Source organism: Oryx dammah, unplaced genomic scaffold (assembly GCF_014754425.2).
Source record: "Oryx dammah isolate SB20612 unplaced genomic scaffold, SCBI_Odam_1.1 HiC_scaffold_10, whole genome shotgun sequence".
Taxonomy (NCBI): Eukaryota; Metazoa; Chordata; class Mammalia; order Artiodactyla; family Bovidae; genus Oryx; species Oryx dammah.
Genome location: NW_024070194.1, coordinates 10774983 through 11063340, shown reverse-complemented (window position 1 = coordinate 11063340; position 288358 = coordinate 10774983). Strand labels below are relative to the sequence as shown.

Below are 288358 nucleotides of genomic sequence, written 5' to 3'. Positions count from 1 at the left end.
TCGGACATGACTGAAGCAACTTCACTTTCACTTTTGCAGGGTCCCAAGGAAGAGCAACAGTGAGAAGACTGGGGGAGGGGGTAAGGTGTCTACTGAGAACTGGAGGCAGAAAGTAGGGGCCACTCAGCAGGAGCTGTGGTCATGTAGGGGCTGAGCTACTGCCAGCAGGGAGACCCAAAGAAGGGAGACCGCAGGGAAGAAATACTGCCATTTCTGGCTCCTCCCTGCCTCTGGGACCTGGAGGCCAGCCAGCAGTGGTGTCAGGGTGGTACAGTCAGTCCACAGGGGCCAGTTTTTTGAGCACAGAGCAGGGTAGGAAGACGGGTGGGTTGGAGTGGGGGTTGAAGAAACACTAGCACACCCTTCGGATTGACTGGATGGGGAGACTGAGGCCCAGGCAGAGGAAGGACTTGCCCAAGATCACTTAGCAGCTGAAGGACAGAGGACTCTCCTGGGGACCTCGTTCTCCTATTAGAGCTCATTGTCCCAAACTGCTCTGCTGTATTTCCTTAACACACAACTGAATTTTCTCATTTCCGAACCTTATTATAAAAAGGAATCAGAAAGTGCAAAAACGTAGAAGAAAATATCAATAACATGTTGGTGTCTAGTCTTCTAGATTTCCTCGGTATGCTTGAACACACACATTTAATAAAAAAAAGAGTGGGCTTAATAAGGCGGGACAAGGAGGGGCCGGCACTCAGTGAGACAGCAGCTGGTGTCCTTGAAGGTGGGGAAGAGGAAAACGGGGGAAAAAAAAACCAAAGACAAAAATCCAGTGGAGGAGAAGAATGGTGGTTCTGGGGTGGCCTCGGTTTCCCCAGCTGCTCCTGGGCAGGGGTGTTGTGAGGATTAGAGATGAAACAAGCAAGCAGCAGAGCCCTCGTGGGTCCCCCCGGGGAGTTCCTTTCACTCTCTGGGCCTCAACTTGCTGAACCATGCAGGGTCGTCCCAGCTCCCACGTTCCTCTGGCTTGGGCTCCGCGCTGGGGATTGCCTGGCTCTGACCTTTGCATCCTTAGAGTTGCTCTGGGAGGAGCCGGGTAAAGCCTCATGAGCCCGGAAACTCGGTACAGGCCCTATCAGAGGTATGTGAGTGATGTGTGATGGTGTTTCTGTGGGTAGTGCTTCCCTTAATAGTTACACACAGGCTTTAATGAACGTCAGCAGGGCTGATCATAAACATATTAAAAAAATATTTATTTTTGGCTGCACGGAGTCTTAGCTGTTGTGCACAGGTTTTCTCTAGTTGCGGAGGGTGGGGCCTGCTCTCTGGTTGCAGGGAGCGGGCTTCTCATTGCAAGGCTTCTCTTGTTGCGGAGCACAGTCTCTCAAGGCGCTTGGGCTTCAGCAGTTGTGGAGTACAGGCTTAGTTGCCCCACGGCACGGGGGATCTTCCTGGACCGAGGACTGAACTGGTGTCCCCTGCATTGCAAGCTGGATTCTGAACCACTGGACCACCAGGGAAACCCCCGTAAACATGTTTGACTGCTGGCGTGACAATCAGGATGGACTACGTCAGTGACTCGAATGCGTCTCTGGTTGTCCATAACCGAAGCAGAGCTGCCGGCCTGGTGATTGGGGTGCTGACTCTCCCCCAAGAGTGGTTCACGTTGTTTTCAGCACGCGGGCTCCAAGACCCTCAAACAACAGTCCTGGACCCCAGACCCACTCCAAGCTTTAGCTCTGATTGCAGCCCTGTCTGCCCCCTAGGAGGTGGGCAGGAAGGGGGTTGGGGTGGTGTGGAGAGCCTGGGAGACCCTTGTCAGCCTGTTTCCGGGGCATTTATCCAGGTGGGGCTTCTGGTCCCAGCCAGCTGTTTTATCAGGAGGCTAGGGCCTCTTCAGAGGATTCTAGAGCCAGGTAGAACCCCCACCCCCACCCCCCGCCCCACGAACACACACACACAACCATCCCCTGCTGCTCACTGTCATTTCCCTTATCTTCAGGTGTGGGTTTGTAAATTACTTGTGTTTCACTACTTTTTTTCAATTTTCATCAATTTTTAATGTGGGATAAAAATACAGGAAAAAAAAATTCATCCAGCTCATAGGTTCAGGTTAATATGATTGTAACTGCTTCCCAGGACCCCCTCCATCCTTTCCCAATTACAGCCTCCTTCCTTCACCCAGAGATGACCCATGTCCTGACCTTTAGCATAATAGTTTCTGTGCTGTTCTTTATAGTTTCACCACTTGGGCAAGTCATTATTTATATTTGTTTGTAGAATGATAATCTTTATTTTGAAAAAGCCTTGGGAAGCCTTGTTTTCTTTTTTCCCCCACCCCATGTTTTCCCCTCCTCCTATTTATGGTAAATGAATTTTTTTTTCTCCCTTCTACATTAGGGATTCAAATTTCTCTTTTAAAATGAGTATTTTATATACAAATATTTAGAGGGAAAAAAATAATAGTTCAAGTGTCATATGAAATGGGAAAAATGGTGATGTTACCCAAAGGACCAAAGTTTGGGAAACACTGTGCTCCATTTACAAAGGGAGAGAAGTCCTGGAGAGGTCATTGTAGAGTCAGGGATGGAAGGACCACGGTCCTTCTGGAAGCCCTGCAGCTGCAGCGCCACCGTGACCACCGGAGGGCAGCACGGCCCCAGTTTCTGCTGCCCTCGCAGCTTCGCTCCCGGGTAGCTGAAGGGGTGGAGGGCTGGTCGGTTCACCCCATCCCCAGCCCTCCTTGGGATTCACCGGAGTCTAGAGACCCTGAAACGGAGGTCTGGAACACAGGCCCTTCAAAATTACCTGGGCATCTAGAAATTATTATGTTGTTAACAATGTAGATTTGGGGGCCCTTCTGGAATCCATTGAATCCGTACCTCTGGAGGTCCAGACATGTGGGAAATGGGATGGATGTGTGCGTGCGTGTGTGTGTGTGTATGTGTGTGTGTGTGTGTGTGTGTGTGTATACCTACAGTCTGCTGCTGCTGGTAGGGGTGGATGATTACCACGTGGAGCAGAGCAAGTTTGACAAGTTGGAGGCTTCGGGCTTGCGTTTTGGCCCCATTTCTTATCCCAATGGATGGAAAATTTTGTTTCTTAGTATTTTGTATTCATCCATCATCCATCTGTCCATTTATCCATCATCTGTCCAATGCAGTACCTAAAATCTCACGAGTCCTTTTTAGGCATGGGGACACCACCTTCCTGGAGTTCATGCTTTTGTGGGAGGGGCAGATAATAGCAAATAATCCCACAAACATGAAATTACAAGTAAATAGCTGCTTTGAAAGGAGAGGAAGGCAGGTGTGATTCAAGTAAAGAACTACGGGGCCATGTGGGAACGTGGGAGGAGCTCTTCCTTTAGGAAATTAGGCTTGAATTGAGATCTGAAGGGAGAGTAGGAGTTACCTAGGCAGAGAGTCAGGAGGAAGAATGTTTCAGGTGAAGGGCTCTCTGTGTGCAAAGGCCCTGGGGTGAGAATGAGCTCACTGCTTTTGAGGAACTGCAAGGGGGCAGCAGAGAGAAAGGAGGAGAGGGGCTGGACAGTAGGTAGGGACACTCAGGCTCTAAAATGGGGCAGTAAGGCTCCTCTTGGGTTCCCAGGTGGTGCTAGTGGTAAAGAACCCACCTGCAAGTGCGAGTAGTCATAAAGGACGTGGGTTCGATCCCTGAGTCAGGAAGAGCCCCTGCAGGAGGAAATGGCAACCCACTGCGGTATTCTTGCCTGAAGAATCCCGTGGACAGAGGAGCCCGGCCGGCTGTAGTCCATAGGGTCGACTGAAGCGACTGAGCAGGCATACATACCTGCAAGGTTTGTCTTGCAAAGGTGATTAAGTGTAATAATGAGTCCAAAACATCTTGTTTAGTACACAGCTGGTGTCATAGACGTGGAAGAGTGTGAGGGGAGGGCACCTAGAGGGCACGGCCGGGTTAAAGACGGAGCCGTGGGAAAGCCCCGGGCAGGTGTGGGCACCGGAGGCGTCTCAGTTGATGGTCCACGGCAGGGCCCAGCTGAGAAGCATGTTTTCACCACGGTGAAAATTACCGTTGGCATCATTCTCTTGCTGAAAACAAAGTGAAATTGGAGAACAGGCTGTTGTCTTGAACTAGGCCAGGATGACTAATTATTAGATTCGTTTTCTGAAGGTTACCATATACAGACATGCGATTGGAAGGAGAGAGGAGAGTTTGGAAACCTGACTCATTCTGCAACTCCGATTACATGGAACGCGTGCGAGGTTTCTGAGCAGAATGACTGTGAACCTTCAGTTTCACTCAGCTGTCACCACAGGCGTGACACAAAACAAAATGTTTGCATCAGCTCCAGAGAGCATCTCGGGGTAGGCTGCGGCAGCACCTGGGGGAACCTCGGCCAGGTTGTACAGGGTGTGAATGTGGGGGCGGTATTGAGTTTAGGGAGGGAGCACCGGACCCCCAGTCCCAGCCATGGCTTTGACCCTTAGTGACCATGCGGCCTTGGCTAACTCTCTCTTTTCTTTTTTAAATATATTTTTTAATTGGAAGATAATTGCTTTACAATGTTGCATTGGTTTCTGCCATACAACTCGAATCCACCGTAAGGATACACACGTCCACTTGCTCTTGAACCTCCCTCCCTGTTTCATCCTCATCTCACCCCTCCAGGTGGTCACAGAGCACCCAGCGGAGCTCCCAGGGTCAGACGGCAACTTCCCACTTGCTGGCTGTTGTACACATACTATGTCAATGCATTTACTCACTTCATCCCACCCTGTCCGCAAGTCCATTCTTTACATCTGCGTCTCCATTCCTTCCCTGCAAACACGTTCATCAGTACCATCGCTCTAGATTCCATATATGCGTTAATATACGATATTTGTTTTTCCCTTTCTGGCTTGCTTCACTCTGTATGACAGGCTCTAGGTTCATCCACCTCAGTTCAGCTGATTCACACTTGTTCCTTTTTATAGCTGTTACCCGCTCCTTTCTTTGAAGCTTCTTAATTCTCCTTCTGGGAAAAGGAGGGCCAGACCAGCTGCATGAGCCCACTGTGGCCCAGTCTTTTGAGATGCACAAGTCCACTGGAGTCCAAATAGTCCCAGATCCAAAGGGCCCCCTCAAGGCCCTTGAACCCCTTCAACACTCACTTCCCAACTCTGGGACTTGCAGTGGAATATCCATGAAGCTGGGATCAGGGTTGAACATGGCTGAGGGCTTTCTAAGTGCCAAGTGCAGTACTGGACACTTGGACATACCTGGTCTATTGTCCTTTTCACTTGGCTTTTCACGTGCAAGGTAGGTACCTTTATTCCTAACTTTGAGGCTCAGAGGGGCTAAGCAATTTTCCCAAGCCCCCCCACTGAATATGGGGCAGAGGTGGCTTGTTCCTCAAGCCAATTTGATTCCAACTCCTTCCTGATTTTGGAAACTGACTCTACCATCTCATTTAATCCTTACAACAACAAAGCCATGAACAGATATCCAGGTTGAAAGGCTTCTTAGCAAAACAGTGGAGGAGACCTTGCCTGTGAGCAGGAGGCCCGGTGGTTTCCACACCTTTCCTCTGCTTCCCGGCCTAGGACGTGAAGGCAGAGAGGTTTCATTGCCCACGTGGCATGAGACTGTCCATCTGCCCCTTCCTGTGGTCAAAACCAGTGGTGCCAGAGCATCACTGAATAGAACTGAAGCCACGTTTAGCTCCCTGGGTTGGTTGTCTAAAGAATCTTCCAGTGGTGGTATTAAAAACACAATTTTTGCCTTAAACGTTGGCTTCATGGCTAAGCCAGACCAAGTCAGATATGTCTTTCTGGGTACTTCCTGAGTGTACTTACTGCCATGTGTGGGTATCTGACACCAAGCAACTAATTGGCTATGTCTGGACCTGAATCTCACGACCCAACGATGGAATTGCCCAAGAATCAATCACCCTATAGACCCTAAGCTTGTCATTCTTATCAAGATGAGAATGCTGCTAAAACTGAACGCAAGCCACTATTCATTATCAGCAATATATTTAAGAATATAATGCATAAAGTAGTTTTTAAAGATTTTTCTTGATGTGGGCCATTTTTAAAGTCTTTACTGAATTTGTTACAATATTGCTTCTGTTTTGGTTTTTTGGCCTTTAGGCATCTGAGAATCTTAGCTCCCTGACCAGGAACTGAACCTGGCAAAGTCTTAACCACTGGACTTTCCCACAACTGGCGAAGTCCCTAAAGTAATATTTTAAATCAATGTAAAAGGCTCAACACAAGTAAGTTTCTTGCTCCAAGTAGATACCTGATACCATCTAGGGGTGGAGGTGACCCCCCCACCCCCAGCATCTGAATATGGTTTTTTATACTGTTTCCCAAATCTGACCACTTCTGACCATTTCCACATTACCACCTTTGGTTATCACAGGAGTCTCCTCACTGGTCCCCTTCTCCCCCCACCCCCCATCCCCCCAACCTTCTTTCCCTGCAAGTTATTCTCTGCACAGCAGCTGAAGGATCCTGTTAGAAGCTGGAGTCAAATCACACCAGTCTCTGCTCACCGCCCTGGAGCGGTTTCCCTTCCACTCAGGGTCGGAGCCAAGGTCCCTGCGGTCGCCTGGTGGCCTCGGATCTTGCCCTGCTCCCTCTCTGAGCTCGTCTCCTGATGTTCCTCCCTTTGCTCACCTTGTTCCAGCCTCTCTGGCCTCTGCGTCCTTCTTCCAAGGGTCTTCCCACCTCAGGGACTTTACACTTGCTGTTCTCTCGCCTGAAACGCCCAAGCACATCCCGCCAGGTATGTGGCTCTCTCCCTCTCCTCATTCAGGTTTCTGCTCAGCTGACACCTTCTCAGAGGCTGTCTTGACCACTCTACCTAAAATACCAGCTGCTGCACTCTCTCTGCCTGCTCACTTTTTCTTCATGGTCTGTCTCCACCTGACGTAGGATGTATTCCTTTATTGTCTTCCTCAACTAGACAATAAGCTTCCTGAGAGCAGGGACTTTGCTCTGCTCACTCTTACACCCTCAAGGCCAAGACCAGTGCTTGGCCATAGCCAGACATCAGTAAAATTGCTTGAATTAAATGAAGGATCAAACAAACAAACTGAGCTCCCATTTGATGAGCATTTTTATCTGTGAAGGAAGCACTTTCTGAGTTTCATGAGTCACATTTTCTGATTTCCATATTGAATGTATTACATTGAAGTCATTCACGTGGTCGGTTTGAGCTACGCTATAGTTTGATATTTCTTTTCAGTATATATAACTCTACATCATCACTTTCTTGGATGCCTTCCCTTTTTCATTTCCTCTTCACTTCTATTACCAACATAAGCAGTTGGATTTATTTTGGAAGCATTTCTCAAAAAAGCAAAGATCCCTTACTTCTTGGGAGTAGTTGGGGGATACAAAAGGGCCAAAAGGGAGCAACAAATCCCGTTGAAATGCACTGGGGGTGGACTTGGCTCATCCACTTGCCAAGGGACTCTTTGGCTCATCCACTTGCCAAGGGACTCTTTCAACACTTCCTACACCCAGCTCTGCAGTGCACGTAATTTGAGTTCAATCCTCAATGAAATAACAGGTAATCTCATGTTATCATGTTTTAAGATGTCTTAAAATAATTCACAGTGACTTCACAAATACCAAAGAGTCTATTGGGTTTCTCTCTTCAATCTCTGCTCAACCTTGGTGTCTTCCAGTCTTCTGTGACTCCATCACATTCTGAAGTTCTCTTTGTTTACTCTTGGTTCTAGACTCCCAACCACCCAGCTTCCATCAAAATCTCTCAATGGGAGCAGAGAGAGATGTCCCTAGCTGTTAGGCAGTAAGATGGCTGTGTTTGGTCTCCCAGTGTTCTAATGAGCTAAGCTTTTAGCCATGTCCTCCTCCCTTGATTTCTCTCTTACATTGTAGAAAGGTAGACAGTGGTCAGGATTGAAAATTCTGAGATGCTTTTTTTTACCTTTTGAGCTCATGGAGGATTTTGCCCTTGGCCTCTTAATATGTCATCTACTATATTCCAGCTGCATATATTGAGCGCTTGTGTGAACCATGGCCCTCCATGGGATAAAGGAATGAGCAAGAGAGAACTCTTGGTTCTCAAGGATGTGTGGGCCAGGAAGGGGGTTGGAAGTGGCATGGCAATGCCTGTGGAGTAAGGAGAGTGACCTGCATGCCCTGGACGGGAGGGTGTGGAACGGTGGACTATGGTTGGGTGGGGCCAGGGAAGGACTCATTGCTTTCATAAAAATAGTGCATAGGTGTTACACTACAAAAATACAGAAGGATACAATAAATAAAAAGACTGCCTCCAGCCCCCTCAAACCATCAAACTATGTTTCTATATGGAGTTTCTAGGTGGAGAGGTAGGCAGCAATATTTTTGTGAAATGGGATACTTTTGAAAGTAAGTCATTCAGTGTAACTTTACTTGACTGTGGTAGAAGAAAAGGAAACCAATAAAACCAGAGGAATTTCTGAACCTCAAACAGATACTTTGTCAGTCATTACCAAAGAAATTGTTTCCTAAAATATGCTTCCAAGTTCAACAAGAGATTAGGGTAGACATTGTGGTTGGAGTCATCTTTTTAAAAAAAAATCTCTGTGTCTTTTGTTGTTTTGTTTTTTGTTTGTTTTTGTTTGTTGTGGCTGGCTTGTCGGACCTACGAACCCTGACCAAGGATCAAACCCAGGGCTCTAGCAGTGCCAAGTCCTAACCAGTGGACTTCCAGGAATTCCCCAAATCTATGTGTTTTATCATAAGCACAATTAACAGCAGTACTCCCAGATAAAATATTTACTTAAATTAATTCAACAATGGAATTTTTGAGACAGCAACATAAAATTGCCCGTTAAATCAAAAGACACGGCATACCCTGTGAAAAGTCTGTGACTACTCTCTGCGTTCCTGTCCTAATGGATTTTTCACAGAGCAGTGTAGTCAGTTTTATGCGTTTTAACAAATGCGTGGTCGTGTAGTCATACCATAATTAATCAAGGTGTGGAATGGTTTTGTCACCCCTGTAGTCCACCCCTTCTTCCACACATGGACCTTGGCATCCACTGATCTCTTTTCTGCGCCTGTTGTTTTGCCTCTTCCAGAAAATCATGTAACACGTACAGAACATACTCTTCAGTTTGACTTTTTTCACTTAGCATATTGCGTTCGAGATTAACGGGGTCATGGGTTTTAGTTCACTCTCTTTTATCGCTGAGTCCATTGTATTGGTGTTTGTGTGTGTGTTCAGTTGCTAAGTCGTGTCTGATTCTTCACCACCCCATGGACGGCAGCGCACCAGGCTCCTCTGTTCTGCACTCTCTCCCGGAGTTTGCTCCAATTCATGTCCATTGAGTCAGTGATGTCATCCAATCATCTCATCCTTGAGATCTGAGTGTTTTTAAATGACGTATTTGCATGTTAGGTAGGATGGAATGTCCTATTCTATAGCACAGTACACTGGCCTTCTTCCATTTCTTTCCTGCTTCACTCATCTTCATGATTATTATTGGAATTTAATTGCTTTACAATGTTGTGTTGGTCTGTTCTATACAACGAAGTGAATCAGCTGTATGTGTATATATATCCCCTCCTTCTTTCATCTCCCTCCTCCATATCCTGCCCCTCTACGTCATCACAGAGCCCCAAGTTGAGCTCCTTGTGCTATACCACAGGTTCCCACTGGCTCTCTATTTTACACATGGTAGTGTCTATATGTCAGTTTCAATCTCCAAATTTGTCCCACCCTCCCCTTCCCCTTTTGTGTCCGCAGATCCGTTCTGTATGCCTGCATCTCTATTCCCGCCCTGGAAATAGGTTCATCTGTATCATTTTTCTAGATTCCATATGTACATGTTAATATATGATATTTTTACATTGATACATTTTAGAACATTGATATTTAAATGAAATGACAATTAGTGTAGACTCTAATTTTGGATAGACTCATTTCTCATGCTTAGTCTTTTTGCTAGGATGTCTCCCTCTCTGAGTTTTCTATTTTTTTATTTATCTCTTCTTTGCTAGATTTTATTATTAAGTAGTTTCTCCGAGAGAAAGTCATAACTAAAGTAGACTCTTAGTTAGCTGATGCCCGTTGCCTTTGTACTTGAACAACATCTATACAGGACAGGAAGACCTTGGCTCACATGTATTTTAAACTGAAACACCATTTTCCTAACTCTTCTGGCTTTGACTGTTGCTGAGTGGAAGTCACAGTCCAGCCTGAGGCCTTTTCTCATTTGTAGATCATTTGCTGTTTCTGCCTGAATGCTTAAAGATTTAATGACTCGAAAGTTTATTTTTCTAAAAAAAAAATACTTAGTTTCCTTTAAAAAAAAAAAGTGTAAATGCATAGTTTGAAAAGTCAAATTGTTTTCCCCAGTTTCATAAGGAAAATCAACTCTCTCCTACTTTTCTTCATTCTTGCCAACCTCCTTCAAGTCTGTTATTTCTTCCTAGTCTTACTTCCATATTTCTAAATAACATCTTACATTGCTCTTATTATTGTTTTTAAATTTACTGTTGAGTTACCCCTGAAATTATATTTCCCCTGTTCTCATCCTTCTTCAGTTGTGTTGGGCTTTTGGAAGCTGTGTTCTGTTTACTTTGTTCTTTATCTGGCAGGTTTCAAGTTTTCCTCCAACTATCTGGTGATCCCTGGCTATCGGCTTGAATTTAAGAGGAGGGCACTACAAGGCTTATTGGAGTCTCTGAGTGAGTTTGGGGTTGGGGTGGTGTTAGTTGGCTGGGGGCTTCACTTTGGGGTAAAGAGATGGGATTAAGATGTGCCCTAGGGAGACCTGAATGTCAGCATCTCCAAGTTTTTTCTCTTGGGCTAATTTTCTCTGAGAGGAGGCCTTTGCTCTCCCGCCTCACGGCACCGGGCGGTCTGCCAGTGTCCTGGGGCCAAGCAAGGATAGGACTTCCATCTTCCCCTGTTTACTGTACAGTCTTGTACTAAATTCTAGTGTTTTCATTACAGCACCCCATACCAACTAGTTAGCTGTGACTGATGTTCATACGTGAGCCTCTGACTTCAGCCTTTCCAGGGAGAAAACGTCCCACTTTCTTCTGCTGCTGGGTGGGAGACACCACCACCTGGATTTGCAGGGTCAGGAAAGTGGGTCTGGAGCTCTAACTGCTCAACGTACAGCCTCCTGGCCACTGCTGTTTCCGTATCTCCTGCACCCCAGCCTCACTGGTACTCTGGTCAATGCAGAGTTCTGTGGCTTCAGTCAGTTTACTGTTTGCAGGGTCTCCACCCTGCAGGCACACACACACACACACAAATCTCAATTTTCTCTTTTTTCTGGGTCAATTACTACTTGTCCATTCACTTTTTAACTCTTCAAAATTTTTATGTCTCTGTCATTTCTTCCATTATATTTGTTATTGAGAGTTTATGCTTTTAAAATATTTGTATCCTTATTTTGCAGTTTTATAGGAGCATTTTGGTAAATTTTTCTTTTGCTTCAGGTTATATTTTCTTCTAGACTGGTACTTTACCTTTAGATGACTTTTTTCTTGGGCTGTTGGCTGAAGTATGTTTGCCTTAAGTCCAGGCATTTCTCATTTCTATCCATATTTATTATTATTATTATTCTGCTGTTATATGGAGTGGCTTTGGGACTCAGTGTTCAGTATATCTAAGACAGGTTAGTTTTCCTTGCCAAGTCATAGTTTCAAGTCTTGGTATTTTGTGTTCTGAACACTTAAAAAAAAGTCTGATGTGGTGGGATGAGGAGCAGGGAAAAAATGGGAAAGCTCATGCAGATCAGTGTACAGCCTTTGGAAGAAATAGCTGGGGTGGTTCTCTCACTTCTGGGATTTTTGCTAAGTTTACAACCCCTTGGGGAAAAGGATAGCTTTTCTTTACAATCTGGGATAGTTAATACTCATTGCCCCCAGTTTTGTGGGGGGTATAGAGACTACAAGTTGCATCTATTAGAAAATAAAATTTAACTGAGTGAATTGAAGATCTAATTGGCTTTATTAAACAATTTATGCGTCAGGCAGCATCTCCTCTGGCAACAAGGAGATACCCTGAGGGGGTTACACAACATGGAAGCCTTTTATAGCAAGGAGGGCAGGGCAAGGAAAGGAAGTCATCAGCAAGGAAAAAAAATTCAAGTTCATTGGAAGACAGTAGGAAAAAAATTTAAGTTCATTGGAGGAAAGTAAAAGTTTAGGTGACGACAGTCTCTTATTGGCTGGACTTGTTGCTGGGCAGGAAGGAAGTCTTCCTTCCTCGTTGGGGTAGTAAAATAGTGGCACTTTCTGTCAGTGCAAGGTAGGTAGGTATCTTCCTGTTGGGGTCAGTAACTGAGGTCTTCCTGTTGGGGGTGACTGTTGTCTTCCTGTTTGAGGTGATTGATGATGAGTCTGAATAGGAACTAAAGAGCCTCTTGATGGTGAAAGAGGAGAGTGAAAAAGCTGGTCCAAGGAGATCAAACCAGCCAATCCTAAAGGAAATCAACTCTGAATATTCACTGGAAGGACTGATGCTAAAGCTGAAGCTCCAGTACTTTGGTCACCTGGTGTGAAGAACTGACGCCTTGGAAAAGACCCTGATGCAGGGAAAGATTGAGGGCAGGAGAAGGGGGTGACAGAAGATGAGAGTTGGATGGCATCACTGACTCAATGGACAGGCGTTTGAGCAAACTCAAGGAGATAGTGAGGGACAGGGAAGCCTGGCATGCTGCAGTCCATGGGGTCACAGAGTTGGACACAACTTGGCATCTGAACAACCATGAATAGGAAAGCACGATCTACAGGCCTTCCTAACTACAAGTTTAGTTGCGATTTCCCTTTATCAATTTTCATACACCCAGGATCTGAAACAAATGAAGGTGGCTGGTGAACCCAGTGGGGCCGCTGATGGCTGAGTCAGGCTGGTCATTTGGAGTGGTTGGGATGAGGTCCCCCGAATCTGGAGCATCCCTGGTCTCCTTAATGGCCATTATGAGAGTAAGCAGGTGGGGCCGCGGGGATGGCCCAGTCCGCAAATGGTGGTAGGGGACAAGTGCCCCCGTGGCTGCTTTTGGAAGGTCAGGATCAGAATCCTGAAGTTAAGAATCTAGAAGGCTCTGACCCAGTGGCTAGAGAGTCCAACTCCATAATAAGCTCGAATCACCTGCGACCATTTTTTGATGTTTCTAGCATTGGAGAAGGAAATGGCAACCCACTCCAGTGTTCTTGCCTGGAGAATCCCAGGGATGGGGGAGCCTGGTGGGCTGCCGTCTATGGGGTCACACAGAGTTGGACATGACTGAAGTGACTTAGCAGCAGCAGCAGCAGGGAGAAATAAGAATATATCAGTTGACTAAGATGATGTTCGTTTATTACATCCATGATGTCTTTCAAGGCTTTGAAAAACACTCTTCTTTTGTCTAATTAGTCATTGTGACCAGGTCTCCATGGAAACCATTATGTTTGTACCCACAATAGACACGCGTGCATCCATTAAAGGGACATAGTTGCCAAATGTGAGCCATGGGCCCAGGGTGGAGTGGCTTTTTACAGCACAGCCATCAGAGCTTCTATGAGAAGTGTCAAAACATGAGCAAATAGCTGTCCCTGTCCATAAAGAGAGATGCTCTCTCTGGTGTCAGGCCCTGAATTTAGGGGAGTGTGAAACTCAGGAAAAGCGAGTGTTCATGTTCATGGTGTGAGCCCATAGGACAGATTTTTTTTTTTTTAACAGTGTTAAAAGATTTTTTAACCCATTAATTACTGAAAAAACTAATAAAGTGTTAAAAACTTGTTCAGAAGAGATTCCAGAGAGCAGATGTGAATATAGGAAGTTAGGAAAGTGGAAATGAATTGGTTCATAGATGCAAAATTGGCTTCTTTCAAGAGGGGTAAGGTGAGTGGAGAGAAGGTTTAGGTTTTCATTAAAAAAAATATTGAGGGAAAAATCCCTGGCAGTCCAGTGGTTAGGGCTCTGTGCTTTCGCTGCCATTGGCCCCACATTCATTTCCTGGTCAGAGAACTAAGATCCCACAAGCCACTTGATGTGGCCAAATATATATTTATGTGTGTGTGTGTTTGAATGTGTGCTAAGTTGCTTCAGCTGTCTGACTCTTTGCAATTCCAAGGACTGTAGCCCGCCAGGCTCCTCTGTCCATGGGATTCTCCAGGCAAGAATACTGGAGTGGGTTGCTATGCCCTCTTCCAGAGTAATCTTCCTGACACAGGGATTGAACCTGGGTCTCCCACACTGCAGGCGGATTCTTTACCATCTGAGCTACCAGGGAAACCCATATATATACAGAGAGAGAGTGAGAGCCAATACCCAGTTGAGATAAGTGAGCGCTCTGATGGAGGGAAGGATAGGCTGGGATGGAGGACTAGGATGGGACCATGCTACCCAGACCTGGACTGTCCAAGAGGGCTTTCACAGCACAGAAGCAGGAGGCTGTTGGGGAAGGAGGCTGAGTGGGTCCCATCCTGCTTACATGATGCACCCAGGGCAGGTCCAGAATCAGGTAAGTGCACCGCAGACCTTGAGACCTGAGTGGATGGGACGGGCGTGCCCAGGAGAGGGGAGCTGGAACAGACCGATGAAAGCCCAGGATTACAGGAGACCAGCTCTGCTGTGGGGTCAGGAACCAGTCCCTCCCAGTATCACTTCAGCACTCATTTCTGCCTCAGAGCCAAGAGCTGCAGAGGCATTTGTGTTGGATGAGAATTCAGGACTACAAAGACCTGAGCTAACCTGTCAGGCACAGACCATCAGCACAAGCTACAGAAATACTATAGGAGTGAGGTCCTCAGACCCCAACCAGAAAACTTTTAATTAAAGCATTCAGAATGAGAGAAAATGTACTGGAGAGGCCCTTGGCTTATCTAGATACCTCATGTCTGTAGACCTAGGAAACAAACAGAAGTGAAGCTATCACAGATCTCACTGTCTATAGACCCATGTGAGGCAAGCCTTTATTCTCAGCCATTATCTCTTGTTTTGCACACAGTTCTAATAACCCCAGTATTTTTGGCTTCCTGGTCATAATGGATTAGAAGTAACACGAGCGTTTGGTGTGGTGACTGGCAGGCACATTGATATCGGCAGGAGGGAGCAGCTGAGAGCCTGACAGTGAGGTCAGGAAGCTGAGAAATAAAAAATATTTTATAAAATATAAAAGCAGTTACAAGAGGCTGAGGCCTAAGGATGCTGGGGCCACTTCAAGTTGGAGTAAAAAGCCCCCTCCTTACCCCCAGCCGGGTCCAGCTATTGACTTGCTAGCGATAGCCTTGAGTCAGCCAGGAAAAAGGTTCCTGACAACAGCAGGAATTTGGAGATCATACATTTCTGAGCTCAGTTCCCTACTTATTGTTTGTGGGATTGAGGCAAACCACTTAAGATAATGGTTTCATCTTAAGAATGTTGGGAGGATTAAATGAACTTACCCAGCACATAGTAAATGCTCATTAAAGATTAGCTGCTGTTAGCAGAGAGGTGGGTGATGGTCAGCTACCTGCCACGATGTGGGCAAATCTGAAAAGCATTATAAGGACTTCCTTGGAGGTCCACGCTTCCATGGCAGGGGGCACGGGTTCAAGCTGTGGTAGGGGAACTAAGATGCCGCATGCTGTATGGTGCAACCAAAGCCTAAAACGAAACAGACTTGCACAAAAACACCCCAGAGCACATGGGAATTCCCGGCTCAGTGGTCAGGACTCAGCACTCTCACTGTCCAGGTTCAGTCTCTGGCCAGGGAACTAAGATCCACTAGTCAAGTGGCCAAAACCAAAAAAGACAAGGGGAAGAAGTCACGCATGAAAGGGGAGCCACTGTGTGGCTTCATGTACAGAAATCACAAGAACAGGCACAACTAATCTATGACGTTGGAGGTCAGGATAGCAGCTGCGGGATTTAGTGACTCTAAGCAGGCCTTGCCCCTCCTGATGTAAAATAGAGCAGGTACAGAAATCCACCGGGAACAAATGTGTGGCATCATAATGGATTCTTGTAAAGCCACCAGGAAAGCTGGTCCTGCTTACAGCCCCCTTCTTCCCTCCGAATGTTTCGTTTCTTGATCTGGGTGTTGGGTGTGTGTGTGTGTTTAGTTGTGTCTGAATCTTTATGACCCTATGGACTATAGCCCTCCAGGCTCCTCTGTCCATGGTATTTTCCAGGCAAGAATACTGGAGTGGATTGCCATTTCGTACTCTAGGGGTTCTTCCTGACCTGGGGATCGGAACTGCATCTCTTGCCTCTCCTGCATTGACAGGTGGATTCTTCACCACTGTGCCACCTGGGAAGCCCAGGTACTGGTTACCCAGGAGTATTCAGTTTATAGAAACTCAAGGAGCTGTGTACTTAAGATCGATATTCTTCTCTACCCATGTTATTGTTATTATTTTGGCCACACTGCATGGCTTGTGGGATCTATGCATATTATGTTTCGATAAAGAATTTAAATGTCAGTTATTATAATTATTATTATGGTATTAACTACTATAAACCTCAAATTCTTTGTCTGTATCATGGGGAGGATGATTCCTTTCTCTGTAGAATTGTTACAAGGCATGGTGTTTCCAGCACATTCATCCATTAGTCCATTCAACAAATATTTTCTGAGCCCTTATAGGCCCAGGCACTTTTCAAGGTTCTGGTGATGAAGCGGTGAAACTGACAGACAAAACTCATGACACTTATGTGGTAGTGAAGGGAGAGATATGTGCTAGGCCTTCACTTACAGGAGCCTGTTAGATTCTGACAGCACCCTCTAGTTCAGAAAACAAAATTCTGGAGCATGTCTCCACCTCAACCGGTTAAGATATTTGTTTGGTTTAGTTTTGATTTGGCTCCTTAAGTCATTAGCTTCACTTGTTACGAAACCTTGGTTAGAATAAAGTCAGACTGAGAAAGGCTTGTGTGTGCTACACTGAGAATTTCTGCCTGTTCCAGAATTTCTGGGTGCAGTCTAATTGTGACTTAGAGCAAACCACCCTTCGTGGGCTGGGGGATGGATCTCCCAGCAAAAAAAATGTCTTCTCCCTCCTGCTTTGAGGAACTTACATTTCTAGGCCCTGAGCCCTGCAGGCAGGAAAGTGTTAAGAAAGAAATGTGCATTTCCACTGAACAAGAAAATCAACTTAGAAAAGAAATGTGTATTGGAAAATATCTATTTGCCTGCAAAATAATGTAAAAATAATGAGCTCCTATTCCCCTTTGATGTGCAGCGCACGCTTTTAAGGGAAGATTCTGCATTTCTGAGATACTGGGCCTGGCGTGTAATGAAGTGGTTGTTATGGCAACAACTTTCAAAAGCAAGTATTTTCTGAGAGATGTGCTCCACACAGCCAGCGTGAGAGAGGAAAACATGAAAACAGAGTCAGGGAGATGAGATGAGCCCAACCGAAGGCATCAGATGCCGGAGCTTCTACTCTGTGTCCGAGGGGGAGGGAAAGGGGGCCCCTCACCTCCACCCCTGCCTGGCTTGGCGAAAACCTGTTGGGGAATCCGGGCCCCTGCCCTGGAAGGAATCCAGGTTGGGGGCTGACCAGGGGAGGTCAGGGCTGAGACAGTGTCTCTCACCTGGAGATGTAGCTGAGCCTGGGGGCTCCATCACCAGTCCCTCACCCTCTTCCTCCAGGCTGGCCTCCCAGCCTCAGTCTCTGCCCTTCCATCTTTCCATCTGCTCCCTCCTGCTCTCTTGGCCCAAGAGCACCAACGCCCCCACCTCCATTCATTCCAGAGTCTCGTCTTCCCACTAGCACTCAGGCCTGCCAAGCTGGTGTCCAGTGTGAGCAAATATGGCGCCAAGAGCTGGTGTTCATCACCCCCTGTCATCTTTACAACAGCCCCAGGCGCCCAGGACACTGCCTGGCACAGAGTAGCTGCTCCTCTCTATTTGTTGAGTGAACGTATGGTCCTTCTGTGGCAGTTACTATAATATCAACCCTGTTTTTTTCTTTTTTTTTTTAATGAAACAAATTTTTTGGCCATGCCACACTGCAGTGTGAGACTTTAGTTCCCTGATCAGGGATTGAACGTGCGCCTCCTGCACTGGAAGCTCAGAGTCTGAACCACGGTACCACCAGACAAGTCCCTAACATCCCATTTTTCACGCAAGGCAAGGGAGGCTCAGATATGTTGTGACTGCCCTTGCCTCAAAGACAGTGAGCGCTGGAACTGGGCTGCCCACTTGCCTGCCTGGCCCTGCCTCTTTGTACCCCCACTGCCCAGACTCATGTGCTTGTTCATACTGTGTCTCTGCCTCAAACACTCTCTCCTGTGTCCTGTGAGGCCTGGCTTAAAGGCACCTTGGCTATAATGTCTTGAACACCTGTGGTGGATTCATGTCAATCTATGCCAAAACCAATACAGAATTGTAAAGTAAAAATTAAAAATAAATAAATTAATTAAAAAAAAAAATAAAAAAAAATAAACTAGAGTCCTGTCAGGACTGTCAGGGGGCTGTCAGGGTCCAGGCACCGGGCCCTCACTGTCAGCTGGCGTGTCTGGGCAGGGGTCGCAGGAACAGAGCTGCTTCTGGGGGACTGTGTCTCGTTCACTTTCTCCCCCCGCAGCAGTGCCTGGCACACTCAGTAGCCCTTTGTTGAAGGAAAGAAACTTTGGAGCCCAGACAGTTCTGGACAAGTCCATTGGGCTGATCACTAGGTTTCTGAGATTCCAGCCAAAGCTTCCTTACTGTTGGGAAACTGGGTCATATGCTGTTCAGGTTCACATCTGACAGTGAGGAGAGGAGCGTATGGGTGTGTAAGTGCACATGCGTGTGCACACATCAGCCTTTCCAAAGGGAGTTTACTCTAGAGAAGAGTCTGGGGCCAGGTACTACCCAGCACATGCTTCTGAGTCTGGGGTAAGGGAATGGGTGTGCACTCGGGGCTTCATATCTGCTCTCTAGACGGCTGTGTGTCTAAATCAGGGCGTGTGTTTCAGGAGGAGCAAGAGTGTGTGCATGGCCTTGACTGGGGGACTTACTCTGTAAGAGAGCATGTGCTCACACGCTTGCCAAGTGTGTGTTTCATGTGCGTAAGTGAGGGTGTCTGTCAATGCATGTACATGCTTGGCCTTGATGTAGTGTGTGTGGGGGGAGTGTGGCAAGGAGAGACTGTACAGATGCGTGTAAGGAGTGTGCCTGGGAGTGTGTGGATGGATGTGTGGGGAGACGGGCGTTTGCATTCAGGGTCTGCTGTGTCTGCCAGGTAGAGGCAGAGGCAGCCTGCTGACCACGTGTGGGATTTTCAGTTCAGTGCCGGGCGAGGGCTCCTGCCAGCGGCTGGCTGACCTGCAGTCACTGAGGGAAGACTATGCCATTGGACTCTCCTCTGGATCATAAAAGATAATGGTTAGAGCTGGAAGCAGCTTCTACCCCTGATGTCCATGCCTGATGAGAAACAGAGGGAGGTGTGACCTCCCAAGATCGCACAGTGAACTCAGGATAAAGCTGGAACTCAGACTTGTACCTGGGTCTGAGATGCCTTCCTTAACTCCAATCCACTGCCAGGCCCCTAAGGAGGAGGGAGGGGGTTAACCACAGAGTAATTAATATCAGGCACCAGAGTATTATAAAATTTCATTCCCACTTTAATTAGGGAAAGTTTTTTTTTGAATAGAAGTCTTTGTTGTGTCAATTAGTTGATTGACTATCATTGGTTTCTGGGTTAGGGAAACTTGATCCAAAGTGAATGAATTTGTTTATCAGGGAAAAGGAGCCAGGGGATGGAAAAAGAAATTCAATTAAGTGTCAGCCTGCTGAGTGACAGGTTGCATTTGATAGGACTTTTAGCTTAATTGCTTGTATTTCATTAAGAGATTTATTTATCAAGAGAATTCATTTTAAAATCTCAGGCGCTGAGTGGCTTCTGGCTATCTTTTCTGCCTTGATTGAGGATGCTGAAATGTGGACCTGAAGAATTACCTGGCACCTCAGAGATATTCTTGTTTCTACTAAGATCCTGCCTTCTCCTGACTCTAGGACTGGCAGTCCCTCTCATCCTTCCTGTCCCAAAGTTATATCCAAAGTTTGGCAAGTGTCTGCATGTCTCTGGGGAGAAAAGTCCAAATTTCTCTTTAGATTCCCAAAGAGATCTGAGTCCCAAAGAAAGTAATACTCAGCATGCTGACCACCTTTTTTTGTTGCTGTTGTTGCTGTTTCTACCCCTAGAAACAGGTTGGATTTCATGCAGATTTGTAAAATTGTACATGAAGGCAGTGCTAAATATTGCTAATAACTAAATATTCCTCTGCATTAACAAAAGTGACTTTCAAAGTAAGTATCCTTGAAAATAAAGTCATCCCTACAGGATTTAATTAGCTAATTTACTTTTAAAATGCATTTATTTTTAAAGTTTTTGGCTGTACTGAGTCTTTGTTGCTTCGTGTGGGCTTTCTCTAGTTGTGGCTAGCGGGGCTGCCCTTCGTTATGGCACATAGACTTCTCACTCTAGTGACTTCTCTGCGGAGCACCGGCTCTAGCACACGGGCTTCGGTAGCTGTCCACGGTAGTTGTGGCGCGTGGGTTTAGCTGCTCTGAGGCATCCCTCCAAGACCAGGGATGGAACCCGCGTTCCCTGCATTGGCAGGTGGATTCCTATTCCTATCCATTCTGCCACCAGAGAAGTCCTAAGATTTAATTCAATTGGAGAAATGGTTGCTACTTAAAAAAGAAAAAGTCACATAACCTCAAAAATGGATGCATTCTAAATCATATGGGTCTTGATGTCCTAGAAGTGAATAAACTGTGTGTAATGTGACTTATTCGAGCTATTCTTCTTTGAAGGCTTCTTGATCCTTCTCATGAGAATTGCCCAAAATAGTTGTAGGGAATGCCCACTTTGTTTTATAAATGAGAAAACTGAAGCTCAGAGAGGGCAAGAGGTTTTTCCAAGGATACATAGCCAACCAGGAGCAGAACTAGATCAACACCTGTTCCCCCAGCTTCTTTTCCAACAATCTGGTTCTCTGTGGGGCCTCTGGAATTGCTGAGCTTAGGGTCTATAGGGGGCAGTTCAGCTTCTTTTCCTTTTGATAGATAAGGGCAGGAGAGCAGAATGGTTACGACTGACATCATCGCCTGTGCCTAAATCTTAGATCTGCTATTTATTATGTGAGCTTAAGCAAGTGCCTCCCTGGTAATTTCCCTGTCTGCAATGTGGGAGACCTGGGTCTCTGGGTAGGGAAGATTCCCTGGAGAAGGAAATGACAACCCACTCCAGTATTCTTGCCTGGAGAATCCCATGGACAGAGGAGACTGGTGGGCTACAGTCCATGGGGTCGCAAAGAGTCGGACATGACTGCGTGACTCACTTTCACTTTCAAGCAAGTGCCTCAACCTCTCCGGTAGTTGAGGGATAGTCAGGTTATCTGTTTTACTGGATTGTTGGGAGGACTCCATGCAATGTGCTTAGACTGTACCCGGTACATAGCAAATGCATAATAAATATCAGTTGTAATTATTATTGTGCTTTTCAAGTAAGGTTTTACTGGGAAATAGGTTTCCAGTTCTTAAAACTAGTTGAGGACCATTGTTTCGCACTGCGTTAACTCCACTCCCACCCTCATCCCGGAAGAGGAAATAACTTGCTCCAGAAGATGAGTGTCCGTGAGGAATGGTGGCGAAAGCGGATTTCCTGCCTCCTCAGGCATTGCTCTTCCTTGTGTTCCCTGGTACCAGAATATTTTTATTTTCTTCTCTCTGGTAAATATTTATTCGTGGTTCTCCCTCTCCCTTCCTTCCTACCTTCTTTCTTTCTTTTAAACAGAGTCTTTATGTTTTTGCTGCATCGGATCGTAGGAGCGAGATCTGTTGTGACTCGCGGGCTCCTCTAGTTCTGGCGCTCAGGCTTAGTTGTCCCAAACGTGTGGGATCTTTGTTCCCTGACCTACATCCCCTGCATTGCAAGGCGGCTGCATAACAACTGTACCACCAGGGAGTCCCCGTCCTGTCTTCTTCATTACTCCCTCCCTTCTTTCTCTTCCTTCATCCATCCACTCCAGTACAAGAACTGTCTTCTACAGACTTGCAGATGCCAGTTTTGCACCTCTCTTTCCAACTCTGGATTCAGGGTTGTCATGTTGGTGGCCAGGGTATCAATATTCACACTATGGAAATTGGGGAACTTGTCATAAGGGCTTTTTGGAATTTTTTTTTTTTTTTGAATAGCTATTTCTCAACATACCATCACTTCCATCCACCCCTCCTTCAATCATCCATCTCTTTGTACATGCAAACCTCCACCCACCAAACCATCACCCATTTAACTGTCCACCCATCCAATATTTATTAAACACTTTAGGTGGGTTGGGCCCTATATGAGATCTACAGGGAGGGCAGAATTGGCCAGAGCCTGCTCCCTGCTCTTTAGGAATTGACAGTTTAGTGGAACAGACACCTTACATCTGTCTCACATTCAAGGACGGTCTGGACATCATTTCATTTGATGCTTATGGTCAGCATTGTTACTTCAGTGAAACAATTGAGGAGATTAAGGCTCAGAGAGGTTAAGTGAATTGCCTGAGGTCACACAGCTCGCTGTACATTCATTTGTTTACCCGTCTGACAAGGCATGATCTTCAGCTTACTGAGCTGCTCAGATCTAGCCAGAATGTCAAGGTGAAAACAGATTTTCAAATCTGTCCTTCAGAAATAAGCCTTTTTTTAAAAAAAATAAGTAAAAAGGAAAAAAAAAAGGAAAGAATAGGGAAAGTTATTTTTCCATCTTGCTTAGAAGGGGACAGTTTTGAATTTATTTTTTCAGATTGAACAATCGTTCCTCAAATGGATAGTGATAGGTGATCTAAAAAATAATCTTTAAAAACGTCGCCGAGTTGGGCATTTCCTCCGGGTGACATAACTCACTGTGACAGAATGCATTTAAATTCTCAGAAAAGAAATTGAAAGGAGTGGAGGGTGTTGGTGCGAACTGCCAGTTTCTTAACCCTCTGCGTTCACCACCCTCGCCCCCTCTTCCGTCGCCTAGAGGCCTGTGGGCACTGCCATTCTCCCCTGCTACCTTCAGCTGCATGTCTAGGATGCGTTAAACACGGAAAGTGCTTCTTCTGCGGATCGCAGGTTCCAGGATCTAGCCAGGGGTGTACCTCCTGGGGCCGGGAAAGAGGGTGTGGATTTCCTGACGGGCCAAAGAAAGGGGTGCTTGGACCTTTTTGGAAGATGATGCTTTCACACTTTCTGAATTCTTATCTGTTCTTTTTGCATCTCTCTCTCTCTCTCTCTCTTAACCCCTTTGCTTTTCTAATTCCCCCAAATGGCCACCACAGTAACAAGGATTGGGTTTTGCCTTGGGGAAGGCAATGTGAGGCCAGAGGTGGCTCAGGGACAAGGATCAACTTAATGCACAGTGTCCACGGAATCCACGTCACAAGTCCTCGTCGTTTGGTGGGTGGCCTTCCTCCAAGAGGCAGAGCTCCAGGGCCGTGCTAGGGTTCCTGGCAAGAGTTTTGAAGGACAGCATGGCATTCAACACTTTATAGTTTCTTTTGTGCAATATTTTCATTGCACTTCCCAAGGCTTTTTTTTTTTTTTTTTTGCTATCTGCAAGCTGATTTCTGTTTTTCTGCATCCTGTCTGCTAATATAGCTCTGGAAAAAGAAGAAAGCAGGTGCCACCTTGAGAAAGAAGAGGCGGATCTGATGTAAGGGAGGGTCTTAGATCAGCTTCCTAGAATCAGAGCCTGAGATGGGGTTTCTTATGAGAGTGATTTATTTCAGAGTGCTCTTACAGAGGCACAAGGGAACATGAGAGAGAGGCCAGCTTCAGCCTGATCCCACAAGGAGCTCTGAACATGAATTGTGTCACCAGAGTTGGTCCCCACTGGAGACTCGGGGGCTGGCATTTGTACCTCCATGCCATCAGTCAAGGGCCACTCAAATGTCACTGGTTGGCTGGGGAGAGTAACCTCCTAGGGGAGGCAGATCCTGCCGAAGGCAAGTGTCCAGGGAAGGGGATAGTAGTATCCTTAGCAGTCAGTTCTCCCAGGATCTGGGGCTTGGGACCACTCATCTGGTAAAAGGGTTCAGCTTGGGAACCAACAGCATCAGTGCAGGAAGAGTCCCAGTGAGACAGGAACAGGAAGCAGAGGGGCAGTTCCACTTCCTGCCCTGATGGATTGTGGGGGGAGATGGGAAACAAGAGGACAAGTAACCAATGAGGTGCTGTGTGTCAGGACCCATCGTCTTTGGCTTAGAGATAGACAGGATGGACCCTGAGCCTTCCTTTAGGAGGCATCTGCTTGGCTTTCCGTTTGGGCTGCCAGGAGGAGGGAGCTATGTAGGAGGCCCCCAAAGAGTGAGACTGGCAGTGAGGTGAGGTCAGGCAGAGAGAAGGCTCCAGCCATGCGGGTTCAAGCCAAGAACCTGTCACCAGGGCAGCTGTGGTGAGAGGTAAGAGGATCTTACAGTAAAGGCTTGAGGGCAGTATGGCGATGCTTCTGTGCTGGTTAGAGTTGAAGCGATGGGTAGAGATATTCAGAGAAAACCCCAGCCTGATGCCTGCTGGAGAATAGATCACAGCCTTAGTGAATGCTGGAGGAATGTCTAGGATCAGGTCCTGATGGAGACAGCTAGTGTTCCACCTACCAGTCCTTTGTGCTCACTTTCCCATAGTGTGAATCATTGCTAGGAGGCGGCTGCCCAGACAAGAACTGTATTTCCCAGTTAAGCCTGCATCTATGTTTGGCCATGTGACAAGTCCTCAAAACATGAGTGAAAATGGTGTGGGTCCATTCTGGGCAGTAGCTTTTAAGAAGTGGGTGGGACTTCTTTGTTATTCTAGGGGCTAGAAGAAGATTCTGTGGTCTGAGAGGTTGGCAGAGACAAAGATGGGAGGGGCCTAAGACCTTGAATCACTTGGAGGAAAGCTGTCCGTAGAGGACAGTGGTGCCTATTTGTGTCTGGTGAAGATGCCTGATCGGGCCTCTAATAACAATGTGAGCATCTATAACAAATGAATCCCCAAATCTCACTGGCTTAACACAACAGATTCCCCCCCCCCCCGCCCCATTGCTCACATAACAGTCCCCTGAGACAATTCCTAGTCTATGGGCAGCTTTCTTCCATGTGATGTTTCAAGGACTTAAGCTCCTCCCATCTTTGGCTCTGCCAAGCCCCTATGTCTCCCAATGATCAGGTTAAGATATTCGCTGAATAAATGTTTATGAAGTACCTACCACATGTCCTTCACCAGTGAGCAAAAACTCACCCACGGCTGTTGATCTTCCTTTTACCCTGGGTCAGCCCCATTGCTCAAGGGCTCATGCCCCAGTGGCCATGGCAACAGGCATGCACCCCACACTCAGACTTCCTGGGCTGCCCTCACTGCTCTGTGTCCAGTGTCCCATCAGGGCTCGTTCTAGTCCAAGCCCTTACTGAGGAACATGACCACATTGAGGGGACCTGATAGTTGATTGGTTAATTGGCCTCATTTGCTATGGAGGGGAAGGGGTCTGTTCTTATCAGAATAGACACTGGATTTCCATTTCCAACAGGTTCTGGCAGCATCACCATCCACAAACTTGTACACTTGACTTCTAGTGCCCAGCAGCCTCTGCAGATGGTCCTTCTTCACTGCGCCCTGTGTACCATCTACCTTCAGCTGGAACTTGCAAGTAGGTAGGGGGAGAGGTGGAGAGACTCAAGGGAAAGGGGTCGCTGATTATCACAGCAGCTGCCACCTAGAGCTTCTGTGTGACTGGGCCACAGTTTCTCCCAAGGTTGGTTTCTGTTATTTCTCACGATCTAGATATTTGGTAACACACTGAGTGTTGGAGAGGCCAAATCTGTCTCCTATTGAAACAAGACTTGGGCACAAGGCGAAGGTCCTTGACAGCTGTTTTCTCCTCTGCTGTTGCCAAGGGTTCCTTTCTGAGTTCATCTTCATTTGCGGCCATTGAGAGGGAAGAATGAAGTTATAAAAAGACTTGCTTCCAAAGCGTATCATTAAGGCGCCTCTTTGTTCGCTGGCTTCTTCTGCTAGCTTTTTAATAGTGGTCTTTGCAGCATTTGGGGGACTTGCACCTGAGCTCAGAGAGAGGCCCCAGGCACCCTCATGGCTCTGAAACACTCTAGGAAACCCTCTCACACACCTTAACAGGTGGGTCAGCTGAGATCCATAGATGTGTGATGGGGTTTTGGATAAAGAGGGGAGCTGACAGTTGGCCACTTGAGGAGTGGGGACAGATGCATTGGGCAAGGTTGTTGGTCACACCCTGGGGGATTTCTCTCAAACTGGAAAGATGTTTGGTTGGTAGGGAGCCAAATATTAACAAATCAATTCTGATTGCCCAGACAACAGAAATTCTTCATTTTGTCATGTAAATAAGATAACACTTATTCTGATCATATATTTTAAATGTGAATTCTAGTTTGCTAGTGCAGAGCTTTCAGGGAGAGACGACATTGTATACCAGGTCATGAAGGCTCAAAGAGCTAGATGGGATCGCAGGAAGGGCTGGATCAAGAGGACATCTTGAGAGAACTGTATCAACTCTGCACATCTCCAGGAAGTCACTCTCTAAGCCTCAGTTGGTTCTTTTGTAGATAGAAGTATTGGATTAGAATTTCAGGGGTTCCAAACTGTCAGAGGCATTTCTAGGGAAGCATTTTCCCATATATCAGCCCAGACTTGCTGAAGTAGAATCTAATCCTTCTGGCACTGGCATTCTGCAATGCTGGGTTTTATGATTATGTGACTTCTCTTGGGCTTAGGTGAGAAAAGTAGCCAGATTGTATACAGGCTTTCTTTGGGTTCCTGGACCCAATTCCAATGTGTGGGAGAGTCACCCCTCACTTCCAACAAGCAATTTTTGGACACCAGCAGTGTCCAAGAATTCAACTCAGTCCTCACACTACCCAGCCAGAGATCACATCAGATTCTACAGCTTAAGGGTCTAGCCCTATAAGACTGCCCCTCCCACCTCCAGCTTACCAATTGCAAGTCCAGGTTGTGATTTGTGCTTCTGACTGACTGGATATAAATCAGAGGTTCCCACGACCCTTGGGTGTGATTCATTTGCTAGAGCAACTCATAGAATACAGAGAAAACATTTTCCTTACTAGATTACTGGTTTGCTATAACAGGATGCAACTCAGGAAGAGCCAGATGGAAGAGATGCACAGGGCAGGGTGTGGGGAATTGGCCACAGAGCTCCTGTGCTCTCTCCACATGCACTGTCCCCAAATCTCTGTGTGTTCACCAACCCGCAGGCTCCCTGAGCCCTATCTTTTTGGTTCTTTATGGCGGCTTCCTTATATAGGCCAGGTCGGTTAAATGACTGGCCATGCCACTGGTCTTTATCTCCAGCCCCTCTGAGCTCCCTGGAGGTTAGGAGGTGGAACCGATCACATGGCTGGCTCCAGGGGCAACCAGTCCAGGATTCTTACAAGCTTTCCAGAAATTACTTCATTAACATAACAAAACAGACACCTTTATCACTCTCAGTACTTAGGAAATTCCAAGGGTTTGGGGAGCTATGAGTTAGGAACTGTCAACAAAGACCAAATGTGGGTGAGAAGTATATTTTGGTCATCTGAACAACCAAGTATGCATTTTTTCTTATAAATCACAGGCCTTTAATGAGCTTTGCTTTTTCTTAGATGGGAGCCAGTGGAGGGTTTTGAGTGGTGTGATTTGACTTAGGCTATTACAAAAGGTTCCTTCTGGCTGCTATATTGAGGATAATCTGGAAGATGGTAAAGGTAGAGGCAGGGCAAACAAAGAGGCTGTCACAATGGTCCAGGTACGGAACCATGGTGGCTTGAACCAGGGAGTTTGTGCAGAGATGAAACACTGTAAAAGAGTCAGGGTAAAACACCGACCAGCTTAAACTGTTTAGCCTCCTTAAGTATCAATAGGTTGTTGATTAATCAAGCCTTGAGTTATTTTATAGGGACAGCACTGTGCATGTGCTAGAAAGAAATCCATGTCTCCCCAGTGACTCCGGAACCAAGAATCTTCAGTCTACGGAACTCAAAAAATAGAAATGTTGCTGCAGGACCCCTTAAGTGAGAAATCCTTCAATAAGGAAAACCTGACTTCCAGCAATTAGACTAGCTTGTACGGACAGGTTTGAGACTAGCCAGTCAGCTTCCAAGTTTGAAATTTTCCTAACACCTTAAATTTTACCCCAATCCTGCGTTGAGGAGTCAGATTCTAGAACCTTGCCTTCTATCTTTTTTGCTGATTAACCTTGCAAATAAAGCACTTTCTTTTCTCAAAAGCCAATGCCAAAGGATTGGTTTCTGTGTGTGTCAGGCAGCTAGCCCTTTGCTCTGTAAGAGAGGTGGTGATGAGGGATTGAAAACTGAATCTGTTTTGAAGGTTAATATCCCCAGATCTGATATCTATAAAAAAAAGATGTCAGGGACATCAAGGTCTTAGGTCTGAGCAATGGGAGGGGTAGAGTTATCTCTTCCTGGGATGGAGGAATAGCTTTGGGGCACAGAAGGGCAGTTGGAATCAGGACCTTGGTTTTGAATGTGGTGCACTTGAAACATCAATTAGATACCCAAGTAGAGATGGTGGTGGTGGTGGGGATTATTGAAAATCCACCTGGAATTCAGGGGTGAGTTCTAGGCTGGAGGTCATGAGACTCTTAGGTGTCCATGGACCTTTTTAAGGCCTTTGAAAATAATTGTCAAATTCCTTTTCAGAAAGTTTCATAAATTCACACTCTCTCAAGAAGATATGGAAATTCCCCAAGGCTGGGTGTTACCTTAAAAAAATCCATACCAACTTGATAAGTGAAAGATGGCGTCTCAATATTCTAATTTGTGTAATGTGGATTTCCAGTTAGATGAACTTCTTGATGTTTTTTGGCCATTTCTCTTTCATCTCCTATGAACTTCATGCTCTTGCCCTTTTGTCCATTTAAAAAATGAGAAAGATGTGTCCTTTTCATATTGATTTAGAAGAAATATTAAATATTATGTTCTTTTATGTGGCAAATAGTTTTCCTGAATTTTAGTTTTGTAGTGCTTCCTGATATATACAAGATTGACATTTTAATATAGTCAAGTGTATCAATCTTTTCCTTTTTGAGTCCTAATTTTTGCTTTTTTCTCCTTTTGCTTAGAAAGCCATTTGTCTCCTAATATAAGAAAATATTAATCTGTATTTTATTCTAGTTTTTTATGGTTTAATTAAAATAATAACTCTATGCTTCATGAAATTTATTTTGACACGTGGTGCGAGGCCTTGAATTTTTTCCTGGCCCCAAACTGTTAGTGAGTTGTTCTTGCATCATTTATTGAGCATTCCACAACATTTCTCATTAATTTAAATGCCACTTTAATCAATACTAAATTCTTGCATAGAGTAAGGTCTGTTTCTAGCTTTTAATTTTTTTCATAGCGATGTCTATTCTTCTATACTATTTTAATTATTATAATTTTATAACCCATTTAATATCTGGTAGATAAAATCATTTATTTATATTTTTGAAAATTTCCTTTATTATTCAGTCTCTTTTATTTTTCTACTCAAACTTTAGACTAACATTTTTAAGTTCCAGGAAGTTTCCAGCCAAGTTTTAATTGCAGTTCCATTAAATTTACGTATTACTTTAAGCAGAATCAATAGATTTGTAATATTGCTTTCCTATCCTTGAATCTGGCGTGCTCCCTAATCATGAATAGATCTTCTTTTATGTCCTTGATACAATTTCATTGCTCTTTTAAATACTAATGCATATATCTTAAAGGCTTCCCTGGTGGCTCAGTGATAAAGAATCCTCCTGCCAGTGCTGGAGACACAGCTTTGATCTCTGCGTTGGGAGGATCCCCTGGAGGAGGAAATGGCAACCCACTCCAGTATCCTTGCCTGGGAAATCCCATGGACAGAGGAGCCTGGTGGGTTACACTCCATGGAGTCTCAGAGTCAGACACTACTTAGTGACTAAACAACAGCAACATATATCTTAATAACTTTATTCCTAGGTAAAAAAAAAAAAAACAGAAACTCAGAAATCACTTCACATTTCCCCTCCCCAGTCTAATCTATCTTCTATCACAGTAGTTCTCAACCAAGAGTGATTTTGTTCCTCAGGGGACAGTTGGCAATGTCTGGAAATATTTTTAGTTGTCATGAAGGGGGTCAGCTTCTAGTGGAGAGAGGCCAGGGATGCTGGTAAACATCCTACAATGTCCAGGACAGTCCCCGCTGTAAATAATTATCTGACCCCAAGTGTCAGTAGTGCTGTGGTGGAGAATCTCTGATCTGTCTATAATGTGCAAAGAGTCTTTTCCCAATGGGGTGTTCCTACTGGACTAATGGAATTTCCATCAGTACCAGATGTGAATCTACATCAAGTGTCAAAAGGGGTACCCTGTCCTCTGGGTATCTACTCTGTGTCCTGAGTTGAGCAGCACCCCCATGAGAGGCTGCACCCTTGGCCTGCGTGGCGGCCAAGAGCACTGAGGTGTGTGGTCCTCAACGTGGCTCAGACTGCCACGGGTCGGTTGGAGAGACCGCCAATCGGCCAGTCTTTGGAGGGAGACCAAAGAAGGCTTGCAAGGCAGCCCGTGGTTCCTTTTTTCTGGCCGTGCCACAGGGCACAGGATCTTAGTTCCTTGACCAGAATGGAACCCATGCCCCCTGCATTGGAAGCCCAGAGTCTTAATCACTGCACCTCTGGGGAAGTCCCCTGTGACTCCTTTTAAATAAACTTCAAGAACTGGTAAAAATCACCATTGGTAACAAAGCAGGGAAATGGTTGCTGGGGGTGGTAGGGCCACAAGGGAACTTTCTGGGGATTATTTCTGGCACACTGAGTCTGGTTCTCAGATGAAGAGTGTTTCCTTGACTCTTTCCCTTTTTATTCCTTAAAAAATGTATACCCATAGCTGAGGCCCCTGGCCTCCACCATCTCATTTCCCTTTCTTTCTCCCTAAAGGCAACCAGCATCCCAAAGTTGGGAGGAATCTTTCACATTCATGTTTTTGTATTTTCCAAACAGCATAGCTTTTAGTGTTTATTTAAACATTAAAGAACCACACTCTGTGTCTCATCCTGCGTTTTCTTTTTCATTTAATATTTTTATATTTACTTATTTCATTTTAACTGCTGCATAATATTCTACTGTGTGTGTACACTTCTATTCATCCAATCTCCTATTATTAGACATTTAGGTGCTTTCCAATTGTTCTTCAGGACAATGCTTCAGTGAACATCATTACTTGTGCCTGTATATTTATTTTGTAGTCCATCTGAATATTGTTTTTCAGTTGGCCCTCTTGAGTTCTCTAGAAAGACAATATTATCATGGACTAAAAATGATACTTATCTTTCTCCCCTATAGTTATGATTCATATCTACTTCTTGGCCTTTTATATTGCTTAGCAATTTCAGAACAATAATAAATAGCACTGGAAAAGGTAGCCATCCTTGTTTAGTTCTTGGCATTAATGAGATAATTAATTCAGTTTCACTGTTAAGGATGACTTGGGCTTTTGGTTTGAGATAGATGTTTTTTGTCATATTGAGGTATCATCTCTTTTTATCTGAGTTTATTAGGGATTAATATCAAGAATAATTGCACTTAATAAGCTAATTTCAACATTATGACTTGATTTTTCTAATTTGAAATAATGTACAATAGTAATAAACTTCTAATATTGAAACAACCTTGCCATTTTTTAAAATGTATTATTCTTCTAATTTATTGTAAGATTACCTATATTTTGTATAGTATTTTTGCATATGCAACATATTAAGTGTGACTAGCCTGCTATTTTCTTGGCTGTCTTTTAGGTTACAGTTACTGAGATTTTTTCCTAAACATGTATTATTGAAGTATAATTTACATACAGTAAAATGCACAGGTCTGAAGAGTACAACTGAATGAATTTTGGCAAATATACACACCCCAGTAACCATCACTCAGATCAAGGTATAGAGTCTTCTTCTGGCCCCAGAAAGTTCTCCTGTGGCTCCTCTAGGTATTCCTCCATCTCTGCCCCCAGGAAATACTTCTCTAATTTTTATCACCAGATATTAGTTTTGTTCATCCTTGAGCTTCATATAAATGGGGTCATAGTTTATACGCTGTATCTGGCTGCTTTCATTCAACATGTTTTTTCAGATTCATCCAGAACATCATGTCAATAGTTTTGCAAGCTGTGGAAACTATTTTGGAACTAATAAGACTTTCATGTTTTTTCATACACTGAAAGGATTTATGCTACAGGGAAATTATTTGTTCCGTGGAAGGTTGAAGTAGTGCACCCACGAAATCAGCTGAAGTTGGAAAGCATTTTTGAAGGCAGTTCTTTGACAACTTTATAATTTTTCCTTTGTTATTGGTCTATTGAGGTAGTCTAATTTTTCTGATAGTCTAACATTTTGGTATAGTTTCCCAGAACATAATCCATTTCACTGAGGTTTTGAGAGTATTAGCATATAATTATGCATAGAGTCCTCTAACAGTTTTAAATCATTAGTCTCCCTTTTTGCATTTATAATATTTATTTTTGCTGCCTCTTAATGGAAACAAGGCTATTTCATGAACCAATTCTAATATTTATCTACTAATTCTACTGCTTTTCTGACTAGTAAGATTATTAATCAATGAAGCTTGCTTTAACTGTATTTTCCAGATTACTTTCAGTTATTTTAAATTTTATAAAAAACCAAATCACTTAAATGAATGTTTATTTTATCTACTTTTATGCTTTTCTGATTAACCATAAAGACATTTAAGGTTACGAATTTGCCCGTGAATCAGCTTTGTCTCATTCCATAAGATTTTCTATGTGATTTTCTCTTTCTTGTTGTTTTTAAATATTCTGTTTGCAGTTTTGATTTTTCCTCTTTAATGCAAACATTATCCAGATAATGTTGGGATAAACATTATCTGGATAATGTTTATCCAAACATTAAAGATAAACATTAAAGAACATAAACATAAACATTTAATGTTTATCCAAACATTAAAGATAAAACACTTAAAGATACCTAAGTGATCGAGTTTTTTGGTTTGTGTGCTAGGGAAGAAATATTTATTATTATTTTGAATATTTTACTGCCTTCAAGGGAGGAGGATGGTTCCTGTCTTTTCAGGGTTCTTTGCCTAGTACAGAGATAAAGAAAAGTGATCTTATCAAAAGATAAGAAAGCTAGAGAAACGGACGAAGAGGTCCAGGGTCCAAATAATAGGAGTTCAAGAATGAGAAAGCACAGACAATGAAAGGGAAGGCATCATAAAAGAAATAATTCAAGAAAAACTGCTAGAATTGAAGGATGTGGAATTATAAATTGATAGGATCCCTCAGATGCTCAATAAAATAGACCTACATCTTTGAAAAGTTAGCTTTTTCAAGTGCAGTGCAGCTGAAGTTTCTGGTTGATATGGAAGATAAGTGATTTCATGTCATTGGTTTCATATTGAGAAATAGATATTATGGAAGAATTTTGTAGATCAGAATGAAGCTCAGAGAGGTTAAATGAACTGTCCAAGTTCATAGAGTTTGCAGGTAGCAGAGTTGGGATTTAAAGAGTTTTCCAGTTCTCTTGGTCTGTCTCTTGCAGTCACCTCGAGGTCACAAGGTGATTGAAGGAGGTCATAAGACGGCTGAAGAGAGAGAAAGCATAAAAAACAAAGGACAGAAAAGGCCTTGTGCTAGCCGAGCCTGCCCTGCCTTTAGTGACATTTCATTGAAGTTTAACCAGCTATTTCTTCTTGCCTATCATTTGCTAGATGACATTATGTGGTCATCCCTCTTGGCAAAGGAAACTAAAAAATATAACATTTTAATTTGTTACATAGCTCCTTTGAAACCAAAGTTCTGGTAAGAAGAGAGAAGGAGATTTGAGTAGGCAACCAAGAGTCCCTGGAAGACAGGAGCAGAAGCGGCCATGTGTCCCTTCCTTTGGGTACCTGGAAGTTCCTTACATGGATGAATGAGGTTTTTTTCCTTCTTGACTTTGGATGATGTGCAATATTTTCATGGACTAGAATTAAATTTTCAATATAGTTCATGTATTTAATATTTAAATACCACAGGTTGGCTGGCTTTTTCCTGTGCTCATGACAAGATTATTATGATGGTCCTAAATCCTGTTAAGATTTAACCTCAGTTGTTCTGCTAATAACACAAAGTGATAGCATTTAATGTTCTAAATACCCTGAAAGTGGTCCTCGTAATTTTCTAGCTTTTCTTTCTATTCTGTCTTCCCCTGGACTGTTTCCTCTTCCCCCTTCCCCACTTCCCATTCTCCTCCTCCACCAGTTCAACTGCTATCACCTCTTCCTGAAACTTCAGCTCGCAGAATGTCAGGTTGGAATACCCAACCCTTTTTCCCTAACACTCACAGACAAAGAATGATCTGGTCATAAAAAATGACCACAAAGCTTTGCATCTAAAGCATTGTTGTTGCAGTGACAGGAAACTATGTTTATAGTAAATGTTAAAGTTGGGTATAGTATGTTCATCTGAAAAAAATGATATCTATCATTTCTAGTTTATAAAAAATTCTAAAACAGTAGGAGCAAAAAAAGGTGAAAGATACGTATTTTTTTGATCTGCATGGCTAACGTTCAATCCATCTTCTTCCAAAATATCTTATAACAACTATAATTTATGTAATGCAAGCATGCATGTAACATATCATTTGCTCCCCCGATACCTTTGTGATGTGGGGAGTAACTCACATTTATCCAGGACCTGACATTTTCTAACATGCTTAGATTACCTCATTTGATGCTTATATTCCCAGGGCTCACTCCCTTGCAATTCAAGCTCCAACAAAATTCAAGCTACAACAAAATTCAAGCTACCTTCAGTTTGAACACAATGTCCTGTTCTCCCTAAGCCTTGTAGTTCACCTTGTGCATGCCTATTTCTCCTTCAAAACCCAGTTCAGACCCAAGAAAGGCCTTGGTTCCATTGCAGGAAGAGAGAGATGAGTGTAAACACCAAGGTCCCTGAAAGGATCCCAGCTAAAGGACAAAGAACAACCTCACATATGTCACAGACACAGTATTATCTGCTGGCCTGGGCTTTTCCAAGCTCCCTTGCTTCAGGGAAGAAAAGAAAGTCCTCCCCTAGCCAAATGTATTTCCTTTGCACATTTTCAGGGCATAGGTTGGGAGTGGATACACATTAAATTGCTCATTGCCCATCTTTATCAGTCAATCTTCCATTTGTGGCAGTTGTCAAATCATTTATCTTGTGGTGCAAGAGGCTCAGGGGGGTGATGATGGTGGCTGTGTGATGTCCCAAGGCTCCAGAGCCTGGACAGTCTGAGGCTCTCTTGCTGGACTAAGGTTTTGGGAAAGATTCAGTGTGCTTGGCTGGACCTGAAACTTTCTGCAATGAAGTCTGGTTGAGTGGGAGGGGAACTTGGGTGACCTTCCAGCTTTGGTGACCCCAAACACAAGATGTATATACAGGACCTGTTTCTGGAGCCTTTTTGCACATGCTCTGGGTTGTCCTCTCTGTCAGGCCAGGAAATTGTTGGCATATATGGGCCACGGGTACTCCTTCTCACGCCTACACAGCCTGGTGTGGTGCCTGCAACACGGAGGGCCACAGCAGATGTTGGTGAAATTGAAACCACAGTCGACTCCCCCCTCTTTTCATTGTCTCCTGCCCCAGTTACCAAGCCATTGCTCCATAGCCTGTCGTGTGACTGCCTACAAAAACAGATAAAGAATCCCAGGTGACTTTGTGGGTTGAAGAGGTTTCAAAGATCCGGCTTTAGAAGCTCAAGCAAAACTTTTACCCTGTGTTGATGGGATAAAGCATTCTGTCAGCAAGCCTGGGCTTGCTTAGGACTGGGGGCAGGGGAGGAGGGAGGGCAACGTTGTCACTTTAATTGCACTCGCATAAATATTTGATATTCAATAAATTAGATCTGGAGCAAGGAAAACATTCTTGCAAATGGATTTTTTACCTGGAGCCCAGCCCCATTAGCCGAGGAGTGGAGGGCAGCCTGCCCCAGGGTCGGTAATTAACTCAAGTGGAGCAGAACTAAGCATTTTTGACAGCCTTCCTGGTCTGGAATTAACTGTCATCTCGGAGGGAGAAAGAAACTGCACTGTCACATTGTAGTATACAAGAGGCTCAGAGTGCTGCCAACCAGCTGAGTTTGGTGTGTCTCTCCCTCACGGCCTGAAATGCTTTTTTATCATTAAAGACAAGCTTAAAAGCAACTAATGATGTATTTTATATCCACGTAACTGAATCACAGATTTCACCCAAAGAGAAGACATTAGTATGGTAATTCAATTTTTTTTTTTTTTTTTACCTTTTGTCAGTTGTAATGAAACAAGATACACCAGATGCTGTTCTAAGTTACAACACTGTGATATTTGAAGATAGTACAAACTGGATTTTTTTCTCCTCTCCGTATCAGGACTTGCCTATAATGAGCAATAGCTTAGCCACTGTCTCTCTATGCTATCTCCCCCACCCCCCACCCAGTATAGATGAAAATAGCAATTGCTTCTTAGAAAAGGCAAAACCATTGGAGCCTGAAGCTCCTCCTAGAAGTCACTGCTTGTCTTCCTGTTCAGTGGAAACTGATATAGTGGAAATTGGTGTTGTGCTGGGCCTTGACTTGCCAGTGTTGTGGGCAAGCACTTTTTTTTTTTTTAAATAAGGTTGGGGAACTTGCTTTAGCCAGACTGAGTGTGCAGGTGTGTGTAAGCAGTGCACTGTGATGGGCAGCTGGCTTCAGAGAGGAGAGGCTGAGAGAAGTGTGTGTGTGTGTGTATGTGTGTGTACATTTGTTTTTGTCAGAAGTGTGAGTTGTGTTGAGTATGCGCATATTTGCTCAGGTTTTCTGCCTACTCCAAAGCAGTGTAACTACAAGTCACCGTCCTTATGCTGAACCCAACACTGTTGCCCTTCTGTCCTACATTCCGTGGGAGCCTGGACCTCTTCATCATTCCTCTTTCTGCCATTGCATTTACTCTCTACTTCCATCTGGCTTCATTCCCTGCAGAGTTAGATTTGATAATGGGATCATGTCCCTCCTCTGCTTGAAAAACTCTCCAACTTTCTTCTTAATGCCCCAGCAGGGTCCTCAACCTTGACTTCTCATTAAAAGCTGAGGGACCCAGATGGGCTGGACCAGAGTCTGCAAAGTTGGAGAGTAGACAATTAGGATGCTTTATTGGGATTTCTTTGGAAGGAATGATGCTAAAGCTGAAACTCCAGTACTTTGGCCACCTCATGCAAAGAACTGACTCATTGGAAAAGACTCTGATTCTGGGAGGGATTGGGGGCAGGAGGAAGGGGGGACGACAGAGGATGAGATGGCTGGATGGCATCACTGACTCGATGGACGTGAGTCTGAGTGAACTCCGGGAGTTGGTGATGGACAGGGAGGCCTGGCGTGCTGCGATTCATGGGGTTGCAAGGAGCTGGACACGACTGAGCGACTGAACTGAACTGAACTGATTGGGTTGGCAGCCACTGGCTTACAGCATCAAGCCCTACAATCTTAACCTAATATCTTAGCCTCCTTATTAGTTTCTAGCAGATTTTTTGGTTGTTGTTGAGTCTTCAGTGTCTTCCACATATATGATTATGCCATCTGCAAGAAGATACCATTTTACTTTTTCTTTCCCAATTTGGATACCTTTCCCCCCATTTATTTACTTATTGTTTTCATTTTTAAAAACTGAATTATAGTTAATTTACAATGTTGTATTAATTTCTGCTGTACAGCAAAGTCACTCAATTATACAGATATATACATTATTTTTATATTATTTTCCATTATGGTTTATCCCAGGATATTGAGTATAGTTGCCTGTGTTATACAGTAGGATATTGTTCTTTATCCATTCTGTATGTGATCATTTGCATCTTCTAACCCCAAACTCCCAGTCCACCTCTCTCCCATTGCCTTCCCTTTGGCAACCATAAGTCTGTTCTCTATGTTGGTGAGTCTGTTTCATAGATAGGTTTCTTTGTGCCGTATTTTAGATTCCATATAAATGATACCATATGGTATTTGTTTTCTCATTTCACTTAGTAGGATAATCTCTAGTTGCATCCATGTTGCTGCAAATGGCATTCTTTCTTTCTTTTTTTATGGCTTAGTAATCAATTTGGATATCTTTTATTTCTTTTTTTTCCCCTAATTGCTCTGGCTAGGACTTAGCACAGGCATGCCTCAGAGATGTTGCAGGTTTGGTTCCAGACCCACTGTAATAAAGTGAATATTGCAATAAAAGTCACACAACCTTTTTGGTTCTCAGTGCATATAAAAGTTATATTTACACTATACTGTAATCTATTAAGTGTACATTATGTCTAAAAAGACACTGTATGCCTTAATTAAAAAATACTTTATTGCTAAAAAATTCTAACCATCAGATGAGCCTTCAGTGACTTGTAATCTTTTTGCAATGGCAAGAACAAAGATCACTGATCACATATCACCATAAAAAATGTAATACTGATGAAAAAGTTGTGAGAATTGCCAAAATGTGACACAGAGACATTAAGTAAGCAAATGCCATTGGGAAAATGGTGTGATACCCTTGCTTGATGCAGGGTTGCCACAAACCTTTAATTTGTAAAAATTGTAACATATGCAAAGCACAATAAAGTGAAGCACAAAAAAACAGGTTATGCTTGTATTATGTTAAACAGAAGTGGGTATTCTTGTCTTTTTCCTGAGTTTAAGAGGAAAAATTTTCAGCTTCTCATCATTGACTGATTTTAGCTTTCTGCCCCCTTTTCCTCTGCACCTTCTGGGGTTCCCATAATGCACATGTATTTTTTTCTTGATGGTGTTCTATAGGTCATGCAGGTGTTCATTCTTTCTTATTCTTTTTCCTTTTTGTTTCACTGATTAGCTAATTTCAAGTAATGAGTCTTTGAGTTCACTGATTCTTTCTTCTGCTTGGCTGAGTCTGCTGTTGAAGCTCTCTGTCAAACTGCTGGTTCAGGCATTGCATTTATCAGTTCTAGAATTTGTTTGTTTTAATGGTTTGTAGTTGTCAAATGTCTCATTTTCCTGATTTTTTTTAGTTGTGTATCTGTGGTCTCTTGTATCTCACTGAACTTCTTTAAGATCATAATTTATAAACTTCTTGTCAGGAAATTCATAGATCTCTATTTTTTAGCGTCAGCGACTGGAGCTTTATGTTGTTCCTTTGGTGATGTTTTGTTTTCTTGATTCTTCCTTTATCTTAAAGGCTCGTGTTGTCATCTTTACATTTGAAGAAGCAGTTCCCTTCTCCAGTCTTTACTAACTGTTTCAGGAGAGAAAGACCTTCACCAGTCAGCCCAGCTAGAAATTTGGGGGCCTCTTAAGCTTTTTCTAGGATACATCTGTCCTACTTTTTTTGTTCTCTTTTTAAGGGAGAAGTCTCAAAATATTTTTGCCTTTTCTCAATCCTGCAAAGTCAGGATGGGTGCTAAGAGCTTCCCATTTATTTTTCCCAGGGCAATGCTCTGAAGCGTTCAAGGTTGCATTCTTCCTATCAGTCCTGCAGAGTTGAGCTGCAGCCAATATCTGTGTGCTGCCCATGGGGATGTGTGTATGCCATCTGCACAGGCTTGTGTGTGCCATTTGGGGGAGTGTGTGCACACTGTCTTTGGAGACTTGCATATCTTGTTGCAGGCACATTTTGGAGTGCTGTACGTATGCACTGGTCAGTTGAGGGTAGCTGGAGGTGAGGCGTCCTGTGGGGCTCATGGGTAGGCCTCGTACTAGAGTCTGCAAGCCAGTCAGTGGCATCTGTTGCTGGTTTTTGAGATCCATGCAGTAGTTGCTTGGAGCCCCTGTCCATTTGCTCTTCTTCTATCTTCCATGAGACTGTTCAGCCATGCTGATCCTTTCAGTGATATGAGTGGGGTGAAGGAGAAGTGGACAACATCCTGCAAGGCTGAGAAACTGTACACTCAGTCTGCTCTTACCTTCTCCTGTGGGAGAAATTGCTGGCTGAGGGAGTCTTTCTTGGCACTAAGTTGTGCCACTTTGAGGGAAGGGTAACATAGGTAAAGTGAAAGTGTACTTCTCACCCTTTTCAAGGCATCTTTTCTTGGATTTTTTTGTTTTTGTTTAACAGGTTGCTGCCTGGTAGGCTGTAGTCCATGGGGTCACGAAGAGTCCAACACTGAGTGACTTCACTTTCACTTTCTTGCATTGGAGAAGGAAATGGCAACCCACTCCAGTGTTCTTGCCTGGAGAATCCCAGGGACGGGGGAGCCTGTTGGGCTGCCGTCTATGGGGTCGCACAGAGTCGGACACGACTGAAGCAACTTAGCAGCAGCAGAATCTCTTCAATGGACTCCCAATTTCCACAGATTACTCCAATCTGTGGATGACTGTCAAAATCAATGTTTTTGTGGGGTATGAAGACTGGAATCACTTATTTCACCACCTTGCTGGCATCTCCTCAAGCTTCTCCGTTAATTCTGAAATGTGGCTTCCTTTGGTTCTTTAAATATATTTAAAAGAGTTGATTTGAAGGCTTTGTCTAGTAAGCCTAACATCTGTGTTTCCTCAGGGGGTACTTTCTATTGACTTTTTTTTTTTTTTTTTGCTTAGAAAACAATGGCAGTGGCTTTTGCTTACTTCATGTCTTGGTGTCACATTTTGGCTGTTACTGGTAAGGAAGCTCCTTACTAAGCTCCTCTGGGTCTTAGTTGCAACATGTAGGAATCTAGTTCCCTGACCAGGGAGCAACCTGAGCCCCCTGCATTGACAGCCCCCCTGCATTGGTTAAGATTGGTCCATCTTAACCACTGGACCACTAGGGAAGTCCCTACTGACTCTTTTCTTTTCCTGTGTATTGACCATACTGTTTTGTTTCTCTGCATGTCTTATTTATTGTTGTAGATTGGGCATTCTAAATAACAGAATGTGACAGTTCTGGACATTGGAGTCTCCTTTCTTCCTAAGGTTTGTTGTTTTTGCTGTTGGTTATTATTGTTGTATTTATTTGCTAGGGCCTTCCTGCACTAATTACATAAAATCTGTACTTTTTGATGTTTCTGGCTGCTGACATCTCTTCTCAGCTTAGTAGTCAGTATTGATTGGATAAAGATACCCTTAAATGCCTGGAACCAATGACTCTCAGGCTTTGCCAAGCGGCTCTGTATGTATGTTGGAGTACACTTTCAATATTCACCCTAGCCAATTACAACTCTGGCTTAGTCTTCACTTACTGCTTGCAGGGACCCCTCAAGGTTAGCAGAGGTGATAGCTTAGGGCTTTCTAATGTCTTTCCTGGTCATACACACAGCTCTACGCCGGTGTGTGGCTTTCTTTTCCACTCTCTAAGGAATCTTTCTCCAGCTAACCTTGTTTGTCTAAACTGTTATCTCTTCCTCAGGCAGCTACAATGTTAAATAATTGCTGCTTATTGCTTTTAACAAAAGCCACCCCCACCCCCAGGGAGGAAAAGACTTTGCATTGGGTGAGCTCTAGCTCTGAACCAGGTCAGATAAAGAGGAGCCTTAGAAGTAGGGTTTTCCAGAGAACTGCCCGACAGGTCAAATGATGATTTTTCTGAGAATGGAACTTGGAAAACCTCCAACCCTGTTCTGAGTATACCAGTGGCTGCTGGGCTGTTAGTTTTCCCTGTGATCATGGGCTGTTACTTTTCAAGGCTACTGTGGGCTGAAGAGCCGGAAATGGGACTGGGGCAAGTTAAAATGACACAAAGCTCACTGTTCCTTATCAAGATTGTTTTTCTTGGAAAAAAAAAACACAACGCCTCCCAGGTTGCAGCAAGCTTTTGGTTAATTTCTAGAGTTCTGAAGTAGTTGATTCTGACAATTTTTGCCAATGTTCTATTGCTTTTAAAGAGGAGAGGGTTTTTGGAGATTCTTACTGTGCCACTTTTTTGATGATGTCACACCTATGAAGATACACTTAGTATTTTCTTGTGCTATCTCTTATAAAATTCGAATGTAACTATTAATAGTCTTCTTCTAAATACCACCATGGATAGGCTGTAGTTGAATAAAGTTGAGTTTATTGACTCAGCGCAACGAGAGGCCATACATCCTGGGGAATGAATGGTGAGGCACCTCCTAAGAGGTGTTACAAAGCACTGATAGAATTCGGGGTCATGTCAGGTGATTTTGAGATGATTTCAAGGCAACAAAGCTTTTCTCTGAATTGCATGCTTATCGAAAGTAGAGGTAATTCTATGACTGGATATTTTAATAAATACATTTAGAAAGTGGGAGGAATGAAGGGAGATTAAAGCTGTTACTGGTAAGGAAGCTGCAATCACCCTCATCAGCTCTGATGGGGAATGTAGTGGCTAAATAATGGCTGTGAAAGACAGCAGATCCTCACTCCTGGAATCTGGAATTCCTTACGTGGAAAAATTCTTGATATGAGAAAACTGATTCAGTTAGGGATCTTGAGTTGGTTGTGTGTGTGTGTGTGCTTAGTCGTGTCCAACTTTTTGTGGCCTCACAAATTGTAGCCCACCAGGCTCCTCCTCTGCCCATGGAACTTTCCAGGCAAGAATACTGGAGTAGGTTGCCATTTCCTACTCCAGGGGATCTTTCCCACCCAGAGACCAAACCCTTGTCTCTTGCATCTCCTGGTTCTTTACCTCTATTGCCACCTGGAGTTTTGCCTACCGTGGCTCAGACTGTAAAGAATCTGCCTGCAATATGGGAGACCCGGTTTGATCCCTGGGTCAGGAAGATTCCCTGGAGAAGGGAATGACTATCCATTCCAGTATTCTTGCCTGGAGAATCCCATGGACAGAGAAGCCTGGCGGGCTGCAGTCAATGGAGTTGCAAAGACTTGGACATGACGGAGCAACTAACACCAGTGCCGCCAGGGAAGCCCATTGAGATGGGGCCTGAATATAATCACAAACCTCTGTGTAATAGACAGGCAGATTCACACACACCCTCCATCAGTCTGTCTGTCTCTGCATCTGCTCCAGCCCCTACCCACCCCCCACCACCCCCATGAGAGGGTGATGTGGAGATAGACCTGAGAGAGATCTGAAGATGCTGGCATTGAAGATCGAAGTGATGTGGCCACAAGCCAAGGAATGCTGGCAGCCATCAGAAGTGGGATTCTCTCCTAGCACCTCCAGAGGGAGCACAGACTGCCTACACCTTGATGTTGGTCCAGTGAGACTGAGTTCCTCTGACATCAAGAACTGCAAGAGTATAAATTCTTGTTGTTTTAAGCCATCATTTGTGGTGATCTATTATAGGAGCTTCAGAAAGTGAACACAGAGGATGTTTGGAGGCTGTCCTTTTGCCAAAGTGCATAAGTTGCAGGTTGAATTGTGTCCCCTACAGATTCATATGTTAAAGATCTAACTTGAGTATTTCAAAATATAACCATATTTAGAGACTGCATGATTGCAGGTGTAATTAGTTAAGATGGGGTCAGAAGAGTAGGCCCCTAATCTGACAGGTGTCCTCATAGAAAGGGAAAATTTGGACAGAGAGAGAACAAATACAGGGAGAGCACCTTGTAAGGATTAGAGTTATGCTGACCCCAGTGAAGGAACTATGCTGCCACAAGTCTCCAGGAACTAGGAGACGGGCCTGGAACAGATCCTCGGCTTGCACCTCCAGAGTCAGCACGGCACTGCAGGTGCCGAGATCACAGTCTTCCAGCCTCCAGAGCTGTGAGACAATAACTTTCTGTTATTTAATCTGCCCAGTTTGTGGCCCTTCTTGTGGCATCCCCAGGAAATGAATGGAGTTCAGATATGATTACAGAGTGGTCTTGCTTTCTCATCTTGCTCAATCATGGTCACAGTGGCCTTGTCTCATCTAGGTGTTTTGTGAAATTCTTTATGTTCAACAGGAAAAGACCAGGACTCACTTCAAGCAGCAGGCCACCTCTCCCAGATGCCTTCTTTTCTTTTTTTAACCATAAAGTCTAAACTCATCTGATAAACGTTCACTTGATTTTGTCTTTAAGGGTTTTAACTAATTCTTTTTCTTTTTAATTGCGGTATGGTTGCTTTACAAAGTTTTGTTGATTTCTGCTGTACAGTGAAGTGAATCAGCCATATATATATGCATATATCCCCACCCTCTTGTACCTCTCTCCCACTGTACCCTATTCCCACCCATCTAGATCACCACAGAGCATCCTTTTTAAAAAAACATATAAGAGGTGGGATGGGGTGGGAGGGGGGTTAAAGAGGGAGGGAACACGTGTACCTATAGCTGACTCATTTTGATGTATGACAGACGCCAATGCAATACTGTGAATCAATTTTCCTTCAATTAAAACAAAATAAGTTTGGGGAAAAATTTTACCTCTTCAATGCACTTGGCATTTATTTGGGAGTAGGGGATGGGGCCAGAGGTGTGTGGTCTCAAGTAGAGGCCACGAGGGTAGAAGTGATTTGAGATGTAGTTTGAAGGCTGAACTTGCTGGGGTCTGTGTAGACCTAGTCATCTACAAAGCTGGTTTCCATCGATCTCTTCAAGCTGGTTTGTATATAGAAATAACCTCAAAACAGTCCTTCAGAGCATTTAGGGGGTCATTTGTTTCTCTTCTTCCTTGTTATTTTTGATGGAAGGAAAGGATACAACGTGTCTTTTGTTCGAATATGCCATGGCTGTGAGCACCTTCTCAAGACAGTCATTAATTCAGAGGGTAAATTCATCAGCAGAAAACCCTCCCAGAGCCCCCATGTGCCCCGGGCATCTTCTCCATCTATTTGGATAAGTGCAGCTCAGGATCAATTATGGATGAGGCTCTATGGGAAATGAGTAAGTGGGCTGTTGCCGACTCTGAAAAATTAATGGGAGCTGATTAATACAAGAGTACACTCCCTCTTCCTCGACTCAGGGAGGCTCAGGTCTCTGTGGAAGCCCCAGGTGGGGGCAGCAGCCCCCGTGTCTGTGTGAGGTCAGGTTTGGTTCACAGAATTGTGCTTCAGAATTATGCCCCCTTGACAGATGAGGATACTGAGCTCCATCAAAGATAAGCAATTTACCCAAATAGCAAAGAAGGAAAGACAGTAGTCAATTCTTTTAAAGATAAGACCTTTTTTTTTTTTTTTTGGCTATGCTCTACAGCTTGTAGGATCTTAGTTCCTTGACCAGGGATTGAACCTGAGCCGTGGCAATGAAAGCCCAGAATCCTAACCATTAGGCAACCATGGACTGTCCTTCCTTTTTAAGGCTGAATAATATTCCATTGCATGTATTGCATATTGTTTATTCATTCGTCCATTGACAGACATTTGGTCTGTTTTTCCTATTTGGTGGTTATGAGTGATGCTACTGTGACCGTGGGTGCACAGAGGTCTGTTTGAGGCCCTGCTTTCAGTTCTGCTGTGTGTACCCCGGAAGTAGAGTTGCTGACGAAACAGTAATTTTGTGTTTACTTTTCTGAAGGAGCCACCACGGTGTTTTCCACGGCTGTACTAGCTCACATTCCCACGTGCAATGCATAAGGGTACTGATTTCTCCACGTCTATGCCAACACTTGTTGTTTGTACTTGGAGGGTTTTTTTTTTTAATGATAGCTGTCCTAATGGTGATATTTCCCCAACAAAAATTGGTAAGAAGAGAGTCACTGTTTTATATTTTGCAAATTTTTCAATGTCTAACTTGATAGACAGCTGAATTCTCAGATCTGCTTCTGTATTTCATCTGTGGCCCCCCATCACACTCCACTCAGCCTCTGGAAAACTCCACAGTCCACTCATGAGAGGAGAGGGGAAAACCCAAGTGACATGGTCGTGTTATTAGCAAAATAGTTTTTGACTTTGCAGACCTCAGCTTTAATTATCAACTCAAGGTCAATCTTGTTTTTATCTCTTCTTCCTCCTGTGTGCCCCCCAACATCATTTTGAAGCAAATCAATAACCATCAATTGTTACCGGTATTGTATTAGTTGCTTTCCGCATTGCCTTCTCAGTCTTCACTTCAAATCTGCTTTGTTAGCATGTATGAGGATGGTTGTTTATTTCAGAGGATCAGGCCTCTGGGATGTTAGGAAAATTTCTCAGGTTTATGTCTCTGGAAGCTGATGATACCCAGGTCAGATCTCCATTACACAGTCTTCTAAATTGGACTTCAGACCATGAGAGCTACTGGGGCTGTGGCCTGACTGCTTCTTTTCCCACTGGGACTTTGGGGGAAGGCACTGGTTTTCTTCCCTACCTCCATCTCTCACATGTGGGTGCTCTTTCAATAGACCTTTAAGATCTTGTACCTTGTACCTCGCTGGACAGAGGGCTGAGTTGGCTGTTGCGTGTGAAGCAATTCTGAGTAATTTCTTTGTGAATGAGCTGAGAAAGCATTTGCACTCCCCATTCTGAGGCCCAGCCCTGGAAGAGGAGGAAGAACAGCAGAAGAACCTAGGCTGGTGGGGTTTGGTATGGTCTGCTCCAGGGGATCTTCTCTGGGTTGGGAAGATGCCCGTGGAGTAGGAAATGGCAACCCACTCCAGAATTCTTGCCAGGAAAATCCCATGGACAGAGGAGCCTGGTGGCTATAGTCCATAAGGTCACCAAGAATCAGACACGATTGAGCACATGGATGGCCTCATAGTGGCAGCTCCAGTTGGAGCCAGGAACACCTCCACTCACTGCAGAATCATGACATCCAGAGATGATGAGGCTCCAAGGTCATATAATCCTGACTGCCTCCAGGAAATCATCTCTGACATACCTTATTCAAAGGCTGCCTGGCCTCTGCTTGTACACCTGTCATGACAGGGAACTCAATACCTACCTCAGTAGACAGCCAGCCCACGGATGGCACTGTTATTGTTGGTTAGAAAACTCTGCTCACATTGAGTGACCTGCCAGGAACAACCCGATTTATGCTGTGATGGGAAGAACCAGATGGGGAGTTGAGATTCCTGAGCATGAGATTAGGGTAAAAGTGAAGTCACTCAGTTGTGTCTGACCCTTTTCTACCCCATGGACTGTAGCCTAACAGGCTCCTCCGTCCATGGGATTTTTCAGGCAAGAGTACTGGAGTGGGCTGCCATTTCCTTTTCCAGGAGATCTTCCAACCCAGGGATTGAACCCAGGTCTCCCGCATTGTAGGCAGACGCTTTACTGTCTGATCCACCAGGGAAGATTAGGGTAACTGTCTGTAAACCCTCCCCTCCAGTATTTTGATTTCTTTGTTGTGAAGATTGCTGCTCTTTGGTTCCTTTCCCCACTAAAATTCTTTTTTTAAAAAAGATTTATTTATTTTTTTGGCCATGATGGGTCGTTGCTGCACACAGGCTTTCTCTAGTTGTGGAGAGTGAGGGTTATTCTTCAGTGTGGTTCACAGGCTTCTCACTGCAGTGACTTCTCAACACAGAGCACAGGCTCTAGGCAGGCGGGCTTCAGTAGTCGTGGCATCTGGGCTCAGTAGTTGAAGCTCACGTGCTCTAGGGCACTGGCTCAATAGTTATGGCTCATGGGCCCTGTGGCATGTGGGATCATCATGGACCAGGGAACGAACCAGCATCCCCTGCATTGCAAGGTGGATTCTTAACCACTGGGCTACCAGGGAAGCCCAAACATTCTTATTTATTTCTTATTTGGTTTCCTTTTCTCCAAGAGCCACATTCGAGGACTTTGAGAACTGAGGTCCTCTTTGAGTGTGGGCATTGCCATTTGTCTTGGTGCACGATCTTGGCTGCTCATCCAGCCATCACCTCTTGAGACATCCCCATCTGCCCTATCCCTCTCTGAGGAAATGCACCCCAACACAGACCTCCAGGAGTTCCCGAAGCAGTCCTGAATTCCACAGATCCTGCTGCAGCCCAAACACCCATAGCTGCTTCACCCACCTCCTGTGACAATCCCCAGCCCCTATACCAACATAACCTGTCCTTTGACTTTACAAAGATTTTGTAATTGCACAGCCGTGAGACTTTCCCTGCCTTTGCCAATATCCCATTGAGTTTCAAATAGGTGGACCTTCTGGCAGGAAGAAGAGGGAAAAAATAAAGTGGAAGATATCCCCAAACAGGTAATTGGGGCTCAAATTGCCTCTTTGGTTTGGAAAGGGTGTGGATGTGGGTAATCCTGCCCTGGTCTGAGAGTCATTCCAGGCTGGCAGACTGGACAGCCCATCTCCATGGCAACTGTTGTTATTGGTAACTGAATGAGCATCTCCAACAACAGCCGCTGGAGCTGCTGATGGTTTTTCCCTTCTAGATGAAAGTAAAAGGAGCCAGGGTCTTTGCTGATTGATCGTAAGTGCTGGCTCTTTGTCCCCATTTTGGGATCATCAATTGATATTGGGCAAGGTGAAGCCACTCTTTAATTATCACTCTAGCCTCTGTGGCCTAAGAGGTGCGACAAGCTGACTTAACATGTATTTTCCAGCTTCTCTATGAGAAGCTTAGAAACCCGCTCAAGAGCATCTAGCTAGCAAGGTCCAGAACTTGAAACCTGACCTGTCTGATTCTGAAAGCCATGATTGTGACTGCATGGCTGTGGCACCTCTGTCCTTTAACTCTGAGGTCACGTGTCAACTTCGTCAGACTTCCCTTGTGACACCATTGGTTTAACTCTTTGTGAGAACAGGTAGCAATCTCATGGTGATTCATGGGCCACCATGAGGGTCCTTCTAGATGCTGTCTCACTTGGTTATCCTGCAATGGAATCAGTGGGACCTCAAGATGCTATCTTCCTAGAATTGTAGGGAAGCAGAGGGTTGCTGAATTCGCAAGCCCATGTGAGGGAAGCACAGTGAGGCCCATCAATACTAAACATTAGAGTCTGGAACAGAGAAAGGTTTATTACAGATTCATACAAGGAGATAGGTGACTTATGCCCTAAGAACCCCAAAGTTACTGAAAGCTTTCAGCAAGTCTCTTTAAAGGCAAAAGGTGAGGGATGGGCATGGTTGGTTGTTGCAGACTTCTTGGTGTCAGAGCCTTTGTTTTTGAGGTCTGGTCATGGTTAGGTAACGATGTTCCCATAAATCTCTACCAGATGAATGTTATTCTCCGTCCTGACAAGAAAGGGCAAAATTCCAAGGCACAACTTTCACCCTCCAAAGTCCGAGTCCTGGCTAAGAGGATTGCAGACCTCAGTTGGCAGCACCTTCAGGGCCAGCTCCCACACCCTGCCCAGCTGTCTTCCCTGAGACAGCCACCATCCAACCCAATTGGCCTGGTCTGCTCAGGCCGCCCGAATAGGAAGACAGGTCTCACAGATGGCCCCTGCTAATAGGCTGCAGAGATAGGGATGGGGGAGGGGTTCACCGCTCCTCAAGGCCTGGGCCAGGGCTGGTGGAGGGCCTCAGGGCTCTGGAGCCCTGCCGGACGTGGTCCCCAGCCTGCTCCCTGGGCCTTCCAGCTTACCTGCTGGCTTAAGGCTGGGTAAGCTGGAGGGCCTCTAGGAGAAGGCCTGAATCTGCCTCTTACCTCACTCTCTTCCTGACGACCACCACAACACCCACCCTTGCCTCAGTCACTTCCCCAGTGGTCCCTCACTGGTGGGCAGGGCCCACTGCGGTGCTGACCAATAGCTGAGCAGAACAACTAACAGTCACTCATTGACAGCCTGTGGGTGGAGCCTACTGAGGCACTGGGCAATGGCTGAGCGAGACCTGTTGCCTAGTAACAGCGTTGCGTGGGGAGTAATGAGGCACCGCAATGGCTGCCTGCTAAGGGCTGTGCTCATCCTGCTCTGTTACAACGGCACTTGCTCATTCAAGCTGCCTGCTTTCCCCATCATACTCCCTCTTCTTCCCCGAAGGTGATGTACAATGAGGCAGAAATGAGATTCGGAGCACGGTTATAGAGGACCATATTCAGTTTTATCATCTTTCTCTCTTTGAGTTCTATTGTTTCACAAAACATCTCAGGCCCACTTCCATGGTTGCTCTTCCTAGATGAACTTTAGAATCACTTTTGCCAGGACTTGGAACTAATCCCGTTGAGATTTTGAGTAGAGATGTACAATGCTCATAATTGGTGAGGCCCTATAATACAGAAGTGAGGAAGAACTCAGAGTTTGGCATCTGGCCATCTGTGTTCAAATTCTAATACCGCTTCCTAAGAAGGACCCTCATCTTTCTTGATCTCTCAGTGGCCTCTGACAGAACTGACCACTCTCTTGATCTTGAAAACTGCCCTGCCATGCCTTCTGTAACCCCAACTTTCTCTGGTTTTCCTCTTGTGTTTCTGGCTGTTCTTCACTGTTCCCTTTACTCTTCCTCCTCTACTTGACCTCTACAAGTTGGAGGGGTTCAAGGCTTGGTCCGAGGTGACCTCATCCACTATTGCCATGGCGTCAGTTCTTACCTTTCATTCTTTATTTTATGGCTGAGTCGTATTCCATTGTGTATATATGCACCACATCTTTATCCGTTCATCTGTTGATGGACATTTAGGTGGTTTCCATGTATTGGCTATTGTAAATAGTGCTGCTGTGAACATTGGGGTGAGTGTATATCTTTTCAAATTAGTTTTCTGCAGACATATATCCAGAAGTGGGACTGCTGGATCACATGGCAACTCTAGTTTTCGATCTTTAAAGAATCTCCATACTGTTTTCCATAGTGGCTGCACCAATTTTAAGAGGATTTGATCATCATGAGGCCACCATGCTGTGCGGAAGCCCAAGCCATGCAGAGTCCACATATCAGGGCTTTGGTTGACAGTCACAGAAGAGCCCAGCCTTAGGTCATTCCAGCCTGGGAGCCAATGAGTGATGAAGTTTCTAGACGGTTCTAGATCCTCTCAACTTCAGCCACTTAATCACCCTTATCCATTCTTGTCTTCCCAGCTGAGGTCCCAGACACTGAAGAACAGAGACAAGCCATCCTTGTGGTTCCGTATTTGAATTTCTGATGCACAGAAAGCATAAGAATAATAAAATGGCAGTTGTCTAGGCAGGTTTATTATATAGCAGTAGAAAACTGGACCAGCATTCACATCTTACAGACTTCAAGGCCTGCAGGTCTTTACCTCCAACTGACTCCATACATCTTCTCATCTCAGGGTCTGGAATGTTCTTTTAACTTTCTCCCCACCTACTCAGCTGGCTACCACTGACTCATCTTTCAATCTCAGCTCCAGCATCACTTTTGCTGGACACCTTTTCCAACCACACAGAGCAGGTCAGGCCCACCATGCGCTTCTATCACATGACAAATATCTTATTGACCTTTGGATCTTTTTTATTAATTCTTTTGCACTGGACTGTGAGCTCCATAAAGGCAGGGCTCATTCCTGGATCTCCAGCTCCTGGTAGACTTCCTGGCACACAGTAGGCATGCAGTGAATAATGGATGAATGGAAGGATGGATAAAGCTAGTATTATCATTGATACCATTTGGTGGAATTATTTGAGAAGTACAAGAGCTTCTGCTGTTAGTTCCAAATTACAAGGGCTTTCTTGATGACATTTTTTTACTGTGACCAGGGGGCAGACAGGAAGGAAAGGTCTTGGGCTGTGTGGGTTTCAGGTGTGGTGGCATCAGGTAGGAGGAGAGTCTTAGGGCAGGGCGGGGTGGGGTGGGGTGGTCAGGCAGGGTGCACACCGCATGTATGGCCTCTGCACAGGGGCCTTTGGAACTCATTGTCTAAACTCAGCCATGCTGAGTGGAGGAAAAGCACATGCTCGACATGACGGAGAACTTCAGTAGGGTTCACTCACCCTCTCTGTGTCCCGTTTTTATACAGGTGTTGCACAAGAGCCCAGCGAAAGCCAGTTCTGGCTGCATGGATCTGTAGTAAAGACAGTCTAGAGACCACGCAAAGTGGCTTATAAATGACTCTATGATCCAGGCAAGGTCAGTAGGGAGGGTTGCAGTTTGTAATTAAAAAAGAATTAACCAATTATATCCTCAATGCATTCAGTTCCTAATCCCCTTTGAAAAGGATCTTTAGGCATCTAATTGACATATTTTAAGAGACATATTGGCTAGTTAGACATCAATTGACATCCTTATTAAATATCAATTAACACATTCCCTGACTTGATATTTAATTAGCTTGCTGTAGCTATTCTTTTAAAAGTCAATTAAATGCTTGGAATATTCTTACAAGCTGACTCCACTGATAGCGATTATGTATGAATTCCTGTCATAAGTGGTTTTTAGTTAATTGCAGGGCAAGCTGATTCTGAATATAGATTATCAGGCCTTTCAATAAGAATTTTAAAATCAATCATTAGGTATCTAATGAACCCTCTTCTCATTGCTGTTTGTGAATAAAAGGCATGGCTGGCTCTGGGACTGTGGGCTCTTGTGCTTTCTTTTGATTGTGGAAAAGCTGGGTCAAACAGTCCACACCCCTGCCTCTAGGTAAAGCCATCTTTTTGTTTTTTTGTTTTTTTAAATTGTGATAAAATACACACAGCATGAAATTTACCACCTTAACCATTTTAAGTGTACAGTTCAAAAGTGTTAAGTACATTCACACTATTGTGCAGCCAATCTTCAGAACTCTTTTCATCCTGCAAAACTGAAACTACTTATTAAACAATTCCCCACCCCACCCCCACCCCGCCAGCTGTAGCAACCACCATCCTATTCTGTCTCTGTGAATTTGACTACTTCAGGTACCTCATGCAAAGGTTTTGTCTTTACATGACAAAGACATAGAGCATTTGTCTTTTATGGCTGGTTTATTTCACTTAGCATAGTGTTCTGGAGGTTTGTCCATTTGTAGCAAGAGTCAGAATTCCATTCCTTTTTAAGGCTGAGTAATATTCATATATTACTATCAAAGCTATGGTTTTTCCAGTAGTCATGTATGGATGTGAGAGTTGGACTGTGAAGAAAGCTGAGTGCCGAAGAATTGATGCTTTTGAACTGTGGTGTTGGAGAAGACTCTTGAGAGTCCCTTGGACTGCAAGGAGATCCAACCAGTCCATCCTGAAGGAGATCAGTCCTGGGTATTCATTGGAAGGACTGATGCTAAAGCTGAAACTCCAATACTTTGACCACCTCATGTGAAGAATTGACTCATTGGAAAAGACCCTGATGCTGGGAGGGATTGGGGGCAGGAGGAGAAGGGGACGACAGAGGATGAGATGGCTGGATGGCATCACCGACTTGATGAACATGAGTTTGGGTGAACTCTGGGAGATGGTGATGGACAGTGAGGCCTGGCATGCTGCGATTCATGGGGTCGCAAAGAGTTGGACACAACTGAGCGACTGAATTGAACTGAGCTGAATATTCATATATGGGCTTCCCATATTGGTGGCTTGGTCTGGGGAGACCGAGGTCAGAAAGTGAGAGTCAAGGACAAATCCAGGTGTATTTGGTGGAGGAAAGGGACACCTATGAAGGCCGGCTTCTGGGTATTTGGAGACTCTCTAGGCTGGGGGCGAGGAGTATGGAGAAGTTTTCTCCCATGTGATAAGAACACTGGGGCCTCCAAGAGTGAAGTGATTTGCCCAAGTTCTCTTCAGTAGCACGCATGCTCAGATGTCCAGTCATATCCGACTCTGGCAACCTCATAGACTGTAGCCGGCCAGGCTCCCAGCAGCTGGGGATGAACTCTGATGGCACTAGTGGTAAAGAACCCGCTTGCTGATACAAAAGATGTAAGAGACGTGGATTAAGTTCCTGTATCAGAAAGATCCTCTGGCAGGAGGAAATGACAACCCACTCCATTATTCTTGCCTGGAGAATCCTGTAGACAGGAACCTGGTGGGCTACAGTCCGTAGGGTTGCAGAGTCAGACACAACTGAAGTGACCAGCACACACACACATAGTAACTGAACAGCCACAACAAAGCAGCTAGAAGACCATTTGACCACTTGGGAAGGGTGTTGGACTAAGGGATATTCCAGGTTCCCAAGCAGCTCATGCCCACAGTCTTTGCACTGACTGTCTTTTTCTGTCTGAAAGACTTCTCATATGTGTCTCCTCATCCTTCGGGAATTAGTTTCACCGTCACCTCTTCAGAGAAGCCTTCCTTGATTACTCATTCGAGGTAGGCTTCTTCTCCCATTCTGCCCTTCTCTGTTTCAGAGACCTTTTTGATTCCTTCATTGCATTTTTCACAATTTGTAATTATTTAGTTTGTTTACTTAATTAATATCCATATCCCTAGGTGGATACAAAGTTGTATTGCTTACCGTCTGTATCCCCAGTGCCTGGGACATAGGAGGTCCTCAGTAAGCATTTCTTGGACGGATGGATGAGTGAATGAATAGATAGACGGGTGGGTAGGTATGTAGATAGGTGGGTAGACAGATTACTTCCCAGGGTTTCAGAGTCAAGCTTCTCCTCTGTGTGTTCAGGAAATATATGTATGTGTATTCTCTTCAGAGAGCTTATCTGTGTGCTTCATCTTCAGTTTCCGTGGGCAAGAATTATGGCTTCTTTTTGGGGAGTCACTGTAGTGAACTCATTAGGAGATAATTAAAAGACAAATATTTTATGTTTTACACCCCAGAATTAACCGCATGAACTTTGATGAGAAGGAAAATCAAGAACTGGGTGAATCCACTTGAATATCATTTCACACACCCTTTCAGCATATAGGCAGCTAATAAAAATGGATATCATTCAAGTCCATATCCTCTCTGAAGGGTCCTCCCTGGATGTCCCAAGAGTTACAGCCAGCTTTTTTCAGAGTATGGCCCAAAGAGCCCCGGAGAGAGGTTAGTCTGAGCTTTATTAGAGTGTAGACTCTGGGCCCCATCCTGGACCCACTGAACCTTGGCAGTGGGCCCTGGATGGGGTATTTCTTTTTTAAGCCTTTTATTTTATATTGGAGTAGAGCTGATTAACAATGTTGGGATAGTTTCAGGTGGACAGCAAAGGGATTCAGTCATACATATGCACATATTCATTCTCCCCCAGACTCTGCTTCAGGATGGGGTACTTTTGAAATACTCTGAGATGATCCTGGCTCCCGTATTGTTCACCTCTTCCAGAGAGTGTCAGTGCTAGGGCACCTGGGAGACCACCTAGTGCAGACTGTAACCAATGATGAAGCTGAGGCTCAGAGAGGGACAGTGACCCACCTGAAGTCACACAGCAAATCTGTGACAGAGCTCGGACTAGAATCTGCTTTTCCTTCTGCTAGATCTATAGCCTCTTCTTGATAAGGATGAGAGAGAATGGAACTTAGGGTCAAAATAATCACAGTGCTCCCAACCGTAAGTTTATATTTGATTATTAGTCTCAATTTTCTACAAATAATGTTTATCAAAAATTAGTATTCCTTAAAATAGTCTGGGCTACCCCATGCCTTTTTGTTCAAACCTTTTTTGAAACAGAACATCAGTCCCTTTCAGATGATAATTAATTAAGACACTTGATGGTCCCTAGAGGTAGCCAGACACCCACAGAAACCTGGTAATCAGTTCAGAATACTGACAGACGCAGTGTGCATTCCAGAATTCTCCTGACTCAAGGATTGCCAGTGGAGCCAAGAGGGGCAGGGACTGGAGAGGGACTAACGACTAACGTGGGCCCGGAGAGCGACCATGCCTCAGGCAGCCGCAGGAACCTCTTCATACATGTGGGCATCTTAGCCTCCTAACACTGTAAGAGGGGTGGAATTATCTCCATTTTACAAATTGAGGCCACTGGGAGTCTCAGACTGGGCCAAGTCTTCAGCACAGTGGCATTTCAGGGGGTGATAAGTCTATATCACAGAAATAATCACATTGCCACCAGCTGAAGTCAGGATGGGGATTTGTCGTATGTGTGTGTGTGTGTCTGACCCTTTGTGACCCAATGGACTATAGTCCGCCCAGCTCCTCTGTCCATATGCTGTCTTAAAAACACGCTTTGCCTGTGGTTTGACCAGTCCTTGACCAGCATGGCGAGTGGAGTGAAATGTGTTTATCTTGGGATGAATCACGGGAGAGGGTGAGGAAGGGTCTGCAGAGTCAGGGCCTGGGATTGGACAGAGGCCAAGCTTAGAGGACCTTCTTCATGGTGAATAGCTGTTGTCTATTTTGAATTCTTTATAAATAACCTCCCCAGGAAGATCCTCTGGAGAAGGGAAAGGCTACCCAGTCCAGTATTCTGGCCTGGAGAATTCCATGGACTATAGTCCATGGGGTCACAAAGAGTCAGACACGACTTAGTGACTCTCACTCTCACTATTACTATCCCCTAACTCTTGCCTGGAAAATCCCATGGATGGAGGAGCCTGGTAGGCTGCAGTCCATGGAATCGCTATGAGTCGGACACGACTGAGCAACTTCACGTTCACTTTTCACTTTCATGCATTGGAGAAGGAAATGGCAACCCACTCCAGTGTTCTTGCCTGGAGAATCCCAGGGATGGGGGAACATGGTGGGCTGCCATCTATGGGGTCGCACAGAGTCGGACATGACTGAAGCGACTTAGCAGCAGCAGCAGCAACTCTCCTGCACTGCTGGTGAGAGTGTAATCGGTGCAACGATTATGGGAACAGTCTGGAGGCTTCTTCCCATATGGTCCGGCATATATCCAGAAAGGATGCAAACGCTAACTGAAAACAGATCCGTGCACATCGTGTTCACAGGAGCACTATTTACAATGGCCAAGACATGGAAACAGCCTCAATGTCCATCAACAGAGGAATGGATGAAGAAGATGTGATATGTATATAGAGTAGTATTACTCAGCCATAAAAAGACATACTGCCATCTGAAGCAGCATGCATGGACCCAGGGATTATCATACTAAGTGGAGTAAGTCAGGCAGAGAAAGACAAATACTATATGATATCACTTATATGTGAAATCTAAAAAAAGAATACAACTTATTTATGAAACAGACTCATAGACATAGAAAACAAACTTATGGTTACCAAAGGGGAAGGAGAGGGAAGTATGGGATTAATTATTGTACGTAAAATAGATAAGCAACAAGGATTTACTGTATAGCACAGGAACTATATTCAGTGTCTTATAGTAACCTAGAATAGCTGTTGCTGCTGCTAAGTTGCTTCAGTTGTGTCCGACTCTGTGTGACCGCATAGACGGCAGCTCACCAGTCTCCGCCGTCCCTGGGATTCACCAGGCAAGAACACTGGAGTGGGTTGCCGTTTTCTTCTCCAATGCATGAAAGTGAAAAGTGAAAGTGAAGCTGCTCAGTCATGTCTGACTCTTAGTGACCCCATGGACTGCAGCCTACCAGGCTCCTCTGTCCATGAGATTTCCCAGGCAAGAGTACTGGAATGGGTTGCCATTGCCTTCTCCCAACCTAGAATAGAAAAGAGTCTAAACCTGAAACTAACACAATATTGTAAATCAACTATAGTTAAATAAAATAAATTTCAAAAGTAAAATGTTGTTAATTATTTGAAAAAACCCCAAACCTCCCTTTACATCATCCATCAGGGCCTTCACGAGGTACTACACACAGTCACTCCTAGCTGTTCTTTCGTTCATTCAAATATCTCTTGAGCACCTGTCATGGCTGGGCACTGTCTCAGATGCTGGGGAAACAGCAGTGAATGTGACAAAGCCTTGTGGTGGCACAGACAATAAACCAGCAAGCAAATTAATGACTTACTACTGTGACCCAAACAGTGAAGGTGACCAGTGTTGCTGTGGTTCGGGCGTCAAGGAGGCAGCCTTCTTCCGATGGGGCAGCCAGGGCAGGCCTCCCTGAGGCGTGGAGGTTGCAGGCTGAGAACTGAAGGAGGGGGAGGAAAACACCAGCGGTTTGAAGATGGAGAGGAAGAGTGGTCCAGGTGTGTGCTAAGGTTCAGAGGTGAGAAAAAGGTTATAGTTTGTGGAGCCCAGAAGAGGCTGTGTGGGGTGGGAGAGTGAGGCTGTGGAGAGGGTGGCAACTAGATCTGGGCCAGGTCAGCAGGACCAGAACCTGAGGGCATTTCAGCCCTGGGTAAGGAAAAGGGGGGGTGTGCTGTCGGAGGGGCCAGAGCAGAAGAGAGACACAAAGTGACTTATGCTGTACAAGAGCCCTCTGACCCAGAGTAGACTGGAGGGGAGGGCAGGGTGGCTGCAGGGAGCCCAGGTGAGAGATGCTGGCAACTTGGTCTGGGGAGACCAAGGTCAGAAGGTGAGAGTCAAGGACAGACTCCTTGGTGTATTTGGTGTATTTGGTGGAGGAAAGGGACACCTGTGAAGGCCGGCTTCTGGGTCTTTGGAGACTCTTTCTAGGCTGGAGGCGAGGAGTATGGAGTTTTCTCCCATGTGGTAAGAACACTGGGGCCTCCAAGAGTGAAGTGATTTGCCCAAGTTCTCTTCAGTAGCACGCATGCTCAGATGTCCAGTCATGTCCGACTCTGGCAACCTCATAGACTGTAGCTGGCCAGGCTCCCTCCAGTTAGGGATGGATTCTGATGGGAGCCAGGTGGAGGCCTTCCTGGAGAAGGTGAGGGAAACATAAGACCAAAGATGAACCAGTAGGGAAGTGAGAGATGCAAGTGAAGGTGGAGAGTGGTCGCAGGTGGGTAGTGGGTGAAAGAGACCCTCCAGGCGAGAGGCTGGAGGGGTACTAGGATAGAGCAGAATTGAGCTGGGGGGGTAGGCAGGAGACCTGGCATGCGTCCCCACTTCTAGCCCAAGTGACCGTCACATTGCCTCTGTAAGATCCTTCCCCGTGATGGAGCTTTGGGGAAGTAGCTATCAGCATTCCCCATTCATGGCAAAAATAATCTCTCCAACCCTCTCTTTCATTTATTTTTAAATGCTAGCTTGCTAAGCTGCTTCAGTCGTCTGACTCTTTGCAACTCTGTGTACTGTAGCCCACCAGGCTCCTCCGTCCACAGGATTCTCCAAGCAAGAATATTGGAGTGGATAGGCACTCTCTTCTCTAGGGGATCTTCCTGACCCAGGGATTGAACTCAGGTCTCCTGCATTGCAGGCGGATTCTTTACCATCTGAGCCACCAGGGAAGCCTATGTTAAAGAGTAGTTAATTATTTGAATCAGCATACTATTAAGGATAGTATTACAAAGTTCACATTTAATGCAGTTTTTATATAGAGAGACATTTCTTATCTTGCTCCTTTAAAAAGATACACACAAAATTAATTTCTTTTGGATTAATTATGTAACAAGCTACACAGTTTGCTCACAAATACATCTTTAAATGATGTACTATGTTTGATTTGGGGGAACAAATGCATATTAAAATGTAGACTGACATCTAATCATGTGTTCATCATCAATGCAGAGAGAAACGGCTTCCATAGCCTGATGTTAGGGAGCTTTGCGTTTTGTGGCTAAAATGAAAGCCACCGGCTTACTAGTTCATTTTGAGGTTTTTGTTTCAAATTGACTAAATAGGAGAGATGGCTTTGGGCTGGTGTTGGTGAGACCTACTCAAGGAACACATTGTGGGTTCCTTTTTTGCCTCCAATAAGTGAAAAATCAAGCCAGTTGTACTCATCCCTGAATTTTCTCTCTTTGTGGTTGGTTTTTGAGGAGGCTGAAGCCTATGGATGTGCTTTATAAGGAGTGTGATCAGATGGAACCAGTGGGAGTTACCACGAGGCGCATAAGTGACTTATCATCAGTGCAACAATGCTCATTCACTTGTGTCTCAAATTCAGAGTCCCAGGCTTCCTGTCCTTAACCAATATTCTGTTGTGGGGATAAATGAAACAGTATGAGTAAGAATGTGAGCAACTTGAACTGTCATACAGCCAAGATCCTACAAACAAATGTTAAATGAGAGCAGTGGTAATGCTCACAAAATGCCTGGAATGGTGCACGGAGAATGTTGGGGCTGTCCAAAATGTTCATTCGAATTTTTCTGTACCACCTTACGGAAAAACCCAAAGGAACTTTTTGGCTAACCCGATACTAAACACCCAATAAAGGTTAGCTATGGGGGTGATGATTAATGCTCTGAAGGAGAGGAAAGTGGTGCTGAATGTGTAGAATAGAGGATTTGGTCCAGAGAGGGAGGACCCTTGAGCTGAACTCCTGTGTGACCGTGAGCAAACTGATGAATCTTTCTGTGCTTCGGTTTCCACCTGGAACATGAAGCTGATTAAGGTGCCTGCCTCATCGGTTTGTTGGGAGGTTTACATGGATAAGACTTGCAATGTCCTTAGAATGTTCTGAATACACAGTAAGAGCTAAAAGGCTACTTAAAAAAAAATCATCATCCTCATTTATCATCATATTGTTATATAGTCAAAGCAGGCTTCCTAGAGGAAATGACTTTGAGCTGAGCTATGAAAGATGAGTCAGTGGTAGCTAGGCAACAACGGGGACAAGCATCCCAGGCCGAAGGAACAAAAAGTCTGACGTTCCAAAAAGCCCTATGTCGGGAAAGAGTGGGGTGTGTTGGGGAGCTGAACAAAGCTGGGGCAGCTGGAGTAGAGTGATTGAGGGGGAGCGTGGTGAGAGAAAAGGCTTGAGAGACTGGCTGGGGCCAGAGCAAGTAGAACCTGGGAGCCTTTCCTAGGGCTTCTGGTCTTTATTCTGAGGGGGTGCCCATAAAAGGCTTTAAACTGGGGAGTATCCAAATCTGATTTGTAGGTGTGATTTGAATAGCCCCCTCTAGTGGCCTTGGGGAGAATGAGTGGGACCAGCTGACGTGGGCTTTGATGGGGTGAAGCTGATAGCGATGGAGGGAGGGTATCCATTGTGTACACTCATCTCAGCCTTTGCATGCCTTATGCTCCAGCCACCCAGCATGGAGGGGCATAAAAGAAGGGGCAGACCTGATCCTTCCCTCCCACCAGTGAGCCCAGCTTTTAACCGATGCTCCCCCAGCAATGATCTTGGGCCAGTAGGTCAGGTAAGAGGCTGTGCTGGGCACTTCCAGCCTGGTCTGTGTGCAGGCATCACTCTCCAAGGCAGCTGAGGATGGGGGTTATGCTGGGGCTGCAGTGCAGTCAGTGGGGGACCTTGACACCTTCCACAGCAGAGTGGTGTGGGGCAAAGCCATCACCCTGAATCTCTTGGCTCTACCTTTAGCTGCTGAGGCCAGAGTTCCCTGCCAGTGGGTAGCTGATCCAGATCCCAGGCTCTCTCGTCAGTGAAGGCATCTCTGCCAGCAGACCTCCGTGTCTTCAAGGTTGAATAAGAGGTAATGAGTCAACCAGGAAAATGGGTCAGAGGCCCGTTAACTTGGACTCAACTGTTGTTGAAAGCCTCTGTCACCAGTGTTTGCTTTAACTGTCACATGGCTCCAGGATGAGGCCTGGTCGGAGTCACCTGAATGTGCCCTTCCCTCCACCCCACAGCCAGGGAGTCGCTCTCTCATTCATTCAACAAACATTTATTGAGCACCTACTGTGTGCCAGGTGCTGTTCTAGACTCAAAGGAGAAACCAGCAAACCAAATAGACAAAACTTTCTACATTCCATCTCAGGGAGACAAACTAAACCAGAAATATAAAAAAGAAGCAAATGAAATATGTTAGAAGATGGAAAGTACTGTGGAAAAAATAGAAGTGGGTAAGAGGAATTGGGAATCTTGGAAAATTAAGCCAGCAAGACTTCCTAATGAATTGGATGTGGAATGTGAGAGGAAAAGAGGAGTCTGGGGTGACCCCCCAGGTTTTGGCATGAACATCTGAAGTGCTGAATTGCTGACACTTGAGTAAGGGTGAGGGTGGAGCAGGGTTGAGGGGACGACCAGGAGACCAGTTTGGACATCTGAGGGTTGAAAGGTTGGACATCTGGGAGTTGAAAGGCCTCCTAGACATTCAGGTGAAGATGCTGAGAGTGAGCTGGGTTTGTGGAGCTTGAGTTGGGAATGAGGCCTAGGCTGGAGTTGCTGGCATGAAGGGATATAAAGCCATGGCCTGGATGGTCACCAGGGGCTAAGCCTCGGGGTTGTGGGGAGAAGAGAAGGATCACAGAAGAGGCAGACAGGAGTGGCCACTGAGGGAGGAGGACAAGTAGGAGAAACATGATGCGATGGGTCTAGGAAGTCAGGCTTAGGAACTAAGGGGGTCATCCGTGGCCTTGTGGGAGGAGCCTGGCTGCAGTAATTCTCCACGTCTGGGTGACCTACCTTTTACCTTCATGGCAGGGTGAATGACAGCCCCCAGATACGTCAGGTCCTAATCCCTGGAACCTTTTGTTACCTAACAGTGGGAAATGGTCTTTGCATGTGTGATTGAGGATTTTGAGGCTGGAAGACTACACTGGCTTATCTGGCTGTCTTTGTAACAGAGGCAGAGGGCGACCTGACCCAGAGATGACAATGAGACCACGGAGACGAGCTCGGAAGGACGCAGCACAAGCCAAGGAATGCGGGCAGCCCCCTGAAGCTGGAAGAGGCAAGGATCAGACTCCGTCCTAGAACCTCCAGAGGAAGTGTCGCCTTGCTGACATCCTGGTTTCAGATGTCTGGCCTCCAGACCCGTGAGCGAATGGACGTCTGCTGCTTTACGCTGCCAAGTTTGTGGCATTTTGTTACAGCAGCGACAGGAAGCGAATACAAGCCACCCGGTCTCAGAGAGTTCCGCCCCTAACTTAGTCGTCGTCATCTTCCGACAGTTGTAACAGCCCCAGCACCAGAGTGCCTTCTGCCTGTCCCACAGCCTTGCCCTCCACACACAGACTGATGGGTAATTCCTTCCTGAATTCCCTCAGCAGAGTCCACATTGATTAGCCTGAAGCACAGGGCTTTTCCTGACATGGCCCCTGAGTGCTTCTCCTCCCTTATTTGTCACCACTTGGCCCCATCGCTTTTGCTCCAGCTGTCTCAACCTCCCTGCGGTTTTCAACTGTTACACGTTCTCTCAAACTTCTGAGCCTTTGCACATGCTGTCCCCTTTGCCTGGGACACTCTTCCTCACCCCAGATATCCACATGGCTTGTTTTCTCATTGACTTTGGGCCTTTGCCCCCAAAGAACTTCCTTGATGATAGATTTCAAAGCACAACCCCCTCTTCACCTTCACATTTCTGATTCCCTTGCCCTACCCTGTTTTCCCCCCATGGTACTTATCACTGCCTATGTATTTAACTTATTTGTTCATTGTATGTTGCCCCTGATTAGAATTAAATTTCACAGGAACCGGGAATTTAAACTGGGTGGCTTAAACAATAAACATTTACTTCTCACAGTTCTGGAGGCGCTGGCATGCAGAGTCAATGCCTGCTGAGAACTTTGAGCTCTTCATCCCCTTATAAGGGCACCAATCCCATCCTAGGGGCTCCACCCCATGACCTCATTCAAAGCTAATCACCTCCCAAAGGTCCCACTTCCAAGCACTATCACACTGGAGATTAGGTTTCAACATATGCATCTGGGGGGATACAAGCATTCGGTCCACAGCAAGAGGATTTGGGGGTGATCTGGAAGGTCTCCTGGGATTTTCAGCCCCTTGCAATCCTTGAGAGCAAAGATTCCTCTCCTTTCTGAGCCATGGATCTCTTCACTGAGCAAATCTTTTGAATGCATAAGATGCATTATATTACAGAGGATTCTAATTAGTTTGAACTGCAGTTATCAAAATATTAACAGGAGACACTTTGATATAGTAATAAGTGTGTTTCTTTATTAATGAACTGAATACCAAGAGCTAGGGACGGATCTAATTAGTACCACAATTTTGAAGCGGTGATGAGCATAAGTAATCTTTCAAGATAGCAGCAGCAACAGCAATGTGATATGAAAATATCTGTGATTTCTCTTGATGACAAACACTCACAGGCACTGCAAACACTGTGGTTTGCCATTGGTCTTCACAAGGGAAGGAAACGGTGAATTTCAGTAAGAGGTGAGTAAAGAGAAAGACGATTTTTTTTTTTTAAACATCCAAACCACCCCTCTTCATTAAGATCCCCTGTCATTAATGGAGTTAGAGGTGAGCTGGGAAGAGCTTGGACCCCATGATTTTTCAATGTGGAGAGATGCTTCTGACAAGTGTACCCCCCTGGCTAAAATGGGAGCTCCCAAGGGTAGCCTCTTCAACAAGCAAACCTGAGCACTCTGTTGGGCCTGCCCCTTCCTCCCTTCAACCCCTGGGAGTCACAAACCGTCTGTTCTCAGGAAGACCAAATATAAACATTTCGAGATTATCTCGAGAACAAGATGTTTGTTTACTTTAGAAATTGCAGACATGGCGAAGCACTCAAGCCCACAACTGCAATTAATAATAATTTAGGTCAATCTTTCCTGGGGCGAAGCTACATCTCGATTTTAGAGACAAGACCATGTTTTTCTTGTTTTGTGTTCAGGTAACATTATGTTGTTTATCTGTTCTTAGTCATAGATATTTGTGTTGCTTTTTTCCCCTTCAGTTATATGAGCATCACATGCTCACTGTAAAAATTTCTAAACACTGCAGAAAGTGAAATTTCCTCCATTGTAACCTGTTCCCCAGAGAGAACCACTGATAACGGGGCAGAAAGCGTCATATGCGCCTTTTGTCACCACGTGTGTGCTTCCTCATGTTACCACTCATTTAGTTCTTTTTTTCCCAAATAGCGTTCTATGAAAATTGTTCTATAACTTGCGCTTTTCACCTAAGATACCACAAGTGTTATTTGCCTATATGTCTGTCTCCTCAACTGGAATTTGGGGTTTGGAGGGGGAAGATATCTATGTTTTAGTAAAAGTGAAAGTCATTCAGTCGTGTCTGACTCTTTGTGACTCCGTGGACCATATAGTCCATGGAATTCTCCAGGCCAGAATACTGGAGTGGGTAGCCTTTCCCTTCTCCAGGGGATCTTCCCAACCCAGGGATCGAGCCCAGGTCTCCTGCATTGCAGGTGGATTCTTTACCAACTGAACCACAAGGAAAGCCCAAGAATACCAGAGTGGGTAGCCTTTCTATGCTTTATCAATCTTTATAAATCTAAAACCTTGCCAAATAAATTGTACATAATAGGATTCAACAAATATTTGCTGAGCTAATAACCAAATGAATGACTAAGCAAACTGTTTTCAAAACTATGTCATAAACACCTTTCGGTGTTTGTCCATTGACGAATCTTTCATTGTTACAGGGTAGCTGAGAATTACATTGTATGGATGTGATTAACTTTCAATAACCACTAGTGGGTACTCGAACTTGGGCTGCTTCCAATTTTTCAAGCTTATATCTATTCTGCGCTGAATATCCTTGTAACATATATATTTTTGCTTACTTCTTTGTGCATTTTTTAGACTCAGAGAAAGGTTTATTTTGATAGGTATTGCCAAATTTCCCTTTCTCTAGGATGTACCAACTTATAATCCTACCACCAGAGAATCTGTTTTTCTGTTCCCTCACTGAGTATTTTAAAAAATAATATACTTTGAGTTTTCAAGCTAATAGAAAAGTTGCTGGAGGACTCCAAAGAGCTCCCGTAGAGCTCCTTACCCAGATTCTCAAACTAACATTTTTATCACATCTGTGGTCTCTTTCTCCATGATTCTTTTTCTGAATCCTTGGAGGGCAAGCAGCAGACATAACATTCCTCATCTCTAAACACTTGCAGTGCATATTTCTCCAAACGAAGTTCATTCTGCTACACACCCCCGCCTTGCAACCCTGCAAATCAACAACATTGCTACAGGCACCACCATCCAATCCACAGAATCAACTGTGCCGACTCTGTGCCTTTTCTCTTCTTGTCCAGGATGTTCTCTAAGAATATGTATTCCATTTAGTTCTTAGGCACCTTCAATTTCCTCCAGTCTAGAGCAGTTCCTCCATTTCCCCCTGTCTTTTGAGTTCTCAACAGTGCTAAAGGGTATGAGTCTTACATTCTGTAGGATGACCCTCAATCCAAATCTGCCTCATTCCCTTCATTCCATATTCAGGTCGTGCTTCCTGGGCAGAAGGACCACAGAAATTATGCTGTGCTCAATCAATGCACCATGGGACTGCTCTGGTGGTCCAGTGGTTAAGCTTCCATGCTTCCAAAGCAGGGGATGTGGGTTTGATCCCTAATTGGGTAACTAAGATCCCACAAGCTGAGTGGTGTGGCCAAAAAAACAAAAACAAAAACAAAAACCAATGCCCCATATGAGGAGGCATGTAGCAGTGTTTCATGCCACCCTGGAGATGTTAAACTTGGTCTCCTGGTCTCCTTGGTGCTTGCCAGCTTTCTCTACCTAAACTCACCATCCCTTTTTGTAATGGACCTATATGTTGTGGGTAGGCTCTCTGAAATGATGTCAATATCCTGTTCCTTGTCAAATCTCCATGGATTACTCCTGATGGATCAACCACCACCTCTGTGCCTGTTGCCAAATGGAGATTTTCTATTCCCATCATTCCTTCTACATGGATTCGTTGGCTTTCTATCATAAGGAAAAACTTTTCCCTTTCTCCTGTTTATTTGTATCACCAAGAGTTCATGGATTCTTATTTTATAATCAATTTCTATCATTGTTTATTTTCATGCTCAACGTGTCCAACAGGAGCCCCTTCAAGGACAAAGTGTCTCCTGTGGCCTTCTTGACATGCCTCCATGTTTCACTGATCATTTCCTTACTTCTTGGCACAAGGAGAATTTCTAGGTTCATCTTCTCCCCTCGCATTTTCCTGGCCTAAGCCTTGGAATCAGCCATTTATTTGATTAGTTTTGATTCATTTCAGTGGAGGATGGTAAAAACCAAGGTATGGGCGCTCAGTGTGCTTGTTGCTACAAGGATGTCATTGCTTCTGTCTACACATCGCTTGGTTATCTTGGAGTTGGTGATGAACAGGGAAGCCTGGCATGCTGCAGTCCATGGGGTCACAAGGAGTCGGACAGGACTGAGCCACTGAACTGAACTGAACTGACCTATCTCTACCTATCTGTGTATGTATCTTTGGATTCATTTACCTTTGTGTAACTATATACCCATATAGTCATTTATAAATTATTTCTAATGTACCTCTATGTATATTACAGAACCATGAGTTTAATGACTCTAATTCCAATGAACATCTCAAGGTTCTTTACAGGCTTCCCCTTTTATGTTTGTACATATCTTCTTAGGCAATGAAAATCCTGGCTCTTGTTATCCACATTTTTCTTTATTTCTTTAATTGATTTGCTTATTTTCTTAATGTCACCTACCTCCCAATCTTGCCTTCTGTCTTCTTTGCCCACCAGCTCAGCATCCCCGTCGTCATCCTGCAGCTTTGGCTGCTGTGAGTGTCAGCTCATGTCTCCAGGCTGCCCCTCAAGCGTCCCTTACCACTCAGCTTCCTCGGTCAGCAGGCCCACAGGCCCCACGACCTTAGCAGGACCACCCTCCCCGCCATGCCCTTGGCCACTGACTAGGCCTCCGTGATTTTACCGCACCCCCCTCAGTATTTTCAATTACTAAATTTTGCCAATTGTAGACTTTCAAAGAGCTGTCAATGTTGTAATTTGCATTCTTTAATCATCAGTGAGGCTGAGTATCTTTTTATGTTATTTCTTACTTGAAAGGCTTACTCATTTATTTTGCTCATTTTCTACAAAGTTCGGCTATTTTCTTATTGATGTGAAAGACTTCTTTGTACAGTAGAGACCTTGGCTCTTCAGCATATATACTACAGTTTGTCCTTTGATTTTGTTTATGGTGCTCATTACCATTTTAAAATGTTATATGATAAAATTAACCTTTTTTAGGGTGTCCTATTCCTCAATTTTGGTGTATTCTCCTAGCATTTTAATTATTTAAAAATATGTAAACCATTGAGCTCTGGAATATATTTTGGTATTAAGAGGGTGGCTGAATTTTTACCCCACAAAGGGCCAACCAATTATCCCACCATCTGTTTATTGTATAAACCATAATCTTCTCACTCACTTCAAATGCTGCCATTATTATAAATTAAACTTCAATATATTTTTGGCTCCAAATTGGATTCTCTATTCTGTTTCACTGATTTGTCTATCACCTTAGGCAACCTATCTCATTATTGATTACTATGGTTTTACAGTACATTTTACTACCTGGTAAGGAAAATTCTATTCATAGAAGAGTTAATCTGAACAAGAGTGTAGACAGGAGATAAGAAGTATTTATATTTAGCACTTGTTAAAATAACTTTGGACTTCCTTGGTGGCTCAGACAGTAAAGTGTCTGCCCACAATACGGGAAACCTGGGTTCGATTCCTGGGTTAGGAGGATCCCCTGGAGAAGGAAATGGCAGCCCACTCCAGTACTCTTGCCTGGAAAATCCCAAAGCTGGAGGATCCTGGTAGGCTACAGTCCATGGGGTTGCAAAGAGTCAGACACAACTGAGCGATATAACTAAGGAAAATTCCCCTTTACTGTTTTTTTCTTTTAAAGGATTTTCACAGCTCTGTACATTTATTTTTCTTGGCAAAACTTAGAATTATCATGTTAAGAATTATCACAAAGAGTATTTTTGAGTTTTTAATTTGGATTGTGTTAAATTTTATATGATTTGGGAAAGAATTTATATTTTTTGATGTTAGGTTCTACTTAGAAAAAGGTATCTATTATTATTCATGCAAATCTTTTTTCATATTTTATGTACCTATGTGTGTTTTATTTTCTTCTGCATTGAAGATTCTACCCATTTTCAGCTATGTTCATTCCTAAGTATTTTCTTGTTTTTGTTACTATTGAGAAGCGTGTCTTTTATTCCATGGTATTTTCTGACTAGTTTTTACTTGCATATGTGAGTATATTGACAGGAAATAGCAGTCCCTGATGTATATAAACACATGGGCTTTGGAATGTGGCTACCTGAATTTCCATCCTAGCTCTGTTATTTACAAGCTGTGTGACCGTGAGCAGGTAACTTTGCCTCTCTGAGCCTCAGTTTCCTCATTTTTAACACAAGAATAAAAATGGCACCTATTTGATGGCAATGTCCCCAGGAAATCCTTGACAAATATTTGCTATTGCTATTATTATTATTTAAAGTTTTGTAATGAGTTGTTTTCCTGAGCTATTATAATGTATATTAATTTATTTTCCTAAGTTAGTATATTATTACTCTTGTATTATATTGCATTATTGTATTATTTCTGATAGTTTACTAGTGATTTTCAAGTTTTCTAGAAAGGCAATAATACAATACATGAATATTTTGCTTACTTCTTTTCAAAAGCTATACCTTAATTTATTCTTATTTACTTGTGGATATCCTGATCTTGTTTCTGATATATAATCAGAAATGCTGCTATTGCCAAACCTTTGAGTTGAATGGTTATTGTAGACATGTATTTCTTCATCCAACAGTTATCTGTAGATATCTAAATATAGAGGTATATATTGATACTGTTATGAAATTATTTTTATTAGAAATAAAGATTTCATTTCATCAAATGCCTTTATTTGGCATCTAAGAAGATGATCTTGTCATTTTTCTATTTTGGCCTATTAATATGGTAAATAATATTTATGAATTTCCTCATATTATACCATCCTTGTAGTCTTAGACCAAACTGCTGCTTGGACATATTATGGCAGTTGTTTAATGTATAACTGTAATTGATTTGTTAATATTTTATTTAATGATTTGAAATCAGTTTTATTTTTTCCTTTTGTTTTCAGCTTTCGTTTGCTTTTTTTGGTTTTGTTTTCAGCTTTTAGTGTAATTTATATGCCTGCCTTCTTAAAATATTCAGAAAATTTCTTCTTTCTAAATCCTAGTGGTCACTACCCTTTCTCCTTAATTATATTTTTAAAATTATCCTAAAATTGACTTTTTTGAGGGAATGTACAAGTCTATAGATTTTAATACATGTATGGATATGTGAGGTCACCACTATAATCGAGGTACTGAATTATCCTATCACTACATACAAGTGTCTGTGGTTGCTAACCAAAGAGATGGGGGCAGGGAGGGAGCAAGAGAGAAGTGATGGCCAAGAGGAACTCGTGGGGCACAAGTTTTGGGGTTCCCAGGAATGCTTTCATGGGGAATGTGGCAGAATGATGGACTCTGGTTAGTGGGATGGAAGGCTGAGAGTCATAATAATTTGGGTCTTAAAATTACTTTGTGGCCATTGACTGTTGAAATCTAAGAGCGTATCAGTTAACATTTGTTTGAAATGTAATTGTTTAAGACTATGAATTTTCTTCTCATTATGGCTTGAGCTGTTTGTATTGATTTCTTCTTTGAGGCAAGAGTGGTTGAGGATAGAAAATGTCTCAATTTCTGTTTTCTTTTGCCTTTACTATTACTGTACATTTTTATTGCATCAAGGTCAGTGTTGGTGACCCATGGTATATCTACTTTTAGAATCTTTAGGTTTTCTTTGTGGCTTAGCGTGTGGCAAACTTTTACAAATAATCACATTGGCACCCAAAGAGAGTAATATTCTCTGCACCCCATGTACAGAGTGTAAATATACCATATATACTCATATTTGATCAATTTTTAAAAAGAGTTTTTAAAGTTTTAAATTTAATTTGCTTATTCTAGTTTTGGCTGCACTGGCTCTTCGTCACTTCGGGCTTTCTCCAGTTGCTGTGAGCGGGTGGCTACTCTGCTGCAGGGCACAGGCTTCTCATTGCAGCGGCCTCTCTTGCTGTGGAGCACGGGCTATAAGCACATGGGCCTCAGTATTTGCAGCATGTGGGCTCGGTAGTTGCGGCTGGTCGGCTTAGTTGCTTCGTGGTATGTGGAATCTTCCCAGACCAGGGATTGAACCCGAGCATTGGCAGGTAGATTCTTAACCACTGCACCACCAGGAAAGTCCATAATCAATTTTATTAATCATATTATTAAGATCATTTATATCCTTACTTGTTCAACTTAACTGTCAAAAATCAAAAGAGGGGGGAGTTCCCTACTCTTGTATTTCTATTGACTTCACATTGTATTTATATCTATAATTTTTGCTTCATATATTTTGATGCTACTTTATCTGGAACAGAAAATGTCATGACACTTATCCTAATGTTTTCTATCCTTTATAGTTATGGGCAATGCTTCTGTTTTTATTCAGCAATTTTTGTTTTCAATTCAACCTTTTCTGATATTTATAACATGGTAAACTAACATGTTTCTTTTTTTCAAGTTTAAGGTATATAATATAATCATTTGATATATGTGTATATTGTAATATTACTACTACAATAAAGTTAGTTAACACAGTCATCACTTCACATAGTTATAATTTTTTGTATGTGGTGAGAACTTTAAAAGTTGACTTGATTGTGGTTTCTTTTAGCTTGCATTTGCCTGGCACATCCTAGAAAATCATTTTACTTTCAACTTCTGTTCAGTCCTTCTCCTGGCCTCCCACTTCCTCTGAAGGATTGATATTTCCTCCCCAACCCAATTTAGTTATGATCTGAGGGAGCTCAGTGGTAAAGAATCTACCGACCAGTGCAGAAGACACATGATCTCTGGGTTGGGAAAATCCCCTAGAGGAGGAAATGGCACCCCACTCCAGTATTCTCACCTGGAAAATGGACAGAGGAGCCTGGTGGGCTTCAGTACATAGTGTCACAAAGAGTCGGACACGAATGAATATGCACGCATGGCGTGGCTGTCTGGGCTTTATTACCAAAACTGTTTAAAGAGAAATGTTGATGGATCTTACAGTCCTTGAGTAAGTGTGGGTAAAGTACTCATTGGGTATAGCATTCTTAAGTCACACTTGTGATCCCTCAAAACTTTGCAGATGTTACTTTGGTGTTTGGACATCAAACATTAATGTGGAGAAATTGAAGGGATTCTGATATTCTTCCTCTTGCTAATAATTTGGTATTCCTGGGTGGGTGTTTATATAATTGCCTCTTAAGCTGTTTAAGTTGAACATCTTAAATGTTTAGATTTTCATATAGACTTTCAATCTTCGTATTCACTTTCCCCTTTTTACATGATGGGTTATTTTTATGATGTATTTGTTTTGTCCTCTTATTTAAGTCTACTCATCTTTATGTTAACTTCCACTGTCTGTCCTCCATAACAATTATCTTCTCTAAATTGTTTCTAACTTTTTCTTTTGCATTTTGTATGGTTTTCTTTTTTTTTCCCCGTAGACTATCTTTAACATTCCCAAGTTATTTTTCTGCTGTGTCAGTTCTGTCCCCATGGTTTCTTATCTGTTTAGTAGCAGCATCGTGGTGTTATTCTGATCCATAATTTCTTACCCTGGCTCTGCAATTCTTCTAATCTTACTTTGTTATCATCTTATTTTCAGTTTCTTTGGGATTGTGATATGTTTGTGGGCCCCCCCCCCTTTTTTTTTTTTTGCTGTTTCCTAGTCCATGTCTTTTCTCAAACCAGAGTCTTGGTTTTTAATATGGTCTGTCCATTCTAAAGGAGATCCGTCCCGGGTGTTGTTTGGAAGGAATGATGCTAAAGCTGAAACTCCAGTACTTTGGCCACCTCATGCAAAGAGTTGACTCATTGGAAAAGACTTTGATGCTGAGAGGGATTGGGGACAGGAGGAGAAGGGGACAACAGAGGATAAGATGGCTGGATGGCATCACCAACTCGATGGACGTGAGTCTGAGTGAACTCTGGGAGTTGGTGATGGACAGGGAGGCCTGGCGTGCTGCGATTCATGGGGTCGCAGAGTCGGACATGACTGAGCGACTGAACTGAACTGAACTGATCCCATCCTTTCCTTTCCTGCTGTGTTTTGAAAATTAGTGTAGTTTTAATGTTATTTTGTTGTTATTGCTGTTGTTATTTCAACTTATTTATCTTTGAACTGGAGGAGTTATATCATGACTCTTATTTGCCTAGATCCAGAACAGCTGGAGTCTCCCATACTTCCTTGTCTGTTTACCTGGGTCTTCTCTGTACCCATCACATCTTGAATTTCAAGGCTGCTTTTCATGCCTAAAAGGTGACAAAGGAGGAGGTGGGGACCTGGGCAGCAGTTACAAGTGAAACTTTTGTGACTTTCTCCATACCACACACGGAGAGCTTAAAGCCACGCAGGAGAGTCGCTCGGTGCGGTTAGGGACACACCCAGTCGGGGCCAGTGGGGAGGGGGACACCCTTAGTTTCAGATAGTGCCAGCAGTTTTAGAGACAGTCCACCCTTGGAGACCATGGCTCGGCCATCAGAACAATCAGTTTCAGACCAGGGGTCCAGCCAAGCTCTTCCCCATTCTTGTGAGATTGAATTTTAAAGGTCCCAGCTCCTCCAGCTACTGACAGATAGGGAGAGAGGCCAAGTGGGTTATTCTTTGCATTCCACATCTTTCCTGGGCTGCCTTGCCCATAGGAAGTGTTTTCTGTCTCCATTCTGCAAAGCCTCTATTTGTTGTCAGACTGTTTGTCCTGATGTTCATCCCCTTGAAAGAGCTTTGCTTCTCTCTCAGCTAGAGGCAGGGATCCTAGGCTTGTCTGCATTTGGCCAACTCACTCTTTTCTAGGGTAAGGAGGGTGGTCTTCCAGACCCGTGATTCTCACCTAGAAGTGATACTGGCCCTTTTCTCCCATTCAGCAAACATTCAGCAAAGTCTAGGGATACTTTTGGTTGGCACAGTTTGGGAGGGACAGACGAAAGTGTTAGTCACTCAGTCATGCCCGACTCTTTACCATCCCATGGATTGCAGCCCACCAGGCTCCTCTGTCCATGGGACTTTCCAGGCAAGGATACTGGAGTGGGTTGCCACTTCCTTTCCAGGGGATATTCCTGACCCAGGGGTCGAACCTGGGTCTTCTGCACTGCAGGCAGATTCTTTACCAAATGAGCTACCAGGGATCAAACCTGGGACAGATCAGGGGTGCTATTAAGCATTCCACACCACCCAGAAGAGCAAAGAATTCTCTCGTCCCATGTTTCCATCATGTGAGGTTGGAAAGCCTGCTCTAGACTGACATTCCCTGGCCTCTCTCTTGGACAGTGCATTCTCCTGGTCCCTACCCCACCAAATGGGGTGATGTCATGAGGTTCTTCTGAACGTCATCCATTCGACCTTTTCACCGTTGCAGGGGTAATCAACATACCCGTTCCTAAGTCCTATTTTCCCTGTTTCCAAATTGGTCCTATGTTTTTCTTTTTCAGGAAGACAGTTTAAAAAATTCAACCCAGGAGGTTGCAGTCCATTCCTAGCTTCAGAATTCCTGGCTAATTCTTGGTCATTTAAAATGTCTTATTTCCTACTGTATACACAGGGGACTCTGCTCAATGTTATGTGGCAACCTGGATGGGAGGGGAGCTTGGGAGAGAATGAATACGTGCGTATGTATGGCTGAGTCCCTTTGCTGTCCACCTGCAAATATCACGACATTGTTGTTTGGCTATACTCCAATATGAAGTAAAAAGCTTAAAAAATAAAATGTATTCTTGCTCATTCCATTCAGTTGGCAGCAAGGGATGTTTAGTAAGCTCATGTTGACTATTCTATCTTCCTTGAATGTTTCAGATAATTTTAAAGAAAACCTTACAAATAATTCAGTTATTTGATTTCCTATGACTATTGGGGGGGGTACATATTCAAATCACTTTTTCCTGTGCATCATCTCATTTAATCCTCCAGCAGCCTATTGAAGTAGATATGATTATGCCCATGTTTTAGTGGGTTTTACTTATCTGTGGCTAGAGAGCTGATGTGTGCTTGACTCGAAACTTTCTGTCCTTTCCACTACACTGCAATCTTTATCAACAAATGAAATAATAACCTCCTTGTCTGCTGGCAAGTGTGTTGATCAAGGAAATTGGATTCTGACAAGACATTTTCCACCGTATCTATTCTACCTACGGGCATGTTTAATTGAACTTAACTGCAACAACTACCCAGGGTTTTCACATTTTTGTTATTTCTTTTTCTGTCTCATTGTTGGGCAACCGTAAAAATTCACCATTATTATGTTATTAGAAATGTGACGATATGCAAATGTGGTTTTCCCCCCTGCCTATTGGAAGTGGAAGAAATCTCACCAAAATATTGGCTCACCTTGGGTTGGAATTTTCCACCTGGACCCCTTATATTGAAGAGTTATCCTAGACTCTGAGAAGAAAGTCTAACCACAACAAGGCTCATTTTTGGAAGGATCGCCAGCTCCCTAGCATATCCCTCTCTCCACAAGTCTATAACAAGAAGTTCAGTTGTCTCAGGACTCCTTCATTGGAGGACAGAGAGATTTCAAGCCAATCCCACCCCTCCATTTCCTGCCAGCAGCTCCTTACCTCTGTGCCTGACCCCAGCATGGAAACTGGTGACTTGTCCAGGATTCTTCAGTCTTCCTCAGTTTCACCATCCAATTATTCTGTCCTGCCTCTGCCCGCCAGACAGCTCAATCATTCATCCCCCAGTCTGGCTGGACCCCTTTCCTCATAGAGGAAGAAAGAGGAGAGAAGAAAGTTACGAGGAAGGAAACAGTCCCTTCTCTTTGTTGTCGGCGTATTCTAAGGAATTTGATATCACACGGATTGGATCAAATCCAACTTGGCTTTGTGTTCTTGGCAAAGGACACATCCCATTTCTGAGCTTGTTTTCTCAACTCGCAAATGGGGGTAATGACAGTGGTTTTGAACATGAAATGGCACAGTGGACCTGGCACCCAGGGGTATATTGGTGCCAGCCTGCCTGTCCTCCCTTCCTTCCTCTTTCTTTCCTTTCCTCATGGAGAGTCTGTCTACTGAGCTCTATTTATCCATCCAGGCAAATGTTTCCCCCACCCCCACCCTCCAAGTGAATGCACTGTTTGGGAGGGTGGGCCACGAGATAAGGCTGTGAGTTGCAAACACATCAGCTCCTCCAGTTTCTGCTGCTGGCCTACAAATGTCACATTCATCCAAGCAGCGATTTCAGGGCAGACTTCTTTTCTGATGTGTTGGTGCTTCTTAAAAATTAAATGGAGAAAACATTGAGATGTCAGAGGACATGATGAACTCATAGCAGGAGAGAGCTTCCCCAGCCCCCAAAACTCTCAGATTAGACCTTGTGAGGAGGGCTTGGTCCACTCCTCCCCCAAAGCAAAGGGTGTCCCACTTGCCCCGAGGTCCTGAAGTTTGGGGGGCAGACCCTCAAGGCTGCCCTGAGTTTGTGGCACCTCTTCCCTCTGTGCACTTCCATGTAGAACCGGGTCCCACAGGAGACCTGCACACCTGCCAGTCAACATCTCACTGACTTGTCCTTCCTTTTGAAGATCAACTTACCAAGGTATAATTTACATGTGGGAACATGCACCCATTCTAGGTGTCCAGTTCAAGGAGCCTTGACCGAGGCCCACATTCATGTAGCTACCATCACAATCAAGACAGAACATTCCCGTCACCTCAATCAGTTTTTTAAAATTTAGAGATATTGCAACCATCCAGAAAAAATACAGAGTTTAGTATTTCAAAATAGCACGAATTTGCCACCGAGGTTTAGCAAAGGTTACTGTTTTGCTGTATTTGCTTTGGTTTGTTCTATTTCTCACTCTCTCTCTTCCTCTCCCTTCATCTACTCTCCCTTTTTAAAGAAATGGGATAAAATTCTTTTGAAGAAATTAAACGTTGTCCATACGCTTGGAGACTTCCTCATTCCAGTCCCCAAAAGTAACCGCTGTCACCTCTTGTTGTTAAGTCTCCTCAGTCCTGTCCGACTCTTTGTGACCCCATATAGCCTGTGGCCCGCCAGGCTCCTCAGTCCATGAGATTCTCCAGGCAAGAATACTGGAGTGGGTTGCCGCTTCCTTCTCCAGGGGATCTTCCTGACCCAGGGATCCAGTCCGCGTCTCCTGTGTCTCTGGCACTGGCAGGCAGATTCTTCACCACTGAGCCACCAGAGCCCCTCAGCCACCGTCACTACCTGTATTTAAAGGTAACAAGCTCTCCCCAAGTTTTAAAACTCATTGCATTGTATATGATCACAGATAATATACTACACTGTTCTGGAGACTTCTGATATTTACATAAAATAGTGTCACAATGTGTGTGCACAATGTATACGACTTGTTTTTACTCAGCATGTGCTTTTAAGACCATTTACCTTTCTGTTAGTAGATGTAGTTCATTTGCCTTAACATAGTGTTATAGCGTAAGGATGGTTTTAAATTTCCTTATCTAGTACCCTGCGGACAGGCCATGAGTTTGTTTCCTTCTTCTCTTCCTATTTATATTCATGCTGGAGTGATGATCCTTGAGCCCATGTGTAAGAGCCACTCTCGGGGGTTTTCCTAAAAGTGGGAGGATTGGATCAGAGGGTCATAGGATCACAGGACAGACACATCTCCGACTTTACTGGGTTTTGCCAAATCTCCAAGGTGAGAGTACCAACACCCTCACCCGGAATGTATGAGAGGTATACGTTTATCCCACCTCCTCTACAACATTTGGTCTTGTCAGATAATTCTCCTCAAACTGGTTTTATGAAACAGTCCATCAGTTGTTTTAATTTGCATTTCCTGGATCATCCAGCTTCCCGGCTGGCGCTGGTGGTGAACAGCCCATCTGCCAGTGCAGGAGACATAAGAGGCATGTGGTTTGATCCCTTTGTGGGAGGGGAGATCCCCTGGAGAAGGAAATGGCAACCCACTCCAGTATTCTTGCCTAGGAAATCCCATGGACAGAAGAGCCTGGCGGGCTACAGTCCATGAGTTTGAAAAGAGTCCGACACAAGTGAAGCGACTTAGCACACAAGCACGATCATCAGTGACGCTGAGTGTGTTTTCATATGTGTATTAGCCTTTCAAGTTTCTTCTGAGAATGCCTGTTGATGCCTGACCCTTTCTATTTCCTCTACCAACTCAAAGACAAGGTCCACAGTTGAGGTGGTGGGGATTGGAGATTTGAGAGGAGAGGAGATGAAGAGTGTGAGTTATCTTCCTTTGGGTTGCTCAAAAGCAGTATCTGAGACAAGAATCCCAGAGCATGTGGTTTATTTGGAAGGTGATCCCAAGATACACAGGGAGGGGATTGAGGCAGAGAAGGAGAGGAAGCCAGTGAGAGGTTCGTGGTGTGGCAACTGAATGAAGGTCCATCCCAGTGGAGAATTCTGGAGGAAGCTGGGGTATCTATATGCCAGCTTGGGTGGTATCTGCTTGAAGGTTGCTCCTGGCTGGGGATTCCTTTAGGTCGCCAGCACTTAGACGGATGCAGGGGTGGGAGAGAGCTCTGGCCACCAGGGAGAGCCCTTAGGCAATATGCAAATGAAGTTGGGTCAGCCCTGGTATGGTTAGGGTCCAGGGGCCAGAATGAATTTACCAGCAACAGACTCTGAGCAGTAAGTACCGTAAGGGTCTCTTGGGGTGAATGGTGGTGGTTTAAAGGAAGGCCCAGAGCATGACAAGGGCGCAGATGACCTGGGCTATCACCAGCCCTCTGGCTTACAGACGAGGAACTGAAGTCCTCAGAGGAAAAAAGGAAAAGAAACGTTTCCAAAATCATAAAGTACTCTTAGCATGTCAAGGTAGCAAGTTGAGTTCCCTTGGGACCTTGTACAAAAGAAAAAAGCAATTTAAAAACATTTTTATTTTATGAAAGTAAGACTCAATTATTAGAGAAAATTCAGAAAAGATATCTGGAAGGAAAATTAAAAAATCATATCTATAACCCAGAGACAACTATTGTCAACAACTTGGTCTGTATCTTTCTAGTCTTTTTTTCTAGATATATTCATATCATATCTGTATGCTGTTTTTTTTTTTTTTTGCCAAATTTCAAACACATTATACATGCAGAAACTATTGCCTGTAACATGATTTTTTCATGTTACAGTGTATCATGTATCTGTTTCATTATCATTGAACATTCTTCTACATCAGTGTTAAAGTGCTTCCCAATATTCCACTGTTTAACATTTAAGTTGTTTGCATTTTTTCAATATTATAAACACCACTGCAGTAAATTTCCCAGAAACTAACTCTGAGCATGACCATGCTTATTTCCTAAGAATAAATTCCTAAGAATAGAAAAACAAGGGTAACATTTTTTAAGGCTGTCACTACATATTGTCAGTTTGATAAACTTTGCTAACTTTAGAAACTGTACTCAACTGCTCAGGTCAAAATTCTTGAGTCATTCAACATATAGTAATTTTGTATTTTGTGGTAGAATTTCTGTAGAGTCCTTGGAATTGGGTTTGCTGAATAAAAGGGTATAGTTATTTGCTACTTAGACACTGTCGATTACCTTCTAAAAGTATTTACCCCAACCAATTTGTTCTTATCCCCCCAAATATTATTTTTCTTTTTCTTATTTTTTTAAACTATTAGATACTTTAATAAAGTTAAGTAGTAGTTGTTTTTTTCCCCATATAGATCAGGAATAGTTTTTAAAGTTAATTTTTAGATATCTTTTACTTTTATTGTTTACATGAATGCAGTTTTTAAAATCTGCCATATTTTCTAATTGATCATTGTTGGAAATCTAGGAAAACTATTGATTTTAGTGTATTTATTTTTAAACCACCTGCTTTCACTGAGAAGATGATTATTTCTAACAGGTTTTTAATTGATTTTCTTGTTTTTTTTTCCCTACATAGAAAATTATATAATGTACAAATATTGATCATTTTGCTTTTATTCTAATATCTACACCTCTTATTTCATTCTTTTGCCGAGTGACACTGATAGCACCTCAGAAGAGAGTATAAAAAGGGTAGTGATAGCAGTCTCTTTTGTTTTTCTCATGATTTAAAGGGAATGTTCCTGAATGTCTTCCCATTGATTGTGAGGCTAACAGTCATTTGTTGTCAGTGTGAAATTTCAGGAGGCGGGGAGGAGTTCATGCTCTGAAAATATCCCTCTATTATTATTTTATGAAACATTGCTATCAGAGGTAGATACCGTTTTTTAAAAATGATTTTTAGGCATTTATTGAGATTATTCTTTTTCTTTTTATATGGATAGTCTATCAAATTCAGAACAATCATTGCTTAATCTCACACTTTTTTTCTGTTAACAATTTAAATCTCATCTCACATTGTCTCTTATTTGCTTTATTTTATTTAATATTCTTTCAGGTACATTCAGAATTGGGTTTATAGTGGTCCGTTTCATGCTTTGTCTACTCTTTTACACTGAGTCTGCATAATTTGTAAAAATAATTGAATTTTAACTTCATTATGCATTGGAATTATTTAAATGGCAAGAGACTGCTATAGTATTTGAATGTCTGAGAGAAGTCTACTTTGATGTTAGCATTGCAGCTCTGCCTTTTTCTTGTTTGTTTGCAATTCCTAGAACATCTTTGCTTTCCCTCTTACTCATAATCTTTTTGAATCATTTTGTTTTACTTAAATGTTTTGTTGATATTCTGGAACTGTATCTTATGTTTTAATTCAAGTAAGTTTTTTTTTTTAAAAATCTATATATACCATTTTCGTTTATTGCCATAATAATTTCTGTTGTTTAAAAGTGTTGTTAGAGATTTGACTAAAGACTGTGGAAGAAAGGGTATTTGGGGTCAGACTTGTCCTGGAACACACTTCCCACTGGCTTTTGGGATTCACCTGGTAAATTCTCCTTTGGGTTTTTGGAGTTTTTAACCTTTGTTTTAATTCAAGTTTTAAAATTTGTTTGCATACAGTTATACAGAAAACTTTGTAATATACAGAAAACTTTGTAATCTTTCTTTTAATTTGGCTTTTATGCTTCCATTTTTACATATAATTCTCGGATTCATATGGAACTTACTCGCATGTGAAGAATAAGGTAATTGATCTTTTTCCCTTCAAATAGCAAACCTGTTTTCCCAGCAGTTTATTGAATGCCTCATCCTTGCTGATAAATTTAATGATGCCATTAAATTTTTTTTAATTTCCAAATAAATAAATGTGTTGTTAGGCTCTTGTGTCTTTTGTGCTATGATTCACAGCAGTGTTATTTGCTTTGTGTCTTTTGCTGTATTGCTTATAGTTTTAAAAGTAATTAATGACCACATAGATTCCATGCTTTGGATCTATAAATAATTGAAGACAGTTAACTCTATATTCTCTAATTCATCAGTTTTAGAAGACCTCGTCTTTCATCTCTCTCTGTAAGAGTAAGAAAATATACATTTTTACTTCCTTTTATTTTTTTCCTCAATCAATCTCAACTCCAAAACTAAACTACTGGATTTACTTACCTATGTATCCTGAATTTTTGTTCCACTGTATTATGTGCATGCTACGTTGCTTCAGTCATGTCTGACTTTTTGTGTCTCTATGGACTGTAACTCACCAGGCTCCTCTGTCCATGGGATTTCCCAATCAAGAATATTGGAGTGGCTTGCCATTTCCTCCTCCAGGGGATCTTCCTGACCCAGAGACAGAATGCACATCTTTTACATCACTTGCGTTGGCAAGCGGGTCCTTTACCGCTAGTGATTCCAGTGTATTATAATGAAATTATTATTAATTCTTGCATCACGTGCCTTTCTCTGTCAAGGAATTGAATATCTTCATTCTGTTGTATATTTCCCATAGTTATTAAGTCAATTCCATAGTTGGGATTTGAGGCTCTCCACAACCCTTCCATGACACAACTTTCATGTTCAAAAATATTTATTTATTCGAGCAGTTCTTGAGGAAGAGTTTTAAAGTAATCTCCTCCTCAATTTCTCCAATGTTTAATAACATCTTGTCTGTTTCTTTAACAGGTAACAGGTATCTTGTCTGGGCTTAGAATTCTGGGACCAAGTTCCTTTTATTCCTTCAAATCTTTTTTGTCTTCTGGCAGCAAACTGAATGGCAGAAAAGTCAAGGTTCTATTTCTTCTCCATGGATATTTACATAAATTTCTATTTATATGTAAAGTGAAATAATTATATCAGAATTCGCTTTGCTATTGTCTTTTTCTTTTTCCTCTGTTTGGTGGGCTGCTTCCTGCTTCAATCTGAAGTCCTCTTTTATATTAGGAAAGATTTCTTCTTTCATGTTTCAAATGTTTTTTCTGAAACAGTTTATTCAGGTCTCTTCTTTAAGAATACCAGTTACCATATATGGGATCTCTGTTGTTTTTCCTATTTGGGTTTTCTTATTCTCTTGCTTTTCACCTCTACGTTCTATATTATTTTCCTCACATCTTCCTGCAATCTTGCTGATTTGGGTTTCTTCAATGATGAGTTTGCTTTTCATTGCTTCTTATGCCATTTTTTAAATTGTTGGAATATCATTGTTCATTTTCTTAAAATTTTTCTTAGTATTGCCCATTCTTTTGTTAACTGATCTGTTTTTCTAGGACCTCATTCTTCATCCTTTTTCTTTAAGAGTGCTTAATTTTTCCCCATGCTGTTGAAAATTGATTCACCCCAAATTTTTTCATCTGTTTTATGGGTTCAGTTTTCAGAAACATACTCTTCACATCTTTATACTGCTGTGTTTGTTTCATTCTCTTTTGTGGTGAAATTTTTGCTTATGTCTCCTTTTTTGACTATGATTTTATTTAGAATTTTTATTTGTCTCAGACTAACATGGCCAGCTGAACACCAAAGAATTGATGCTTTTGAACTGTGGTGTTGGAGGAGACGCTTGAAAGTCCCTTGGACTGCAAGGAGATCCAACCAGTCCATCCTAAAGGAGATCAGTCCTGAGTGTTCATTGGAAGGACTGATGTTGTAGCTGAAACTCCAATACTTTGGCCACCTGATGCGGAGAGCTGACTCATTTGAAAAGACCCTGATGCTGGGAAAGATGGAAGGCAGGAGGAGAAGGGGATGACAGAGGATAAGATGGTTGGATGTCATCACCAACTCAATGGACAGGAGTTTGAGTAAGCTTCGGGAGTCGGTGATGGACAGGAAAGCCTGGTGTGCTGCAGTCCATGGGGTTGCAAAGAGTTGGACACAAACAAGTGACTGAACTGAACTGAACATGGCCAGATTTTCCTTGGTGATTCCCCACACCTCACACTCCATCCCTATGTGTTTGAGTGGCTCTGGAATCACCTTACAAGTACCATCTAAATGTCTACATATTTGGATGAAATTAGAGAAAAATTAAGAGGGATACAAAACCAACAGAATCTATTACTTCAAGGTAGGTGTAGAGGGGAAGAAAAACTCAATTTTGTTCTTTAAAAATCTCTTTTTAAAAATAGGCAAACATTATGAATGGCAAATAAAATTTGCTTGTAAAAAGATGCTTGAGTTCACTGATATCTATTGAAATGCAAATTAAAACAAGACTGAGACATCATCTCTTGGAAAAAACATTAAAATTCTATAATTTCTAGCATGGTAAAAATATGGGGGAAGATGCACTATTACAAGAAGTTTTTTAAAGGCAATTTTAAAACCATGTCATGTAACTTAGAATGCTATTTTAGGCTTTTAAAACCCGCATTGAAATGGGCTATGGATAGAGTGGGTGAATTTAGTCTTAGTATATTTTGTTTTCAATGAAGAAATAATTCATATACTCTTAAGAATACTATGAACAAATTCAAGATTAGACTTCATTTTGCATTAAGATTGCTTTCAGTTTTTCTGGACTGATATTTCACTTATAATGCTGACATCTCTCCACTGCTTTATCATATACCAAATACATCAATATTGGGAAATAGATACATACAAAGCCTGAGGGCTACAAGATGACCTTTGATCCCTAGTTGGTGGCTCTTATCCTCAAATTCTACCCTGGAGAAACTGTAGAAACTTAGATTTGAGGAATTAACAAAGAAATGCTGGGACATTCCCTGGCAGTCCAGTGGTTAGATCTGCACTTTTCTACTGCACGATTTGATCCCTGACCTAACAGAAGCAGAAGATATTAAGAAGAGATGGCAAGAATACACAGAAGAACTGTACAAAAAAGAGCTTCATGACCCAGATAATCACGATGGTGTGATCACTCACCTAGAGCCAGACATCCTGGAATGTGAAGTCAAGTCCGCTTTAGAAAGCATCACTACAAAGCTAGTGGAGGTGATGGAATTCCAGTGGAGCTATTTCAAATCCTGAAGGATGATGCTGTGAAAGTGCTGCACTCAATATGCCAGCAAATTTGGAAAACTCAGCAGTGGCCACAGGACTGGAAAAAGTCAGTTTTCATTCCAATCCCAAAGAAAGGCAATGCCAAAGAATGCTCAAACTACTGCATAATTGCACTCATCTCACACGCTAGTAAAGTAATGCTCAAAATTCTCCAAGCCAGGCTTCAGCAATACGTGAACCGTGAACTTCCAGATGTTCAAGCTGGCTTTAGAAAAGGCAGAGGAACCAAAGATCAAATTGCCAACATCCACTGGATCATGGAACAAGCAAGAGAATTCCAGAAAAACATCTATTTCTGCTTTATTGACTATGCCAAAGCCTTTGACTGTGTGGATCACAATAAACTGTGGAAAATTCTGAAAGAGATGGGAATACCAGACCACCTGACCTGCCTCTTGAGAAACCTATGTGCAGGTCAGGAAGCAACAGTTAGAACTGGACATGGAACAACAGACTGGTTCCAAATAGGAAAAGGAGTACGTCAAGGCTGTATATTGTCACCCTGCTTATTTAACTTCTATGCAGAGTACATCATGAGAAACACTGGGCTGGAAGAAGCACAAGCTGGAATCAAGATTGTCGGGAGAAATATCAATCACCTCAGATATGCAGATGACACCACCGTTATGGCAGAAAGTGAAGAGGAATTAAAAAGCCTCTTGATGAAAGTGAAAGAGGAGAGTGGAAAAGCTGGCTTAAAGCTCAACATTCAGAAAACTAAGATCACGCCATCTGGTCCCATCACTTCATGGCAGATAGATGGGGAAACAGTGGAAACAGTGTCAGACTTTATTTTTGGGGGGCTCCAAAATCACTGCAGATGGTGACTGCAGCCAGGAAATTAAAAGACGCTTACTCCTTAGAAGGAAAGTTATGACCAACCTAGATAGTATATTGAAAAGAAGAGATATTACTTTGCCAACAAAGGTCCGTCTAGTCAAGGCTATGGTTTTTCCAGTGGTCATGTGTGGATGTGAGAGTTGGACTGTGAAGAAAGCTGAGTGCATAAGAATTGATGCTTTTGAAGTGTGGTGTTGGAGAAGACTCTTGAGAGTCCCTTGGACTGCAAAGAGATACAACCAGTCCATTCTAAAGGAGATCAATCCTGCGTGTTCATTGGAAGGACTGATGTTGAAGCTGAAACTCCAGTACTTTGGCCACCTCATGCGAAGAGTTGACTCATTGGAAAAGACTCTGACGCTGGGAGGGATTGGAGGCAGGAGGAGAAGGGGATGACAGAGGATGAGATGGCTGGATGGCATCACCAACTTGATGGATGTGAGTCTGAGTGAACTCCGGGAGTTGATGATGGACAGGGAGGCCTGGCATGCTGCGATTCACGGGGTCGCAAAGAGTCAGACATGACTGAGCGACTGAACTGAACTGAACAGAGTGGCCAAAAAAGCAAAAACAAAAAAACTGTCGAAAATCCTTGAGGAGTTTGAAGTTTGCCAGGTCTCCTTGAGCTGGTGTGTGTGTGTCTGTGTGTGTGTGTGGTGTGAGTATATGTTCATAGTGTGTATGTGTGGTGTGGCAGGTTATGTGTGTGATATGCAGTATGTGTGGTGTATATGTGTGTGTCGCATTTGGGGCGTGTATGTGCGTGCACACTCGTGTGTTGATGGGTAGGGGATAAGGCAAGTAAAGGCAATGGTAGGAAGATGGCTTAGAGCAGTGATTCTCAATCCTGGCTGCACATTAAATATTATGCAAGGAAGCTTCTAAAAATATTCACACCAGATAACAATAGGAGAACGTTGTTGTTCTTAGGAGAATCATGCTGAAGTCTTAGAGATGAAAAGTTATGTCTGCAAGTTACTTTCAAATGGTTCAGCAAAATAAAACACTCTGTACTCCCATGAAGCAGGGAGAGTGAGAGGGGAAGGGAGAGAAAGAGAGGGCAAAAGCAAATGTGGCAACATTTGGTGAATCCAGGTGAAGATCACACTGGTGTTCATTATACTATCATTTCCAACTGTTTTATAGATTTGAAATTTTTTTTTTCCCTAAAACACAGTATTGAGAAAATCAATGCACATCCCCAGACCTCTGGAGATGCGTATTGTAAATTCCCAGGTATTCTGATTTTATCAGTGTGTGATGAGCTGGCACTTTTAAGAACCAGGATAAAAACCCGTTGTTGGGATGAAGGAAAGCTTTTTAAAAGTCTCGTCTTTGCTGCTCCTGAAACGCCGTGATACCACCTTTGACGGTCACTTCACCACAGAAACTGGAAGCAACAGCCCAGACCTCCAGTGTCAGTGGAGTAAACACAGAACAGCAAGGTGCTCTGCTGGCATCATGGAACCATGAACTCACAGCCCCCCAAAGAACTAGACGGGGAGTACCTTTCTTAGGGAAGAAAGACAGGAAACTAAGTGCATCCCAACCTGACACAGAATTATTGGGACCGATGGATCCAGAATTTAAAATAAGCATTACAAAAAGACTCAAAGAAATGAAGATGTAAAGAGTGTGAAGAAAAACTAAGAAACTGTTTAAAAGAAGCAATATTAAGAATGGAAAACAGAACAGCTGAAGGCAAGAATTCAAGAGATGGGATGGATCAGGCAACAGTTGACAGAACCCCAAGGAGATGCTGATAATTCATTAGTTGTCATTGGACATTTTATCATATTCTACTCTGAAATGGACAGATTAAGTAGGCTAAACATAATCAGAAATATTTTTAAAAATCTCCTATTTGCTCCGTGTTTTGAAATTTCACAACGATATCCTTTCAGTGGGCCCCAACTTTTTTGGCACGTGGGACAGTTTTCGTGGAAGACAATTTCTCAGCAGATCAGGGTGGGGGCATGACTCAAGTGCACTGCATTTATTGTGCACTGTAGTTCTTTTAAAATTTCTAATCTAATGCCACTGCTGATCTGACAGGAGGTACTGGTCCATGGCCTGGAGGTTGGGGACCCCTGCTTTAGTCCATTTTTTTTGTGCATCTTACTAGATACTTATGGACTTTTTCAATCTGGAAGTTGAGATCCTTCTCTTTGGGGAGAATTGCTATTTTTTTGTTACTGACATATGGTAATATTGTGATTTATAATGAGAAATATACGTTTAGTCTTTGACCCCTTTCCTGGCACAGAGCTACTAACAGCCTTCAAATTTCCCGTGAGAAGAGTGTCTTGTTATGTTAATGAGGTCACTTTTGGATAGCCCTTAGGTAACCTAAGGATGGAGGCTTGTTGCCAGGGGGAACAACCATGTCATTAGAGGGTTAGAACTTTCAGTACCCCACCCTCCATCCCTCACTCCAACCTCTGAAGTTGGGGAGAGGGGCTGGAGGGTGAATCAGTCACCAATGGCAGATGACAATGAAGCCTCCAAAAAACCCCCAAAGGACCTGGTTCAGAGAGCATCCAGATTGGTGAACACATGGAGGTGTGGAGACAGTGGCTGTCCTGAAGAGGGCTTGCAAGCCCTGTGCCCTTCCTCCACACCTTGCCCTGCACAGAGTTTCCATCTGGCTGTTCCTGAGTTTTATCTTTTCTATAATAAACCAGCAATCTAGTAAATAAATTATTTCTCTGGGTCCTACGAGCCACTCCAGCAAATCGCTGAAACCTGAGGAGGGGGTGATTGGAATCTGATTTCTAGCCAGTGGGGTCAGAAGCACAGGTGGAAAAACTGGACCTGTGATTGGCCTGGGTGAGGGAGTCACGTAGGATTGAACCGTTTACCCGTGGAATCTGATGCCTCATCCAGGTAGATGGTGTCAGAATCGAGTTGAATTGTAGGACTCCCAGCTGGGGTCTGAGAATTGCTTATTGGCATGGGGACCTTCTCCCACATTGAAATTGCTACCAGAACCCATTTATGTACTCCCCTATGCTCCTCTGGAACTCCTCTTATTTGGATCATTTCTTACCTTTCTTGCCAATTTTCTATATCTTTGTCTTTTTGGTCCACTTTCTGGGAGATTTCCTCATTTATATCTTCCAACCCTGCTGCTGATTTAAAAAAATTTTTTTTTCTCCTATCTTATTTTTAACTTTAAGAGCACCCTCTTGTTCTCAGAATGTTGCTTTTCTCAAAAATAGAATCCTGTTCCTGTTTCATGCTTGCAACCCTTCATACCTTTGAGGAAATGAATATTTAGTAAAAAGAGGTCTTCTTCCTGAATCATATCTCTTTTTTGAAATCCCTTTGTATTGTTTTTTATTGCTGCTGTAACAAATTAACATGACACAAATTTATTGTCTTACCATTCTGTAGGAATAAAACAAGTTCAATATGAGATGGTTAGATAGCATCACCAACTCAATGGACATGAATTTGAGCAAACTCCAGGAGATACTGGAGGACAGAGGAGCCTGGCGTGCTGCAGTCCTTGAGGCTGCAAAGAGTCAGACCTGACTGGGCAACTGAACAACAACAACAGGTTTCACTGGGCTATAATCATAGGACTGTGTTCCTTTCTGGAGACTCTGTTTTCTAGGCTTTCGCAGCTTTTAGAGGCCACTACATTCCTTCCTCACAGCTCCATTTCTCATCTGCAAAGCCAGAAACTCACAACCCTCTGACTCTTTCTCTAGTTGTCACATCTCTCTCTGACCATAGCCAGGAAATGTCCTCAGCTTTCAAGGATGCATGTCACTAGATTGGGTTCATCCGGATAATCCAGGATAATCTCACCTCAAAGTCAGCTGATTATCAAACTTACTTGCCTTTGCAGCCATGGAACATATTTAGCACATTTACAGGTTCTGGGGATTCAGACATGGACATTTTGAGGGGGTCGTTATCCTGCCTGCCATTTTTTTAAAAAACAAGTTTGAGTTCTGATTTTCACATTAGAGGTTTTCTCAGATATCTGGTAGTCCTTAGTTATCTGAACATATTTAATAATGGGGGACTAAGGAATGTATCAGAAGCTCTGAAAGCATGAGCCGAGCTTGTTGACTGTGAAACTCCCTGTGAGTGAGTCATGTCTGACTCTCTGCGACCCTATGGACTGTAGCCCACCAGGCTCCTCTGTCCAAGGGGTTCTCCAGGCAAGAGTACTGGAATAGGTTGCCATGACCTCCTCCAGGGGATCTTCCTGACCCAGGGATCGAACTTGAGTCTCCTGCCTTGTGGGTGGATTCTTTACTGCTGAGCCACTGAGGAAGCCTCTTAACTGGACATATCCATGGACAAACTCAATGTTAGTAGCTTCGGGACTTTCCTGATGCACTGCTCTGATTCCCAGAGAAAACTTTCACAGTCGCCTGCCTGGAGGAAGAGGGCCTGGCCTTCACACTCTGAAGATGAGTAAGGGAGGAGTCGGGGGTTTCAAAATCCAGGGAGTGAGTGTTGACTTTGTTCTTTGTTTCCTTCAGTGTGGCTTGGTGTCCTTTGTTTGGAGACGAGAGCTTCAGTCCTCTGTCTGGGTATGAAGAGTCGGGGTTTGGGGAAGGGGCAAGGATATTGGACTGTCTCCCCAACAGACTTTCAACCCACCATCCCGCTTCTACTTGAATCTTCTCTGCCTCTAGAGATTCCTGATAACAATTGCTGATTATTTTGGCAAGGTGGGAGGGGGTTTATATAAATTGAGTGGGTTCTTGGATTTACCCCTGCTGTCTTAGAACTCAGCTTTCTTAGTTCTCAGTTAAATATGTTTCACTTGTTCCATCTTTCAAAAATTTTGTTGTTGCTTTTCCTCTTATTGGTCCTTTTTAATCTGCGCTTTATTTGTTGTTGCTAAATCCCCTTTTGTTGCTTTCATGAAATTTCTAAAGAGAGCAGAGTACAATGCTTGGGTTCAATTCATCAATTCATCATCTTTAACTGGAAATTGGTACATGTTTCTATATTTGTTGTACCTACTGGGCAACATGGAGATGGGGAAGTGCCCTGGCCCACTGTTGGCAGGGGGAGACCTCTTCTGAGTCTCAATTTTTCCCCCTTTCTGGGAGTGGATTAATCAGATTGAAGAGATGTCAAGCTAAAGGAAAAGCTCATTACTACAGGCTTTCTGTGTTGAAGACTAAGGGTATTCCCACCCCAACCCTATTTGTTGATGATGTTGGTCTATATTTGTGAGAATAGTCTCAGGATGACTGTCCCCATCTTCCATGATTCTGCCTTCACCTTGATAACATCTGGCACGTGTGTGTGTGTGTATGCACACGTGCTCACATGTATGTGCATACACTCCTCATTCTTTAGAATGCTGTACCCTCAGCAGTATTCAGACTCTGGCTCAGAGAAATGTGATAGGAGTGTTGCTCTTATTGGCTCCCTTACCACGGTTTCAGAATGCTGTTTATGTAGGGACCTGGGTCTCAGGTCTTCTCAGGACTCACCTACGTCTTTCTCTTCATGCCTCCTATGTGGAGATAGTGCCATAACTTTGCATTAGTTTTACAGCCTGTGTGCTAAGTCTCTAAGTCCGACTCCTTGCGACTCTATGGACCATAGCCCACCAGGCTCCTCTGTCCATGGAATTCTCCAGGCAAGATTTCTGGAGTGGATTGCCATGCCCTCCTCCAGGGGATCTTCCCGACCTAGGGATCCACCCCACGTCTCTTACATCTCCTGCATTCGTGGGTTCTTTACCACTAGCACCACTTTGGAAGCCCCTCAACAGCTGGGTTGCCATTTCCTTTTCCAGGGGATCTTCCCAACCCAGGAATTGAACCCAGGTCTCTTGCATAGCGGGTGGGTTCATTCCCATCTGAGCCGTCAGGGAAGCCCTTTACAACCATAGGAACATCCAGTACCATACATGCTTAAATACAGGGCCAACCGGAATGTAACACATATCTCCATCCATTTTCCAATTTAGAATAGCCGCTGGAGAATCCCAGGGACGGAGGATCCTAGTGGGCTGCCGTCTATGGGGTCGCACAGAGTCGGACACGACTGCAGCAACTTAGCAGCAGCAGCAGCACCAGCACCAGATTCTTAGTCATCTTAAAAAAAAAACAAAAACCTTTGGGGCATAGTGGAAACAGGTATTTACTTACAAAATTTTTTGGAATAATTACACACATTTAGAACTATATATTACAAAAAATAATTTTATTTATTGCTTTATTGCTTTTTTCCACTTATTTTTAACAAAATTTATTTATTTATTTTTGGCTGCCCTAGGTCTCCATTGCTGCTGTTCTCTAGTTGTGACGAGCAGGGGCTACTCATTGTGGTGGTTTCTCTGGTTGCAGAGCACGGGCTCTGGAGCACATGGGCTTCGGGAGTTTCAGCTTACAGGTTTAGCTGCCCTGAGGCATGTGAGATCTTCCCAGAGGGGATCAAACCCATATCCCCTGCATTGGTAGGCGGATTCTTAACCACTGGACCACCAGGGAAGTCCTGCCACTCATATTTTAAGGAGCAATTTTGTTCAAGGTCTTCACCAGCATCTCGGACATCAGTGTTCTTGTCATCTGTAGGGCCATTTTGGGGGAAATCGTGTTAACAGTTTTCCACACCACATTATCTTTGTTTCCGTTTAAGGCATTTGAGATACATTAATGTTTGAATCTATATTTTTGCTTTCACAGAAACCTATATCCCAAGCCACAATAATGCATTATGTCAGGGCAGGTTTGGGTTGTTTAATTTGTCCTGGTGGTGTTTGTGCATGACTTCCACAGACAACCATTTCCTGTATTGATTTTAAAGCAAGCTTTAAGAGGCTTGTTTACAAAGACATCGGACGCCTGCGATTGTGAGGTGATACCTCCAGCAATAATTACTAAATCTGTGTCAAATTTCTTTGCCTTCCTTATTTACTGACTCTGCCAGGTGCCATCTCTAATCATCCCAAACCAGCATTGATTGAGGTCATTTCAGGTCATTGTTTCTTCCCCAGACAGGATTTTTGTTCGAAACAAAGAAATTGAGAGTGAATCCCCATAATATGAGATGTTGTAAGGACTAAAATTTAGGGCAATTCTTTTCTGAGAGTTAATTTTTAGAAATATATAATACTTAAATTCCGTACTGAATTGGTCTTATTACTAATCACCAGTCCTCTTTCATCATGATCTCCTTATTTCTGGTTCTACACTTTGATCCAACAATCAGTAGGCTTTGAGTACAGTTGTTTTTAAATATCATTTACACACTGATGACTTTCAGTTTTATGCCTTCTGACATCTCCCTTGATCTCAGCTTATATATTCACCTGGCAACCTAACACTTCCAATTGATGTCTAGTAAGCATCTCCAATGTAAACCATCCAAAGCAGAATACCAAAGTACTGATTGATCCCCTCACTCCCTACTTTAGAATCTGTTTCTCCTTCGTGCGTGCATGCTCAGTCACTCACTTGTGTCTGACTCTTTGCAACTCCATGGGCTGTAGCCCGCCAGGGTCCTCTGTCCGTGAAATTTTCCAGGCAACAATACTGGAGTAGATTGCCATTTCCTCCTCATTTCCAGGGGTTCTTCCTGACCCAGGGATCGAAACCCACATCTCTTGCAGTTCCTGCACTGGCAAGGAAGATTCTTTACTGCTGAGCTGCCTCACCCCTCCTTATTTCAGTTAATGACTTCCTGCATTTTTCTGCTCAGGTTCAAACACCAAAAAGTTATTCTTTATTCTGTTCTTTCCCTCATCAACCCTACTACCCAATTCATCCCAAATTCTATTAACACTTCCTTCAAAATCCACTCATTCTCATCTTCAAACCTTTTCATGTGCTATTTCCTTTCTGCAACACGTCACTTTGGACATGCATAGGACTCATTTCATTCAGGTTTCTGATGAAAGAGATGTTTAGATGTCCTCTTCCCAAAAGCAACCCACTGACATCTTACCTTCAACTTTTCTGTATCCTTCTATTTCAGATTTATCTCTTGTTAAAGAACATATGAGTTTTATACTTTTTAATATGGTTTATCTTTGTATTTATTTTGACCCTTTTGACTATTTATATTTAGTGTAATTAAGAATGTATTTAAGTTTAAATCTACCATTTTACTGTATCATTTCTATTTTCCTCTATCCTTTATTTTTTTCTGTTGAAGTTTGTGTTTTTGTGGCCTCTTTTGTCATCTTAATAATTATGCATACTTTTACTATTCCTTTAAAGGCTACCATAGAGACTACAACAAGTGTCCTTGACTTCCAACATTAATATGTATTTCTATCTTCTTCCCAGTCAATGCAAGGGTCTTAGAACACTTTAGCAGTGTTTACCTCCTCCCAACCTGGTTGTGAGATTTAAATGGAATAGGGTATGTAATGATAGGGACCAATTGCTCAATCTTTCTCTCCTCTTATTGAGGGAGAAGCTTCCTATCCTGTCTTCACCCTTTGGTTCTATGGGCTGTCAATCATTGCAGCTATTTCTCCCTGGACCAGAGCTGGAGAATGGAGCCCATTGGGCCAAGCAGAAATCTTAGGAGTTTTCAAATTGGAGTTAAAGGAAGAGGTGAAGCACCTTTCAGATGGGAGAGTGTGGGAGGTGTGAGGCAGGAAGTTGGTGGTGTCCAGGTGGCCCAGGAAGTCAACGTGGAAGAATGAAGCCTAGAAAGCACTCTGGAGGCATTTCTCTTTGGTTTCTGGTTATTTCTGCAGCAGCTGTAGCTCGTGCTGTATTAAACAAACACACATATCACATATTCTATCTTGCCCAAGCTAGATTACCATAGATTTCTGACTCATGTCTAAAGTCACCTAATTCAGTGATCAGACACCAAAGGACCCTCGGATGAGGTCATTTTGCTCCTTCGTCCTTTCTCCCTTCAGAGCCTTTATCACTCCAGTTTTATATCATTGTCTTCTCTGTGATTCTTACTTTCCCATCAGATCTGAGGTTGTGTGCAGAGAAATTTAGTCATTCGACTTGGTCTTCCTGGTGAGCTATTTGGGGGTTCAATGGGTGTTTGAGGATGTGTTGATTAACTCACAAGGCTCGGGCAACAACATTTGAGCATCAGAGTCCTTGGTAAGGGAGTGAGGGTACTTAGAAAACTCCAGTATGGTTGCCAGGACTTCTGCCAGCTCCCAAGGAGGGCTAAATTTGGACTTCTGTGAATTTCAATGGCTAATTTCATTTCCACTCAGTTCCACCAAACCCAAGTTTCTGGAAGTGCATCTGGAGAATCCACACATGTATCAAGCAACTGGGAGATTTTAGCATGACCAAAACTTGAGGCTCTCTGGACTGAGTCTTTTATGAAACTCTGAGTTAACAGTCTTACGTCTTCAGATTTCCGAGCAGAGCAGTTTGGGAAAAGTTATGACCAAAACAAGCTAGTGAGCTTAGTTTCTTATGCCAATGGTTCCAGAGGCCTCATAATTACATGACAACATGAGTGTCCCATAATTAGCGTCTGCTGTTCTGTTCCTGGGGGTCAATTGTTCTGCAACAATGGCCATGCTCAGCCCTGGACAGCCCGCATCCCGCTCAGCTGCTCCCCTCCACATTCCATTCTCATGAGAGAAGAGCCCGGAGTTCTCAGGGCTTTAACCCTCTCCTGCCAGGACCCAGGGACCAGAGCCAAGCTGGGGGAGGTTCACGATCTGATGCTGAGCACCTGAGGGAAGTGGAAGAAAGATTCCAAGAAATGACTGAGTGTTTGGAGCAGCCAGCACTTGGCATCTAAGACTGTGTTTCTCACTCTTATCTAACGAAGCATTAACTTTGGGGATGGAGGCATAGGAATCCTCCCGGCGACTCCAATTATATTAGGATTTGGGACACATTGACTTAATCTTTACCTCTTTCAGGCTGAAGAGTTGGCTAAGAGGGCAGGGAAACTTACCCTTGACACGTTTCTGTCACTCAAACTCCCAGAACAGGCTTTCTCCTCCTCGGTGGGGTGATGAGTGGCCAAGCAGCAGAGCAGTGTGGTGAAAGAACACCACTGAATCTGACCTGGAAACCTGCGTCAAATCCTGGCCATCAGCCACCAGCTATGTGACTCTGGGAAACTTGTTTCATCTCTGAGCTGCTGATTCGTTGCCTATAAAATGAGGATAAGCAGGCTTGCGTACGTGCTAAGTCACTTCTGTCATGTCTGACTCTTTGGGACCCTGTGGACTGTAGCCGGCCAGGCTCCTCTGTCCATGGGATTCTCCAGGCAAGACTACTGGAGTGGGTTGCCATGCCCTCCTCCAGAGGATCTTCCTGACCCAGGGATCGAACCTGCATCTCTTATGTCTCCTTGCACTGGCAGACGGGTTCTTTACCACATGCGCCACCTGGGAAGCGAGGATAAGCATACCTACCTTTATTACTTGGAAATTTCTTTCCCCCCTTCTCTCTCTCTCTCTCTTTTTTTTAAGGAAAGATCCTTTTACTGGGGTGGACATAGAGCATGCACTAGTCCATCATAAAATGACTTAAGAGAAAGATCCAGAAGGGCTGACTTCTCCCCCTTACTCAGTCTTAGAGCAATGTCTGGGCACAGAATAGGTCCCAGTGGAACTTGAGACAAGGCAAAGTCTTTAAGGCCTGGACTGGTAGGAGAGGCTGGGAGAAGGGCCCCCCCACCTTTGCCAGCCAGCCGCAGCAGGGTTCCGGCTCTAGACCCTCATAGACATGCTCCAGTTTTCCAGAGAACTGGAGGGCAAGAGGAGGAAGGAGAACTGGATGCGGGTGGGGGTGGGGAGGCGAGTAACTTTTTTTTTTTAAGCATCTACTGGGTCTGATGTCCCCTGTAACCATCACTTGGTACATTTTACCAGCATAAATAAAAACTCAAGGAAAATAAATACATTGGCTCCTATGAGGTTGGAGGCGGTGTGGAAGCGGTGTGGTGGGCCTCTGGAGGGTTGGGGGTGGTGTTGGGGGTGGGGGCGGGAGGCGCTACCCCAAGGCAGGTGGGCGAGGAGCAGACAAGACAGGAAGCGCCTGTCAGGGAGCGTGAGTCTTAAGTGTCCTCGTGCACGTCGGGGCTGTAGTCCGTGCGGCCTTGCGGGGTGCGGGGTGCCGAGCTCTCATCTTCCGGGTCCTTGCTCCAGGTCTCTCTTCTTGGCGGCATTCTTTCTGTCCCATTGCTGATGTAGGAAGCCCAAAAGAATGTTTTTTCTGTCACGATGATCTGTTCAGACGGGTACTCCCGAGTGGGCAGGGAGACCGAGGGATGTCGGTTCGAGGCTTTGCACCCAGAGTCGGAAAGAAATCTACTAAAATCGCTTTTGTTATAAACAGGCAGTGCTTTCAGAAAATCTGCCATCTTGTTTCCTCAGCCGCCGCACCACAGCCTCCTTCTTGCCCCAGGTAACTCCCCCACCCCCGACTTTTACAATATTCTTGGCATTATCAGTTTAGCACCCAAGGTTCTGACCAATGGATGGTACTTGGGTGTCCACAAAAACCACGTGGGAAGCTTTTATAGAATGAAGACCTGACCAGTCGAGCTGGAATCCTGGCAAGGGCATGATTAACTCGGGAATGAGTGTTTGAGGAGAGCTCTGAAGGTCCTCCTGATGACACTGCTCACACCCATTCATGAGCGACTCTAAAGGACTGTGACGCGTAAAAAGTGGGTGATTTTACAGAGGCATCAGTTTAAATTGTGCACGTTGATACATTCAAGTTAGCAGGGAGTCAGCCTGGCATGGACCTGTCTGTCTTCTAAGATTCACAGGGGTCCAAACACTTTATCTGATTCTCTTATTTAAGCTTGGATTTGTACTGCTAGCCTGTACTACTTCCATGAGCTCCAGACTCATGCATCCACCTACCTGCCTGCTCTCTGCACCTGAAAGTGAACGGACTTCTCCAGTGAATTTGTTCCAACAGCTCCTGATCTCCCCCATGCCTGTTCCACTCTCAATCTCAATAGTAACTCAATTCTTATGCTTTTGCAGGCTGAACCTTCTAGTCCTTACTACATGTCCTTCTCCTTCTACTCCACCTCCCCAAGGCTCAGCGGTATAGAATCCGCCTGCAGTGCAGGAGACACAGGAGATGCAGGTTTGATCCCTGGGTCAGGAAGATCCCCTGGAGGAGGAAATGACAACCCACTCCTATATTCTTGCCTGAAAAATCCCATGGACAGAGGAGCCTGGCAGGCTACAGTCCACGAGATTGCAGAGTCAGACATGACTGAATGACTGAATACCTGTGTGTGCGCGCGCGCGCACACACACACACACACACACACACACACACACTCAGGGTATGGTATCTTTACCATCTTCATGGCTGCCCATCCTAAGCCACCATTACCTCTCTCCTCAATAATCGCTCTAGCACCTAAATGATCTTGCTTCTTTCAGCCTTGACTTGCTCTAGTCAAATGTCACCTTAACAAGAGTCCTTTCTGCCTCAAATGCAAGCCCCTCACTCCATCTCAATTCCTATTTGTTTGTTTTTCTTTTTAGCATTTATACTAGCTCTGATAATTTGTTATTGTCTGTTCTTTCCTAAAATGTAAGTCCCAAGAAGATATAAGTGTTTGTCTGTTTTATCAAACATGCTGGGTTCCCAGTGTTGAAAACAACACCAAGTGCATGACAGGCACTCTGTACATGTTTGTCAAATGAATGAATGAATTGCCCACAACAACTACATATTACTGCCTTCATTTTACTAACCAGGAAACAGAGGTTCAGAAGGTGTTACATTCCCCAAGGCCACACTATAAACAGAGTATGAATAGATTTTTGAACCCAGGACTGATGAGTTTAGAAATCATTCTTCTGCATGTAGAGGAGGGGCCACTGTTGCAATCTACTATAATTTCCTTCTAAGTGTAGCTCCTGGCATTTCAGATTGAGATTACTATTCTCATAGATGAATGTGGAAGCTTAACTCAAAGACAAGGTAGCTTTCTTACGCCAGCATCTCAAAGCTCTCTGCTCTGAGCCAAGATAACCCTGTAAGGCAACCATGGTCAGTACTGACGTGATAAGGAAATCTACCCTACATGGCTCTTTTGCGCAGTGTTTCCCACTGGAGAGGAATCATAAAGCGAAAAATACTCAAACCATGGGAAGCCCATTTGTAAAAAGATTTTATTTTTTTAAGACATGTAGTATCAGTAGTTGCAGTGCCCAGGCTTCACTGCCTCGCGGCAAGTGGGATCTTAGTTCCCTGACTAGGGATCGAACCCTGTGATCCTGAATTGGAAGGCAGATTCTTAACCACTGGATCACCAGGGAAATCCCAGCACAAAGATATCTATCACTTAAGTACTCACTTATTTAGGAGAATCCTTGAGAATTCTAAGTCTGAGCTCCAGGGCCCATTTGAGAAGTCTGGGAGCCGGGAAGGAGTGAGCAAAAGATTCCATGAAGGAGCCATTTGGGAGGTAGGAGGAAAAGAAAGGGCATGTGATGTCCTGGGAGTCAAAACAGAGCAGTGCATCAAGGAGGGTTCCTGGAAACAAGATCAGAAAATGGTTTAATATGGAGAGAATAATGAAAGAATGACAAAGAGAAAATAATGAGTCTCCACTCAAGGATATAAAATAGGACTTTAATCAATATAATAATAAGTACATAATAGGGCTTCCTATCCTGAATAGGAAGTATTGGTATAGAAAGGATGTACATTCTTCTTAGATTAGTCTTTATTTTAAAAAAATTAAAAAAAAATTTTGGCCACATCACATGGCATGCAGGATCTTAGTCTACCATCAGGGGTTGGATCGCACCCCCTGCAGTGGAAGCTCAGAGTGTTAACAACTGGACCCACCAGGGAAGTCCTCTTAGATTAGTCATTAATTCAAGGTAATCCCAATAAAAACATCTCCCTCAAATTGATGGGAATTTAACAGTTATTATGAATCTTGACCATTAGGTGTGAAAGAATAGAGCCTTTCCTGAAAAGGAAGCACGAGTGGGACTCACCCATTCATAAAACATGTTGCCAGTAAAAGAGATGGGGTGATGAATTGAAGAGGCCCCAGAATGAAAATACAGACTCAAGGGTCCCTGGCTATTGTCATATAATGAAGTGAGTATTTCACATTTGGGGAAGAAATGATGAATTATTTATTAAATCCTATCTAAATTGGCTCGCCCTTGGGATACAAATTTAAGTTAAAAACTATCCTCAGGTCTTACTCCAAAATAAACTGCAGAGATAAATCAACGATGAAAGGGCGGGGCCGGGGCGGGGGGGGAAGCAATCCTTAAATCCATACAGCATAAAAAAATTCAAGAGAACATTTTAGTGATCTTTTAGAAAAACTAAAGGAAAAGATAGACAGATTTAATTGCAAGAAAACAGATTTCTCTTTTAGTTTGTTGCTGTTTAGAGGACATTTCTATATAGCAAAGGCTTGAAGCTAAAAGATAAACACTAATGTGGAAGAAAAACTTTAAAACATCTACAAGACAAGGGGTTAATAGCATTAAGATTAATTTTGAGGTTAAAGTTGAGGGTTAAATAAATGCTTAGGTTGACTGCCTTAAACTCCATTGGCCCTTCCTCCAGTAGGTTTCCACCTCATCTTCCAGGTGGGCAGGCTGGGCCATGGGGAGGTTGCTAAGTACCAGGAGCTGAAAGAACCCCACTCCTCCACCCAGAGGCCCCCCTGGATCCTCCTGTTCCCTCCCCACCAAAGGGGTGGCCATGGGGACCAGGAAGAGTCATCCAAGTCCTCTTTCCCTGAGGCTGATCCCAGGGAACTTGAGGCCATCCTGGGCATCCACCCTGGAGGGTGAGCAGCTAGAACTGGTGGGTAGTGGGTAAGGGGTGTGCAGCCTGAGGGTAGATGACAGGACATGTGGAGGTTGTGAGCAACATCAGGAAGGGGATTGGAGAAGAAGAAGATGTGGGGATGGGAGCCATAGGTGGGTAGGATCTGAGGTCAGAGGGGAGTGTCATAGGCCCCAGAAATGTCATTTTTGCACACCCCAATCCTCCAGTTTGCGGTGAGTTCCCTTTGCTAAAGAGGAGGTACCCTCATGTCCTTGTTTTCAGGAAATGGTGTGATGTATGAAAGCCTGTCTTGGGACTTAATTACTTAATTGCTTTATTCATTCAAAGATGACTTATTGATCATTTGCTCTGATCCACACCGTGCTGGTTGTTGGTAATACTCCCCACGCCTTTGTTGACACATTTTAAGGCAACGTGAGAACACAGGTTTAAAATGGAAAACCACAAATAACAGATTTCTCAGCAACTCTAAGTCGCTGCCTTCTTGAGGAGTGGGAATCAGAGAAAAACCAGGGTTTGGGTTTCCATCCTGTTTCTTAAACCTGCTGTGTGCCAGGTCTGGGGGAGACACTGAGATAAAGGGCTCATGAATCTCCATTGCTTATTAATTTCATGGAGGCGCAAACACAGGGTCACACAGTGTCCACAGTGAAACAATCTTTGAACTGACACAGCCAGTTTCAAAGCAGCTGAGATGGGTTGCCTTTTTGGCATTTGATTTTTGGTGCTAGGCCAAAAAAAAAAAAAAAAAAGAGGGTGGGGGATTTTATCATAAATACTGCTATCTAATCCTCTGTCACTTTGAATTTTTGATGGAAAGAAAGGGTCCCTTTGAATTTTTGATGGAAAAGATGTTTGTGTCGGGGTCCAGTTTCAGGACAAAGGGATATTAACGAACACAGAGCTCAGTTGATAGTGTTTAAAAACAAGTTCAAAGATCCTATATTTTGTAACCGAGTTGCTGAGCAATAATGGAAGAATTCCTGACCCAGCAGGGAGAGCCTAGCCAAGCCCTGCCCACAGAGGCTGACAATAAAGGCTCCTCCTCCCAGCTGTCAGTAAAAGCAAATACTCAGTCTTGATGGCCACAGGCTGCTCTCTCCAAGCTTGGGCAGAAGAGAGTGATGCGCTGGGCTGTTTTTCTGAAATGACACAAAAATCTCAGTCGTGTTCTGGGGGATTGATTTAGAGGTCGGGGACTAGGTGGGTCAGCACAAGAGTGGGAAACAGATGCTCTGGGTTCTAGTTCTGACTTCTGACTTTGGCGAAGGTCTTCTCTGAGGCCCTGTTTCCTCATCGGTCTAAAAGGGGTCATGAGCTGGTGAGTTCTATTTCCCAAGACTCCATGAGGATCCAGCGTGAGAGAGTCCATCCCCACCCCCACAAAACTCACCTGCATGGTCCAGTTAGAATCTCAAGCAAGGCTGAGAGCTCAATCCAAGGCTCACTTGGTGGCTGCTCTTGTCCTTGGCCATGACCACACCTCTGTACCTACCTTCTTCACATCTGTGTCACCTCCTGTGTCCATGAACCAAACATCAGGGGTGCCCCTTCCATTGTTCTGAAAAGGTGTCTTTCCAGGCGCCAACTACATTTCCCAGCCTGCCTTTCAGCCAGGGTGCGCTGTGGACTAGCTCTCATCCAGAGAAGGGGAGCGGAAGTGATGGGTTACTTCCTGGTTGGGGTTTGTATGAAGTAGCTGGAACTTCTCCCTTCTCCTGGCCTTTTATCTGCCTGCTCAATGCAAAAGGCTCCACGGCTCTTGGGGTATGATGGAGCCTAAGAGAGAGGAGGCATGGATCCCTGAATCACCACATGGAGGAAAGCTGTCAATCAAAGAGTAACAGTGAGGTTAAACCACTGATACTGGGGGGCGGGGGAGGGAGGTATTTGTTACAGCAGCTAACATTACCCTAACAGAGACACTGTCTCTGTGTACTTGCTTCCTCTGGCACACCTCCCCCTGCTTCCTTCCCTTCCAAACCTCTCAGACATTCACAGGTAACAATCAGATTACTGGGGTCATTGATGTTATCAATTCAGTCATTAATTGAACAAATATTTATAGCTCATGTACCATGTATGAGAAGCAGGGCTGGGCACCTGGAACACAAAGAAGGTTCTACCCCGTCCTTCCTGGAGGAGCTCATGGTCTAGTTACTGGCCTGAGGCTTCACCCTCCCATCTCAGGAGCCAGTTCACAGCCCAGTCTTCTGGTCCTGGACTCCACCTTCTCTCTGAAGGCCAGCCTACCCTCACTGCTGAGGACACACCTTAGAGAGTGTCTCTCCCTTAGTGCTGCCACTCCCCCGTATTAAGTTAAAACCTGCCAGGCCTCACTATATCATCCTCAGCCTTCTCATAGTTCCTCTAACCCCATCCCATGGAGACCTCAAAAACCAGAACCTCCACCCCTTTGCATACTCCATCCCCTCCTGCCTTCTCTTCTCTTAATGAGGATTGACTTGGAGATTGAGAGTTTTCACTGCTCCTTTGCAAATACCTTCACCCTGTGTTGTGGAAGGCTAGAAAATTTGGGTGGACTGGAGTGTGCATGTTCCTGGCAACCCAAGTAGGCCCTAATGATCCTGAAGAAACTGCTAATTTATCCTGATCCTTGACTGGCCTTCCTTTAGACTTTTCACCCCCTCCCCTCAACAAACACTGCCTGGAGTTTGGACTGAGGACACTGTTGCCTACCCCTGGAAATAGGCATCTGAGTAACTTATGTTTTTGCAAACTGACCTTACTGCCTTTTAAGTAGAAGGATTTGGACATGGCGACCGGGCTTAGCCAACAGAATGCAGGCTGGATTTCAACTCTACTCACTGCCTTTACACAGTGCACAACATGTACAACTGTCCTTGGTCGCCTTGGCTTTGAGCTCCTAAGCCTGGCTCACAGGGTCCTCCCTCTGGCTTTGTCTCTCCAGCAGTATCCAGGCCTCTCTGCCATGCTCTGTACTCTCTGCCTATTGCCAGCTTCACGGAGCTATAACATATCATGGACTGTTAATACTTCACCACTCTGTCTTTTTGCTTTTGCTGTTTTATCTGAACAAAGCATTGTTCTTTGCTCAGCCAGCTCTGGTCATTCCTGTGGGAGTGTCCTCGGCCTGGAAGTCTTTCTGTACTCCTTGCATCCTCCCTTCTTGCTTCCTGCAGCCCAGGGTCACTCCTGTATTGGGCACTCGCTGTCCTCCACTGCACTGTCTGCACACACAACTGTCTGAATGTAGCCCTTGTTGGGCAGGGACCACGTCTGTCATCCAGATAGCCTGCTCCAGCACTGGACTTGCCAACAGAGGACAGCAGGAATGGAGCTAAATGAGAAAGATGACTTTGACCTCAAGGAGTGGTTGGTACAATGAAATGAATCCATACTGAGAGATTCGCTCATTCTTGATCCACTGGTTCAACAAATACTTTCAGAGTCCACCTTGCATGCCAGGCACTGTGCTGGTGCACAGTGAATAAGACTGGGCTCTGTTGGAGACCCCAGTCTTAGCTTCTATTAATACATACGTCGCTGGATCAGAAAGAGGAATGTGAAAAATTATGCTGATGGGAGCAGTGATAGAGAACACGAAAAAGGCTATAAGAGCTTCAACTGAGCCTAACCTGCAGGCAGAAGGCTCTGCCAGCAGACAGAGGGCCGTGAGTGTAGCCTGGGTCTGGGGCTGTTTTCCACCCACCAGTGACCTTGAAGAGCCTAGGCCTGGAAGTCAGGATGCTGGGTTCCTAGCTTTGCTCTCACAGGACCAGTTCAGTCATCTCCCTAGGTACTGCCCAGCCCCACTTCCTCTCCAGGGTATCAGCTTTGAGGGACGAGGAGAGTCCAAGGCTGAGAGGCACACTTGAGCCCCAGATCTGATCAGAGTATGTGAGGGGTGCTCCCCTGTCCTTAGCAGAGATCACTGCTAAGGGAGCAGAGATCCCTGAAGATCCAAGGGTGGCCAGCACTCTTTTCTGGGCCAGAGCCAGGCCGCTTGCTAAAATGTGAAGAACTCATTTGCTCACCCACTGCTGCAGGAGTTGCCATTTAATAACCAAGTTTAGGAGATTCAATTAAGATTGGGAACCACATCCTTCTTCCAGGGAGGCCTCACAATTGGTATTTTTTCTTTGCAAGAGCATGAGTGGGGCCCTTTGCAGGGGTTTTTGTACAGCGAGCAGCACAGAGAGAAAAGGGGGGAAAAAAAACAACTTTGGCTCAAAGATGCCAATAATAGGGGATTTCTTTTCCTGGTCTCCCCATGGAAGGTTGTCAACAGTGCAGGCATAATCGGGCCGGTGGCTGCCCTGCTCAGAGAGGGGGACGTGTGCTCCTTTGTTACGATGGGCTGAATAGGATGTCCCTGCACCCAGACCTGGCCTCCCGGCTAACAAAGGGCCCCTTTGTCACCCCGGGCAAAGAGTGCTGCCGAGGTTGCCACAGCAACTCAGGGACAGAGACTTAACGTGCAAGTGACATTTCAGATGGGAAGCGGGCATTCAAAAATTCAAATTTCTTTATGTATAGTGGTTTCCTTCTCTGGATATTTTAAAGGAATCATATGGCAAACAAAAGAAAAATAAACAAGCCAATGATAAACAAATAGCCAAGCAAACGAATATCACTGCAAGTCGCAAAACCAGCGGGTTCGTCCTCCCTTGATGGGTAAAAAGGCTTGTCGTCAGCATCACTGGGGCCCCTGGGTGAGCTGTGTGTTCTCCTTATCCAAAAGGCAATCGGACACCAGTAAAGAAAGTTTGAAAGCAAAATCATCTAGAATTCTACCTGCTGGATTCAGGACACTTTCTCTCTCTCTTTCTGCGTTCCCTAGACAGTCCTGTATGATCCACTGCATGCCAGATGAAGACCTGGGGTGGGGGATGCAAAGATAAGGCAGATTCTTTCACTCCAAGGTGGATGGTATGGCGGTGTTCCCAAGTACCATGCTCTCCTTCTAACTCCAAATGGACCTTAGTTGGAGCCTAAGACAGTTGCTCCTCAGAGGGAGTAGCCAGTGCTGCCTGGGGAAAGGGGAGCAGCAACATAGAGGAGGGGGAATCTAAGAAGGGATTTGCTGCCAACCCAGCATTGGCACTTAGTTGCTATTTCCTGGATGAAATGAGGGAGGAAGGGAGGGAAGGAAGGAAGAGTGGGAGGCAGGGCTCTCTCTCCATTCTTTTAAAGGGGAAAGCATCGTAAATAGCAGGATGCGGGCAAAGCGGCAGGCAAACAAAAAAGGTCTTTAAACAATCGCCACCACAACATACCAAGATCTTTTCCTTCAACACTTTTTCATAACAGTTTAGTAAACAATACTGAAGGAATATTACAGCCAACACCCGTATGCCCACCACCTGAATTTGGCTATTGACTTACGTTTTCTGGCTTTATTACATATTTATCCATCTAGCCATTTCTCCACTCATCCATCAGTCCTTATTTTTTGCACACATTTCAAATGCTGGCATCTTTTAACTCCCCTGGAATACATCAGTATGTGTGTAATTAATAAGAGTCTGATATTTGTTTACATTTTTTTCTCTTGATTTGAAATTTACATGCAATGAAACAAGCAAATCTTTTTTTTTTTTTTTAAACAAACTTTTATTGAGAGTCTGTTACATTTTTTCTGCTGTTTAGTTAGCCTCTAATCCAATGACTGGTGCATACTAGTTGTCTAACAAAGGTAGTTTTTTTATTTTATTCATTTTTATTTTCGGCTGTGCTGGGTCTTCGTTGCTGCACGGGGTTTTTTTTTAGTTGCAAAGAGCGGGGGCTACTCTCTAGTTGCAGGGCGTGGGATTCTCATTGCAGTGGCTTCTCTTGTTGCCGAGCACAGGCTCTAGGACACTCGGGCTTCTGTAGTTGGCAGCTGCTGGGCTCTAGACGCAGGCTCAATAGTTGTAGCGCATGGGCTTGGCCGCTCTGCAGCAGGTGGGCTCTTCCCAGATCAGGGATCAAGCCAGTGTCTCCTGCATTGGCAGATGGTTTCTTTACCAATGAGCCATCAGGGAAGCTCTGTACAAATCTTAAATGTACATTCTCTGAGTTTTGACAACTGCATATGCCTGTGTAACCCAAGATGCAAAACACTAGGATCACTCCAGAAAGTTCCCTCATGCTCTTTCCCAGTCTGTCGTTAACACACATGTGTACGCACGCACGCACACACAGACACACACACCCCACCACCACCATTTTGTTATTTGTTTTTCACTTACCACCGTAGTAAAACCATTTTTCTTGTTGCTCACTAGCCTTCATGGTAATCTGTGCTTTTCACTCATCCCATTCTTTAGTTTCCTAAGGTCTGCTCTCTCCCAGGCATTGGAGACATGACCCCATATGAGATGGTGCATAAGGTTCTGGAACTAAGTTGCCTGGGTGTAAATCTCAGGTCCGGAGTTCTTTAGGGAAAGTCACCTAACCTTTCTGAGCTTCACTTTCTTGACCTGTAAGCTGGGAAGGCTAACAATGACAACTTCACAGGTGGCTGAGAGAATTAGGTGAATAATACACGTCAAACGCTTAGTACGTAGTAAGTGCTCAATGGGGTTCTTCAGAGAGTCCATAGCTGAGTGGTTGCTCTCAGTATTCCAGGACTGAGAAACCCCTTCTTATTTCTCATGGCCATAACCAGATTTCTCTCTGTCCAGTTTTAGCGACTCCAAGCCCTACTTTCCTGAACATCTTTGGACCAGGAAATTTAGGCTTCTCCCAAGTAGTTTCTTGAGACCCCCAAGGAAGAGAATTGGAAGAGAGTGATCAGAGAGTTGTACATCTTTTATTTTAATGTACTTGTTCTGATATTTCTTCTAAGGCTGGGCCTATTTACAAACCATCAGCAGTTGGGGAGTGGCTGTCACTCTAAGGGGCTTTGTCAAATATCTTCTTCAACATGAGAAATACCAATGAACTCTATATTTATTCTCATTTGCCCAAGCCTGTATATCACTAAGGCTACTACAGGTGATGGAGAATATAGACCAGAGGGGTGTCTGGGCCCAAAGTGGATCCTTGTTACCCTTAGAAGAGGGAAACATTAGCAGATATTCTCAAGCTGAGTCAACTGAAGATGGGCCCAAGGGTAGAACCAAGAGATACCCAATTTCTTTACTTGCCTAACTCCTAAATATCCTCCCATGCCCAGTTCATCATCACCTCCTTCAGGAAGCTCTTTTTTGTGTTCCCATTCTCATTCTTTTTCTCACCTCTATTGTGTTTCCTACACTATTTAATTGACTATTTGTTTGTCTGCCTTCTCAATTCAGCTGTGAGCCCCTTGAGAGCACAAATTAAGTTCTTTATCATACTTCAATCTCTAGTCTCTGGTATGTGATCAAAAATATTTTTCACATATTAGCTTTACTAATATTTGCCAAATACTTTCTAATTGCCAGATAATTTATAATTGCCTTTCTTTAAAAATATTAATTTTTAATCCAGTTGCTATAGAAAATTTGTAGATTAAAGGAGAATATAGAAAATAGAACATATATAATATAGAAAAAAATAGTCTAATGACAAAGACAAACTTTGATTAAAAAAAAGGAGAGAGAGAGAATGGATAATAGATACAGAAGAGTTCTTAAAACCATAAGACTAAAACACCTTTACACTAATACATTTGAAAAGTTAGAGAAAATGAACAACTTTCTAGAAATATAATTTACCAACACTCACTGGAGAAAAATATGACATAATGATACAATTATAATTTAAGCAGTTGAATCAGTTACCAAAAGTCTCCCTCAACTCATTAGGCAAAATGAATATAGCCTTGACATGCAAAGCTTGGCAATAACAGAAAACAATCTTAAGAATGGTTTCAACTACTAACAGAGATGCAAAAATTCTAAATGAAATTATGCAAATGGCTTTAGCAGTGAGCTAAAAGATGAATTATGACTGAATAGAATTTCCAACAGTTATCCCAGGAATTCAAGGATGGTTCACCATGAAAATACATATTGAGTTCAGTTCAGTTCAGTTCAGTCGCTCAGTCGAGTCCGACTCTTTGCGACCCCATGAATCGCAGCACACCAGGCCTCCCTGTCCATCACCAACTCCTGGAGTTCACTCAGACTCACGTCCATCGAGTCTGTGATGCCATCCAGCCATCTCATCCTCTGTCGTCCCCTTCTCCTCCTGCCCCCAATCCCTCCCAGCATCAGAGTCTTTTCCAATGAGTCAACTCTTCGCATGAGGTGGCCAAAGTACTGGAGTTTCAGCTTTAGCATCATTCCTTCCAAAGAAATCCCAGGGCTGATCTCCTTCAGAATGGACTGGTTGGATCTCCTTGCAGTCCAAGGGACTCTCAAGAGTCTTCTCCAACACCACAGTTCAAAAGCATCAATTCTTCAGCGCTCAGCCTTCTTCACAGTCCAACTCTCACATCCATACATGACCACAGGAAAAACCATAGCCTTGACTAGACGGAATTTACAATGTTAGTAGGTTAGAAGATAAAATCCAGATGATTATTTTAATAAATGCTTAAAAAGTGTTATAAATTAGAATTAATCCATGATCACCAGAAAAATCTCTTAGCAAAATAGGAATTAAAAAGAAATTTTTTAATTGATAAAGAGTATTAACAAAAGTTTACAGTAAGTATCTTACTTAATAGCTTAATGATGAAATGTAAACTGTGTGCTTATTAAAGTAAGGAAAAAGACAGCATTCCTGATATCAACAATTCTATATAGCATTGATTCTAGAGGAGGTAGACAATACAATAAGAAAAAACAAACAAGTAATAAGATGATTGGAACAGAAAAGCAGATTCTGTCTCCCTCCCATCTTCTTTGTACAAATAATGGGACCATTCATGCAGAAAGTTCAAGAGAATCTACAGGAAAAACTGTTAGAATGAGAGAGTTTAGTTAGTTTTGCTGATATCAAATACTCATCCACAACTTTAATAGTATTCCTTTATATTTATATGTCGTTGTTGTTTAGTCACTAAGTAGAATCTGACTCTTTGAGACTCCATGGACTTAACCCACCAGGCTTCTCTGTCCATGGGATTTCCTAGGCAAGGATACTGGAGTGGGTTGCCATTTCCTTCTCCAGCGGATCTTCCTGACCCAGGAATCAAGCCTGTGTCTCCTGCATTGGTAAGTGGGTTCTTTATCACTGTGTGCACCAGGGAAGACTTTATATTTATATATATATGTATACATATAATTTCTAAATATTGAAAGATTTTTTTATCAAGAAACTCTCAATTCTCTCCAAGTTAATTTAGTAACTAAATACAATTCCAATAAAACACTGACAGAGTTTTCTTTTTTGTATAAGGTGAAATTTACATGTAAGATGAGAGAGATACAGTGAGGTCGGGGCTTCCCTGGTGGCTCATACAGTGAAGGATTTGCCTGCAATGAGGGAGACCTGGGTTTGATCCTTGGGTGGGGAAGATCCCCTGGAGGAGAACACGGCAACCCACTGCAGTACTCTTGCCTGGAGAATCCCCATGGACAGAGGAGCCTGGCAGGCTACAGTCCATGCGGTCACAAAGAGTTGGACATGACTGAGCATCAAAGCACACACACAGTGAGGTCTGGTGGTTATGAGTGTAGGCTTTGGAGTCAAATCAACTAGCTGAAAATCCTGGATACACCATGTGCTAACTACAAACAAGTTACTTGGTCTCTTTGTGCCTCAGTTTCTTCATTTGTAAAATAGGGATAAGAGTAGAACCTACCTCATGGGATTAGTCAGAGGTAATATATGTATAACATTTAACACAGTCAGGCACACACCTGGTACTAGGTACTTTTTAGCTGTTATTAGAACTTCTTTTAATTTCTTCTTAGAGAACTGCACATGGTGGTTTATTTAGATTTCTTGTTTCTTTTTTGAGTGGGGTTCGTTCACATTTAAATTTTTCTGTGTTCTCTCCTTCTGTAACCAGTGCACAGTAATATACAGGTGTGCACACAGCAGAGACAGGTAATGAATCCTTGAGAGTTCTCAGGGAATGTGTTCCAGATAGCACACTCATTACAAGCTCTTTGTATTGTAAGACAATCTGCACGATGTAATTTAAACTCAAGAGTAGTGTGCTGTTGCAGAAGGAGCATGAATTCCAAATACTCATGAGGAATCTCAGCTATGCAAAGTTCTGGCTGTGTGTCTGAGGTTCAGGGAATTTTCTCTAAGCCTCGGTTTCCTCATTTGTAAAAAGTGCTTTGATAATAATGCCCACCATGAAGGCTGGTGGCGGGGAGCTGATAATGCGCTGGTTCCCACAGCAGGGCTCCATGATCTCTAGTTCCCTCCCAGGGGTTCCTCCCAAGGGTTCTCCAACCTTCCTCCTTCCTCCCAGCACCCCCTCCTCTCCCCATGAAAGTCCAAAGAGTGTAAAGTCTCCCAGATGGGCTCTGGCACTGCCCTTCTGGAAAACTGGAGAGGGATTCATGGGTGGGACATCAGGGCGAAGTTCCCTCCTTTTCTGAGGCAACTTTAGAGTTGTTGACTAGGAAGATGTGCCTTAATAACAGTGACTCACAACTGAGTGGTGCTTCGGAGTTTTAGAAATGCTTTACCATTGATGTCCTCATTGCTTCTCACAACAAAACCATGGACTAGGCACTACCTTCCCATTTTTTCAGAAGAGGAAACTGAGCCTCAAAGAGGTATATTGACTTGGATAGGGCAAAACAGGGAGTTGAGCAGAGCTGGGGATTTAAACTCAGAGCCTTTTGTGTCTCAGTGCTGTTACATGCAGGGCCTGAATGAATTATCCTGTGCTAAAGTCTGTGCCACACATGCATTTGGTTCACTTGATCTTTCATCCAGCAGACATTTTGAGTGGAAGTTGTGCGCTGACTTGGCCAGTGGTCAGAAATCATAGGTTGGAGTGCTATTGAGGGTGCATAAGGGTTAGGGCCCCAAGAATGCCCAACGGATGCACCAGACAATAGTAATCCACTTCAACCAAGTTCCTGGAGGAGATGCGTGCATACACACACACACAGACATGACATGAGAGTACCTAAAGAAAGCAGAGTTCTGCTCCACGATTAGATGGACTTGAACCCTGTGGCAGACACTACTGGGGCTCTGCCCACATCCCCACAGACTCACCGTTCCAGGGCATGAAGCCCGAACTGCCAGCTCTTGGTACCTGCATCTCTCTGCCTATTACTTCCTGGTTGCCAGAGCCCCATTCTACCTCCCAGGCCAAACTGCCTTCTGAGGGCAACCATCAACCAAGACTATGAGGAGCTGGTGGGTAAAGACTCCAGCTCTCCGCCCTCAAGTGGAGTGACTCTGTGGCAGGGTTCTACATTGTTTTCCAGAATTCCCCAGTGGAGTGAGGCTCCATTTGCCTGCGGTGGTAATTTGCTTGATAACGTGCCCCTTACTGACTGTCTTTCTTTCCTGGGATCACTTTTCCACCCCTTTCCCATGTGTCCTAGAATCCCTCTCCAGTAGATTACTTGCACTAGGATTCTTGCTTCAGATTCAGCTTTTGGAAAATTCCGACTAAGAGAGGTGAGCCTTTCCCCAACCCAGCTTGACATATCCCATGACATCAAAGCCCGGGTCAGATCTTATGCACAGTGGCCACTGGGAGGGAAGAGACACTGCTGAAGCCACCCACATGTGCTACACGGTGACTCCCCCGACTGGCAAATGTAGCCCATCTGGTCCCTGGAATCTGAACAATTCAGAGGCTACTTCTTCCTGAGTGTGTGTGTGTGTATATAGATAGGAAATCCCTTGAGAGCTCTACCTCCCCTGGAAGTGGGCATGAAATATCTGTCCTGTGTTAGTCACTGGAGGCACCAAGATGAATGAGCCATCATCCCTCCTTAAGATACTCTTAGGGCAGTTGTGTTATTATGGTTGGGTGAAATCTAACACTAACAGTCCTGTGCGCAGACAGTTATTGGAGCAGCAAATTGCAGCAATGAGTTGGATTCTTAGAGAAGTCTTCACTGAAGAGGTGTTACTTTCATTGAGTCTTCAGTTCAGTTCAGTTCAGTCACTCAGTCGTGTCCAACTCTTTGCGACTCCATGAATCGCGGCACGTCAGGCCTCCCTGTTCATCACCAACTCCCGGAGTTCACTCAGACTCACGTCCATCAAGTCAGTGATGCCATCCAGCCATCTCATCCTCTGTCGTCCCCTTCTCCTCCTGCCCCCAATCTCTCCCAGCATCAGAGTCTTTTCCAATGAGTCAACTCTTCACATGGTGGCCAAAGTACTGGAGTTTCAGCTTTAGCATCATTCCTTCCAAAGAAATCCCAGGGCTGATCTCCTTCAGAATGGACTGGTTGGATCTCCTTGCAGTCCAAGGGACTCTCAAGAGTCTTCTCCAACACCACAGTTCAAAAGTATCAATTCTTCGGCACTCAGTCTTCTTCACAGTCCAACTCTCACATCCATACATGACCACAGGAAAAACCATAGCCTTGACTAGACGGACCTTAGTCAGCAAAGTAATGTCTCTGCTTTTGAATCTAGGTTGGTCATAACTTTTCTTCCAAGGAGTAAGCATCTTTTAATTTCATGGCTGCAATCACCATCTGCAGTGATTTTGGAGCCCCAAAGAATAAAGTCTGACACTGTTTCCCCATCTATTTCCCATGAAGTGATGGGACTGGATGCCATGATCTTCGTTTTCTAAATGTTGAGCTTTAGGCCAACTTTTTCACTCTCCACTTTCACTTTCATCAAGAGGCTTTTTAGTTCCTCTTCACTTTCTGCCATAAGGGTGGTGTCATCTGCATATCTGAGGTTATTGATATTTCTCCTGGCAATCTTGATTCCAGCTTGTGTTTCTTCCAGTCCAGCGTTTCTCCTGATGTACTCTGCATATAAGTTAAATAAGCAGGGTGACAATATACAGCCTTGATGTACTCCTTTTCCTATTTGGAACCAGTCTGTTGTTCTATGTCCAGTTCTAACTGTTGCTTCCTGACCTGCATACAGATTTCTCAAGAGACAGGTCAGGTCTTAGTGAATGAGTTAGAACTTGTTAGGGTTTTCGTGGTGGAAGGAAAAGAGAAGTGGCTTAAGAATGCCCAGACACTTAAATCTCCCACCTGGAAGTGACATGCACCACTGTGCTCATGTTCCCTTGGCTAAAGCAAGTCACAAGGTCATATACCTAAGTACCAGTGGGTGGGGAAGTACAATTCTACCACATGTCCACGTTTGAATGATTCAAACTAGCCAATCCTAAACTTGTTTATGCTGCGTTGGCTGTTGCTTCACTTGCGAGTATGTGTGTGCTCAGTCGTGTACAATTCTTTGCCACCCTATGGACTCTAGCCCTCTAGGCTCCTCTGTCCGTGCAATTTTCCAGCAAGAATGCTGGAATGGGTTGTTTCCTCCTCCAGGATATCTTCCTGACCCAGGGACCAAACTGGCGTCTCCTGCATTGGCAGTGGGATTCTTTATCATTGAGACACCAGGGAAGCCTGTTCCTTCACATCGTAACCACAATAAACGTTCTTGCCTACAATTATTCCCTCTCCCTTGCCTCCTAACTGACGCTGGTGTTTCCCCATGTGGCCCCTACGGTATGGCCTGCCTCTTCTCTTGGAAACTGTGAGCAACAAATTATCTTTTCAATGTCAATTGTTTCCTGATTTATCTTCCTTACCATAGCTAAATAATAATAAAACATATTAAGACACATCCATATTCTGATATCTCAGCTATTGATGATATCAGAAACTGAGAACTGGGAGATGCAAAAGCAGATACTCTGGGTCCTCAAGCTGGATTGTGGCAGGCAGGGCAAGACCAACCCAGCCTCAACCAGCTGAGAGACTCCCATCTTCCAGAGGAAGAGAAGCCCCACTCCTGTCCTGAGAATAACAAATGAGGCTGAAGCATTTCTTTGGGGGAAATGAGTCAGTGACTTCCTATCTGATCAACTCCCAACAAAAAACAGCCAAGCCCAAGCTCTGGGGTCTGCGTGGCTTCCTTGCTGCGCTCCACTGCCAAAATGCCCAGAGTTCTCTTTGGTGCTGACCCCGCCTCAGGGAAGGGAAGGGACATAGGTGATTGACAGGGGTGGACATAGGTGACTGACAGGGTGGCCGACTTGCTTCCTGAAGTTGACCCACTGCACTTGGGCCTCCATCCTCTGGTGGTTATTGTTCTGCAGCCTCAACCAGAGTCAGTGAGATCAAGACTGTGGAAATATGGGCAATGGAAAGTGGGATTCCAGGCTTAGGTACCACTGATTGATTAGTCCAGCTATTAACACTGTGATGCTGAGGATTCCTCACTAGGCCTCATACTTCTTATCTGTAAAATCATGACAGCAGTCTTATTTCCTAACCCAGAAGATTTACTGTGAGGACTGATCTCCTCAACCTGCAAAAACAAATGAAATTAAACAAAAAAGCAAGTAAAAAAAAAAAACTACAGCAGGCAACATAATAAATGGTGAAATACTGATAATGTTCCTTTGAGATCAGGAATGAGATAAGGATGCCTGTTACTATTACTTCTTTCCAAAATGTACTGGCAATACTAGCCAGTGCACCAAGGCAAGAAAAAGAAATAAATGTCTAAAGACTGAAAAGGAAAAATGAAAACTCTCATTTTTATAGATGAAATAGAATGTTTGCCTGTGTGCGTTTGTGTGTGCTCAGACACTCAGTTGTGTTTGCAACCCCATGGACTATAACGCCACAGGCTCCTCTGTCTGTGAGATTTTGCAAGCAAGAATACTGGAGTGAGTTGCCATTTCCTCCTCCAGGGAATCTTCTGACCCAGGGATCAAACCTGCGTCTCCTGGGCCTCCTGCATTGGCAGGTGGATTCTTACCACTGTGCCACCTAAGAATCTACAGAAAAATTGTTAGAATAAGCGAGTTTGGTAGTGTTGCTAGATATAGAGGCATTGCACAAAAATCTATTTCTATGTATGTTCCAGATCTCTATTCCCAAGTAACAAATCATTCCAAAACTTTATGATTTAAAATTATAATTGTTTATTATCTCTCATGATTTCTGTGCGTTTTGGATTGAGGAAGAACTCAGCTGGATGTTTCAGGATTTTTCATTGTTTCAAGACTGCAGTCAGTCAGTATATGGAGCTAGAATGGCAGGGGACTGGTGGCATTTTCCTCTCCATTTTTAGTCTTAAGGTCACTGCATATGGATTCTCTGTGTGGGCTACTTTAGACTTCTTCAAAGCAGCTTAGGGCTTCTTACATAGTGCTTAGTGTTCCAAAGACAAATGTCCCAAGACAAAGAGCCAGGCAAAAGATATATCAACTTTCATAACCTAGACTCAATTCTGTATCACTTCTGCTACATTCAATTTATTAAAAACCATTAAAACCAACACTTTTTTAAAGAGGAAGGTTATTAGGCTCCATTATTTGGGAGGATATCAAATAATTTGCAACCCACTCCAGTACTCTTGCCTGGAAAATCCTATGGACGGAGGAGCCTGGTAGGCTGCAGGCCATGGGGTCGCTAAGAGTCGGATACGACTGAGCGAATTCCCTTTCACTTTTCACTTTCATGCATTGGAGAAGGAAATGGCAACCCACTCCAGTGTTCTTGCCTGGAGAATCCCAGGGATGGGAGACCCTGGTGGGCTGCTATCTATGGGGTCGCACAGAATCAGACATGCCTGAAGTGACTTAGCAGCAGCAGCAGCAAATAATTTGCTGACGTATTTTAAAACCAGCACACTATACTGGCAGCAAACAGAAAATTAAAAAAAAAAATAAATCCTCACATATAAAAAAATCATTGATAATAGTATCAAAACCATAAAATATCCAGGACTAAATCTATTAAAATGTGTGCAAGTTCTATATATAAGAAACTACAAAACACTGCTGAGGTGGCTTTTTTAAAAAACCTAAATAAATGAAGGGACATACCATGTTTATGGATAGGAAGACAATATTTACTAATGTCAGTTTTACCCAAATTGATCTAAAGATTCTATGTGATAGCAATCAAATCTCAGCAGGATTGTGTGTGTGCCAGCATGTGTGTAAACAGACAACCTTTATTTTAAAATTTTTATGAAACTGCAAATGTCAAGAATAGGCAAGGCACTCTACACTTTAAAAGTGGGTAGATTTAGTCTATGGGACATTAAAGACTTATTGAAAACTACAGAAATTCAGTCAATGTGATAATGGCTCAAGGAGAGACAAACAGGCTAATGGAACAGACTAGAAAATTCAGAAACCTTCGGATGAACATATGGACTACCTGGTTTATGGCAAAGTTAACACTGCAGAGAAGTGGGAGAAAAGGTGATCTTTTCAATAAATGCTGCTGGGTCAGCTGGATATTCAGATTGGAAAAAAAAAAAAAAAGGAGAAGGACCAGGGGGAAATTCATTCTAATGAGATATGACAATGCATTTTAGAAACAATGATTGATGAAATGTATTTAGAAGTTCTTTCCTTTCTGAGCTGTAATTTCCCTCTGTTGTTCCCAAACCTTTAGTGAAAGCCTCTTTCCCTCACCTATCCTGTATCAGGGCACCCTTATGGTCATGAATAAGTGGTCCTAGCTTGAAGCCAGGACCAGCAAAGCCCAGATCACAGTTGGGAGCTAAGTTCCAAGCTGGTTCCTGTGAGGGCAAGAGGCTCACTCGCTTTTCTCCAGATGCCATCTCATGTTCTGCTGCCATTCAAGACTCCCATTCTGACCTGCTTCCACCTCCTGGCCTCAGACCCTTCCCAGCCAGGCATCCTGAGTGTGCCAGAGTCGGGAACCAGAGGGCAGGGCTGGTGGCCCAGTCCGTGGAAAGTGAGGGCGTAGAGGCCCTCCGAGTAGACAATTCTTAGATGGGAAGGGGAGGAGCAACACAGGCTAGCTGTCCGCTGGTGATGGGAGGAGTTAGGGGCTTTTTTTGTGGGAGGGGGCGCTCGTCTCAGTCACCTCTCTGCCCCACTGTGGGAGCCATCTCACTTCCAGTCTCTCACTCCAGGGGACCGTGGTGGTTAGTGGTGGCGTTTGCTGGTCGTGAGGATGGGGGTGGCCTATTCTGGCCGCCTCCCCAGAACTTCAGTTCCTAGTCTCTTCTTTCTATGCCCCTTCTCTCTCTGTCATTAAAGGATGCTTTAGACTCCTCCAGGTGGTGTCAGTCCTGGATCCTCTGGGGACCGCGGAGCCCACTCCATTACCGATCCCACAAGTCCTTGCCTCAGTTTCCTCATCTGTAAAGTGAGAATTTAAGCAGCAGCCCCCCAGCCCCCTCAGGGCCGCTCTTTCGGTGACTCAGATCAGTGGGACCCGGAGCGAGGACATCCTACGATCGGCCGGCCTCGGGCTCTGGGCAACGCCGGGTAACGCAGCATCCATCTGCGAAAGTGTTCCTTCTCTTCTGCCACCTTCAGGGCTCAGCAACGCCCTGGTATCTCGGGCGGGGAGAGTCCCACTTCTGGGGAGGGGTGTAGTACGGCTTTCTCCCTCCCCTCACCCTTGGTGGCGGAAGGCGGGACGGGAAAGGGCCGTCTGGACGGGCGCGCAACCCTCCGGGACCCGCGGGGGCGGAGAGCCGGGCGGGGGACCCGGCGGCTGCCGGGCCCCGCGGGAGGAGTCTCCCCCCCGGGACCCAGAGCCCCGGCCCTCCGCGGCGCCCGGGGCCGGAACAATAGCGCGCGCGGGCGGGCGGGGGCGGGGCGCTCCGCCGGGCACCGCCCCCGGCCCGCCCCCCGCGCTCGCACACCCGCTCGCACACTGGCTCCCACCCGCCGCCCGCCCAGGCACTGCCCGCGGGAGCCGCCGCCGCCGCCGCCGCGCCCGCCATGGACGTCCGCCTGTACCCCTCGGCGCCCGCGGTGGGCGCGCGGCCCGGGGCCGAGCCGGCCGGCCTGGCGCCCCTGGACTATTACCACTGCGGCAAGGTAGGCGGGGGCGGGGTGGGGGCCCGGCGGGCGGGGCCTGCCCGCGCCTTCGGACCCCGCGCCGCGCCGGAGCGTCCCGGGCTGGAGCGCGCGGGCAGCGGTCACCCGGCGGCTCGGGACGCGGGCGCTCTCGGGGACACGCGCGGGGAGATGCTGGCGGTGCGGACGCGCGGGCACACGCACCCCCCAGCCCTGCCGACGGGCACACACGCCGCTCACGCCGATCCCTAGGCGGTGACACTCAACGCCCGGAGTTGTTGGGATCACAGGCAGAAGTCACCCGACAGTTGCTCACACGAAGTCACAGTGACACGCTCGCCACGTCCCCCCTGACGGCCTCGCCTGCATTCACGAGCCGATGCGCAGTGACCCACTGTCGCCCAGCCACGCACCTGCTCACACTACCGTCCCGCACAGGTCACCCTCGTCCGTACACAACCACACGCAGTCACGCGCCCACCTGCACTGTCACCCCGCCGCGCACAAGTCACCGTTCTCACGCGACGCCGCGGCACACCGCGTCCCGTGCCCCCACGCCGCCACACGCGGCCACAACTCGGGACAAGCACACAAAGAAGTCGCTCCGACAGTCGCTCGCCCGCGCTCCCAGTGACTTCCACGGTCGCACGCTGTCACCCACAGCCACCCACCCCGTGGACGGTGAACCTCAGGCACACGAATCGCCCTGACAGTCACCCAGTCACGCGCGGTCACACCCAGGGGCAGCAGCATCCCGCGCCCGGCCGTCCACACCCGCGCGTCGGGGTTTTTAACTTCTTGCCGCCGAAGCGCACGAATTGGGCCGTTTACGAATCGGTTGTCATCGCCCGGCGGAGCCTCCCACCGAGGCCTGTCCCCTCCCCGGAACGGCGAGCGGGCGCTTTCCCGACTGGAGTTGTGGTGAGGGGCGCCCCTTCTTTCCCGAGATCGCCACCCCAACCCGCGACCAGGTCCTACCCGCAGCGAGGTCCCCGCCGCGCTGCCCGGCCCGGGCGCGGTGAGAGCTCGCGCTTCTGGAAGCCGGGACGGGCGGCGTCCGACCCCACTCCGCGCTGCCAGCCCAGCCCCGGACCCTGCGTGGCAGCGGCGCAGTCCGAGACTCTTCTTTCGCCCAGGAGGGAACTTTCAAACTTAAGTTAGGAAGCCGGACAGTCCGTGCGTCCGCGGGTCGGTGCGTCGGTCCCGGGCTGGCCGAAGCCGAGCGCGGCTTTTCGTCACTCGGAGCCCGGATTGAACGGCGCGCGTGGGTTTCCCCGCGGCCAAGGCGCAGACGCGCGGGCTCCGTGGCGCTGCGTGGTGAGTGCCAGTCCGGTGGCTGGGTCGGCGCCCCTCCGGGGTCTTAACCCCACCTCGCAGGCTCTTCTTCAAGCTTCTTGCTATGGGGATGCTGCGGGGAGGGGGCGTCCCCGCGCGGAACCTGGGGGCCGCCCCGGCTGAACCTCGCTGGCTGCGTCCTCAGGCCTTGGGGAGCGGCTTCTGAAGTCTAGGGGCAGAGCCCTGCGCAGTTCCCCTAGGGCATGGGGTGGGGTCCGGGGCCCCCAGACCTGGGGCGGGGATGAGCCGTATGTGAGATCGCGCGGAGGATGGGGCGATTTATCTTTGGTCCAGTGACCTGCAAAGTTAGAAGCAAAAGAGGAGGATGGAGTCTTCAAGAGAAGGCAGGTTCTCTGGCCGCTTCCATTTGATGGAGGGGAAATTGATGAGAAGTAGCAAGTGGAATCTTTAGGAAGCAGAAGACAGTTGGATGGGGGGGGGGGGGGCTCGTGGGCAGTGGTCTATCTGCTGCCCTTGGCTTTGTTATTTTTTTAAATATGAAGTCGGCCAGGTCCCAGCCTCTGGTTTGGGGGCATGGGTGAGTCTGGGGATGTGTGCCTCAAAGTTTGGTTAGGTGGGTGCCCCTCACCTGCAGTGCTCCTTTGCAGGGTGGTGTTTCTGTAAACGCCGTTAGAGTGGGGTGGTCTCCTAAGGGGGCCTTTGGGAGGTGGCATTCAGCCGAGGCCCCTGCTTTATTCTGATGTTCTGTAAAGCTCTGACTCATCACCAAGATCCAGTGTGAAACCCTGGTGGGAGGAAACCAGTCAGGGAAGGAGAAGCTGGTGATTCTGGTTTCTGTCTGTGATCTCCCGACCCCTGGCCCAGAGCGCAGGGTGTGTCCAGGTGGGAGGAGGGTGGCGTTTGGGTCACTAGGGTAGGTGAAAACCAGATCTGACTTTCTACTTGGACGTGGGAAATGCTTCTCAATCCTGCAGCCTGGTGGCAGGGGGAGACAGAGGATGTCACTTGGTTCAGGGAGGGACGAGTCAGAAGCCTGTTGGTAGCAGATCACCAAAGGGCACTCGCCTTCAGTGCTAGTGGTTGGGGGTGGTGGTGCAAGTTGTACCAAGAAACTGATGCCCCTTGTTCTCCCAAGCTTCTTGGTACAGCAAGGAGGGAGTGGGGAGATCCTGGTCACTCTCCAGACTGGAGGGGAGACACACCCAAGGTGCAACCATGACCACAATTGGGATCTATAGACTGGGGTGCACAGCCAGGACGTGACCCACACCTTGGGGGCTTGGTCACTGGAGTCTAGATAAGAGCCCGGTCCCCACAAGGACCCAAACCTGAGAAGCACAAGGACAAGCCTTTGCCAAGTGACACTGGACAACCATGGGTCAGTTGATCTGGAAGGGCCCTTGGTGACTGTCCCCTTAGTAGTCCTCTAACATAGAGATTCCAGCCTCTTTAAACCAAAGTCATGAGCAGTGGCTGTTCTTTTGGTATCTTTTGTTTGAGAAAATGCAGTGACAAAGCTGCTATGGTTTCATTTTTGCTTTGAAATAGATGTTTATTTTATTAATCACAATATTAGCATGCATTTGAAAAATAGCTTATAAGATATGAAACAGGCACATTACTTATTTCATGTAGTAATGGTGCCTGGTTGAGCATGGGGATTTGCAGCCTTGTAGCTCTGTGTGTCTGCCTACGGGGAACCACTGATCCCCTCCTCCTTCCTTCACACAAGGGGAGACTGAGTCATGGAGTAGGACACTCACAGGTTACACAGCAGATGAAGAGCACAGCGGAGGCCTGAACCCAAGTTCCTGGACTCCCAGTTTGATGCTTGTCTGGCATTCCCCACAGGTCTCTGTCATGGTCTGGGAGTTGAAGTTATGATATCCTTCTAGAGTAACTATGAAGTCCCTTTATTTGGGTTTTGGCAAGGTGCTTTAGCAGGATGGGCGCATTGCCTGGGGCTCCCCGCTCAACGATCGCAGACTAGTGGAAACTGGCCAGTGGCATTGAACAAATCTGGATTCAAATCGCCACTTGTGTCTTTGTGACCTAGGGCAAATGATGCTCATTGATGTATGATTTACATGCACTAAAATGGAAATTTGAAGTGTACTGTTCCATGAGTTTTGACAAATATAACCACCCTTGTGACCCCTATCCCAATCCAGATATAGAACATTCTGTCACCCCCGAAAGGTCCCCCATGCTTCTTTCCAGTCAACACTCCCTACCTCTGGAGGAAACTACTTACCTGATTTCTATTATCAGTGGTTTATTTAAATTCAGTTTATGTGTACTAAGTCAATTTAAGTCCTAGAACTTCATATGAAGCATACACATTTTTGCATCTGGGTTCATTTTGCTCAGTGAAGTCTCCTTAAGATTCATTCATGTTGTATTTATCCCTAATTTGTTCTATTTTATTGCTTAGTAATATTACACTGTGTTGGTTTATTTGTTCACCCGCCGATGGACATTTGTGTTTGTTTCCATGTTGGGGCTGGTATAAATAAAGCTCCTGTGAACATCCTTATACAAGTTTTCTGTGAGTGGGGCAAATTATTTAATATCTTTGAGCCTCAGTGTCCTCTTAAGGACAACACTGTCTACTTCTGAGGTTCAGGAGAGTTAACTGAGTTAATATAGGGTATAAAAGTTCTTGGCACATACCGGCTACTAATTAGATAGCAATGGTATCAACCACTTGGGACCTATTCCAGTGAGAGGCTTAGCATCTCTGTGTTCCACATATCCTTCATCCCTGTTTCAGACATCCTTCGGGGCCAACTTGGGTACCATTTTCTCCATGCAGTGCTCCATGGTCAGTAACCTTCTGTCTTTTTCCAGGCATCCCCTGAAGAACTGGTTACTGCTTGGGTTTTGGCATGTTCTGCCATCCATCACTCAGTCAACAAACAGTTATAGAGCACGTCTTTGTGCTAGGCACCGTACTTGGCAACAGAAGTGAAACAAAGTGACTCAAATTGCTTCCCTCTTGAGCTTATGTATCAGCATGGGAAGTCATAAATATATGGATGAGATCGTTGTGGTATTGTGACCGATGCCATCAGTACGACTATGGAGAAAAAGGAAGCAGGGAAGAGAGGAGTGTCAGGTCCAGGGACTGGTTTGCCATTTTAAGTAGTAAGGTTGGGGAAGGCCTTGTGGTTTAGACCAGGAGTTCTCAAATTCATGTACACAATAGGAATCATCTGGCAAGATTTGAAACACAGGTTCCGGGGCACCCTTCCTGCCCTGAGATTCTGATTCAGCTAATTTGTGCTGGGGTCCTGAGGGTCTGCGTGTCTGACGTGCTCCCAGTCCTGCCGCTGCCACTCCAGAGACCACATGTTATGTAGCAGTGGTTCAGTTGTTTGTATACAGGGTTTTGTGGGCTCCCACCAGGCAGGAACCGTGCCCAGCACCTGGCACAGTGCCTGACCGATAATTACTCAGGAAATTGTGCTGGTGGGTGAATGATTCAACTCTCCACCCCCACAGCTCTGGGCACAGCATCTTGCCCCTGCATGCGATCTAGACAAGCTTGGGTAGTGAGTGATTGGTGGCTCCTTGTGACGAAAATCCACGAAGTGGGAGGGCCTGGTCCCACCTTCACCCAGACTTGAGATTGGAGAGGCCTGCTCAGCATCCCTGGTAGGTGAGATCCCCATGGCATCTTTCTGCTGGGACACTGGTGGCTGTGGGTGGGTCCCTGGAGGAGGAGCCCTGGGCTGGCTGGTCCTGGGGGAACTTTGGAAGGGCGGGCGCCTGTGTTTCTGTTAGGAGGCTTTTTCACTTTCTGTCCAAGGATGTTCTCTATAGGATGTCCTCTATAGGATGTTCTCTATAGGATGCCCTCCCCCAGCCTGTCCCAAAGATTCCACAAGGACCACACTTCTATACCTTATCGATGTCAGGAGCAGCAGCCCAGGTCCGGCACAGCTGTCCCCAGTCTACTGGATGACCTTGAGCATGAAAATGCCATACCCTGGGCCTGTGTTCCCCTCTGTGCAAAAAGGAGAGCAAATTAGTGACCCTTAGCCTTGTGAGATGGGGGGCTGTGGTGTGGAAATCTAATGAAATAAAGTCTGGGCATGTCCTTTATAACTGTAGAGTGGGGTCCCCCTGGCAAGGATGAGGATTATGCTTTTTGAAGAGATGGGCTCTTATATACTTTAGTAGGTAGGTTACCACCGTCTCTGTCTCCCTTTACTTTTGTATTCCCAGAGCTGGCCTGGCACATAGGTGCTAGGCAAATATTTGCTGAATGAATGAATTCTGGGCTGGCCTGTTGTTCCCTGTGGCTTGAAGAACTTAGCATCTGTTTGGCTTTTATAATCTGAAGACTTTTGCAGTGAGCGCATGGTATTCAGGGCAGGGCAGAGGCCAAGAGTCTTTTGGCTGACCTGACATTCCTAGAAGAGCTTCCCTGCGTAGGCCCCGGGGACTGAACCCAGCATGGAGAGCAGCCAATAAGCTGGGAAGAGCCTTATCCTTATCCCAAGGATCTCTGTGTGGCATAGCTGCCAGCCCCATGTGATTCTATAGGGCATTTATTTTGCTCCTCTGATTTCCCAGTGCTGGTCTCAGGTTAGAAAGGCAGTGTAAATTCTGTAACCCAGCAGACATGGCTTTGATCCTCAATGCAGGCAAGTTATTTCACCTCCCTGTGCCTCAATCTCCTCATCTGGAAAATGGGCACATCAATACTTCCCCCCACCCCAACCCCTGACCCCCATGAGGTTGCCTTGAGGCCTAGAAATCCTGCTTGTAAGGCACTCAGCGCCAGCAGGAAATGCTTTCATTTCTATTCACAAAGAACAGCACAATTGAAAGTTAAAATGCAAGAGAAATCTAGTTTCAGCGCAGGCTGCTGGGGGAAGGGTCTTCCTAACGTGAGATCTCTTCGTGCTGTGGTCTCTGGATCTGATTTTCCCGGGCCTCCAGTTGGAAGTGGTCCCTGCACAGCATTATGGAGGGACAAGGATCTGTGCACTTCCTTTGCGTCTTTTTTTTTCTTCTTTCTTGAATCTGTGTGGGAGGGAAGGTGGGTTTTGGAGGCAGAGAAGACCAGTACAAATTGCAGCTGCGTGGTTCAGTAGCGAGGGCTGGTGACCTGTGCACATCATTTAACCTCTCCAAGTCTCAGTTTTTTCCATCTGTACAAGGGAGGCATAATGCCTTCCTCATATTGTTGCTGTGAAGCTCAGATTAAAGTAACAGATATGGAAGTTCCCTGTAACCTAGAACAGTGTTTCCCAACCTCAGCAATATTGACAGTTTGGACCTGACAATTCCTTGTTGTGGGGGTTGTTCCATGCATGATGGAATGTGGAGCAGCGTTCTCGGCCACTACCAACTGATGCCAGGAGCACCTCCCCTCGAGTCATGACAATCAAAAATGTTTCCAGACTTTGCTAAGTGTTCCCTGGGGGGTGGGGAACAAAATCACCCCAGTTTGAGAACCACTGATCTGGAAAGTGGCTCAGGTAAACTAGGAGATGATGGTGATGAGAGTGGCAGAGTTTGAGGTTCACGCTTTCTGTCTGGTATTTTAGTCTTGTGTCTCCCTGTCAGCAAATCCTTTATCCACACGGTTGGCCATTATCTTTTTTTTATTTGTTTACATGGACTGAAAACCTACGTAGTGATGTTTCAGCATGGTTTGGGAGCAGCAGGAAAAACATATGGTAAGTAATTATTAACTTAATGAGTCGTGGTAAATTGTGATTTTATAACTTAGTGAAAACATGTTGTATAACACAGGATAATAAATTTTGATCAATTATCCTGAGGCTTAAATTTCCTGCTGTACAGTTGCTGTTTCTGGTGCCTGCAAGAGGGAGCAACAGGGTTGTGGTTTTACAAGGCTGGATTTTCTGCTGGGTTTTTCTGATGCTCAACAAGTTTTCTTGAGTGCCTACTGTGTGCTAGGGGATTCAGCCCTGTCCTGAAGGCTGTGACTTGATAGGAAACTTGGCTTTCCTAGATGAAAGACCATGTGGATCTGTAATATTTTGGCTCAGAATGCAGAGTCACAATTAACTATATAACTGTCTGGGGAAATGACAGTGTCAGAGGTGTGAGTAGGCTTCAAATAGCAAAGTCTTACAAGAAACACCAAGCGGGCTATGTGGGGCGCATGCGGAGTGGTGGGAAGACCTTCTAGGCAGAGGGGCAGCTCTTGCAAGGTGGTTTGGGGATACTGTCAGCCTAAGTTGGGGAGACCGGCCTGCAGGAGAGAGGGATACCGGTAGGAGTCATTATGCGGAGGGTTGAATTCGAGCTGCTTAGGTTTTAAGTGGAAAGACGTGGGGGCGCCACAGTTATCGTTCAGAGTATGAACTGTTCCTTGTTGCTGGATCCAGACCATTGTTGGTGACCGTCTCTTGGTCTTCTGCTGTAGGAAAATTTTTGTTTGTTTTGGTAGAGGGTTTAATATTATTATAAATGCCTATAAAATATTCTTCACTTATATGGATCTGGCATTCTCTTTCCGTTTTTATTGCAGTGTAGTTGGTTTACAATACTGTGTTAGTTTCAGGTGTACAACAAAGTGATTTAGTCATCATATATGCATTTTTTTTTCAGATTCTTTTCCATTATAGGTTACAAGATACTGACTTTGTTCTTTATTTTATATGTGGTAGTGTGTATCTGTTGGGCTTCCCAGGTGGCGGTAGTGGTAAAGAACTCGCCTGCCAATTCAGGAGATGTAATAGATGCAGGTTCGATCCCTAGGTCAGGAAGATCCACTAGAGGAGGGCATGGCAACCCACTCCAGTATTCTTGCCTGGAGAATCCCAAACATGGACAGAGGAGCCCGGTGGGCTATGAGTCCATAGGGTCACAAAGAGTCAGACATGATTGAAGTGACTTAGCATGCATGTAGCATCTGTCTATTAATTGCATACTCCTAATTTATCCCTCCTCTCCTTTCCCCTTTGTTAATCATAAGTTTATTTTCTATGTCTGTGAGTCTATTTTTGTTTTGTAAATAAGTTGATTTTATTATTTTTTAGATTCCACATATAAGTGATGTCATATATTATTTTTCTCTGTCTGACTTAGTTCACTTAGTATAATATTCTTTAAGCCTGTCTGTGTTGCTACAAATGGCAATATTTCATTTTTCATGGCTGAGTAATGTTATATATATGTATGTATGTATGTATATAAACACACACACACACCACATTTTCTTTATCCATTCATCTTTTGTTGGACACTTAGGTTGCCTCCATGTCTTAGCAATTGTAAATTATGCTGCTGTGAACATTGGAGTGCATGTATATTTTTGAATTAGAGTTTTCATTTTTTCCAGATGTATACCTAGGGGTAAGATTGCTGGATCATATGGTAACTCTATTTTTAGTTTTTTGAGTAACCTTCATACTGTTTTCCATAGTGGCTGCACCAATTTACATTCTGCTGTGGGAAAGTTTAATGACTTATGTTTGATTTCCCCCAGTAGTCAGAGATGCTCTGCTTCTCAAACTTCAGTGCGACAGAATTACCTGGAGGGCAGTTGGAACTCAGAATGCTGGTGCCATGCACACACTCCCGCACCACCCCCCGCCTCACCACATCGCACAGTTCTTATTCAGTAGGTCTGGGCAGGAGTTGGAAATGTGCACTGCCCACAGTTGGCTATGCCAGTGCTGCTAGTCTAGGGAGCACACTTAGAGAACCGGTTCTCGTCTAGACGATGGAAGAATTTTGTATCTTGGCCTCGGGCAGCAGGGATGTGCTGCTGGCCTGGGGCATGTAAGCCTGGATTGGACTTGGTCGGGTGTCTCTGAGATTCTTGCCTTCTTCAGGACCCCTGTGGGTCAGGGGGAGTGTCTCCATCTGGGAGACAACTTTACATGGAACTCCTTGGAAACGGACTCTGAGATGGAGAGTTGCCTGTGGAAGGTGTTATTTGCAGGGAAGTTCTCAGGAGGAGCACCTTGAACGGAGTAGGGGAAGTGTGACTGGGCAGAGGGAGGTGCTGGCCTGGAAGATACGTAATGATGAAAGTGACCCACAGGGAAGTTTGGAGCTGGGCTCCAGTGTGTCCCAAACTGAGGCAAGGGGGCTGCCCACTCCTTGAATTCTTGTGTCCTCTGGTTGCTGTCTTCAGGCAGCCCCACGTATAGCTGTGAGCCCAGCAGTTTGGGAGTGAATGAGTGGAAAGGGAAGCATCCCAGTATCTGTTTCAGGGAGCTGCACTTGGGGGAGAAGACTCACCTTCCTCTCTGTCCCCAAGAAATCAGGGGCCAGCGTGTTGTTAATTTTTAGAGACTTTTGAGTCACTGACTGGATTCTTCTTTATTTCGTGCTGTGAGTGAGAACTGGTAGATAACTGCTTCTTAGGACCAAATGAAGAAAAATGGTCATTAGTGGGATATTCTGGGGCCCAGCGAGTTTCTGACACATTCCTAGGTAGGATTCCAGAGTTTTTGCATTGAAATGTCACACATTTTTCCTGTGTGGCGGGAAAGACTCCACCACATTGGTTCCTGAGGAGCTTCTGGGTCCTGCCTGCGTGAGGCACATCTGGGCAGGGGGCCGTGGCTTTCTCTTTGGACTGAAGTCCTGTCACATTCTTCAAGAGCCTCTTTGCCCTGCCCCAGTGTAAGTCAGCAGCCATGGTGTTCTCCTTACCAATCTTTCATCTTCTCTGAGCAACCAAGAAGCTCAGAGGCAAATGCCTGGGTCACTTGTAGGCATGACATAGGATATCATGGGACATCTTTTGCTCATTAATTTACTCCCAATTTCATTTCATTCTTCTTTCATTTCCCTCTTTGTCTTAAAAGTGAAAGTGAAGTTGCTCAGTTGTGTCCGACGCTTTGCGACCCCATGGACTGTAGCCTGCCAGGCTTCTCTTGCCTGGGATTTTCTAGGCAAGAGTACCAGAGTGGGTTGCCATTTCCTTCTCCAGCGGATCTTCCCAACCCAGGCATCGAACCTGGGTCTTCCACATTGTAGGCAGACGCTTTACTCTCTGAGCCACCGGAGAAGGCAATATTATTTTTTATTTTATTTTAAAAAAATTTTAGCTGCACTGGGTCTTCATTCAGGTACATGGGCTCTTCATTGCAGTGTGTGGGCTCAGTAGTTGCAGCACGGGCTTAGTTGCCTCGAGACTTGTAAGATCTTAATACTCAGCCAGGGATCGAACTTGCATCCTCTGCATTAGAAGGCAGATTCCTAACCACTAGACCACCAGGAAAATTCCTCGCCTTTCTCTCTTTTTTAAAAATTGTTTTTATTCTCTATAAAATACACTGAAATATTTTAAGAGTAGAAAAAAAGTAGAGCCTCTCTCATTCTCTTTCATTTTCCCCACTGCCCTCTCAGCCCTGCTCCCTAGGGTTAATCACAGAGTGAAGTGTGGTGAGTATACTTCCAGGCATAACCGTTCTTTAGTTCAGTGCTTCTAATAAGTATCATTTCTATTTCTGTAATCACTTTTTCATTTCCCAGAATACTATATTGTTTCTTGATTGATCTTATGTTATAGTAGCTCATCCTTTTCTAAATGGATATATGAACATCTTGAATCTTTTTGAAGACGATAATTCAATTGTTTAAAAAAGTCATTTTCTGTTTGCTGCGTTAACTCTGTTTTCTTGTTGACTAGCTCTTTGGTTCACTTCCTGGTCCCTCTTTTATGCTGATATTTTCTACAAATGCCTGATAATTCTTGGTTGACATTTATTTGTAAACAAGGTTCTAGATTGATCTATTCTGTGGTTGTAAGTTTCCTCAACATCTGTGAAAGCCACGAGCATGTAGGTAGGCAATGCAAATGTTGGTTTGAGGTGCCCTGAGGATGGTCTGTGTGTAGACATTTGAAGCTGGAGACTTCTGCTGGAGCATGGGACAAGCTCACTTGCAGCTGGGTGGGGACCTCCATGTCTCTTCTCAGCCAGCAGTCACCCATGGGCACTAGTGCACTTTGCGTTTCCTGCATCATGCGCTTCCATAGCAAGGGGGAATCCCTGAGACAGACTTCTTGTTTAATTATAGAGTCCTTCTCCCTGGCTTAGTCCCAGGTTAAAGCCAACAGTCAGCTTCTCTGAGGACTGTTGTTGTTCAGTCGCTCAGTCCTGTCCAACTGTTTGCGACCCCATGAACTGCAGCACACCAGGCCTCTCTGTCCATCACCAACTCCTGGAGTCCACCCAAACCCATGTCCATCATGTCAGTGATGCCATCCCACCATCTCATCCTCTTGCCCCTTCTCCTACCCAGCATCAGGGTCTTTTCCAATGAGTCAGCTCTTTGCATCAGGTGTCCAGAGTATTGGAGTTTCAGCTTCAGCATCAGTCCTTCCAATGAATATTCAGGGTTGATTTCCTTTAGGGTTGACTGGTTTGATCTCCTTGCAGAGGACTATAGGTTAACACAAAGGTCAAGTCTCTCAGAGCTTTCAGCCCTTGCTGCCTGTTCTTTGGGATTTTCTGGGTTTCAGTTAAGAAAATAGCTTTTCCTCTTCTAAACCCCACTAGAATGACAAAAAAGGGGAGACAGATATAACACAGATATTCATAATTCATATACACACATATATATTCATAATTCAGATAGATGAAAGCTGAATAACTCCAAAAGGGTCTGTAAGAAAACAAGAAAGGAGTGGCCATCAGAAACATAGAGAGGGTGCTGGAAAGTAAGAAGTTGAAGAGAAAGAGGGTTGAACCGAAACCCAGGAAACCCCAGTCTAGTGGGTTTAGAATAAGGGAGAGGTAAAATTAGGTGTTCCACCCACCATCTTGAAAAAAAAGCACAGTCTCACTGACTTTTATTTCTAAGGTTTGTGCTGTTTTATGGAGAAAAGCAGGGTCAGAATAAGCACAAATTATTAACTGAGCATTTACTGCGGGCTCAGAGCCAGGCCCTCTCACTTCTATCATCTCACTAAGTCTTTGTAAGAACTGTGCTAGACAGACACATCCCCACTGTGGAGGTGAGAAGACTGAGGTCCTAATAAGTCACGTTACAGAAGGCAGCAGAGGAGCTGGCTGGCGGAGCTGGGGTTCGGACTGCCCTCCCCGCGCCTATCTCCTGCAGCCTCCGTGGTGCCAGCTAGAGCTTCCTCCCTCTGCAGAGATGCAAGAGTGGACCAGCTCACCCCCTGTTTCAACTGTTCCGGCATTGTCTATTCTAGGGGGTCAGGGGATTCCCAGCTGGGCCTCCTGGCTTGGTTTTCAGCTTCAAACAGCATTTGGTAGTAGAATGCCTTCACATTAGAGCTAATTAAAACATGCTTATATCGAAGTCAGGTCTAATTTGTAGGAATGATTTAGAAACTTGTTGGAAAGGAATCTACCTCAGTAGTCTAACCCAGGGTCAATCTCATGCATAAATTTTGCTGTTGCACTGTGCTGTGTTTTGACTTGAAGTATAGTTGATAATTGGTGCTAGTGGTAAAGCAACTGCCTGCCAATGCAGGAGACATGAGAGACCCGGGTTCCAACTCTTGGTCAAGAGGATCCCCTGGGGGAGGGCATGGCAACCCCCTCCAGTATTCTTGCCTGGAGAATCCCATGGACAGAGAAGCCTGGCAGGCCACAGTCCATAGCAGAGTAAAGAGTCAGACACAAATGAAGTGACTTAGCCTGCACACACATACTTGATGATGTGGAAGATGGACCCTGGGCCTTTCATTGCTCATTTGTTCTGCAAAGATTCAACAAGTACCTATTGGGCACTACATTATTTAAGGAGATCCCTTTACTCTCCCCCACCCCCCACAAAAAAATAATCTGGGATGGTTCCTTGCTGTCCTTCAAGGGGCCAAATGACCTGAGCAGCAACCCCCACTTCTACCCCATGCGTTCTCTGCCTAATATGTCCACCTGAGCTGTAAGTGAATTTTTATGCAAAACCAGATAGTGGATTCAAATATGATTTTCGAGTTCTGTGGAGGTATTTGGGTTCATATCCTGGCACTTACAAGCTGTGTGACTTTGGACCGCTCACTTAACCTCTCTGCTGCTGCTGCTGCTAAGTCACTTCAGTCGTGTCCAAGTCTGTGCAACCCCATAGACGGCAGCCCTCCAGGCTCTCCCGTCCCTGGGATTCTCCAGGGAAGAATACTGGAGTGGGTTGCCATTTCCTTCTCCAATGCATGAAAGTCAAAAGTGAAAGTGAAGTCGCTCAGTCGTGTCCAACCCTCAGTGACCCCATGGACTGCATCCTTCCAGGCTCTTCCATCCATGGGGTTTTCCAGGCAAGAGTACTGGAGTGGGGTGCCATTGCCTTCTGAGTCTCAATTATCTCACATAACTGCATTTGCATCTTAGGTTTGTGGTGAGGCCTCCGGGAGATCAAGTAAGTCGTATCCTCCCTCGTTCTAGTCCTGGGTGTTGTTCAGGTCATCTGGGCCCTTGAAGGACAGTGAGCATAGATGTCATCCCAAGTTTTGTTTTGGCTGCACCTCGCAGCATATAGGATCTCAGTTCCCTGAGCAGGGATTGAATCCACACCCTCTCTTAACCCCTGGATCACCAGGGCAGTCCGCATCCCAGGTTTTCATGTCTTTTGTAAAGGAGAGGTCTAGGGAGCTTTCAAGTGCAGAATAAGTGTAGTGGTGTTTCTGATTGGGATCGTCTCTTTCCTCCTCTACATCAGTTCTCTTCTTTCTCATGAACGCTCTCACAAAGACTCTAAGGTTCAATGAAACATTCAGCTTCATAAGACTCACTTGGGCAACCCTTGGTACCTGTCTCCTCGAAGGACTTGGAACACGACCCACTGCTTGGCCAGCAGGACACGTGATCTGTGCCTCCTCCGCGGGAGAAGTTCCAGCAGAGGTCTCTGACGTTGTCCATGGAGGGGGACTTCTCTTTTCTTTGTCAGCTCCCCCCAGTGCCAGGTTTTAGTTCAGATGCAAGAGAAGAAGATCCTCAGTAGGGGACTTTGGAAACCACTTGACTTAAAAGCTTCAGTTCCCAAAGGACCATCTCATTCTCTAGTATCTACTTCCCTGCCAGGGGTATGTTGGTTACAAGAGTCATTACACTCAGGGGAAACCTCAGATGTGGCTTCTTTTTAAATATGTATTAACTTGGCTGTGCCAGATCTTAGTTGCAACACTTGGGATGTTTCATCTTCGTGGAGGCACGTGGGCTCTTTAGCTGCGGCATGCAGGCTCTAGTTTCCTGACCAGGGATCGAAGTTGGGGCCTCTGCGTGGGGAGCACAGAGTCTCAGCCACTGGACCACCAGGGAGGTCCCAAATACAGCCTCTTAATCAGATAGTTATAGTTTATTTATAGTTCCTTCCAGTCCAGATGCAACTTATTCAATCAAGGGTCATTTTTACCATAAGCAGAGTGGCCTAGTAACACAGTTAGCATCCTGCCTTCTTCAAGTTTCCAGGGGAGTTATGCTAGGCAATTAACCAAGGGGAAAGTCTCTTGCGAAAGGGTTTGGTGAACCCTTTATTCACATTCACCATCCTGTTTTTCCCCAGGGGTGTCACTTTTTGGCAGCTCTTTCAGAGGGATGAATGAAGTTCTCAGTATGTTTTGAAATGTATCCCATGTTTCTGTATGTTTTCTGATTGATTATATAAAGACACACGCTCACATTCCGGTCAAGAGATATGCCTTGGAGTCATATTGACCTGGAATCAAATTCTGGCTTTGAAACTTAGAGCTAATTCATTTATTCCTTCATTCGTTCAGCCAAGCAAAGAACATTCTCTGCCTGCTGTATGTAGCCCTTGGAGGTAGATGCCAGACATGAACAAATGATGAACACCTAGTCCTTGTCCTTGAGAAGCTGCAGTCTGATATATTAGAGAGACAGGCAAAAAGAAGCAATTCCAAGGAGTGTGAGACTACCAGGCCAGGCAGAGGGTAGAGTGGGGTGGGGGGAGTCAGGGAAGGATTCTCAGAGGAGCGGACACCTGGCCTGTGCTTGGAGATGAATTGGCCAGGTGAAGAAGATAGGGAAGAGCATTCCAGGTAGAAGGAACAGCATGTGCAAAGGCATAGAAGGGGCCGAGAGGGCATTTGGAAAGCTACTTATTACCTGTGGCCTCAGTTTCCTCATCTGCAATATGGAATTAACTGTGCTATCTGTTGATAAAATTAAATGAGATAAGTGTGTTTAAGCATCTGAGATGCTTAATTTCTTTCTCTGTTTCCAGACCTGTTTATTGATGTCTAAGAGCCAAAGTTTGATTTTAAATGAGACAAAGAGGAAAAAAACTCCAAACCTGAAGGGCCTGTCCTCACCCCTGGGCCATGCATTGCCTCCATTGGCTCTTCGGTTAGCCGATTTACTTATCTTGTGAACGGAGCACTAAATGTTTGCCCACTCTCTTAGATTATGTCTTACAGTATCAGTGAAGCACAGAAGTGTGTTTTCCTGATGGCTCCCCGTTAACAACAAGCCACGACCCTGTTGCAGCGTCTTTGGCACAATATTCTCTCTGCCAGCGTCCTTGCTTCTGTCCAGTGCTCGGTCAGCATGTCCTATCACTTGCTGCTTTATCTTGCTCTTCCGAAAGATGGCCACCTCCCACATACCAGCTGGGGACGCTTAGCTTTTGGGGGCAGATGCGCTGAGGAGCCATCTCGACTGTGATCGGGTTTTGTTTGATTTGTGAATGAGATCCTGTCATTTTTCTGGGCACAATTGCTTATGGGTCTCCGTGGTGGCTTAGTGAACTCTGCCCAACCAAAATCAGACCTCTGCTTAAAACCTTCCAGTCCTTCCCCTGGATGTGTAGGTAATGTTAAATGCCTTTTTTGTTCCAAACATCCTGGTGTGGTCTAGCCTGCTTTTCCAGCCTCACTCCCAGCTGCTCTGTCTGAGGCCCTGGGCTTTGAGTTGGGGACACGATGGGGAGCAAAACCAGCCTCCATTGACTCCATTCTGGCCACCCCAGCCTTCTTGCTTTTTACCCAGATGCCCCCACCCGCATGCTTATTTTTGCTTGAAGGTCTTTGCGTATGCCATTGCCTTTGTGTGAAATGTCTTTGTCTTCATTCTGCACAAGGCTGTTTCCTGCTCATCCTTCAGATCTCAGCTTTATCCTTACCTTCTCCAAGACTCTGACCCCCTCATCTTTGCAGTTACCCTGTTATTTCCTATCTCAGCTCCCAGTGTGTTTTTCCCCCTTGCATGCTAGATCTGTAAGACGACTTGAGGGCCTGTTCCACCTTGAGGACAGTAAGCTTTCCAACCATTGGAGTCACGCTTGTTTCTTTCAACACTGAGTCCCCAGCACTTAAACGTGGTGTCTGCTACGTAGTGGGTGCTCGGTGATAAGTTGTTGAAAGAATGAATCAATGAGTGTGGTGGTTATGTTTGCCAGAGATAGCCATCATAACATATCCCAGGCTGTGTTTCCAAAAATAATTCGGTGTCACCCTCTCTGGGCCTCCATTGGGTATTTGTGCATTGTTGCCGAGAGGATTAAATGCATAAATATGAGAGACACAGTGTCTGGGGCTTTGCAAATGTTAATAAATGTGAGTTCACATTGTAAAGACCACGCTGAGCCCAAGGAAGACGGTTGAAATGGGAGTCAAGAGGGTTGGTGGTTGAAACCCTTAGGATTTTTCATCAATGTGGTTTCATCTTTCATCAGCTTGCTGGGGGAAGGGCTGGTGGATCTCAGCCCCATTTTGTCCACTTCCGTTCTCCCTGTGGGTGATGACCTTGCCATTTTTAGGAGGGAGGCATCACTCCCAGTTGCTTGGGTTGGGGGAGCTGGAGTGCAGTCAGCCTGACCTTCAGAGATAAGGAAATCTGTCTCTAGCCCATGGAAATGCTTCTATTGGGCAGGCAGGACTTTTTTTTTTTTTTTAACTTTATAAGGAAAGGTTTTTAATTACTTGTGAAAAACTAAATTCACCCTGTAAAAATAAACCATGTAGAGCAAAATCACAGTTAACTGAAGTGTAAACATCCATAGTGAATGATAAATATTGTAGAGAAAGGTTCCACTGTTTATGTACTACCCCTTATCAAGGTTGCTAAAGGTCTTCCTTTAAGTGGTGGCATCAGGCTATAATCAAGATCTCTGTGTGGCTGGGGACTTCCCTGGTGGTCCAGTGATTAATCCATGGTATAATGCAGGGGACACGGGTTCAGTCCCCGGTTGGAGAACTAAGACCCCACGTGCCATGGAGCAACTAAGGCAGCATGTTGCAGCTAGAAAATCTGTACACCACAATGAAAGATCCTACATGAGTTCACATTGTAAAGACATGCCGAGCCCAGGGAAGAAGGTTGAAATGGGAGTCAAGAGGGTTGGTGGTTGAAACCCTTAGGATTTTTCGTCAGTGCTTGTCTAGATGGGGGACAGGCTGGTAGATCTCAGCCCCCGGTTTTGTCACAACTAAGACCTGAGGCAGCCAAATAAATAGAAAGACATAAATAGATAAAAAAATAAACGTCTATAAAAAAATCACTGTGGTCATGCAAGATCACCTACTTCCTCTTAATAAAGTATAAATTGTGAAGACTGTGTTCCCTGCCAAGATGTTTAAGGAATGGGGAAGAAACCACCTGCTACTGTCCAGCCACGCAGACTCAAGAGCATGTTTATTTGGGTGCTTTCCTTCCTTACAATTTAATCCTGCTGATTTCTCCTTTCCAGCCAGTCCACCAGAAACCCCTTACCCATCTTTTTCTTTTCTCTTCTCACGTGTCATTTGCCTATTCATTCCGTGTATTGTTTTTGTCCCACTAGATATCAGCTTCACAAGGGCTGGCTCTCTGCAGGTGGCTCATGGTTGTCGCTACGAGAGCAGTTCTCACTGTGGTGCCTCTGGTTTGGGCCTCTTCTTCCCGCCTGGCAGACTCCTATGGACATGTCTTTTAAGTTTCTGCTCAAGTGACACCTCCTCCAGGAGGCCTTCGCTGCTTGCCCCCACTCCAGCACCTGGCACACCATAGCCTCCCCAAGAATTGGAGTTGTTTCTGCTCCAGGAGATGAGGCCTTGAAGGCCATGTCCAGGAGTTTGGACTTTGTCTCAACGGTAGTGAGAGTTGAGGTATGCTGCACTTATCTTTGTGGCTGTCTTATGGGGAAAGCAGTGGATAGGACAAAGAATGGATGCAGGGGGACAGTGGGGAGGTGATCACTGTGGTTTAGAAGAGGATTGATGATCGCTTGGGGATGCACACTCCAACATGGTAGCCACTAGTTACACGTGACTGTTGAGATTTAAAGTAAAATCAAATAAAATGTAGTTCCTTCATCATGCGAGCCATATTTCAAGTTCTCTATATCCCCCATGGACAGTGCAGATATAGAACATTCCTGTCATTGCATAAAGTTCTGTTGGACCACTCTGGCTTGGACTGTACTGCTGGGATGAGAGTGGAGAGAAATAGAAGGATATGGGAGATGTTAGGAGGTAGACTCCGTGTGATTTGGGGATGGATTGGCTATGGGGCATGCTCGAGATGGGGTGTCAAGGTTCAGACCGAGGCTGTTGGCCACGGCCAAAGTTGAACTCCTGGCTCAAAGGAGGGAATGTTTTTATGTCTCTGGATTCAGGACGTGGTACCAAAGGGTCAGCCATGTCCACCAACAGCCCAAGAAAGCACCCACCTTAAGGCAGCCTCCTGGCACGGCTGATTGTCTTTTGAAAAACCTTCAGTTGTGTGTATGTCTCTTGTCAAATCCGCCTTCACTTGGGGTCTAACGTGTGGATCATGAGATCTTTGTGATCAGGGAATTATATGTATATTAATGCAGATTTCAATCAGAAGAGTCGTGTTTGCCATTGTGGTACGGTCTGATGCTGTTTAAATGCCTTCGGTAATACCTTCAATCAGACGGCAAATAGAAAACAGGAAAGTTAGTAATAAAAAATGAATTAGAGCGATTAGCAAAAGGTGAACCACTTCCCTCCTCAGGCAACAGGCAGAGATGACAAGCTTTGCACGGTTGCTCCTGTCCAAACACCCGGCAGGATTATTGCAGCCTCCGGGAATGGCCCTGGGGTCCGCTAGGCATGTAGGACTTGGTTATTGCCTTTCCTTTTGCAAAGGTCATAGGCATCCCCTTGGAGGGGCTCTGTGGGGCTCATTCCCTGGGGTGGGCTGGAATGGGGCCTCTGAAGAGGGGTTTCTGACTCATGGCTGGTCAGGAATGTTCTTCTTCCAAGGCAGTGACATCAGTGCCCTTGCTCCCCCTCCCTCCACCCTCCAGGGCCCTGGGGAATCTGGACCTCTTTGCACCATCTTCCCCCAAAAGTGCCCTTGAGGAAAATTTCCTAGCTGTCTGGTGTTGAGTTGGGGTCCCTTCAAGAAGGCAGTAGAGGACTTCCCTGGTGATCCAGTGGTTAAGAATCCACCTGCCAGTGCAGGGGACTCGAGTTCGATCATGGTCCGGGAAGATGCTACATGCCACGGGGCAATTAAGCCTGCCTGTGTGGCACAATTACTGAGTCTGTGTGCCTAGAGCCTGGAGCCCGTGCTCTGCAAAAAGAGAGGCGACCACAGTGAGAAGTGCGAGCGCAACTAGAGAGAAAACTCATTGCAATGAGCTCATCCCACTCATTGCAACTAGAGAAAAACCCACGCAGCAATGAAGAACCCCTACAGCCAAAAGTAAATAAATAAATAGTTTTTTTGAACGAAGAAGGGTAGTAGAGGCAGACCCTCTGACTAATGCAAGCAAAGAAAACCAGAAATGAAACAGGCATGAAAGAAAAACGGAAGAAAGAAAAACAGAATGCTGGTGACCGTGTGAAGTGTGTGAGACTGGAAGTCAAATCAGAAGAACATAGTGCTTCTACCTCGGTTATGCTGGAGCTCACATCCAGCCAGAGCATGGAGCATGGAGATGACATAGCTTCTTAGCCATACGATTGCCACAACAGATGGGCAGGTTTGGGCAATACCATGGTTGGATGATCCCCACGATGGGATAACTATCTCTGTTAAGCCAGAGCGTCTCAAATTATAATTTGCATGGGAATCACATGCAAGTTGGTTTCTATAAAAAGGCAGTTTCTGATTCAGTAGGTCTGGGTGGAGTCGGAGAGCGTGCGTTTCTCATGAGGTCCGGGTGATGCTGTGCTGCTGCTGGTGAGTGGACCGCAATTTGAGGACCGAGGACTTTGTGTCAGGCTGAGCTCCCTAGCAGCAGAGCTGCTTCTTGTGAAAGAGAATCCGTGGGGAGTGCTTTCATGAGAAGGGGGGGGGCAGCAGGGCAGGGAGAAGATGAGCAAGGAGGTGGTCTGCCTGGAGACCTGCTTCCTCCTACAGGGATCCCTGAAGCATGAATGATGCTATAGGACTGGTCCCATCTTGAGATGGATGGTGGCCTTTTGTATCTCCATCTGAGGTGGTCATGGCCATGGGCTTCCTCAGGAGGGGTGGGGAAGCTGGGTCATGCCCCCTAGGCTTGTCTATCAGCCAAGAGCAGTTCTACGGAGAACAGCCTGTATTGTCGCTGAGGGGTGGTTGCACAGCCTGAAAAGGAAGATCGGGGTATGGGAGGGGAGACCCCATCAACACCCACACTGTATCCTTGCCTGACAGTGACCTTCAGCAGTGTGGATGCGGGACAGGGTACTTGGCTTTTGTTTGAACTCACTGTGTGACCTTGGGTAAGCCACTTCTGCTCTCTTGTGCTGTAGCCTCACAAGATTTTGGTTGTGATTGGTCCTTGGTCCCTATACTCAGGTTGTGATGGGGCCTGGGGTAGGGTTGGATGGATTGGTTTCAGTTTCAGTTCAGTCACTCAGTTGTGTCCAACTCTTTGTGACCCCGTGGACTGCAGCACGCCAGGCTTTCCTGTCCATCACCAACTCCAGGAGCTTGCTCAAACTCATGTCTATCGAGTCGGTGTTGCCATCCAGCCATCTCATCCTCTGTCATCCCCTTCTCCCGCCTTCAATCTTTACCAGCATCAGGGTCTTTTCCAGTGAGTCAGTTCTTCACATCAGGTGGCCAAAGTATATGGGTTGGGGCTTGGGAAGGGCCTGGAGTGTCAGCCCTCAGGGTTTGGATCCTGTAGTGGGGGCCATGGAAGGCCATGGGGCAGGTGTGACGCTTGCAAGGGGAGTCATCCAGTGTCGTTCCCCTCTGCTCAGGGAACCTTCTGTCCCCAGGAGGGGCCAGCTCCCCCACAAGTCAGCCCTCCCTGGATTCAGCTTCGTAAGTGTGTGTTGGGGTGGGGGGCAGGCAGTTGCTGAATCCATCCTGGAGCCTTCCTGGTGACCACCTGTTGACATTTGGGATCCTTGGGGCAGAGGGGCCTCTGCATTTGCGGTAGGTGCTTTGTGGGACAGAGGCCAGGCTAAGACGCTGACGTGCGCACGCTCAGTCGTGCCCAACCCTTTGCGACCCCATGCACTGCAGCCCGCCAGGCTCCTCTGCCCATGGGATTCTCCAGGCAAGAACACTGGAGTGGGTTGCCATGCTCTCCTCCAGGGGAGCTTCCTGATGCAGGGATCAAACCCACATCTCCTTAATCAGCATGGGGTAATTTTTTACCACTGAGACACTTGGGAAGCCCAAGATGCCGACTGTGGCCTGGGAATCATTCAGGGGTCTCAGAGCGGGTTGTCTTGCCCCTGTGATGTGCCCACCTGCATCCTTCCTGAGTGGCCAGTGCCGGGCTGCCTGCTGGTGCCTTGGCGGTGAATGCAGGAAGGACCACAGATAATCATCCCAGATGAAGACAGATGTGGGCTTGGGGTGTGTCTGCCTTCAGGGCAGGGGCTCGGTTCTGAATCACCTCCATTTCTGTTCATGCTCTTCACCACAGCCTGAGTTTTCTGCCCTTGTCAGAGCTGCCAACATGGAGCTCTTTCCCTCTCATCCTTCAAGCAAGCCTTTCTCTCTTTCTCTCTCTCAATGTTATGTAAGCAACAGTCAAGACTTGTCACCTGGCACAAGATATTGCTCTGAAACATGGGAACTCTTACTCCATGTGGTATGTTGGGGCAAGGTGGCAGAAAGCGGTGCCAGTGGAGTAGAGGTGGGGACAGAGGAGGAACCACTGTTTATAGGACTTCTATGTGCCAGGTACAGTGTTCCATGTCTTATGTATACTGTTTTATTTAACCCTCACAATAGCCCTGCATGTTATGTACTGTTGCCAGGTCAGGGGACATGGATCAGGCGACACCTGAAGCTCAGAGAGGTTGAGAGACTTGCCCAAGGTCACTCAGCCTGACAGCAGCAGAGTGAATCAGGAACCGGAATCTGTCTGCTCGGAAGTTGTGAGCTTTCTTCTGCAGCACGTGTCTACCAAAGAGTCTTTAGCTTCCTCTGGGCAGCTCTTCCACATCCACTCTCTGTTTAGACTCAGACTACCCCTCCTGGGGAAACTTGGTTTGGGATGTGTCATTCTCACTGCAGAGATGGGCAAACTTAGGCACAGAGGCAGTGCCCACCTTGTCTAGGCTCAAGACAAAGTCAGAGACCAGCAGGGCTCAAACCCGGAGACTTGACCTTCAGCCCCCAGCTGCTTTCCACCTCCCAAGACACTTCTGTTGTTTTCAGCTTGATGTTGTATTGGTCAGACCTGAGCTCTTTGGCTGTGAGCATATCTTTGCTCCTGTATCAGTTACCTTTTGCTGCATAACAAGTCACCTCAAATTAGTGCTTTAAAACAACCACCATTTTATTTGGTCGATAATCTGTGGGTTGGCTGGAGGGCTTTCTGAGCCAGGCTGGCCTCTTCAAGGCTCTGTCCTGCATCTGTGGTCAGTTGGCCAGTCAGTCGGCAGCAGGCTGATTGAGGATGGCCTTACTGATGTATGTGTCTGGCAGTTGACAGGTGGGGGGCTGTCAGGCTGGCAGGTGGTCAGCCCTTCCCAGAGTCTCTCATCCTCCAACAAGCTCACTCTGGCGTGCTCATCTGCTGCTTCTGAGTTGTGAGTGCAGCGAGTGAGACTGTCCCGGGGCAGAAGTGCTTTTCAGGCCTTTGCTTGCGGCACATTTGCTGCCGTCTCGTTGGCCAAATGGAGTCACGTGGTTAAGCCTGCCTTCAAGGCATGCACAGACAGACCCGGGTGCTTGATGGGAGGAGGTGTAGCATCACAGAGCAGAGGGTGCATGTGAAACCTGGGACCCCGTGGCATCATTTTAATCCACCCCAGCTGCCCACGCTCTTTCAGAACAGCAAACGCTTATCAAGTCCCTGCAGGGTGCCAGGCACTGTGCCAGGGACCCCAGCACAAGACAGACCTAGTGCTGTACTTACGTGGCTTTTGGTCTGGTTAATAAATAATCACATAACGAAGCACGATCTGCCCATGACAGGTGTGATTAGCAGGGCTGCACGAGCGCTGCCTGACTGGGTAACAGGGAGGGTCAGCGAGGACTTCTGTGACCCTTAAACCGAGCCTTGAAGGAGAACTAGGAATTGCTAGATGGTAGGGACAAAGGGGAAGCATGCCAGATAGGATGGCATGTGCAAAGGCCCTGTGGCGGGAGGAACCTGGCACATTTGAGCTCCCAGTGAAGTGCCAGTTCCCTGTCAGTGTCAGCAGGCTTGGGCTGAGAAGGGGACTGTTGCTTCATAGCTGTCCCATGTAACACAGGAGTGGTGATAGACCCTTCCATGGGTGGCCCACTCGCAGGGGCAGCTGGGCCCGGTGGTCTTCGGGAGGAGGGGGGATTGATGCTCCCGTGGGCACCCAGGAAATCCCGATGGAAGAGGAGGGATCTGAGTATTGGAACGGGCAAAGAGACAGCAAGGGAAGGGTCATAGGCATCAAACTGAGGATGTGTGGGGTGCTGGTTAAGTGGGAGGCTCAGATTTAGTTCTCTTGGCCAGCAGTCTTTGAACCATGAACTGAAAATGGTGTGGTCAGATCTGGGTTGGGGACCTGAGTGTTAGGTCCCCCTGGGGAACTCCCTGCTTACTCCTGTTGATGTCTCTGAGCATTGATACGGTCCTCTCAAGGCATATCAGGAGGTGCAGTTTGGGGAAAAGGCCTGAGTTTCCTGGAGTCAGAGTAATGATCATAAATGAACCAGCACACAGATGGAAAAAATGGGACGGGTTAGACAGACCCAAGTTTGACTCCCTGCCTCTCGCTGACCCTGGGCAAGTCATGGCCCAAGCCCAAGCCTTGGTTTTCTCATCTGAAAGTGGGGTTTGGTTCCATCCACCCTGGACTGCGGGGGTGGATGGAGGGGGGCCCTGGGGGGCCTGTGTTACCATCAGTGCCTTTGCTTCTGTGCTTGCAGGCTCTAGCCTGTGTGCAGCTGAGGACAGAGCAAGGGACCTCAGTGATTACACGATCAGAGTGTAGCAAACACTCGTCTTTACCAGGCCTGGATGTCAGGGAAGCTGTCTTTCCCAGAATAAACAGAAACCATGGCAACCGGGATGTGTCACGTGATCCAGCAGCCCATCCTGCTGCAGATGACCGGGGGAAGGCCTGTCTCTGAGGCCCACTAGAGGTGGGTTGACCCCCAGAGACTTCTTTGATCCCCTTCCCTTCTTGAGGTACGACGGAGAAGTTCTGGAAAGATGAGTCCGGATTTGGGCTTTCTGTTCAAACTCAAATTTTATTACTTAATTTTTTTCGTCCTGTTTCAGAAGGCATGTCTTGAATGAGGTAAGTTGGAGCAAACCTCCCTGGCCTTCCCAGTCCTCTGGCATCTGCTGATGGAGGCCTTGGAAGGGTTTGCCAGGACGATGCTGGAAGTGAGGCGGGCACCACTTGGTGGCAAATCTACACGGGGAGAGAGGGTACGGGTGTCAGTCTCCCCAGACATGCAGTGAGGCGGTGGGTTTAACACGCAGTATATGGAGGGGCTCACCCTCATCCAGGGTTCACAGCTAGTAAGTGGCAGAGCTGGGATTTGAACCTGGCTCTTCATGCTTCAAAACTCATTTCTAGGGACTTCTGTGGAAATCCAGTGGTTAAGACTTCATCACTTTCCAATGCGGGGGTGGGGGGGGCTGGTGGGGGGGCGGGGATGCAGGTTCCATCCCTGGTCAGGAAGCTAAGATCCCACATGGCTCACAGCCAGAAAAAAAAAATCCAAAACATCAGAAGCAACATTGTAACAAATTCAATAAAGACTTTAAAAGTGGTCCACATTAAAAAAAAAAAAAAACTAAAACAATTAAGTCAAAAATACCAACAAAACAAAAAAACCTCATTTCCACACTGCCTTTGACTGAATTGGGCACTCAGCCACCAGTGTGACAGCGAAGAGGGAGTTTTTGAGCTCCTTGAGTAGGGGTGGGTGGCCTGGGATGCCTGCCCCCAGCACAAAGGGGTCCAGGGCGGTGGTGGAGAGACAGCTGAGGCAGCCTTCGTGCGTGTGCATGTGTGTGTGTGTGCACGTGTATGTGTGTGCACTCAGTCGTGTCTGACTCTTTGTGACCCCATGCACTAGGATCCTCTGTCCATGGAATTATCCCACCAGGCCATTCTGTCCATGGGATTATCCTGGCAAGAACGCTGCAATGGGTTGCCATTCCCTTCTCCAGGGGATCTTCCCAACCCAGGGATCTGACTTGAGTCTCCTGCATTGCAGACAGATTCTTTAACACTAAGTCACCTGGGAAGCCCTGAGGTGGCCTTGGAAGACCAGGAAAGCCTTCCAGTCCTCGTGTTTCTCCCTGGCAGTCTCCCTTTGCATCTCTGGCAGGAGTGAACTTGTGCCCTGACTTCTAGAAGCGCGGCCTTGGCTTGGCCAGGAGTTGGGAGAGGGGTTTCCTGGAGTCCCTGGCTTCTCCCTTTGTGCCTGCAGCCATCCGGACTGGACAGTCAGAGCCCAAGCTCGGCGAACCCCTGGTCTCTCGAAACCTCACGTCCTTATCTGTAAGATGAGGGATCCTGCTGGGAGCATGCACAATAGAGCCCAGAACCTTCGTTCCAGTCCTCTCTGTGACACCTGAATAGCTATGCACATCCAGTAAGCTACCCAACCTGCACCTCAGCTCACGCCCCTGTAAGATGGGAATAATGACCATACCTGCCTACGAGGGTTGCCGTGGGGAACACTGTTCGTAAATGTGTGGAAACGGTACCTAGGACAGAGGACATGCTTTTACTAGTGGTACCTCTTGGGGTTGCTGGGAAGTTGGTGTGGACGTAGCAGGACCTGTCGTACTTGGCAGGAAACAGACGCTCGGACACTGTTAGCTTTTTGGTTGAGGAAAGGAGGAAGTGATGGGATCAGTATGGAGGGGACCTGGGTAGACAGACTCCTGGACCACCTCTGGGACCCTGGGTGTCTACCTCTCCATGTCTGGCTTTTGGTCCTTGCTTAACTTTGGTCATTCTTTCACAGGAACACTTATGAAGATATAAAAGTATATATAATACATTTAGAAAACTGCTACAGATGAACCTATGTGCAAAACAGGAATAGAGATGCAGACGTAGAAAATGGACATGTGAACACAGGAGGAGGAAAGGGAGGGTGAGACAAATTGGGAGACTGAGGTTGACATATGTACACTGCCATGTCTAGTATAGATAGCTAGTGGGAAGCTGCTATATAGCACAGGGAGCTCGGCTCAGTGACGACCTAGAGGGCTGGGATGGTGGTGGTGGTGGGGAGGGAGGTCCATGAGCAAGGGGATATATGTATCCATGTAGCTGATTCACTTCCTTGAACAGCAAAAACCAATACAACATTGTAAAACACTTACACTCCAATAAAAAGAGAATTAGAGCCAAGGAAAATATAGAATAGAACAAGTTCTAAGTGAAAAATGAAAACAGATATGTTGGCTTTGGGTCCTGTAGTTACTGAAATTGGCATACACATCTGGCTCTCCTGGCTTCCTGGTGGACAAGTGAAAAGGGAAATAGATTTATTCCAGGATTTCTTTATCAGGGGAGGAGGCTCGGCAGCTCCTCAGGTTTAACCGGCATTTGGAATGAAGAGAAACCCCTCTTACCTGCTTTATTGACGTTCTCAGGGCTCAGTTTCCCCAGGGAGGGAATGAGCCCCTGCTCTCTCGCCTGTCTGGCTGCTTGTGGGCGAGGGTACGTGTGCACGCCGGGCGTGCAGTGGGCGCCTAGAGGGAGTGGTTCTCAGCCCTCTGTCCCATCACAGCAGCACCTCTCAGTGTCTGGGCATAAGTCTGAAGTCAGCACAAGGTCAGCGCACACATACCTGCTCGTGTTCTAGAGCACAGTTCTGCCATCAGAACGCAGTCGGGGGAGGGTTTTGTGTGTGTCCCTAATCACAGGACACCCCTGGTGGTCTGGTGGCTGACTCCATGCTCCCAACGCAGGAGGTTCCGGTCAGGGAGCTAGATCCCACGTGCTGCAGCGAAGACCCGGCGCGGCCAAATAAATAAATAAATAATAAAAAAATAGGTCAGCGGCCAAGGCCAATGGGAGCGTTTATAAAATGAGACTGGCACGTGGCGTGGTGCAGAACTCGCCGTAGGCGAGTCCATGCCGTGGTTGGAGGACCGGCAAAGGCCCAATGGGTGAAACTGTGCGATCAGACGTGAGTTCAAATGCGGGGAGGGCCGTCGGGATGGAGAGGGAGAAGTGGGAGGCAGTTGCAGAGGACGTCGGGAGGCAGCACCCTGACGTGTGCAACGTGGCCCCACGGTGATCAGCGTTTCCAGCGAGGCAGCACGTGGGATTAAGCAACCACGAACCCTGGTGGGTATGAGAATCCAGGCAGGGACCCCTTAGAGACTCAGAGTGGCTACAGTCACTTCCCTGGGGCGAGATTTGTTCTACCTCGAAGCAGCTCCATAGCTTCTCAGCACTTGTAGGTGCTGACGGCAGCATCACAATATTGTGAAATTCAGCCGCAAAGACGACTTCATTACCAGCTTACCTGGCAAGGGAGCGGCCGCCTGAGTTAGCGCCGATGACTGGGTATGACAGAGCTAAAACTGAAGTTGGCAATTACCGCTCATGAGCGTGTCTCTGTGCTGTGAAAGGAGGGTTCCATGGAAATCAACCCTGGTAATCACAGGGTTTAAAATTAGTCAGTTACTATTAAGGCTGCTCTGTCAGTGTATGCTTTGGGGTGATGCAGGGGAAAGGCCATGGAAAGTGGGGTTCTTGCTGTCTTGAGTTACCTTGTGTTCACCTGCGCCAGATCTGGTTTTTTCCATCAGTTCTAGGACAAAGGTTTGAGAGACCCCACCCTGTTGTGCTGCCGGGTGGCTGTTTGAAATCCGGGTCTTTTTAGAGTCCTTTCCTCTTTTCTTGCATGAGCTCACACCTCATTCTCAGCCTTTTTGGTTTTCTCTACACTCTGGAGGGGTTTTCCTAACAGCTTCTTGCATCTCCTTGGAATGCTACACAGGCAGCTTTTGTGGATTCCTAGACCCGGGAGGGGGAAGAAATGATGTGCTATTATTGAAGGTTTCTTTCTGAGCCCTTCATGGAATTATTTTTATGAAGCCTTGGCTTGAAAATTTCCACTATCTGAGAACAATGATTCGGTGCTGCCAGTCAAGAGTGAGGCGGTGAGGGGCTGGTGTGTGCTTGGCTGGGAGAGTCAGATGGAAAGCACAAACTCGTCCAGGGTTCAGTTCTCAGTTGGCTTGGAATGTGGGCCCTGATTCTCGGGAATGGGAAGATGGGAACTCAAGGCAGCTTATTGCTTTCAGCCTCAGTTTCCTCATCTGTAAAATAGGAACCTGGGCTGGGCAGGTGTGAGGCTTCAGTAAGATAATATAGGTACAGTAGGACCTCAGCACAGGTGCCTGCTGTTAGTAACAGTGATGTTATGGTCCACCCTTTCCATAGGAGACTGCTGCTTTGTACAGAGATCCTGCGAGAGATTCTTAACGCAGGCTCAGAGAGGGTTTAACTTTGTCCAGGTTTTCTCAGCGAGTAAGGACCTGGGTCAGCATTCAGACTCAGGCCATCTGACCCCCACCCCGCTAGAGCCTGGCGTTTGTCCCTGTCCCCACTCTGGGAATAGCTGATCATCAAGGAAAACAAGGCAGCTGGGATGAGCTGCCTGGAGAACAGGGAAGAGAGAAGCATTAGAACAGAACCACCTTTTCCAAAAGGGCTGCAGCCCTTTCACAGGAAGCTGAGTCATCTCTCTTTGTTTTGAACCAGAACCATCGAAAATCTGAAAAATAAAAATAAAACTAAAAAAATGCTGAGTTTCATCATGGTGCAGAGGCCCCTCCCTGGCTCTACAACATGGGCAGCTGAGCAGAGGATCTTTCGAGCTGGGACCCCCGTCACCCTGCACTGCTGGGCCAAGTACTCAGCACCGAGCAAAGAGCCCTCCTTCTGGAATCTAGGTGCTGGCATTCACCTAGTTGAGCTGCCAGTACCCAGCCTGCCAGAGGGGCGCTCCTACCCCACCCAGCACCGTCTGCCCCGTGGGGCTGGGACTCTCAGGGTGAGCGAGTCATGCTGGGACGCTGCTCTGTCACTGCACACTGCGGACAGCATGGTCACAACCCCAGCATTCCTCCTTCCAAGACATCCAGAATCTTCTGTCCTCAGATTCAGCCTCCCTTCCCCCCAACACGTGGTGGAGTTGTGTTTGATGGAGAATGTCAGGACTTCTTGCGTTTATCCCGTATCAGCCCCCCCTCTTAACATGCTTACTCTGTTCTCCGTGCACCCAAACTTGGCCCCTCCTGCAAATATCAGCCCGAATGACACCTGTTCTGTGAAGCCCTCACTCAGCCCATGACCCTGGGCCCTTAGTTGTGAGCACTGTCTTCCTTCCACCATAACCTTTCACTACATGCGTGAGCTAGGGTGTCTTTTAAAAAAAAAAAACAAAAAACATTTATTGGTATTTATTTTGGCTGCACTGGGTCTTAGTTGTGGCCCGCAGGATCTCTTTTTAGTTGCGTGTGGGATCTAGTTTACTTGACCAGGGATTGAACTGGGGCCCCTGCATTGGAAGTGCAGAGTCTTAGCCACTGGACCACCAGGGAAGCCCCTGGGATGTCTTTTTGATGATACCAACAGTGCCCTGCTCACACATTGCCCTGGCGTCTGGAACCCGCCCTTCTTGATGTGGGACCTAGGCAGAACATGCTCAATGAGAGAATGAATGAATCCATGATAACTGAAGGGTTTTTACCTTCACACTATCTGTGTGCCAGTTACACCTTTTGCTTATCAGCGTCTCTGGTTTCCAGTGACTGAGTTTAACATTCAACAAACGTGAGCTTCTTTCCATAGCAGTGAATGCTGACCGTTTCATAGATGCCTAGTATTCCACTGTCCAGAGAGTTGTGATTTAACCAGTCCCCTCTCAGTGGATTTTATTTTTGTTACCATATTCTCAAAAATAATGTTGCAATGAAGAATTGCTTGACAGAGGCAGAAGCAGGACTTCTTTCTCTTTGAAGCCTTTTCTTTCTTTCTTTTTTTGAAATTATTTTTATTTACTTATTTATTTCGGCCATGCTGTGTGGCATGTGGGATCTTAGTTCCCCAACCAGGGATCGAACCCGTGCCCCCTGCAGTGGAAAGATAGAGTCCTAACCTCTGGACTGCCAGGGAATTGTCTCTGAAGCCTTTTCTAATCCCCTCAATCCATCCTACTACTGACGTGCTGGGCAGTGACCCCCATTATCAGGTGGCAGTTGCTGTTGCCCAGGCCCTTCTCTCTGTCTCATAGTTTATTATTGTGATAAGTGGGGTGATTCCCCCAGGAGTCCTCTCACTTAGTCCTGGATGCCCTCAGCTCTGTGGTGCTTTCTCAGCAGCCTCTGATGGTTCTGTTATGTCCAAAAGATTAAAATTAGCTTCATAGCACCCCACATACTACATGGTATCTAGTAGGCACAGTCATCCCCATTTGACAGATGAAGAAACTGAGGCTCAGGGAAGTTAACTGTTCCAGCAGGCAGCGTAGCAATTCAAACCCAGTTCTGTTTTATTCCAAAGTCCACCTTCTTCACCAAGCCCTAATTTAACTGTGTTTATATGAATGTCAGTGAGGCTGTGGGGGACCCATAGTGCTTCGGGCCGGCACTGTCCTAGGCTTAATTCCGCCTTGTGGTGGGTGACCTTGGGCCTTGCTTGGCTTGCTGGTTTCAGAGGAGTGGGAAAGGAACCAGGGAGGCTCTTATGTTTTTGTTTTAAACTACAAATGTAGTACATGCTTGTGGAAAAGGAAAAAAAAAATAAAATAGAAAAAAAGCAGCAGCTGAAAATACCGCCTTCTCCTACTCCCCAGGGTAAGCACTATTAACAGTTCGGCATCTTTTACAGTGAATATCCAAATACACACGCAATTATGGTTTTTATAAAAAGGGGATCATGTCCTTGACTTTCTCCCAACCGGTTCTAAGTCAGTACCTACACATCTTCCCCATTCCATCATATTCCATAGAATGGATGCACTTCAGTCGATTCAGCCTGACCCTGTTTTAGACATTTAGCCTGCCTCTAATTCTGCTCTGTAATGAGCAACATCAGTGGGCTTGCATGGTGCACGCAGGTACAGGTATTTCTGCAGAATGGATACTTGGAAGTCTAATTGCCAAATGAAACAGCATGCAAGTTTCACACGTTGACAAGTGCTGCCAAATTGCCTTCTGAAAGCCTTTGCAGTCCAGCACCCACTCCCAGGGCAGTGGACATGAGTGGGGAAGGCTCTTAAGCCACAAATAATACTGAGCCAGGCTGCCTCCCCTTCCGCTCTGTGAGACCTGGCGTGGAGACTGCCGCCAGGAGCTCCAAACGCACAGGCCCAAATTGGGATAGAAGATGGATTTTGATAAAAGAGGTTAAATAACAGGTTTTTCCATTTCACCTTATAGGAATGGGATGGGGGGCGGGGGTGCTGGGCCTCCAGCCAATAGAGGACCAAGAGTTGTCAGGAGGGCTTATAAAGCTTGCTATTTCTGGCATTTTTTCTCTTTCTCTGCTGATTATGCAGCAGAATTGCACAGAGGCTGTCGCGGGCGCATTCTCTCGCTGCCTGGGCTTCTGTGGAATGAGACTCGGGCTCCTTCTACTTACAAGACGCTGGTGCATTGCAGGTGTGTTTCAGCAGAAGGTAAGCAGCGGGCGCCCGCCACCTCCTGGGGTAGAGGTGGTCAGGCTGGCACTGCCAGGGTGAAGACAGACGATGTCTGGGTGGGGGCTGGCCGGGATGGACAGGTGTCTGTCATGTTGTAGAATGAAGATGCTTTGGAAGGTCCAGGAGGCCTGCAGTTGGCAACGGCTTCCTAAAAAGGAATTCTGGCAGTGGCTGGTACCAACCCCTGAGAGCAGGTGTTGGTGCCTAAATGCTCAGAGAGCGTTTGTTCTTTCACTCATCCGTCCATTTAGCACGCCCTGCAGTAGGCCTGGCCAGGTATGATGGGGCGATCTGGCTAACTCAGATTGAAACAAGGATGGAGCTGGCCCATGGCATGGTAGGAGCCCAGCAGGTACCTGGGATGAGGAGTGGGAAGAACCTTTCAAGGCAGGGGGGTGAGGGGTAGCCGGGGATGTCCCCAGGAACAAAGTTTCAGCTGCCTCTTCCATTAGATTTAGGAGTTTGTGGAATCAGTAAAAAGCCCTCACCCGTTGTGGTGAGTGCCACCTTTTCCTCTTCTCCATTAACGATTTTGAAAATATAACCAGTTGAAAGGACAGCAAAAAATGAGAAAGGACACGGTGACAGATTTCAGAGTGAACACACACACACGGAACAGGTGACCGGGAATGTGAGTGCAGAAACCCAACATCCGAGGCATTTTCCCCGCCGTCCCTGGGGAGATCGTCTTTGTGATAGGAGTTGGCCGAGTTGGAGGTGGGGCTTGTTACACTTCACAGGGCTGCACCCCGCTGAGCAGAGCAAGCAGGAGGCCTGACCTCTTCTGGCGCTCTGATTCATCACAGTCACTGTCGGTGTTGCAAATCCAGCTGTGAGCATGTGCATCCCAGAAATGGAAGCCCTGTAACACACTCAGGCCGTCTTTCCCGGGCTTGAAATACCCCAGGTCAACTGAGACCAAGGAGTGTGTGATCTCTACTTTCTGCACACTGGGTCTCAACGCAGGCAGTCACAGGCTTTGCTCAGAAGGCTTTGGAGCCAGGCATCCATGGAGGAAGTAGCTGTTGAGTGTCCACTGTGTGTCAGGGGCAGATCAGGTACCAGTTGCAAATGTCAGGTCTGCCTCAAATACAGTCTGTGACACTGGGCAAGCTTCTTGAGCCTCACAAGTCTCAGTCTCCTCATCCATAAAATGGGAACAATGATACCTACTTTTCTGTGTTGTGATGATTGTGTGTGTGTGCACGCATAGGTGTGTATGACCCGGGGAGCTCTCCCCTTGTGCTTGTAGCCCGAAGCTCTGTGTTCTGGTTCTCTTCTTAGGAAGCTCGAATGCAGGGCCACAGTCTGTGTTTTGTGGCCCAGGCTAATACAAATTTCTCTCTGTCTCTGATCACACCCATGAGCTCTTGACAGGGAGAGGAGTAAATTACAAGGGTTTACTGGCTGTCTTGACACAGAACTGACTCTTATTTTTAACACTTCCTGAAGGCTTACCGAATACCAGTCACCGGCATTGTAGAATACAATTGGGATCTCAAGACAATAGTCCCCTTAGTAAACCAGTGTTTGCTGAGAACCCTGGGTCAGGGAGGAAGACCTGGGAAGGGAGAGGGTGTGGCTGGAGTACCATCTACACCCTCCCTGAACCAGGAGAACAGAAGCTGAACCCAGGTTTAAGACTTGGCTGTGAGCTCCCTGCTCGCTGCGTGATCTTCAGCACCTTACCTGTCTGAGCCAGAGTTTCCTCTCCTACAAGGTGATGGATTGTTAGGAGGATTAAACAAACACTTCGTTGGTGCTCAGTAAATAAAAACACTTGTCTCTCTCGAGGAAGGCACGCTGCAGAGCCTTTGACAGGGTGTGGCACACAACAGGCACCCCTGAAAATTTACGGAAAGAACAAAGGTGCCCGGGGAGTGGGAAACCGGAGTCACCTGTACATAGCCTGCTAAGTAATTGCTTCGTGATCTGGGGCAAGTTCTCCACCTTTTTTGGTCCCTGATTCCTTCAGAGAAATAATTTAGGCTGGTCCCAGAAACTCTAGATGCTTTACTCCGTGTTAGAAATCAGGGTTGTGTGGAGACCCTCCAGAAGAGGATGAACTGCGTGTTTGAAGTTAATTTCCTTCTCATGATTAGTGGCACCCACAACGCCTCCTCATGCAGCCACAAACCAGTAATTAATGAAATTAGGGGCAGAGGCAGGAGTGCAGAGTTTCCCGAGGGGGCGCCCCTGCGGCATCCCCCCGTGACTGTCTTGGGGGCCCGAGGGCTATCCAGGAGTCATGGTCTCTGTCTAGTCAGGGGCCCTGGCAGGTGTTCACACATGTGGAACAATGACAAACAAAGTCCTGAACTATCATAGATGGCATTGGATTCCCTAGGTTCTCCCAGACCCCACGGTGCCGTTTTCCAGGGAGGGTGTGAGGGTCCCCCGCTGTGGAGAGTCTGTCGACTTGGGCATTGGAATGGGCATAGGTGAGCCTGGATGGGCAGGCTTTGCTCTCATGATTTCTGACTCTGAGACTTCAGGCAACATTCTCACCTTCTGCAGGTCTTAGAACTGAGGCATGGGAACTGCCAGCCACTAAGGATGGGGAAATAGTATAGAGAGGCAGCCTTGACTTGCGCATCCTCAGAGCCAGCAGAAGGTTCATTTGAAGGAGACGGTGCCTCGGAACCGTCCTTATCTTGACGCACGTGTGCCCATCCCCAGACATGCCCGCTCCCATCACCCCATCCTGGTAAACCTCGTAGCCTTCCAGTGCTTGGCTTAAGTCATCCCTGACCCCTCTCTCTGCCTTACTCCCTGATGACTGTACCCGTAGGCTACAGCCACGTCTCCCTGCTTCTCTATCACCTGTGCTTGGGCGACACAGGAGCCTCTACCCAGAACTCCCTAGCTGCTCCTTCCCTCTTAGAGTCTGCTCTGTTCACAGACCCCACCGCCGCAGGGCAATCTCCACAAACAGCTCCTCTGCTTGAAGCCTTGGTCACTTGGAGCTTCTGGATCTGTTCTGAAATCTTTCATATGCCTGCTAGTGGAGCTGGGGCCCCTGTTGGATCTCAGGCTTTGCAGTCAGAGCTAGCTGCTGCCTCCTCCCTCCCAGGCAGAACCACTGCCCTCCTGCTTCCTAAAGCTCCTCCCCGCTGCCCGAGCATTCGTGCTTCTTGGTTTTGTGCACCCAGACTCTTTTGTCCAGAATATGCTTCCTTTACCCTCGAACTCCTACCTGTTCTTTTTGTGTTAATAAATTGGCTCAGATGGTTAAAAAAAAAAAAAAAAAGCCACTTGCATTGCAGAAGACCTGGGTTTGATCCCTAGGTTGGGAAGATCCCCTGGAGAAGTGAGTGGCTACCCACTCCCGTATTCTTGCCTGGAGAACTGGACAGAGGAGCCTGAAGGGGTCCTGAGAGGGTCTGATAGGGTCGCAAAGAGTCAGACGTGACTGAGTGACTAACTCACTTTAAAATTAAGTCATTATTTTTGGCTGTGCTGGGTCTTCGTTGCCGTGCGCTTGCTTGCTCTAGTTGTGGGGAGTGAGGGCTGCTCTTCACTGCAGTGTGTGGGCCTCTCCTTGCGGTGGCTTCTCTTGTTGCAGAGCAGGAGCTCTAGGTGTGCAGACTTCAGTAGTTGTGGTGCACGGGCTTCAGTGCTTCTTGGCATATGGGATCTTCCCGGACCAGGGATCAAACCCGTGTCCCCTACATTGGTAGGTGGATTCTTAACCACTGGGCCACCAGGCAAGTCCCTCCTTGCCTTTTCCTGCAGACAGTGTTGTGGTCACTGCTCCCTAGAAACCTTCTCTGATTGCCACCTCATCCCAGCCCCAACAGTCTGAGCCAGAGCCCCTCTCCTGTGCCCACTGTATCACAGTCCTTCCCACCAGTGCTGTGATGCTCGGAGGGGATTGAAGGCCTGTGTGATGTACCGAGACAGCATATTAAAAAGCAGAGGCATTACTTTGCCAACAAAGGTCCATTTAGTCAAAGCTATGGTTTTTCCAGTAGTCATGTATGGATGTGAGAGTTGGACTATAAAGAAAGCTGAGCACCAAAGAATTGATGCTTTTGAACTGTGGTGTTGGAGAAGACTCCTGAGAGTCCCTAGGACTGCAAGGAGATCCAACCAGCCCATCCTAAAGGAGATAAGTCCTGAATATTCGTTGGAAGGACTGACGTTGAAGCTGAAACTCCAATACTTTGGCCACCTCATGTGAAGAGCTGACTCATTTGAAAAGACCTTGATGCTGGGAAATATTGAGGGCAGGAGGAGAAGGGGACGACAGAGGATGAGATGGCTGGATGGCATCACCGACTTGATGGACATGAGTTTGAGCAAACCTCGGGAGTTGGTGATAGACAGGGAAGCCTGGCGCACTGCAGTCCATGGGGTCGCAAAGAGTTGGACACGACTGAGCGACTGAACTTAACTGATGATGTACCTTTATTCTCATGCCTTCTAAAAGTCTGGATAGCACAGACTATCTGCTTGGTAAACATTACTTTAGATAGTAAATGCAGAGAGCCCCTTGCTAATTAACAACCTTCAGACCTAGACCGACTGAATCAGAATCCTCAGCCTGTGGTTTGACTTGGCCGTGTGACCTCAGACTAGCCCCCAAACCTCTCTGAGCTTAGAAAGTCAAGAGGTTGACAGGATGATACCTATAACAAATTCCTACTTCTTTCCCACTTACTGAATAGGAAGTGTCCCCAGAGATACTTGGAACATTTAAACGGCTCCTCCCCGTTGCTCTGAGCAGAGCAAACCCAAAGAGGAGCTGGGCCCAGCAGCCCCTGGCCCCGTGCACAGAGGAGCCCTGCCTTGAACCCCAAACAGGAGCAAAAATAGCAGCCATCGGGGCAACCTGACATGCAGCAGCCACAGGAAGAAGCCGCAGGCCTAGCGGATGTCAGCTGCTCCGGGGCCCCTCTGAGGTTCCTTGGGTGTGCCGAGCTGCGTGTGCATACCCCACGCCTGCCCTCGCCCGCTCCTCCAGCCACAGCATCAGATAAGGCAGGCGGAACAAGTGCTCCTTCCTCTCTCCGGGGAGGGGTAATCTCAGTGCCATCTGGGGGTACACGCTCTCCCCTGTTAATCTCTCTGGCCTCCCCTCCCATCCCCCTCACTAGCTCTGCCCACCTTAGTGGTCTCCACCGGCACACTCCTACCTTTGGATCTTTGCCCGGCCTCTCCCCAACATACCTGCCTGGCTGGCTCACTCACCTCTTTGCAGTCTTTGCTCGACTGTCACTTTCTCAGGGAGGCCCACCTTGACTGCCCTGTTCAAACTCCCACCGTAGCCGACTCACCTCACCTGCCCCACCATTTCTTCCCATATAGGTCTCAGAACTGTCCAACATACTAAGTAGATGACTTACTACATTTATCATTTTTCTTTTTAAAAAATTTCCCCCCAGTGGACTCTGAGGCTTTTGGGGGCCAGGACCGTATCTCCAGTGGATGCGGGAAGCTCTGGGCTTGTGAGGAGGGTCGATGCTCCTGGGCCTGCCTGAGGGGACACATCTTCCAGGCACCCAATTCCTGTTGCACCTGGTCTTTTAAAAAATATTTATTTATGTTATTTATTTTTGGCTGTGTTAGTTGCCCCGAGGCATGTGGGATCTCAGCTCCCCAACCAGGGATCAAACCTGTGCCGCGTGCATTGGAAGATGGGTTCTTAACCACTGGACTGCCAGGTTGGCCAGATCCCAGTGCCACCCACATTCCCTGTAATGCTAAACACTCTGCCTGGCATTTCAGCAGCCTGGCGGATCCATGTGTGGGCGTGGAAGGATGTAAGATCTGGCTTCTAATCCCAGCTCAGTCACCTAATAGCTGTGAGACCTTGGGCAGTTTCCTTTACCATCCTGAGCCTCAGTTTCCTCATCTGTAAGATGGGCATACAGTGGGATGGTGTCCCAAGGGCCCAGCACATGTGCGCCCAGTGCTCGAGTCAACTCTAAACTGCCTTATTTGAAATCTAAAAGGCTCTGAAACCAGCAGTTATTTTGCAAATATGCTGCAAACTCACTCGGCTCCCAAGTCTGATCTAAACGGACAGACATAATCTCTACCTAGCCCTCTAGGGATTCACTGTAGAAATCTGAAAGTGTCTTGACTCGGACCCCACAGAGGCTACTACGTAATTTGTGGAATTATCACTTCCTCACTTTTCTGAAATCCAAACAAATTCTGAATTCTGAAACTGTGGATCCTGGCTAAGGGCTGTGGACCTGGGCCTGTGAGTTGCCACTTGAAGACCCTGCTAGGGTCTCAGAGGCCCCATGGGGCCTTTGACAGCCACAATAAAGCTAGAAACCTCTAGTTTCCTCTTGGTTTCTTGGCAGCCAGTTTCTTTTTAGTTACCTGGGGTTAAATTGAGTTCTGTTGGCTGAGGGGCAGAGGTTAAGGCTTGGGTAGGGTAAGCTCCGGAGTTCAAGCATTTTGGGTTTGAATTTAAATGGGGAAATGTTTTTTTCTTATGAATCATCAGAAAAAGAAATCAGAAGGAAGTGTGTGACCAAGGAGAGGAAATTAGGGTTTGCAAAACTGTGTGAGTCACCCCTTTTCTGACTCCTGGGTGATCCTTTGCTCTTGGCAGCTTTCATTCATCTCTGAGACTCTTAGTTCTGAATTTTGGAAAATACACTGGAGATCGTCATGGTTTTATTCTGACTTCAACCCTGCTTCCCTTTCTAACCATCAATATAAATTTCTATTTTTGAATCACTGCCATGCTCTTTTACTTATTATTTCTTTAGCAAGTGTTCCTACCCTGCTCAGAGTCCTTCCTGCTTCTAGGCACTGGCCCTGGATCATCACAGAAGCTTCTTCCTGGCTCCGTAGACAGACTCCAATCCTATCTCCCCCAATCCATTTTCTACCCAAGGCCAGAGGCCAGTTTCTAAAATGTAGCTCCTTCTATGAAGAATGCCATTGGTAATTTGATGGGGATTGCACTGAATCTGTAGACTGCTTTGTGTAGTATAGTCATTTTCACAATATTGATGCTTCCAATCCCAGAACATGGTGTGTCTCTCTGTCTGTTTGTGTCATCTTTGATTTCTTTCATCAGTATCATACAGTTTTCTGTGTACAGGTCTTTTTCCTCCTTCAGTTTAGTTCAGTTCAGTTCGGTTGCTCAGTCGTGTCTGACTCTTTGTGACCCCATGAACCGCAGCATGCCAGGCCTCCCTGTCCATCACCAACTCCCGGAATCCACCCAAACCCATGTCCATTGATTTGGTGATGCCATCCAACCATCTCATCCTCTGTCGTCCCCTTCTCCTCCTGCCCTCAATCTTTCCCAGCATCAGAGTCTTTTCCAATGAGTCAGCTCTTCACAGCAGGTGGCCAAACTATTGGAGTTTCAGCTTCAACATCAGTCTTTCCAGTGTACACCCAGGACTGATCTCCTTTAGGATGGACTGGTTGGATCTCCTTGCAGTCCAAGGGACTCTCAGGAGTCTTCTCCAACACCACAGTTCAAAAGCATCAATTCTTATGCACTCAGCTTTCTTCACAGTCCAACTCTCACATCCATACATGACCACTGAAAAAATTCTTTTTTGCTGTGATGGTAAATGGGATTGTTTACTTAACTTCTCTTTCTGATCTTTTGTTGTCCGTGTATAGGAATGTAAGCCATTTCTATGTATTAACGTTGTATCCTGCAACTTTATTGAATTCATTGATTAGCTGTAGTAGTTTACTGGTGGCATCTCTAGGATTTTCTGTGTTTAGTACCATGTCATCTGCAAGCAATGACAGTCTTACTTCTTTTCCAATTTGGATTCCTTTTATTTCTTTTTCTTCTCTGATTGCTGTGGCTTGGACTTCCAAAACTACAGGGAACTCTACTTACTGCACCGTGGTGTCCTAAATGGGAGGGAAATCCAAAACAGAGGGGATATATGTGTATGTAGAGCTGATTCATTTTGCTCTGCAGTAGAAGCTAACATGGCTACCCTGGTGGTTTAGTGGTGAAGAACTGCCTGCAATGCAGGAAAAAGAAAGGAAAGAAAGAAAGTGAAGTTGCTCTTTTGTGTCCAACTCTTTGCGATCCCATGGACTGTAGTCTACCAGGCTTCTCTGTCCGTGGGATTTTCCAGGCAAGAGTGCTGAAGTGGGTTGCCATTTCCTTCTCCAGGGGATCTTCCTGACCCAGGGATCGAACCCAGGTCTCCTGCATTGCAGGCAGATGCTTTACCCTCTGAGCCACCAGGGAAGCCAAGAGTCAGGTTCAATCCCTGGGTTGGGAATATCCCCTGGAGAAGGAAATGGCAGCCCACTCCAGTATTCTTGCCTGGGAAATCCTGTGGACAGAAGGAGCCTGGCAGACTACAGTCCATGGGGTCACAGAGAGACATAACTTAGCAATGAAACAACAACAAGCTAACACAATATTGTAAAGCAACTCTACTGCAATAAAAATTAATTAGTAAAAAAAATAAAATGTAGCTTACCATGTGGACTTAGGTCTCCACCTCCCACCCCCACCCCATGTAGCCCTGAAAAGCCTCATCAGGTCCTGTTTGCCTGAGCAGCTCAGCTCTCACTGCCTCCCCTAAGTGGGTCCTCCTCTCCTGCCCTCTGGCCTTGGCAAATGCTGTTTCCACCACCCTCTCCCACCTGGTGGTTTCTCCCTCACCTGATTAATTCTGCTCAGCCTGCAGGTAGGTGGGCTTAGAAACCACCTCCTCTGAGAAGTCTCTAGGCTCCCGTGAACTCTGGCTCCCAGCGCACTTATCACCCGTTTATAATGGCTGGTCCTTCCTCTTCACTACACCAGATGCTCAGAAAGACTAAGACTGTGGCCTGTCCATCACTGGTACCATCCCCGGCGTGGAGAACAGAAGCTGCTTCCAGGAAGACTTGGTGGACTTGAGACAAACAGGCAGCGTGGTGAGGGAGTGACTCTTGAGGCAGCCGGCAGGGGTCTTGGGCACTCATCTACCCTGCTTCCCGCTGGCTCTCTGCCTGGGGGTGGCTGACGTGTTCCTTTCCAGTAGGCTGGAAGCTGCTTTCCACAGCAGCAACGTGGAAAGTATCCCAGTTTCATTACAGTAGGTGTGTTTCATGTACATTTCTCCCATGTCCACAGAATCAAGCGCCTGGTTTTTCCCTTCGTACTTTCTCTTGCTAGACTGCCTCCTGTGTGACGTTCCTATTCGTTCTCGAGTCTTTTTGTCTGTCGGGACCTTGCTGTCTCTTTAATTTGACTACGCCGTTTCTGCCTCGTATATATTAACTGTCTCATAGTTGGTGCTGATGTCCTTTTCATTTTGGTTTTATTATGCTTCCCTCTACAGAAGATATGAATGCGTATATGTTTGAATCTGTCAATCTCCCTCCCTCCGTGATTGCTTTGAGAACTGAGGAGGTTATCCTGCCGCCAGAGATCTGATAAGCATTCTTTCTGTTTTCTGATATTTCCCTGTAACGTGACTTTTTATACTTAACTCTAGAATCTGTTCTCAGGACATGTTGGTGGATGGCTTGCGATGGGTATCTAGTCCAGTGTTCCTAAGTGGGAACAGGATAACCCCTCATTCTGTTCATGAAATAATTGGTCTTTGTCTCTTTGTTTCCAAAAGGCGAGGCAAAATAGAGTGGCTGTTATGGGCAGGAGCCAGCAGAGTTAAGATTCTGATTTTGTCACTTTGTAGCCGTGTAACCTTGAGCACTCTGCTTACATGGAGCTTTTCTCCTCTAAAAAGGGAGTCGTAGCATCTCCCTTACAGGCTCAGGCTCCTTGCAAAGGTTGTCTGAAATATCCTAGGTAAAGCACTCCATGCTGTGCCTGGCATAGAGTAAGTGCCCTCTGTAACCATAATGTAATGTGTTTCCATACAGACTTGGGTCTGATTCTGCACTTTCTTTCTGTTTCATTGATGTGAAGCTCTCCTTTGACATCCCTGCCCCACTGCTTTAATTATTTAACTGTTTATTTATCTGTTGCTTCACAGAATATTTTATCTCTGGCCAAACTAGATGGCACTCCCACCCCCCCCCCCCAATACTCTTCTCTAGGAATATTGTTTCAAATGCTCACTGTTGTTTTTCAGTGAATGTTGAGTCCTCCCGTGCACTCTGCCCTGTATAGCTGACCTCACAGCTACACACGTACACACATAGCCTCCTCACCCTCCCAGCGGCCTCACGTCCCAGCTCTCTGATCCTGTGGCTCCTCTACCTGGCAGGTGTGTATCAGCTGACTCACCTGGCCTGTCTCTACCTGTGTCTACCTCATCACCCCATCTGTCTCAGTGCTGGTGTCTGTACTGCCTCTGGAACCCAACCTTCCCTGGGGATCGTTTCTGTGTCCCTGGTACCCTCAGAGCCTGGCAATGGCCAGTACATCATAGATGCTCAGATTAGGGGGTAGGGAATTTGGATATGCTGATACCACCTTGGATTTCGAGGGTAACCAGGATGAGTTTGTCATTTTGGGGGAACATAGGGTTAGAGACCCTAGGAATGTGGTGATTACAACTGTTGGCATGCTGTTGCCAGCCACTGGGGGCCCTCTACCAGCCTCAGTTTTCGCCAGAGGGATAATGAGAAGGTCTGAGAGCCCGTCAGCCCTGAGGTTCTGTAATGTATCTCCGACTGGGCGGCCTGATGGTGGAGAAGAATTTGGGAGAACTCATTGGCATGCGCCCCGCCTTGGAATGGGGTTTGCTCTCCCTCCCTGAGTCTGGGGAGAAAAGCCCTGTGAAGACAGAGATTCTAACTGCTTCTAACTGCCTTTCTGGCTTCTGTGTTGCAAGGTCCCCAGGGAGGGTCCAGACCTGGGGCATAGGAGTTCCACAGTCAAGAACAGAGGGTGGCCCTCAGCCTAGGCAAGTGGCAGGAGTGACAGAAGGATCTAGCCTCTCTCGGGTACCTCAGGGTGCCCACACACTGCCAGGCAGCACACGCAGTCCTGCCAGTCCCATTCCCATTTTACAGGGGAGACATATGAGAATCAGAGAACTGAGATCCCTGCCCTAGCCACACAGCAACTAAGTGCAGAGCCTGTGCTTCCAAAACTGCCCCGCTCCACTGTCCTCCCGGCTCCTAAGTCCGAGGGCTGATTTTCATACACTAAACAATACGGCAGCAGTGTTTATATAAATCATTTCCTGGGTTATCTGGCGCTGACAAAAGGCAGTGAACTTGGTACTTTGTCTGTGTTAGGTTTTGGGGTTAGAGGCATCAGTGCCAAGTTCAGGTGACCTAAAAAACCTTTCTAGGTCAAATCACAATTTCAAAAGATATTTTTTTCTTTTCCTTTCTTTTTTTTTTTTTTTAACCGCCCCACGACTGAACGCTGTCGTTGACATATTTCCCTTCCAACAATACCAGCCCTTTGTGGCATGATTGAGGGCTTGTTTTGTAGCGCTGGGGAGAAAATATCTTCCAAATCATCTGCTTCTCATTGTCTCAGTCACACTCACTCCCACCCATCCCCATGCCACAGTCCCCCTCCTCCCCCCGACGTATGCTCATGTGGCTTTTAGTTAATTGTCTTTGGCAAGGATCAGTTTTGGGACTTGTTCCCAACCACTCAGATGATGGATAATTGTCAGGCACAAACACTGGCCGCTCTGGGCAGCCTGAGGCTCTAAACTGCTGACCGCAGCCCAGCCTCTGGGCAGCAGGCTGGAGGCAGATAGCTCTGTGCCTTTGTGAGTAGCAGCCAAGGCGGTGGAAGTAGCCCAGCCCAGTCGTGAGCATGGGCTCTGGAGGTGGACATTCTGACTTTTGAGTCCTGACTCCCACCGCTTACTAGCTATGTGGCCTTGGGCAAGCTGCTTAACCTCACTTGACCTCAGTTTCCTCATCTGTAAAATGGGAGCCTTAGAAGTGGTAACTCAGTGGGAGGCGGTGGGAGGGAGGTGCAAGAAGGAGGGGATATATGTATACAGGTAGCTGATTCACTCTGTTGTGCAGCAGAAGCTAACACAACATTGTAAAGCAATTTTACTCCAATTAAAAAGTAGCAGCTCACCTTGCAGGGTTGTTGTAAGGATTATATGAGTTAAAAACTCCCAAAGAGAATGGCTAACCACTCCAGTGTTCTTGCCTGAAGAATTCCATGGACAGAGGAGCCCGGTGGGCTACAGTCCACGGGGTTGCAACGAGTTGGACACGACTGAGTAACTAACACTTTCACTTTCACTGACATGTTAAGCAGGCTGTAAATGTCACACAGTTTCGTTACAATGAACAGATGATCATAGATGTAGTGGAAGCTGTTGTAAATCACCCAGATCCCTTTCCAACTAAGATGCTTATCCTGCCAGCTGTGAGGAGTGGCGGCTACTGCTACTCACAGTCGAGTCTCTCTCTGGGTATTAATTGCCTTTGGTAGAAGGAGGAGCCTTGTCCAAGTTTATCAAACACCCTTCTCTGCCGCAACCTGGACCCAATGGCTGGCTCGCTTGGGAATGCAGTGGTTCCTGCCTCATCTTTGCAGAGCCATCCCAGCTCCAGAGTCTCCCTGGGACAGACTGAAGCTTCTGTTTTTGACTGCATCACAGTTCAACTTGCCCTCTGCCCACCAACTTCCCTTGCTCTTCTATGGTGTCCCCCAATAAACATCCAGCTGGCAGATTTCACTCTGAGTCTGTTTCCACGGAACTTGCCCTAAAACATCAGTTCATCATCAGTTGTGAATGGAGCTTGATATGCATTTTAAAGCAAGCATTTATTTCCCTGGTTTTTCCAGAAGCTCTTTGAGGCGTGGCTTCAGAGTTCTCCACCACCCCTGGTCCTCATCTCTGGGCAGGCGCCCTTTGCCCACTCCAGACTTGGCTTGGCAGGCTCCCTCTGCTCCCAGGGTCCTGGCTGAACCTTTGAATGGGGGTCGGTGGCTTCAGGACCACTCTTCAGGTGGGGAAGAGAAAGCTCTTAGCTCCTGGACAAATCACGAAACTTAAAACTGACTGCACTGCAAGGGGCCCAGAGAGCCTCACCCATTCAAACCTTCCGTGTCCCACTGGGGAAACTGAGGCCCAGAGAGAAGAAGGCCTTGTTCAAGGCCACACAGCGAGTAGGTGCCTCTCCTCCCGGCCCTTGGAGCAGAGGGTGCTATGGGGAAATAGTAGGGCAGGCTGGTCTTACGAGCCAGACATGTGGCAGTTGGTTACAGCATTGTTGTTTAATCGGTCAATTGTGTCCGACTTTTTGTGACCCCATGGACTGTATCCTGCCAGGCTCCTCTGTCCATGGGGTTTCCCAGGCAAGAGTACTAGAGTGGGTTGCCATTTCCTTCTCCAGAGGATCTTCCCAATGCAGGGATCAAACCCAGGTCTCCCACATTACAGGCAGATTCTTTACCATCTGAGACACCAGGGAAACCCAGTTATGGCATCAGGGTCCAATAAATGCTTCCATAGCTTTCTCCCAGCAGAGGGGCAGCCAGCCTGATCCAGGAATGGGTATCAGCAATGGCTTCCTGGAAGGGACAGTGTGGGAGTGAAAGGGAGCTGCCAACAAGGAACAGATTGAGAAGGGAGATTCAGGTGGAGAGTTCAGAGCCGCAGAGGCCAAGAGGGAGGGAAAGCATGGTCCATGCCGGGAGGTCCACACATCTCCAAGAGAGCAAGGGAGGAATGTGCCAGAGGGATGAGAGGCCAGCCTCAATGGTCAGGCTGGCAGGACTCAGGTCCTTAAGTACTTTGAATGCTATGGTGAAGCGTTTTGATTTTCCCCTCACCATGGGGAAGATGGACCTTGAAGGAGAGTCACCTGGACAGAACCACACAGGGTCCTTATCCGTCATGTCATCAAGGTCATGAGCCAGGTCTGATGGGGTCCTGGCCCTGCTCTTGAACGTCCCCATTGGACCCCGCCCTGACCCACTTCTTGGGCCCCAGCTCCCTCTAGCCACAGGCAGCACTGACAGCCCCCTGGGAACCATTCCCCCTCACAGCGGCCAAATGAAAATGTTTGTTGAAAACAACATGTGCATAATTAAAGCTTAATGAGTGCTTGTCTGTTTGGAATGTGCAATTAGATTTATAATCGAGGATGGAAGCGAGCTCCAAATGGCTTTAAATGGAGCTGAGAGAGAGGATAATTTTTGCCATAAATCTGCAGTAACGCAGACGGTGTGTAAGTTACCACCAGGGGTAGAATCACAGGCCTGCCAGGCGGCCAGGCTGTGCCCACTGAGCCACTCTGTCCATCAGGTTGTCTTGGCAGCTGCTGGGGGTGCTCAGTAGGGGTCTTTGAGGTGGATCTGCTCTGGGTTGGAGCTGGAGTTTTCTTGTGTCTTCCCATCACTGAGCTCTGTGGTCTGAGCTGACAATGGGGAACTGAGGGGTTGATGCAAGTCCGGCTACCCTGGCTACCCTAGGGGTCTTGGGCCAGGCAAGGAAACCAGCATCATCACCTTGTCACCTCTGGTCTGGAGTGTGGGTCCACATTTTGTCCTCTGTTGTATCGCAGAACTCACTGTGGACGGTGACTGCAGCCACAAAATTAAAAGGCAGTTGCTCCTTGGAAGGAAAGCCTACGAAAACCTAGAGAGCATGTTAAAAGCAAAGATATTTTGCCGACAAAGGTCCATATAGTCAAAGCTAAGGTTTTTCTAGTAGTCATGTACAGATGTGAGAGTTGGACCAAAAAGAAGGCTGAGCACCAAAGAATTGATGCTTTCAAACTATGGTGCTAGAGAAGACTCTTGAGAGTTTCTTGGACAACAAAGAGATCAAACCAGTCAATTCTAAAGGAAATAAACCCTGAATATTCATTGGAGGGACTGAAGCTGAAGCTCCAATACTTTGGCCATCTGATGCAAAGAGCTGACTTATTGGAAAAGACCCTGATGCTGGGAAAGATTGAAGGCAGGAGGAGAAGGGGACGACAGAGGATGAGATGGTTGGATCACCAAGTCAATGGACATGAATTTGAACAAACTCTAGGAGTTAGTGGAGGACAGGGGAGCCTGGCATGCTGCAGTCCATGGGGTCAAAAAGAGTTGGACGTGACTTAGCAAGTGAACAACATTTGTTGAGTGAATGAATGCCTCTGTGCCAGCCTCTTGCCTTAAACATCACTCTCCCTCTATGGGTCTCAGTTTCCCCATTTCTGAATGGAGAATTGGATTCACCTGTTGCTATCTCTAAGGTTCTGAGTCTGAAACTGTAGTGGCTGGGACAGCATCTTGACCAGCACTGTCCAATAGAAATATTATGCATACCACCTATATAACTTCAATTTTTTAGTAGTCATATTTTAAAAAGGAAAAGAAACAGCTGAAATTAATTTTAATAAAATATTTTAGTTAACCCCACATACCCAAAATGTTGTCATTTCAGCATGCAATCTATATAAATATATTGATGAGGTATCTTTATAGTCTTTTTTGCTTTTGTCTTTGAGACCTGATGTGTGTTTTACACATAAACACCTCTCAGTTTGGACCAGTCACATCCCAGGCGCACACGGACCACTGCACTGTTATAGCTCAGGTCTAGAAAAAGTGAGGTTAGAGCCAGTTAGGAAGGCCCTACCTCCCTGTTTGTAAAATGGGGCAACAACTCTTATCTCCCAGAGGAGCCAAGTGCCTGGTAGCACACTCTGCCACCAAAGTTGTATTGATCAGTGTCTTTTCTCACTACCTCCTGATAGTTTTTATTGATAAAACAGATGGCACCATCCTACGTGACTCTTCTTAGCAGTGGGGAGGCGGTTCCTGCAGTGACCTCAGCACCAAACTTGCTCCAGAGACTCTCAGCCCCTCAGCAGGCCATATCCAAGGCATAGTCTCTCCTTCCTGGTAGACAAAGTCCCTGGCCCAGGGCCATGAGGTCACCTGCTCTGGTTCACTCAGCTTAGAAACAGTGGGGGTAGGAAGCCATTGTGGGCTTTGGGGGTTCAGCAGCCTGGAATACAGAAATCAGATTGGGCCCTTGTTGGCTGTGTGGCTTTGGGTAGATCCCCTAACCTCTCTGGGCCTCAGAGCCCTGGATTTCTTGGTGGGCAGAATAAGAATGTGCAAAGGACTGATAAGGAGAAAAGCTTTTTTCTTTGGAGAGAAATTGATGTTTGATATTCAGGAACAAAGCATGAAAGTCATCATCATGGGAAAAGCAAACCCCATTAGACAAAGATTTTAGTTTGCAAATTTTATTTCAAATTATATATGACAGGTGGGCACCAAATTACATATGGCAGGCAGGAAAGAATCCCGCTTAAGACCTCACAGGTTTGCATGAAACCCCATTCATTTTCTTCATCTACAGAAGAGAAGCAATTATATCAACCTCCTAGGGTTGTTGTTCCCATCACGTCATGGGAAATAGATGGGGAAACAGTGGAAACAGTGTCAGACTTTATTTTTGGGGGGCTCCCAAATCACTGCAGATGGTGATTGCAGCCATGAGATTAAAAGATGCTTACTCCTTGGAAAGAAAGTTATGACTAACCTGTTGCTTCTGCTGCTGCTAACTCACTTCAGTCGTGTCCGACTCTGTGCAACCCCATAGACGGCAACCCACTAGGCTCCCCCGTCCCTGGGATTCTCCAGGCAAGAACACTGGAGTGGGTTGCCATTTCCTTCTCCAATGCATGAAAGTGAAAAGTGAAAGTGAGCATATTAAAGAGCAGAGACATTACTTTGCCAACAAAGGTCCGTCTAGTCAAGGCTATGGTTTTTCCAGTGGTCATATATGGATGTGAGAGTTGGATTGTGAAGAAAGCTGAGCGCCAAAGAATTGATGCTTTTGAACTGTGGTGTTGGAGAAGACTCTTGAGAGTCCCTTGGATTGCAAGGAGATCCAACCAGTCCATCCTAAAGGAGATCAGGCCTGGGTGTTCATTGGAAGGACTGATGCTAAAGCTGAAACTCCAATACTTTGGCCACCTCATGCGAAGAGCTGACTCATTGGAAAAGACCCTGATGCTGGGAGGGCTTGGGGACAGGAGGAGAAGAGGATGACAGATGATAAGATGGCTGGATGGCATCACTGATTCGATGGACATGAGTTTGGGTAAACTCTGGGAGTTGGTGATGGACAGGGAGGCCTGGCGTGCTGCGATTCATGGGGTCGAAAAGAGTCGGAAACAACCAAGTGACTGAACTGAACTGAAGGGTTGTTGTAAGAAATAAACAATGTAAGTAATATAATATTACCTTATAAGTTATATATATATACGTATATGTATGTGTGTGTGTGTGTGTGTGTGTGTGTGTAATAGCTAACAATTTTGAGTGCTTTCTCTGTACCAGGCAATATTCTAAGCACAGAAATTAATTTATTTAATCCAAATGATAGTCATACACGTTTTCTAGATGAAACAGAGACATAATAACTTAGTTTAAAAGTTGCACAGCTTGAAAAGCCAGCAGATTTGGACCCAGGCAGCTTGGCACCCGAGACCATGTTTGTATCCATGGTGCCATCATCCTTCATTAAGAGATGGTGGGCCTGGACTTGAGCGTATGGGATCTGGTCGGAGTTGAGCCCAAGGCCCTCTCCCTGTCCAGCTGCATCTCTGCAGGGCCTCTCTGCCCCTCCTCCACCACTTCCCTGCCCCGAGGTGTATCTCTCTGTAAGACTTCCACATAAAACCGCACTCTCGGCAGGACCCAGGGCGCAGCTGCCACATTCGCTGCCTCGCTGCTTTTGAACTGTGTTTTATCTACGCAGAACAAGTGTTCTCACGGCCCGGTGTGGGGGCAGGCGGGAGCCGTGTAGGCTGCTTTGATTGTTTCCTCTTTAGATCTCCATGAGGCACATCTCTTGGTGTCTGCAACTGGCCGGGTTGAGGACTGTGCCTCTTTGGTCTTTGATGTGTGTCTCTGTGCAGAGGGGAGGGTCAGCAACTTGTACACAGCAACTGTTGCTTTGGTACCTAGCGTTGAGGGTAGATTCAGAACTGATTGGAGAGCTATGCGCAAGCTACCAACCACTTTGAGCATTGCCTTGCTCACCTCTACAGTGGGGCTGGTCATGCAGCCTTGGGAATTCTGGGCTTTCCAATGAGATGACCAGGCATGGCTCTGGGAGGAGGTCTGGAATAGAGTAGGTGCCCACTGGCCTGTGCTCCCAGCAGCCTCCGATGTCATGTTCCCTGCTCTTTGCCTGGCCAGCTCCTGTGTGTGCTCCATCATGGGGCTTCCAGGCTACCCTTTTCAGAAGATTTCTCTTGAAAGACCCTTCTCTCGTCTTCCATTCTTCTATGATAACTTTATCCTACCATGGTCACATTTGTCAAAGATGAGGCTCCCATTCAGTATCAGAAACAAGATGCTGAATTCATTGCTGTACTTTGCAAAGTTAGTCTGTCCAAATCAAGCAAGAGCTGAGTTTTGTAGGGTTTGAGGAAGCATGGAGTCCTGGGATAGGGGACTTTCAGAAGCAGGAGGTTCTTGAGACAGGCTGACCCCCACCTGTGGACGTGCAGCTGTGGTAGTGAGACTGTTAATTGATCTCTTGACTTTCAGAGGATGGGTGGGTGCAAAACTGTCACCGACCAATTAGGACAAGCTTTCAGACAAAGTTTTTATTTGCTCCTGTCATGAGACAGTGGCCAAAGAATGGCCTGTGTTCATTTCTCAGGTTTGGAGACTAGGAGCATGTTATTCGCCCAAGCTTCTCCGAAGGACTGGGGACTCCTAAGGGGCTGTGTCATTACCGTTACAGTAAGCCTGGTGTCTGTACAATGCCAGGCACATAACAGACAATCACTAGGTACTAGTCAATGAACAATGACTGTTGCCCCTTCTGTGACCTCAGAATTCCTTTGCTGTTACCTCTTTTCAGGGCCCCGTGACAAGCTTTGTTTATCATAAACCCTCGATGTTGGGAGATGTGTTACTCAGTACATTGTAGGTGCTTGGTACCTGATATAAGGGCATTGACTGATTTCATTTTGCCTCAGCACATGTAAATTAGGTCTTAGACCTAAGACCACGAGTGGGAGTGAATGAGAGGCAGACATGAGGGGGATGAGGTCAAAGTGCAGGGGCTCACCTTGAACAGAAGGGAGACACTTCACCTATTTAGACTAAAGGAGAGGATGTCAGGAGGGATGTAATGTTAATAAAGCAGGGGAAGGGAGAGAGTTGAGGGGATATCTGATGGCCTCCGTGACACAGGAGACATGGTTCTCTGTGAGACTGAGGGCTATTGGGGCTGATGCAGGGATAATAATCTAGCATATAATAATAAAAGATAACATTTATTAAACACTTGTCAAAAGGTATCACCATTATGAAGTATTATGTTACAGCATCAGTTCAGTTCAGTTCAATTCAGTCGCTCAGTCGTGTCTGACTCTTTGTGAATCGCAGCACGCCAGGCCTCCCTGTCCATCACCAATTCCCAGAGTTTACCCAAACTCATGTCCATCGAGTCTGTAATGCCATCCAGCCATCTCATCCTCTGTTGTCCCCTTCTCCTCCTGACCCCAATCCCTCCCAGCATCAGGGTCTTTTCCAATGAGTCAACTCTTCGCATGAGGTGGCCAAAGTATTGGAGTTTCAGCTTTAGCATCAGTCCTTCCAATGAACACCCAGGCCTGATCTCCTTTAGGATAGACTGGTTGGATCTCCTTGCAGTCCAAGCGACTCTCAAGAGTCTTCTCCAACACCACAGTTCAAAAGCATCAATTCTTCGGCGCTCAGCTTTCTTCACAGTCCAACTCTCACATCCATACATGACCATAGCTCGTATCTAATATATGATAACAGATATAAAAAACTTTTTAAGGCAGGAATAATTAACTGCCATCATTACCATTTTACAGGTGATGAAACTGAGGCAAGGAGAAGTTAAATCCAAGGTTACACACAGCTAGCAAGTGTTGGAACCAATACTTCTATTCAAGAATCAATGCTGTTGACCAGGATGTCACACCATACAGGGAAGATGAATTAAGTCCAAAGCTGACTTGAGATGGGGACTTTAAAACTGGGCCCAAGAATATGGGTTGATAGAAGCAAGCCGCATGGGTTAAGGTTGGAGTCTGTAGCCAGAAACAACAACAACAACAACAACATCACCTAGAAAGAGTTGGATTTCAGTGGGTAGAGAAAGGGAGGAGGAGGGTGCTCCAGGCTGACGATGGGGAAACATATGCAAGCTTCAAGGTTCTGGAGGTTTCTGCAGCCTTAATGGGAGCCGAGGCTAAGGGCTGGTTATCATGGAGGGTCCCGTATGCCAGAGCTAGTGATGTGGGGTCACTGCAAGGTTTTGATCTGAGCAGTGAAATGATTACCAAAAGATTGCTAGTGATAGCCAGGGTGGAAGGAAGATGGATTGGGTGGGAGGAAGCTGAGCAGAAGACTTCTGCTGGTGATTGGATCAGGAGGATGTAGGATGGAAAGGGTCCAGAGTCACCCCAGGGGAACTCTGTAGAAGGTGACATCTTTCGTGATGGCCAACCACCAGAGAAAGAGCAGGCTCATCCATGTGTCATGTGTTCAGTGTTGGGTGGGTTGAATTTGAGGTGTGCATGAACCGAATGGGGAAACGTTCAGGGGTAAACTGTGCATTGGAATCTGGAGACGGCTTGGCTGAAGATGAGTGTCTGAGAGTTGGTGACACATGGCAACCCTAAGAAGCCATCAGCTGAGTTTGGTTCAGTTACTCAATCGAGTTTGAGTCTTTGTGACCCTATGGACTGGAGCATGTCAGGCTTCCCTGTCCATCGCCAACTCCTGGAGCTTGCTCAAGCTCATTGTCCAAAGCAAGTGTGAATAGAGGAGGAAATACCAGACTTATCTATCCCACCCACCAGTTCAACCCATTCCATCAATCCAGGCATCTCACTCACCCATGCCAATTATCTCCTTGTTTATCTTACCCACCATCCCAAGCATCTTTCCATTACCTGTCTCTTCATACTCACTCACCCATCCCAATTCATTCATCTGTCTCTCATCCCTCTCATCTCAGTCACTCATCTGCCCATCCATCCATTCATCCCACCTTCTAATTCCATCTATCTGACCCTTGAGTCATCTCTTTGTCCACCTTCTGGCCCATCTGTCCCATTCATTCCCTAAACCACTCATCTCCCCTGACCATCCATCCATTCATTCATCCCACCCATATACCTCCCCACCATCCATCCGCTCATCTTACCCATCCCAACTATTTACGTCTCTATTTACCACCAGTCACTGGTGACTTTTGAGCACTCAGAATGTGGCTAAGTCTAAACTGAGCCATAGTGGAAGGTAAAATACACACTGGATTTCAAAGACAGTACCAAAAAAATAGATGGTAAGCCATCTCATTTACAAATTTTTTGTATTGATCATAATGTGAATATATTGGGTTAAATAAAATGTCTTTAAAATTAATTTCACCTGTTTATACTTGCTTTTTAAACTGTGGCTACTAGAAAATTTTATATTACACTTGTGGCTTGCTTTACATTGCTGTGGGACTGTGCTGACTTGTACCATCCATCATCCACTTATCCATCCATTTATCCATCCATCATCCCATCCTTCAGTCCGTCCCTCCCTCCCTTCCATCCATCCATCTACGCAGTTATCACATTTGTCCATTCCACAGATATTTAATTCATACCTACTATGAATCAGTGGCTATGTGGGTCTTAAGAATAAGGAAACTGAGGCTTCAAGCAGTTGCAGAGCTTGCCTGAGTTTTCACAGATGGAGCTGGCATCATCTGACTTGCAAAAATCAGGGCGTCTTGCCTTTCACCTTGCCTACCTATTTGCTAAGTTTGCTTAAAGATAGAAAAGGGATGTATCCTTTTCTTGGAGTGTGTGGGGGGTGGCTGTTGGATTAGAGGACCGGCTACCCCTCTCACCAAGGGGACCACAGGTTTTGAGAAGAGACAGACCCTTCAGAAGCCTCTTCTTGGTGGCTGTCATGAAAGGGTTATCCTGACACATTCGCTGTTTGCAAAAATGTGGATTCTTTCAGATTCCCAAACTCATTTCCATGACAAAACTCTTGGGAAGAGAAGATGAAGGGCTGGCTTTTGCAGAACAATCTTCCAGCTGTAATGACGACTGAAGATGGCGGTGGGAAAAGGAATTATAATTAGAATATGAAATGGGGAAAATTAATCTATTCCAGTCAGTGGTAAGAGATGTTCTCCTGGCATTTCATGGAAATTCTTAGGCCCTTGTCCCCCACCCTCCCATACACACACATTGTTTTTTTTTCATGTTTTAAAGTGTGCAGAAGGTTGTGTGATGTGATAAAAGATTTTTGACTGAGGGATTGAGAAGCTGAAATGTGCACAGAATTTAATTCTTGGGTGTCTGTGTGTGTCTCTACACACTCACGTCATCTGTTTGTGTGCACGTTTCTGTGAGTTATACACGGATTCAGTCGCAGATGGATGGTGTATTTATTCACGCCTGGGCATCCCCTCCCTCCCCTGTGTGCAGACTCCAGGTGTTGTGTACCAGTCACGTAAAGGGTCTGTGCTGTGTGCACTCGTGCTTGTGCCCTGGACACCTTTGTCTGTGGCGGTTGGTGTCACCCATGCTTGCGATGCGTGTGTAACTGAGTGTTGTCTTGAACACTCTGTTGTGTGAGGTGGGCCCCTGCCAGTTTGCGTTGCGTATGTGGTCGCCGTGCTTGGGTGCAGCGCGTGCATCACTTACCTGTGTGCCCATGAACTCACGCAGCATCACCGCTGTACGCTGGGCATCCATGCGGGTGTTTGGCACTTTTCTGTGCATGTGGAGGGGGTGGCTCTGCTGTGTCCAGGCTCTGTGACTTCTCCCCTTTGCCCTAGGGGCCAAGCCAGGGAAACCCGGGAGGTTTCAGAGGCCCCTCCCCTCCTTCCTTTTCCCTACAAGGGCTCAGAGGTGGTGGAACACTGGACAGAGGCGGGCAAAGAACAGAGCCCCCAGACCACCAACTTGGGGCCCTCACAGCTGCTCAGTAGCCGGTCCTGAGTCCTGTGCTCCAGGGCACCGTGCAAAGCACCCAGCAGGGAACCCAGCAGAGGCTGACCCAGCAAAGGCTGACCCAGCCCTGCCAAATTCTCAGATTTTCCTTGAAGCAGGAAGCAAGCTTTCCTCTGCCACGTGGCTGCTCTTTCTTGTTTGAATAAAGGACAAGTGAATAAGCCCACTTGAGGGGACTCTGATGACCTCATGGGAATCCCCTGCCCAACCCCTGGCACACACACCTCAACATCCAGGATCCCTGCTGCTCTTCCCAGTAGTGTCGTTCCCCACTGCTCACTGAGGGTAGGTCCTCCCTGCATGAACCACAAACACATACTCGTCAGATTCCTATTATGTGCCAGGCCCTGAAGAATGATTGGTTATGTCTGGGGAGGTGGGCTGCAGCCAGGCCGTGATTCCTGCTGCCAAGGAGCTTACATGCTCGTGGGAGAGACCAAGCCCAAGAAGCAAACAGACCACTGCTGTGCAGCATCTCCCTAACTGTGTGATCTTGGACAACTGTTTATCTTCTCAGCTTACTTCCACGGTTTGAAACATTGGTTGCTGTTGTTTTAGTTGCCCTCTGTCCATGGGATTCTCCAGGCAAGAATGCTGGAGTGGGTTGCCATTTCCTTCTCCAGGGGATCTTCCCCACCCAGAGATCGAACCCGAGTCTCCTGCATTGGGCAGGGAAGCCCAAAATGTTGGTTGTTGAAAAAGCTAAATGAGTTCTTTTATGGAAAGCATTTTGCTCGGTGCCAAGTTTATTCATTCATTCACCCAGTGAACAAACACTCACCAAGTATTTGTTCATCGCCTGCTGTGCATGTTGGGGAGCAGGGTTGGGGTGGGGAGAGAGAGCAGACCAGAGTGGCTCTGTTCTAGCCAGGAGTTAATAAATGGGATATTACACAGAGTTTGGGGGCATATCTTTTAACATACATTAAAAGATATCTCCTGTATCTTTAATATACACCATACTGTTTGATGACTTTCGCTTTACAGAATGTTTCAAATACCTTGTTAAATTTAGTTCCCTCAGACTTCCTAGTGGCTTAGTGTACACTTGCCAATACAGGAAACAAGGACTTCCCTCGTGGCTCAGACAGTAAAGTGTCTGTCTACAATGTGAGAGACCTGGGTTCAATCCCTGGGTTGGGAAGATACCCTGGAGAAGAAAATGGCAACCCACTCCAGTACTCTTGCCTTGAAAATCCCGTGGATGGAGGAGCTTGGTGCAGGCTACTATCCATGAGGTCACAAAGAGTCGGGCACGACTGAGTGACTTCACTTTCACTTTCACTTTCTGGGAAGATTCCACAGGCCGTGGGTTGACTAAGCCCGTGCACTGCATTCTGGGGCCTATGTGCCACAACTACTGAAACCCGCTTGCCTGAGGCCATGCTCTGCAACAGGAGAAACCACTGCAATGAGAAGCCCGTGCGCTGCAACTAGAGAGTAGCCCCTGCATGCTGCAACTAGAGAAAGCCCAGCAACAAAGAACCACCCAACCAAAACTATCCCAAAGAAAGGCAATGCCAAAGAATGCTCAAACTACTGCACAATTGCACTCATCTCACATGCTAGCAAATTCTCCAAGCCAGGCTTCAACAATATGTGAACTGTGAACTTCCAGATGTTCAAGCCAGTTTTAGAAAAGGCAGAGGAACCCGAGATTGAATTGCCAACATCCGCTGGATCATCAAAAAAGCAAGAGAGTTCCAGAAAAACCATCTATTTCTGCTTTATTGACTATGCTAAAGCCTTTAACTGTGTGGATCACCACAAACTGTGGAAAATTCTGAAAGAGCTGGAAATACCAGACCACCTGACCTGTCTCCTGAGAAATCTGTATACAGATCAGGAAGTAACAGTTAGAACTGGACATGGAACAACAGGCAGCTTCCAAATAGGAAAAGGAGTATGTCAAGGCTGTATATTGTCACCCTGCTTATTTAACTTACATGTAGAATACATCATGAGAAACATTGGGCTGGATGAAGCACAAGCTGGAATCAAGATTGCCAGGAGAAATATCAATCACCTCAGATATGCAGATGATACCACCCTTATGGCAGAAAGTGAAGAAGAACTAAAGAGCCTCTTGATGAAAGTGAGAGAGGAGAGTGAAACAGTTGGGTTAAAGCTCAACATTCAGAAAACGAAGATCATGGCATCTGGTCCCATCACTTCATGGCAAATAGATGGGGAAACAGTGGAAACAGTGTCAGACTTTATTTTGGGGGGCTCCAAAATCACTGCAGATGGTGATTGCAGCCAGGAAATTAAAAGACGTTTACTCCTTGGAAGAAAAGTTATGACCAACATAGACAGCATATTAAAAAGCAGAGACATTGCCAACTAAGGTCTGTCTAGTCAAGGATGTGGTTTTTCCAGTGGTCATGTATGGATGTGAGAGTTGGACTATAAAGAAAGCTGAGTGCCGAAGAACTGATGGTTTTGAACTGTGGTGCTGGAGAAAACTCTTGAGGGTCCCTTGGACTGCAAGGAGATCCAACCAGTCCATCCTAAAGGAAAGCAGTCCTGAATATTCATTGGAAGGACTAATGTTGTAGTTGAAACTCCAGTACTTTGGCCACCTGATGCGAAGGACTAACTCATTTGAAAAGACCCTGATGCTGGGAAAGATTGAAGGTGGGAGGAGAAGGGGACGACAGAGGATGAAGTGGTCTGACACAATGGACATGAGTTTGCATAAACTTTGGGAGTTGGTGATGGACAGGGAGGCCTGGTGTGCTGCAGTCCATGAGGTCACAAAGAGTTAGACACACCTGAGCAACTAAACTGAACTGAACCAAAAATAAATAAATTTTTAAAAAGATATTTAATTATTATTTAATTATTAAAAAAATTTAGTCCCCCTCCATTTCCCTGACCCCATGGACTATGCTAAGTCCATGGAATCCTCTAGGCCAGAATACTGGAGTGTGTAGCCTTTCCCTTCTCCAGGGGATTTTCCCAACGCAGGGATCGAATCCAGGTCTCCGGCATTGCAAGCAGATTCTTTACCAGCTGAGTCACAAAGGAAGCCCTCTTTCTTTTAGAACTTATCAATTATGTGTGATTTTTAGAAATATCTAATTTTTATCAAAGAGTAAATTTAGGGCCATGGTGACCTATCAGATGGAACCTAGGAGCTTTCGTTGAGAACTCGCTATGCTGCCGAAGTCATAGTCCTATCCTCAGTACCAGTCTTGTCGGGCGTCGGGGGCTTGGGAAACCATCAGGACACAGTTCCAGCCTTCACGCTGCTCCACTCTGGGCAGAGGACAGATGTGGAGGCAATCAAGGTTGTTAGAGGGACAGTCGAAGGAAATGAAAGCAATGATGTCCACCCTCTTGCAGGAGGTGGTTTCTGAGCAGAGACTTGAAGCCTGAACTCCATATGATGGATGAAGCCCTGCATTTGGGGTCATGCCCAGACTCTAGGCATGGCGCAGCCTTTTCTTCTGTGAATCCAGCAGTCACTGAAGGACTGTCCATCCCTGTGTTGGGAAGGCACTTGGGTATAAATCCTAATGCTACTGCCCTGATGAAAAGATTGGCCTGGTAAAAGACAATGAAAGTGATGTTGTGGTTGCTTCATTCATTCATTCAACAAGCATTTATTGAGTATCTATTCCATGTCAGGTGCTAGTCTAGATATTTGGGAGGCATCATCTTAGTCTTAGAAAGACTAAGACCCCTTGGCCTCAAAGGCCCTTCATTTTCATAGGGGAAATCCAACTGTGAGCAATGAATGTGATAAATAAGTAAATTCCATAGAAAGCTAGAAGGTGAAGGGGTGATGGAGCAATGAACAAGGGTGAGCAGGGCAAGGGGAGTCGGGCGTGCTGGGCTTCTGAGCCCACCGAGGTCAGAGGCTGGTGTCTGAGCCAGTTTGTTATGAAAACCTCTCTGAGCAAAGAGGGTCTGGATGAACTGATGATTGCGGGAATATGGGCTTTTCCAGCCTCCATACAGACCGCTTGGTGCTGTCCATCCAAATTACAGATGCACCCACAGTCGGATGCAGCAATTATTCGGACTAATCCTACAGATCGACTCACACCTGAGCAAAATGACAGATATACAAAAATATTCACCAGAGCAGTGTGAGAACTGCACAAACCTGGAAGCAACTCAATAGCCCGTGTGCTCAAGTCGTTCAATATATATGTTACAGCCATGCTGGGGCATACCAGAAGACAAAATTACGATCTGATATAAAACACTTCCCAGGATGTGTTGCTAGGAGAAATATAAGGTGCGAAATGGTGTGTATACAGCATTGTCATTTATAGAAAAGAAGTGACTCCAACGTATATACAGGGACTCTCTCTGAAAGGATGTTTATGAAGCTGGTAGAAGCAGTGATTGTGTCTGGAGAGGGGCAGTGGATGCCTGGGAGGTGGGGGCAGGTGACTTTTCATTCTGTTGCTCTTTGTGTACTTTGGGAATTTTAAATCATGTGAATATAACCTAATAAAAAATTCTTTTCAATTACAATAAAATGGACAGCTGGTGTTGGTACCCCACCCAGATCTCTTTATTGTCCAGCACAGTTGGACAATATTGTCCCCCATCTGCTGTGAAAGTATTAGCTGCTCAGTTGTGTCCGACTCTTTGTGACGCCATGGACTGTAGCCCACCAGGCTCCTCTGCCCATGGAATTCTCCAGACAAGAATACTGGAGTGGGTTGCCTTTCCCCTTCTCCAAGGGATCTTCCCGACCCAGGGTTTGAACCCCGGTCTCCTGCATTGCAGACAAATGCTTTACTGTCTGAGCCACCAGGGATGAGCACAGGCTGAAAACAGCTCACAGCTGGCACAGTTCTCTGGAAAAATGTCCTTGGCCAAATGGGGGCCACCCTTCTCAGGTTATGACTCCCTTTTGCCCCTTAAGCCGCCACCAATGACTGACATATATGGGTTACAGAAGCCCCACCGCTGGCTTCAGGCAGGAACAACTCTGCGGTACCATCCATGCTCCGGAGCAAGCTTGTGGCGGGATAAGCCTACAGCAAGCCTCCCACTGGGGCCCCCTCCTTGCTTAGCTCCTTCCCGTACCCTATCCTGATCCCTCCCTCCCTTACAGGTTACTCCTAAAGTGCACTTCTCAAAGATCACATGCCTTTGAATCCTGGTCTCAGGCTCTGCTTCTAGAGAACCCGATTGCTTGTCTCCAGTGAAGGGAGCTGGAATAGAGCCAAGTGCTTTGCACTTTTGAGTGCAGTGTCCCCGGGAGAGAGGTTTACTCCTGTCACCCCCTTCTGATAGACGAGGCACCTCCGGGGTGTAGTCTCCAGCGCAGGATCACACATCTTGAGAAAGGGGAGCCAGCGACTCCAGAGCCCCCGCTTCTCCAGCTACGCCTGCTCCCTCTTGCAGACGGATTTTCCAAATCCAGCCTTGGCAGTGTCTCAAAACACAGGGTTGTAGTTCCTGTACCTGGTATCTATCACAGTCCTCAGTGCCTGTGGTCAGGGTCGGCCTGAGGGGCAAGGGTACCTGGAGGATGGGTCGGGGGCAGGCTGTCCTGATCCCAGGGCTCTGGAGACCTTGGCCTCCCTCAGCCTGTGGGATTCCAGCTCTAGCTGAGAGCCTGATGTCATTTTGGCCAGGAGAAATATTTGCATACTTCCAGAGATGGGGAGCTCAGTACCTGACAAAGCCATCTGTCACGTCTATGGACAAGGTGTAAAGGGCAGAAAGGTATTCCTCTCTGTATCCTGAGTGTGATGAACCCAAGCTATGGAGGTCACGAAATAAGGACACCTCCTTCTACCCTAGAGGGAGCTCTGCTGAAATGGAGACTGGGCATCTTGGGTTCAATCTTTGCTTCTCTGGGCTCCAGTCTTTTCCCCTCAGTACTATAGTCCCCTGACCTCCTCGGGCTTCTCCTGGGCCCTTCCAGAGAACATTTTCATCAGAGCTGCCTCTCTGTTTCTCTGTTCCAGTTTGATGGTGAGAGTGCCTACGTGGGGATGAGTGACGGAAACCCAGAGCTCCTATCAACCAGCCAGGTGGGTGCCCAGCCTCCCTTGGGCTGCTGGAGCTGAGCTGCTCCCAGGGTGGGGTGGCAGGGGTGCAGAGCTGGAGGCATAGGCACTACTATCCTCTCTCAGAATGATCAAGAATATCAATTGATTGTTAACATCGAATTGTTATAGATGTTATATAACATCTAATTGTTAGGGACTTCCCTGGTGGTCCAGTGGTTAAGGCTCTGTACTTCTGATGCAGGGGGCATGGGTTCAGTCCCCAGTTGAAGAGCTAAGATCCCAGATGCCTTGCATGCAGCAAAAAATTAAAAAAACAAAAAACATGTAATTGTTAAGAGGCCTGTCTAAATCATAGATGTCATTGTTCTTGTACTGGTGACTTTCCAAATTAGACTATAATTGTTCAACAGGAAAAAAAACAAGCCTTTATAAGCTTTTTTGAACCAAGTCTATAAACTGATTTTTTTTAGAAAGCAATGTCGATTGAGTTTTTCCTTCAAATGGACAAACCGGGACTATAGTGTTTCCTATAAATCAACTACCTGGCTACTCTTGGCATCATTGAAAACTTGATGAAACTCAAAACATGTTGTCTGCACTCTCCACGCACAGAGGGGAGATTTTCAGCAGCAACAAATACACACGTCCCATGTCCCTGGTGGCCCTGCCTGTCACTACCACACAGCAGCCGTGGGGACAGGCACTGGTGTGGAGGCGCTCACACCCATGCATCAGCGTGCAGGGTTCTTCTGCCCGCCTGGAGTTGTCTCATGCTCTGGGGAGGGTTGTGGACGTGGAGGAAAGGGAAGAGAGTGGAGGCTTCCTGGGCAGCTTTTCTTGGTGGGGACAGGAGCTGAGTCATCCCAGGGAAGACCAGCCCTAGCCCCAGTCCAGCCCCCTGTGAGTCCCAGACACCAGTTGGACAGATTTTCCACTGTCAGCCTGGTCTCTGAAAATTAAGGTCTCTCTTAGCCAGGATCATCCTCGGTCTAGACTCAGATGCCACAGAGGGTCCTCACTGCAGTCTGGGACCCCAAAGAGGGTCTTGCAAAGATCCTGGAAGATGCTTCCCAGTGGTGCCTCCTGGGTGGCAGCAGCTCGGGGTGCTGGATGGAGGGCAAAGGGGTTTCGTAGCCATTGACAAACGTGAGGGATCTGGGAGACAAGCCTGTCCCTGGAGCTGCTGTGCCCTCCCTGGCTGTGTAGTCATGGCATTTGGGTGGCTGGGATCACATTTTCCAGCTGGAGAAACAGAAGCCTATATATTCACAAATATTTATGTGCCCTGCTACGTGAGAGGTCCTGCTGGGGACACAGATGAGAAAGACATGGGCTTATAGCTCTTGGGGAACGCTACTGACAAGGAAAGAGACTATGTCTCAGTGTGGCGTGGAAACTCTGTTACAGGGCTCTGGAGCCCACACCCACCCCGACCCCCACCCCACCCCACCCCACCCCCGCCACTGCAGCAGGGTGCTGGTGGGCCCACATGCCATCCCCTTCTCTGGTCTGTGACCATGTGAGAACCAGAGGCACTGCTGAAAAGCTGCCTTTATATTGCACTGACAAGCTGCAAGAACTGGTGGGTAAGACTCCAGTCCTGGAAATGCCCATTTTGGAAGAAATCACAGAAGTCATTTAACTGTCCGTAAGCCCCTTGGAAATGTGGTTAGTTCAAAAGCCAGCGCTTACTCCTGAACCTCTTATCTGAGTCCTTTCACAGTGTTTCAATTTGTTGTTGCTCAGTCGTGTCCGACTCTTTGCGACCCCATGGACTACAGCACATCGGGCTTCCCTGTCCTTCACTATCTCTTGGAGCTTACTCAAACTCCCGTCCGTTGAGTTTGTGATGCCATCCAACCATCTCATCCTCTGTCGTCCCCTTCTCCTGCCTTCAATCTTTCCTAGCATCAGGGTCTTTTCCAATGAGTCAGTTCTTCACACCAGGTGGCCAAAGTATTGGAGCTTCAACTTTGATTGCATTTTGTTAACATCCTGACTCAGAACTGTGCTATGCTGGAGTCTGCTCTGGCTCCGTCCCTAATGGAAAGGGTTGGTACTGGACTTCCACCGAGAAGGGCAAGTGAGACTCAGGAGCTCTGTGTCTGCTCTAGGCTTGGGCAGAGGGGCATAGTCCCTCAAAGGGGAGCTACAGGACAAATAAACGTGATTATTTCAACTGGCTTTCATGACAGCTTTGAGAAGTGTCATGAAAAAGTAAGACGTTACCATTAACCCCATTTCATAGATTAGGCAACTGAGGCTCTAGGATGTTGACTGACTCAGCCAGGGAACAGTAGAGATGGAATTTGAATCTGCATGGCTGGGACTCAAAGCTCCGAGTTACCTTACTGTGTTTGTGGAGAGCTCTGTACCCACCTCAAGGCTATTGTCAACTTGCTTCGGCCTAAATGTCACTTCCTTACAGAGCTCTTTGTGAGCTCCAAATCCAAGTAGGTCCCTTTTCCATAATTCTCTCTCGTGGTACCACGTCCTTTTAGTTCACAGCGTTTGTCACTGTGCATTTTGCTTATTTGAGTAATGACTTAGCTAACATCTGATTTCCACCCTAGACTGTGACCTCCCTGAAGGAAGGATCTGGTCTCTCTTTTTCTTTGTTGTGCCTTCCTATTGGGCCATACTGCCTGGCACAAAGGAGGCATTCAGGAAACATTTATGTAATGAATGTATTCCTTAACAATGGAACAATGTGGCTGGACTCCCTAAGGGTCCTTCCTGGTCTCCTGCACTGTCGCTCAGAGAGTCTCCCTAACTTAGAACTTTATAAAGGAGATACCAGGATTCCCAGAGTCCATATGGTGGCATAAGCCAACCTTGACGTGAGCAGACTTAGCAATTACAGTCTAGACTTCTTAAAGCATATCAGTTAGCTTTTGCTACATAACTTGCACTCCCCACCGCCCAAATTTAGTGGCTTAAAACAACACCTATTCATCTAATTCATGATTCCATGGCTTGGAAGTTTGGTTGAGTTCAGCTGGGTGGCTCTTCTGGACATGGCTAGGATCATTTAAGTGCAACAGTCAGCAGCCAGGTAGGCTGTTGGCTAATTGTTATGGGGGACTCCCTTCTACTTCAGATGGTCTCTCCTGCTCCAGCAGGCTAGACCGAATTTGTCTGGAGAAGGGTTCCCAGAGCAGCAAGAGCCGTAGCTGCATGACCTCTTGAGGTCTGGCATATGACTACTTCTAGCACACGCTGTTGATCAAAGAAAGTCACAGGGTCAGTCTAGAGTCAAGGAATGAGGAAATAGACTGTTGATGGGAAAGTAATATGGTCTTTTAACAAACTATCACATGTGGGAGACATGTGGGATGTAGTACATGCCAATTTTACTTAAAAATAAAAATAAGACCTGCAGCTCCAGTGGTTTGGTAGGGTTCCACTGACCTCTAGTTCTTTTTGTTTGTTGAAGTATAGTTTATTTACATTGTTGCATTAGTTTCAGGTATATAGAAAAGTGATTTGGTTATTTTATACATACATACATACATATATATGTATATATATAATTTTTCAAATTCTTTTCCATGATAAGTTATTACTAGCTATTGAATATAGTTCCCTGTATTATACAGTAGGTTCTTGTTGCTTATGTATTTTATATATAGTAGTGTGTATTTGCTGATCCCAAACTCCTAATTTATCCCTCATTCCCTTTTCCCCTTTGGTAACCTTAAATGTGTTTTCTATGTCTGTGAGTCTATTTCTTTTTTATAAATAAGTTCATTTGTGTCATTTTTGTAGATTCCACATATAAGTGATATCATAAGATATTTGTTTTTGTCTGGCTTACTTCACTATAGAATGATATTCTCTAGGTCCATCCATGACACTGCAAGAGGCAACATGTCATTCTTTTTTATCGCTGCATAGTATTCATTATGTATATATGCATATATATAGACACCACATCTTTATCTATTCATCTGTTGAATAGATGAAGGACATCTATTGAATAGGACAAGGCATCTAGTTCTTAATGGCAAAAGTTCTGTGTCTTTCCTTCCAGTCTTTTCCCTGGAATGCTTGCTTGAACCCACACATGCATATTTGTACATGAGAACCAGTCATGGTGTGTGGTCTTATCAACTGTAGGAATTGTATTGTCCCAGTTATCAAGGGATGGACATAAACATGTGGGCAAACAAAGGCCTCACAGCTAATAGAAGATTCAGAGGATAAACACTTGAAACGGCATGAAATGCATTTTATAAGTATGTTATAATAATTGTATTCATATGTATAAAATAAATTGTATTTACATTGTATTATTATAAATACAACTGTATTTTATAAATACAGTTAAATACAAGCATCATCTATTTACCAAATGTTTATTGGGCACTTATTATGTGCGAAAGCTCTAGGTATAAGCAGGAAGCCATTTCTAGAAGACGTTTCCTTCCAGAAAGTCCAATTTCATCATGTTAAAAACCTTGCTCTTTAAGGTAACCTTCTGCTGAAACATGGTATTTCTTATCTCTGTAGCTGAGACAGAGGTTCCTACAGGACGTATATTAGCCAAATGTGTCCCCTCGTAAAACCTTTCAAACTGGTTCTCATAGGCTTGAAGTTTCTTTTGTAAATGCATGCTTCATTGTTTGCTTTTTTGCAAGTCTACAAAATTCCTGCATAGCAGCCTTAGTTTCCATATATTACCCCTTCTCCTCCCTCCCTCGTGGACCTTGAGTTTCTTTGCTACCAGACTTTCCTGGGTGGTCTGAGCCTGAAACGCGGTAGTCAGACATAATTTCTGGCCCCTCAGTAGCTTCTGGGGGTGGCGGGCCTGGTAGAGATCAGCTCTTCCCCATCCTGAGAGATTACCCCATTGAAGAGTTACAGGGATTGATTGTTCCTGGTCAAGTGACCCAGAAAGAGTTTCCCCTTTCCTGGGATGAGAGTGAGGAGGAAAAGAACTGCGCTGGGATCTTAGCAGACCTAGGTTCGGATTTCCATATACCAGATTTCCAGATGACCAAAAATTCCAGATTTCTCATATACCAGCCAAATGCCCTTGTTAATTTATGTCAGCTCTCTGTCCAGTGGGAGAAATAGTGCCTGCCTCCTAAGGCAGCACTTCCCATCGGTTTGGGCACCAGTTTCCTGAAAGACAGTTTTCTCACGGATAGTGTGGTAGTGGTGTTGGGGGCAGTGGGGTTTGAGATGACACAAGAACATTACATTTACTGTGCACTTTGTTCTTATTATGATTACATCAACTCCACCTCAGATCATCAGGTTGGGGACCTCTGTCCTAAGGTGTTTTGAGAACTAAATGAGGTGTGTGATGTGGATTCTATTGGTACCTCCCCTGCGGATTCCCTTTGCCCGCCCAAGACATCCATTGCCCAGGTGTTGTGAGTGTTGGCTTTTACCTGCTCACAGCTGTCTCTTCCCTAGAGAATTCTCTGCCAGACAGGGACCATGAATCAGGAAGGGGAGTGGGAGATGTTCTAGAAGGCCGTGCCCCTTGTCCCTAGAGGGGATCAACGGGGCCACTCCCTGTGGAGTTCTAGCCAGCTCCAGCTGAGATGGCATCCTACCTCAGCTCCATCCTCTCGGCCCTGTCCTGCTTCCCTCCCTCCCCTTCGCTGGTGTCACTTCTCAGTAAGTCGCTCTCCTGGGAATCCCCATCTCAGCTCCACTTCAAGAGAGCCTAACCTAAGAGATATGTAAATCACCAGTGTTCAAAAAAAAACCCTAGCTGTGTCTTCTTCTTATTGTTTTTATTACCGTAAATAATGCTTTGGTCACAGGGGGTGAACCTCTGGTCACTTCTTGTGCTCATTTACGGCTCTGTGCCTCTGCGGGCAGCGTTTCCTCCGATGGGAATCCCCTGGCCACTCTCACCCAGCAAATACCTGTTTGTTCTCTCAGGGCCATTGCAGATGTCACCTCCTCATTAGCGCCTCCCTGGCTGTGGGTAGAGTTTTCCAGCCTTTTGCCTGTAAAGAGCACTTTTTAATTGAAGTATAGTTGATTTATAATGCTGTGTTACTTTTCAGTGTACAGCAAAGTGGTTCAGCTATATATGTACATAGATGTTTTTTCGTATTCTTTTCCATTATGGCTTATTACTGCCTATTGAATATAGTTCCCTGTGCTGTACATCATGTCCTGGTTGTTTATTTTATATATACTAGTTTGTATCTGCTAATCCCAGACTCCTGATTTATCCCTCCCTCACCCCAGTTCCACTTTGGTAACCGTGTCTGTGAGTCTGTTTCTGTTTGGTGAGTCCGTTCCTCTGTACCATATTTTAGACTCCACATGTGCAGATAGCACACGGTGTTTGTCCTTGGTCTCTAGGTCCATCCGTGGCATTATTTCATTCCTTTTCATGGCTGAGTGCATGTATGCCACATCCTCTTCATCCATTCATCCATGTAGGTTGCTTCTTGGCTAGTGCGAATAGTGCTGCTCTGAACACTGGGGTGCGTGTATGTTTTCAAATTAGAGTTTTCTCCAAATATATACCCAGGAGTGGGATTGCTGGACCATATGGCAATTCTATTTTAGTTTCTTTAAGGAAACTCCATACTGTTTTCTGTAGCCGCTGTGCCAATTTACTTTCCTACCAACAGTATAAGAGTGTTCCTTTTTTTCTCCACACCCTCCCCAGCACTTATTATTTGTAGATGTTTTGATGCTAGCCATTCTGACCAGTGTGAGGTGATACCTCACTGTGGTTTTGATTTGTAGTTCTCTAATAGAGATGCTGAGCATCTTTTTTCATGTGCATATTGGCTATCTATAAACAGCAGTTCTGCTAAATATTTCAGACTTTGTTTTAAGAATGACTGAAAGAGCTTGTGTATATGTTTGTATGTATGTGTTAGAGAGAGAGAAAGCTGGCACATGACTTCTTCCGGCGTATTTGCTTTGCTTCCAGTCAAAGCAAGTTACTAGACTTTGTTAGTGAGAGATAGAGGGAGACTGAGATTGAGTGATGTGATCAGATTTGCAGAGGGCTTACAAATTCTCAATGGCAAGATTGGATACAGGAATACCAAATGAGAGGGTGTGGTAATAGTCGCAGTGAAGGATAATGTATTGTCCTAGACTGTGTAGAGGCAGAGGAGATAGGAAGAAGTGGATAGATCTGAAATGTGTTTTGGAAATAAAGTCGGTGGGTCTTGATGATGATGAATGCAGAGGGAGAGAGAAAGAGGAGTAAAGGATGACTCTTAGGCTTCTGGAATGAGTCTGTTTTCTGGCACAATAGCATAGTTTTCTAAGTTGGAAATTGTCTGGGGAGATGCAGGTTTGATAAGGCCAGAATTGGATGTGTTACATTGGAGATGTCCATCCAGGTAAGGGTGTCCAAGTAGGTAGATGATTATACAAGTCTGAAGCTCATGGTGGAAATGAATTTGAAAGTCCTTAGCCCATGGTATTAAAACCTTGAGAGGATGAAATTTACAGAGGGAGAAGGGAGTAAGAAGACCACAAGGCAAATGATTCTTGAAGTGTTGAAGTCTTACATTTGAAAGCAAAATAGAGGAGAAGACAACTGTGAGATAGGTTGAAATCAGTGGCTGGAGAAGTAGGGACCATGGAGACTTAGAAGCCAAGGGCAGGGTTCCAAGAAGGAAGGAGGAGATCTGGGGAAAGATGCTGTTGGGCCCAGCCACTTCCCTATCAAAGGATAAACTTTAAATAAATTAAAATTTTAAATGTACTCAAGAAAACCATAATGGCACTAGAAAAAAGTCTTTACAGTACACATTACAACTTTGGAGTAGGAAAGGTGTTTCCACGACTCAGTCTTAAAAGAAAAGGCATTGAAAGGTTGACTGTAAATTAAAATGAAGCACAACTTTGGCATGGCCAAAACACCATGAGTCAAGTCAAAGACAAACAAAAAACTGGGCAAGAATGTTTTCAACTTATGATCAGTGAAAGGACTGATTTCCCTTCATATATAAAGAGTTCCTAGAAATCAATTCAAAACACGATGAGCAATAGTTTACAGATAAATAAATATGAATGGATATTAAATATATGAAAAATGCTAAAAAACAGTCCATGAGAGAAACAAAACTAACATTTTCACCTATTAGATTGGCAAAAATCCAGAGATTTGAGAACAAACCCTGCTGGAGCCCATGGCGGGAAACAGGCACTTTTATACATCACTGAAAGGAGAGTAAATTGATATAACCTTTATGGAAGGCAAATTGGCAGCATCTACCAAAATAAAAAATGTATCAACCTTTAGCCTAGTAATTCACTTTTTGGAAATATAGCCTACAGATATATCTGCATACATGAGAAATGATGTATTCAAGCTTATTCATTTTTGTACTGTTTATAATGGCAAAAAATTGGGAAAAAAATCAAAAGCGCAGTAATATGGGACTAGTTGCAGAAATTATGTACATCTAACAAATGGAATACTGTGTGGTTATAGAGACAGAATGAGGAAACTGAAGTGATAGAATTCTTTAAACACATTTCTTACTGAAAAAAAGCAATGAACAGTTAGTATATTACCATTTATGCCAAAAGCATAGTAAGAATGTATGTTTCTGTGTGTTTGTATAACTCTGGAAGGATATATAAAAGTGAAAGTGTTAATCACTCAGTCGTGTTTGACTGTTTGCAACCCCATGGACTGTAGCTCACCAGGCTCCTCTGTCCATAGAATTCTCCAGGCAAGAGTGGGTAGCCATTCCCTTCTCCAGGGGATCTTGCCAACCCAGGAATTGAACCTGGGCCACCTGCATTGCATGCAATTCTTTACAGTCTGAGCCACCAGGAAAGGATTTATGGAAACTAGTAAAAGTGACTTTGTACCTTGTATGTGTGTGTGTGTGTGTGTGTGTGATGGTTATTGGGGAGGTAGACAAGGATAACAAAGAGACTTTTCACTGTACCTTTTTACCTTTTGGGGGTTTCCAACCATGATGACTTAATATCACTTCAAAAAGTTAAATAAAATTTAAACAAGAAGCAGCAGAAAGTCCATGCTTCTGAGGGGTTGGTTGGGGAAGGAGTTGAGATTCATTTGATGGTTTTAGCAAAGAGAAAGTCACCCTGGACCTCAGAAGGAGTAGCTCTGATGTGTAGGGGAGGTCCTACCCATCCCAGGGTAGATGGAGGAGAGAGTATGAGGTGAGGACATAAATGGTAAGTCTAGACAATGTATGAGTAGTCTAGTGGGGAAGACGAGCAAGGGCCATAGCTGAAATGAAATGAAGACTCCTTAGAAGCAGTTGTTTTTTAAGACAAGAGAGTCTTGAGAATTAATCTCAATAGAAGGCATCTAGGAGAAAGGGTAATGCTGTGAGCTCAGGACAGGGAGGAGTTAATTGATGGCTTAAGTTTTTGGAGAGGGTGGGAGGCATGGGTACTGTTGCACCACTGCCCAGAGGTGGAAGCTCTGGCCTTTTAGCCAGAAGGGGGACTGAGGAGCAAAGGAGTGTTGCTTTATAGATAGGATGGCTGGGAGCAGAGGGTGCCTGTACCAGTAAGCACCTGTTCCCAGAGAGATTGTGGGTGGGTCACCTGCTGAGAGGGCACTGGAGGTTGGAGAGGGTGGCAAAGGTCTGCGATATTTGTTGTGGGTATGACACCATCCTTATGGCAGAAAGTGAAGAGGAACTGAAGAGCCTGTTCATGAAAGTGAAAGAGAAGAGTGAAAAAGTTGGCCTAAAGCTCAACATTCAGAAAACTAAGATCATGGCATCTGGTCCCATCACTTCATGGCAAATAGATGGGGAAACAGTGTCAGACTTCATTTTCTTGGGCTCCAAAATCACTGCAGATGGTGACTGCAGCCATGAAATTAAAAGACGCTTACCCCTTGGAAGGAAAATTATGACCAACCTAGATAGCATATTCAAAAGCGGAGACATTACCTTGGCAACAAAGGTCCCTCTAGTCAAGGCTATGGTTTTTCCAGTGGTCATATATGGATGTGAGAGTTGGACTGTGAAGAAAGCTGAGTGCCAAAGAATTGATGCTTTTGAACTGTGGTGTTGGAGAAGATTCTTGAGAGTACCTTAGACTGCAAAGAGATACAACCAGTCCATTCTAAAGGAGATCAGTCCTGGGTGTTCATTGGAAGGACTGATTCTAAAGCTGAAACTCCAATACTTTGGCCACCTCATGCGAAGAGTTGACTCATTGGAAAAGACCCTGATGCTGGGAGGGACTGGGGGCAGGAGGAGAAGGGGACGACCGAGGATGAGATGGCTGGATGGCATCACCGACTCGATGGACATGAGTTTGAGTAAACTCCGGGAGATGGTGATGGACAGGGAGGCCTGGCGTGCTGCAATTCATGGGGTCGCAAAGAGTCGGACACGACTGAGCGACTGAACTGAACGGAACTGATGGAAGACTGAGTTCTTGGTTCAGGTGCTGTCGGGGTGGATATTATTAGAGTGAAGCCAGGGCAAGGATTTTCCAAGCAGATGTACCAGAAGGACATCCAAGCTTCATTGCCCAAAAGAGGGACTGAAGTGAAGGACTTGGAAGTCCAAGTTTGGAAAGGAGAGAAGAGAGAGCACCCTGGGCTCCGAGAGCCCCTGGGGAGGAGCTGGACAGTAGGACATCTAAATCACAGAGTGGCACGTGAGCGGTGATTCGAAGGCGAGCAGCCATGGGCATTGGTGGAGGCTCTCCTCTCTAGGGGGAGGGCGTTGACAGAGTGAAGCAGGCATTCCTGGGGGTGAGAAGCTGAGGGCCCAGCGTCATCAGCATGATGGCTCAGCGGGAGGGCCTTGGGGTGATGCTGGAGTGTGGTGGATGGGAAGCCAGAGCTGAAAGCTGGGAGCATGCTGGGGAAAGGGGACACGCTGGAGAGGCATGAGTCACCGGATGCTGATGGAGCTGCAGAGGGTGGGGTGGATTTGTAGGGGAGGTAGACAGTGGTCTGCCTGGGACATTGGGCAAAGAGAAGGATGTCAGCCCCATCCTCAGGGATGCCTGGTCTGTTTTTCTTACCACCTGGATCAAGCATCGACCTCCACTAGGTCGATGGTCTAACCTGGAGGCCAGAAGATAGGTTGCTGGTTAGGGTCAGATCTGCAGTCCCCAGGCACTGTCCCTGTCGCGAAGGTTCAGCCTCCTTCCAGCAGTGGGCGCTGTAGGGTGCCCAGAATGGGGAAAGAGCCCGGAGACTCTGGATTTTAGGTTCAGCTCTGCCCTGTTCCCCTTACCTTGCACTGGTATCTCTCTGACCCTCAGTTGGCTCATATGAGTAATGAAGGAAGATGGTCTGTTGGCTTTTTCCAGCCCTAAATAATGCAGCTGCTGGTGATGGTCATGGACATTTACCAGGCACTTCCTTGGGCTCAGGCTCGGGGTCTCCGTGTTCTCCACGGCTGGTGTCCTTTCCTCTCTCGGGTAGGCAAGGTTGCTCTCCCGTTTTACAGAGGAAGACACTGCAGCCATAGTCTTTCTGAAGCAAACAAAAATACTTCCAGCAAATGTACCAGGAGACAGAAGACCTCTTGCCACTATTGAAAGCTAAGACTCTAGGTTTAGTAACTCCGGCCCCTGAGTCTGTCTACAATGTAAAGGGCAAAGATGACATGACTTTTATTGCTTTAATTAAAACCTGGGTGAAGAGCTCCCGATTCATATGAAAATGAAATTGTGTTCTGCCTGCTGTGGTGCAGAGAAGGGAACGGTGGCGATTACTGCTAAGATTACAAACAATCAAAGAGAAAAGGCCTTTTGCAAGCATTTCCTATTAAAGCCACAAACATCACACTTTAAAAATAATTATGGTTGTGTTATCGGAACATGATTCATGAATTCTGAATAAATATGAGGGGCCTTAAAGGAAACTGTTTCAAGACTAGAGATTGTGTTCAAATCTGATGAAATTTAATATCACTTCGCAGCTGGAGAAGAAAATGTATGAAAGCGAAAAAAAAAAAAAAACCATGCAAGCTATGTATATGGAGAGAATTGAGTATATGTCAGGCTGAACTAAGGCACATTCCCTCATGTGTCCTACACATGTAATCGGAAAAATGGACCAATCTCTCTTGTTTTCTTTGAGAGAAAACTGCTGAGAAAGAGTCGATGCTCACCAGTCTTAATTACGTACTGCAACAGCTAATCTATATAATATATATATATTTGTTTTCAAGCTCTAGCCTCCTGGCTGTTAAAAGTTTAAATAGTTGAGGGCACAGGCATGGGAGGCATTAGGGCATGGATTTGTGGGCAGAATTTAGGGCTTGCCTGGTGGCTCAGACGGTAAAGAATCTGCCTGCAATGCAGGAGGCCCGGATTTGATCCCTGGCTCGGGAAGATCCCCTGGAGAAGGGAATGGCTACCCATGCCAATATTTCTTGCCTGGAGAATTCCATGGACAGTGGAGCCTGGTGGGCTACAGTCCATGGAGTCAGAGTCAAACACAACTGGGAAATGAACACTTGTGGGGCAGGGGTTGGGGAGGACCTTGGTCTGCACTTACTATGCCTCCCCCATAATGCTGATATTTTTTGTACAATGCAGTGAATGTTTATGGCATGTAGTTTTGTTTCCTTCCAACTATTATGAGAGAAATTGAATCCCAGGAAACGTTCACTCTCTCTAAAAGGGATGGAAACAATGAAGATGGTGCAGGAAGTTTATGGGTTGGGGGGAGGGAACAGCATTACATTGGAAACGTAATTTCAAGGGTTTTATTGAAAACAACACCCCTTGCCCACTCCCAGCCACCTGGAACTCAGCATCTTCTATAGGGCCTGAGTCTTTACTGGGGAGGATGGGAGAGTGCCTGATTTCACACACTTGTTCACTGTTACAGTGCAAGCTCACCCAGGGATTAGCAAGTTGGAGTGGGCCAGAGGTGGTGCTGGGTCCTTGGCCTCTGGAGGGGCCAGAGCCTGACTGTGGCCTCTTCAGCCTCTTTCCCTGGGCGCCCTTGGGTGGTTTATGTGTCCTCTCTGAGCCCTGCTTTTTGCATCCGTGAATGGGGGCTGATTGGGTGTCTCAAGGTTATGTCTTCTGATGGGTTGGCCTCTTCCACCTCCTGCCTGAACCCTAGAAGGGACAGTGGTCTTTTCAACTGACCAGGGACTGGCCTCCCCCAGCTGGCTAAAGTCGCCCCCAGGCTGGAGCGGCCCCCGAGATGGAGTCTGGTGACTCTGAAGGAGGTTTTAGCCCACCATAGGCAACCCTAAAGAGATGCTGTTGGTCCGATGAGTTATGAAAGTAATGACAGGGGAAGACAGACTGAGCTGGGCTCAAGTTCTAGTCTTGACATTTCATGGCTGGGCGACCATAGGTAAGTCAACCAACTTTTCTGAGCCTCAATATTGTCTTTAGAAGTTCTTCAAAGTGATATGGGGGGAAGTAAATAAGGTGCATTTATACCCAAAGTTCTTATTACAGTGCTCGGTACGTGGTAGGGGTAATATCATGAGGTGCTATGTCTTACAGATGAAGAAACTGATTTTCAGCAAGGTGAAACAACTTGCCAAAGTCATCCACCCAGGACATGGTGGGCACAGGAGATAAAAACAGCATCAGAAATATCAGCAAAGAGGAGGCCAGTCAGTCATTTTATCTAATGCCAGTCAAATTATATGAAGGGTTGAAATTGAAAAGATGATGTTGGAACTATCTTTCTTTTAAAATGTACCAATAAATGCACTCCCCCCATCACAAAAATAGAAGATGCCTCCTGATAATTGCCAGTCGGCTAAAGTGTGACCCCTCCCCACCCCCACTCCATTTGACCACACACCAGTCTGGTGCCCCAGGCTGAGTTTGCCCAGCCTCCTCTCATTATTATTACAAAACCTTCATGTGGTCCAGACAGCCAGTATCTCTGTCTCTCATATAGTCAAAGCCTGAGACTCTGATGGGAAACAAAGGCCTGGGTGTTGCCCCTGCCAGACCTGGCATCCCGCATCCTGCCAGCCCCTGGGAAAGTGTGAAGTGTCAGGGACTCAGGGAGTCAGGTGAGAGTAAGAGGCAGGTCTGGGCTCCCTGGGACTCCTACCTCTGTTTCGTTCTCCCTGTGTGACCTTGACCAAATTACCTAACCTCTCTTGTCTTAACTTTCTGGTTCGGTAAAATGGGGGTATTATTACTGGCCTTACTTCCCTGATGACTCAGCAGGTAAAGAATCCGCCTGCAGTACAGGAAACACAGGAGACGAGGACTCAGTCCCTGGGACAGGAAGATCCTCTGGAGGAGGAAAAGCAAACCACTTGAGTATTCTTGCCTGGAGAATCTCATGGACAGAGAAGCCTGGTGGGCTACTGCCTAAAGAGTTGCAAACAGTTGGACATGACTGAATGACTTAGCAGCAGCAAGCAGCCTTATCTACCCTGCAGGATAAAAAAACTAGCAGGTGTAGCTTAGTTAAGTGGTTCAGTTGAGTTAGATTGGTTAAGTGGTGTACGTTAGTTAAGAAAACCGATTAAATGGGTCTACGATAACCTGCTCGGCCAGTGATGAATATGATAGGAATTTGATAAAGCTTTTGTTTTTGTTAGAATGTGCCATGTAGAGAAGTGAAATAGTGAAGGAGGTAAGTAAATGTTTGGAGCTAGGCTTCAGTTTTTGGTGAAAAAAAATTTTTTTTTTTTTTTTACATAGGGCCAGGGTGGCATGAATTAGATGAGGCTTATGTTTCAGGTAAACAGAAATCCAGCCCAGATACCCTCAAGCCAGGCCAGCACCAGGGCCTTGTGGATGCACCTGTTTGCTTGTTGTCAGAGTCTGCACAACTGCCCAGGGACGTGAAGCAAGATGGTGGCTCTCAGGAGCCTAGGGGGCTGGCATGCACAGCCTGGAGGGGAGGGTGTGCCTGGCCGGTGAAGGATGGGGAGATAGGCCATAGGAATGAGTGTTTTCTTTGGAGAGGGAGATGGAGAAGGAGCGCCTGTGAAAGCCTTGTTAGCATTGTAAGGTGGCCTGACCTGATCAAAGTCCCCTCAAGAAAATCTTAAAGTTTCCTGTAACAGCTCAAGGCCTTTCAACTCACTCTGTGCTCCTTTGGGCTATTTCCTGTGCTGGGATGGCCCTCTAGAGTGGTGGGTTGTGGCTGGAGATTGTGTCTGTGTGATATGTGAACATGGACCATTGATAGTTTTACACTTGCTGCCAGCCTTAGCAAACAATCTAGACAGCAATAGGAGAAGAAGATATTTTATTAAATGTTCTCCCCAGAATGTATAAAGTAGAAAAAAATAGAAGAAACCAAGTTGGGCAAGGATGTGGAGGCATTGGTACCCTCGTGTGTATGTTACTCGCTCAGTTGTGTCTGACTCTGTGACCCCATGGATAGCCCACCAAGCTCATCTGTCCACAGGATTCTCCAGGCAAGAATACTGGAAGTGGGTTACCATGCGCTCCTCCAAGGGATTTTCCCAACCCAGGGATCGAACCCAGGACTCCTGCATTGCAGGCAGATTCTTTACCATCTGAGCCACCAGGGAAGCCCATGAATACTGGAGTGGGTAGCCTGTCCCTTCTCCAGTGATCTCCCCACCCCTGGAATCAACCCAGGGTCTCCTGCATTGCAGGCGGATTCTTTACCAGCTCATACATTGCTGCATAAATTGGTACAGCCACTTTGGAAAACCGTTTCTCAGTATCGAGAGCTCAGTGACCTAGTAATTCAACCCCTGAGTGTTCACTCAACAGAAATGTGTTCGTCTGATCACCCAAAGACATGTATAAGAATGTTCATAGCAGCACTTTTCATAAAAGCACAAAACTAGAAACAGTCCAAACGCCTATGAACAGCAGACTGGATAGATTATTGCAGAATATTCTTACCCAGTGAAGTACTACACAGCATCGAGAAGGAGCAATTTATAACCAAGTGCATAAATCTCACAAACAACAGGGTGAGTGGAAGGAGCGAAACACCCAAACAGAACGTTCCATATGATTCCATTTACATACAGCACAGAAACAGGCAGAGTTAATCTATGGCGATAGAGATCTGAATTGTGGTTACCCTGGTGGTGGGGGCCAGGGCAGCTAGTGAGGGGCCTTGAGGGGCTTTGGAGGTGCTGGTAAGTTTTCTGTCCTTGATCGGGTGCTAGTTACGCAAGTATTTTTGTTTTGTGAAGATTTGTCATTGAGTTGTCCACATAGGACTTCAGCACTCCCTATTTATATCCTATGTTTCAACATAAAGGAAAAAGAATTATTAGGGTTTGTATAGATGTCTCTATTTTTAGAGATGTGGTATGATGGAGAAGGGAACCTAGCCAGATTTGGTCATTTGTATCTTGTGTCAATCGGCTCACCAAAGTGAGTGCCTTTTCCCACTGGGAGTGTGGAGGGACTGGCCCATTACAGCCTGAGCAATTTATTTAACTTCCTGGGAGGGGCAGAATTCCTTTAGCCTCATAATGGATGATGAGCTGTGAAATTGCTCCAGGGCTACCCCAGGGGAAAAGGGGGTCTGAGCTTCCCTGGATCTGCTGTTCTCTGCTGGCCCTGACTTTCACTCCCATTTCTTCATGGACAGAATTTTAGGAACTCTGAAAACACGAACATCTAAAAAAATGTTTGTGTGCTCGTGTGTCCTTGTGATGCTATGTTGTGGTGTCAGAAAATCTTGTTTATGGAATATTTAGAGATATCTGTGGAAAAGTGCCTCTGGTCACATACACATACCACCCATACCCACACACCCCACCTACATACCAGCACACCAACAGACACACCCACAGCAACACACACACACACACACACACACACACGTCTGCAGGCATTCATGCACAAGTACAAGCATATATGCACATCACAGTCACCCTGTCATGCTTGCTGATACACAACTTTGCAAGCGTTAAGCATCATTCTGTGACCCGGGGCAAGTTACTCAACCTCTCAGTGCCTCAGTGTCCTCACTGAGATGGAGACGATAAGGGCATCTAGCTGTTGTGTGCAGTACACACATATAGACACACACAAATGATATTTTTATTTGTAGATGGTTGCCTCCCTCCTAGACTGTTGGTTTCACGGACGTGGGGACCTAGCACATAGTAGGAGCTCAGTTAATATCTGGTGACATAGTGAGTGAATGAACAACTCTCACTAATGCCCTGGCACACATGCTAACTTTTGGCACATACACATACACATTTTTTAAACATGTATACGTGTCTGCCTATCCACCCATTCACATGCATTGACATATATAGGGCATATACATGCACACACCCAAATAGCCATGTCCAGGCCCAGGAATCAGGAGAGGGGGTGTTTAGCTGCAGTCTTGCGACTCTGGACTGGAAGTCAGAACAAAGGTTCTATTCGTGGCTCCATGTTTATTATGGGGTCTTGGGTAAGTCTTCCCACCTCTCAGAGGTTAAGGATTCCAAGCTGGGATGTGACAGAACTGGCATTTGAACCATGGTCTGTCTGGGTCAGAGTCTATGCTTTTAATACCTAAGGCCTTGCTATCCACAGTGTGCCCCATGGGCCAGGAGCATCCCCTGGAGCTTGTTGGAAATGTAGCATCTCAGGTTCCACCCTAACCTCCTAAGTCAAAACCTGCATTTTCTCAAGGTCCCCAGGTGGTTTCCATGCACAGTACAGATTGAGAGGCATAGCCTGGGGTACACTGTCTGCCTCAAACATTAAGGAGGGTCCACATTCAAGGGGCTTACCAGCTGGGTGTGGCACAGGCGTATGCCCACCTGAGGACTGCTGGAGAGGAGAGATCAAAGAATAAGGGAGGAGGCAGCCGGGAGCTGCCCATTGAGACAGAATCAACACAGGCCTTCAGCATCGTTCCTGAGGGAGCCTGTCCCTCCTATTTATAAAGAGGCAGAATCCCACAGAGATTAAGAGCTAGACTTTTAAATATAAAGACAACATGTATTCATTATTTTACAGTTCTCATGGGTCAGAAATCCAGGTGTGGCTTAGCTGAATGCCTCTGGCTCAAGATCTCTCCTGAGACTTCAGCTGATGTGTTGATCAGGGCTGTGGTCTTATCTGAAGGCTCAACCGAAGGGGGATTTGCTCCCAAGCTCATCAGTGGTTGTTGGAAGGATTCAGACCCCTTGAGCCAGACTCAAGTTGGAATCCTGGTCCTAACCCTTCGCAGCTTTGTGACTTTCAGCCAGTTTCAAATCTCAATGCCTCCCTTTCTTCCTCAGTGAAATGGATTATAATTGTAGGCCCTGCCTCCTAGAGTTGTTGTGAAAATAAATAAATTCATGTATGAAAAGTCATAGGGTAGGGAAGTGCTGAGTAAATGGTAAGTACTATATAGATGTTTTGCTGTTATTATTATTTGAACAAAGCTTCAGAGAAATGGAACAGCAAAAGCTGGCTCACAGTAAACCTTAGGGGTGTGGATGAGCTCTGGGTTGCAGTCTCCTGATGGGACTTTTGGGGCACATTAGAAGGAGTATGGGTCCAGGCTGTAGGAGTCCCTGCTCCATTCTGTACAGAGCAGGCTTAGGGTACTGGGCTCTGTCCTTGGTGCCACCACCTGGGAAGGCAAAAGGGTATTGTGGTTGTTCTGAGAATGAGCAGGTGTCACTTGGGAGGACAATGACCTGAGCAGAAGGTCCAGCAGACCCAGGGTCCTGGTGATACCAGAGCGTGCAGTGTCTGGGGTCTTCAGGGGGCTCACCGTGCCTGGTTTCACGTGATGCTGCAGGGTCTGGTACAGGAGTCCTTGGATGCCAGACAGGTACTGTATCCCTGCTCTGAAGGCAGGTAAGCCTCGGAAGGGTCTGAGCAGGGCAGTGTTCCTGGAGCAATGCAAACTGGGGGTCTTCCCTGCTTATCCCAGTATCCCAGGGCCTCAGAGCACTCATGAAGACCAGTCTCTGAGGACTTCAGCACCTTCAGCCCCAGACAGCTGGCGTGGCACATTTTTAGGCGATGCTACTTATGTAGTTTTCAAAAGGTAGAAATGGAAAAGAAAAAAAGCTACAAATAGACATAATTTTTTCCCAGAAGCTCTTTTAACACAGAAATGACTGGAGAGCCTTCTCATCATCTTAAAATGCTTTTAAAATCAGCATCGCTTCGTGTCTGCCTGTGTACCTGTGAATAAGTGACACATACGTGGATTGAATTTGGGTTTGAAAACCCATTGGTCCAACTCCCTCTTTTCACAGTTGGTATAATTGAGATCCAGAAGCAGCAGTGCCAGTGAGTTTCCTAAAGTTACACAGACTGTGAAGGGCAGAGCTGGAATTCAGACACTTTCGCAGGAAGATGATTTCTAAGATAGGGACAGGGAACCAAGAGATGTCCATGGGTCAAGTTATAATTACTTTGTCCTAAGCAGCGTCTCTAAGGAGAAGGCCACCTCAGATCTTTGCTCTAACTTCTTAGAACAGGGAAGATGGTGCTGAGCCAGCCCTCTGTACCATCAGTGGGCTGTTAGTAAATTCATTCATGTATTCATGCATTACTGGAGAAGGAAATGGCAACCCACTCCAGTGTTCTTGCCTGGAGAATCCCAGGGACGGAGAAGCCTGGTGGGCTGCTGTCTATGGGGTCGCACATTAAAAAATGTTTGCTGAGTACCTACTGTGTGCCACACAGTGTCCTAGGAGCTGGAGACACAGCTGCAAACCCAACAGTCCAAAACCCCTATTCTCATTCATTTGTTATTTCATTCAACAAATATTTGTTGAGGCCCTACTATGTGCAAGGCACTGTTCTTGGCCCTTGGGATAATCAGCGACCAAACAGTGGAATTTATATTCTACAGAAGGGAACAGGCAATTATTGTTGTTCAGTCGCCAAGTCGTGTCCAACTCTTTGCAACCTCATGGACTGCAGCACACCAGGCTACAGTGTCCCTCACTGTTTCCTGGAATTTGCTCAAATTCATGTCCATTGAGTTGGTAATGCTATCCAATCATTTCATCCTCTGCCACCCCCTTCTCTTTCTTGCCTTCAGTCTTTCCCAGCATCAGGGTCTTTTTCAATGAGTTGACTCTTCGCATCACGTAGCCAAAAGTATTAGAACTTCAGCTTTAGCAACAGTCCTTTCAATAAATGTTCAGGGTCAGTTTTCTTTAGGATTGATCTCCTTGCAGTCCAAGGGACTCTCAACAGTCTTCTCCAGCACCACAATTCGAAAGTGTCAATTATTCGGCACTCAGCCCTTTTTATGGTCCCACTCTCACATCTGTACATGACTATTGGAAAAACTATGGCTTTGACTGACTGGACCTTTGTCGGCAAAGTGATGTCTCTGCTTTTTAATACTCTGTCTAGGTTTTTCATAGCTTTCCTTCCAAGGAGCAAGAGGCTTTTAATTACATGGCTTTAGTCACCATCCACAGTGATTTTGGAGCCCAAGAAAATAAAATCTGTCACTGCTTCCACTTATTCCCCTTCTATTTGCCATAAAGTCATGGGACCAGATGCCATGATCTTTGTTTTTTGAACGTTGAGTTTCAAGCTAGGTTTTTCACTCTTCTCTTTCACCAGCATCAAGAGACTCTTTAGTTCCTCTTCACTTTCTGCCATTAGAGTGGTATCATCTGCATGTCTGAGGTTGTTGATATTTCTCCTGGCAATCTTGATTCCAGCTTGTAATTCATCCAGCCTGGCATTTCACATGATACACTCTGCATATAAGTTAAATAAGCAGCCTTTTATATAGCCTTGTCATATTCCTTTCCCATTTCCATTTCCCAGTCCATTGTTTTATGTCCAGTTCTAACTATTGCTTCTTGACCCACATACAGGTTTCTGGAACAGACAATAAGTATCTTTAAAAAGTCAAGAATTTTGTGTGTTAGATGGTAAAAATTCTAAGGAGAAGAAAAACCATCTGTAGGACAAGGGTCAGCAAACCATGGCAAATCTGGCCAACCACTTGACATTTGTGAATAAAGCTTTATTGGAACACAGCTACGTTCATTAGTTTCAATACTTTCATGCTCCAGAAGCAGAGGTAAAATAGTTGTGACAGAGGCTATATGACCCACAAAACCAAAAAGGTTTATTATCTCCACCTTCATAGAAAAATTTTTGCAGACCTCGCCTTTACGACATCCAAGGGAAAGTATCAAAGAGGCAGTTGGGTATGTGATTGTAAAAAAAAAAAAAAAAAGTATGTTATTAAAATAAACCTCTGCCAGTTATTAGAAAAGGGAGCCTGCTTGTCTGTAAAATGGGATAATGATTGTGCCCAGGCCACACCCTGTCACTCAAAAGCTGTGACCCCCAAGTTATGCCCAGCCTTGCTACTTCAGTTCTCCTGGAATTGCTTTCTCCTAAAGAAGAAGGAAACCCTTCCACTAATTGCTCATTTTTCCAGAAGCATCCCCCACAAGTAGATCAGTCTGGAAAGCTGCCTGAAACTTAAAGTGACTCAGATAATTTCCTGAGCAAAAAACCTGCAGGATGATCATGTTTGTTCCCAGATACACTTTTAATAAACAAAACTCATGTCAAGTGGGACTGGTTGTCATTATCACATTCATTGTGACGCCTCTGTCTGCTCCAACCTAAGCATTTCAGGGTCAGGACCACCGGTGGGAGAGTTTTCTACAGTCTCCTCCATCCCCGTTGCCATGGCTTGGAGGTTCTGCCTGTAAATAAAGGCTTAAAAGGCTATTATATCCTCCTCCCCTCCCCCCGCCACCGGAATCCACATTTAATTTTAACAATATGGCTTTTTCACTCCCGTTTCGCTTATATATGGCATGGGCTTTTATTTATTTATTTTTGAGAAGCATTTTTAGCCCTGGAAAATGATAGCCCAACAAGAAGGCATTATTGTACTGATTTTCAGAAGGGTGGCAATACTCCAGATGTGATGGACTGCAAGACATGAATCAGAAAAATTCTATTAAACATCTCTGGGACAGGAGACACAGGGGTATTATCCAAGATGATTAATTTGACTCAGTCATTATGGACACAGACAAGCCTGACAAAATTGCATTTCATTCCCCACTGAATTCATAAAATCACTGTACACATAATAAGTTATGGCGCTGGGTGCCCTGATCCAGTTGATGGAGCGTTAGGTTGGGGTAAGATGCTGTTTTCCTTATTTTAAATACAGAGTCAGGAAACGCTGAATTGAATGGCAGTCCTCCATCTGATGTTCTTACAGGGTGTGGGTTTGATTTGTTAAGATGGTAGATGGCCATATAATTTACTGTCCAAACCAGGACAATTTTAAGGTGAAAGGGGGCACTATTAAAAATTACTCCAAGACAAGAGGCATAAAGCAGGACAGTTCTGGGCTAATCAGGACTGATACATGTGTTGGGACAGGCGTGAATAATGGTAGAGCATGTGTTGGCTCCAGTCAGTCAGGGCTTCTTGTCTTTGTGAAATACTGCCTATTTGACTTTGGATAAGTCATTTTTCCATGTTGAACCTCAGTTTCCAAAACAGAAAAGATATTTAACACTTGTATTGCTTACACCCTGAGTTTTTTATTTGTTTGTTTGTGTGGCTTCCTTGGGTATGGGGGAGGGGATTGTGTTGACCTCTGGCCCTGTGTTTTCATATCCTTGTATAATTCTCTCTGCGGTGAGGTGGGGTTTGTTCATAGATAAAGACACCCAGGAGTAGGTAGTTGCGATGAATTGCCAAAGGTCCTTCAGCAAGTAAGTGGCAGGACTGGAATTTCCCCAGGTCAGTCTAAGTCCAAAGCCAGCGCTGTTTCTGTAGATTAAAAAAAAAAAAAAAAAATAGTACCTACTGATTGTATATTTCAAGAATCTTCAAGCTTTTGTGGGAAAAGTATTTCAAATACATGAAAGCGTTTGGAGCTCCAGAGTCCTGTGTCCGCATAAGGTGTTGCTGTCAGTCTGGGTTTTTCAGCAGGCTGGACTCCACAGGGTACGAGAAAGCAGAGGTCCACCCTTGTCCTTTCCTTCCCGGCTCATGGTCTTGGAAACCTGCGGTGGGCAGGCGGTGGTCTGTTGCCTCTCCACTCACTCCCATTTCCTGTGATGCTGCTGGAGGCTTCAGAGTCAGGACAGGGGAAGGCAGGATTAAGGAAGAGGATCAGAATATCACGCTCACTAGTCTTGTTGATATCCTGGCCTTTGTGCCTGCTGCTGTAGCAGACCCTCACACGTGGCCTTTTTTCCATGGGGCGCACTGAGCTGGGGATCCACTCTGCAGGTGGCATGCTTGTTGACATACCTCCTGCTGCTAAGACACCCACCCCTGCCCTATCAGGCTGCTGTCCTGGGTGAACTCTTTAGATACCTTCAGCCAACTGCTGTCCTTAGCTTTCATCTGCCCCCAGCAACTCACACATCCCATACTTGCCACACCATGGACATGCAGATCGCTCTCTGACTCTCCTTGCAGGCTCTTCTGGCGGCTCCAGCTCTCCTCGCATCTTCTAGAACCTCCTAGTCACAGAGCCTCTCGACTCTGGAGACACAATTTGAGTCCTCCTGAAAGCTCTTTCTCACCGACTTCACCAGGGAATGAGGTGTCCTGACCCTTTTGTGTTGCACTCCAAGTCCTGACAGGTGACAGAGGTCTTTCTCACATGGCTTGAAAGTGGGGGTTCAGGATGAGAGAAAAGCCAAATCACCCTCAACTCCTATAGATCCCTCCTCAGTGAATTTTCTGCCTTCCACAGCATTGGGGTGGGCGATGGAAACTGGTAATCCAACTGTCAGCCAGACAACCTTCTAGTAAGCATTCATTGGATAAACCAATTAAATAATGAAAGGTATACTTCTCCAAGATACAATAATTGTTAATTTGCAAATACATAACAATGCTCTGAAATATATGAAGCCAAAAATGGACATACAGGAAGAAATTGATAAAGTCACAATCATGGTGGAAATTTTTTGACCTACCTGTCTCAGAAACCAACAGAAAAAAGAAAACTAATAGTTATTTAGAAGATTTACACGACAGAATTAAGCTGAAAATAATAAACATTTATGAAAATTAGCCTTATACTCTGTTATGAAGGAATTCTCAACAATAACTTTCAAAGATTCTATGTATTTTTCATTCCTTTTTGGGGCACCTTTTTTTTTTTTTCTTGTCAGTTGTTTACTATTTTGTTAACCTCTTCAAAAAAAAAATGTCCTCCTCATATTTATGTAAAATTTGCCTTCTACAGTACTTTGTTTAGTCTTTCTTCTAACGACTTTTGGTTTATTTTGTTTTTGTTTCTAGCTTCTTGAGTGCTGAATTCATCTATTTTGTCTTTCTTGTCTTCTAATAAATTCATTTAGGTAAGAAGTTATAAATTTTTCATTGTCTGCCTCTCACAGATTTTTTTCAGGTGGTATTTTCATTGTCTGTAATTTCAGTTGTGATTTCCTATTTGACCCCAAATTTACTAGATTTGTTTTTAAAATGTCCAAGTATTTAAGAGGGTCTGTCTCCCTCCATGTTCTTCTGCTCCGTTTCTCTCTTCTTTCTTTGTTGTTAAAAACTAGATTAGTGCAAAAAAAAATCATAGAATGTGGCCCATGTCATCTCTACCTTTTGAAAAATTTGTAATTGTCTGAGTAGTTAGCACATGGTCATGGTTTTTAAGTGTTCTGTGCACATTTGAAAAGAATGTGTGTTATTTAAATTGAGACAAATCAAGAGAGGAAATTGTGTTATTCAAATCTTCTGTCCTTACTCATTTCTATCTGATCGATTTGTCAGTTTTTGAAGAAATGTGCTAGTGTCTGTTTATGGTTTGGTTAAATCCTCTTTGTGCTTCTAGCAGTTTGTCAACATTTTATATTCCTGTGGTTTATCCGTCTACATAAAAGTTTATGTCTGTCATTTCTTCTTAGTGGATTGTGTCATTTATCAACTTAAGTATTGCTCTTGATCTCTTTAATGCTTTTTGCCCCCAAATTGTGCTTAACTTGTTATTAATTTTGCCACTTCTGCTTTTTATTTGCCTGATATATCTGCTTAGTTTTAGCCTTTTATATAATTTTGTCTTAGGCCTGCCTGTTATACATGTCACATGCTGGAATCATTTATTTTAATCAAAATTTTAATTTTTATATTTTAATAAAGGATGAAATCATTTGTATTTATTGTGATTACTAGTAGTCTTAATAATCCCATTTTATGAAGGTTATCATATTTCATAATTCATTTCTATTTTCTTTTTCTTTTCACATTTTTGTTAGATTAATCAGGCTCTGTTTTCTTTTCCATTTGTTTTTATTTTTGTTTTTGTTCCTCTAATGGTGTGGAATTTCTGCTTTTATTTAAAATTATAATAAATTGATAATAAATGAATTCAGCAAAGTTTCAGGGTATAAGATCAAAATTCAAAAAGCAGCTGTGTTTCCATATACCAGCAAAGAACAATTAAAAAAAAAAAAAAAACTAAGGAAACAGTTTCATATGTCACAGTATCCAAAATAATAAAATACTTAGGGATAAATTTAACCAAGGTGATGAAAGACTTGAATGCTGAAAACTACAAAACACTGCTGAAGGAAATTGAAGAAGAGCTTAATAAATGGGGAAGACTTCTTGTGTTTGTGAATTGGAAGTCTTAACTTTGGTAAGATTGCAGTACTGTCCAAGCAATCTACATGTGCAATGCAATCCCTGTCAAGTTTTTTAGAAGAAATAGAAGAACTGATCCTCAAACACATATGGAATTGCAATGAATCCTGAATTGCCATAGCAGTTTTACAAGAGAAGAGCAAAGTTGGATAACACTTCCCGGTTCGTACAAGAGCACCGCGGTCAGAACACAGTGCTCATACTATTCAGTTCAGTTCAGTTCGGTTGCTCAGTCATGTCTGACTCTTTGCTACCCCATGGACTGCAGCACACCAGGCTTCCCTGTCGATATCAACTCCCAGAGCTTGCTCAAACTCACGTCCATCAAGTTGGTGATGCCATCCAACCACCTCATCCTCTGTCGTACCCTTCTCCTCCTGCCTTCAGTCTTTCCCAGCATCAGGGTCTTTTCTAATGAGTCAGTTCTTCACATCAGGGGGCCAAAGTATTGGAGCTTCAGCTTCAGCATCAGTCCTTCCAATGAATATTCAGGACTGATTTCCTTTAGGCTTGACTGGTTGGATCTCCTTGCTCTCCAAGGGACTCTCAAGTCTTCTCCAACACCACAGTTCGAAAGCATCAATTCTTCAGCACTCAGCTTTCTTTATGGTCCAACTCCCACATCCATACATGACTACTGGAAAAACCATAGCTTTGCCTAGATGGACCTTTGTTGGCAAAGTAGTGTCTCTGCTTTTTAATATGCTAAGTTTGTCATAGCTTTTCTTCCAAGGAAATGCATTTAATTTCATGGCTGAAGTCATCATCTGCAGTGGTTGTAGTATAAGGTTGGACATATAGACCAATGGAATAGAAATAAGAGTCCAGAAATAAACCTCAATGTCTGTGGTTAGTTGCAATTATTTTCATCAAGGGTGCCAAGGCCAGTCAACAGAGAAAGAACAGTCTCGTCATCAAATGGTTTGGAACAACTGGATAACCATGGGCAAAATAATGAAACTGGATTCTACTTCATGCTGTATACAGAGGTATTTCAAAAGGGATCCATGACCCAAGTCTCAGGACTAAAGCCACAAAATTCTTAGAAGAAAACATAAGGTAACTCTTTGTGACCTTGGATTTGGCTATGAATTCTTAGGTAGGACATCAAAAGCATGAGCAACAACAACAAAAAAAAATGAATTGGACTCTATGAAAATTTAAAAATTCCTTTCTATCAAAGGGCATTATCAAGAAAATGGAAAAAAAAAGCCTACAGAATAGGAGAAAAATATTTTGCAAATCATATATCTGTTTTTAAACTCCGTGCTTAGCTTTTAAGAATATTTCTTTATTTTTAAATGGAGGATAATTGCTTTACAACTTTGTGTTGGTTTCTGCCATACATCAACATGAGTCAGCTATACTTAAACGTATGTCCCCTCCCTCTTGAACCTCCCTCCCACTTTCCACCCCATGCAAATCGTATATCTTATAAGGGTCTAGTATGTGAAATATGTAAAGAACTCTTACAACACTACAATGCAAAGACAACCTAATTTAAAAATGAACAAAAAAGTTCTAGACATTTCCCCAAAGAAGATATGCAAATGGCCAAAAAACACATGGAAAGATACTCAACATCACTAGTCATTAGGGAAATACAAATCAAAACTACTATAAGATACCACTTCATACTCACTAGGATGGCTATAATAAAAATGGAATTTAAGTGTTGGTGGCAAGGATGTGGTATAATTGGAACACTCAGACACTGCTGGTAGAAATGCAAAATGTGCAGCCACAGTGGAAAAGTTTGAGTTCTTCAATAAGTTAAACATAGAATTATCATATGACTCAGCAGTTCCACTCCTAACTGTATACCCCAAAGAATTAAAAATAAGGACTCCGACAAATATATGTACACACTTGTTCAGAGCGGCACTATTCACAATAGCCAAAGGGTGGAAACAGCCCAGATGCTCATCAGTGGATGAACGGATAAACAAAACTGGGCATATACATATCACAGAATACTGTTCAGCCACAAAAAGTAATGAACTACTGATATGTGCTACATTGTGAATAATGTACATTATGCTCAAAAACGGAGAAGGCAACGGCAGCCCACTCTAGTGCTCTCGCCTGGAGAATCCCAGGGACAGGGGAGCCTGGTGGGCTGCGGTCCATGGGGTCGCTGGGAGTTGGACACGACTGAGCGATTTCACTTTCACTTTTCACTCTCACGCATTGGAGAAGGAAATGGCAACCCACTCCAGTGTTCTTGCCTGGAGAATCCCAGGGACAGAGGAGCCTGGTGGGCTGCTGTTTATGGAGTCGCACAGAGTCGGACACGACGGAAGCGACTTAGCAGCAGCAGTAGCAGTAGCAGTAGCATGCTCAAAAACATTATGCCAAATGAAAGAAGAACATAAAATCACATATGGTATGGTTCCACTTATATTAAACTATTCCGAATAGGTGAATCACAGTGACAGAACACAAGTCGGTGGTTTCCAGGGGTTGAGGCCAGGGGACTAGGGAGAAACTACTTAATAAGTATGGGGTTTTCTTTTGGGGATGATGAAAATATTTTGGAACCTGATAGAGGCAGTGATTGCAAAACGTTGTGAGTGAATGTACTAAATGCCACACAAGTGTTAATTTTAAAAGAATCATCTTTTTGTTTGAATTTCACCTCAATACAATTTTTAAAATAATAACAGAAGTATTTAAACTTACATTTTCCTTGCAATATAAATTACTAATCAATATTTGTAATCTTAAGGGAAGGCATAGGTTCTAATGAAATCTAGATGTTTAGTTTGTGATCATTATTAATTTTATAATTCTATCCGGTACCTTTTCTATTTTAGGAACCAATATAGTCACATTACATATTGAATACTATAGTCACCTTATGAACAGCTATTTTGAATTAATATACATTGTAATTTTTCAGCTCACTACTCTTTCTAGAATCCTTTTCTTGATTTTTTTTTATCATTCTCTAGGTTTGAACTTTGAATATTTGTTTCAGAAAGGGTTATTTAAAAGAATATATGTATATAGGCTTCCCAGGTGGCTCAGCGGTAAAGAATCTGCCTGCCAAAGCAGGAGTCAGAGGGAACACAGGTTTGATCCCTGAGCCAGGAAGATTCCCTAGAGAAAGAAATGGCAACTCACTCCAGTATTCTTGCCTGGAAAATTCCATGGACAGAGGAGCCTGGCAGGCTACAGTCCATGGGGCTGCAAAGAGTTGGACACAACTGAAGCGACTTAGAACGTACACACACACGTATTTATTTTTTTACTTCCTATATTACAACCATGTTAGTTCCTATGGCTAATTGATTCACTTGTCATTTTATTTTATTGTGGTAAGCAAATGAGTCTATTCTGATCATTTCATGGAACATAAGCTTATCACTGCAACAGGCTCTGGTCCATTGGGTGTTCTTAGACTCCTTCCTCTCCATCACTTTCTCAAGGCCCAGGGCCCATCCCCCACCCTTGCTTGTTTGTTCCCTTACCTCAAGAAGTCATCAGCTTCCATGTTTAATTAAGACTCTTCCTCCTAGGAATTCCCTGAGAAGACTTAGCTTTCTGACCCAAGGGCAAGCCACAAAGGTCTTTTGGATCAGTGCAGTAGTCTTCCTTTCCTGGAATTGGTGTGTGAAAAACCGGACAGTTTCCCGGATGCCCCTTCTACCCCATCTCTACTGCTTTGCTCTGAGTATAGTCGATTCAACTAACTCGTTCTTTAGTTGATTTGGAAAGAAAAGCACAAAGGGGGGAACTGAGAAACAAGCTGATTCTGGCAGACTCCTAACACGCCTCTGTATGGTAGATGTCATGTGTTGGTAAACCCCTACTTCCTCGCCCTGCTGTTTGCTGCAGTGTCTCTTTCTCCCCACTCCCACCCGCTCCCCACAAAGGACACTTACAGATTCTCATCCACCAGTTCTGAGAAGGGAGAATGTTGGACTGATTCAAACAACTTGTGTCTTAGCCTTGGATCAGAGCCTGGAGTAAGCCTTCTCCTTAGAAGGGGGGGACTCTTCATGGTCTGCCAGTCCATTCATTTTCTTACCACTCTTTCTTCAGGCACTTGCTGAGCAGTTGATTTGTTCATTTATGTATCAAAGACTTTTTGAGCACTCATTATATGCCAGGCACTGTTGAAGAAACTGGGGATATAGCAGTAGACGAAACAGGTGAAAATCTCCTCCTCCATGAAGATATTCTAGTGGAGTAAAGTAATACATAATAAACATAATAAATCAATAAATGTGTAGGATGTTGCTGCTGCTAAGTCACTTCAGTCGTGTCCGACTCTGGATCCCATAGACGGCAGCCCACCAGGCTCCCCCGTCCCTGGGATTCTCCAGGCAAGAACACTGGAGTGGGTTGCCATTTCCTTCTCCAATGCGTGAAAGTGAAGTTGCTCAGTCGTGTCCGACTCTTAGCGACCCCATGGACTGCAGCATACTGGGCCCCTCCATCCTACCGGGCTCCTCCATCCATGGGATTCTCCAGGCAAGAGTACTGGAGTGGGGTGTGTGAGAAAGCATTAAATGATGCATGCGTGCTCAGTCACTCAGTCTGTCCGACTCTTTGTGACCCCAGGGACTGCAGTCCGCCAGGCTCCTCTGTCCATCAAATTTCCCAGGCAAGAATACTGGAGTGAGTTGCCATTAGTAAGTGACAGAAACAAAGAAATTGTAGAACATGGCTGATGATTTGTGACTTTAAATTGAACAGTGAGGGTAGACCTCATTGAGAAGCGGATGTTTGAGTAGAGACCTTAGGGATGAAGGAATGAGTTGTGTGAATACATAACCATACCTAGTGTGGCCAGACTGGCACAAAGAAGGAACATGTTAAGAGGTGACGTCAGGAAGGTAAAAGGGATGTAGGTGGGAGTGGGGGAGCTGGGCCATGTAGCCATTATAAAATCCTTGTTCTTTTTTATTGAATGAAAGATTCTTTAAATTCTGCAGTGCTGGACTTTCCTGGTGGCCTAGTGGTTAAGAATCCACCTTCCAGTATGGGGGACACAGGTTCGATCGAGGATTGGGAAACTGAGATCCCACGTGCTACAGGAAAGCTTGTGCCACAACTAAGACCCATAAATAAATATAAAAAAACTTCTACAGTTTTTTTATGTTTACAGTTTTCAAAAGTTTCACACACATGGTTTCATATCATCTCATAATAACCTTTTCCCCTCCTACTCTGTACTCCCCCTTCCCACTTGCCTCTCCCCACTGGTAACCGCTACTTTCTTATCTATATTTTTGTGTCTTTTTTTTTCTATTTTCACTTTTGTTTTGCTATAATTTGTCATATTTTTTAGATTCCACATGTAAGTGATATCATACAGTCTATGTCTTTTTCTGTCTGACTTATTTCACTTAATATAATGCCCTCCAGTTTCATCCATGTTGCTGCCGATGGTAAAATTTCATTCTTTTTATGGCTGAGTAGCCTTCCTGTGTGTGTGTGTGTGTATGCTATTTCTTCTTTATCCATTCATCTGTTGATGGACCCTTAAGTTGCTTCCATACCTTGGCAATTGTAAATAATGCCACTGTTAGCACTGGGGTGCATGTATCTTTTTGAATTCATATTTTTGTTTTTTTCTAGATTATAACCAGGAATGGAATTGCTGAGGACTCTGTTATTGAGTAAGAAGGGCACTCCTGGAGGGTGGTGAGCAGAGGAATTACATGGACTTACATTTTAACATGTAATTCTGGCCTCTGAGTGAGAATAGACCATAGCAACAGTAGAGGTAGGCAAGCCAGGTAGGAAACTACTGCAGTCTTCCAGGATAAAGAGGATGGTGGCTTGGACAGTAGTGGTTCCATTTGTATATGTTCTGAAGGTGGGGCCATTAGCATTTCCTGACAGATTTGGTGTTGGGTATGAGAGAAAGAAAGTAGTCGAAGGACAGCTCCAAGGCCTGAGCTTGCCATTAGCTAAGGAAGAGAAAACCGTGGACTGACAAGTTCTCTTTTGGATGCATTAAATTTGAGATGTCCATTAAAACGCAAACAAAGGTGTCAAATAACAGTGGGATCCATGAATCTGTGGTTCAGACGAGAGTTCTGAGCTGGACACATAAGCTGGGGAGTCAGCAGAACATAGATGGTATTTAAATCCAAGAGACTGAATGAAATCCTCAAAGACTGAGTGTGTTTAGAGGAGAGGTCTGGGATCTGAGCTCTGTGACATCATTAATAGGTTGAGAGAAAGAATGGGAACCAGCAAAGGGCATGGAGAAGAAATGGCTAGTGATTTAGGAAGATCAATATCTGTGATGTCCTAGAACATTTGAAGAAATTTATTCCCAGGAGAAAGTGGGTGGCCAAGTATGTCAAATGCTGCTGAGAAGGTCAAGGGGGACAAGAGGGCGGTGAGATCTGACCATTGGACTTAGTAAAATAGAGGTTACTGGAGACCTTGACAAACAGTTTTGGTGGATGGTGGGATGAAAATGTGATTGGAGTGGATTTGAGAGAGGATGGGTGGATAGGAAGAGACAGCTCTTCCCAGAAGTTTCCTTGTAAGGTTTTGCTAATGTTTTAGCTTCTATAGCTTTTACAACTTGGCATCCCTTTCTGTATTCTCATGAGGACACTGTGCTGAAGAGCAAATTAGGCATCACTGAGGCCCATCTCTTACTTAGAGAAAGTGAGGAACTTGAGTGTTGAAGGTCTCTGACCCAGTGTGGGAAAATGATGGATTCAGAGTCACAAGACCTGGTCTTCAATCCCAACCGAGAATTACTTGTGACACCTTCCTTCACTGAACTTCATCGTCTTCATCTACAGGATGGAGAGAACAGTCACTTCTTTGCAGAACTCATGAGTTAAATGGACAGTGGGTGTGGAAATGCCAGGTCCAGCGACTGACAGACATTACGAAGCCAAGGCAGGCTGGGCTGGTATTCAGGTGTCATGTATTTAGGATTTAATTGCATTCAGAGGAGGCATGTACGTGTTTGCATGTGTAGTTATTTTTAAGTGTGCTAATTGCCTCTTTAAATGAATTGTCATAATTGTGATTCCAATATTTTGATACAACATATGCTTAGTTTTGCAAAAGGCTTCTGGTCCTTTGGGCTGGTTCCAGTGTGTTAAGGTTTTGGTTTTTGAATGAAAGGTGTGAACTCAAGCAGTCATTTGGCTTTCACTGTCACGTGCCTTGTGGCAGCACCTGTTGTGGGTGCAGGGAGTAGAGAGGAAGTCAGCCGTCCACAGTCGTGAATAGTAGGTGAGTGAGGGACTTCCGGTCTGTTGGGAGGGACAGATACGGAAATACCCAGATGAGTCTAAACCCAAAGCCTAGTGCATCACCCTCTTACATGTGCTTGCTCATCACATTCTAATTGAGTACCTACTGTGTGCCAGGCACTGGTGACACAACAGCCTTTACCCCTGGCCTGGGGTCTGGAGGAAGGGGACATAAACTGAAAGTAAGGAAAGAGTCACAAATCATTGCAGGCGTTAAGAAGGCTCGGAGAGTGCATGTGAGGCTGCGGAGGGGGAATCTTGACCCAGTGTGGGAAATGATGGTTGGATGGCATCACCGACTCAATGGACATGAGTTTGAGCTACTCTGGGAGATGGTGAAGGACAGGAAAGCCTGCCGTGCTGCAGTCCACGGGGTCCCAAAGAGTTTGGACGTGACTGAGTGAACAATAACAACGATGGCTATGGTTATCATGGCTGGACCAAAATTTGTTTTTTAGTGCTTAAGCCCTCAGTTTGGCCATGAACTAGCACAGCCTCTAACGATTATTAGGACCCAGAGTCCCAGGATCCATGTCACAGACTAGAAAACGTTGCCTTCCTTTGCAGACAGTGGAGGGAGTGAGACCTTGTTCTAACTGAGTGACTTTGGGCAAGTAAATTCCCTTCTCTGTACCTTAGTTTCTATATCTGTAAAATAGGCATATAATAACAGAACCTCCTTCATAAAGAGGTTGTAAGAATTCAGTACATTAATTATCGCAAAATGTTCACAACTAGCATATTAAATGTACAGTAAATGTTATTTAATTATATTTCCTAATTGAAAAAATGCTCAGTGAAGTTGTTTTCAGTAGAAATGAGGCCTACCAGGACATGGTTTCCACTTATGTGTCAAGCTTGATCAGGAGAAACTGGATCGTCTCTGGGTCCCCTCCCCTGTCCTTCTGTTACTACTGGGCACCAGCTGTGGGACTCCCATCGAGTTGGATTGAAATCTCATCGATTTGATTGAATAGCCAATGTATATCATTAGCCATGGAACCTGAGAGGTGGATGAGCCCATCCTCTGTCCTTCTTAGTGCAAGAGTGAGGACTGAGCCCGGAGAGAGGCGATGACAACCTCAGATCGTGCAGGAGGAGAGATGTGACTCTGGGTGTATGCATATAGAGCAGCTAGGCTGAGGTTGGTCCCCAAACACGTGAGCTTGGCCCAGCGCTTGGAAGCAACTTCAGATGGTAGGAAAGAGCCAGATCTTGCTGTGTGAAGACTGAGTCCTGTTCCGTAGGGCTGCCAGTGCCCTTTCCCACCAACAGGGTCACTGCTTCCTGGACTGCTATTTGCCTGTAATATGAAATAATCTCACAACATCCCTGCAGAGGGATCCAATGAGCAAGAGGTGGCTTGGGGTCTGGGTCTAAGGGCTGGGCATGAATGTGGCAAGGCACTATCCTCTCAGATCAGGTTTCTGTGAATACCAAGGACAGTCTGGCTTCTCAGGTGGCTCAGTGGTAGAGAATCCACCTGCCAGTGCAGGAGGCACAGGAGAGACAGATTCAATCCCTGGGTTGGGAAGATCCCCTCAAGAGGGAAATGGCAACCCACTGTAGTACTCTTGCCTGAAAAATCCCATGGACAAAGGAGCCTGGCAGGCTACAATCCATGGGGTTGCAGAGAATCAGACAGGACTGAGCATGCATGCACGCTCCTCAAAGAACAGTCTAGGGCTCTTCCCCACAAGTGGTGGTGAGGTTCAAACCAACAGGCACCCAAGGAGAAAGGTGTTGACACCAAGCAGGGGTTTTAGTAGACCATGTGGTCCCCGCGCCCACCATTGCTGTTGTTCAGTCGCCCAGTCGTGTCTGACTCTTTGTGACCCCATGGACTACAGCAGGCCATGCCTCGCTGTCCCTCACCATCTCCTGGAGTTTGCCTAACTTCATGTCCATTGCATCAGTGATGCCATCCAGCCATCTCATCCTCAGATGCCCTCTTCTCCTTCTCCCCTCAATCTTTCCCAGCATTAGAGAGTTTTCCAGTGAGTTTTCTGTTCGCATCAGATGGCCACAATACTGGCGCTTCAGCTTCAGTGTCAGTCCTTCTAGTGAATATTCAGGGTTGATCTCCCTTAAGATTGACTGGTTTGATCTTCTTGATATCCAAGGGATTTTCAGGAGTCTTCTCCAGCACAACAGTTCAAAGGCATCAATTCTTTGGCATTCTGCTTTCTTTATGGTCCAGCTCTTATAACCGTATGTGACCAGAGGGAAGACCATAGCCTTGACTATATGGATCTTTGTCGGCAGAGTAATATCTCTGCTTTTCAACACACTGTCTAGGTTTGTCATCGCTTTCCTGCCAAGAAGTAATCATCGTCTGATCTCATGGCTGCAGTCCCCATCCACAGTGATTTTGGAGCCCAAGAAGAGGAAATCTGTCATTACTTCCACCTTTTCCCTTCTATTTGCCATGCAGTAACAGGGGCAGATGCCATGATCTTAGTTTTTTAAATATTTAGTCTTAAGCCAGCTCTTTCACTCTCCTCCTTTTCCCTCAAGAGGCTCTTTAGTTTCTCTTTGCTTTCTGCCATAAGAATAGTATTATCTGCGTATCTGATGTTGTTGATGTTTCTCCTGCCTATCTTGATTCCAGCTTGTAACTCATCCAGCCCAGCATTTCTCATGATGTGCTCAGCGTATAGGTTAAACAAACAGGGTGACTGCAGACAGCTCTCTCATACCCTTTCTCGATCTTGAACCAATCAATTGTTCCATACAGGATTCTAACTATTGCTTCTTGACCTGCATACAGGTTTCTTGGGAGACAGGTAAGGTGGTCTGATATTCCCATCTCTCTAAGAGCTTTCCACAGTTTGTTACGATCCACACAATCAAAGGCTTTAGTGTAGTTGATGGAACAGAGATAGATATTTTTCTGAAATTCCATTGCTTTCTCTATAATCCAGCAAATGTTAGCAATTTGATCTCTAGTTCCTCTTCCTTTTCTAAACCCAGCTTGGACATCCGGAAGTTCTTGGTTTGCATAATGCTAAAGCCCAGCATGCAAAATTTTAAGCATGACCTTACTAGCATGGGAGGTGAGTGCGATTGTCCGATGGTTAGCACATTCTTTGGTACTGCCCTTCTTGGGAGTTGGGGTGAGGGCTGACCTTTTCTAGTCCTGTGGCCACTGCTGAGTATTCCAGATTTGCTGACATAATGAATGCAAAACCTTGATGGCATCATCCTTTAGGGATCTGAATAGTTGTACTGGAATTCCGTTGCATCCACTCGCTTTATTAACAGCAGTGCTTCTTAAGGCCCATTTGACTTCGCACTGCAGACTGTCTGGCTCTGGGTGACTAACCACACCATTGCAGTAATCCGGTTCATTAAGATCTTTTTTATAGAGTTCTTCCATGTATTCTTTCCATCTCATCTTGATCTCTTCAGTGTCCACTAGGTCTCTACCATTTTTATCCTTTATTGTGCCCATCTTTTGGCAGAATGCTCCCTTGATGGTTCCAATTTTCCTGGAGAAATCTCTAGTCTTTCCCCTTTTGTTGTTTTCTTCTGTTATTAAGCACTGTTCATTGAAGAAGGCCTTTTTGTCTCTTCTAGCTATTCTTTGAAATTCTGCATTTAATTGGATTTATCGTTCCCTCTCTCCCTTGCTTTTCATTCTTCCACTATTTATAAAGCCTCCTCAGATAACCCCTTTGTCTTCCTGCTTTTCTTTTTCTTTGGGATGGTTTTGTTCACCACCTCCTGTACAATATTATGGACCCTTGTCCATAGTTCTTCAGACACACTGTTAACCAGATCTATTTGTTAACCTTGAATCTATTTGTTACCTCTACTGCGAATTCATATGGGATTTGATTTAAGTCATACCTGGCCGGCCTAGTGTTTTTTCCTGGTTTTCTTTAGTTTAAGCCTGAATTTTGCTGTGAGAAGCGGATGATCTGATCCACAGTCAGCTCCAGGTCTTGTTTTTGCTGACCGTATACAGCTTCTCCATCTTCAACTAAAAATAATCTAATAAATTTGACTTTGATATTGACCATTTGGTGATGAACATGTATAAACTCGTCTCTTGTGTTGCTGCAAAAGGGTATTTGCTATGACTAGTGCATTTTCTTGGCAGAATTCAGTTCGTCTCCCGCCATAACTCCTACCCATCCCACTCCTCAGTGACGTCATCCAACAAGTATTTATTGAGAGTCTACCAAGAACCAGATATTGTAATGGGCTTGAACTGCCCTAGCAATTTTTTTTAAACTCTTTTGGAGTATAGTTGATTTACACAGTTGTCTTCATTTCAGATATACGGCAAAGTGTATCAGTTATACGTACACGTGTACATGTGTATGTATCTCTTTCTTTAGATTCTTTTCCCATACAAACCGCTGCAGAGTATTAAGTAGAATTCCCTGTGCTATTCAGTAGGTTCTTGTTAGTTATCTATTCTATACATAGTAGTGTGCATATGTCAGTTCCAATCTCCCAGTTTATCCCTCGCCACTCCATCTCCTGATAACCATAAATTTGTTTTCTACATCTGTGACTCTACTTTTGTTTTTCAAGTAAATTCATTTGTACCCTTGAAAAAATAATATTCCACATATAAGTGATATCTTGATATTTGTCTTTCTGTGTCTGACTTACTTCACTCAATATGACAATCTCTCCATCTATCCATATTGCTGCAAAAGCACTATTTTGTTCTTTTTTATGGCTAGGTAATATTCCATTGTATATATATATATATATATATATATATATACACACACATCTTCTTTATCCATTCATCTGGTGATGAACATTTCATTTGCTCATGTCCTAGCTATTGTAAATAGTGCAGCTATGAACACAGGGTTCAGTTCAGTTGCTCAGTTGTGTCCAACTCTTTGTGACCCCATGGACTGCACCACGCCAGGCTTCCCTATCCATCACCAACTCCCAGAGCCTACTCAGACTCATGTCCATTGAGTCAGTGATGCCATCCATCCCATCTCATCCTCTCTAGTCCCCTTCTCCTCCTGACTTCAATCTTTCCCAGCATCAGGGTCTTTTCCAATGAGTCAGTTATTCACATCAGGAGGCCAAAGTATTGGAGTTTCAGCTTCAACATAGGGTTGCATTTATCTTTTTGAATTATGGTTTTCATTGGGTATATGGCCAGGAGTGGGATTGCTGGGTCATATGGTAGTTTTATTTTTAAATTTATGCCAGCAAGTTTGGAAAACTCAGCAGTGGCCACAGGACTGGAAAAGGTCAGTTTTCATTCCAATTCCAAAGAAAGGCAATGCCAAAGAAGGCTCAAACTACCGCAAAATTGCACTCATCTCACATGCTAGTAAAGTAATTCTCAAAATTCTCCAAGCCAGACTTCAGCAATACGTGAACTGTGAACACCCTGATGTTCAAGCTGGTTTCAGAAAAGGCAGAGGAACCAGAGATCAAATTGCCAACATCCGCTGGATCATGGAAAAAGCAAGAGAGTTCCAGAAAAACATCTATTTCTGCTTTATTGACTATGCCAAAGGCTTTGACTGTGTGGATCACAATCAACTGTGGAAAATTCTGAGAGAGATGGGAATACCAGACCACCTAACCTGCCTCTTGACAAATCTGTATGCAGGTCAGGAAGCAACAGATAGAACTGGACATGGAACAACAGACTGGTTCCAAATAGGAAAAGGAGTACATCAAGGCTGTATATTGTCACCCTGCTTATTTAACTTATATGCAGAGTACATCAGGAGAAACGCTGGACTGGAAGAAACACAAGCTGGAATCAAGATTGCCAGGAGAAATATCAATCACCTCAAATATGCAGATGATACCACCCTTATGGCAGAAAGTGAAGAGGAGCTAAAAAGGCTCTTGATGAAAGTGAAAGAGGAGAGTGAAAAAGTTGGCTTAAAGCTCAACATTCAGAAAACGAAGATCATGGCATCTGGTCCCATCACTTCACGGGAAATAGATGGGGAAACAGTAGAGACAGTGTCAGACTTCATTTTTTTGGGCTCCAAAATCACTGCAGATGGTGACTGCAGCCATGAAATTAAAAGACGCTTACTCCTTGGAAGAAAAGTTATGACCAACCTAGATAGCATATTCAAAAGCAGAGACATTACTTTGCCGACTAAGGTCCATCTAGTCAAGGCTATGGTTTTTCCTGTGGTCATGTATGGATGTGAGAGTTGGACTGTGAAGAAGGCTGAGCGCCGAAGAATTGATGAGTTTGAACTGTGGTGTTGGAGAAGACTCTTGGGAGTCCCTTGGACTGCGAGGAGATCCAACCAGTCCATTCTGAAGGAGATCAACCCTGGGATTCCTTTGGAAGGACTGATGCTAAAGCTGAAGCTCCAGTACTTTGGACACCTCATGCGAAGAGTTGACTCATTGGAAAAGACTGTGATGCTGGGAGAGATTGGGGGCAGGAGGAGAAGGGGACGACCGAGGATGAGATGGCTGGATGGCATCACGGACTCGATGGACTTGAGTCTGAGTAAACTCTGGGAGATGGTGATGGACAGGGAGGCCTGGCGTGCTGTGATTCATGGGGTCGCAAAGAGTCGGACACGACTGAGCGACTGAACTGACTGACTGACTGAAGGACCCTCCATACTGTTCTCCATAGTGGCTGTATCAATTTATATTCCCACCAACAGGGTAAGAGGGTTGCCTTTCTCTATACCCTCTCTAGCATTTATTGTTTATAGATTTTTTGATGATGGCCATTCTGACCAATGTGAGGTGAAATCTCAGCGTAGTTTTGATTTGCGTTTCACTAATATTAATAATTAGTGATGTTGAGCATCTTTTCATGTGCGTTCTGGCCATCTGCTTGTCTTCTTTGGAGAAATGTCTGTTTAGATCTTCTGCCCATTTTCTGAGTGGGTTATTTCTTTTTTTGATATTGAGCTGCATGAGCTGTTTGTATATTTTGGAGATTAATTCTCATCAGTTGCTTCATTTGCAAATATTTTCTCCCATTCTGAGGGTTGTCTTTTTGCTTTCTTTATGTTTTCCTTTGCTGTGCAAAAGCTTTTAAGTTTAATTAGATCCCATTTGTTTATTTTTGTTTTATTTTTATTACTGTAGAAAGTGGATCAAAAAAGATCTTGCTGCAATTTACATCAAATAGTGTTCTGCCTATGTTTTTCCCCAAGAGTTTTAGAGTTTCCAGTCTTACATTTTAATCTTTAGTCCATTCTGAGTTTATTCCATGTATTGTGTTAGTGTTCTAATTTCATCCTTTTACATGTAGCTGCCCAGTTTTCCCAGCACCATTTATTGAAGAGCCTGTTTTTCCTCCATTACATATTCTTGCCTCTTTTGTCATAGACAGGTGACCACAGGTCACCATCATATTCACCGGTACCTTTTAGTGTCCTTCATCAGTTCTGGAATATTCTCAGTCATTATCTCTTCAGTTATTCCTCTGCTTCATTCTCACTCGTCTCCCTCCAGTCTGTTGATTAAAGAGATGTCCATTTTTTCCTCACTTTTTCCTCTATGTCTTGAAACTTCTCTTTCATGTTTTCTCAGATCCATCTTGCGTTTCATATATAACTCTTCTCCTAGGTCTAATCACTCTCAGAGCATAGAAAAGGAAGAATGATTTTCCAGGCTAACATAACCTTGGTGCTGAAACCCAATAAGAGCAGTGTGAAAAGGAAAATCATAGGCCCATCCCACTCATGAACTAGATGTAAAAATCCTAAACAAAATACCAGCGATCAAAATTTAATAATGGATAAAATAGTAATGCATTACGACCAAGTAGGGTCCAATGCAGAAATACAAGGTTGCTTTTGCATTAGGAAAACCAAGGGTAGCAATTTACCATATTTAACTGAATTAAAGGAGAAAAGGCTCATTTGATCCTTTCAGTAGATACAGGAGAAAAGAATTCAATAAAATTAAAAATTGATGCCTAATTGAAAGAAGAAGGAATACCATTAACCTGTTATGCTGCTGCTGCTAAGTCACTTCAGTCGTGTCCGACTCTATGTGACCCCATAGACGGCAGCCCACCAGGCTCCCCCGTCCCTGGGATTCTCCAGGCAAGAACACTGGAGTGGGTTGCCATTTCCTTCTCCAATGCATGAAAGTGAAAAGTGAAAGGGAAGTCGCTCAGTCGTATCCGACTCTTAGCGACCCCATGAACTGCAGCCTACCAGGCTCCTCCATCCATAGGATTTTCCAGGCAAGAGTACTGGAGTGGGGTGCCATTGCCTCCTCTGATTAACCTGTTATAGAATACCTATAAGAATCTATGGCAAACATTTTGCATGCTGGGTCACTTCAGTTCAGTTTCGTTCAGTCACTCAGTCGTGTCCAACTCTTTGCGACCCCATGAATCACAGCACGCCAGGCCTCCCTGTCCATCACCAACTCCCCGAGTTCACTCAGAGTCACATCCATCGAGTCTGTGATGCCATCCAGCCATCTCATCCTCAGTCGTCCCCTTCTCCTCCTGCCCCAATCCCTCCCAGCATCACAGTCTTTTCCAATGAGTCAACTCTTCACATGAGGTGGCCAAAGTACTAGAGTTTCAGCTTTAGCATCGTTCCTTCCAAAGAAATCCCAGGGCTGATCTCCTTCAGAATGGACTGGTTGGATCTCCTCGCAGTCCAAGGGACTCTCAAGAGTCTTCTCCAACACCACAGTTCAAAAGCATCAATTCTTCGGTGCTCAGCCTTCTTCACAGTCCAACTCTCACATCCATACATGACCACAGGAAAAACCATAGCCTTGACTAGATGGACCTTAGTCGGCAAAGTAATGTCTCTGCTTTTGAATATGCTATCTAGGTTGGTCATAACTTTTCCTTCAAGGAGTAAGCGTCTTTTAATTTTGTGGCTGCAGTCACCATCTGCAGTGATTTTGGAGCCCAAAAAAATAAAGTCTGACACTGTTTCCACTGTTTCCCCATCTATTTCCCATGAAGTGATGGGACCGGATGCCATGATCTTCGTTTTCTGAATGTTGAGCTTTAAGCCAACTTTTTCACTCTCCACTTTCACTTTCATCAAGAGCCTTTTTAGCTCCTCTTCACTTTCTGCCATAAGGGTGGTGTCATCTGCATATCTGAGGTGATTGATAGTTCTCCTGGCAATCTTGATTCCAGCTTGTGTTTCTTCCAGTCCAGCGTTTCTCCTGATGTACTCTGCATATAAGTTAAATAAGCAGGGTGACAGTATACAGCCTTGATGTACTCCTTTTCCTATTTGGAACCAGTCTGTGGAAAATTCTGAAAGAGATGGGAATACCAGACCACCTGACCTGCTGGATCACTTCAGTCATATCCAATTCTTTGCAACCCCATGGACTGTAGCCTGCCAGGCTCCTCTGTCCATGGGATTCTCCAGGCAAGAATACTGGAGTGGGTTGCCATGCCCTCTTCCTCCTCCTTGCCATGCCTTCTCTACTCAAGGATCATGCTTCCTGAATTGGCAGGCAGGTTCTTTACCAGTAGCACCACCTGGGTGCTTAGTGGTAAAATATTGAGATACTTAAGAAAAAAAAAGCAAGTGTGTCCACTGTCACCATTTCTATTTAGCATTGCACTGGAGCTTCCTGGTCAGTGCAATGAGGTAGGGAAGATGAAAAAATAATGTTTGGAAAGAAAAGTGTCCAGTGTGGCTCCTGGGGGAATAGTGTGTGTTCCCGGGGGAATGTTTGTACCATTTACCGAGATGAGAAGACCAAGAGAGGACACAGATGGGGATACCCAAGAGAAAGTTATCCAACTGCCCTGGAAGACCACCAGGCATGGGGCCAGGACACTTCAGCTCCACTCCTGGCTCTTTTACTAACCCTGCATGAGCCACTTTCCTCCAGGACCTGAGTTCATCCATCTGTAAAATGGGTGGATGTAGACAGATGGATACATGGTGGGCTGCAGTGGCCAGATCTGGTGGGCAAACAAAAAACAGGTCAACAGGTGGTGGCCCCACTTTCCAGGAGGGCAGGTTTCTGTTACAGACTGTCCAGTAGGAGGAAGCACCCACTGGGGATGGGTCGGGAGTCTGACTGCACCATCTTGACTGTGTGCCTTGCAGGGGGACCATCCCCTCTCGGCTTTGCTAAGGGGTGTTCACTATGGCTGTCACTGGTGCTGTCAAGCCTGTTCTGCAGTTGTATGACATTGACCTGCAACAGCCTGCCCTTTTGATATTTCAGACCTTCAACAGCCAGAACGAGAACAACGAAGACTATGAGATCCCCCCAATAACACCTCCCAACCTCCCCGAGCCATCCCTCCTGCACCTGGGGGACCACGAAGCCGGCTACCACTCATTGTGCCACAGCCTCACGCCCAACGGATTGCTCCCTGCTTATTCCTACCAGGCCATGGACCTCCCAGCCATCATGGTGTCCAACATGCTAGCCCAGGACAGCCACCTGCTATCGGGGCAGCTGCCCACGGTGAGTCCCTGTTACCCGCCATGGTTCCTGCTGGGTTACGGCAAGGAAGGGAGGACCCTCTGCTCAGGTGCAGGGTCTGGGCTCTGTCAGTTTACTTGCATGGGGGTCTGCAGAATATGGGGGATGGGCATGGAGGGAAGTTTATGGTCTCATGCTACTTGCTTCTGAAGCTCTGTTTATAATGTATTGGTATTATTTGTTTTATTTTCATTTTTAATAGTATAGTCTCATCTTTTAAAGGCTTTACTGAAGGAGAATTCCCTGGTTTCCCAGTGGTTAGAGCTCCATGCTTCCACTGCAGGGGGTCTGGGTCCAGTTCCTGGTTGGGGGACCAAGACCTTACAAGCTACCTGACACGGTCAAAAAAAAAAGCTTTATTGAAATTGAAATATTGTTCACCTACTATGCAATTCACCTATTTAAAGTATACGGTTCAGTAACTTTAAAAATATTCACAGACCTATGTGACCATCAACACAAGCTATTTTAGAACCTTTTCATCACCCCACAAAGAAACCTTATACCCTTTAGTCATCATTCCCAACCCCACCCCCATCTCTAGCCCTAGGCAACCACTAATCTAGTTTCTGTCTCTGTATGGTTGCCTCTTCTTCACATTTCATATAAGTGGAATCAGATTATTTAAAAAATACTGTGTCTTGCTTAAGCTGGGAGGGGAGAGGGTGGTGACTGACTTAGAGTTTTGAGGATAGGAGGGACTTTGGCAGGCAGACCAGCACAGAAAAGGACCTTCCAGGCTGAGGGAACAGCATGTACAAAAGCAAGAAGCAGGAGGCTCATGTTGTGCTCAGGTGTGGCACGTGGGTCGCTGTTACTGGGCTGGAGAGAAAGAACATGGTGTCGCATAGGAAGAGAGGACGTGAAAGAATTAGTAGGTCCTGGATCATAAGGATCCTGAATCCCATGCTGAGCAAGGTATGAGTTTTCAGCATGAATGACTGGTTTGAACAATCAAGACTTATAGAAAGACAGTAGAGAATGTACAATGGGGAAAAAATCCTTGAGGGAATTCTAGTACTTCTTCTGAATGACTGGGATATATGTTTCTTTTTGCTTTTTCCTTTACAGTTAATATTATATTGATAGTCACACCTCTTAAGTTCATTCTTAAGTGACAAGAATAAAATTCAAAGAAGCTGATGCAGGAAAAAAAAAAAAAGACTGAAATATCTAGGTACTGAGGGCTGAATAGAGGGTTTCAGGCATGGCTGGATCCAGGAACTCCAGCAACAGCATTAGTATCATCCACGCAGCGGGCACGACGGCCACCGGCGGCCAGCATCTCCTCTGACGTCTCTGGCAGGTGGTAGTTTGAGTCTCCAAGGAGGACCGTGACAGCTTGGATGGACCAACCACCGTATCTAGGAGCAAAACAGTCCTTGATTTTGTCAGAAACACACCTGTGGGAGGGCAGGGGGTACGCTAAACTGATTTCTGTAAGAATCACATGGTGTTGGATGGATCACGTTTATCTCTACCAAGGCTGTTCAGAGGTCACAGCCAACTTTGTGGCCCAGTTCTATCAGATGTCTGAGACCTTCATTTATATTGTTTCTCATCTACCAATCTTGACTATATTCTATTTATTTATTGTTTACTCTTATTACCACCAAATCTCCTTGCTTAAAAAGGAAAAGAAAAACAACCTGGCATACTCTATGTATTTTCAAGAGCCATATCACTTTTATTTTTGTGAAGCTAGGTGAGACGTAGAAGGGAAGATGAGAGACAGGGAGGGCAGGAGGAAGCCAATTCAAGGCCCACATTTTCTACTGTTCACTAAAGGGCTCAGTGGAAATTGCTGCTCCATTTCTTGAAAAAGGAGCCCATCAATAATGCAGACCCTCCGCTTCCTCTTCTCTCTCGGAGACTTTCAGATTCCACAGTGTGTGGTTTTAATTCCACTTTGTTACAATGCTTTTGCCTTAGCTGCTTGCCCAGCTAATTTCCTAGCAAAAACTTCACAACTCCAGACGGTCCCGGTAACCCAGGCGAGGGCAGGGCCCGGCTGACATCTCTGTCGTGTACCCTAGGGAGGCCCGTGGATGCAGGAGTGCGTCTGCCTGGGGTTCTCAGTCACAGTGTCCTGGCCTGGGATGCTAGTCTTCAGTAGACACAGTGCGGGGTAGTGGTTAGTGCATAGGCTCTGGCATCCCACAGACCAGTGTTAACCCCGGCCCCACATCCTGAGCTTCAATCCTCTTTTCTTACAGTGACAGGTATCTGAGATAATGTATGTAAAGTCTCAGCAAATGTCTGGCAGAGAGTAAACAATCAGGGAATATTTGCTATTGTTACTATTAGTCATAAAAATGAGTTCCCACTCTAACCAGTGGCAGTGTTTTCCCATAAGTCTCACTTACCTAAAGGAACAGTCTCCAGATATTCGCAGGTACCTTGGTAGGGTCACCTGGTTATAAGAGCTCTGATCATTACAAAGGAGGTTATCTGTTTATCTGAGATGACCCCCTGATCCCTTCGCCTAGGAAATGCCTTTGCTGGGCTTAGTCCAGATAGGCACTTTGCAGCCATTTTCCAGATTCCTTTAAAACTAGTGCACGTTTAAGATGCTTCACAAATTCAGATTGCTTTAGTTCTTCCATTAGTGAGAGTTATCAATGGTTCACTGGGTTTTCTATTCCCTCGTTATGAAATGAAAGGTAAGCCAAACTATTTTACCCAGAGGAAGGCTGCCAGACCAAGTGGGAAACCAATTAAGAACGTCCATCCTTTGGGACCATATGCTAAAAAGACAGTTGTTTTAAAAAAATGTTTCTTAAAAATATTTTTATTGATTTATTTTCGGTTGTGCTGGGTCTTCCTTGCTGCGCAGGCTTTTCACTAGTTGCAGCGAGTGGTGGCCACTGTCTAGTTGAGGTGCACAGCTTTCTCATTGCAGTGGTTCTCTTGTTGTAGATAGAGCACAGGCTCTTAGAGTGTGGGCTCAGGAGTTGCGGTGCTCGGGTTTAGTTGCACCATAGCATGTGAGATCTTCCCAGACTAGGGATTGAATCTGTGCATTGGCATCAGAGGTAAAGAATCCGCCTGCCAATACAGGAGATGCTAGAGACACAGTTTGGATCCCTGGGTCAGGAAGATCCCCTGGAGTAGGAAATGGCAACCCACTCCAGTATTCTTGCCTGAAAAATCCCATGGACAGAGAAGCCTGGTGGGCTACAGACCATGGGATCGCAGAGTCGGACACGACTGAGCACTCACACATTTGCATGCACACTCCTCCACTGGCAGTCAGATTCGTTACCACTGAGCCACGAGGGAAGCCCAACAATTGTTTTAAATTTGTCTGAGCTGAAGCTTGAAGGTGTGTGTGTGTGTGAGTATGTGTGGACATGCATGCTATGTGGGTGATGCTGGAGTTTGTGTCAGACCCCCGAGATGTGAAGCACCATGCAGGGAGCTTTACAAACATTGTCTCACATAACACTCCCAAGTTCCAAGTGAGGCAGGAACCACTGCAGTAAGGAAATGGAGACTCAGAGCAGGTAAGTGATTGTTAGTTTCCTGTGGCTGCTATAACAATTGTCACAAACTGTGGCTTAAAAACAACAGAAATTTATGCTCTCAGAGCTCTAGAAGATGGAGGTCCAAAATCTGTATCACTGGACTGAGAAACAAGTCGGGAGGGGTGACTTTCCTCCGGGGTCTCTGGGAAAGAATCCATCTTGCGCTTCTCCGGCTTTCTGGGGTCGCCGGCTATCCTCGGCGTGTGGCTACATCACTCCAGTCTCCGTCTGTTATCACATCGCCTTCTCTTCTGTCAGTGAAGTCTCCCTCTGCCTTTCTTATAAGGATGCTTAGGGACTTACAACATGTAGGGTTAATCCAGGATCCTCTCCCCATCCCAAGAGCCTTAACTTTTAATCACATCTGCAAAGACTCTTTTTTTTTTTCCCCAAATACAGAACCACTTTCAGGTGGTTATTAGAATCTGATATCTTAAAGGGGCCACTTTTGGGCTTAACCACAGTGATCAGTCTTGATTAAAAGGCAACTGAGTACCAGACATTGTTCTGAGCTCTGGACCTACAAGATGCCCTTGAGGAATAACTAGTGCAGTAGAGAGACAGGTGAGGAGCCCACTTCTGAACATGTAAGAAATCCTCTGATAGAATCAGTGCGTGTTGCTCTGTGCACCTAGAAGAGGCACCTGGCCAACTAAGAGTTTACATGCTGCAACAAAGATCCCACGTGCTGCAATTAAGACCTGATGCAGCCTAATTAATTAATTAAAATCACAGAGAGGAGGCATCTGGCTCAGATGTGAGGTTATTGCATCCTAGGGGAAGTGATAACTTGATCCTAGTATGAATAGTTTACGTACTTTATGAATGAATGGGTATAACATAGTTATTAAGTCCCCAAACCAGAATTCACTCCCAGCTCTGTCCCCTACTATGTGCCTCTCAGTTTTTAGCAGCTGCCCAAGGGGTGGAGCAGCTTGGGCGCAGGGCCACCGGAGGCACAGAGGATGGCCCAGTGAGCAGATGCCCTGTGCAAAGGCTGCGATGTGTCAAGGAAGTGGTCCCTGGAGCAGTGGCATTTGACACTAAGGCATTTGACAGCCCTCTCATTAACGCCAGGCCCTCTTGGCTCTGATGCCAGAGGTCACCAGTTCCTTTTGATCGCCTGCCCAGCCCGCATGGCCTCCCAGCTTGTATGGGAGTTGGTTCTTCGGTTTTAAAGGTATGGCTGCCAGCAGGAGGCCTGTGCAATATTGGCTTCAGGCTTCTTTTACAAAATTAAATATGCTTAAGGCTTCTCCCTCGACTTCAGCATCTTAACTGATTAAACATTCATTTCCAAGACAAAAAGAGTCAATTTAGTATGAAAGATATATTTTGCCAGTTTAATTTAAAGCGCTGCACCTCCATCTGACCCCTATTTTCATAACTCAATAATTTTATCCTGTGTTGATTGTCTCATTTTGAGAGAGATATTGTATGTATAAATCAGTTTCTAAAATACCCAAAGAAACTAGAAGAGTGGAATTTATTAAACAGCCTCTGTTAAGTCTGAAATAATTTATTTTGGAGTCGTCCTTGGGAAATGTTTGAGCTCACCGTCCTGGCTTACGCAGGAGAGGAATTATCCTGGGAAGGGCAAAGCTTGATGCTCCTAGATAAGTTCTTAGGGAACCTGCTCCTTTTTCAAGACCAGAGAAACTCCTTGGAGAGCCTTGAACAGGTGGAGACGGGCCACGATGGGAAATGAGTTCTGGCAAAATCAGCCATAGGTCCTGGTGATTTGGGTAATATGGGGTCTCCCTAAGACGAGCGCCGGTCACTGGGCCATCCTCAGAGTCACTGGAACTTTGTGGTCCAGTCGTGGGCTTCAGTTAGCACAAGAGTGGCACACAGACATCATTCAAACATTCTCCTCCAGCATTGACTCTTATTTACTGCTTTCTCTGGGGATCTGAGTAAGTAACTTCTCTCCCAGCCTCAGTTTTCTTTCCCATCGACAGAACGGAGACTGGAATTCTGGATCTGGTGAACTCACAGATAGGAAAATGGGAGTGATTGCTTTGTCAGCTATGACACTGAATAAGTATATGGGTTTGGGGTTAGGGTTGGATAGACTCCCCCTACCATGACCACCACACATGCCACTGGCCTGGGGGGCTCAAGGCTCATCAACTTGGATTCACATCCTGAGTGCTTGACTGGTAGTTTTATACTGTTCATGCTCTAGGTCCTTGTCCCAAAACATCTTGCCAAGACTGGACCTTCTCCCTATACAAAGAGGGCTGGGGGCATACCGAGTGAAGGATCTTTCCTGGCTAGAATCCTAGGATAGGCTGAGGGAGAGGGCTGAGCAGTTTCAAAGTTGCACTTCACCCCCTTGCCTTAGAGGTGGTGCCCATGAGACAGCTTGCAGCCCTGGCTTAGGTTCCAGAGCCTGAAAGCAGGGCTCAGAGCTTCAGGGCAGGATCTGTGTGTTGACCCAGGGAGGGGAGGTCCTTCATATTCATCTTCCCATCACCTGCCCCCTTCTCTTCCTGTTCTCACCCTTCCCGTTCTCACTCTTCCCCTCCAATCTCCTGTTCCTCCCCTCCTCCCATCCCTGACTCACTCCTCTTCCACCCAGAAGACTTGGTCTCCGTCTAAATGATTCTCACAAATTGAGATGCAGGAGATCCTCTCTGGAGTCTGAGATAAAGGGACCAAAGGCCCCCAAGCTTTGATCCTCTGGACTTTGAGCTGCAGGGCCAGTGGATACCCATCACCCTGCCCAACCTATTAATTTGATTGCTCTTAGTGCATAAATTGGTTTTTGTTTTGTTTTACAATTGTTATCAGTTAGTTTTTGCTGTGTAACAAAACTACCCCAACACTTAGTAGCTTAAAGCAAACAATGAACTTTTTCTATTTCCTGTTCTTTTGTGGAACAGCAAGGTAGTTCTTTTGACCTGGGCTGGCTTGGCTGGTTTCTGGGGTCAGCTTGGCTGGAGCTGCATGCCCTTGGATGGTCTTGTTCACAACTTGGCAGTTGGCTGGGTCTGTGCAGGTGATGTGGCCACAGGTCTCTCTTCATATGGTGACCTGGGCTTGTTCAGATGGTGATGGTGATAGGGCTCTCGAGAGCATCAAGAGGAAGAGGCTCTGACGTGCAACCACTTTTCAAACCTGCTTACATCACATTTTTTAATGTTCCTTTGGCCAAAGCAAGTCATATGGCCAAGCCCAGAAATAGACCCCAAAGAGAGAAATGGCTGAGTAACATTGCAGAAAGGTATAGATGCAGCAAGGGCAGGAATTTGTGGCCATTTGTGTGTGTGTTGTTTTCTTGATGCTTAGTATTACCCAGCAGTTGTAAGACCTTGTAGCTAGATGGTAAAGAATCTGCCTGTATTGCAGGATACCTGGGTTTGATCCCCAGGCCAGGAAGGTCCCCTGGAGAAGGGAATGGCAGCCCAACCCACTCCAGTATTCTTGCCTGGAGAATTCCATGGACAGAGGACCCTTGCGGGTTATAGTCTTTGGGGTTGTAAAGAGTCAGACCTGACTGCGCAACTAACACACACACAAGTTCCCATAAGATAAGTAACATTACCTCCATTTTACAGATGAAAAAAAAACTGAGGCATGGGGGGATTAACCCCTTGCTCTGAGTCACTGGGTGGAGAGTAACAAATGGTAGAACTGGGTTTTGAACTTAGGTTGGCCTAACCCAGAGCCCATGCTCCTAACTGCTGGGTAATGTGTGTGTGTGTGTGTGTGTGTGTGTGCTTGTCATTCAGTTGTGTCTGACCCTTTGCAACCCCGTGGATTATAACCCTCAAGGCTCCCCTGTCCATGGAATTCTCCAGGCAAGAATATTGGAGTGGGTTGCCATTCCCTTCTCCAAGGGATCTTCCCGACCCAGGTTGCCATGTTTTTGGCTAATTTCCCTCTGGGGAGTGGGAGTCAGGGTATTTATCTCCCAAATGGACCTCTGAGAATCCTATACAGGGTGGCAGTGGACCAGAGATCCAGAGGGTCCTTTTTATTCCGCAGAGTCTGGATGAAACTCCCTCCCTCTGTTTTTTAGAGGCAGTAAGCAAAAGAAATATGTCTTTTTACATTTTATAAAACTCAGAAAAATGGCTTTAAACAGCTTTTGCTCTCCTGCTATAATTATTTATTTTCAAACACTCCTGCAGGGGACTGCTCCGTTTTCTTATCCTGCACTCCTTTTTCTCATAAATGAACCATCACTTCAATAAATCATTATGAAAACAGAGACTAACACCGGCTCTGAAAGGTTGAAAGATTTATGTAACACATTTATGTTTCCCATTTTCTCATTCTGGTACTCGGCTGCAAAAGCTAAGCTAATAAAAGCTGCTATTAATATTTCTTGTTGCCTAGCAACCCCAGAGCGGGAGTAATAGCTTCAGCTAGAAAAATAGATGACCGATAAGGAAAAATTCAATTCTTTTATTATCTCAGGGGGAAATGGCCTTTTACTGGAACATTATGATGTACGAGTGTGAAGTTGAACACAAAAGATTTTTGTGTGTGTTTGTTTTTCTATTTTTAATGAACATTATTTTACCTCCACTGACTCTTTCAGGGCACTTTTGTTTTCTTCTGCACTCTGCGCCTCCCTCCATCCCTCATGCTTAATTTAGTAGCTATAGTAGTTAAGAACCTGTCGGCGTATTTTAGTTTAAAAGTGGGTTTTGCAAAGGTTTATAACGCAGTCATAAAAATTCAGTCCCTGTTAAAACTCAGGCCAGTGATAAGCCAACACACAGGCTGGTTCTCTGCAAACAGGCTCACATTCTATTGAGAGATAAGACTCGTGGTTTTCTCTAAGAGAAAGGTCAGAAAAGAACAAAATGTGTTCTTTTCTGTGTCCCAGTTTTCTTTGGAACCCGGGGAAGCTGTCTCTTTTGAGAAGGGTTTGCTCTGAAGTGTGAGGTATGTCCAAAGTTGGAAAAGATAGGGCTGTTTATTGAGCACCTGCTGTGTACAGATGCAGTGCCACTGCCTTTTCCCAACAACCCTCTGAAGTAGGTACCACTATTATCCCCATTTTTCAGATCCAGAAACTGAGGCTTAGAGAAGTCAAGGAGTTAGCCCAAGGTAGCATGATGCCATGATGTTTCGCTCCTTGATGTTTTAGTATGGCATTTCTCAACTTAGCCCAACCAGCATTGGTGGAGGGGTTATTTTCTGTTGTGGCTGGCTGTTCTGTGCATTGTAGGATGGCTAGCGTCCCTGGCTTCCTTTCACTACTCCTGGCCTCTAGGAACAATCCCCAGTCAAAAGAAAAACTTTAAAATAGCTCCTCTCATGGCCAGATATTCCCTGGGAATAGAATCACCCCGACCGAGCACCACTGCATGCTGTCCCCTCTGCCTGGACTCCTCTTCCCCTTTGTCAACCTGGTGGTCTCCTATTGCTGCCTTAGGACCTGACTCAGAAGTCATTTTCTCTCAGAGGCTCTCTGGATCCTTTGAGCTGGATGTATGGAGAGGCATACAAGATTTAAGGGCATGTGCCAAAACTCAGGAATCAAGATAAGTCCTTTTTTTTCATGCAGCATCTTTAAAAGGCAGAATTGCCACCAAAAATATGATGAATTATGTATCAAAAATTTAAATAAAGGTAGTATCTGACTAAATTCCTGGAAATATGTGGTTGTCCATTTAGATGCCTTCCGCACCACCAGCCCGGCACAGCCTGAAGGCTGGATCTGTGCTTTATGCTTTGCTCTGTACTAGCATCTAACAATGGAGAAGGCAATGGCACCCCACTCCAGTACTCTTGCCTGGAAAATCCCATGGACGGAGAAGCCTGGTAGGCTGCAGTCCATGATGTTGCTAAGAGTTGGACCCAACTGAGTGACTTCACTTTGACTTTTCACTTTCCTGCATTGGAGAAGGAAATGGCAACCCACTCCAGTGTTCTTGCCTGGAGAATCCCAGGGACGGGGGAGCCTGGTGGGCTGCCATCTATGGGGTCGCACAGAGTCGGACACGACTAAAGCAACGTGGCAGCAGCAGCAGCAGCAGCATCTAACAAAGGGTCTGGCTTGCAGATAACATTCAGTCTCTGTTTATTGATGGAATAAACAGGAGGAGAGATTACTTGTCCAAGATCACACAGTGAAAATAAGGGTAGAGATGGAATTCGAACCCAAGTCTCTGCCTCGAAGCCCAGTGCCTTCTGCACCCTTCAGGCTGTGTATGGAGTGAATCAAGGTTGCCTACAGGGTGGTATCTAAGTCACAGGGGATTCAAAGATGCCATGGGATGCTCCCAGCCTGGGGGAGGGAAAAGGGAACAGCAGCTGTGATTTCAGCTTGGGGTCCACTTGGCTCTCCCGGTGGCTGACTTATGCAGCCACCAGCCCTGTGCCAGGCAAGAGGCAGCAGCTCACTGATGTAGAGCTTCTCCTAGAACAGAACCATGACGATGAGCCTCCGGGAGCACCACTAATGCTCCCCGCAGTCATGGATTCTGTATCTTGGCCTTTGGAGGGCAAGGAATACTCCTCATTTGACCCCCATTTACTCTACGTGGGGCTTTCTTGGTGACTCAGATGGTAAAGAAACTGCCTGCAATGTGGGAGACCCAGGTTCAATCCCTGGGTCAGGAAGATCCCCTGGAAGAGGGCATGGCAACCCACTCTAGTATTCTTCCCTGGAGAACTCCTAAGACAGAGGAGCCTGGTGGGCTACAGTCCATGGGGTCGCAAAGAGTCGGACATGACTTAGCAACTAACACTTTCACTTTCCTCTAGGTGAGCTTTTTCTAAATGTGTGGATCCTGTGCTTAGTTGCTCAGTCGTGTCTGACTCTTCATGACCCCATGGGCTGTAGCCCGCCTGGCTCATCTGTAATCTGCTAACTTTTATTAAAACATTGACTATGTACTCGACATACACTTGAGCCCTTTATATTTATCTCATTGAGTCATTCGTCCTGAGAAGGAGGTACTATTATTATTGCCATTTTGCAGATGCGAAAACAGAGGCACAGAGAGAAAAACTACTTGGCTACACAACCACCGAATGAATGGTGGTGCCCAGATTTTAAACCCAGGTGCTGACTCCCCTGCCTGTGAACTCAGTATCCAACCTGTACAGCCTTCACGTGAATTAATGAATGAGCAAGGGGGTGAGTGAGCCAGGCCTGAGATCCACTTTAACCGACTCTGAGTCAAGCTGTTCACGTTCACAGGTAACCACAGCATGAAGCGTGTGTGCTAGTTCGGAATGAAGAGCAAATGAGTACTAACAAGCTCGGAAGAGAGAGGTAGCAGAGAGGACTTCCTGGAGGTGGCATCCTAGGGGCTGGGCCTTTGGAACCAGACAACAGCAGCAGATGCCTAGGAGGAGGAAATTTCACACCTGCCTGGACTTCCTTGTTCAGACCAAATTGCCACCTGTTCCACTGGGATTCACAAAACGATGGACGAGAGACGAGAGAAAGAGGGCCGGGGACTGATTAATAGATCACTTGAGCGCCCTCTAGTGTCTACCCTCTGCCAGGCTCTCAGTCGGAACTGTGACCCTTTGGCCCAGAAGAGTGCAAGGGCCACCAGGCATTTACTTCCATTCTGGGCCAGATGCCCAGCTTGGCAGAGTACCTCTCCCTCTGAGACCTGCTCCCGAGTCACGAGGGAAAACTCAAAGAAAATCTCAGCAACATTCGTCAGCTGCAGCTTCGATATTACCCAGTATAATGGCTCTTTCCTCCTAGTGCATATTCAGTACCACGTTTGGGAAAATGAGCTTTTAATGTACCATCAGCATTGCTGAGAAACCATCTCTGGCTCCGCAGAATGTCTGGAGCACATAAAACTTGAGATCTATTGGAGTCATTTTCCCCCGGCTCTGCTGGATAATGAAAAGTCAGTCAGTCCCCTGCCCTCTTTCTCTCGTCTTGCGGCTTTGTCCATTTAGTACTCAGAGTCTTTATAAAAGGTGGCAAGACAAATAAAACTCATCAAAATATTAAGGCTCCAGAGGAGAGCATCGCTGTATTACTGTTGAGGCCAAGGTGTCCTGGGGGAGGTTTCAGCACACTGGCTGGTCTGGGCTGTGGCCCCAGCTGTGATAGTGGCAGCCTAGGGTCCAAGCAGTAGTACCTAACAGGGAGTCTGGAGTCCTGGGGTTCCTCCTCTGCCCTGGTGGGTGACCTTGGGCATTACTCCTCCTCTCCAAGCCTCAAGTGAGATGGAGCTGATGCTGTTTACCCCGCCCCTCACCCCCCACCTGCCCAGAGTGGCTGTGAGAACCAACTGTACTGTTGGATAATCCTGATGCTTAGCTTTGTGTGGGATGTAACAGGTGTCTGATACGGGTTTGTTGAATGACTGAGTGAGTGAGTGGGTGAGTAAATGAATGAAAAATAAATGGTGCCGAGGTAAACCCTTCACAAACTGTACAGCACTGCCTACGCTATTGCTGGTAAGTAAGCCGGATGGGGACCCTATTTCTATTTTCTATTCTATTGAAAATAGTCTATTTCATCTTATGGCCCACCTTATCTAACCCTCCCATCAACTTTGGAGGGAGACAGAGTTAATCTCACTTACAGGTGTGTCCCCGAGGACAAGGGGCTTGTCCAGGGACACACAGCCAAGAAGTGGTAGAGGCAGGATAGGAACCTTCTTCCCTTTACCCTAACACTGCACAGAAGCATCCTTTGCCCAGCCTGTGGTCAGAGTTCTCACCGGACACAGAGTTGGGGGGTGGGGTAAAAACATTAGCTATTTCTCCAGACTCTTGGCAGCAAGAAAAAAGCATTTAGAACTAGTCATTGGGTTGTGTTGGTTGGATGAACTTTTGGGCCCCGAGATGCTGGAGCCCTGAGGATTCCCTTCCGAATAAGCCATTGCTAGTTCTTAGTATCACCCCGGAACTGGTAGAAAGGCCTGGAAGCAGGAAACCTGGGTTCATGGCCCATCTCCCCACCACTGATGGATGATAGAACACAACCCCTTTTCTCCCAGCCATACTTTCTTCATGTGCTGAATGGACCAACCCCAGCGAGAGCTGTGGAGATCAGGAGAGACAACATCTCCAAAGCGTATCATGAATGAGCCCTGCAGGGGGCTGTTGTCAGTGATTGGGGGGCGGGGGTCGAGAGGAACTCCGAGGTCAGATGTATGATTGGCTGTGTGACCTCAGCCATCCACTCACCCTCTCTGTGCTGCAGTTTCCTCACGGGATTGTTGTGAAGAGTAAATGAGATATTTCAGATGGTGTCCAGATCTGTGCTAGAGGGAGGTCTGCTTGGTTCCATAGGGACCTCTCAAGCATGAATCAGACTGCTGTGTGTGGTGTGATCAGGCACTGGTCACAGGCCAGGCCAGGGTGGAGCTTGTGCATAACTTCCTAGGCAAGATGGTTCCCATTGGCCAAGGGCAGTTCTTAGGGAAGGAGGCAGCCAGGAAGCTTTGGCAGCCAACACTCCCAAGAATTGATCTCTATGGGACTCCAGCAGTATCGCCATCAAAAATGAGATCTTGGTTCAGTGGGTAAAGAATCCGCCTGCAATGCAGGAGAATACAAAAGATGTGGGTTCGATCCCTGGGTCAGGAAGATCCCCTGAGGGAGGAAATGGCAACCCACTTCAGTATTCTTGCCTGAGAAATCCCATGGACAGAGGAGCTTGATGGACTATAGCTCATGGGGTCGCAAAGAGTCAGACCCGACTTAGCAGTTAAACAACAAAAGGCCTACAAGATCCTGGGAAGTTAAGAGATGCAGATTCTCAGGCCCCACCCAAACCTCTCAACCTTTGTTAACCAGTCCCCCAGGAGATTCTGATCCAGCCCAGAACTGGTGGATGGCCATCAGCCTCAGCTGAGTCCCAGTTTCCATTGTTTTAGGACCCTCGGAACTGTCACTTGAGAATTTCATCACACCTGTGACAGTTGCCAACCTTTTATCCCAGAGAATGCAGAGGATCCACACGTGTAACTCCTGACTCCTCCCAGCCCCTCCTGCCTCCTTTTGGCTAGGCCTCGAAGCAGACACCCTGGCATGAGGACCATCCGCCCCCTGGGATCAGAAGGACTCCAGGCCACGTCTCCTTAGATTGTGAGGCTTCACGGGTAATTGTGTACCAAGGGCCTATGCAGAATTAGAAGCAAAATGTAGTAGAGGGTAAAGAAAGGGAACCCCGGGCAGGGGATGTCACTGGGACTTCTGTATGACCGGGAGGCAGGGTCTGGGGGACAGTGCGATGCTTGAGGAGGGGTGATCAGGGGTGATCAGGGCAGCCTGTTCTCGGAAATCACGAGAGGACTGAGTATGAGGAGTTGGACACAAAGACTCAAGCAGACACTGCAGTGCTGGCCGCAGCTGGACCCGATGACCTGGGCTTTGGTTAGACGCTCAGGGTGACAGCAAAGCATGGGCCTCCTGCCCGAGATCCTGGGCCCAAAGGGTCAGCCCGAGACGGTCACTCCCCCACCCCACAGGGCTCCTTGCTTGGGAACCCCGGACCTCCGGCCCCTCTGCCTTAGCATGTGAGAGTCCTCCTCTCCACCCCTGTCACCTGCCTGTGTGCTTGACGTGTTCTTACTTGCTGTGCCCTGCTAGGAGGAGCAGACTAACCCCAGCCAGCAGGTTGGCTGAGCCCTTCTCTGCATGCCCTCCGCCCCCGCCATTGCAACCTTGGTCACAGAGATGTATGTTCTCTTAACTCTGTGCCCCAGAATGTGGCTGAAGCCTGTCACCCCTGCAGGTGTCCACAGCACAAGTGACCAATGGCCAGCCAATGACACCAGAAACAAAACTGTCCTCGGGGATAGGGGCTTAGCCTCCACTGACGCCCCTTACCCTGGACACTTGCATTGTGTCTTTGTGCCCCTGACCACTGCCCTGCTGAAAGGGGGGTGGTACTTTGCAAAAATTAATATCTCTGGCTTTGGACTTCCAGATACCCGGATTTAAATCTGAGTTCCTAGGACTTTTCCAACAGTCCAGAGGTTAAGACTCCACTGCAGGGGAAGTTCAATACCTGATTCAGGAACTAAGATCCCAAGTGCCCACCACTGCCCCTCATCCCTGGCAAAAAATCTGAGTTCCTCCAGTTGCTTGCCGTGTTGAACAAGTTATTCACATCCTCTGATCATTAGTTTTCTTATGCATAAAATGGATATGTTAATAACCCTTACCTTATGGGCTTGTTTTGAAAATTAAATGTTATAATGCTTATAAAATGCTCAGCATGGTAGCCATAAATATGCTATTATTTGTCTCTAAGCACTTCATGTGTGAGCTGCCTGTTTTCTTTTTTTTTTTTTCTCTGCCAACCCACATGGAGGACTCTGTATCCTTCCTAGTTTTTCCCCAAAAATCTACCTACCAAAGTACTGGTGGAGAAAGTTACTTCCCTGGGAACCTTCTCGGGGTGGTGGTGGGGCTCTCCATCACAGACAGTTGACACGTGTCTGTGCTCCCAAGTCCCCTCTTTCCCACACTGACACTGTGATGACTTGTCTCTCTCATCTCTGCCCCCATGGCGCCCGTCTCACACCATAATCCCCTCAGTTTCAGCATATGCCCCCAGACCTACGGATGCAGACATACCTCTGAGCTCGACTTCAAGAAGATTCCTCCATTAATAGGACCTGCCTTCCCTGGAGGTTAGCTCAGGGCCGCTTTGGTTTGAACTGAGCATCCTTGGGTCCACCCTCCACCCTGAGCAAGGCCCTGGTATATTTCTCAATGCAGTACAGTCAAACAGGGACAGTTTGCTCCCAGAGAGGGCTTCTGGTCGGCACTAGTTCAAGTGCACCAAGAAGCAGCGCTGGACGGGATGGGACATGGGAGAGATTTGTTGAGGAGGGAGAAAAAGAAGGCAGGAAGTGGGGAGTGGGGAGGTGGAATTCCAGACCGTGACACCAGAATTCTACATCCATAGAAGGAAGAAAAGAAAGAAGAAAGGAAGGGCGGTGGGGTGGCCTGTGGAAAGCGTGGCCATGGCAAGGGCACATTCATGGGGCCAGAGGAGCACAGCTGGGCTCTCAGAGCATTTCCGTGGCCAGCAGAGTCCGCACAGACCTATTTCTCCACGCAGGCGAGGGAGCGGCATCTCTATGGTTGCCTGGACCTCTGTTCCTGTCGGAAATGTAGTGGAACTCAACGACAGCCTGCCTTGCTGGGAACTGTGATCAGTCCTTATCCTCCCGGGCTGGCCTCAGCTAAGTTCCCCTCCCCTTCAGTGATCACCCCCGCCGATCTGGTGACTTAACGTGTTACCTGTGTCCCTAGCCCTCATACACTTCTCAGGTTCGGGTCACCGCACCTGTCCACATACAGTCGTGGTGGGGAAGGAGATGGCAGGAGGGGGTCACCTCCTTGCCCCCACAGGGCAGCCCTCCCACCTCCCGGCAGTCAGGGCCAGTTCCTCCTGCCCTAATGGCAGAGTTCTCCTCTCTCATCCACAACCCCAGACGTAAGAAGCCCAAAGGGTCCTGAGAGCAGCCAGGACCTCCTGTGTCTTCTGGCAGGAACACACCCTCCGCAGGTACCAGCTTCTCCAGCTGGGCAGAGCCCAGCGCTGCTGGGTCAGGGTAATCCCCCTGTGGGTCATTGGGAGTGATGAGAAGGAGGGGCGCTCCTGCTTCCACACCTGGGTTCCTCGGCACACATGTACTGCACTCAACCATGTGGAGGCCTCCAGTTGAATGCAAATACCATGACTTCAGGGTTGGTGCCCCATCTTCCCAGAGCGTTATCTCCAAGCCTGTGCTTCCTCTGCCTCTGTAGAAGGCCATCCCTGCGTTCTAGAGGCCAGATGCTGGCCTGATGAGTGATATGAGCCATAATCCTGTGGTGACAGTTCCATCCCCGTGCCTCTGTCTTGGTGAAGTGGGCCCCCTGGTGGGATGCTACGCCAGGTGAGAGTCCATGCCTGCGGACCAGGCTTTCCGTCCATCCCCAGGGAGTGGCGCTGGCTGAGTCGGGCTTTTCCTCCTCGTCACAGCCAGGCGTCTGGATTGAGGCAGGGGCACTGGTGCACCTGTATTTTGTGTCATGATATGTGGTCTCCTAGCTCCCATTTGACCGACTCAGGCCCTCTGGTTCCTGCTTGGGTTTGATCCTAGATATACTTTTTTGTTTTGGAATTTCATTATATCTACAGGTTAAAGTAGGGGAGATTTTATATCAATATACTCATGAGTTGTCCCCTTCAGAAACAATGTGTATCTCCATTTATTTAAATAATTTTTGCTCTATAGCTGTATATATATATATATATATATATATATATATATATATATATATCCATACATATGGATCTAACATATTCCACATACGTTTGTTTTTTCAGAATTGTATATTTTTGCATTGCTATCGTGCTTAGGACTTCTTGATTATGTTTTCTGTTTTTGTGTGCGAGAGAGTAAATAAGAAATCAGTGTATCTTTTATGTTTATCTCAAATTCTAATTTTTTAAAAAACTGAGGTTTTCTAGAAACGCTATCACATCTACAAAGGAGAAGCTTTTCCATCTTCTTTGTTGTTGTAACTCATCTCTCATCTCTTTTTGTTGCATTGCATTGGGTCAAACTTTCACTTAATAGGGACAATATCAGTGGCCAGTGATCTTTACTTTCTCCCTCAATTTAGTGCGAGTTAAATTCCCCCTTGGCAGGACTTCCCTGGTGGTCCAGTGGCTAAGACTCCTCTCTAAGGTCTCCCAGTGCAGGCGGCCCAGGTTCAGTCTCTGCTCAGGGACCTAGATACAGCATGCCGCAACTAAGACCAGTGCACCAAATAAATTTTAAAAATATGAAAGAAATTCACCTTGGCATAAGGTCGGTTTTCTTTAGCATACTTTAAAAGACATTTCTAATCTTTGAGCTCACTCATAATTTTGGTTGAGTTTTATCACATGCCTCGAAGGTGTGCATGGAGATAATCATATGCGTTTTTCTTTCTTAGTATATTGAGTTAATAAATTTTATCAATAAGTTCCCGGTACCTATTATTCTGATTGGGTATGGTATGCATGTATACATACATATTTAAATATATGGACATACACACATATATTTTTAATATGAGGCTGAATTTAATGTTGTACTATTTTACTTAAGATGTTTCTTTTGTATTTTTTTATAGTGAAATGGGTCTGTAGTTTTCTTTTATAAGATAGCTTTCTCATATTTCTGTACTGAAATACAAACTATACCATATATAATTACTATACAGGTTATACCATCTTTGTAAAATGAATAGTTATCTCACTGAGATCTATACAGTCATTACCATTAAATCGTATTTAGTGTAATGTTATATTTTTATAGCATTGTACCTCTAATTATACCCCATTCATATTCCAAAATCTGTGTTTTGTAGTTTCTCTTTTTTTATGCTCATCTTTAATCACATTATTAGTTTATCAATTTTGTTTTGTTCATTTTATTCAAAGAACCAACCATCAGAGTTATGTTTCAATTCTCTTACTTTCCTTTTTTCGTATTCATTTCCCCTTGTATGTTTATTAATCCCTTCCCTTTTTTCCTGTGTATGTTTAGAGTTTCCATTTTAAATTCTTTAATTCATTTACCTTTATTTTTATTGTTTCATAATAAAAAGTTTTATGGCTATACCTTTTTCCTGAGTATGGCTTTGGCTGTACCCTATAAATTTGAAATGAAGTGTTCTTACATCTTTTACTTCTTTCTGTCAAAAACATAGCTTTATCCATTTTTTCTATAAATGGCAGTTGGTTGTAGTAAAAGTATTAAGCACAAGCAAATACAATGAAGAAATAAGACTGTTAAAACAGCACTATTGGGAATTCTCTGGTGGTCCAGTGGTTAGAACTCTGCACTTTCACTGCTGAGGGCCCAGGTTTAATCCCTGGTCAAGGAACTAGGATCCCACATGCTGTGTGTGGGCTAAGTAGCTTCAGTCATGTCCAACTCTGTGTGACTCTATGGATCATAGCCCTCCAGGCTCCTCTGTCCATGAGATTTCCCAGGCAAGAATACTGGAGCGGGTTGCCATTTCCTTCTCCAGGGAATCTTCCCAACCCAGAGATCGAACCTGCATCTCTCAAGTCTCCTGCATTGATATGAGAATTCTTCACCACTGGCACCACCTGTGCGGTGCGGCCAAAAAAACAATGAAAACCTGCACCATGCACAGCTAAACCACGATTAAACTAATGGTTCGCTAAGTATCCTTTTCGTCATAGCTTTGTGGAAACGAAGATCATGGCGTCTGATCCCATCACGTCATGGCAAATAGATGGGGAAACAGTGACAGACTTTATTTGGGGGGGCTCCAGAAATCACTGCAGATGGTGACTGCAGCCATGAAATTAAAAGACGCTTACTTCTTGGAAGAAAAGTTATGACCCAACCTAGACAGCATATTAAAGAGCAGAGACATTACTTTGCCAACAAACGTCCGTCTAGTCAAGGCTATGCTTTTTCCAGTGGTCATGTATGGATGTGAGTTGGACTGTTAAAAAAAAGGCTGAGTGCTGAAGACTTGATGCTTTTGAACAGTGGTGTTGGAGAAGACTCTTGAGTCCCTTGGATTACAAGGAGATCCAACCAGTCCATCCTAAAGGAAATCAGTCCTGAATATTCATTGGAAGGACTGATGTTGAAGCTGAAACTACAAAACTTTGGCCACCTGATGCGAAGAACTCACTCATTTGAAAAGACTCTGATGCTGGGAAAGACTGAAGGCGGGAGAAGGGACCGACAGAGGATGAGATGGTTGGATGGCATCACCAACTCAATGGACATGAGTTTGAGTAAACTCCAGGAGTTGGTGATGGACAGGGAGGCCTAGCGTGCTGCAGTCCATGGGGTCACAAAGACTCAGACACGGGTGAGCAACTGAACTGAACTGAACTTGTGACTTACACACGTGATTTACATAAAAAGGACCATAATACAGTACCATTTCCTGTAGTTTCTAGTCTTTTCTGTTGGAGCCGTTTGTGACCTGCTGATTTTCTACAACAGTAGGCAGTGCATGTATTTCCATGCCCATAATTATAGGACGTGCCCTTATTTTTCCTGGTGGCTTAACATTCGATTTATGGATATCTCATTGTGAATGTAGCCAGTATTCTAGTGACAGATGTTTAGGCTATTTCTGACTTTTCTCTGTTATAAAACCCTCTTGAGATGGGTTCCTTAGGAGTTGTGAAAATAACTTTTGGAGGGTGTGGTGTCAGGAGAGGGAGGAGAGGAGAACTCTGCCCTGGGCAAGCCCTCTTGAGTCTTAATCTTCTCATAAAATGGGAATCACCATAGTTCCTGCCTCCTGGGAGGATGCGAGGATGAAGGAGGAGACATTTGTGAAAGCTGCAAAACTATTTACAGGTGGCAGGGGCTCACAAGGGGGAGAGGAGGCACATATTCCTCTGACCTGGCCATGGAGGGGGCTGGGAACTCTGATTTTCAGCCTGGATTCTAATCCAGCCTGTTAACCCTGAATGGTTGTTCCTGCTTTGGCAGCATTTGGCCATGGCCCTTAGGAAGCTGGGGAGCAGGAAAGGCCTGGCCTCCTCCTATGTCCCTCATATTGACTCAAAGCCAGATGTCTTTAGACCCACTTCATCAGTGAGTTTTTGTTGAATTAGGCAGTAGGAACCACTGCGGACTTCTGTGCCTTGGATCTACTGTGCAACCTCAGGGCCAGTCCTTGCCCTCTCTGGGCCCCCCATCTCTGGACCCTTCCAGCCTGATCACCCACAACTCTTCTGAGAAAGTTTGTCAGAAATAATGTCGGCTGCCTCCCGCCCCATCCCCAGCATTTCAATCTCCCCTTAACCAGGGACTTCAACAGGCAGCGCTGTTCTCAAGAGTTCATAAAAACATGTAAACACGGGCGAGGATACAAAATATTGAGCGGCAAGGCAGTAAAACATGCCAGTGTTTGTTGTGTTAATTGAATATTCATGAGCTGACGGTTTAAATTACAGTTCACAACTGTTGCAGGGCCTGATGAATAATTTAAATGAGGGTGGCCAAAGAGATTTCAACACCACATTAGCACACTGCTCAGGATCTGCTACAGAGAATTCATAATTAGCTTGGAATATCCTATCATAAATTCTCTGGAAAGATGGTTTTAATTAGCACATGTGTTAATTCAGAATGTAGAATGTTCCCCATTCAGGGGGAGGGGAGTGAGTAACCCTTCCCTTTCCTTGTCTTTCCCTCTCACCTGGGGTCCCGCCACCTTCCAGCAGTTTCTGAGCCATGCTGGGCCTACCTCCTGAGTCCCTCTTACTTCCACTGCTCCCAGCTTCAGGCCCACTGCCACACCCCAGCTCAGCATCCCCTAGTCAGGGCTGGGTCTGGTACAGAAGCCTCTGAACTTGTCTCCTGCCTCCGTCTGTCCCCCTCTGGTTCATTCAAGAGCTGGTTCCTCCCCACCGGGACCACTAGTGCAGCTTTCTGAAATGCAAATCTGATTTCATTCGGAGCCCCTGAATTGAGGAAGCCCAGAAAGAGGAAATAGGTCAAGCAAGGTCACGCGGGTCTGTAAGGGCACACCGGGACCACCTGACCTCAGCCAATCTCTAGACCCGTGGGGATGGGTGAGGTCACCACTAGCAGGAGGAACAGCATAAGCAAAGGCAAAGAAGCAGGAAGCTGCCATGTGGGGACAGCCAGCGGTGGCCGGGCGGGGAGAGGCTTGAAGGAAGCGGGGACCTAGCTGTGCCTCGATGCTTGGAGAGGAGGACTGGGAGCCGGGTCTCACGGGGGGCTCAGCCTCCATGGGCCTGGCTTCCGGAGGTGGCCACTGTGGAGCCCAGAGCTCCCAGGCCTCCTTGGTTCACTCCTACATCTACCCAATGCCTGCTGGGTGCCAGGCCTGGGGCTGGGCACCAGAGAAACAATTGCAAGGAGAGTAGCCACGGTCCCCGCCTTCACGGATGGAGCACATGACCAGGACCATGTCCACATGCTGGTGAATGTATGATTCTGGACATGACAAGGAAAATAAAAATAAATAGCAAGATGCGTGAGAGGCAATCACCTGGGGACCCTGGTTTAGGTGGCGAGCCCAAGAGGCCTCCCTGGAGGTGCTGACGTTTGAGCAGAGTCCTGTAAAGTGAGTCAGGGTTTGGGAGGCAAACTGGGTTCTCAGCAGAGGGAGCTGGGCCTGCAGGTCGGAGCTGCCCCAGAGGGCGGTGCTTGAGGACGGGGGTCTGGCGGAGTCCTCGCCAAGTGGTCTGGTGTGGGGATGGGGCTGAGCTGGTAATAGGTGTGGGGTCTGGACTAGGAATGAAGAAGGGGTGTCTGTCTGTCCTCAGGGAACTCATTGCTGGGAGGAAATAACCCCCTTTTCTGGTCCTAAATCTTGACTCCGGTGCTTAAAGCTGCGAGACTTTGAATAGGACGTAGGAAATGTCTCAGCTTTATTTCATCATGATTCTTTCCTGTGTTTTTTCATTCATTCTGTACACTTTTATTGAGCATCTACTATGTACCAGGCATGCTCCCAAGCCTTGGGCAGATGAGTCCCTGATTCGTGGAGCTTACATCCAGTGGGGTAGACAGAGAGACAGACAAGGAGATAAGGGAGTAAAAGACACCCTTCCTGCCCCCTAGGTGGGGAAGCGAGGCTGGCTAACAGCTCAGCAGAGACATCTTCCCGGAACAAGGCTCAACCGCACGGCTGTGGGCAGGGGCACCAGGCCTCCTTCCAGTAGGAACCGAAGATCAAGTTCAGGAAGATGGAGGATTCCCAGTTGGACAGGTCATTTTGGTTATCGGCCTCCCGTGACCAAGGGTGCTGGCTCCCTCCTCAGCTCTCCCTTGTCCATCACATCTGCCCCGCCTACCTCCTGACCCCGCTCTGGCCTCTTATCCTGAGCACAGGGAATCTGCCAGACTGTGTACTCCTCACAGCTACTTAGGCTCCCGCCACCTGCAGGACCAAACCCTCATGACCTCTCATGTGCCCCTGGGGGCTCCCCAAGCTGCATCCCTGCCTTGACCTCAGTACGTCCCCAGGCCTAGGAGTGCCTTGGGGCTCAGGGACGACCATCATGCTGACTCCAGACCCCAGGCTTTGCCTCCAGTCTTGCTTTAATCATAGCAGTTTCCTGGTGGATAGTTGTCCCCTCCCAGTCCTTCACAGAGACACAGAAGAGTCCAGCAGTAGTCAAAACAAGGCAGATAACAGAACCGTTCCCTCGGGCACTCTAACCCCGGGCCCGCCCAGCCCACGCTGCACCCTCCACCCTCAGTACTGAGAAGAGCTCAGAAGTGGGGTCAGGCAGACCTGGGGTGGGACCCGGCCCTGCTCCATCTGAGCTGTGGACGTGGAGCAGTTGATTCCCCTCTGAGACTCCGTGGGCTCCTCTGTAAAGTGGCGGCTGCAGCCTCTGCCTCACCGGGCTGTTAAAAGGATCGCTGGAGGCGGGATGAGAACGTGACCCGCGAGTGGCAGAGCCAGGATGCCCCGCATCACTTCTGCAGTGAAGGTCCCCGCGAGGGCATTCCTGTGACAGGAACACCTGCCCTCCCGGATTGCGCTGCGGCATCTAAATAGAAAGTCATCCTTTGACACTGTCCTGCTATCCCATCTCACCCGGCAGAGCTTCCAGAAGGAGTCATTGGCCCGGGTTGTCTGTATTCCTTCCCCTCGCATTCACTCTGGCCTCCGCCCACCCCACCCCGAATATGAAACCTGGTAGTAGTTTAGGGCCCCGGTGGCCTCCGTGTTGCCAAAGCCAACACTTGACATTTAGCTCAGTTAGATCAACTCGCCACCCCTTCTTCCTGGAACAGCCCTGCTCCTCTGCCTCCTCAGTGTGACAGTGAGGCTCTTTCACTGCTCACAACAGCCCCTCCCGGCCTCCCTTCCAGGCCTCTTCTCAGCCCCCAGCGCCCTGCCTGATCCTCCGTTGTGGCTGGGTACCTCTAGGACCCCAGGCCAGTTTCCACTGCTTAGTCCCCTTCTTATCAGACCACGTAATCGACCATCCCCACGTGGAGACCCCACTTGGATGCTGTGCCCGAGCTCAGCCTGTTCACAGGTGTCTGCTCTTCCCCACGTGGCTGGACCTGCCTTTTCTCCCTCGCGACCAGCCCAGGAACATCATTGGCTGTCCGGCGTCATCCTTGACCCTTTGCCATGACCTGTCCCGAATCCTGCCTCTCTCCCTCTGTGTCTCTGATAGCCATCTCTTACCTTCCATCTTCCCGAATCTGTGATGGTGGTTGTGTCACTTTTTACCTGGGAGCTGCCACCTGCCACATAGCAGCCAAGCTCGCCTTTGTAAAATTCAAGTCACTGATCTGCTTTTCAGGACTCCCAGTGTGGTGCAGAGGTTAAAGCGTCTGCCTGCAATGTGGGAGACCTGGGTTCGATCCCTGGGTCGGGAAGATCTCCTGGAGAAGGAAATGGCAACCCACTCCAGTATTCTTGCCTGGAGAATCTCGTGGATGGAGGAGCTTGGTGGGCTACAGTCCACGGGTCACAAAGAGTCGGACACGACTGAGCGACTTCACTTCACAGTGATGGAATGAAATCTGAAGGTCTTCACTTGGCATTCCAGTCCTGCTCCAGCCTGGCCCCTTCTTGCATCTCAGTCTCATCCTTCCCTGCCCTTCTCACCCCTCCCCGCTCTCCTTCATCCCAGCCAGGCTTTCTGGAATCCTTTCTGGATTCCTTTCTAGATTCCTTTCTGGATTTCCAGTCTGCCTCAAACAATCCCTGTGGCCTTGGCTTTCCTTTCCGCACTCATCACTGTTGTGACTGCACCTTGATTTAGGCATGGAATTGATCAATGTGTCTCCTCCATAAGACCGTCAGCTCCATGGGGCAGGAACCACACCTGTTTTAGTCACTGTGAACCCCCAATACAGAGCTGAGCACACAGCAGATACCTAGTCCATACACATGGGCTTCCTGCAAGTCTCAGAATCTGTACAGAATCCGCCTGAATGCAGGAGATGCTGGTTCGATCCCTGGTCTGGGAAGATCCCCTGGAGTAGGAAATGGCAACCCGCTCCAGTATCCTTACCTGGGAAATCCCATGGACTGAGGAGCCTGGCAGGCTGCAGTCCACGGGGTCGCAAGAGTTGGACATGACTGAGCATGCATGCACACACAGTCAATATAGATGGTTCTGCTGTGATGAGAGATGCTGCAAAATCCTGAAAACAGAGCTTATGGGAAAAACGGGCTCTCAAGACCTCTGCAGCTTTGCAGTTAGAGAATCATAATGATCCCTAATGCAGATTCTTGCACAGTGGATAGATCCATGTTAAACCCTTACCAGATAAACTCTCAGTGAGAACTGGGAGGGTGGCTTGATGGAAGGGTGTGTAAAGATACCTTTTCACCGCTGGGTTACAGCAAAATGCACGAAGACTGGGAGACACTTTCATGCCAGGATGTATGGGCAGACGGGACGAGAGTTAGACGGTGGGGCCCGTGGGCCAGAGGAGTACACCTGACTCCTCCGCTGCTCACTGAGTTCGGCTGAATTAGCATTGTCTGCATTCTGAGGCTGTTCCTTGGTGGCACAAGATATTCACGCTCTAGAAGAATCAGCTGTGCATGAGCAGGGCTTCCACGTGGTGCCCCCTCCGCCCGTTCACAGGGATGGGGTAGTTTGTGTCCCGGGAGCACAGGTTATAGGGGACACACGGCACTCATTGAATGGGCGAGTGCATTAATATTAAATCACGGTTTCACGTGGTTCGCTCAGCTGTCCCTCTGCTGGATTTGGTGGCCTTTCCTGAATGACAGGGCCTGTAGCTGCCTTCCCTGTGTCCCAGGGTCTGTGGCTCAGAGGCAGTGCCCTCTGGACCCTGGGACTTTGAGAGATCACAGGCCTCAGTTTCTGCCCTCAAGAAACCAAGAACATCGCTTGTGGCACATGGGAGTAACCCCCAAAACGCTTGCTGGAGACACCCCTGGGCAGCCCAGCAAGAGGTGTTTCATTGTCCAGGAAAAAAATGAGCTCTGTGCCACTCAGGGTTCTCCAAGGAGATGTAACCAGCAGGACATAGATAGATACCTGGAAGAGGAAATTTATTATAAGAATTGACTCTTGTGGTTTTGGAGGCCAAGAAGTCCCATAATTGGCTGTCTGCTGGCTAAAGAACCAGGAAAGCTGATGATATAATTCAGTCCAAGTCCAAAGACCTGAAATCATGAGCCCCAGTGACTGAGGGCAGGAGAAGATGGATGTCCCTGCTCAAGAAGAGAGAGTTCGCCCTTCCTCTGCCTTTTTATCCTATTCGGGTCCTCAGCGGACTGTCTGATGCCCACTTACATTGAGGAGGGCCTTCTTTTTCACTCAGCAGACAGATTTCAAATGCTAATCACTTCTGGAAACACCCTCACAGACACCTAGAAATAACATTTTACAAGCACCTGGGCATCTGTGTTGACACATGAAATTAATTATCCCAGGACTTCCCTGGTGGTCCAGTGGTTAAGAATCTGCCTGTCAATGCAGGGGATATGGGTTCGAGCCCTGGTCCAGGAAGATCCCACATGCCTCGGGGCGACTAAACCCATGCACTGCATCTAGAGAGTAGCCCTCGCTCACCACAGCTTGAGAAAGCCTTTGAGCAGCAACAAAGACCCAGTGCAGCCCCCCAAATAAGTAAAAAATAAAATTAATTATCCCAGGCCCTGAACCTGGGCAAGAGGGGTGGATGTGGGAGATGAGGAGGAGGTGGCCTTGGCTGACCCGGAGGCGGAGTAGATGCAGGAGGTAAAGGAAAAAGAAGACTGAGCAGACAATTCCCTCAACCAACATCCTGCTCTGCAGCAAGTGTGCTTCCAGTACAAGCATCTGTGAGCAAAACACAGCTGCCTGCTCATGTGGAAAGTACATCCTGGCAGGGGGAGCACGATGAGAAAGACAGTTAATGAAGAAGTCAGATGGTGTGGTCACCGGCGGTCAGTGCTTTGGAAGGAAGACAAAGGAGAGTGGTCCAAAGGGGCTTGGGAAGGCAGGAGGGGTGAGGGGTGGGGATAGGCTGCGGCGTTAGATGGGATGGTCAGGGACGGCCTCAGGTAAGGGGAGGTTTAAACGAAGACTGGAAGGAGATGAGCGAGTAACGCAGGTGGGTGTTCCTGCAGGTGGGGAGGAACATCCGAACAAAGGCAACGGCTGACTTCCAAGTGGCCCGCCCTTGGCACTCTTGGCATATGGGGCTGGGTAGTTCTCCATGGTGGGGGGCTGTTCCATGCCTAGTAGGATGTTTAGCAGCATCCTTGACCTATTCAATGGACATCTGACTCAATGAACGTGAGTTTGAGCAAACTCCAGGAGATGGTGAAAGAGAGGGAAGCCTGGCATGTTGCAGTCCATTGGGTCACAAAGTGTTGGATATGAGTTAGCTACCGAACAACCAGCCTACTAGATGCCAGTAGCATCTCCTAGTCGTTAACGGGAAAAAACGTGAAACTGAAAGTGACTACTCAGTCGTGTCTGACTCTTTGTGTTCCTGGAATTCTCCAGGCTAGAATACTGGAGCGGGTAGCCTTTCCCTTCTCCAGGCGATCTTCCCAACCCAGGGATCGAACCCAGGTCTCCTATTGTAACAGAAAGTATCTCCAAATATTGGCAGATGTCCACTAGGGGGCATCACACTGAGCCAGAGGAGGGCCCTGAGCTTGGCTGTGCAAGGGATGGTAGGAGGTACGGGTGCTAGGGTGGAATGAATGAGGGAAAAACAATAGGGAGAGACCAGAGTGGTATGCGTGGCAGTGATGGTGGTGGGTTGTTTCAGAAGCATGAAACATAAGTGAAAGTGGTAGTCACTCAGTGGTGTCTGACTCTCTGAGACCCCATGGACTGTAGCCCGCCAGGCTCCTCTGTCCGTGGAAATTTCCAGGCAAGAATACCTGAATGGGTAGCCATTCCCTTCTCCAGAGGTTCTTCCCGACCCAGGGAGACCCGAACCTGGGTCTCCCACTTTGCAGGCAGACTCTTTACCCTTTTACTCTCTTCCCTCTTTACCCAGGAAGCCGCAGCAATACCGAAGTGCGTTGTCTTTCTCTTCTCTGGGTCCAAAAGCATATAACTTGGTTAAGACTCAGGCCTTAACTCAGAGTGAAGCTGGGGGCTAGTGCAGGCTCCATCCAGAGGAGTAAGAGTCTGCATCCTAGAGAGGGGAAGCCTGAGGACCACACCCCCTAGGAGAAATCTCAACCCAGCAGAAATCTCACACCCCCAGCAGGACGATCCCAGTGTCTCACCATCCTGTGTTTGCAAACCTTCCTTCAAGACAAAACCAGCCCCTAAGAGGACAAATGGCTTTCCATTAGATCCTTCCCTGCTGGTGCCTTCATATTCATAACGGGATGATCACTGTAACCAGGAACGGGGCTGTTGCTTTCAAGGATAAATTAGTCTGACGCTTAACTCAATAATTAAAACTGTGATGGTGCTCGGCCTGCAGGGATAATGTGCTATTATTATAGTCGTTTGTTTCAATTAAATGCTTACTGATTTTACAATAGCAGCTGGGCACCTGGGCACTATAGCTATTACTCTGAACAAGACATCTCAGATTTCTGGAGAAATTTGTCAGTGTGCGACGGATCTCCCGCCAAGCATGAAAGTTTATTAGAAATACTTACTGATGAGGCTTCAGGGCAAGAGGCAGGCGCTGAGGAAGGCTTCCTATTGGCTCCCTATCTCTTCTGTGCTGGAGTTTTATACTTTATTTATTTTTGGCTGCACTGGGTCTTCATTGCAACTCACGGGTTTTCTCTAGTTGTAGCGAGTGGGGGCTCTCTCTAGTTGCAGCAGGCGGGCTTCTCATTGCAGTGAGTTGTCTTGTTTTGGCTTGCAGGCGCTAAAGCGTGGGCTCAATAGTTTGTGGTGCACAGGCTTCATTTCCCTGAAGCATGTGGGATCTTAGTTCTACCACCAGGGATTTAACTTGTATCCCCTGCATTGGCAGACAGATTCTTAACCATTGGACCACCAGGGAAGTCCTCCTGCTGGAGTTTTTCTCTTAAAAAAAAAAAAAAAAAAAAAGCTTTCTGCAACTTCCTAGCTGTCCAGTGGTTAGGACTCTGTGCTTCCACTTCAGGGAACACAGGTTTGATCCCTGGTTGGGGAACTAAGATCCCGAATGCCTCGTGGCATGGCCAAGAAAAGAGTTTTCTGATATTTGACTCTTAAAGCCTGAGGAAGCTCCAGAGAGTGCTGTATCCCTAGGAATGTTGATCTGGGGGAGCTTTGGTTGTGACTCTCCACATCACTGATTCTGGGGTGAGGTAACTAAAGAACATCCCCACCCCAAGATGGCCATGTCCAAATCTTGGAAGCCTTTGAATATATTACCTTATACAGCAAAAAGGATTTTGCAGATGTGATTAAGTTTAAACCTTGAGATGGGGAGATTATTCTGGATTATTTGGATGGACCCAATGTGGCTCAGAGGTTAAAAGCGTCTGCCTGCAATGCGGGAGACCTAGGTTCGATCCCTGGATTGGGAAGATCCCCTGGAGAAGGAAATGGCAACACACTCCAGTATTCTTGCCTGGAGAATCCCATGGACGGAAGAGCTTGGTGGGCTACAGTTGACGGGGTTTCAAAGAGTCGAACACGCCTGAGTGACCTGACTTCACTTCACTTCAATGATGTAAGCAAGAGGCAGGCAGGGGGTCCCGCATTCGGAATAGCTGATGTGACAGTGGAAGCAGAGAGTGAAAAGGCCATGTGATGCAAAGCCACGAGCCCAAGAATAAGGACCACACCCATCCTAAAGAAAAACAATCACGGAGACATACCAGCCCCACCCACACCTTGAGCTTAGCCCAGGGAGACGGATCCTGGCCTCCAGAACTGTACAGTAATGAGTTCGTGTTCATTTGTGGCAATCTGTTGCAACAGCGATGGGAAATTGCCACACAGGGTCTCTGCTGCTTCTCAGAGTCCTGGGACAGCTTTCCTCCAGGAAGGCAGTTCTGCTGTAAATCACAGGACACCCTGGTGGCTGTCAGTGCACAGACCTGGCTTCTGACCCACCTCTGCCCTGAAGCCCTCATCTGGTAGGCACCATCCCCGCATCTTGGCTCTGCACATCCTAGCCTCCACTACCCCTTTATCCTCATCTCCTGCTCTTCCCGGGATCTGTGGTCAGCAGGCTGGAGGCCCAGGAGAGTTGGCGGTGTGGCTCTGATGTCCCAGCACTCAGGAGGCAGGCTCCCTCTTCAGTTCAGTTCAGTTCAGTTGCTCAGTTGTGTCCAACTCTTTGTGACTCCGTGGACTGCAGCACACCAGGCTTCCCTGTCCATCACCAACTACTGGAACTTGCTCTAACTCATGTCCATTGCGTCGGTGATGCCATCCAACCATCTCATCCTCTGTCGTCCCCTTCTCCTCCCACCTTCAATCTTTCTCAGCATCAGGGTCTTTTCCAATGAGTTGGTTCTTTGCATCAAGTGGCCAAAGTATTGGAGTTTCAGCTTCAGCATCAGTCCTTCCAATGAATATTCAGGACTAATTTCCTTTAGGATTGACTGGTTGGATCTCCTTGCAGTCCAAGGGACTCTCAAGAGTCTTCTCCAACACCACAGTTCAAAAGCATCAATTCTTTGGCGTTCAGCTTTCTTTATAGTACAATTCTCACATCCATACATGACTCCTGGAAAAACCATAGCTTTGACTAAATGGACTTTTGTTAGTAATGTCTCTGCTTTTTAATATGCTGTCTAGGTTGGTCATAGCCTTTCTTCTAAAGAGTAAACGTCTTTTAATTTCATGGCTGCAGTCACCATCTGCAGTGATTTTAGAGCCCAAGAAAATAAAATCTCTCACTGTTTTCTTTGTTTTCCCATCTGTTTGCCACAAAGTGATGGGACCAGATGCCATGATCTTCATTTTCTGAATGTTGAGTTTTAAGCCAACTTTCTCACTCTCCTCTTTCACTTTCATCAAAAGGCTTAGTTCTTCTCTTTCTGTGATAAGGGTGTTGTCATCTGTGTATCTGACATTATTGGTATTTCTCCTGGTAATCTTGATTCCAGCTTGTGCTTCATCCATCCTAGCATTTTGCATGATGTACTCTGCATATAAGTTAAATAAGCAGGGTGACAATATATAGCCTTGACGTACTCCTTTCCCAATTTGGAACCAGTCTGTTGTTCCATGTCCAGTTCTAACTGTTGCTTCTTGACCTGCATACAGATTTCTCAGGAGGTAGGTCGGGTGGTCTGGCATTCCCCTCTGTTGAAGAATTTTCCACAGTTTGTTGTGATTCACACAGTCAAAGGCTTCGGCGTAGACAATAAAGCAAAAGTAGATGTTTTTCTGGAACTCTCTTGCTTTTTCGATGATCCAGCAGATGTTGGCAATTTGATCTCTGGTTCCTCTGCCTTTTCTAAATCCAGCTCACTCAGCCTTTTTGTTCTGTTTGAGTCTTCAGTTAATTAGATGATACCCACCCACATTGCGTGCTGTAGTCCATGGAGTCGCAAAGAGTCGGACACGACTGAGCAACTGAACTGAACTGAATTGAACCCACGTTGGGGAAGGCAGACTGTTTACTCAGTCTGCTGGTTCAGATGTTAATCTCATCCAGAAATACCCTCACAGACACATCCAGGATAATGTTTGGTCAGATGTCTGGGTACCCTGTAGTCAGTCAAGTGGAGTCATCACACTGCTCCATGCCTCTGTGCCTTTGCACATGTGGCAACACCATCCACCTGCTCTTGTCTTCTGCAGACCTCCCCTCCAAGAGCAGCTCAGAGTCTTTCTTGAGGGAAGGTTTGCTGGCTCTCCAGCCATTGGAGGGGCTCCTCTCTGTCCCCTTCCCCAGATCCTCCTACACAGCCATGCTATTGCACCGGTTGAAAAACTGTGTGGCTGCATCTTTGCCTCCCCCATCAGACTGTGCACTCCAGGTGGGGTGTTTTTAGTCCCCTGGTTCTATCCCAGGATCTCAGACATAGCAGCCCTCGGGGAAGGTTTGTTGAATGAATAAGTAAGAGGAGGAGGACTAGAGAAGTAAAAGGACCACAGAGGCAGTTCTGATGAGGGCAGCTGAAGGCAGAGGCCCAGTCGAGAACATGAGAAAGAGGCTCAAGACAGCCACGGAAGCTCAGAGTCAGAGGACAATGGCCAAAGGTCTCTGCCGCTCTTCCAGACCTTTCTGATTTGAAACAGAGGCTGTGATATGAGTCAGGCAGAGCAAGAGCCCAGCTGGTGGCCAGGGCAGGGTTGGGCCCGGGGCAGCATACTGAGCAGCTGTGTTCTAGGACAGAGCTGAGCAGGAGGGTGAGGTAGTACCTGAAGACACAGGGAACTAGTCAACCCTTAATTCAAATCCCAGCTCTGCCACTTACCACTGTTGACCTCAGGCACTTTTCTGAGCCTCAGCTTCCTCCTTTGTAAAATGCTCCTGATAAACACATCTTCCTCCCATGACTGGGTGAGAATGAAATGTAGTTAGGTCAGTGCCTGACAGATGTTAACTGCCAAATACAGAGTAGTGCTTCTATTACCATGTCTATTTACTTAACAGCATTCAAGGGGTTGGCAATCCATGTCTATAAGTCAAACCTGGCCCTCCACTTGTTTTTATAAATAAAGTTTTATTGAAACGTGGCCATGCCCATTCATTGACTTCTTGTCTGTGACTGCCTTTTGTGCTATAATGGCAGAATTGAGCACTTACATCTGGTCCACAGAGCCTAAAATATTTAATATCTGGCCTTTTACAAAAGAAGTTTCCGAACTCCTGATCTAACAACTATGACAAATATCTTTGAAGTACCAGCCCTGTGCCAGGCCTTGTGCTGTTATTTTTATTGTCATCACTGCCTCCTCTTGGCTTCTTGCATATTTCTCTCATATTCTAGAAATTGCCATTGCTTCTGCCCTCTTAGCCCAATTGAGATCCAATTGAAGCTTACACCCCGAGCAAGTCCATGAGGGCATGAAGGAAAGGAAACCTCTCAGGTTGAAGATCTACTATGTGCCAGGTTCTCTACAGTTCTCTTTTCATTGGCTCCTTACCGCTGCCCTGTGAGAGCGGGTTCATTACCCTCCACCCGTATTAGAGGTGTTGAGATCTGTGGGTACACTGCAGGGAAACTAAGCCTGTGTGTCACAGCTACTGAGCCCGTGCTCTAGGGCCCTCCAGCTGCAACTACTAAAGCCCGAGTGCCCTTGAGCCTGTGCTCTGCAACAAGAGAAGCCCCCTCAGTAAGAAACCTGCACACCACAGCTAGGGAGTAGCCCTGCTCCCCACAACTAGAGAAAAGCCTGCGTGCAGCAATGATGACCCAGTGGGGCCCAAAATAAGTAAATAAAATTTAAAAACATTAAAAAAAAAAAAAGATCAGCGAATGCAGTAAAATTATCTCAGTCTTTGAAGACAGCAAGTATTCTGACTTTCCCACTACCTAGCTGTGTGACCTTGGAAGTTACTTACCCTCTCTGGGTTTCAGCATCTTTATTATAAGAGGGAGACGATAGGAGGGTTTATGTCAAAGTTTGTTCATGAAGCTCCTACCACAATGCCTGGGACATAGCACTTACTAACTATGATAGTAAGTATTGGTATTATTATGACTATTCTTACCATCTTCTATGAAACAGAGATATTAGTATCTGTTGGAAGGAGCTCCTCTGAGACTATGGAAGGGATTGTAAAATGATGGTCAGTGGCTTGTTCATTTTCCTTTGGGGTTTGATTGTGCTCAGAAATAAGGAGAAGTTTCCAGACTCTTTGGAGCTGAGGTAGAGGTTTCAATGAGAGAATTAAGCAGAGCCACTGTTGCCTCCAGAAAAAAAACTCCAAGTCCCTGGGCAGAGCGTGAGGTCATATTGAATGACACCCTGTCCCTGCCTCAGAGGAAGCAGGGCCGATGTGCGGCCGTGAATCAGCAGAAAGTGGGAAGGAGACGGGTGTGATTGCATCTCACCCTGCTATGTGGAGGTGCCTTCGGCATCTGGGTTGCTCTCCATAGAGGTTGCAAATGAAGCTTTGCGGAAAAACACCTTTGTGTCCCGCAGCCCTGAGAATCTATTAAGCCAGGAGAACCTAATTATGTTCACAGCGCCGCCGCCTTACCATTTCCTCTGTTTCATCCTTCCGGGAGAGGCTCAGATGTGGCTCCTGGACGTGACCATATGTTTCCATGAGACGAGCAGGAGGCTTGGTTCATTTAGTTACCAGCCATCTCATAAGCGCCAGCTGTGGCCTGGGCCACCTGCTTGGTGCTGGGGAAGCACGTTATCTCTCTGCACATAAGCAGATGCTCCCTCCCTACCAGGACGAGCCTTGGGGTAGGCCCAGGTCAAAGTCATGGCCAAAGGAGGGAGGAGGGGGAGCGGTCAGGGAAGGCCTCTTTGAGGAGATGATGTTTCAGATTAGCCTCGAAGATGATGATACAGAAGAAAGGACCAGTGAGCCACGGAGGAAGCAGTCTCCATTCTAGGGAGAGGCCCACATGTCCCAGGAAGCTCTGGGAAGAAGCTGGAGAGGTTGGGAGGAAAGAGATGGTGCAGAGGGTGGGGGCATCCTACAAGGGTAGGACCATGCCAGCAGGTCGTGAGGGAGCTACAGGAAGCTTCTGAGCAGGGAAGAGACAATTATACTCCTGAAGGGTCACTCTGGTGGCCAACAGAGCACCTGGGCTTGAAGAAGCTATGCTGGGAGCCAAGAGGAGGGCTGGTGTCTTAATTTGTGACCCCCATTTGGGATCCCCCATAAAGCAGACTCCAACACAAATGTTTGGGTGCACATAGTTTGCTTGGGGGTAATCCCAGGATGCTCTGGGAAGGAAGAAGGGAAGAGGGACAGGAAGGGAAGAAAGCCAAGAAAGGGCAGGGTGGTGAGCTGTGACCACCTGGAATCCTGTTCCGGACCCTCCAAGAAGTGTATGGGATGCAACTCAGAATTGTCCTCTTGAGCAGGGGATGCTGAGGTTTTATCCACAAACTGCTGTCCCTCGGGGGTTGAAGGTTACTTCTGGGTTCAGCACTTCCAGCCTCTTTGGACAGAAAACACTCTCAGGAAGGGAGATGCAGGAAGCCATCAGCCAGTGCAATAACCCTTGGACACAGGCAGGGGGACCTCCAAAGTAGGCCAGAGGCAAACGGGCAGGCCCCTCACAGCATCTGCTGTAGTTGATTAGGACAAAAGGCAATGGTTGTCCAACAATTCACCAGGGTGAATTCTGATTGGGGAATGTGTCCTGTGAGCTGATGGAGAATTCTAGAATGTGTGGAGGGATTGACATTGTCTGACCATTTCTGTGTACTGTTCCTGTGAGCTCACCTTTTTTCCTTCCAAATTCTAAAATTGGCTTTAACCAAAACACTTTCTTAGGCAAGATATGGGAATTTGGAATCATCTCTGGGAAATGCCCCCTATCTGTAGGCATCCATGCAGAAGCCACAACTCACCCAGGGGGCCTGGAAGAAAAAAAGTCAGATAAAGCTAGAGGAATGCCAGTGTTGGAGGAGTGGGCTGGAATAGACCAGAAAGGAGAGATTGGTTAGGTAATTGGGCAACCAGGAAGGAACCAGGCCCTGGACAGAGGGAAGAGGGCTGCCTGGAGAGGCAGCAGTTGTTGGAGTCAGGGACTGAGGGCTGTCTTTGGGGAAGGTGTCATAGCTTAGAGAGAAAGTACAATGGTCTGGGGAAACCCAGCTCCACCTGAAGTAACTGTGTGATCATGGGCAAGTCTCTGAACCTGTCTGAGTCTTGACTTTAGTGGAGATGGTGATATTATCCACCTTATTTGATGATTAAATGGGCCATAGATGGAAAAGCTTAGCACTGCTTCTGGCACATATTAAATGCTTAACGAAAGTTTCTCATCTTCTTCCTCTGATGAGGACAGTGGTAAGCAAGGTGAAGATGATTAAGTGGTATTGGTAGTAATGAGGATACTAGATGACTAGCTGCTGGTGGGAGGGCAGGGCCTAGTGACAGTGAGGAAGCTGACTGTGCTGGGGAAAGTTGGGGCAGAAGTCTTTAGGAGCCTTGGAAATAAGGGAGATTTTCACTTAAAGGTGGGAAATAAGTGAGTGTGACTCAATGCCGGTGAGATGCTGCCACAGAAAGCGTAGACCAGTTGACCAGATGGAGGATGCCTTAGGCCTGAGACAAGGCTTCTTGTGTGTGTTGTTTACTGAAGGAGAGGAATCGGGATCCACAGAGTAAAGACTTCAGCATACTTGCACCACAGAAGGTGTTTTTAGGCCTTTATTACATTTTTATAAACACATTTTGGGCTTCCCTAGCGGCTCAGGTGGTAAAGAATCTGTCTGCAACGCAGGAGACCCAAATTCCATTCCTGGGTTGGGAAGATCCCCTGGAGAAGGGAATGGCTACCCACTCCAGTATTCTGGCCTGGAGAATTCCATGGACTGATTAGCCTGGTGGGCTATAGTCCATGGGATCATGAAGAATTGGATACAATTAAAAGTCTCTATTCAGATCCTATATAAACACTTTACAGTGCTGTTTTATGTCTTGAATGCCTACGTAAAGCTGTTCTCCTGTGCACATCCTTCTGAAACTCTCCACTCAGTATCGGTTTGAGTTCATCATCATCAGCGTGTGCCTCCACGCCATTCGCTTGACTCTGCATAGAATTCCGTTGTGTGAATAGATCACAAATTTCCACCATTTCCCAACTCGCAAACATTCAGATTATTTCAAATTTTTCTGAAGTTAAAAGATGCCATAACAAACTTCGTAATGTGTCATTTTTGAAAGGTAATATCATAACTCTCATATAAATATAAAATGAAACATCAGTTTATTCAATTTATTCATTAATGAAGAAGCCACTAAAATATTATAACCGGCTCAAAAGAGAACCTAATGAATAAGTATGTATATAGGCAATCAAGAGTGCTGAAATAAATTTTCTAATAAATGCAGAACTGATTGATATCTATAGAGCAAGAATATAATGTTCAGGTTCTTCTTTTCTACATGGTAAGATCAATTAGTACCTCGACGAGACAACATTTTTTGCCTTTATATGCACAAGGGTCAGTTGCATTTCACCTCATACCTATTAGGATGGTTACTATCAAAAAAATAAATAAATAAAGGGAGAGAGAGAGAAAACAAGTGTTGGCAAGGATGTGGAAAAACTAGAACACTTGTTCACTAGTGGTAGGAATATAAGATGGTGCAAGCCCTTAAGATAACAATATGGCAGCTCCTCAAAAATTAAAAATAGAATCACTATATGATCCAACAATTCTGTTTCTGGGTACATGTCCAAAAGAATTGACAGCAGGATCTTGAAGAGGTATTTGGACGTCCACATTCGTAACAGCATTATTCACAATGGCCAAATGTGGAAGCAACCAAGTGTCCATCAATAGACGAACGGATAAACAAACTGCAGTGTATGCATACAGTGGAATTTTATTTGGCCTTTAAAAGGAAGGAAAGTGTGAGGCACACTACAACATGGAAGACCATTAGCATATTACGTTAAGTGAAATAAGCCAGTCACAAAAGAAAAAGAACTGTATGATTCCACTTTAGGAGGTACCTGGTGTAATCAAATTCATAGAATACTAGTCAAATTTCATAGTAGTAAAATAATGGTTGCCAAGGACTTCAGGGAGGAAGGAATCAGGAAGTTATGGCTTAATAGATACGGAGTCTCAGATTTGCTAGATGAAAAGGGCTCTGGAGATGGACTGTAGTGACAGTAACAGCAGTGTGACTATACTGAACGCCACTGACCTCTGTACTTCAAAATGGTGAAGATGGTAAATCTTATCCTATGTGTGGGTTTCTGTGCTCAGTCATGTCCAGCTCTTTGCGACCCTATGGACTGTAGCCCACCAGGCTCCCCTGTCTATGGGATTTTCCAGGTGAGAATACTGAAGTGGGTTGCCACTTCCTTCTCCAAGGTATCTTTCCCAACCCAGGGATCAAACTCAGGTCTCTTGTATTGCAAACAGTTTCTTTACTACTGAGCCACTGGGGAATCCTATGTGTATTTTACCACAATTTCTTTAAAAAATTAATGATAAAAAATAAGTTGCACTAATATCATTTTTGTACAGCATACAAAGTTGTAAAATAGGGACTTCCCTGGTGGTCCAGGAGTTAAGACTTTGCACTTCCAACACAGGGGGTGCGGGTTTGATTCCTGGTCGGTGAGCTAAGATTCCACATGCCATGTAGCCAAAAAATAAATTAAATAAAATAAAAACACCTTTTTTTTAAAAAAAAAAAAAAGGCAAGGGGGACTTTTCTGGTGGTCCAGGGGCTTAGACTCCACACTCCCAATGCAGGGGGCCTGGGTTCAATCCCTGGTCAGGGAACTAGATCCCACATGTCACAATGAAGAGTTTATATGAACTAAAGATCCCACGTGTCACAACTAAATTTGTGAAACAGCAGATAGCCTGTGTGCATGCTCAGTACTCAGCCGTGTCTGACTCTGCAACCCTATGGACTGTGGCCTGCCAGGCTCCTTGTCTGTGGGATTCTCCAGGCAAGAATACTGGAGTGGGTTGCCGGGCCCTCCTCCAGGGGATCTTCCCCACCCAGGGATCAAACCCACGTCTCTTATGTCTCCTGCATTGGCAGGCAGGTTCTTTACCACTAGCTCAACCTGGGAAGCCCATAGCCTAGTCAAAGACAAAAGTATACATTCCTATAGAAACAGATGACCCTAAGCCAACACCTAGGATGCCATTGAAAGGGCATTCATTTGCCCATTTCAAAGTCTTTAAAATTTTCTGCAGTATATATGTGTTCTTGTGTATGTGGGAAAGTTCTTTATATCTTGGTGTAGATTTGCTAGATTATAGGATATGTATCATCAGATTGCTTCCTAAAGTGTGTATCTTACTAGTTTACACCCCTACCAGTAGTATAAACAGAAACCCAGATGTCCAGGAAATAAATGAAAAGATGTCTGACTTCTCTAGTAAAGAGGGCAGTGCAAATTAGAACAACTTTGGGAGCATTTCAGACTTAGAAAATTTACAAAAATTCAAAGTCTGCCATTATCAAGTGTTGGTCATATATTAAACTCCTGAGTCAGGAATATCTGATTGAAGAATTCTAAAGCAGGCAGCCAGGAAGGAAAAAAGAAAGAAAGAAAGAAACAGACAGCAAGCCCTAAACACAGAGCCCCAAGGTTAATGTGCCCTTGAAGAAATAATGTCAGGCCCTTGTTTAAAATTCACGGAAAGAAAAGTGTATACATGTTGGGATGGAAAAGAGGTGCTTAGAGAATAGATTTGAAAGCCTACTCTTTTTTAAAAGTGTTTAAAATTTTTTCCAGCTTTATTGAGATATTATCGAGATTTCACATATTTAAGTTTAAGGGATACAGCTTGATGATTTGATGCATGCATATGAAGTGAAGTGAAGTGAAGTGAAAGTCACTCAGTTCAGTTCTCAGTTCAGTCGCTCAGTCGTGTCCGACTCTTTGCGACCCCATGAATCACAGCGCGCCAGGCCTCCCTGTCCATCACCATCTCCCGGAGTTCACTCAGACTCACGTCCATCGAGTCCGTGATGCCATCCAGCCATCTCATCCTGGGTTGTCCCCTTCTCCTCCTGCCCCCAATCCCTCCCAGCATCAGAGTCTTTTCCAATGAGTCAACTCTTCACATGAGGTGGCCAAAGTACTGGAGCTTCAGCTTTAGCATCATTCCTTCCAAAGAAATCCCAGGGCTGATCTCCTTCAGAATGGACTGGTTGGATCTCCTTGCAGTCCAAGGGACCCTCAAGAGTCTTCTCCAACACCACAGTTCAAACACATCAATTCTTTGGTGCTCAGCCTTCTTCACAGCCCAACTCTCACATCCATACATGACCACAGGAAAAACCATAGCCTTGACTAGACGGGCCTTAGTTGGTAAAGTACTGTCTCTGCTTTTGAATATACTCTCTAGGTTGGTCATAACTTTTCCTCCAAGGAGTAAGCATCTTTTAATTTCATGGCTGCAGTCACCATCTGCAGTGATTTTGGAGCCCAAAAAAATAAAGTCTGACACTGTTTCTACTGTTTCCCCATCTATTTCCTGTGAGTGATGGGACCAGATGCCATGATCTTTGTTTTCTGAATGTTGAGCTTTAAGCCAACTTTTTCACTCTCCTCTTTCACTTTCATCAAGAGCCTTTTTAGCTCCTCTTCACTTTCTGCCATAAGAGTGGTGTCATCTGCCTATCTGAGGTTATTGATATTTCTCCCTGCAATCTTGATTCCAGGTTGTGTTTCTTCCAGTCCAGCATTTCTCATGATGTACTCTGCATATAAGTTAAATAAGCAGGGTGACAATATACAACCTTGACGTACTCCTTTTCCTATTTGGAACCAGTCTGTTGTTCCATGTCCAGTTCTAACTGTTGCTTCCTGACCTGCATACACATTCCTCAAGAGGCAGGTTAGGTGGTCTGGTATTCCCATCTCTTTCAGAATTTTCCACAGTTTATTGTGATCCACACAGTCAAAGGCTTTGGCATAGTCAATAAAGCAGAAATAGATGTTTTTCTGGAACTCTCTTGCTTTTTCCATGATCCAGCGGATGTTGGCAATTTGATCTCTGGTTCCTCTGCCTTTTCTAAAACCAGCTTGAACATCAGGGAGTTCACGTCACTCAGTCATGTCTGACTCTTTGCGACCCCATGGACTATACAGCCCATGAAATTCTCGCCTTTCCCTTCTCCCTGGGGATCTTCCCAACCCAGGGATCAAATCCAGGTCTTCCACATTGAAGGCAGATTCTTTACCAACTGAGCCACCAGGGAATGTGAAATAATTACCACAATAAGTGGGTGTGTGGTGATAACTTTTAGGATCTAGTCTTTTAACAGCTTTTAACTATATAGTAGTGAAGTCGCTCGCTCAGTCATGTCCAACCCTTTGCGACCCCATGGACTGTAGCCCACCAGGCTCCTCCATCCATGGGATTTTCCAGGCAAGAATACTGGAGTGGGTTGCCATGTCCTTCTCCAGAGGATCTTCTTGACCCAGGGATTGAACCCAGGTCTTTTGCATTGCAGGTAGACGCTTTGCCATCTGAGCCACCAGGGAGGTTCCCCAACTATATAATAAAGTATTGTTAATTATAATCACCATACTGTACATGAGGTCCCCAGAATTTATTCATTATATAGCTAGAAATTTTGACTTTTGAAAACCTTCACCCATTTCCTCCAACCCCTGGGCAACCACCGTTCTACTATTTGTGTGTGTGTGTGTGTGTGCACACGTGTGTGCGTGCGTGCGCATGCATGCTTAATCTCTCAGTGGTGTTTGACTCTTTTTGACCCCATGGATTGTAACCCACCAGGCTCCTCTGTCCATGGAATTTTTCAGACAAGAATACTGGAGTGGGTTGCCATTTTCTACTCCAGGGGATCTTCCCAACCCAGGGCTTGAACCCTTATCTCTTATGTCTACCTGCATTGGCAGGCAGGTCCTTTACCAAGTACGCCAGTCACGTAGGAGAACACAAAGGATTTGTCTTTCTCTGTCTCACTCATCTCACTCAGCATAATGCCCTCAAGGACTGTCCACACTGCCACAGAAGGCAGGGTCTCCTTCTTTTCTGTGGCTGAACAACATTGTAAAATGTAAAAACCAATATCAAATTCCCAAAACAAAAGCTTCAAAGAGAGATTTTGATGGAAGCAGAAAAGTTATTGGCAACTTAGACAAACGAAGGGGCTTCCCTGATAGCTCGGTGGGTAAAGAATCTGCCTGCAAGACAGAAGACCCCAGTTCGATTCCTGGGTCGGGAAGATCCCCCGGAGAAGGGATAGGCTACCCACTCCTGTATTCTTGGGCTTCCCTTGTGGCTCAACTGGTAAAGAATCTGCCTGCAGTGTGGGAGACCTGGGTTCGGTCCCTGGGTTGGGAAGATCCCCTGGAGAAGGGAAAGGCTACCCACTCCAGTATTCTGGCCTGGAGAATTCCATGGACTGTATAACCCATGGGGTCACAAATAGTCGGACACGACTGAGCGACTTCTACTTTCACTTTAGACAAACCAAAGGACTCAAAATAATCGTCATTGACAGGACAGAGAAATGTTACACTATTAATCTGCAAACACAGCTCCAAACCCTGTGCAATGGACACAAAATTTAAACATCTTTGGGGGGTGGGAAGAATTTGGAGATTGAGATTGACATATATCACTACTATGTATGAAATAGATGGTTCATGAGAAGCTGCTGTGTAACCCAGGGAGCTCAGTGCTCTGTGATAACCTAAATGGGAAGGAAATCTTGAAAAGAGTGGATATATTATACATGTACACGTATAACTGACCTCAGTTTGCTCCACAACAGAAACTAACACAACATTGTAAAGCAACTATACTCCAATAGAAATTTTAAAAAAGAAAGCAGGGACTCAAACAGATATGTATACCACAGTGTTCAAAGCAGCATCCTTTACAATAAGTAGAAACAACCCAAATGGATGATGAATGAATGGATAAAGAAAATGTAGTATATTCATGCATGTGTGTGCTCGGTCACTTCAGTCGTGTCCAGCTCTTTGCCTCCCTATGGACTGTAGCCCACAAGGCTCCTCTGTCCATGGGATTCTCCAGGCAGGAGTACTGGAGTGAGTTGCCATGCCCCCTCGAGGGGCTCTTCCCAACCCAGGGATTGAACCTGTGTCTCCTGCCTTACAGGTGGATTTTTTACCCACTGGGCCACCTGGGAAGTCCAGTATATTCATACAAGGAAATTAGTATTCAGTCTTTGAAAGGGAGGAAATTTTGACACGTGGGAGAACATGAGTGAACCTTGAAAACATTGTGTTAAGTGGAATATTGTTGTTGTTTAGTTGCTAACTCGTGTCCAGCTCTTTGCGACCCCATAGACTGTAGCTCCCTAGGCTCTTCTATGGGATTTCCCAGGCAAGAATACTGAAGTGGATTGCTATTTTCTTCCAGAAAATCTTCCTGACCCAGGGATTGAACCCATGTCTCCTGCTTGACAGGCAGATTCTTTACCACTGAGCCACCTGGGAAGCCTCTAAGTGGAGTAAACCATACACAAAAGGACAAATACTGTATGATTCTACTTAAGTGAAGCACCTAGAATACTCAAGCTCATAGAGACAGAAGTAGAAGGGTGGTTACCAGGGGCAGAATGAGCAGGAATGGGGAGGGGTATTGAAGGGGTACCGAGCTTTAATTTTGCCAGATGAAAAGAGTTCTGTGGTTGGATGGTGATGATGGTTGTGTGAATGGACCTGATGCCATTGAACTGTAGACTTAAAAATAGTTAAAATGTAAGTTTCATGTTATGCATGTTTTACTACCAAAAAAAAAGAATGTTAAAAAATAAGCATGTTTGGGTCCCCAGGGAAACCGGGATAAATTCTCTAAAGTACAAATAGTACAGATTATATTCTTTGATCACTTTTGTTATGAGAAATGACTAGCAAAAAGGAAAGAAACAACAAAAAATTTTAACCTCAGAAATTCCAAAAGTCTTCTTAAACATCGGTTCCATGGGAGAGGAAATTTAAAATAAAATTTAGGAATAAGTATATAAAAAAGAATAATAATGAAAATCTCATGAGATGAAGTCTGGGAAAAGCTAAGGTCATGTTCAGAGGGAAATTCATAGCATGAAACATATTTCTAAACATTGAGGATGAAAATAATGAATTGAAAATGTGACTCAGAATTGAGGGAGAAGCAACACCAACCAATCTGCAAAAGCAGAAGAAGAGATTAATAAATATAAAAGAATTAGATAAAGATACTATAAAGAGATGAATAAAGATAAAGAATTAGAAAGCAGAGAAAGAGTAGAGCAGATAAACAAATTTCAGATTTGATTCTTTTAAGGAAAAAAAAAAAACACAAAATAAAATAGAAAACTGATGAACTTCTCTAATAAAAAGTAAAAGGAAAACACAGATACGAGATATTAGAAATTAGCATTTGACCACAAATTTAAAGGAAATAAAAACAACTACAAAAATATGCAAATTGGTATGCTTCACTGAACAGTGCGTGTGTATCTATATACATATATAATATTTAGGTGAAAAATACACACTGTTCTAAATATAATTAGTACGAGAAGTGCCTGTATGTCAAACTCAGTAGTTTTCTTTATATTCCAAAAATAACCAGTTAGAAAATATCCTGGGGAATAGATAGTAAGAAAACTACTGACCTATGGTGGTGGGGGGAAAGTGCAAACGTTCTTAAGGGAATTTATCTTTTGTATTTAACAAACGCTGATACAATATAGGGCTTACCGTGTGCCAGGCATATTTAATCCTTAACATCCCTAGAAGGTAGGTTTAATCATTATCCACATTTTTCAGATGTAAAGCCTGAGGCACAGAGAGGTTAAGTAACTTTGCCAAAGTCACCCAGCGTACAAGTGGAACCAGATTTCAAAGTGCAAGCAGCTTCCAGCATCTCTGCTCTTTGCTGTTATGCTGTACAGGGAATAAATGCAAAGATATACCATGCTTCAGGAGGGAAGATCCAATATCATCAAATAACTTATTCACAACTGAACTGGGCTTTCTCACGAGGGCTGAGATGCTGACCATCTAGACGTCCAGGGTGACTGTCAGCAGAATGGCACCCCCCAGGGGTGCACCGAATCGTGCAGGGGTCCCTGAGGAAGCCACAGGTCAGAGCAGATCCCTTCCTCTGAGTCTGACAATGCCAATGTGCTGGCCCTTTCTAACTCGGCACGCAATCTCCTCCTCTCTAAGATCCAGGAGATGGTCCACTCGGAGGTTGCTGCCTATGACTCGGGCCGACCAGGGCCCCTGCTGGGCCGCCCGGCGATGCTGGCCAGCCACATGAGCGCCCTCAGCCAGTCCCAGCTCATTTCTCAGATGGGCATCCGGAGCGGCATCGCCCACAGCTCCCCATCACCCCCAGGGAGCAAGTCAGCGACCCCCTCTCCCTCCAGTTCAACTCAGGAGGAGGAGTCGGAGGCACATTTCAAGGTACGTGGGGATGGAGATGCAAAGGCTTCAGATGCCTTAGAACGCCTTCCCATCAGCAAGGGACAGGCCCTGCGGGGATGGGCATTGCTTACCTCTAGAAAAGACTATAAGAGTATAACTGTCCCCTTTGTCGGAAAACAAGGAAAATTCTGGGAAAACATGATGACATCTAATTCCTCAATGGCCAGTGGGTCATTTCGGTGGCACTGATGGCATTGGCAAGATCCTCAGGGCCACATCTTGTGGCCACTTTGACCTTTCAGGAGGACCTCAGAGATGTGTGATCCAGCAGAGGGCATCTCTGGGCATCACTGTGGAAGGGAGCATTAAAAACAATCCGCCACTGGGGACATGACCCCCGCATATCCCTGGAACCAGGGGTTGTCCTGCTTCTTCAAGAACATGCTAGGGAATGGGAGCTCACCACCTGTCCAGCTCCTGACCTTTCCTTGCACTGACTCCAACCCTCCCTCCCTGTCAAAGAGCATCTTGTTTTACTGGAGCAGAAAACAGAGACCCAGAAAAGCCAAGGATGCTTGTGCTTGCCCGGAATCTCCCAGTGAGTCGCTGGTAAAATCAAGACTTGTTCCCACAATGCCTGTCTCCCTTTCTTCTTCATAAGGGCCTCTCACCTCTTTCCACGTGGGGTCCCTGAAGAGGCCTGGGGCAGTAATTGTGGCATCCATCAGAAACCCTGACATCCTGGCTGGGGTGGGCACATATGGATCCTGGTCCAGCTTCATCCTCAGGGTAACTTGGTCACTACTGTAGTCTAGGCAGGAAGTGCTTTTAATTTAATTTAATTTGTATTTAACAAACCCTTCTAAAACACTTCCATGGGGCATATACTATTCTAAGGACATGACAGGTATTAATCCATATAATCTTTATCAGAACCCTATGTGGTAGGTACCTTTATTATCTCTGATTGGCACATGGGGAAACCGAGGCACAGAGAGGTCAAGTGACTTATCAGGTGTCACAGAACCAGGATTTAAACCAAGATGGTTGTAGTCTGGCTCCAGCACACGTACTCTAAATCACCTGCAACACCCCGTCTGCTAGGCAGACAGAACTGAGGCTTGGAGAGGTAGGTGGCCGCAGAGAAACACTCAAGAGCAGGACTGATGTGGTCACAGACTGCCCCTCACTCCCTCAGACCCGCAGGCTTGAGTCTGGCCCATGGGTTCCTTATCAGTTTACGATATCGCCTTCATTTTCTTAGAGCATTAGAGCCATAGTCTTTGTAGCAGGATCCAGAGCCTTTGGCCAAAATCCCTGGTCCTTGGGTGGCCTGGGAGTCCTAGTCGGTCGGGGACATGCCCACCGCCTCCATCCTGGAAGCCAAGTGCCCACAGTACTGAGATCCTGGAGTCTGACTGCACCAGAGGCCAGGTATCCCAAGTGAGGTCACCCTGCCGACAGTTACGTTAATCTCTCTCCCATCCAGCAACTTCAAAGAGGGTCAAAAGGACTAAGCCACCTGCCCCAAGTCACAGAGCTGAAATGTGGTGGAAGAGACCAGTCTTATTCAATCAAGAATAATCTTTGGGGATTATTTGTGATCACAAGAAGAGAGAGGTGTTAAGAAAAAAAAATATATATCCAAAACTTGGAAATAGTCCAAAAACAGATAACTGCACAGTCTTTCAATGGCATATCACTGCCTCATCAAACAGGCTCAAGAATTATCTAATGATTCTCTGTGAGATAATACCTTCCATTTGATCCCTCCCTCATTATTGATGGGGGCTTTTACATTCTGTAAAGGAAGATGTTAGCTTAGGGTAGGGGGGAAGTGATGGAGAGGTAAGTGATTTTTGTTCGATTACAAGGCGAATTAACTTTTCCCTGTAGAGACACAAATGACTTTTGTGCAGCAGAAAAGACTAAAGGCCCAGAGGTGATAGTTTTATTGCTCTATACAGCAGTAACTTGTCTCTTTCTCTTGAGTTTTTTTGAATGAACTTTACCATCATTCTGAATGAAAAACCCAGGGCTCGTACCCAGGGCATGTGTGCACACTCGCTTGTGGGTGATTTATGTGTGTGTATACTCAAGCCCAGGGGGTGGCCAGAGCATTGCCGATGTGTGAGCAGGGCTGGGCAAGCTGGGAAAAGCTAAGGAAGGTCCAGCTCGGCCTAGGCTGGGTCGGTTAGCTGGAGGTCCTGGGCTTCTCTGGTTTTCTAACTCCCCTCACCCGGGCAGATGTCGGGAGAAAAGAGACCTTCAGCCGATCCTGGCAAAAAGGCCAAGAACCCAAAGAAGAAGAAGAAGAAGGATCCCAATGAGCCGCAGAAACCTGTGTCAGCCTACGCACTCTTCTTCAGAGACACTCAGGCCGCCATCAAGGGACAGAACCCCAGTGCGACCTTCGGGGATGTGTCCAAAATTGTGGCCTCCATGTGGGACAGCTTGGGAGAGGAGCAGAAGCAGGTGAGCCCCCATCCCTTTCTGGGCCATCCCCCAAGGCTCTGTAGTCAGACTTGGAGGGTCTGGAACCAGGTCCAGCCTCTGGAACTAGGGGAACTAGCCTCTGCCCAGCCTCTGCTGAGGACTCTACTGGGCTCACTTTGCCCATCTGTAAACTAGGGAGGTAGGGCCGGTCCCATTTGGCTGTTCTGTAGCTGTGTTCACTAGCGACTTGGTTAAGTGGGGGAGGAAACTGGACCTCTGCTGCCTCATCTGTTAAATGGGAACAAGCATCTCCATCCATCGTGTGCCTCCAACTCTGAAAGTCTGGGGTCCAGGTCACAGCTTTCCTACCCACTGGCCATAAGCCTGTGGCTTCCCCTCAAGGGCCTGCGGGGGGAATAGAAGCAGACCTAGCCCAGAGGTTAGTGCCAGTTACCAGCCCTATGAGCTCAGGCTGACCACCTGACCTCTTCCTGATATCACCCACATCTTGGATCTTTCAGGCCTACAAGAGGAAGACCGAAGCAGCGAAGAAGGAGTATCTGAAGGCTCTGGCAGCCTACAGGGCCAGCCTTGTTTCCAAGGTAACATCTGGGATCCCTAAGCCTAGTCCTTGAGGAATAGAACAAGACCCGAAGTCCATGGGAACGGTCAACACCACAGGTCTTGAAAGGGATGGATAAGACCAATGTGGTCCCTTCTCTGGGCTTCCCAGATGGCACTAGTGGTAAAGAACCCACCTGCCAATGCAGGAGACATAAGAGACTTGAGTTCAGTCCCTGGGTGGGGAAGATCCCCTGGAGGAGGGCATGGCACCCCACTCCAGTATTCTTGCCTGGAGAATCCCCATGGACAGAGGAGCCTGGAGAGCTATGGTCCACAGAGTCACACAGAGTCAGACTCAACTGAACAAGTTAGCACACACGCACGCGGCCCCTTCTCCAGGGTTCCTCCTGTGTGCCAGCTCATGCTGCGTACTTTACACGCATGTCATTTCACATGATTCTTCCAACAAGAACCAGTACACAGAGGAGTTAAGCAACTTGCCTGGAAGTATCCAGTCTGTTAAATGGCTGTACTAGGATTCAAACCCGGTTTTGCCCGTCTTCAAAACTGGCCTTTACTCCTGTCCTATGCTCAGCCTTCTCTGTCGACACCAGTATCACAGGAGGCTCCGCATGGTGGTGGTTGCGTGGTCCAAGCCGGGGAGGGAGGTGATCTGGCAGCTGCTACAGAGGACATGGTTTCTGAATTGGGCCAGAAAGGGTCAAGCAAAGAGGGTGTCCCAAATCAAGGGAACAGCCCATGCAAAGGCACAGAGGCTGGGAGAAGCCCACGGAGAGGATAACCCAGCTGGGCAACGCTCATGCCTCAGGCCAGGCTGAGAAGCATGGGTTCGCCCGTGGACAGGGGAACCCCCAGGGATTAAAATACGGGGTGGTTGGATGGTCAGAGCCAAGGGTGGTGGGTCCTGAGTGATCTCTCGTGAGTCCGCTGCTCTCCCCTGAGGGACAAGAGAGCCAGCCAGTGGGTTACAAAACCATGTGGGTCTCGTGGCCCAAGTTCCAGCTTATCCATATTGGTTCCAGCTTATCCAGATTGGTGTCTGTTTCCTTCCAGAGCTCCCCTGACCAGGGTGAGACCAAGAGCGCTCAGGTGAACCCGCCGGCCAAGATGCTCCCCCCCAAGCAGCCCATGTACGCCATGCCAGGCCTGGCCTCCTTCCTGACGCCATCTGACCTGCAGGCCTTCCGCAGTGGGGCCTCCCCTGCCAGTCTCGCCCGGACGCTGGGCTCCAAGTCGCTGCTGCCCAGCCTCAGCGCCTCCCCACCGCCGCCACCCTCCTTCCCTCTCAGCACACCCCTGCACCAGCAGCTGCCACTGCCACCCCACGCCCAGGGCACCCTCCTCAGCCCACCTGTCAGCATGTCCCCAGCCCCCCAGCCTCCCGTCCTGCCCACTCCCATGGCACTCCAGGTGCAGCTGGCCGTGAGCCCCTCACCTCCAGGGCCACAGGTAAGCAGGACCCAGTGAGAATGTGCTCCTGGGGAACCCCCTTGCAGAAAGGGAAGGCAGCTTGGGGTTCCAAATACTGGCCCTGCCACTCATGGCCTGTGAAACCTCAGCCTTGGCACTTTACCCCTCTGAGCCTCAGTGACCACATCTGTGAAATGGGATGAGTATGCCTCACCTGAGATGCACTGGCTGCAGAGAACAGCTGGCAGGTTGCCAGGCAGATTCTTCAGATTCCTAGGGTATCCTAGGCCCTCCTGTCTCAGCTTCTGTCCATTCCTGCTCTCTGGCCAGAGAGACTGAGGCCACAGAGCCTTAGCTCCTGGCTCTCCCCGAAGCCTTTGAAGCTTGACCCCTGCTAATTGCTCCACAGACACTGGGAGTTACAAGGCCTGCTTGACCCTGGGAGGTCATGCAGCCCAGTAAGTCCATTTTACAGAGTGGGAAACTGAGGTCCAGGGAAGGAAAGTCCTTTACCACCAGCACCCCACCCTTGCAGCTAAGACTAGGACTGGATTTTCCAGAAGGTGCTCTACCAGGGAAAAGAAAGAAGTGGTCCAGGCAAATGGGCAGAGCAGAAATTTCGTATAAGCCAGGGCAGTGTCTCTGGGAACAGCCCCATCCCCGCGCTGCCTGAGAGGCACCCCTTTGGCTCTCCTTTGCTCACCGCCTCCTCCTCCCCCCTCGGCAGGACTTCCCTCACATCTCTGAGTTCCCCAGCGGTTCCGGATCCCGCTCCCCTGGCCCATCCAACCCCACGAGCAGCGGAGACTGGGACAGCAGTTACCCCAGCACCGAGTGTGGCGTCAGCACCTGCAGGTGGGCCCTCACCCCGACCCCTGCCCACGGTGGGCACAGCTGATGCGAGTAGCATGAGGATGGGGTGTCAGGGTGGAAAGGGCAACGGGGACACTGCAGATCACTGTCACCTGCAGGAGGGCTTCGTGGGCACCAGGTGCCCGGCGTCGTCAGGAGAGGAACTAGAACCAAGCAAGGACCTATAGGGACTCAGCTGTCTGGGGCCAGGCCTGTGGGGGACACTGAGGCCCATCTTCGCTCTTGCTGGTTCTCCTTCCATCCTATTATTTTTCTTTTCCTTTTTTTTTTTTTAAGATTTATTTACTTATTTAGTCCTCCCTGGTGGCTCAGATGGTAAAGCATCTGCCTGCAGTGCAGGAGACCCAGATCCGACCCTAGGTCAGGGAAATCCCCTGAAGAGGGGCATGGCCACCAGCTCCAGTTATTCTTGCCTGGAGGATTCCACGGGCAGATTTATTTATTTTTGGCTGCACTGGGTCTTTGTTGTGGCTCACCGGGCTCTAGAGCTCAGGCTCAGTTGTTGTGGCGCAGGAGCTTAGTTGCCCTGAGCCTCGTGGAATCTTCCTGGAGCAGGGGTGGCACCTGCCGGCGGATTCTTCACCACTGGACCACCAGGGATGTCTCCACCCTGGTTTCTTTTCTCACAAGTGCTTCCACGTGGCATTCATAGCTAGAGCGACCGTCTTTGGTCAGCTTCCCTCGGAGCAGAGCCTGAAGCGGGAATTTGGTGCCCTTAATGACGTATATTTGTTCAGGGAGAACCTGCACCAGTAGTGGGGCTGGGGCAGGGAGGAGCCTGGCGAGGCTGTGGCCTCAGCCAGAGACTGGCTTTTATTTTTTAATTAATTAACTTATTTTAATTGGAGAATAATCACTTCACAATATTGTGATGGTTTTTGCCACACATCAAGATCAATCGGCCACAGATACACGTGTCGCCCCATCCTGAGCCCCATCACCCCCCCAACCCCCACCCCCGCCATGTTTCAGCGCTATTCTCTCTGGCGTTGGCCTGATCTCATGGGAGCTCTGGGCTCCAATCACAGCACAGATTTGGTCCCATTTTTTAAAATAAAATAATTTTTTATTATTTTTTGGCCGCACCGCGTGGCATGCAGAATTCTGTGTTTCCCAACCAGGGATTGAACCAGAGCTCCTGTAGTGGAAGCACGGAGATTTGATCCCAACTTTAAAAAGTTCTAGCTTTTTGTATCCTCAGCGCTGAGGACCATCTCCCACCAGGATTCCAGGAAGGGTGTTTGGTTCCGCGCGCGGACACACACACACACACACACACACACCCCTCCGACGCCCGCCGGTGCATAGTCAAAACGGGACCGGCCCAGACCTTCACGCATCTTCCGAGGGGCCGCTGAATCCGGCGAGGGGATGAACGGCCAGTGAGCGGCTGTCCCCACGCACTCGGGCTCTGTGTCCAGCCCCGTGAGGACCAGGGGACGCCTTGGCGGGGGTGGGGGGCGGTCACATCAGCTCTGACAGCCCCTCCTCTCTCCCCAGCCTGCTCCCCAGGGATAAATCGCTCTACCTCACCTAAGCCTGTCTCCCTGCCTTCCCTGAGGCTTGCTGGAAGGGCGCTGCTCAGAGCCTGAAGGGCTGACAGCAGAAAAGAGGCCTCGGCAGGAAGCAGGGCGCCGGCGCCGAGCGCAGTGAGACGCCCGGGCCCAGGGCTGAGGCTCTTCCTCACCTCCCAGCAGACTCTGCAGAGGCCGCCCGCCGCCCGCCGCCAGCCCAAAGACCCTGCTGGAACCTCCCGCCCCCTGACCGCTTGCTCCAGGGTTCGTGTGGACCCCGCGCCTCGCCTGCCGCCGTTCCCTCCGTCTGGTCGTCTGGCGCCAGAGCCCACGGTCGCCGGAGCTGCCCCTGGACCGGTGGCCCTGCCGCAGGAAACCACCCCCAGATGCTCCGGGCGGGGGTCGGCTCAGCCCCAGACGTGCAAATCTGGTTTTACAGTGTGAACAAGACATTATGACACTTATAAACTGTTGGCTCCATGTAAGTATTAGTTGACTACGTGTTTTAGAAGCTGTGCTGAAGACACCTGTAAGATTATTTTGTTGGGATGGGGTGGGGCGGAAAGTAGATTCCTTAAAAGTTAAAAAAAAAAAAAAAAGCATTTTATATGACCCGTAGCACATTTTTTTTAAGTTTTATCTTAAGGGAGACGTGCACAAAAGAGGCTGCCAAACCATTTCACCCTCTGTACAGCAGGAACTGGACAATTTATAGCCACATTCAGAGACATCACGCTTTTTTTTTTTTTTTAAATCATACATTCATCTATTTAAAACAGCCAGCAACTACTTCTGTCTGTTTACGAGGAACAATCGAGAACAAAATTGCAGTTTCTATCATAAAGTGTGTGTGCTTTGGGGGTTTGGTTTGGGTTTGGGTTCTTAATGTTTGCAGCTGTTTTCTGACCCTGCAAATGTCTGTCTTGGTGCCCAGTGCTTCTCTCGAATTTCTTTATAATAAAACTGATGAAAAGTTGGAAACAAGCCTGTCTCTCTTTACACTTGGTAAGCCAGGGGCAGGCCCTCTGCAGTGGTCCTTGGTGGTGGGATTCGCCAGGACAGAGCCCCTTGTGTCAGTCAGGTTGAGGGCAAAGTCCCCCTTGCCCTTTCTCCATCCCTGAGGGTCTTTGCGGGTGACAGAGCCTGGATGGCCTCCGTCTTGCCATCTGTAGAAGTGGGGCGATGACGGTGCCAGCAAGTAGGTTCCTATGATGATTCAAGGTGCTCTGGCCTTGCGTGCTGGCCACACAGGAGCTCCCATTGGCAGGTGACCACAGTGAGCCCCTCCCAACCACTCCCTTGCCCCTGATGGAGCTTCTGTCCTCTGGAAGTTTCCAAGCTGGTAGAGGTGAGAGGTGTGTTCAGGGCAGCAGGAGCCCAGGGTGGGAAGAGGGACTCCTCCAAACCCGAGTATAGCAAGCATCTCAGACAGGGAACTCTTAACTGGTTTTCCTGACAGATGTTAGGGGTGATAACCTCAAAATAAAGTAATAATTATGTGACTATTTTAACCGTTTCTGGAAAAAATCACAATTGCCTGGTGTGGAGGAGCTATGGGGAAACTGCAGCTCTTGAGCCTCATGACACAGCTATTTGGAGATGAGGGGCAGGTTTAGGCACCCCCAAACCAGGCCCATGACCCAGACAGAGGAAGCTCCATGTGCCGGTGTCCAGCCCTGGTGGATCCAGGGTAATTCAAAGCGGAGACGGAGTTGGCGTCCTAGGAAAAAGCTATTTAATTAGAAGTATAAAGAGAGATTAGAAAGGAATAGTGTAGTAGGAAAATTAGTGGAGAAAAAGAGGCTGAATAACAGTTTACGTGGGATACCAATAAAGCTTCGAGACAAGAAGCTTGCACCACCTACGTAGGCCACTGGTGCCCACTTGAATAGCGGAGAGTGCCCCTCCTTGGGCTCCCTCTCGCGTGGATCTTAAAAGCCAGGGCAAAATTAGCAGGCTTGGCGAGCACCCACACTCCAGATGGGAATTCAGCCAGAAAAACAGAGAACAAGAAAGAACGACACAGGGGAATCAGTCTTTCCAGAAACTGATCCGATTTCTTTATTTTCAGGTTTGCTTATATACCTTTTGTTACACATAGAGGAAAATGGAAATTTTAAAGTCATGCAGGCATCAGCAGTCCTGACCTTTATCAAAATCAGGTGCTTCATATAAATGTATACAAAAAGGTCTTAGGGGTTTTACATCATCTTCTGGCCAGGGGGCCTGCTAACAGTTTATGATCCTTTCTTTCTGATAACGGTCAGTCAACCAGAAACTTATTTTCCAGGGGTGATTTTTCTTAAACCAGGCACCACCCTCCAAAGGTACCAGATAAAGTTGCCTTCCTATAGGGTGAGGGTGTAGTGGGTTACAATTAAGAAAGGAATTTACTTAGCCTAAGGTTTAACATGATTAATCTTAAAGGTTAATACTTATTTCTCTTATATGCTAGTTATATATTCATTAACATGTATAAGGGCAGGGGATTTAGCAGCAAACATTGGCCCAATAAATGAAAAACCCCTCACCAACATGATTTTTATCTTTAGAAAAACCCAATGCTAACTAAGGCTTTCAAAATCCTCCAAACTCTCTGTGCTATTTATGGTTGAGAGGTGGTAAACAGTCATGTGTAGTAGCAAGAGTGTGGATAATCCTGTCACACAAGCTAGTCTGCCGGCAGAGAAGTTTGACCTGAGACACCCTTGTCACGCCCAGGAATTTTTATTAACTGGAGCTGTAGGTTAACTCCTTCTCCGAGAGAGGTGGGGGACAGCCCCCCGAAAAGTCAGAGGTGTAGGTGAGAGCATAAAGTAGTTAAGTAGTCAGACTCTGGTTTTGGGGGTAGATGCTTGGGAACAGGGGGTCTCCTGAAGCTCGATCCCGCCTTTGTGTATGCTGAAGCCTCCTTCCTCATGACCTTTGCCATAGGCGGAGTTCCTCACGCTGGCTCCCGGCATCCATGGGTCTGGCCCCTCATTCTCCAATCACATAACCCTGCTTCACCCAGATAACAACTCCTGGGATAGGCACAGTTTCTGTGAGCCGTTTCCTCACTGGAGGGCATCTTGTAATCCACTTTGGAAAAAGAAAAAAAGAAAACCCAGCCAAACAAACAAAAGCAACATGCTGTCATGTCAGTAGCATCACTGCAGTGTGAAGTATAAATATTTCATGTGGTTACAATTTCCTGTGTGGAGCTTGTCAGTGACACACAGACGACTTAGAGAGTTTAATATTCGACTCTTGCTTCTCTTAATACATTGGAGAAAGCAACATTGTCCGATCACTGGGATCCACGCACACAGTCCCAAATAACAAGAGTGCTAGGCTATGGGGTTCTTGCTGCTGAGGTGGACGCTCGCACCTGATCTCCCCACCACCGCCCCACACGGCTACATCAGGATCTCAGGGTTCCTTTGGCCACATCCATGTGCTGATGCTGGCCTCTCTCTCAGCTCCAGGGATGCTTGGAGGCACCCAGATGGAGTCTGAATACCCTGCCCACACGTATCAGGGGGTGGCCAAGTGGGTGCGTCCTGGGGGTCCAGAGAGTGGAAGCAGAGTGTGTGGATAGTGGAAGGTACAAGGTTGATTTCAGGGCGAGGAAGTCCATGATGCCTACTATAGGGGAAGGTGTTGGTGCCCTGCCCAGACCCCTTTGTGGGCTGGCTCCTGAGTGTTGGCTGTTCACTGGTCACAGCTGCCCTCTTTGTGCTAGTCATCACCCTGGACCAGGAGGCGATGCCCCACGCCCCAGAGCTGCCCTCCTAACCAAATAATGGAGCAGCCACTCCATGGTACCTCTTGTGCTCCAGAGCTCCGTGGGATCACAATGCGGCGGCTCCATATCTTTGCTTAGCTTCTTCTCCACCCTGCCCTGCTTCCCTCACTCCCCTACTCAGAGCACCCACCTGGTAAATTTCTTAACCCAGAAACCCCATCTCAGGCTCTTATTTCTCAGATGATGGACCCACGATCCTAGCTGAGCAGAGCGGGGCCACACCAGTAACGTTCCATATTCTTTCCCTGGCTCTGGCCCTGCCTTCAAATGTAAGACTTTCAGCCCTTGAAACCAACCCAAGCCTTATGCAGGGGAGATCTAGGTTCTCATATGTTTGCAAAGAAATCCTCTGGAACTTCCCTGGTGGTGCAGTGGCTTAAAACTCCACACTGTCAATGCCGGGGGCCCAGGTTTGATCCCTGGTTGGGGAGCTAGATCCCATGTGCCGCAACTAAAGCTCCCATATGCTGCAATGAAGATCGAAGGTCCTGCGTGCTGCAACTAAGACCCGGAGCAGTCAAATATTTTTAAAAAAGAAATTGTCTCCCCAAGGAAGTCCTCTCTCCAGGAAGCAGTGTCTGCTCCCTCTTCCTATTCTGTCCAGAGATGATGCTGGTTCGGCCCATGGAGCCCCTGGAAGCCTGATGCCACACCTACTGTAAAAGCACTGAGGCTTCTTAGATGCCCCCACCCTGTCGCTGTGCCCCTAAAGCTGCCACCCGGGGCTCAGAATAGACCAGCTACCGCTGCAGCCATGGCACCCCCAATCTGCCAAGGCCAGTCTGTGGCCTGGACCCACCAGTCCTCGAGGTCACATGTTATTGTTGCTTGGTCCCTAGTGCAGGACCCCTGACCAGGTGAGGACCCTCAGCTCCTGCCTGCAGCCTGCCCTCCCCCACCCATCTCCCCTGTCTGTGGAGCTGACCCAGGAACCAAAACTGCTTGCCCTTCCAGGTGCCAAATTCTTGATTCAGCTGCCTGCATCTTCCAGCTCCCCAACAAAACCCTGGAATCTTAGCAGGGGCCACAGCAGGGGCAAAGGCCAAGCTTCTCATCCCAAAAGGAAGGCATGGCTGGTCCTGAGATTGCCCAACGGTAATCCCTCCCTCTAGGGCTACATCTGAATTTCCATATTAGACAGAATGTGGGCAACATGGCCAGGATGGGCTTTCCGATGAATTTTCAGAGTCCAGGATGCTAAAATTCAATTTATTCATTCAGCAGGAATACAAACAAGTGAGCAGTTTACTCTCTGCCGGGCCCTCAGCTGAGCACCCGGGAGACCAAGTGGAATTGGACACAGAGTCTGTCTGTCTAGGAGCTTATAGCAAGTTGGGGAGGCAGAGAATGAAACCAATAATATTAAATTAATCCTCAATTTATAATTTCATATCATAAATCATTTTAAAAAAACATACATTTAAAATTACTATGTGGCCAGTGCAAAAAGAGGGAGCCGGGAGAAGGCAGAAGAGGGGCTCCCAGTCCAGCTGGGAGTCTGCCAAGGCTTCCTGGGTAACTGACATCTGGACTGTGCCCTGCCCAGTGACCAGGACTGAGCTGGAAGACTGGCCCGTGCCTGAAGAATGCCATATTTTCCTGATCCTGACCTCAGAGGCTGACTCTGTGGTTGTGATTCTGCAAAAGTGAAGGGGGGTGGGGAGGGATGAATTCAGAGTATGGGATTAACTGATACACACTCTCTGTATGAAATAGATATGCAGCAAGGATTTACTGTATAGCACAGGGAACTGTATTCAATATCTTGTTATAACCTGTAATGGAAAAGAATAGAGAGAAAAGAATATAGATGTATATCCATGCATAGCACATGGGCACACATGCCATAGACGTCACATGCCACGTGCCCGCCAGGCCCATGCATACACCCTGGTACGTCCTGGCTAGTACCTAATACGAGAAACTTTACCTTCCTGCGTACAGCTTGAATAACAACAATAATAATAACTTCAAAGAACTTTCCATGTATTAACTCATTATTATTCACAGCAGCTCTTTGAAGAGGAGACTATTACTCCAAGTTTCATATGAGAAAATGGGGAAGGAGCTTTGCTCAAGGTCATGGGACTCGTAGGATGCAGAGCCAATATTCTCCCAAGCAAGCTGTGCCTGGATCTGTCCCTCATTACCACGCACAGCAGCCCTTCTTCTCTCTGGCCTGAGTTTCACCCCACATTCAGGGCTTACCTGGGCCTCCAGCCTCCCTTCTCTCCAAAGGAAGGGTGTTCCTGCTGCCAGAAGGCACCCCCACCCCCACCCACCCAGCTCTGTCCATCTGACCTTGTCAGCTCTTGACCTTCGGCAGGAGAGCTAGACCCTGTAGTGGAGGAAGACTGCCCTCCAGAAGTTCCTATGAAATACAAAGCGGGTTAATTAGCACTCTCTCTGGAAGATCCCCTGGAGGAAGAAATGGCAACCCACTCCAGTATCCTTGCCTGGGAAATCCCAGGGACAGAGGAGCCTGGCAGCCTCCTCTGAGCAACTTCACTTTCCCTTCTTTCCTTTCACCAGTACTTGTAAGATATCAATTGGTAAGGCCCCTTAGAAAGTAAAACTGAAAGTAGCTCCATCGTGTCCGACTTTTTGTGACCCCATGGACTATTCAGTCCATGGAATTCTCTAGGCCAGGGTACTGGAGTGGGTAGTCTTTCTCCAGGGGATCTTCCCAACCCAGGGATCGAACCCAGGTCTCCCACATTGCAGGCAGATTGCTCACCAGCTGAGCCACAAAGGAAGCCCAGGAATAAGTCATTTTAGAAGGGCCCCAGAATAGTTGTTCCGGTCAAGAATAGCAGATGGTGGTGTGTTAGGTTGGGAGAAAGCAGTGGAGAAAGGGCTCTTGAGGAAGTGATCCTGGCGGCCCGCACGGCTCCAGCCATCGCCTCCCACAGGATGCAGGTGTGGATAGTGTCAGGATGCTGGCTCCAGGAGATGTCCGTTCACCCATTTCTTCTGGAGCTCCACGTATGAGTGTGTTGGGTATGGTGATGTTTGGCCCCATCAACTTCTCTAACACATACGCCTCAGAGGTAGCTCTGGTCATCCACTCTGGGCCATTGGAGCTGTTCCCTCCAGCCAACATATTTTATACAAATGAGTAATGACTAAGAGGGCTTCCCTTGTAGCTCAGTCGGTAAAGAATCTGCCTGCAGTGCAGGAGACCCGGGCTTGATCCTGGGTTGGGAAGATCCCCTGGAGAAGGAAATGGCAACCCATTCCAGTATCCTTGCCTGGACAATCCATGGACAGAGGAGCCTGGTGGGCTACAGTCCGTGGAGTCGCAAAGAGTCGGGCATGCCTGAGCGACTAACACGTCTTAATGAATAAGATGGATAGTCGGAGATGGTGACAAATGCTCCAAAGACAGCATAATAGGCTGACATGAGAGAAAGGGGTGGAGGGAGCTGTGGCCACTTCAGACAGGGGTGGAGGTGGCCAAGCAGAGCGCTGAGAGGGGGCAGGAAGCAGCAGTGACCATATCTTAGATGTCCTGAGAGAAGAAAAGGCTCGTGGAGAGGACCTGGGGCAGGAAGAAGCCTTCTTGCTCTGGAGTAGCAAGGAAACCAGTGTGGCTGAGGGATGATCAGATGGGAGTGTGGACCAAGATGGGTTTGAGCGTGCAGCTGATGCCCTGAGGGGGACTCTTAGGCCACAATAAGGAATTTGGACTTTGTGGTCAAGGTAGTAGGAAGTCACTCAAGTAGAGGAGGGACACGATCCAAACTGCCTTTTCACAAGGTCCCTCTGGCTGCTGGGGGTGGGGAGTGGAAGTGGGGAGATTCGTCGGGGGGGCTGTGCAGTCATCCAGGGGAAGGACCGTGGTAACACCAGACAGGCTAGTGACAGGGGACGAGAGGGATTGAGATGGCTCAGATGCACTGTGTCACTGGAAGTGATGGGGGCTCGAGGTGTAGCGGCTCAAGGACAGTTGTTGGCCGAGAGAAGCAGCACTCGGGGCGAGGAGTTCATAGCCCGGTTCGTAGGAAGCTCAGCCCATCTCTGCCTCACTGTACGTTCACCAGGTCCCACCATGAACGGTGGGATTAATATTGACTTCGAGGGCTGGGAAGGAATCAGAACCAGAGTACTGGGCAGGAAAGGGCTTGCTCAACTGCAGCCTCGAAGCAGTTAAAGAAACTAGTCTGAAGACCTTCTAGTCAAGGGAGAAGTGGACACGGAGGCCAGCTGTGATGTGGCTGACGCCCTTGGGTGTGGACTTAATTACGTCCCCTCAAAATTGTATGTTGAGGACTTCCTCGGTGGTCCAATGGTTAAGAATCTGGTGGCTCAGACGGCAAAGAATCTGCCTGCAATGTAGGTGTCCCGAGTTTGATCCCTGGGTTGAGAAGATCCCCTGGAGAATGTAATGGCTACCCACCCCAGTATTCTTGCTTGAGAATTCCATGGACAGAGGAGCTTGGTGGGCTACAGTCCGTGGGGTTGCAAAGAGCTGTACATGATTGAGTGACTAACGCTTTCACTTTCACTTGCCAACACAGAGGACCTGGGTTCCATTCGTGGTCCAGGAAGATTCCACATGCCTCAGGGCAGTTAAGCCCCTGCACCTGAGTCTGTGCACTTTAGAGCCCACGCACCCCAGCTAGAGAGTAATCCCCACTTGCCACAGCTAGAGAAGTGAAGACCCAGTGCAACAAGAAGTAAAAAATAAAAATTAAAAACATTATGTTGAAATCTAAACCTCTGTGTGATAGCACTTGGAGGTGACTGGCTTTAGATGAGGTTATGTGGCGGGGGTGGGGGGTGCCCATGTTGGGATGAGTGCTCTTGTAAAGAGGTACTGCGGACAGCGACTGCAGCCATAAAATTTGAAGACGCTTACTTTTGGGAAGGAAAGCTGTGACAAACCTAGACAGCAAATTTAAAAGCAAAGACATCCCTTTGCCGACAAAGGTCCATATAGTCAAACTGTGGTTTCTCCAGTAGTCATGAATGGATGTGAGAGTTGGACCATAAAAAAGGCTGAGCACCAAAGAAGTGATGCTTTCAAAGTGTGGTGCTGGAGAAGACTCTCGAGAGTCCCCTGGACCACAAGGAGATCCAACCAGTCCATCCTAAAGAAAATCAGTCCTGAATAGTCATTGGAAGGACTGACGCTGAAGTTGAAGCTCCAATACTTTGGCCATCTGATGCAAAGAGCCGACTCATTAGAAAAGACCCTGAGGCTGGAAAAGATTGAGGGCAGGAAGAGACGGGGGCAACAGAGAATGAGATGGTTGGATGGCATCACAGACTCAACGGACACGAACTTGAGCAAACTTCGGGAGGTGATGGAGGACAGGGAAGCCTGGTATGCAGCCGTCCATGGCCTCGCAGAGTCAGACACAACTTATCAGCTGAACAACAACAAAGAAGGGACACGAAATAGATGTAATTAATTCCTCTCACTCTCTCCTCCCTCTTCTTCCCCCTTCCCTTCTCCCCTTCCCCTTCGTTCTCTGCCAGAGATCACAGGGAGCAGACAGCCATCCGTCCTCACCCCAAGACAGAGCTCTCATCAGACCCTGGTGGCACCTTGATCTTGGACATCCAGCTTCTAGAACTGTGAGAAAATCGACTTCTGTGGCTGAAGCCCCTCGGTCTGCGGTGCTTGTCATGGCAGCCCAAACTGACTGCCCTGAGAATTAGTAAGGGCTCTGGAGGGGCAGGAAAACAGGGGCAGGACCCCCTGGCACTTGGAGCGTGCAGAACCAGGCAGGGCTCGGCGGCATGAAATCCTGCCAGTGGGATGTCCACAGTAATTTCATGCTGTCTCCTAACAGCAATTATCAGGGACACGGGAGGAAGGATGTTAATATTCAAGGTCCTCGACTTCAACATTTAAACCAATCATACATGTATGGAGCTTAACAAGTCAACCTACCACGCAGCTTGTAACAACACGGCTCTCCACATCTTCCAGCCCCAACTCCTACCACCTCCCCTCATACCCTCAACGCTTTTAGTATTTCCTCTGCGGCTTCACACAGAAATATGGCTGCACTGCTATTCTGTGATTTATCCATTTAAAAATATTATTTATTCACTTCTTTCCCTCCATCTGAGGGACACTTATAAGGAGACAAGCTGGGATCTGGCATCCTTTGCTGGAGTGCTTGCACCTGGATGCATCGCTCCTCCTTGAGCACCAAAATACAAAGAAACGGATGATCCCCTGGAGAAGGAATAGGCTACCCACTCCAGTATTCTGGCCTGGAGAATCCCATGGACTGTACAGTCTGTGGGGTTGCAAAGAGTCGGACACGACTGAGCGACTTTCACTTCACTTCACATGGGACTAAAAATAACTGTGTACGTGTGGAGTTGGGGCAAATGCTGGATGAAAGATACAAAGAGACCAAAAAAATCCCAACTGCCACTTTTGAACAGCCTGGAGCAAAAGCAGTACTGTGCATATCCCCTGCACACAACACCACCTAAGGGAGGGGGGCGCAAAGCACCCAAACCACACCCTTACCCTCACCCCACATAAGGAGCCAGCTTGCCCACCTCGGGAAGCAAGCCAGGGAAACCCTGATGCTTTAGGAACCCCAGTAAAGCCTTGCGTGAATTTGGCCTCTGATCAATTTCTATCAATCAAGGAGGCCAAGAACCCTGGTCAGTAACAACAATACTTTTTGAGGACCTACTCTGTGCCAGGCATTTTCTATATAAAGTCTGTTTTATTTCTCACACAACCCTGTAAAATAGTTTCCATTAACCCCATTTCCTAAATGAAAAAAGCAGACGCAGAGAAAGATGAAAAAAAATAATTGATCCCAGAGCAAGTCAGTGGCAGAGTCAGGGTCTGAACCACAAGCCTGTAGCCTTCATACTTACTCACCTGTCATAGGGTTGCTCCACCGTGTCACGTACTTGGACACTTGGGGCTGGACAATTCTTTGCTGGATGGGAGTTGGTGAGGGGGTGGAGCACTATTCTGAGCATCACAGGATGTTAGGTAGCATTGCTGGCTGGTACCCACTAGATGCCAGTAACATCCCTCTTCCTGACTTATGGCAACCCAAACTACCTCCCAACGCTGCCAATGACCCCTGGGAGGCCAAACGACCCCCAGTTGAGAACCACCCATGTATCAGAAGCTTGGGCTGGACTTCCTGTTGCTGTGGACTGGTGCTGCCTTAGGTGGGGAGCCAGGCTTGGCCTCTTGAGGGCCCCCCCACAACCGGCTACTGCTCTCCCTACGGTGTGAGAAGTCCATAGAGCCAAGGGGACACGCCTACCTAGAGCTTCCACCTTTCTGAACAACATTCTGTTTCCCACGGCCTGCCTGGGCTTGTGGCCAGTTCTCCTGGCTACTGGAGAGTGACCTTCGACCACTGAGAGGTGGCCCAGGGTGTTGCTGAGGCTGGAGGGAGGTGCGCAGAGCTGGACATTTGAACAGGTGAACTAGGTGGTCTGGAAACAAATTCCAGGCCCCTCCACTGCAGGCTGCTTGTCCGAGTTGGGAAGGACAAACTGGTGGGTATGGGGGGGAGGGCCCTCCATTTGCATCTCAACTTAATCTGCAAACCTCAGAGCTGGCCCCTGGCTGCCAGTGCAGCTGGTGGGGGACATGGTTGTAGGTCACACATTTTGGGCACCTCACTTTGAAGAATTTAGTTACCTCTTAGTGGCAGACTTTATTTTGGGGGGCTCCAAAATCACTGCAGATGGTGACTGCAGCCAGGAAATTAAAAGACGCTTACTCCTTGGAAGAAAAGTTATGAGCAACCTAGATAGCATATTCAAAAGCAGAGACATTACTTTGCCAACTAAGGTCCGTCTAGTCAAGGCTATGGTTTTTCCAGTAGTCATGTACGGATGTGAGAGTTGGACTGTGAAGAAGGCTAAGCGCCGAAGAATTGATGCTTTTGAACTGTGGTGTCAGAGAAGACTCTTGAGAGTCCCTTGGACTGCAAGGAGATCCAACCAGTCCATTCTGAAGGAGATCAACCCTGGGATTTCTTTGGAAGGAATGATGAAGCTGAAACTCCAGTACTTTGGCCACCTCATGCGAAAAGTTGACTCATTGGAAAACTTTGATGCTGGGAGGGATTGGGGGCAGGAGGAGAAGGGGACGACAGAGGATGAGATGGCTGGATGGCATCACCAACCTGATGGACCATGAGTTTGAGTGAACTCCGGGAGTTGGTGATGGACAGGGACGCCTGGCATGTTCGCAGAGTCGGACATGACTGAGCAACTGAACTGAACTGAACTGAACTTTTGTTGAAAAAGAGAGGATTTAGGGCTCATCTGTCTCCACCTTTGCTTCCCCCAACTCTGTTCAGATTTCCTCTTCTTATAAGGATACCAGTCAAACTGGCTGACGGTCCACCCTGATGGCCTAACGTTTGAACTTAATCACTTCTCCAAAGGCCCTATCTCTAAATACAATCACATTCTTATGTATGGAGGGTAGGGCTTCAACACACAAATTTTAGGGGAGACACAATTCACTCCTTAACAGATGGAGTGATTGATATTCATTAGAAACCCCACAATGCTAATCAAGTCCAACCACTGGGTCAGGGGCCAAGCAAATGGAAATCTAAAAAGACACACAAATTGGGCAAGATTCTGCATGGGTCTATGAAGTAGCCAGTCTCCATGATCACCCTGCTTGGGAGGATGCTGTGACGTCAAAACATGTCACATCTACCTCCAGCTCACTGTCATCTGTCCCAGGAAACCCACACATCTGTGTGCCATGCACACTGCAGTTAGCTCGTTTACTGACACATCCGGGACAGCACTGAAGGACAGTGCTGCCTCGAATGACATTGGGCCAGGACCATTTGTCACCTTTCCTGGCTGTCTTCCTAAAACTCCAAGATTCCACCCAGTTTTGTTTTTTTTTTCCAGTCCACCAAATATTATTAGTATAAATGGAGTCAGCACTGTCATTGGCATAAATGGGGTTGCAAATTCAAATGATGTCAGAGTTGGGCAGATAAGATAAACAAAAGAGAGAGGCAACAGGGCATGGTGAGGACTGTGGCTAAGCCGAGTCCGATGTGTGCGTGCTCAGTCGCTCAGTGGTGTCTGACTCTTTGCCACCCCATAGATTGTAGCCTCCCAGGCTCCTCTGTCCATGGGATTTCCCAAGCAAGAATACTAAGTGTGGGTTGCCATTTCCTCCTCCAGGAGAATATCCTGACCCAGGGATCAAACCTGGGTCTCCTACATCTTCTACACTGCAGGTGGATTCTTTACCGCTGAGCCACTGGGAAGCCCACAAGTCTAGACTGATGCCCTGCCCCAAAGCATTTAATGTGTTTTAAGGTACCAGCCTGGCCCAAACAAAAGTTTGCCAGCCAAATGTACCCTCCAAGCATTTAATCTCTGCCTTCCATTGAGGGTATGGTTAAGCGTATGGGCTTTGAAGATGGACAGACAGTCCTGGGTTTAAATCTTAGTTTCTAATCTGTGGAACACAGTGGCATTTGAAATCACAGAGCAGTTGTGAGGAATATATGAAATAATGCATGTAAAGTGCTTGGGCAAAGCCTGGCACATAGTAAGTATTTAATTTATAGTAGCTTTTATTGTTATAGTGAATCACAGAATAGCAATGGTGATGGTTTGTTGTTGTTGTTGTTTAATAAAAGCAGCGTTCTTTTGGGAGAAGGCAATGGCACCCCACTCCAGTACACTTGCCTGGAAAATCCCATGGGCGGAGGAGCCTGGTAGGCTGCAGTCCATGGGGTCGCTAAGAGTTGGACACGACTGAGCGACTTCACTTTCACTTTTCATTTTCATGCATTTGAGAAGGAAATGGCAACCCACTCCAGAGTTCTTGCCTGGAGAATCCCAGGGACGGGGGAGCCTGGTGGGCTGCCATCTATGGGGTCGCACAGAGTCGGACACGACTGACGTGACTTAGCAGCAGCAGCGTACGAGGAGTTTGAATCCAGTTCTGCCAGATGCAAGTAGGTAACACAGGTCATTTACCTTCACACTTATCCTCCATTCCCTGCTCCCAACAGTTATGATTCCATAGAGTGGCTCTATTTTTTTTTTAATATATTTATTTGACTGCACAGGGTCTTAGTTGTGGCATGTGAACTCATTTGCAACAGGTGGGACCTAGTTCCCTGACCAGGGATCAAACCCAGTCCCCCTGTATTGGGAGTGTGGAGTTTTAGCCACAAGACCACTAAGCAAGCCCATGGCTTTGACAATTTAATGAGATAATATAATATCACTTGGCATGCAAGTGGTATTACTAGCTCTTAATAAGTGCTGGCTATGATCCTAGCACCCAGAACACCACTGGCCACAGACTGCTAATATCCCTCCCTCGTGAGAAGGGAAATGGGTGGGGGATTATTTGTTTTTTCTTCTTTTGGGTAGGGGTGAAGAGCTCTTTCTTTGGCTCAGAGCACCTGGCCAAAAAAGATACCCTGTGGATACCTGAAATTTTTCTAGAGTAAAATATTCCTTTGGATAATGCATTGCTCTCTCCAAACTCCTCTGGAAGGATAACTAATATCCTTGTGTCAAATGCCCAGGCGAGGATGAATGAACCAGCTTCTCGCCTCCCAGACCAGAGGGGCCTGGGAGACACTTTGTGTGTCATTACCCCTCCCGCTCGCTCCACACACACCCTCCACCCCACTTGCTGTTCTGCCTAGAGAGAGGACTTCCTTCCTTCTCAGAGTCCAGAGGCAAGCAGTGAAGCAGGAGGTAGACGCCCCTGCACCCAGGGGAAAGCAACTGGAGATTCGTCCCCTGTGGCCCGATACTTCAAGATGAGAATGGCAGGACAATTGAGAGAGGAGGCTGGGCCCTGCCCAGACAGGAGATAACAGATCACATATTTCTCACTCTCAATGTCGAGACATCCCTGACTACACATGCGCAGAAAGGGTTCTTTGAGGTCAAAGGGGGAGTGATGCTGATGCCAAGCTACCCACAGGCTTCTTCAGCAGAATCCATCTTGTGGGCACATGGGAGGACCCTGCTGCTACTGCTAAGTCACTTCAGTCATGTCCGACTCTGTGTGACCCCATAGATGGCAGCCCACCAGGCTCCCCCATCTCTGGGATTCTCCAGGCAAGAACACTGGAGTGGGTTGCCATTTCCTTCTCCAATGCATGAAAGTGAAAAGTGAAAGGGAAGTCGCTCAGTCGTGTCCGACTCTTAGCGACCCCATGGACTGCAGCCTACCAGACTCCTCCGTCCATAGGATTTTCCAGGCAAGAGTACTGGAGTGGGGTGCCATTGCCTTCTCCTGGGAGGACCCTGAGATATACCAAATAGGAACCAGGCAAATCAAAATGATTAGCCAAAGGAAAACTGGAAGAAATGCTCCATGTAAGTGATTTAAACTGCCATGAGGGTGCAACCCTGCAACTGAGTCTGCCTGTGTGTCTATCCACATATACTCTTTTTTTTTCCTTCTAATAAATACTTCACTTGTTTCATTATCTTCCAACTTTGTTAGAATTATTTTTCAGCAAAGTCAAAGGGCCAGGGCCTTGTCAATCATCACTAGTCTCTATGTGTATTCAGCCACTCAGCCATGTCCAACTCTTTGTGACCTGGTGGACTGCAGCCCACTAGGCTTCTCTTGTCCGTGGGATTTTCCAGGCAAAAACACTGGAGTGGGTTGCCATTTCCTTCTCCAGGGGATCTTCCTGACTCAGGGATCGAACCCAGGTCTCCTGCATTGCAGGCAGATTCTTTACCATCTGATCCACTGGGGAAGCCCGATCACTGGTCCAACGGCCAGTATGTGGTGTCTTCACGGCTGTGGCCTCACCTCAGTCTCTGGCTGGGAGCCCCACTACGAGCTGCTGTAGGCCAAGGTGACCAGAAATCAGGAGGAGCCTCGGGTGAGAGACTCCCCCCTCCACTCTCCACACCCCCCCACTCTCCACACCCCCCCTCCACTGCACAGCCCGAGGCAAGGCTGGGGCTCAGACCACAGGGTCTCCCCTCTTCAGCCCCCTCTGAAACAGTTCCTCCCATGTCAGCCTTGCTTCTCTTCCCATATGCTATTACAAGGTCCTGGGCTCTTTTTCTGGCAAACAGAAGCCCCTTCCAACTGGAAAACGCGGAAGAGGAGCCTCCACTTGCTCCCTGGGCATCCTGTCCCACTGCCAAGTAGAGAAGTAAGAATAGGGTAGCAGCTCACGTTGATGAAGCTGACCTTGAAGGAAGTAATCTGCTCGCTTTCAGAGGAGGTGCCATATGGCCAAGAAGCACTAATGAGAGAGAAGTTTCACCTCCAGAGACAGTCTTTTGGACAAAGGAAAAATGAGCTACTTGAATTTCAGCATACATGCAAGTTTTGTG

At 46.1% G+C, this 288358-nt stretch overlaps 1 protein-coding gene and 1 pseudogene across 2 annotated transcripts; one reads left to right on the top strand and one right to left on the bottom strand.

Moving 5' to 3' along the window:
• Window positions 1–95228: 95228 nt before the first annotated feature.
• On the bottom strand, window positions 95229–95534 carry LOC120869222 (annotated as a pseudogene).
• Window positions 95535–116714: 21180 nt separating this feature from the next.
• On the top strand, window positions 116715–273231 carry TOX2 (TOX high mobility group box family member 2). Of its 2 annotated transcripts, XM_040248346.1 has the most exons (9): window positions 116715–116828; window positions 177871–177936; window positions 220794–221039; window positions 265229–265468; window positions 267677–267904; window positions 268387–268467; window positions 269504–269899; window positions 270588–270715; window positions 272234–273231. In XM_040248346.1, exons 1-9 carry the CDS (start codon window positions 116730–116732, stop codon window positions 272268–272270), a joined length of 1521 nt encoding a protein of 506 aa, XP_040104280.1. In that variant the 5' UTR covers window positions 116715–116729; the 3' UTR covers window positions 272271–273231. The 2 variants fall into 2 exon arrangements, with proteins under 2 accessions (XP_040104280.1, XP_040104281.1); XM_040248347.1 differs by lacking the exons at window positions 116715–116828; window positions 268387–268467 and adding an exon at window positions 143621–149032.
• Window positions 273232–288358: the final 15127 nt, after the last annotated feature.

Coding starts and splice junctions, on each gene's coding strand:
- TOX2 (XM_040248347.1), top strand. CDS start 148,796: ATGGGATGGGGGGCGGGGGTGCTGGGCCTCCAGCCAATAGAGGACCAA. Junction 149,033..177,870: donor CAGGTGTGTTTCAGCAGAAG/GTAAGCAGCGGG, acceptor TCTCTGTTCCAG/TTTGATGGTGAGAGTGCCTA. Junction 221,040..265,228: donor TATCGGGGCAGCTGCCCACG/GTGAGTCCCTGT, acceptor CTCCTCTCTAAG/ATCCAGGAGATGGTCCACTC.